Here is a 288358-nt window from a genome sequence, read left to right as displayed (position 1 = left end):
AGACAAAGTACGTATATGTGATATATGTAACTTTAAAGTCGCATGTATCACATATACTCACCTTGTCCGCCACTTGCACTTGTTTTGAACAAATCATTAAAATATTTGCATCTGAACTTTTGAGTGTACGATGAAAATTTTTCTACAATGGGCATACCAAACAGCACATGGAAGGCGATCTTCTCTGTATATAATGCTCAGATCTGGAGCTCAAGTTGTTCAGACATGACTTGACTGTTTCTAAACAGTCACTTGACAACACGCTTTATGTTACAACATCCTCACCGGATTCTGGAGCGGGAATCAGACACCGACCGAACTGAAGCCTCTATTTGTCACGGATATTGGCACAGTCATCTGGGGAGAGGGACTACTCCTGCTAGGGGCAGCCTCTCCCACTGGCCCAAGGTTTTGGACTTTTTTAAACTTCACTGGACAAATACCATCAAGATGTTACGCACAACTGCAGTGATGCCACAATCACATCTCATAAGTTGCGGCTTCTACTCAGCCAGCCAAACATGATCTACCTTCATGAACTCTGCTCAGGGAACTACTTCAACAGGCTGGGGAACAGGTGGTCTTTAAAAGGACAGGGCCAGATGTGAGGGTTTCCTTATACGCGTCACCCATCTGGTCTGCTCCTGGAGGTTGGGAAGGGAAGTTTTTGTAGAAGATTCTGGGTTCGGCTCATTGAAGACATTTTGAAAGGCCACCAGGAAGGCCTGCAGGTCCAAGGTGATAGGAGCCCCTTTTTCCCATAGGGGGTTGAGCCATGTCAGTGCATCTTCTGCTAGGTAGGACATCAGGAATCCCACCTTGGCCCGATCAGAAGAACACTGCTGACCGAAAACTTCTTAAATGTAGATTCTCAGAGCACATATACCATCTTCTTAGGAATTCTTCATTTGGAATTGTCAAGCGATTGGTTATTTATGCAGGAGGTTAAAAATGTTCTGCCAGTCTGATTCTACACCTGTATTTATTGTTGTACCTTTTAGATTCATTATAGCTAACATTGTCAACATCAGTGTTTGGGGAAACATCTATCACTGCATTAAAGATCGTTTATCATCAACCTATTTCTAAGTCTTTTCGCTCCAGTAGGAGGCTATGAAGGCCACTGCTACATTGTATTAAGGTCCTCTTCTTTTTTACACTGTGGGGAGGGCAGAATGATAATACCTACCTATGCCTAGGGTTGATTCACTCCCAATGATGTGTTATACAGTTCATAAATTACTATTTTCCTTACTTCTTGTCTAGGCACATTTTTGAGTATTATTATACTTGTGCTTTTAATGGCTCTAAAATATTTTTGCGTTCAGATATTCCATAAGTTTTTGCCTTTCTTTTTATACATGGGACTTCATTTTTAAGTCGTTTTTATATTCTTTTTTTTTCTGCTGATATCTGAGGAAAATATAAAGAATAAGAAATAAAATTTTTTTACTATCACAAAAGACCACTAAAAACATTTGAAATTGCGATTCCCTGTTTGTATAAATTATTATTCAATGGAGATGGTGCTAGAAATAGCGATTCAGATTGGCAGTGTCACTTTTTTAGTTTTGTTTTATTATGATTTTTTCTATTTTATTTTTCCTTTTATCATTTATTTTTTCATTTATTTTACACACTTTATTCCTCTATAAAGTCTTAAAATACCTCTGGGGAGCATTTTAATACATTAATAAATTCTTTGTATTATTTACACTGTAAGTGGGTCTGATATACTAGCTTTAATTATAGGAGAATTTAAGCCTCCTGCTTGCATAGCAGTACTGACTGCGTCTCCTAGGCCCCAATAGCTCCTTCTCAGACCCTACAAACAGTGATCACATGTTCATTGGGTCCAGAGAAGGAAGCATGGTCAGTGCTTCCTAATCTGTATACAAAAGCACTGGTTCAGCGCTGTGTATACAGAGGAGGTCGAGAAGGTAATCATGGTAATAATTTATTTTTATCTTCTCTCTTGGTAGTCTGACTCTTTCTTACATCCAGCTCCCCCCCCCCAACAGCTTCACAATCTAGTGCAAGCTGGTTAGACTGCATTGATGTTTTAGAACGTCAAGGTGGAGTAATGTGTGGAGTGCCTAGAAATTCATAGTCTATGGGCAGTCATGAAGTCATTAATAATAGGGGTAAAGGTGCGAGGGTCGCAGGGACTTTCTCTTATTAGTGCAGCCTTCCTCTCAAACTGACCAGCACTTATGTTCATAAAATAGCTGCTGATGCCTCTTAAATGAACCTTTTCCCATGTCAGGTGATAAACACTTTAAATGGAAATACTGCTTTTATATTCGAGAAGCCTGCTGGATAGGTCTGGTCACATGTTCTTCCATAAGTGGCTATCACTGGTCAGAAATGCATGTCAGTTTGTGAGGAAAGCTGCATTAGAAAAAGAAAGTGACTAAACATAAGAGTGTTTGAAACCTCATATTAGAAGCAGGGCTGCCATCAGGAAAATTCAGGGCCCCATACTGGTAAAATTTTCAGGCCCCCTTGAGACCCCACCCAGGTTCCACTCCAGCTCCACCTCCTCACCAATCACACATTAATAGTTCCCATCGAACACCATATCACACACATAGCCAGCAGCATTTTTTTAGCCAAAAGATTTTTTCAACTTGCCACAACGATAAGGTAGACTCTTTTGGCTGGGCCCTACTCTAACCTTTTTCCTAAGATTAAGGGTGCTCAGATGCGCATGAAAGGCGTCAGTTTCCCTGAGGTTTTCTTTTACCATGTTCCAATAAAGTATAATTTATTACATATTTCCCGGTCGGCTATGCTGAATTCAACCCTCCTTCTTTCACATATTGTCTGCTATCCACACCCTCCACTCCCAGTTCATCATATGCTCTCCCCACACCCCCACTCCCAATTCATCATCAGCTCTCTCCACCCCCCCCACTCCCAATTCATCATTAGCTCTGGCCACCCCACATCCCCAGTTCATCATTAGATCTCCCCACCCTCCCACTCCCAAATCATGTGGTCTCCCCACCCCACTCCCTATTCATCATTAGCTCTCCCCACACCCTATTCCCAATTCATTATTTGCTCTCCCCACCCTCCACTCCCAGTTGATCATTAGCTTTCCACACCCCCCATTCCCAGTTCATCATTAGCTCTCCCCAGCCCCCTCTCCCAATTCATCATTAGCTCTCCTGAGGATGTCAATACCCCATATGAGTGGGAAAACCACTGTTTGGGCACACAGCAGGTTTCAGAAGGGAAGGCGCGCCTTGACTTGACTTTTTGAATGTAAAATTTGCTTGAATAATGAACAGTCACCATGTTGTGTTTTTGTGGGAAAAATGTGAAAAATTTATTTTTACGGCTCAATGTTATATACTTCTGTGAACCACCTTGGGGTTCAAGGTGCTCACCACATATCTAGATAAGTTCCCTGAGGGGTCTAGTTTCCAAAATGGTGTCACTTGTGGGGGGTTTCCACTGTTTAGGCTCATCAGGGGCTCCCCAAACGCTACATGGTGTCTGCTAATTATTTAAGCAAATTTTACATTCAAAAAGTCAAATAGTGCTCCTTCCCTTCCGAGCCCTGCCGAGCATCCAAACAGTGGTTTTCCCCCACATATGGGATATTGGTGTGCTCAGGAGAAATTGCACAACAAATTCTCCTGTTACCCTTGCAAAAATTGTAAAAAATTGGGTCTAAAATATCATTTTTGTGAAAAAAAAGTTAAATGTTCATTGTTTTCTTGCACTTTCCAAAAATTCCTGTGAAGCACCTGAATGGTTAATAATCTTCTTGAATGTGGTTTTGAGTACCTTGAAGGGTGCAGTTTTTAGAATGGTGTCACTTTTGAGTATTTTCTGTCATAAAGGCCCCTCAAAGACACTTCAAATGTGGTGTGGTCCCTAAAAAAAATGGTTTTGTAAATTTTGTTGTAAAAATGATAAATCGCTGGTCAACTTTTAACCTTATAGCTCGCTAATAAAAAAATAAAATTTGGTTCCAAAATTGTGCTGATGTAAAGTAGACATGTGTGAAATGTTATTTATTAACTATTTTGTGTGACATATATCTCGGATTTAAAGGCATGAAAATTCAAATTTTGAAAATTGCAAAATTTTCTAAATTTTTGCCAAATTTCAGATTTTTTCACAAATAAACGCAAGTCCTATCAAATAAATTTTACCATTATCATGAAGTACAATATGTCACGAAAAAATAATCTCAGAATCAGTGGGATCCGTTGAAGCGTTCCAGAGTTATTACCTTATAAACTGACAGTGGTCAGAATTGTAAGAAATGGCCTGGTCATTAACGTGCAAACTACCCTCGGGGGTAAAGGGATGAAAAAATTTGTATTCCATTTCCAGAGCCACTCTCTGGAGACATTAATAGCAAGGACAGAGGTCCAAGATCAGAATATGTAGTCCCTTACATAGTGGTTATGTACCTACAAATCGTCTATTAATTGTAAGTTAAACATCTTGGTTTTGAGGAGTGCTGTAATGTTAGCGATTGAAAACCTGCTTTTACCATCGCAAGTTGAGATGGCTTTTAGTCAACATTATGGCTTCTGAAAAATCAGACAAGGCATCCATTTTTTGGATATATGCAGAGTTTATAGGGCCCTGAACTGTGTAAGAAAAGGGCCTGGCACTGTGAGGGAGTTGGTGGTAGTCCCCTTGAGGGTTAAATAAAAGTGTGGAAATCTGTGGGGCTGCACTATCGATTTGGGGGCTTGGTATGAAAAGAAGGATAAACAGTTGTGCTCAAAAGTTTGCATACCCTGGCAGAATTTTTCCTTTCTTTTTTTCGGCACTCATGGTTATTGGTTGGGTGAAGCCATTTATTGTCAAACAACTGTATTTTCTCTTTTTAAATCTTAATGACAACCAAAAACATCCAAATGACCCTTAGTGTTGATCGAGCATGCTCGACACTGCTCGGTACTCGCCCGAGCATCTCACTACTCGGGATGTTCGGCGAGCACCGAGCATTTCCGGGTTACTCAGGCGCGAGCTCGGGTCTCCGCCCTGCACGTTTGGAGCTCTTTATAGAGCCAATGAACATGCAGGGATTACCAGCCAGTCACTGTAATGCTGCAGCCATGTTGTTTGTGGGCATTACAGTGAATGGCTGGCCGCACAGCGTCGCCTCGAGTATTTAAAACCGGGCGCCGCCATCTTGAACACAGATGCTCCGGATCAGACAGTGTAGGGAGAGTGCTGCTGAGTTAGGGAGAGATACATAGTGCGAAATAGGTAGTGTAGGGTCTCTAAAGCCTGCCAAATTAAACAAACAATCCTTCTCAGGACTAATTTCCATCCTAGATATCAGGCAGGCAGGCAGGCTGCATGGGAGACGCACTGGTTATACCAGCAAACGCTGCATTACAGTCCTGTGTGCTCCTGTTGGTCAAATTGCTAGACTTATCCCCCGGTCTCAGGGGCCAGGAAAAATCCTTTTTTTTTCCATCTAAATCCTGTATTTTTTTTTTCCCTCAGTCAGACTGTACAAATACGCGTCTTATTAACCTTTTGGTATCCCCCCCCCCCCACAAAAGAAATTGAGTGTGTCTGTGACTGTTCAAACACCAATATATCTGTTTAAAAGAGCCTGGTGTAGGCCAGAGAAATAGAACTGTAGTTTTGCTGTTCCACGGGTCAAATCTCTGTATTATCCTGCTTTAGCCATTTTTTCTGTAAAAAAAACTGTAATAGTGTCTCCCTGACTGTTCAGACACCAATATATCTGTTTAAAAGAGTCTGGTGTAGGCCAGAGAAATAGAACTGTGGTTTTGCAGTTCCATGGGTCAAATCTCTGTATTATCCTGCTTTTGGCATTTTTTGCCGTAAAAAAAAACTGTAATAGTGTCTCCCTGACTGTTCAGACACCAAAATATCTGTTTAAAAGAGTCTGGTGTAGGCCAGAGAAATAGAACTGTGGTTTTGCAGTTCCACGGGTCAAATCTCTGTATTATCCTGCTTTTGGTATTTTTTCCATAAAAAAACTGTAATAGTGTTTCACTGACTGTTCAGACACAAATATATCTGTTTAAAAGAGTCTGGTGGAGGCTGGAGAAATAGAATTGTAGTTTTGCAGTTCCATGGGTCAAATCTCTGTATTATCCTGCTTTTGCCATTTTTTCAGTAAAAAAAAACTGTAATAGTGTCTCCCTGACTGTTCAGACACCAATATATCTGTTTAAAAGAGTCTGGTGTAGGCCAGAGAAATAGAACTGTGGTTTAGCAGTTCCATGGGTCAAATCTCTGTATTATCCGGCTTTTGTCATCTTTTGCCGTAAAAAAAACTGTAATAGTGTCTCCCTGACTGTTCAGACACCAAAATATCTGTTTAAAAGAGTCTGGTGTAGGCCAGAGAAATAGAACTGTGCTTTTGCAGTTCCATGGGTCAAATCTCTGTATTATCCTGCTTTTGGCATTTTTTGCATAAAAAAACTGTAATAGTGTCTCACTGACTGTTCAGACACAAATATATCTGTTTAAAAGAGTCTGGTGTAGGCCAGAGAAATAGAACTGTGGTTTTGCAGTTCCACTGGTCAAATCTCTGTATTATCCTGCTTTTGGCATTTTTGCCATAAAAAAAAACAGTAATAGTGTCTCCCTGACTGTTCAGACACCAATATATCTGTTTAAAAGAGTCGGGTGTAGGCCAGAGAAAGAGAACTGTGGTTTTCCTCTTCCACGGTTCTAATCTCCTTTTTGTTACCCTTTTTCCATTGATAGTGCGAGTGTAAGCTATTTTATTTCATTTACAATGGGCAAGGCGCGTGGCAAGGGACGTGGAACTGGACGTTCTGGTGATGGTGCGTGTAGAGGACAGGGCTGTATTTAAGGTGAAAATGTGCCACAACCAACAGCCACATCTTCTCGCTCCCACTTCTTGACCGAATTACTAGGGAATCACACTACAACACCAGTATTGCGAATTGATCAGTGTGAGCAGGTTATTAATTGGATAGCAGATAATACTTCCAGTTACCCGGGCACCACCACCTCCGGTCTGTCTTCCACATGGTCAAGTTTTAGTAGCCGTGAGTCTCGACTGCATACTCCTCCTCACCCTGATGCTCCTTCCTCCCACCATGCCGAGTGTCGTCAGACAGTAACTGATCCCACACTTGGACACTCTGAAGAGCTGTTCACTGGTCCATTTCCATATTTGGGCCCCTCGCCTGCTCCGCTTGAAGTGGGGGAAGAGGGATCCCATGTAGTGATGCCCAAATATTTGAACTGCCACGGCCAGAGGAAGTCGACGCTGGCAATTTGTCACAAGAGGTGGACGATAACGAGACACAATTGCCACAAAGTGAGGAGGAGGATCGTGGTGCGCAAGTGGAAGAGGATGAGGTGGTGGATGATCTAGTAACTGACCCAACGTGGCAGGAGGACACATAGAGCGAGGCAAGCAGCACACAGGGGGAGGGAGGCAGAGTACCCCAACAGGCAGGAAGAAGCAGTGTGGTGGCTGCACACCGAAGGCGGGCAACAGTTCCCTGTAACACCAACACGAGGGACGTTGCCAGTACAACCGGTAGGTCTTCCAGAGTCTGGAATTTTTTTAAAGACTCTGTTGATAACCCCAAAAAGGCCATTTGTACCACCTGCCATGCTAGCATCAGCAGGGGTGACAAAACTGACCACCACCGGCATGATCAGGCACATGTCAGTAAAGCACCCGACTTTGTGGGGCAAACCCCAGGGTCCAGGACCAGTGTCAGCGGGTGTCACCACTGCTTCTTCCACTGTTTTGCGTGTAATAGAACCCCCTGTTGTGCGTGCAAGGCAATCCCCTGTCCATACTGCATGCAAAGTTGCCCCCTCCTCTCAGTCTTCACTTGTTATGGCAGTTTCTCAAGAAACAGCATCAACGTCCACGTCCACGTCCCACCGCAGCGTTCAATTGTCCATATCCCAGAGCTTTGAACGAAAGCACAAATTCGCAGCCAATGCCCTACAGGCCACAGTACTAAATTTGCACATTTCACAACTGCTTGCGTTGGAAATGCTGCCTTTTAGGCTGGTGGAGACGGAATCCTTCCGCAACCTTAGGGCAGTGGCCGTCCCTCGGTACTCGGTCCCCAGCCCACACTATTTTGCCCGGTGTGCCATCCCAGCAATACACAAGCACGTGTCCCAAAACATCTGCCGTGCCCTCAAGAATGCAGTTTCTGGGAGAGTCCACCTGACAACGGACACATCGACAAGTGCTTGTGGCCAGGGAGGGTACATCTCCCTGACGGCACACTGGGTAAGCATAGTGGAAGCCGGGACCCAGTCAGACCTTGGGATGGAACACATCCTCCCCACACCGAGGATTGCGGGCCCTATGTCAGTCAGAGTTGCCCCCACAGTGTACAGCTCCTGCGCATCCTCCTCCTCATCCTCATGTTCAGCCTCCATCTCAGATATCACCACATCAGTTACAAGCTGGAAGCACTGCAGTACTGCCTCAGCCAAGCGGCAACAGGCTGTGCTGAAACTCATAAGCTTAGGTGATAAACCTCACACTGCTTGTGAGTTGCGGACAGCTGTGAAAGAGCAGGCAGATCTGTGGCTGAGACCGCTGAACCTAGATCTGCCTGCTCTTTCACAGCTGTCCGCAACTCACAAGCAGTGTGAGGTTTATCACCTAAGCTTATGAGTGACAATAGCCGTAACCTGGTGGTGGCTCTGAGGCGGGGCAAGATCACACACATACCATGCCTGGCTCATGTGCTTAACCTCATGGTTCAGCGGTTTCTTAAATCGTACCCCGAGTTGCCAGATCTGCTCGTCAAAGTATGCCGCCTGTCAGCTCATTTTTGCAAGTCGGCTACAGCTTCCGCCGCCCTTGCTGTGTTGCAGCAGCGTTTGCAGCTTCTGACACACCGACTGGTGTGTGATGTCCCCACACAATGGAACTCTACCCTCCACATGTTGCAAAGGATTTGTGAGCAGAAGAGATCAGTTGTGGAGTACCAGCTGCAACAAGGCCGTCGATATTCAGATCAGACTCCACACATAAGACCTCAGGAGTGGACCTGGATGTCTGACATATGTACCATCCTGACAAACTGTGAGGAGTCCACCAAGATGGTGAGTGGCGATGATGCCATCATTAGCGTCAGCATCCCACTTGTCTGTCTTTTGCAACGCTCTCTGCAGAGAACTAAAGAGGAGGCATTGCAGCCAGAATATGATGAAATGGATCAAGAAGCTGTAATGGGCGATTACACACAGCCCAGCCTCATCTTATCCCAACGTGCATTGGGGGACAATGAGGGAGAAGAGGAGGAGCAGGAAGAACAGGAGCTGGTATCATGCGCTGTAGACAGTAGTACCTGTACAACTGTCATACCGTCGGTTCAGCGTGGGTGGCCTGAGGACAGGGGGGAGGAGGAGGAGGAGGAGGAGAGCATGGTCAGTCGTCATCATGGTGGGGACACAGAAGTCTTGCCCGTTACCAGTCTGGCACGCATGGCTGACTTTATGTTACTATGCCCTAACCGTGACCCTCGCGTTATCAAAATGTTGGGTGACAGTCATTACTAGTTGGTGACACTTTGAGACCCCTGCTACAAGGAGAACTTTCACACTCTCATTCCTGAGGTGGAGAGGTCTACAAAAATGTGGCAGTACCAGAAGGCCCTTGCTGCAGAACTGTTAAAAAAATTCCCATCTGAACACGCTAGCGGCAGAGGTCACAGTGCGTTGACCAACCAAGGCGTACAGGCGAGAGAGACGCAACTCCAATCCAGCAGAGGCAGGGGAACACTGTCAACATTCTCGGACAGTTTTCTGAGACCCGCCCAGCTTTCAGGCCCTGAGGCTCGGGGTACTCTCACAAGGAGTGGAAAGTTTCAAAAGATGGTGAGGGTGTACCTTGCCGACCGAACCAGGGTCCTCCGTGATTCCTCTGTGCCTTTTAATTATTGGGTATCCAAGCTGGACACGTGGAATGAACTTGCTCTGTACGCCTTGGAGGTCCTGGCCTGCCCTGCCACTAGTGTGTTATCGGAGCGTGTTTTTAGCGCCTCTGGGGAATTATAACTGATAAACGCACTCGTCTGTCAACTGACAATGCTGACAAGCTGACCCTTATCAAAATGAACAAGGGCAGGATTGTGCCAGACTTCTCATCACCACCAAATGACAGCTGAGTAACATAAAGTCAAATCCACTGTGTTATTTCGGGAGGTGTATTCCCATGCACCGCTTCACACCCACACATGGGTATACGCTTCCTCATTTTGGCTGTTTTTTGCTCATCTCCTTATCCTCAGCCTCCACCACCACTATACCACCAGCGTGACTGTGGTCCGTGTTGCTAGCATTGCAAGTTCCTCCGTCCTAATTTATGGCAGCTTTTGCTTGGAAGGCATAGGCAAAGATTATGGGAGACTCACTCCCCAATAATGAGAATAATGTTTTTAATATGCTGTACTGCATGGCTCTTGTAAGAGGAATTAAAATCGTCTTGTTAAGCTACTGCGACCTCCATGTCTCTTCCAAGGGGCATTAAAGCCATCTTGTTAAGCTACTGCGACGTCCACCACTTTTTCAAGGAGCATTAAAACCGTCTTGTTAAGCTACTGCGACCTCCACGTCTCTTCCAAGGGGCATTAAAACCGTCTTCTTAAGCTACTGCGACCTCCACCACTCTTCCAATGGGAATTGATATTGTCTTTTTATTCCACTACGACCTCCACCACTCTTCCAAGAGGCATTAAAACCGTCTTGTTAAGCTCCTGCGACCTCCACCACTTTTCCATGGGACATTAAAACCGTCTTGTTAAGCTACTGCGACCTCCACCACTTTTACATGGGGCATTAAAACCATCTTGTTAAGCTACTGCAACCTCCAAGTCTCCTCCAAGGGGCATTAAAACTGTCTTGTTAAGCTACTGCGACCTCCACGTATCTTCCAAGGGGCATTAAAACCGTCTTGTAAAGCTACTGCAACCTCCACGTCTCTTCCAAGGGGCATTAAAACCGTCTTGTTAAGCTACTGCGACCTCCACGTCTCTTACAAGGGGCATTAAAACCGTATTGTTAGGCTACTGCGACCTCCACCACTTTTCCAAGGGGCATTGATATTGTCTTTTTATTCCACTGCGACCTCCACCATTCTTCCAAGGAGCATTGAAACCGACTTGTTAAACTACTGCGACCTCCACGTCTCTTCCAAGGGGCATTAAAACCGTCTTGTTAAGCTACTGCGACCTCCACGTCTCTTCCAAGGGGCATTAAAACCGTCTTCTTAAGCTACTGCGACCTCCACCACTCTTCCAATGGGCATTGATATTGTCTTTTTATTCCACTGCGACCTCCACCACTCTTCCAAGAGGCATTAAAACCGTCTTGTTAAGCTCCTGCGACCTCCACCACTTTTCCATGGGGCATTAAAACCGTCTTGTTAAGCTACTGCGACCTCCACCACTTTTACATGGGGCATTAAAACCATCTTGTTAAGCTACTGCAACCTCCACGTCTCCTCCAAGGGGCATTAAAACTGTCTTGTTAAGCTACTGTGACCTCCACGTATCTTCCAAGGGGCATTAAAACCGTCTTGTAAAGCTACTGCAACCTCCACGTCTCTTCCAAGGGGCATTAAAACCATCTTGTTAAGCTACTGCGACCTCCACGTCTCTTACAAGGGGCATTAAAATCGTATTGTTAGGCTACTGCGACCTCCACCACTTTTCCAAGGGGCATTGATATTGTCTTTTTATTCCACTGCGACCTCCACCATTCTTCCAAGGAGCATTGAAACCGACTTGTTAAACTACTGCGACCTCCACGTCTCTTCCAAGGGGCATTAAAACCGTCTTGTTAAGCTACTGCGACCTCCACCACTTTTTCAAGGAGCATTAAAACCATCTTGTTAAGTTACTGCGACCTCCACCACTTTTCCAAGTGGCATTAAAACCGTCTAGTTAAGCTACTGCGACCTCCACGTCTCTTCGAAGGGGCATTAAAATCGTCTTGTTAGGCTACTGCGACCTCCACCACTCTTCCAATGGGCATTGATATTGTCTATTTATTCCACTGCGACCTCCACCACTCTTCCAAGGGGCATTTAAACCATCTTGTTAAGCTACTGCGACCTCCACGTCTCTTCCAAGGGGCATTGAAACCGTCTTCTTAAGCTACTGCGACCTCCACCACTCTTCCAATGGGCATTAATATTGTCTTTTTATTCCACTGCGACCTCCACCACTCTTCCAAGAGGCATTAAAACCGTCATGTTAAGCTCCTGCGACCTCCACCACTTTTCCATGGGGCATTAAAACCGTCTTGTTAAGCTACTGCGACTTCCACCACTTTTCCATGGGGCATTAAAACCGTCTGCTTAAGCTACTGCGACCTCCACCACTTTTCCAAGGGGCATTAAAACCGTCTTGTTAAGCTACTTCGACCTCCACCACTTTTCCAAGGGGCATTAAAACCGACTTGTTAAGCTACTGCGACCTCCACGTCTCTTCCAAGGGGTAGTAAAACCGTCTTGTTAAGCTACTGCGACCTCCACGTCTCTTCCAAGGGGCATTAAAACAATCTTGTTAAGCTACTGCGACCTCCACCACTTTTCCAAGGGGCATTAAAACCATCTTGTTAAGCTACTGCGACCTCCACCACTTTTCCAAGGGGCATTAAAACCGTCTTGTTAAGCTACTGCGACCTCCACGTCTCCTCCAAGGAGCATTAAAAGTGTCTTGTTAAGCTACTGGGACCTCCACGTATCTTCCAAGGGGCATTAAAACTGTCTTGTAAAGCTACTGCAACCTCCACGTCTCTTCCAATTGGCATTAAAACCGTCTTGTTAAGCTACTGCGACCTCCACGTCTCTTACAAGGGGCATTAAAACCGTCTTGTTAGGCTACTGCGACCTCCACCACTTTTCCAAGGGGCATTGATATTGTATTTTTATTCCACTGCGACCTACACCATTCTTCCAAGGGGCATTAAAACCGTCTTGTTAAGCTACTGCGACCCCCACGTCTCTTCCAAGGGGCATTAAAACCATCTTGTTAAGCTACTGCGACCTCCACCACTTTTTTAAGGAGCATTAAAACCGTCTTGTTAATCTACTGCGACCTCCACCACTATTCCAAGTGGCATTAAAACCGTCTAGTTAAGCTATTGCGACCTCCACGTCTCTTCCAAGGGGCATTAAAATCGTCTTGTTAGGCTACTGCGACCTCCACCACTCTTCCAAGGGGCATTGATATTGTCTGTTTATTCCACTGCGACCTCCACCACTCTTCCAAGGGGCATTTAAACCATCTTGTTAAGCTACTGCGACCTACACGTCTCTTCCAAGGGGCATTAAAACCGTCTTCTTAAGCTATTGCGACCTCCACCACTCTTCCAATGGGCATTGATATTGTCTTTTTATTCCACTGCGACCTCCACCACTCTTCCAAGAGGCATTAAAACCATCTTGTTAAGCTCCTGTGACCTCCACCACTTTTCCATGGGGCATTAAAATCATCTTGTTAAGCTACTGCGACCTCCACCACTATTCCAAGGGGCATTAAAACCGTCTGCTTAAGCTACTGCGATCTCCACCACTTTTCCAAGGGGCATTAAAACCGTCTTGTTAAGCTACTTCGACCTCCACCACTTTTCCAAGGGGCATTAAAACCGTCTAGTTAAGCTACTGCGACCTCCACGTCTCTTCCAAGGGGCATTAAAACCATCTTGTTAAGCTACTGCGACCTCCACGTGTCTTCCAAGGGGCATTAAAACCATCTTGTTAAGCTACTGTGAACTCCACCACTTTTTAAAGGGGCATTAAAACCGTCTTGTTAAGCTACTGCGAGCTCCACGTTTCTTCCAAGGGAAATTAAAACCGTCTTGTTAAGCTACTGCGACCTCCACGTCTCTTTCAAGGGGCATTAAAGCCGTCTTGTTAAGCTACTGCGACCTCCACGTCTCTTCCAAGGGGCATTAAAGCCGTCTTGTTAAGCTACTGCGACCTCCACGTCTCTTCCAAGGGGCATTAAAAGCGTCTTGTTAAGCTACTGCGACCTCCACCACTCTTCCAAGGGGCATTGATATTGTCTATTTATTCCACTGCGACCACCACCACTCTTCCAAGGGGCATTTAAACCATCTTGTTAAGCTACTGCGACCTCCACCTCTCTTCCAAGGGGCATTAAAACCATCTTCTTAAGCTACTGCGACCTCCACCACTCTTCCAATGGGCATTAATATTGTCTTTTTATTCCACTGCAACCTCCACCACTCTTCCAAGAGGCATTAAAACCGTCTTGTTAAGCTACTGTGACTCCCACGTCTCTTCCAAGGGGTTATTAAAACCGTCTTGTTAAACCACTCTGAACTGCACGTCGTTTCCAAGGGGCAATTAAACCATCATGTTAATCCACTCTGAACTCCACGTTTCTTCCAAGGGGTGTTAAAACCATCTTGTTAAACCACTGTGAACTCCAAGTCTCTTCCAAGGGGCATTAAAACCGTCTTGCTAAGCTACTGTGACCTCCACGTCTCTTCCAAGGGGCATTAAAAGCGTCTTGTTAAACCACTCTGAATTCCACAGCTCTTCCAAGGGGCATTGAAGTGTTGTTTTTAATTAACTCTAACCTCCACGACTCTTCCAACGGGCATTGCTTTTCCTCCTAATTTTAGTCAGCTGTTGCTTTTCAATGCATAGGCGAACACTAAGGGAGACCCACTCCCCAATAATGGGTAGAAGGTTTTTAGTATGCTGTAATCCACGTCTGTTTCAAGGGGCATTGCAGTTCCTCATAATTTTTGGAAATCCTTCCATTCACTGCTTAGGCCAACAGTGCACAGCAGACCTAGTTGCTATAAATGGAAAAAACGGTTTAGTTAAGGCACTCTGACCTCCATGTCACTTCCAAGGTGCATTGGAGTGCCTCGAAATTTTTGGTATGCATTGCACTCACTGTATGCCCTATAAGTGTGTAGCCGAACAGCTCCTTTTGGTACAGAAGCATATCCTACAAGACATGTGTTGTTGACTGGCCTGATATTGATGTGAATGGTCCCTGTTCCTCCTGCTCTTTCTCCTTTGCCACCACCTCATCCATCATTCATCACCAGAAGCTTTGTTTTAACGGGAGTCATAGAACTGGGATAGTAGCAGGAAAACATCGAGCGATCCTCGGAGGAGGTAGGATATGTGACAAAACGCTGACCACTTCAGGCCTAGCCGCTACTACATACATGCGCTTGCATTCCAAGAAAACAAAGCAGATGCTCACTTCTATCATCATCATCATGCTCCTCACCTTGGCACTCTCAACTCCCTTGATGGAGAAGTCAGGGCCCACCAGAGGAGTCTGGTTCCCTGGTGGGCTCGTCCAATGCTGCCCTAAAGCAGGCCAGGCAACGAAAAGTGTGGGGGAAGTTCACAGGAGAAATAGGGGCGGCTGGGTACCGTTTATGGACACCCGGCGGCCCCCAGGCGGCTGGGGACCGTGTGTGGACACCCGGCTGCGGGGTGACTGGGGACCGAGTATGGACACCCGGCTGCACCCTGGTGGCTGGGGACCGAGCGTGGACACCCGACCGCCAGGCGGCTGGGAACTGAGTATGGATACCAGGCCACCGACGCAGCCATGACATGGTGGCCGGCGTCTGCCTCCACATGCCTAAAAGGCCCAATTTCAAGTGCAAGCAAGCTAGCAGTATGGTATCGCAGCCTGGGGGTGGGTGGGTGGCAGGCTGCATACTTGCGCTTGCATTGCAAGGAATGGGGGAGGTACAATTGAACACTACCCTGGGACAAGGACTTGCACGGGGATAGTTGCAAGTCTGCATCTTCTGATGCGTCAAGGATCACTTCTGATGTGCACACTTTTAGGCAGTGACCTGGGTGTCAGAGATGCTTCCAAGGGTCTTCCCCATGCTGTTCTCATGTCTTTTCAGCACTGTATGCATGTGTCACACAGCACATGGCCAGATAAGGTAGTAAAATGTTAAAATGACATTTCCCGGTGAATGCATTTGTCACGGTTGAAAGCAATACAAAAGTGCAAAAACGCATAAAAAATGCTACTTGTGAACATAGCCAAAGGTGTGGAGGAATATTTTTGTTTTTGGTTATTTATTTTACCTTATACACAAGTCTTTACCCTGGAAAGGAAGTTCCTTAACATATTTCACAGGAAAACCGTTTCAATTTCGTTTTTCAATGTTTTATTGTGAGCCCGTAAACGTGGTTTAGTACCTCTGACCACGTTGTTGACAGCAGTGACCTGGGGGTCAGAAATGCTTCCTGGCGCGATCCCCATTCTGTCCACATGTCATTTGAACACTGTCACTATCGTTTTGGGCACTTTTTAGGCTTTCTGCAGACTGACGGGGGTGCCGCCGCAAAAATGCTCGGGTCTCCCTTAGACTAACATTGGGCTCGTTGCTCGGGTCAAGCACCCTAGTATCACGGTGAGCTCGGCCTGAGCTTCGAGCACCCGAGCATTTTAGTGCTCGCTCAACACTATTAGTGATGGGACCAACTGTGTCCCCTAATATGTAATAGAGGAGAATGTACCGGGAGGTCATATAAAGGCTTGTAGGTAACATATCTGCATGTTTACGTTGTGTAAAGAAGTGCAAATAGGAAGAAATAATCAAATCTCAATGAAAGTAACAAAGACACAGAAATGTTATTATCAAAAGATTTTCACCATACAGCATGTTATTCCCATGATTTTGCAGAACATGGGAAACTTGGATAAAAAGCCCATATTTTTTCAATTAATTGTAATGTTTTAAAAGTGGTAACTGCAGCTTTTTAATCCCCAAACTAATGCGGTTTGTTAAGTTCTTTGAATGTACTCCATAAACTGTGATATTTTTATATAAGCTACAATTTGATGTATAATTGTATCTGAATCTTTGTGAAGTACTGCAGAGCAGTAGTCACGATCGAGCTGCTGTCCGGTAGCACTCAGGCACTTTACGGACAGGGGGTGTCCCAGTCCCAGTGTGCTGTAGGGTGTGGGATGCATCACACTCACCTGTGGACTGTAGGCCTCTGCTTCCTCCGGGCTTCTGTCCTCATGAGCTGCCACACAATGCATGGAACACCAGGTTCTTTGCAACATTCATACTTCTCACTCCTTATCACAACTCCTCTTCTCTTCTGTCACAAGCTCATTCTGGACTAACGCCAAGCCCGCTGACTCCATCAGCCTCAGGGATTTGCTGTCAATTCTGGCAGTGCACCCGAGACCCGAGATGTCAGAAGATGAGGCCCACTCCTTGGTATCTGACCTGAGCCATAAGCTCCAGACATTACAGGAATAAACATCATAGATCTCAGCTTGGCCTCCCACTGCCTCGCTTGACGACGACATGCTGTTCCTACGACACCTGAACTTGGACCTCACACTAGGCACTTCACTACCTCTGACTGAACTCTCTGTAACCAGGGAGTGCCCCCTCCCAATTCCTACCCCTCCCCACTGGGAAATCCCCTAAACATATTAACTAATCCCCTCCCACACTGGAGCTATTCTTTGAACAATTAACTGTGTCATCACTGGCACTACCCACTTCATATTTCTATTGTGGCCACAACTGCACTGTTTAAAGTTTTAGCTTTTGTCTAATATTAATCCTATACCTACTGTATGTGTTAACTTCTTATCCTTACACTGTCCCTATCTAATCATTTAATACAATGCAATACTAGAACATGTCAATATCAATATAATACATTTAAATCACTCACAGCGTTAATAATCTTATAACCTTCTACACATTACAGCAAGAGCATACCTATTTCATTAGGAAGGGATAAAGGGAATGAATTGTCCCAAACACACCCTTACATCTTTATATCACACACTGTTTATTTTGATATTTTCACTTTTATGTGTTACGCTCGCTCCCGGACTGACTGGTGTGAGCGTGATTACTGATCCCACTGTACCATGAACCGAGGAGTGCCTGGAGGGGCATAACTAAGTATCAACCCAATCTGACCAAGGTCGCACGACGGCTTAGTCGACTCTGTGGACCAAGGAGGAACCGAGCAGAGGGACCAGGTGTGACTCCAGGTCAGACCCCGGTCACAGTTGTTGACCCACACCAGGGAATGCAGGAACAGGCAGGTTAGACTGGCATACAGGCAAGTGGGTATTGGCAAGTACGGCTGGTATGCAGACAGGTGGGTACTGGCAAGTACGGCTGGTATGCAGACAGGTGGGCACTGGCAAGCACGGCTGGTATGCAGACAGGTGGGCACTGGCAAGCACGGCTGGTATGCAGACAAATGGGCACTGGCAAGCACGGCTGGTATGCAGACAGGGAGATACTGGCAAGCACGGCTGGAGTGCAGACCGGGAGGTACTAGCAGGTTGGAGCGCAGGCTGGAAAGGGTCCAGTACAGACTGGGAGACAGGTACAGAGCCGCCAGAGTGGTGGGTAAGGCAGAGCAGAGGGAAGCCGCCGGAGTGGTGGGCAAGTCAGAGCAGAGAGAAACTGCAGGAGCGGTGGGTAAGACAGAGCAGAGGGAAACCGCCGGAACGGTCGGCAAGTCAGAGCAGAGAGAAACTGCCGGAGCAGTGGGCAAGGCAGAGAGGACAGGGCTCTGTTCACATGGAACAGACTGGAAAATACAGGAAGATACGGAGGAAGGGAAAAGGGACAAGCAGAATCAGATACACACAAGGTACTTCCTATGAAGTAGCGAGTGGACACAAAAGTCACAAACAGAAGTACAGAGACAACGAGTTGGAGTTAGGTGCAGGTTCAGATACTGCAGGAAAAGGGAAGGTACGGACATAGAGACAAACAGGTAATAAGCTAGGATACAGTTCAGACAGGAACTGCTACTGCAAGGAGATACAAGAACGAGCCTGGGTATACAGCCCCCAGAGATGGCGGAAACGGACAAGAAGTCACAGATAACAGGTCTGGGTATGCAGCCCCCAGAGATGGCGGAAACGGACAGAAGTCACAGATAACAGGTCTGGATATGCAGCCCCCAGAGATGGCGGAAACAGACAAGAAGCAGAACTGGACCTGGCAACTTCAGAGTCAAGGAGCACACTGAATGTTAGTGTTGCTCAGGCACCTCCTACTGGGTGGAGGGGGTTTAAATATCCAGTGACTCACAGCAATAGGCTGGAGACACATTAGGGGTGCGCCCACAGCAGCTATAAGAATTAGGAAGTAACCAGGCCGCCGCCCTAAGCAGTCAGTCAAGAGGCATGCACACAGCATGAACTGGAGCAAGATTTGCAGGCTGAACTGACAGGTAAGATTGCGGTCTTGCATAGTGGGAGGTGGTGCACTATGCAAGCACGCCACCAGGGATGTTACAGTATGCTTGTAAAACAATAACATATTTGGTAATAAAAATATACAAGAATTTAGAGATATAATAGGAAATTCAAAATGCCAGAGACTCAAAGGCCCCCATATACTTAGATCAATTCATTGGCATTAGTAATTAGTAGGAGTGGCATAGAATTACCTGGCATTGTTATTATTGTTCTAAGAGATGTTGGGATTTCTACTGCTGTTGCATGAACTTGGACAGTGAAGTAGAGTTGAGATGGGCAATAGCCTTTTTCAGAGATTTCATCATTCTGTTTTCTACACTGCTTCCAAATGGGGAAGAAACACTATTATGTCCACAGTCTGCATGGCCAACATTTGAGTTGTGAACTAGGACTTCTAAACCAGCTTTAACTGGCGGTGAATGTCTTGGTCTTATCTCAAAGTGGGGGAGACACCGAAGTAAGGATAGCTGATCCCTTTTTGTCTGTGTTCCACTCCATCATGATTGTAGGCAGAGTCTGGGAGTAGAGATGAGGGGATCAATTTGAGTGGAATTCAATTATACTCAAATTTTACAAAAATCCAAATTCAGCAAAATGTGGATTGTCTTGTAATTTGCTAATCCTTATACGCAAATCTCCAGCCTCTCTGTGTTACCTGTCCTGTTTTTGAGCATCTTTAGATTGCCTCTGCTTTTTTTGAAATCTCTGGGTTCCTCATGCTAGGCCAGGACTTTCAGATTTGACAAGGGAACCCTACCAGGCACCATCAAAGCCAGAAGTCCCAGCCCCGCAAGAGAGGCCTGGGAATATCAGCATGAGCGGTGATGATCTGAAGACGTGATGTGGAGCAGAGGGGCCAGAAAGGTGTGCAATAGAGTTTGTATAAAGATTAATTTTTATTTTTTACATATTACATATTTTTAACATATTATGTTTATTATGCTTTTGGGTCACTCTAGACCCAAGAGCATAATAAGGGACATTATATTCACGAATAAGTACCGACATCTCCAGTTACCTGAACAATATTGTACAATATGCTGTATATATTTTTAAAATCACTATTCTTTATAAATGATGTTGACATTTCCTACATTGATGTAGTCATAATCTTAGACATACAAAAAATCCTCTGATTAATCCAAAGTAAAACTGACTTTACACATCCGACATTCACAGTCCGACTATGGACTACAAAGTGTGGACTGCCGCGGGTGTCCTGATCTGAACTCCACAGCCTGATATATGCTTATAAGTCTCTTGAACTTAGGTCTGGAGATCGACGGCCTGCCCATACTGTACATGAATCCACATTCAGACCGTGAATACCAAATGTGTGAACCACTTTAGTGGTTTTCTTCAGTTAGCTATGAAGCATAGACACCAATGATCTGTCCTTTCTGGAATTCAGACCCAGCTTAATTTTCTGATTTTTTTACCTTCCTTGATGCCATACATTCATAGTATTAAAAAACGTATTTAACAATATGTACAATGTTTCGATTTGGAGATTTCCACCGTTTATATATTTTGAAACAGATGATGCAAGATATCTTTCAAAAACCATGGATTTTTCAGTAGGCCTAAAGTAGTAAATTGCTTGTTTTTAATATTTTTCTGTTTCCACTTACAGTCACATTGACCTCTCTTCAACTTGTCTCCAACTACTCAAGTCATTGATACTCGCATTTTTGAAAAATTTGCAGACTTTTTTCTGTGTCTTGCTAGCCTTTGCAGCTCTTTGTGTGACCTACTGTCTTAGTTGCCCTGGACAGCAGGAACATGGAATATATCTAAAAACAAAAGGTCACAAAATGCAAATGTGACATTTTGTGGCTAACATTTTTGTAGCTGCTTCACGGGTAGCAATTAATACATAGACGTAAGTAAAGAAAGACGTTTCTGTGCCTAAATCATTTGGGACTTTAGCCAGTTAATAAAGAGGCAGCTTAGGAGCATTGTCTGGAGAGGACACATATATTCTTGTTCCTCATGACCATGGATTGCTTGAGTGTATTATTGTGAATATTATACTCTTATACTCTTGTCTACATTTCAACAGTTTATTTTTAAGAGATAAAATAGTTTTTGATTTCTAATAATAGAAGAACAAACATGTGTTACCAAACACAACACTTCGAGAAAACTGGCCAACATCTGGAAGCCATTTTCGAGGGACACATCATTGTAAACATAGATGTTATGAATAGACATACTTTGTAGATGTACGGAAGGACAAAACAATTCTCCAATATGACCTGAACAGAGTCATCAGAAACAGCCATTAACTTTTTAAGTATGTAGCACAGCACTATATAAAAACTACAAAAGCTAAAAATAAGGCAATCAGTTGGTCTCTCACGTGTTCTCAGTGGCCAATGTGTTTGCCTTCTCTCTATTTACCTTATCAACCTATACCCTATGTACTGTATATGTCATTAATTTTTTAAAATATTTGATCTGTTCACAGTCTATGCAAATGAGTTGTAAATCTATGTTAATTTACTTGCTCTCACCAAGAACTGTTTGTTCATTGATTTCATGCTGGTATTAAGTATACATTTGTGGGTAAAAATGGCAATGAAAAATTGTGTACTGTAAGTATTCCAACAGTGAATAACTTGTCCAGAATTAAAGTTGTAATACATTGTGCTATTTCTTAAAACTATCCACAAATATTCATCATATTGCAGTGTGAATTTCATTATTTGTACTTAGTACCATCAAGCATACCTTTATACTTGTAAAGAATTTCCGCATTCTTTACTTAATATGCAATTAAATATCATTGTAGTCAGTGGCAGATTTTTAAATGGTTAACTCCTTAGAATATGCCCTAATAGAGCATATTATATGAACAAGGGACTTCTCTTTGGTAAACAGAATTGAGAGCAGTTTTCAATCTGATAGATCTGTCCGCCAATATATTCGAATGTCCGGTTTGCAATACTACATTTAAATTGTATGGCCAGCATCAGACTTACATGCTGATAGCATCGGTGTGTCTAGAGTTTCTGAAGCCGAATCAATGGCAATGGCCAAGAAATGTCACCTTTAAAAAATATCTCGTAGAATGTCTAGTACTGGTTTGATGTTTTTTCACTTCAATATGTTCTGCCATTTACATGACTGCATTATCTTGTCTGGTATTGCCAATGATTGCATAAATCATAGCTATGTTCCTAGTCAGTATTGTTAAAGACACTTTGTATTCACCTTTTCTCTTTAGTCAACAGTGGGTTTGCGTGCTTAAACAGTCAAAATTTAATTTTTGCACCCTACAAAGTATGGGATTGAATAGGCTACTGTTAGTTGAATTCATAACTGGTTCAGTGACCATACTCAAAGAGTGGCAATAAATGGTTGCACATCCAATTGGAAGAGTGTTTCAAATGGGGTATCACAAGACTCTGTCTTGGCCCCAGTGTTGTTCAAGATTTTTATAAATGATCTAGATAAGGGAACTGAAGATAAACTATTCAAATTTGCAGATGATGCAAAGCTAGAACAGATAGATAACACTAGAGAAAGGATTCAGAAGAATCTAGATTAGCTTGAACAATGGGCAGGGAGTAATAGAATAGTATTTAACAGGGAGAAATGCAAGATTCTACATCTGGGCAAGAAAAATGAAAACGACATCTACAGAATGAGAGGAATAGAACTAAGCAACAGCACATGTGAAAAAGACTTGGGTATAATAAGAGATCACAGACTGCACATGAGTTAACAGTGTGTTGCAGCAGCAAAAAAGGCAAACACAGTTCTGGGATGTATTAAGAGAAGCATAGGGTCTAGATTAAGTGTAGCAATTATCCCCCCCTACTCCTCCTTGGTCAAACCTCCTCTGGAATATTATGTCCAGTTCTGGGCACCACATTTTAAAAAAGACATTGAACAAGCTGCAGCAAGTTCAGAGAAGAGCTACCGGGATGGTGAGCGGACTGCAAACTATGTTCTACGAGGAATGGTTAAAGGATCTGGGAATGTTTAACTTGAAAAAAGAACTCTAAGAGAAGACATAATAGCTGTCTACAAATATCTGAAGGGATGTCACAGTGTAGAAGGATCATCGTTATTCTCATTTTCACATGGAAACACGAGAAGCAATGGAATGAAACTGAAAGGGAGAAGATACAGATTAGATATTAGAAAAAACTTTTTGACAGTGAGGGTGAATAATGAGTGGAACAGACTGCCACGAGAGGTGATGAGTTCTCCTTCAATGAAAGTATTCAAATAGATATAGAGGCTGGACAGACATCTGTCTGAGATGGTTTAGTAAATCCTGCATTGAGCAGGGGGTTGGACACAATGACCCTGGAGGTCCCTTCCAACTCTAACATTCTACAATACTATACTGTGTGGGGTACTGAGGCCGTCATCATATTGTATGGGGGCTATGGAGACATCCTACTGTGTGGGTGGGGGCTGTGAGGGACATCATACTGTGTGTGGGGTGGTGGGAGCATAAAACTTTGTCTTTAGCTGTGAGTGTGTTATACTGGATGGAGGGCTGTAGTGGCTTCATGCTGTGGGGGAGTCAAACTGTGTAGGGGCTGTGGGGCATCATACTGTAGGGGCATAATATTGGGGGGCATCATGCTTTGTGGGGGGACTGTGTTGGAAGGCTGTAGGAGCCATCTTACTGTGTTTGGGGGAAATTCACTGTGGATATCATGATCTGTGTATGTGGGCATAGAAGGATTATTGTAGTGGGTAAGAACACTAAGAGGCTTTAATAGGGACAAAATAACTGTGAAAGTGCCACAATTAGTGTTGAGCCACCCCCGTAGTGTTCGAGTTCGGTTCGGTTCGTCGAACACCCGTGTGTTCGCCGAACTGTTCGTCGAACTGTTCGTCGAACACCTTCGAACACCGTTAAAAACAATGGCAGGCAAACAAAAACACATAGAAACACATAGAAAACACCTTCAAAGGTGTCCAAAAGCTGACAAACTGCTCAGAAGACACAACTAACACATGGAAAAGTGACAAGTACATATAGTCATGCGAAAAGAAAAGAGGTGGAGGAGTAAAAGGAGGGGGAGACACAGATATAGGCATGTCATGCCCTTCTAAAATCCAAAAAGTGAGAAGCCGAGACGGCCAGTCCGCTCCTGCCCGTGCCACCTCCGTGTCGCCGGGTTTGTGCCAGAGCCGCGGTGAACCCTGACGGCCAGCCCCCCTCTCCCAATACTGGTGCCTGTCCGCTGGTGGGTCGAGAGAGCCCCCCTGTGGTGGAGGCAGCTCTAAGCTTTTTAATTTAAATTGTCCCTCTAATTTGAATGAATACACTTTAAATCCATTTACAAGGATCTATTGGAGGGCAAGTCTCATGCCAGCAGCCGCGTAATTCCAGCTCCAGTAGCGTCCACTAAAGCTGCTGCAGTTAAAAAGCTTTTATAAGGATCGAGCTCGGCTGTCCACCCCAAGGCATCCTAGTGCCAGTCCCAGCCCCTATGCCTTGGGGTGCCTCCTGATGCTCTTCACTAAGTATCCCGTGGTCCCGAAGCATTTCCTTTGAAAAAATTAAGTGTCCAAACTACAGGTGGTGTAGCTTGCTTAACAGCCGGGATAATCCGCTGACTAGCAGACACTGCTACTAGGCACAAAGTATTTCCTGGGCTAGATGCAGTTAAAAATTTGTAAGTAGATACTCTCGTTGGATGCTGAGAAAGCATTCCATAGAGTCTCCTGGCACGCCATATATGATTCTCTTAAAAAGCTTGGGGTAGGGGTCTAGGGGACCCTTTTATAGCCAAAATCACGGCCCTGTATCACAATACGTCACCTAGGCTGAAGATAAATGGAACTGTAGCACCGAGGGCTCGGTTGCTACAGACGTATTGCACCTCACCCAGAGGTGTGATATCTCACTCTCAGATAAGGATGGAGTGTGGATCAGGACCTAACACCTGCATGCATTACACCACATTGCCGTGGGGCAGGGCGACCAATATGCCCCTGAGATGGGCACGACAGTCCCTGTCCCTGGCTGGAGTGGGGGGAGGGAACACTGAGGAAGGGGAACCCTGCAGTGCAGGAGCAGGGAGGAAGCAGTTCCTGGGTGCATTGAGAAGGGAGTATAAAAGGTGGGCACCATCTTAGTTCAGTGCAGAGAAGTCTGAGCAGAAGTGGCAGGGAGCAGGGGCTCTGCATGAGCTCTGCTCCGGAGGCGGGCCTAGTAACAGAGGCCCAGGCCTGCAAGAGGGAGAAGGAAGGAAGAGGAGCGGAGAAGGCTCCAGGAACGAGGAATGAAGGGATCCCAGGGGTGCGGACGGGCGAGTCGCCACCGCACGCCCGAATCCACCTGCGTGGAGGGGTCAGGCCAAAGGGGGAGACCGGTCCCCGAACTAGTGGAGGCAGGAAACGACCCTCAGCTAGAAACCGGAGGCTCTGACATTTTATGTGGCGCAGCCCCTTGCTCCACCCGCTAGGAAGGCACCACATAGGGTCAGGGAAACTGGCGTCAAGTTTACCAAGAGGAGGCCCGAGGCAGCCGGACAGAAGTGTTGGTAAGAAAGGCCAGACAAAGGACACACAAAGGGGGTCCTGTGAAGCGCTCCAAAGTTATCTGGGAGTTGTCTGAGCCCCTCACCTGGTGAGCACAGTACGACGTGGGCAGCCGTTACCTGCAGACGTGGTCTAGATAATAAGAACTGTGAGTAAAGGCCCTGAACTGCATCACTGACTCCGTGTCGTTACTGCTGCTGCCCTGCACCATCACCCCCATCCTCCGCATACACTGCCCTGAGGCTATACTCCTCCCGTGGGGAGTTATGCTACGCTCTGCTGCACCCACAACACCAGCCTTAGCGGTCTGCCCTGTAGCGGCGGTTCACTCTGACCGCAATCCACGGGTGGCGTAGTCGGACATTTAAACATCAAAACCACATAAATAGTTCCGCCACTGGTTTGACCGCCCTGAGCCACGGAACCGGATCGCCGCCACGAAGACTACAACCACCAGCATCCACCAAAAAGGGTCCAGCTCCGGGTGTCCCAAGGCCCAGGGGGTGCGTCAGAACATTTTCATCACCTTTCACAATCACCAATGGGACAAGGCAGGGATGTCCTCTGTCCCCTCTCTTATACATCCTAGTGACGGAGCACCTGCTCTCATCAATTCGCCATAACCCCAATATTAGGTGGATTGAGGTGGGAGGCACCGAGTACAAGTGCTCTCTATTTGCTGATGATGTCCTAGTATATATCACTCAATCACATATATCCATCCCTGCTGTTATGGCTGAAATAGATCACTTTGTTACATGGTAAAATTTTAAAATCAATGCAGCGAAGTCTGAGGCCCTCGATGTCTCCCTCCCTAAATCCATATAGGATTCCATCCAGTCCAACTTTCCCTTTGCCTGGCCCTCACAGGGTATCAAATACTTAGGAATTCCTATTCATAGAGACCTCTCCCATCTATGTTATCTTAATTTTGGGCCCTTTATTGAACAATTCCATACAGACCACGGTTGGCAAGTTAGAACTGTAAGATTCACTACGTGAACCACTGGTGTTTTGTGGAAAAGCACATGTACACCGCGTTCCAAATTATTATGCAAAAAGTGTTTAGGAGTGATAAGGGAAGAATTTGTTTGTTTGTCAGTTAAACTCATTGATGGTGATGTGTGTCAGGGCTCTTTATATCACTGTAAGCAATTGCAGACACCTGTGCTAATTAGTTTGGCAGGTGTGTCCAATGAAAGGCAAGACTACTTAAGAAGGCTCTCTCACATTATTAAGCAGCCTACATTTTCTGCCAAAATGGGAAAGAAAAAGGATGTGTCGGCTGCTGAGAAGCAACAAATTGTGGAGTGTTTAGGTCAAGGCATGACTACAATCAACATTGTGCGATGATCAGGATGAAGTGTCTTGGCAATCAAGAAGTATGTAGCTGATTCACAGTACACACGTGTGCGTGCTGATAAGGGCAAATTGAGGACTCTTTCCTACAGGCAATTACGTCAGGTTGAAACAGCAGCGGCAAAAAAGCCTTGTCATAGCAGCAGACAAGTTTTTGAAGCTGCTTGTGCCTCCAACGTCCCCCGAACAACAAGATGCAGGGTCCTTCAGAGGTTTGCAGCTGTGCATATGCCATCCTGTCGACCTCCTCTATCCACTTCACACAAGCAGAAACGGCTCCAGTGGGCCAAACATTACATGAAGACTGATTTCAAAACTGTTTTGTTCACGGATGAGTGCCGTGCAGCGCTCGATGGTCCAGATGAATGGAGTGGAGGATGGCTGGTTGATGGACACCCCACGCAAACACGGCTACAGCGCCAACAAGGAGGAGGTGGAGTAATGTTTTGGGCTGGAATCATGGGGAGAGAGATTGTCGGCCCCTTTAGGATCCCTGAAGGCGCTAAAGATGAACTCCATAATGTATGTGGATTTTCTCAAACAGCACTTCCTGCCATGGTTCAAGAAGAAGAACCGTGTATTTCACAGCAAGATCATTTTTCTGCATGATAATGCATCATCTCATGCTGCACATAAAACATCTGCATCTCTGGCTGATATGGGCATAAAAGGGGACAAACTTATGGTGTGACCCCCATGCTCCCCTGACCTCTACCCCATTCAGAACCTTTGGAGCATCATTAAAAGGAGTGTCTATGATGGCGGGAGGCAGTTCACATCTAAGCAACAGCTCTGGGAGGGTATTCTGTCCTCATGCAAAACAATTGAAGCAGAAACCATCCAAAACCTGACAAATTCAATGGACGAGAGAGTTCAGAAGCTCCTTTCGAGCAAGGGGTCCTATGTGAAAATGTAACATCACCTAGAATAAAGTTTTGAGTTGAAAACTGTTTGATTTCAGTTTCTAACAACCTGCTAATGCTTATAATTTCACAAATGACCATTTTTTTGGTCTTTATTAAAATGAAAAGGTTGATCGAAAAGTTTGGGGGATCTAAGAGTGTGGCAACCCAGTAGTCATGATTACTTTGAATTCTGACAATATGAGGGTCATGCTGCAGGTAGTGCAGCAAGAAGGCACTTATGTGTCTTGCGCATCTCGGAGCCCCAAAATTATTTTCCGGGCTAGATGCAGCTAAAAATTATTTTTAATTTGCAAGCTGATGGAGGTCAGTATAGATGGACTAATAGACCAAGTCCCACACACTGCTAGAAGCCCAAATATTTTTTCAGAGCTAGATGCAGAAAAAAATTATTTTTAATTTGCAACCTGATGGAGGTCAGTATAGATGGACTAATAGACCAAGTCCCACACACCGCTAGAAGCCCAAATATTTTTTCAGAGCTAGATGCAGAAAATTTTTTTATTCAATTTGCAACCTGATGGAGGTCAGTATAGATGGACTAATAGACCAAGTCCCACACACTGCTAGAAGCCCAAATATTTTTTCAGAGATAAATGAAGAAAAAAATTATTTTTAATTTGCAACCTGATGGAGGTCAGTATAGATGGACTAATAGACCAAGTCCCACACACCGCTAGAAGCCCAAATATTTTTTCAGAGCTAGATGCAGAAAAAAATTATATTCAATTTGCAACCTGCTGGAGGTCAGTATAGAAGGACTAATAGAACAAGTCCCACACACTGCTAGAAGCCCAAATATTTTTTCAGAGCTAAATGAAGAAAAAAATTATTTTTAATTTGCAACCTGATGGAGGTCAGTATAGATGGACTAATAGACCAAGTCCCACACACTGCTAGAAGCCCAAATATTTTTTCAGAGCTAGATGCAGAAAAAAATTATATTCAGTTTGCAACCTGATGGAGGTCAGTATAGATGGACTAATAGAATGATGCTATGCCCAAAAGATTTTACTTCACTAGGTGCAGTAAAAAAATTGGTATTCTATACACAGGTGGTATATCTTGCAACACAGATAGGCTACTCCACTGACTAACACACTCTGCAATAGGCCAAAAAGGATTAGCTTTGCTAGATTCAGCCAAATGCTGTGAAAAAAACTTGCACAGCACTGGCACAGACCTGCCTGGCAAAAACTGATAGGAACTGATGTAACCTAGTCCTGAAAAGGACTCCAATTACAATTAGTCTTTACTCCCACAATCTATCTATTTAAGAGCACAGACCTGCCTGATAAAAGTCGTAGGAAATGTTGTAACCTAGTCCTTAAAAGGACTGCAATCACAACTATTCCCTACTCCCAAGCTATCTGTATATTTGTGCGAAAATTGGCTTGAAATTAACAAGGTATAGCGCACACAGCAACAGTGGTGCCGTCTAACACGCAGCTGCAGCAGTGAGAAAATGGTGGCGACGGGGAAAATGGCTTGGTCTTATAGGGCAAGGACATGTGACATACACTGCCAATCACACATGCCCTTGCTTGTGTGAAAAAAAGCACTTCGCTCCGTGTGTGCGCTGCTGATAGGCTGACAGATTGCACCTCCCCACTGCAAATGCGGGAAAGAGAAAAAAAAATGGAGATCTTCATTGTTCCTGCAGAGATCCATCCCCTGCCCCTCCCCCCGCCCCGCTGTACACTCAAACTGCGTATTAACATTAATTTTCATCATTACTGAGAAAAAATCCAGTTATGATTTTGGTGCACGAACAGTTATCGAACATAACCTCGAACAGCCGAATTTTTCTCAAATTGTTCGTGTTCGCCGACCGGCTCGAACACCGCCCAAAACAGCTCGAATTTGAGATTGGCGAACAGTTCGAGTAGAACAACGCTCATCTCTAGCCACAATATGTCACTCTGCATGTCCTTAAAACTTGAGCGGTTTGCCCTTATAGGACTACACCTATGTACAGTGTTCCTAAAAACTCCACTAAATATATTTAGGTTTTTTTTGGGAGGGGGGGGTGGCAGGAGGGTCCAATTAGAACTTTTGCAACAAGGCTCCATGATTTCTATGTACATCCCTGCATGTAGTGAATGTCTGCGCAAAAGTGAAATAACTATATTTGTGTATTGGAAATTGGTTCAGTATGAATCGACAGCTTCATTTTTCCAAGTTATTTCTACAAGACTATGGCTAAATTGGTATAATACAGCACAGAGCAAAGTTACTAAATATAGCAGAGAAACCTGCACATTCTTACACACAAGTAGAGATGAGCGTTGTTCTACTCGAACTGTTCGCCAATCTCAAATTCGAGCTGTTTTGGGCGGTGTTCGAGCCGTTCGGCGAACACGAACAATTTGAGAAAAATTCGGCTGTTCGAGGTTATGTTCGATAACTGTTCGTGCACCAAAATCATAACTGGATTTTTTCTCAGTAATGATGAAAATTAATGTTAATACGCAGTTTGAGTGTACAGCGGGGTGGGGGGAGGGGCAGGGGATGGATCTCTGCAGGAACAATGAAGATCTCCATTTTTTTTTTCTCTTTCCCGCATTTACAGTGGGGAGGTGCAATCTGTCAGCCTATCAGCAGCGCACACACGGAGCGAAGTGCTTTTTTTCACACAAGCAAGGGCATGTGTCATTGGCAGTGTATGTCACATGTCCTTTCCCTATAAGACCAAGCCATTTTCCCCATCGCCACCATTTTCTCACTGCTGCAGCTGCGTGTTAGACGGCACCGCTGTTGCTGTGTGCGCTATACCTTGTTAATTTCAAGCCAATTTTCGCACAAATCTACAGATAGCTTGGGAGTAGGGAATAGTTGTGATTGCAGTCCTTTTAAGGACTAGGTTACAGCATTTCCTACGACTTTTATCAGGCAGGTCTGTGCTCTTAAATAGATAGATTGTGGGAGTAAAGACTAATTGTAATTGGAGTCCTTTTCAGGACTAGGTTACATCAGTTCCTATCAGTTTTTGACAGGCAGGTCTGTGCCAGTGCTGTGCAAGTTTTTTTCACAGCATTTGGCTGAATCTAGCAAAGCTAATCCTTTTTGGCCTATTGCAGAGTGTGTTAGTCAGTGGAGTAGCCTATCTGTGTTGCAAGATATACCACCTGTGTATAGAATACCAACTTTTTTACTGCACCTAGTGAAGTAAAATCTTTTGGGCATAGCATCAATCTATTAGTGCATCTATACTGACCTCCATCAGGTTGCAAATTGAATATAATTTTTTTCTGCATCTAGCTCTGAAAAAATATTGGGCTTCTAGCTGTGTGTGGGACTTGTTGTATTAGTCCATCTATACTGACCTCCATCAGGTTGCAAACTGAATATATTTTTTTCTGCATCTACCTCTGAAAAAATATTGGGCTTCTAGCTGTGTGTGGGACTTGTTCTATTAATCCATCTATACAGACCTCCATCAGGTTGCAAACTGAATATATTTTTTTCTGCATCTACCTCTGAAAAAATATTGGGCTTCTAGCTGTGTGTGGGACTTGTTGTATTAGTCCATCTATACTGACCTCTATCAGGTTGCAAACTGAATATATTTTTTTCTGCATCTACTTCTGAAAAAATATTGGGCTTCTAGCTGTGTGTGGGACATGTTCTATTAATCCATCTATACAGACCTCCATCAGGTTGCAAACTGAATATATTTTTTTCTGCATCTATCTCTGAAAAAATATTGGGCTTCTAGCTGTGTGTGGGACTTGTTGTATTAGTCCATCTATACTGACCTCCATCAGGTTGCAAACTGAATATATTTTTTTCTGCATCTACCTCTGAAAAAATATTGGGCTTCTAGCTGTGTGTGGGACTTGTTCTATTAATCCATCTATACAGACCTCCATCAGGTTGCAAACTGAATATATTTTTTTCTGCATCTACCTCTGAAAAAATATGTGGCCTTCTAGCAGTGTGTGGGACTTTCTCTATTAGTCCATCTATACTGACCTCCATCAGGTTGCAAACTGAATATAATTTTTTTCTGCATCTAGCTCTGAAAAAATATTTGGCCTTCTAGCAGTGTGTGGGACTTTCTCTATTAGTCCATCTATACTGACCTCCATCAGGTTGCAAATTAAAAATAATTTTTATCTGCATCTACAGTACCTCTGAAAAAATATTTGGGCTTCTAGCTGTGTGTGGGACTTGTTCTATTAATCCATCTATACAGACCTCCATCAGGTTGCAAACTGAATATAATTTTTTTCTGCATCTAGCTCTGAAAAAATATTTGGCCTTCTAGCAGTGTGTGGGACTTGTTCTATTAGTCCACCTATACTGACCTCCATCAGGTTGCAAATTCAAAATAATTTTTTGTCTGCATCTAGCTCTGAAAAAATATTTGGCCTTCAAGCAGTGTGTGGGACTTTCTCTATTAGTCCATCTATACTGATCTCCATCAGGTTGCAAACTGAATATATTTTTTTTCTGCATCTACCTCTGAAAAAATATTGGGCTTGTAGCTGTGTGTGGGACTTGTTCTATTAATCCATCTATACAGACCTCCATCAGGTTGCAAACTGAATATATTTTTTTTCTGCATCTACCTCTGAAAAAATATTGTGCTTGTAGCTGTGTGTGGGACTTGTTCTATTAATCCATCTATACAGACCTCCATCAGGTTGCAAACTGAATAAAAAAATTTTCTGCATCTACCTCTGAAAAAATATTTGGGCTTCTAGCTGTGTGTGGGACTTGTTCTATTAGTCCATCTATACTGACCTCCATCAGGTTGCAAATTGAATATAATTTTTTTCTACATCTAACCCAGCCAATAGTTTTGGCCTAATACCACAGTTGGCCACTCAGCTCTGCTCGGTTCCCATCCATTGTTTTTTTGTGCAAACAACTCCAGAGTTGTGAATTAGTTAACCACCAAAATGAGTGGAAAAAGGCCTGCTTCTGGTGGAAAGGGGAATAGGCGTGTTGGGAAGGGGAAAAAAAGGTTGTGTCCGTGGGGTAGGTGTTAAAGCAACAGTAACATCTGCAGAAGAAAGACCATCTTCCAGACAAACTAAAATGTCTACTTCTTTTAGTGGACAATGTGATAAGATCCCTTTCTTACGGCCACGCCAATCGCTACAAATTCCAGATGAGGCACAAAAACAGCAGGTGCTTCAATGGATATCAAGTGCTCCTTTAAGTGGGCTCTCCTCCACATCAACTTCAACATCACAAATACTCCAGTCCTCAAAGGTGTCACCCCAATCGCACTTGCTTCCTCACAGCTCCCAAATCTCCAGCTGCCCGTCTGAGTATGAGGTAGAACAGATGGTTGAGTCTGCAGAGCTGTTTACTCATACTATAGCCTGGGAATCAGAGGTCGACTCCAGCGCTTCTGTGAATCCAGACGAGGAAATGATCTGCACTGATGCCCCGAATCTTTATGAGTCGGATCCAGGACCAGACGCAGAAGGTTCTGACCATAATGTAGACCCTCATTCCCAAACTGTAACTCCTGTTGGTGGAGACAATGAGGAAGACGATGACAAGACTCAAATACCTGATTGGAGCGACAACTTTAGTTTTTTGTCAGGGCAGGAACAGGTTGGCTCTGAGGACGATGGGTGTGATAACGCACAGGGTGATGATGATGAGGTTGGAGATCCCACTTACTGTCAACCCACAGTCAGCCAAGAGATGAGGTCAGCAGAGGAGGTGGAGGAAGATGCTAGTGACGACGAGGTCAGGTTGCGCCTTCCTGGACAGAGACGTAGTACTGGAAGCACGTCAACAACTGCATCCTCAAACACAACTCTGCCTCTCACCACAAGTCGTGGTGGCTCTTCAGGTCGCATGGGTGCTAAGCCTTGCATAGCCTGGGCATTTTTTCAGATCGATAAAGATGACCCAACTCGTGTTATCTGTAACATTTGTCAGCAAAAGCTAAGTAGAGGCCAAAAAATACATAGTTTGAGTACTTCATGCATGAACCGGCACATGGACATGAAGCATAAGTTGCAGTGGGAAGCTCAGTGTGCTACAATGCGGCCTAGCCGGCCGGGCCAACCACCGTCTGCCATATCTTGTGCATCTGCGGCCTCTTCATCCTCTGTGACTGGGGGGGACAGCAGTCACACCTGTTTTGGGGCGCAGACCTGCCACCTCTTTACCCGCAACAGCCAGCGTGATTGGCAGGTCATCATTTTCTTTGGAGGTGGTAACACCAGCTGGTGTTGAGCGATGTCCGACATCGATAGCACCACCTTTGGATCAAGGCAACCTAAAATGTCCGCCTGCATCTTCCTCACAGACCGGCAGTTTGCCGGGGACACCCTTATCAACCCCGTCTAAGCACAATAGCCAGCCCTCGGTCCCTCAGATGTGGACAAGTAAAAGACCATTTCCTCCTAGCCATGAGAAAGCTAAGAGGTTGAATTTCACCATCTGCAAGCTCTTGGCTACAGAAATGCTGCCTTTCCACCTGGTGGACACAGAGGATTTTCGAGACCTTATGTCCGTCGCAGTGCCCCAGTACCAGATGCCCAGTCGGCACTACTTCTCAAAGAAAGGTGTGCCTGCGCTCCACCAGCATGTCGCACACAACATCACCGTTTCTTTGAGAAACTCTGTGTGTGACAGGGTGCATTTCACCACAGACACTTGGACGAGTAGGCATGGACAGGGGCGTTACATGTCGCTGACTGGGCACTGGGTAACTATGGTGACAGCAGGACAAGGGGCTGCTGTCCAAGTCTTGCCGTCCCCACGAGTTAAGCGTCAATCCTCTTTATGTCAAAGTTCCTCCACTGCTTCTGCCTCCTCAACCTCCTCTCGGTCTTCCACCTGCACCCAAAGCCTGTCTGGTCATGCCACAAGCTTTCTAACTGCGCAGAAGGGATCCTGCACACCTCCTTACTATGCTGGCAGTAGGGCTCAACGTCATCAGGCGGTTTTTACATTGAAATGTCTGGGAAATGTGAGTCACACAGCTGAGGAGTTGTGGTCAGCTCTGGAGAACCAATTTCATGAATGGTTGTCTCCACTGGACCTGAAACCAGGGAAGGCCGTGTGCGACAATGCTGCAAACCTGAGTGCGGCCCTTCGCCGGGGCAATGTCACACACGTCCCTTGCATGGCTCACGTGTTGAACCTGGTTGTCCAGCAATTTTTAGCCCACTATCCCAGACTAGATGGCCTTCTGCAGAGGGCACGGTCGCTGTGTGCTCACTTCCGCCGTTCGCATCCCACAGCTCAGCGACTTACATCTCTACAGAAGTCGTTGGGCCTGCCACTTCACCGGCTAAAATGCGATGTGCCTTCCCGGTGGAATTCAACTCTGCACATGTTGCAGCGACTGTGGCAGCACCGACAAGCCCTGGTGCAATACGTTCTGACGTATAGCCTGGGCCAACGAGATCCAGAGGTGGGAAAAATCACACTGGAGGAGTGGTCTCAGATCAGGGACCTATGCACCCTTCTGCACAGTTTTGAAATGGCGACGAAGATGTTTAGTGCTGACGATGCCGTTATCAGCATGACTATTCCGGTGATTTACATGCTGGAGCACATGTTAAACAGAATTCGGAGTCAGGTGGTGGCACAAGAGGAGGTGGAGGAAGTAGAGGAGGAGGAGTTGTATGCGGAAGGGCTAACATCTGCAAGGTCCAGACGGTTGGCAGCACCAAGGCGGCAGGCATGTGAGGGTGGGGGAGATGGTTTTACCAGGGCGCATGGTAGCAGCCAAACTAGTGAGGAAGGTGCAGGAGCCCAGGAAGAAGTGGAGGACAAACTGATGGAAGACTCATCAGATGAGGGAGACCTTGATCACATTTCTGTTGTGCGAGGTTGGGGGGAGAGGACAGAGGAAGGAAGCATGATTGTTACCTCGCCACCAACACAACAGGGACTTGGTGTTCCTGGATGCGCAACACACATGAGTGCCTTCTTGCTGCACTACCTGCAACATGACCCTCGAATTGTGAGAATTAGAAATAATCCTGACTACTGGGTTGCCACACTGTTAGATCCCCGGTACAAAAGTAAATTTGCAGAAATTATTCCTGCCATAGAAAGGGATGCACGCATGCAGGAGTATCAGCAGAGACTGTTGCAGAATCTTACATGTGCTTTTCCACAAAATACCTGTGGTGCACGTAGTGAATCTCACAGTTCCAACTTGCCAACCGTGGGACCGTCAAGTGTTCAGCACTCAAACCGTAACAGAACCACAGTATCTGCTGGTAACATCAATTTTGCGGAATCATTTCACCACTTTTTTAGCCCATCCTTTGCAAGGCCACAGGAGACAAGAAGTCTGACACATAGTCAACGCCTAGAGACGATGGTACAGGAGTATCTCCAAGTAAACATTGAAGCCATGACTGTGTCACTGGACCCTTGCTCTTTTTGGGCTTCCAATCTGGATAAATGGCTGGAGCTAGCCACTTACGCCTTGGAGATCTTGTCATGCCCCGCAGCCAGCGTTCTGTCTGAACGTGTGTTCAGCGCTGCTGGTGGTGTGCTGACAGATAAGCGCACGCGGCTCTCCACTGATAATGTAGACAGACTCACGTTCATAAAGATGAACAAATCATGGATCCGAAACGACTTTTTTACCCCTGTGTCATCCTGGGGAGAGTAAAAGCTTGATGATTGGTTAAAATCACCCTACCAACCGTTTTAAGCTTTCAAATTACTAATCATGTTTATCTGTATCTTGGCTAGAAAATAATTTGGGCTTTGTAGCAGTGTGCAGCACTGATTCTATTAGGCCATCTATAATAAGCTCCACCAGATTTAAAATTACTAATCATGTTTATCTGTATCTTGACTGGAAAATAATTTGGGCTTTGTAGCAGTGTGCAGCACTGATTCTATTAGGCCATCTATAATACGCTCCACCAGATTTAAAATTACTAATCATGTTCATCTGTATCTTGACTGGAAAATAATTTGGGCTTTGTAGCAGTGTGCAGCACTGATCCTATTAGCCCATCTATACTAAGCTCCACCAGATTTAAAATTAATAATAATTTGTAGCTGCATCTAGCCCGGAAAATAATTTTGGGGCTCCGAGATGCGCAAGACACATAAGTGCCTTCTTGCTGCACTACCTGCAGCATGACCCTCATATTGTCAGAATTCGAAGTAATCATGACTACTGGGTTGCCACACTCTTAGATCCCCCAAACTTTTCGATCAACCTTTTCATTTTAATAAAGACCAAAAAAATGGTCATTTTTGAAATTATAAGCATTAGCAGGTTATTAGAAACTGAAATCAAACAGTTTTCAACTCAAAACTTTATTCTAGGTGATGTTACATTTTCACATAGGACCCCTTGTTCGAAAGGAGCTTCTGAACTCTCTCGTCCATTGAATTTGTCAGGTTTTGGATGGTTTCTGCTTCAATTGTTTTGCATGAGGACAGAATACCCTCCCAGAGCTGTTGCTTAGATGTGAACTGCCTCCCGCCATCATAGACACTCCTTTTGATGATGCTCCAGAGGTTCTGAATGGGGTAGAGGTCAGGGGAGCATGGGGGTCACACCATAAGTTTGTCCCCTTTTATGCCCATATCAGCCAGAGATGCAGATGTTTTATGTGCAGCATGAGATGGTGCATTATCATGCAAAAAAATGATCTTGCTGTGAAATACACGGTTCTTCTTCTTGAACCATGGCAGGAAGTGCTGTTTGAGAAAATCCACATACATTATGGAGTTCATCTTTAGCGCCTTCAGGGATCCTAAAGGGGCCGACAATCTCTCTCCCCATGATTCCAGCCCAAAACATTACTCCACCTCCTCCTTGTTGGCGCTGTAGCCGTGTTTGCGTGGGGTGTCCATCAACCAGCCATCCTCCACTCCATCCATCTGGACCATCGAGCGCTGCACGGCACTCATCCGTGAACAAAACAGTTTTGAAATCAGTCTTCATGTAATGTTTGGCCCACTGGAGCCGTTTCTGCTTGTGTGAAGTGGATAGAGGAGGTCGACAGGATGGCGTATGCACAGCTGCAAACCTCTGAAGGACCCTGCATCTTGTTGTTCGGGGGACGTTGGTGGCACCAGCAGCTTCAAAAACTTGTCTGCTGCTATGACAAGGCTTTTTTGCCGCTGCTCTTTCAACCTGACGTAATTGCCTGTAGGAAAGAGTCCTCAATTTGCCCTTATCAGCACGCACACGTGTGTACTGTGAATCAGCTACATACTTCTTGATTGCCAAGAGACTTCATCCTGATCATCGCACAATGTTGATTGTAGTCATGCCTTGACCTAAACACTCCACAATTTGTTGCTTCTCAGCAGCCGACACATCCTTTTTCTTTCCCATTTTGGCAGAAAATGTAGGCTGCTTAATAATGTGAGACAGCCTTCTTAAGTAGTCTTGCCTTTCATTGGACACACCTGCCAAACTAATTAGCACAGGTGTCTGCAATTGCTTACAGTGATATAAAGAGCCCTGACACACATCACCATCAATGAGTTTAACTGACAAACAAACAAATTCTTCCCTTATCACTCCTAAACACTTTTTGCATAATAATTTGGAACACAGTGTACATGTGCTTTTCCACAAAACACCAGTGGTTCACGTAGTGAATCTTACAGTTCTAACTTGCCAACCGTGGTCTGTATGGAGTTGTTCAATAAAGGGCCCAAAATTAAGATAACATAGATGGGAGAGGTCTCTATGAATAGGAATTCCTAAGTATTTGATACCCTGTGAGGGCCAGGCAAAGGGAAAGTTGGACTGGATGGAATCCTATATGGATTTGGGGAGGGAGACATCGAGGGCCTCAGACTTCGCTGCATTGATTTCAAAATTTGACCATGTAACAAAGTGATCTATTTCAGCCATAACAGCATGGATGGATATATGTGATTGAGTGATATATACTAGGACATCATCAGCAAATAGAGAGCACTTGTACTCGGTGCCTCCCACCTCAATCCACCTAATATTGGGGTTATGGCGAATTGATGAGAGCAGGTGCTCCATCACTAGGATGTATAAGAGAGGGGACAGAGAACATCCCTGCCTTGTCCCATTGGTGATTGTGAAAGGTGATGAAAATGTTCTGACGCGCCCCCTGGGCCTTGGGACACCCGGAGCCGGACCCTTTTTGGTGGATGCTGGTGGTTGTAGTCTCCGTGGCGGCGACCCGGTTCCGTGGCTCAGGGCGGTCAAACCAGTGGCGGAACTATTTATGTGGTTTTGATGTTTAAATGTCTGACTACGCCACCCGTGGATTGCGGTCAGAGTGAACCGCCGCTCCAGGGCAGACCGCTGAGGCTGGTGTTGTGGGTGCAGCAGAGCGTAGCATAACTCCCCACGGGAGGAGTATAGCCTCAGGGCAGTGTATGCGGAGGATGGGGGTGATGGTGCAGGGCAGCAGCAGTAACGACACCGAGTCAGTGATGCAGTCCAGGGCCTTTACTCACAGTTCTTATTATCCAGACCACGTCTGCAGGTAACGGCTGCCCACGTCGTACTGTGCTCACCAGGTGAGGGGCTCAGACAACTCCCAGATAACTTTGGAGCGCTTCACAGGACCCCCTTTGTGTGTCCTTTGTCTGGCCTTTCTTACCAACCCTTCTGTCCGGCTGCCTCGGGCCTCCTCTTGGTAAACTTGGCGCCAGTTTCCCTGACCCTATGTGGTGCCTTCCTAGCGGGTGTAGCGAGGGGCTGCGCCACATAAAATGTCACAGCCTCCTGTTTCTAGCTGAGGGTCGTTTCCTGCCTCCACTAGTTTCGGGAACCGGTCTCCCCCTTTGGCCTGACCCCTCCACGCAGGTGGATTCGGGCGTGCGGTGGCGACTCGCCCGTCCGCACCCCTGGGATCCCTTCGTTCCTCGTTCCTGGAGCCTTCTCCGCTCCTCTTCCTTCCTTCTCCCTCTTCCAGGCCTGGGCCTCTGTTACTAGGCCCGCCTCCGGAGCAGAGCTCATGCAGAGCCCCTGCTCCCTGCACTTCTGCTCAGACTTCTCTGCACTGAACTAAGATGGTGCCCACCTTTTATACTCCCTTCTCAATGCACCCAGGAACTGCTTCCTCCCTGCTCCTGCACTACAGGGTTCCCCTTCCTCAGTGTTCCCTCCCCCCACTCCAGCCAGGGACAGGGACTGTCGTGCCCATCTCAGGGGCATATTGGTCGCCCTGCCCCACGGCAATGTGGTGTAATGCATGCAGGTGTCGGGTCCTGATCCACACTACATCCTTACCTGAGAGTGAGATATCACACCTCTGGGTGAGGTGCAATACCTCTGTAGCAACCGAGCCCTCAGGGTGCTACCGTTCCATTTATCTTCAGCCTAGGTGACGTATTGCGATACAGGGCCGTGATTTTGGCTATAAAAGGGTCCCCTAGACCCCTACCCCAAGCTTTTTAAGAGAATCATATATGGCGTGCCAGGAGACTCTATGGAATGCTTTCTCAGCATCCAACGAGAGTATCTAATTACAAATTTTTAACTGCATCTAGCCCAGGAAATACTTTGTGCCTAGTAGCAGTGTCTGCTAGTCAGCGGATTATCCCGGCTGTTAAGCAAGCTACACCACCTGTAGTTTGGACACTTAATTTTTTCAAAGGAAATGCTTCGGGACCACGGGATACTCAGTGAAGAGCATCAGGAGGCACCCCAAGGCATAGGGGCTGGGACTGGCAGTAGGATGCCTTGCGGTGGACAGCCGAGCTCGATCCTTATAAAAGCTTTTTAACTGCAGCAGCTTTAGTGGACGCTACTGGAGCTGGAATTACGCGGCTGCTGGCATGAGACTTGCCCTCCAATAGATCCTTGTAAATGGATTTAAAGTGTATTCATTCAAATTAGAGAGACAATTTAAATTAAAAAGCTTAGAGCTGCCTCCACCACAGGGGGGCTCCCTCGACCCACCAGCGGACAAGCACCAGTATTGGGAGAGGGGGGCTGGCCGTCAGGGTTCACCGCGGCTCTGGCACAAACCCGGCGACGCGGAGGTGGCACGAGCAGGAGCGGACTGAACGTGTCGGCTTCTCACTTTTTGGATTTTAGAAGGGCATGACATGCCTATATCTGTGTCTCCCCCTCCTTTTACTCCTCCACCTCTTTTCTTTTCGCATGACTATATGTACTTGTCACTTTTCCATGTGTTAGTTGTGTCTTCTGAGCAGTTTGTCAGCTTTTGGACACCTTTGAAGGTGTTTTCTATGTGTTTCTATGTGCTTTTGTTTGCCTGCCATTGGTTTTAACGGTGTTCGAAGGTGTTCGACGAACAGTTCGACGAACAGTTCGGCGAACACACGGGTGTTCGACGAACCGAACCGAACTCGAACATTACGGGGGTGGCTCAACACTACACACAAGGGCAGCTACATAGAGTAGTGGCTTATTTCATTTTTTAAGGCTTCATTTAGTTAACAAATATGTTTTTATGCCTGAACAGATGGATACCAGACCACCATAAAGTCTCATTTTATGCTATTCATTTTACATTAACCCCATCTATGACTGCTTAATCTGTTTGATCATGTGCACAAAAACGTAATAAACCATTGCTAAAGGCAACACTCTTTATGAGACATCGGAATTAGAGTCCAGCTAAATTTTATACTATGAAGTTTGTGTTCCTTCCTGGAAAACGAGATGGGAAATTATTTTTACAGTTTCTTTACATATCAAAACCATATGTCGAAATATAGTTTAAAGCAATGATAAAGCAGAATGTAAAATTGAATGGAACTGCAGTTGTTAAAGGTCTGTGCCCCTTCTGATAGTATTGTTTTAAAACTATTCATCTACAAATATAGTCATTTAAAAATAATAAAAATATAGCTCAAAAACATATTCAATGCAGCTCTCCTCCTGAATCTGATATTGTTTTCTTGTATGTATGAAAATCCAGCCTTTATAACCAAGTGGGTGAGCTCTTCAAATCCTCTCCGTGGAAATCTTTTTGATGACCTCACCCAGTCAGCTTAAAAGGCTAGATTTACATATTGGGCCATATATCAGGAACTGATAGGCACTGGAACAAAAAAAATAAACAATGCCAGATTCAGAAGAACAGTTGCATTTAAGCAAGGTAAAAAATGAAAGTTAATAACAGGTCCTCTTAAAATGAGCTAAAAACATTTTTTTTCTGCATGCATTGACCATATGGCAGAACAGGCACAGCTCTATTAGTTTACATTAAACGGTCGTCTGACATCTATAATGCCCTTTATAAATGTATCTATCTTTAAGCCCTAACCACTTTTGTAATTTTTTTTATTATAAATTTCCCTACCATTCCCTATCATGCTAATCACCATATCTGTCATTCTTTCTTTACTTACGGTGATGCTTTCGTTTGAAGGGGAGTTTCAAACAGGGAGTCACAGGAGTATGACACTGCAGTCACTTCTCATCATCTTATTTATTATGCTTTGATTACATTGTGCCATCATGTTTCGCAGTGGTTTACATAAATAATTATCATTTCTGTCCCCATTGGGACTCACAATCTAAATTTGGGAAGAAACCTGGAGGAAACTCTCAAAAACACAGAGTGAACATAAAAACTCCTTGCAGCTATTGTTCTAGGTGAGATTTGAACCTAGGACTCCAGCACTGCAAAGCAACAATGCTAACCATTGAGCCACCATGCTGCCCTTCTAACACATCTCCTGAAACATGATGTCATTAGGGGGTGGGGCTCTGGTCACTTATGAAACGCAGACGAGGGACGGTAACAGGACGAGAGGTACAGCAACAATCAGCAGACACGCACAAAGATTAGATAATATAATATGAACATTTACTAACCAGTTTTTAAACAAAAGAAAGGATGTTACTCTAAATTACACAGACTATACTATATACAGGTACACTTAACAGAATTAATAGTTATATGCAAGCAAAAATACATGCGATTTACCCTTTCTATGCATATATCCATAATACGACAGTGTTGTGCCAGTACTTTAGTAATCACATGCTCAGAGCAGTTTTTTTGAAGTATGTCTTACAGAAGAGGCCTTTTCTCTGCTTATTCGGCTGCTTTCGGAAGTAGACTCAGGAACTGGGTTTTCTCTGCAGGCTTTATTGTGTGGCATAAAGTTCTGCAGCTCCAGCAAAAACAAACACGGCCTTACTGGCAAAATGAAAAAAAAACAAAAGATAAATGATAGCACAGTCCATAGGATTGTGGGGTTCACCCACACTAGTTGTATCACTCCTTCCTGAGCTATGGCCTCCCAGTCTGGAGACCTTGCCTCTCCAAACACAGCAACAGAAAAAAAATAGTGACTGAGCATTTAAGCTTGCTCAGCCACACCCTGAGGAGAGGTGTGGTGAATGACTTCCCACCCTCTTTGCCATTCACATAAAACCACACCCTTTAGGGAATTAACCCCCAACATATAACATACTGGAGGAAAGTTTGTAGGTTTCAGTTTTGCAGGGGTTTTGGGTACCTTTAGACAAGATTTAGCGAATTCTAGAGAGGGCATCAGCGTTGCCGTGTAACTTCCCGGGTCTATGCTCCACGTGAAAGTTAAAGTCCTGGAGACCTAGGAACCATCTAGTTACCCAGGCATTTTTACCTCTCTTTTCTCTCAACCATCTCAAAGGGGCATGGTCTGATACCAGTTTAAATTTCCGGCCTAGTAGGTAATATCTCAATGTATCTACGGCCCATTTTATGGCTAAGCACTCTTTTTCTACTATTGCGTATTTTTTCTTGCAGGATGAGAACTTCCGGCTCAGATAGAGGATGTGATGTTCCTCCCCATTTATCTCCTGAGAGAGTATGGCTCCTAGGCCAACTTCTGAAGCATCTGTATGGACCACGAATTCTTTATTAAAGTCAGGTGCGACCAGGACTGGCTGCTTACACAGTGCTAGCTTCAACTCTGTCCACTTCACCATGGTTGATTTGGTACCTTTTAGGAGATCCGTAAGTGGAGCGGCCATCATGGCAAAATTTGGGATAAACTGCCGGTAATATCCCACATTTACCAGGAATGCTCTCACTTGCTTCTTGGAGAGTGGTTGCGGCCAGGTCTGGATTGCCTCCACTTTATTGACTTATGGCTTTATTTCACCTCTCCTGTGACATAGCCCAAGTACTTCGCCTCCTCCTTTCCAACGGCAATTTTTTTTGGATTTATAGTAAATCCCGCCTTCCTCAGCGCATCCAGAATGGCCTGTAGTTTAGGTAGATGACTAGCCCAGTCTGGGCTAAAGATTACAATGTCGTCAAGGTAGGCTGCGGCATACTTTTTATGTGGGACCAGGATCTGATCCATAACCCTCTGGGAAGGTGGCTGGAGCCCCCTGTAGTCCGAACGGCATCCAAGTGTATTGAAAGCACCCATCAGGTGTCGAGAAAGCCATCTTCTCCTTGGCCGTCTGGGACATGGGTATCTGCCAATAGCTCTTCGTCAGGTCGAGGGTGGTAATATACCTCACCGGTCCCAGCCTGTCGATGAGCTCGTCGACGTGGGACATCGTGTATGCGTCACACTTGGACACCTCATTCAGCCGGTGGTAGTCGTTACAAAACCTCCACTCGCCATTGGGTTTTGGCACAAGGACGATGGGGCTTGACCATCCACTCTTTGATTCCTCTATCACACCAAGGTCTAACATCCTCTTCACCTCGGCTGAGATCACCTCCCGGCGTGCTTCAGGAATCCTGTACAGCTTAAGGTTCACCGTTACATGCGACTCTGTTAGTATTTCATGTTCTACCACCTGGGTATGCCCCGGCAACTCTGAGAACAGGTCCTGATTCTGCTGCTGCAGTTCCCGACACTGTTGCTTCTGGGCAGGCGAAAATGTCTCCACTATTGTGACATCTTCCACCTGGCCTCCAGGGGTGGCCCCCAGGCAAGAAGTTCCCATGGGTTCCCGATTTCGCCATGGCTTCAGCAGGTTTACATGGTACACCTGGTGTGGCATTCTTCAGCCAGGCTGGTGGACTCTGTAGTTCACTTCACCGAGTTTCTCCACCACCTCATAGGGCCTTGCCACTTGGCCAAGAACTTACTTTCAACGGTGGGAATGAGAACCAGAACACGATCCCCAGGCTGGAACTGTCTCAGTTTTGCTGACCGGTTATTCACCCTCGCCTGGGCTTCCTGCGCCTGGAGGAGATGTTCCTTCACAATGGCCATCACTTTCACCATTCTCTCCTGTAACTGGGCGACATGTTCGATGATGCTCTCTCTTCTCTCCGGGCACCTCTAATTCAGGGAGGTCGGCCACCTCGGCCACAGTCTCATCCTCGTCGCCGACAAGGACACAAAGTGGGAACTCATCCACTTCCAGTGTCGACCGCAGTATTTCTCTAGGGGCCTTTCTTTTGTCCACATAACTCAGCCTGGATACCTTCCCCCACAAGTCCCAGAACAAGGGAAAATCACGGTCCAATATGACGGGATGTATCAGGTCCTTTACCACCCCGACCTCGTGGAATTGGGCGACGCAGTCTGTTCTGACTGTCACTCTGGCCACCAGGTAGTTCTTGGCGTCCCCATGTATGCAGCGGATGTCCACAGATTTGGTAAGGATCAGCTGGTGGGGAAGGGTGGTACTGATTAAGGTTACTAGACTCCCGGAGTCCAACAGCCCCAGAACCATCACTCCATTAATGTATACAGCACACGCCTGCGGCCCTTCGCCGGCTTGACCGTCCACACTGCAGGCTTGGTAAGCATAATATAAACATCGTCTGCTTAGTCCATTAGCTCAGCAGACGTATGACACTGGGCGGCTACGTGTCCCGGATTTTGACACCGCCAACAAATCACATCCTTAACTACAGCTTCCTGAGCTATGACCTCCCAGTCTGGAGACCTTGCCTCTCCAAATACAACACCAGAAAAAAAATAGTGACTGAGCATTTAAGCTTGCTCAGCCACACACTGAGAGGAGGTGTGATGAATGACTCCCCACACTCTTTGCCATTCATATAAAACCACACCCTTTAGGGAATTAACCCCCAACATATAACATGCTGGAGGAAAGTTTGTAGGTTTCAGTTCACACAGGCTAGCAGTCGGAGTGACACATACCTCCCCCCACATATAACACCAGTGACTCTGTCACAGCACATATATATTCAGTTGTAAATGGTACCGGCACATCCTGAGACTGAAGTGTCCTTGCTGGCCTGAGTTTTGAATAATCAAAAATGCTGACTTGAATTTCTTAGAGAATGCCAATTTCTCAAACACAGGGCCTCTCTAAGTTCTTAGAAATAAGGCCTCACGTGGCCTAGCCCAAGATGCTGTGTCCTTGGTTGTCCTCACTTAGTCGACCCATGTCAATGTAGCACCCTGAGGATTCGGCTGCTACAGGGGTATTGCACCTCAACCCAGAGGTGTGATATTCCACTCCCGGGTAAGGATGGAGTGTGGAACTGAGCTCGGTAGGCTGCATGCACTACATACATCCCATTTCCGAGGAGCAGGCCGACGGTACTCCCACTTAGAAATGTGCAGGTACGACCGAGTCTGTTCCTGGCTGGAGTGGGAGGGGGGTGGTACATCCCAAGTAGTGTAGGGGCAGATAGGGGGAGCAGCCTGGGTAAAGATAGGAGCTCATTGGGTGCTGGTCACCTGAGCTCACACATAGAGGGTGTATATAAGGTGGGCACCATCAAAGAACAGGGTCAGTCAGCCACAGTCAGTCAGGCTGTGAGTCTTTGCAGAGAGAAGTAAGAGGAGCAGAGAAGCCCCAGAGAGAGAGAGAGGAGAAAGAAAGAGAGACCCAGAGGGGGAAGCAGAAGAGAGGACTCTGAGACCCCAAATCCAATCCACGGGTGAAGAGTCGGCATCAGGGTACCGGAACCCAAGCTGGTGGGGGCAAAAACACACCCCAGCCAGAGACCGGAGGCCGTGGGCAGCGTCTGCCACGGCCACCCACCACATCCACCACGAAGGCATACCACGTGGAGGGTCAGGGAACCCAAGGCCAAGGGTCTCCCAACAGAAGGCCCGAGGGAGCTGGACCTGGGTGGATCAATAGTGGGGACGGCCAGAGAAAGGACAGAAGGAGAGCTCAGGGTCACGCTCCGGACTCGCTTGGGGGTTGGCTGGATCCAGGACCTGGTGGATGCAGCACGGCTCGGGAGGTCACTTGAAGCTGGAGTGACCGGAACATCAGCAGTGAGTAAATACCCTTAACTGCATAACCCGACTCTGTCTTCATTACCATCTATGCTGCACCACCACAACCCCCATCCTCTGCACCTGACCCCCTGAGGCTATACCCCACCCGTTGGGGGTTATACCATAACAAGCTGCACCTACACCATCAGCCTCAGCGGACCCTGCTGCAGCGGCGGCCATAGTGACCGCAATACAACGGGTGGCGTAGTCGACATTAAGAACTTAATAACATCTGTAGGACTGCCACATACAACTGAGTTTGACACCCTGGGCACGGACCGGGTCACAGCCACTCGGAAGACTACAACTCCCATCTGATCCGGCTCCGGATATTCCCCCTAAAGAATATGGCCCAGGGGGCGCGTCATCAACCCTTACAACGAGTCCCAGAGTCACCAAAAACAGAACAGAGTCACACAGCTCTATCCAGACCATTTTCCAAAAATGTGTAGCTTCACTCTCTCTTTGAACTCCCCTAGCAACAGTCACAAATTGCCAAACCCCTGTGCTGCAACTCTGACCTCTCCGCTGCCTTCTACTTGCCCGATTACATATTACATCATATATCTCCAACAATACAGTAAACTGTGATTAATCCTTACACTTACCACAGCTTCTGTCACTGCTGTCCCCTGATGATGTCCTGTTTCATGGATGGGTGATGGATAAGTGCTTCAATGGTCGCTTCCACATTTCTTCTGCTTCTGCCACTACAGTCCCTGGTTCTGTCCTGCTGCCTCTTTCCCTAAAATGAGGTGTCATCAGAGGATGGTAATTGAAAGAGGGGGAGTGACATCAGTATCATCCTACAACTTCTCTCACTGGCCTCAAATGAATCATCAGGGGTAGCGCTTGTGCCACTCACCCTGCCTCTATTACCACCTCCTGCTGCTGATTGGTCAGCTCAGGGTGCATAAAACAAGCCTTAACAGAGCTCAGAAGATGGTGACGTGAACAAAATTATTATTTTTTTAATTTTAGAATTTTTTAATTATCTGGAAAAGTTCACAAAGCCATGCAAAAAATCATCCAGTTTTCTCCCAGATGTGTTGTCATCTTTATGATATTTGTTTTTATATACTGGATAAAAATATAAATGCAACACATTTGTTTTTGCTCACATTTTTCATGAGCTGAACTCAAAGACCTAAGACTATCTATGTACACAAAGGGCTCTTTTCTCTCAAATAGTTTCCAAATTTTTCTAAATCGGTGTAAGTGAGCACTTCTCCTTTGCTGAGATAAACCATCTGCCTCACAGGTGTAACATATCAAGATGCATATCAGTATACATCAGCAGTGAATAGAATTTACAGGACCAAACACGGTTTCGTAAGTTAAGAATTGGAATGTATCTATAAAAATCAGATGATATTTGGATGATCTGTATGGTATGTTTTTTTTGCATACCCATAGATCTGACTAGGCGAGTCTCATCAAAAATACAGAAGAGACAAGTGCATGGTATGATTTTTTTCATATGGACATTTGCATTTTTTTGCAATTTCACTGCATTTGGAATTTTTTTCCTGTCTTCCAATACATCGTAAGGTAAAATGAATGGTTTCATGCAAAACTACAACCTGTCCCCCAAAAAAGCAAAAACTCATAATGCTGTTGCCAGAAAAATAAAAGTTATGGCTCTTGGACCAAGGGGAGCAAAAAACAAAAGCACAAAAACAAAAAAAATTCCATGTTCTTAAGAAATTAAATGGTACTGAGCTGCAATACCACACATGACCAGTGGATAGGTGAAGGCCTTTTTGGCTAAAAAGCAGTGGTGTTTTCTATTCCTGGACAACCCTTGCAAGTCAAAGGGCTTCCATTGCTTCCTCAAACCGCAGAGCTAAAGATTTTGGGGAGTTTTGAAGTGTCTTGGCTTCATCAATATTTAAGCAAGTATGAATTTTCAATACGGTGTTCAGTCCCTTTTCAGATTCCTTAAATCAATTACTTTCACCAGAGTGTTGCCAACTATCATGACTTACCAGTGTATCACACAGATCATGTGGCCTTTCATATATTACTAGTGTTGAGCGAGCACTAAAATGCTCGGGTGCTCGAAGCTCAGGCCGAGCTCACCGTGATACTCGGGTGCTCGACCCGAGCAACGAGCCCAATGTTAGTGTATGGGAGACCCGAGCATTTTTGCCGCGGCACCCCCGGCAGTCTGTAGAAAGCCTAAAAAGTGCCCAAAACGATAGTGACAGTGCTCAAAAGACATGGGGACAGCATGGGAATCGCCCCAGGGAGCATTTCTGACCCCCAGGTCACTGCTGTCAACAACATGGTCAGAGGTATTAAGCCATTTTTACGGGCTCACAATAAAACATTCAAAAACAAAACTGAAACAGTTTTCCTGTGAAATATGTTAAGGAACTTTCTTTCCAGGGTAAAGACTTGTGTATAAGGTAAAATAAATAACCAAAAACAAAAATACTCCTCCACACCTTGGGCTATGTTCACAAGTAGCATTTTTTATGTGTTTTTGCACTTTTGTATTGCTTTCAACCGTGACAAATGCATTCACCGGGAAATGTCATTTTAACATTTTACAATCTTATCTGGCCATGTGCTGTGTGACACATGCATACAGTGCTGAAAAGACATGGGTACAGCATGAGGAAGACCCCTGGAAGCATCTCTGACTCCCAGGTCACTGCCTAAAAGTGTGCCCATCAGAAGTGATCCTTGCCGCATCAGAAGATGCAGACTTGCAACTATCCCCGTGCAAGTCCTTGTCCCAGGGCAGTGTTCAATTGTACCTCCCCCATTCCTTGCAATGCAAGCGCAAGTATGCAGCCTGCCACCCACCCACCCCCAGGTTGCAATACCATACTGCTAGCTTGCACTTGAAATGGGGCCTTTTAGTTTGGAGGAGGCCGAAGCTGGCCACTACCTCATGGCTGCTTGGCAGCGAGGTATCCATACTCAGTCCCCAGCCGCCCGGCGGCCGGGTGTCCACGCTCGGTCCCCAGCCGCCAGGGGGCGGCCGGGTGTCCATACTCGGTCCCCAGCCGCCCCGCGGCCGGATGTCCACACACGGTCCCCAGCCGCCTGGGGGCGGCCGGGCATCCATAAACGGTCCCCAGCCGCCCCTATTTCTCCTTGGAAGTTCCCCTACACTTTTCTTAGCCTGGCCTGCTTTAGGGCAGCATTGGACTAGCCCACCAGAGAACCAGACTCCTCCGGTGGGCCCTGGCTTCTCCATCAGGGGAGTTGAGAGTGCCAAGGTGAGGAGCATGATGATGATGATAGAAGTTAGCATCTGCTTTGTTTTCTTGGAATGCAAGCGTAAGTGTGCAAGCTGCCACCCACCCACCCCCAGGCTGCAATACCATACTGCTAGCTTGCACTTGAAATGGGGTCTTTTAGTTTGGAGGAGGCCAAAGCTGGAACACTACCATATGGCTGCTTTGCCAGCGAGGTGTCCATACTCAGTCCCCAGCCGCCTGGCGGCCAGGTGTCCATGCTCGGTCCCCAGCAGCCTGGGGGCGGCCAGGTGTCCATAAACGGTCCCCAGCCACCCCTATTTCTCCTTGGAACATCCCCCCACACACTTTTCTTAGCCCAGCCTGCTTTAGGGCAGCATTGGACGAGCCCACCAGAGAACTAGACTCCTCCGGTGGGCCCTGGCTTCTCCATCAGGAGAGTTGAGAGTGCCAAGGTGAGGAGCATGATGATGATGATAGAAGTTAGCGTCTTCTTTGTTTTCTTGTAATGCAAGCACATGTATGTAGTAGCGGCTAGGCCTGAGGTGGTCAGCGTTTTGGCGCATATCCTACCTCCTCCGAGGATTGCTGCATGTTTTCCTGCTACTATCCCAGTTCTTTGACTCCCGTTAAAACAAAGCTTTAGGTGATGAATGACGGATGAGGTGGTGGCAAAGGAGAAAGGGCAGGAGGAACAGGGACCATTCACATCAATATCAGGCCAGTCAACCACACATGTCTTGTAGGATATGTTTCTGTACCAAAAGGAGCAATTCGGCTACACACTTATAGGGTATACAGTGAGTGCAATGCCTACCAAAAATTTCAAGGCACTCCAATGCCCCTTGGAAGTGACATGGAGGTCAGAGGGCCTTAACTAAACCATTTTTTCCATTTATAGCAACTGAGTCTCCTGTGCACTGTTGACCTAAGCAGTGAATGGAAGGATTTCCAAAAATTATGAGGAACTGCAATGCCCCTTGAAACAGATATGGATTAAAGGATACTAAAAACCTTCTACCCATTATTGGGGAGTGGGTCTCCCTTAGTGTTCGCCTGTGCATTGGAAAGCAAAAGCTGACTAAAATTAGGAGGAAATGCAATGCCTGTTGGAAGAATGGTGGAGGTCGCAGTGGAATAAAAAGACAATATCAATGCCCCTTGGAAAAGTGGTGGAGGTCGCAGTAGCTTAACAAGACGGTTTAAAGAATTAAGTAATGTGATAGACAGACCGCTGTATCTTATATTCAAGCACTCTTTATGGACAGGGACTGTCCCACTAGACTGGCGCCAAGCAAATGTGGTACCAATATTCAAAAAGGGGTCTAAAAGTGACCCTGGGAACTATAGAACAGTAAGCTTAACGTCTGTTGTGGGTAAATTGTTTGAAGGATTTCTTAGAGATGCTATTGTAGAATTTCTTAATGATAATAACTGTCTAACTCCATATCAACATGGATTCATGAGGGATCGCTCCTGCCAAACAAACCTGATCGCCTTCTACGAGGAGGAGAGCTCACAGCTGGACCGGGGAGAGTCAGTGGATGTTGTATACCTTGACTTCTCCAAAGCGTTTGATACCGTGCCACACAAAAGGTTGGTATATAAAATGAGAATGCTTGGTCCGGGGGATAATGTGTGCAAGTGGGTAAATAGCTGGCTGAGTGATAGAAAGCAGAGGGTGGTTATCAATGGAGTAAGCTCAGGGTGTGTCAGGGTTACTAGCGGGGTGCCTCAAGGGTCTGTCTTGGGCCCTATATTATTTAATATATTTATTAATGATCTAGTGGAAGGGTTGCATAGTAAAATAGCAATATTTGCAGATGATACTAAACTTTGTAAAGTAGTTAATACAGATGAGGATAGGGCACAGCTACAGGAGGATTTAGATAAATTGGGGAGTTGGGCCAAAAAATGGCAAATGGGGTTCAATGCCGATAAATGTAAGGTCATGCACATGGGAAAGAAAAACAGCAGTCACCCATACATATTAAATGGGAAACCGTTGGGGAAATCTGACATGGAGAAGGACCTGGGCGTCTTGGTTAATACCAAATTAAATTGGAGTGCCCAGTGTCAGGCAGCAGCTGCGAAGGCAAATAGAGTCATGGCATGCATCAGAAGAGGAATAGGGGCATATGATGAGAACATTGTTCTTCCTCTGTATAAAGCGCTGGTAAGGCCGCACTTAGAATATTGTGCACAGTTCTGGGCTCCGGTGCTCAGGAAAGACATATTGGAGCTAGAGAGGGTACAAAGGAGGGCGACTAAGGTAATAAAGGGAATGGAGGGACTAGAATACCCAGAGAGGTTGTCAAAATTAGGCCTATTTACATTGGAAAAGAGAAGGCTTAGGGGAGACCTCATAAACATGTATAAATACATCAGGGGGCTGTACAGAGATCTCTCCCATGACCTGTTTATACCAAGGATGGTGACAAAGACGAGGGGGCACACTATGCGTCTGGAGGAAAGGAGGTTCCTGCACCAGCATAGAAGGGGATTCTTTACGGTCAGAGCCGTGAGACTCTGGAACTCTCTGGGAGAGGAAGTGGTGATGTCCAACTCACTTAATGAGTTCAAGAGAGGCCCGGACGCCTTTCTTGAGAACAATAAAATTACATCTTATGCTTAGTGATAGTTAATTAATCCAGGGATTTAATCTAACTGCCAGATTGGTGTCGGGAAGTGAATTTTTCATCAATGATGTAAATTGGCCTATACCGCATGGTATAGGAATAGCGGAATAGCTGCAGTGCACAAGAAATAGGCTGAACTGGATGGACGCTTGTCTTTTTTCGGCCTTATAAACTATGTAACTATGTAACTATGTAAAAATGCCCCTTGTAAAAGTGGTGGAGGTCTCAGTAGCTTAAAAAGACGGTTTTAATGCCCCTTGGGAGAATGGTGGAGGTCGCAGTAGCTTAACAAGACGGTTTTAATGCTCCTGGGCAAAGTGATGGAGGTCACAGTAGCTTAATAAGACGGTTTTAATGCCCTTTGGAAGAATGGTGGAGGTCGCAGTGGAATAAAAAGACAATATTAATGCCCCTTGGAAAAGTGGTGGAGGTCGCAGTAGCTTAACAAGACGGTTTAAATGCCCCTTGGAAAAGTGGTGGAGGTCTCAGTAGCTTAAAAAGACGGTTTTAATGCCCCTTGGGAGAATGGTGGAGGTCACAGTAGCTTAATAAGACGGTTTTAATGCCCTTTGGAAGAATGGTGGAGGTCGCAGTGGAATAAAAAGACAATATCAATGCCCCTTGAAAAATTGGTGGAGGTCGCAGTAGCTTAATAAGACGGTTTTAATGCCCCTTGGAAGAATGGTGGAGGTCACAGTGGAATAAAAAGACAATATCAATGCCCCTTGAAAAAGTGGTGGAGGTTGCAGTAGCTTAACAAGACGTTTCTAATGGCCCTTGGAAAAGTGTTGGAGGTAGCAGTAGCTTAACAAGATGGTTTTAATGCCCCTTGGAAGTATGGTGGCGGTCGCAGAAGCTGAAAAAGACAGTTTTAATGCCCCTTGGAAGAATGGTGGAGGTCGCAGTCGAATAAAAATAGACAATATCAATGCCCCTTGAAAAAGTGGTGGAGGTCGCAGTAGCTTAACAAGACGGTTTTAATGCCCCTTGGAAGAGACGTGGAGGTCACAGTGTAATAAAAAGACAATATTAATGCCCCTTGGAAAAGTGGTGGAGGTCGCAGTAGCTTAAGAACATGGATTTAATACCCCTTGGAAGAGACGTGGAGGTCGCAGTAGCTTAACAAGACGGTTTTAATGCCCCTTGGAAGAATGGTGGAGGTCGCAGTGGAATAAAAAGACAATATTAATGCCCCTTGAAAAAGTGATGGAGGTCGCAGCAGCTTAGCAAGACGGTTTTAATGCCCCTTGGAAGAATGGTGGAGGTCGCAGTGGAATAAAAAGACAATATCAATGCCCCTTGAAAAAGTGGTGGAGGTCGCAGTAGCTTAACAAGACGGTTTTAATGCCCCTTGGAAGAGACGTGGAGGTCACAGTGGAATAAAAAGACAATATCAATGCCCCTTGGAAAAGTGGTGGAGGTCGCAGTAGCTTAACAAGATGGTTTTAATGGCCCTGGAAAGAGACGTGGAGGTCGCAGTAGCTTAACAAGACAGTTTTAAAGCCACTTGGAAGAGACGTGGAGGTCACAGTAGCTTAACAAAACGGTTTTAATGCCCCTTGGAAGAGACGTGGAGGTCGCAGTGAAATAAAAAGACAATATCAATGCCCCTGGGAAAAGTGGTGGAGGTCGCAGTATCTTAACAAGACGGTTTTAATGCCCATGGGAAAAGTGGTGGAGGTTGCAGTAGCTTAAAAAGACGGTTTTAATGCCCCTTTGAAGAATGTTGGAGGTCGCAGTGGAATAAAAAGACAATATCAATGCCCCTTGGAAAAGTGGTGGAGGTCGCAGTAGCTTAACAAGACGGTTTTAATGCCACTTGGAAGAGACGTGGAGGTCACAGTAGCTTAACAAAATGGTTTTAATGCCCCTTGGAAGAGACGTGGAGGTCGCAGTGAAATAAAAAGATAATATCAATGCCCCTGGGAATAGTGGTGGAGGTCGCAGTAGCTTAACAAGACGGTTTTAATGCCCATGGGAAAAATGGTGGATGTCGCAGTAGCTTAACAAGACAGTTTTAATGCCCCTTTGAAGAATGTTGGAGGTCGCAGTGGAATAAAAAGACAATATCAATGCCCCTGGGAAAAGTGGTGGAGGTCGCAGTAGCTTAACCAGATGGTTTTAATGCCCCTTGAAAGAATGGTGGAGGTCGCAGTAGCTTAACAAGACGGTTTTAATGCCCCTGGGAAAGTGGTGGAGGTCGCAGTAGCTTAACAAGATGGTTTTAATGCCCCTTGGAAGAGACGTGGAGGTCGCAGTGGAATAAAAAGACAATATCAATGCCCCTGGGAAAAGTGGTGGAGGTCGCAGTAGCTTAACAAGACGGTTTTCATGCCCCTTACAAGAGCCATGCAGTACAGCATATTAAAAACATTATTTCCATTATTGGGGAGTGGGTCTCCCATAGTCTTTGCCTTTGACTTCCAAGCAAAAGCTGCCAAAAATTAGGACGTAGCAACTTGCAATGCTGGCAACACGGACCACCGTCACCCTGGTGGTATAGTGGTGGTGGAGGCTGAGGATAAGGAGAAGAGCAAAATACAGCCGAAATCAGGAAGCGTATACACATGTGTGGGTGTGAAGCAGTGCATGGGAATACATCTCCCGAAATAACACAGTGGATTTGACTTTATGTTACTCAGATGTCATTTGGTGGTGATGAGAAGTCTGGCCTAATCCAGCCCTTGTTCATTTTGATAAGGGTCAGCTTGTCAGCATTGTCAGTTGACAGGCGAGTGCGCTTATCAGTTATAATTCCCCAAGCGGCACTAAAAACACGCTCCGATAACACGCTAGCGGAAGGGCAGGCCAGGACCTCCAAGGCGTACAGAGCGAGTTCATTCCAAGTGTCCAGCTTGGATACCCAATAATTAAAAGGAACAGAGGAATCACGGAGGACGCTGGTACGGTCGGTAAGGTACTCTCTCACCATCTTTTGAAACTTTCCACTCCTTGTGAGAGTACCCCGCGCCTCAGGACCTGTAAGCTGGGCGGGTCTCAGAAAACTGTCCCAGAATGTTGACAGTGTTCCCCTGCCTCTGCTGGATTGGAGTTGCGTCTCTCTCGCCTGTACGCCTTGGTTGGTCAATGAACTGTGACCTCTGCCGCTAGCGTGTTCAGATGGGAATTTTTTTAACAGTTCTGCAGCAAGGGCCTTCTGGTACTGCCCCATTTTTGTAGATCTCTCCACCTCTGGAATAAGAGAGTGAAAGTTCTCCTTGTAGCGGGGGTCTAAAAGTGTCACCAACCAGTAATGACTGTCACCCAACATTTTTACAACTTGAGGGTCACGGTTAAGGCAGCCTAACATAAAGTCAGCCATGCGTGCCAGACTGGTAACGGGCAAGACTTCCATGTCCTCACCAAGATGATGACTGACCATGCTCTCTTCCGCCTCCTCCTCCTTCCTCCTGTCCTCAGGCCACCCACGCCGAACCGACTGTATGACAGTTGTACAGGTACTACCGTCTACAGCGCATGATACCAGCTCATGTTCTTCCTCCTCCTCCTCCTCCTCTCCCTTATTGTCCCCCAATGCACGTTGGGATGAGATGAGGCTGGGCTGTGTGTAGTCACCCATTACGGGTTCTTGATCCATCTCATCATACTCTGGCTGCAATGCCTCTTCTTTAATTCTCTGCAGAGAGCGCTTCAAAAGACAGACAAGTGGGATGCTGACGCTAATGATGGCGTCATCTCCACTCACCATCTTGGTGGACTCCTCAAAGTTTGTCAGGATGGTACATATGTCAGACATCCAGGTCCACTCCTGAGGTCTTATGTGTGGAGTCTGACCTGAATATCGACGGCCTTGTTGCAGCTGGTACTCCACAACTGCTCTCTTCTGCTCACAAATCCTTTGCAACATGTGGAGGGTAGAGTTCCAATGTGTGCGGACATCACACACCAGTTGGTGTGCCGGAAGCTGCAAACGCTGCTGCAACTTAGCAAGGGCAGCGGAAGCTGTAGCCGACTTGCGAAAATGAGCTGACAGGGGGCGTATTTTGACGAGCAGATCTGGCAACTCGGGGTACGATTTAAGAAACCGCTGAACCACGAGGTTAAGCACATGAGCCAGGTACGTGTGTGATCTCGCCTCGCCTCAGAGCAGCCATCAGGTTACGGCAATTGTCACACACGACCATGCCTGGATGTAGGTTCAGCGGTCTCAGCCACAGATCTGCCTGCGCTTTCACAGTTGTCCACAACTCACAAGCAATGTGAGGTTTATCACCTAAGCTTATGAGTTTCAGCACAGCCTGTTGCCGCTTTGCTGAGGCAGTACTGCAGTGCTTCCAGCTTGTAACTGATGTGGTGATATCTGAGATGGAGGCTGAACATGAGGAGGAGGAGGATGATGATGCGCAAGAGCTGTACACTGTGGAGGCAACTCTGACAGAGATAGGGCCCACAATCCTCGGTGTGGGGAGGATGTGTTCCGTCCCAAGGTCCGACTGGGTCGCGGCTTCCACTATGTTTACCCAGTGAGCCATCAAGGAGATGTACTGTCCCTGGCCACAAGCACTTGTCCACGTGTCCGTTGTCAGGTGGACTCTCCCACCACCATAAGGTTGCGGAAGGAATCCGTCTCTACCAGCCTAAAAGGCAGCATTTCCAACGCAAGCAGTCGTGAAATGTGCGAATTTAGGACTGTGGCCTGTGGGGCGTTGGCTGCGAATTTGCGCTTTAGTTCAAAGCTCTGGGATATGGACAATTGAACGCTGCGGTGGGACGTGGACGTTGATGCTGTTTCTTGAGAAACTGCCATAACAAGTGAAGACTGAGAGGAGGGGGCATCTTTGCATGCAGTATGGACAGGGGATTGCCTTGCACGCACAACAGGGCGTTCTATTACACGCACAACAGCGGAAGAAGCAGTGGTGACACCCGTTGACACTGGTCGTGGACCCTGGGGTTCACCCCACAAAGTCGGGTGCTTTGCTGCCATGTGCCTGATTATGCTAGTGGTGGTCAGGCTAGTAGTTTTGTCACCCCTGCTGATGCTAGCATGGCAGGTGGTACAAATGGCCTTTTTGGGGTTATCAGCAGAGTCTTTAAAAAAATTCCAGACTCTGGAAGACCTACCGCTTGTACTGGCAACGTCCCTCATGTTGGTGTTACGGGGAACTGTTGCCCGCCTTCTGTGTGCGGCCACCACACTGCTTCTTCCTGCCTGTTGGGGTACTTTGCCTCTCTCCCCCTGTGTGCCTCTGGCCTCGCTCTGCTCAGTTACTAGATTATCCACCACCTCCTCCTCTTCCACTTGCGCACCACGATGCTCCTCCTCACTTCGTGGCAATTGTGTCTCGTCATCGTCCATCTCTTGTGGCAAATTGACAGCGTCGACTTCCTGTGGCCATGGCTGTTCAAATATTTGGGCATCGCTACATGGGATCTCCTCTTCCACCACTTCAAGCGGAGCAGGCGAGGGGCCCAAATATGGAAATGGACCAGTGAACAGCTCTTCAGAGTGTCCAAGTGTTGGATCAGTTGCTGTCTGACGACACTCGGCATGGTGGGAGGAAGGAGCATCAGGGTGAGGAGGTGTATGTGGTTGAGACTCACGGCTACTAAAACTTGACCGTGTGGAAGACAGACCGGAGATGGTGGTGCCCAGGTAACTGTAAGTATTATCTGCTATCCAATAAATAACCTGTTCACTCTGATCAGTTTGCAATACTGGTGTTGTAGTGTGCTTCCCTAGTAATTCGGTCAAGAAGTGGGAGCGAGAAGATGTGGCTGTTGGTTGTGGCACATTTTCACCTTGGCCACGGCCCCGTCCTCTACACGCACCATCACCAGAACGTCCAGTTCCACGTCCCTTGCCACGCGCCTTGCCCATTGTAAATGAAGTAAAATAGCTTACACTCGCACTATCAATGGAAAAAGGGTAATAAAAAGGAGATTAGAACTGTGGAAGAGGAAAACCACCATTCTATTTGTCTGGCCTACACCAGAATCTTTTAAACAGATATATTTGTGACTGAACAGACAGGGAGACACTATTACTGTTTTATTTACGTAAAACAGGCCAAAAGCAGGATAATACGGAGATTTGACCCGTGGAACTGCAAAACCACAGTTCTATTTCTCTGGCATACACCAGACTCTTTTAAGCAGATATATTGGTGTCTGACCAGTCAGGGAGACACTATTTTTTTTTTTTACGGCAAAAAATGCCAAAAGCAGGATAATACAGAGATTTGACCCGTGGAACTGTAAAACCACAGTTATAGTTATGTGGCGTACACCAGAATCTTTTAAACAGATATTTGTGTCTGAACAGTCAGGGAGACACTATTACAGTTTTTTTATGGCAAAAAATGCCAAAAGCAGGATAATACAGAGATTTGACCCGTGGAACTGCAAAACCACAGTTATAGTTATGTGGCGTACACCAGAATCTTTCAAACAGATATATTTGTGTTTGAACAGTCAGGGAGACACTATTGCAGTTTTTTTTACGGCAAAAAATGCCAAAAGCAGGATAATACAGAGATTTCACCTGTGAACTGCAAAACCACAGTTATAGTTATGTGACGTACACCAGAATCTTTTAAACAGATATATTGGTGTCTGACCAGTCAGGGAGACACTATTACAGGTATTTTTTATGGCAAAAAAATGCCAAAAGCAGGATAATACAGAGGTTTGACCCGTGGAACTGCAAAACCACAGTTATAGTTATGTGGCGTACACCAGAATCTTTTAAACAGATATATTGGTGTCTGACCAGTCAGGGAGACCCTATTACAGTTTTTTTATGCGGTAATAAAATGCAAAAGCAGGATAATACAGAGATTTGACCCGTGGAACTGCAAAACAACAGTTCTATTTCTCTGGACTACACCAAACTCTTTTAAACAGATATATTGGTGTCTGAACAGTCAGGGAGACACTATTACAGTTTTTTTTACGGCAAAAAATGTAAAAAGCAGGATAATACAGAGATTTGACCCGTGGAACTGCAAAACCACAGTTATAGTTATGTGGCGTACACCAGAATCTTTTAAACAGATATATTGGTGTCTGACCAGTCAGGGGGATACTATTACAGTTTTTTTTTACGGCAAAAGATGCCAAAAGCAGGATAATATAGAGATTTGACCCGTGGAACTGCAAAACCACAGTTATAGTTATGTGGCGCACACCAGAATCTTTTAAACAGATATATTGGTGTCTGACCAGTCAGGGAGACACTATTTTTTTTTTTACAGCAAAAAATGCCAAAAGCAGGATAATACAGAGATTTGACCCATGGAACTGCAAAACCACAGTTCTATTTCTCTGGCCTACACCAGACTCTTTAAAACAGATATATTGGTGTCTGACCAGTTAGGGAGACACTATTACAGGTTTTTTTTACGGCAAAAAATGCCAAAAGCAGGATAATACAGAGATTTGACCCGTGGAACAGCAAAACTACAGTTATAGTTATGTGGCATACACCAGAATTTTTTAAACAGATATATTGGTGTCTGACCAGTCAGGGAGACACTTTTACTGTTTTTTTTTACGGCCAAAAATGCCAAAAGCAGGATAATACAGAGATTTGACCCGTGGAACTGCAAAACCACAGTTATAGTTATGTGGCGTACACTTGAATCTTTTAAACAGATATAATGGTGTCTGACCAGTCAGGGAGACACTATTACAGTTTTTTTTTTACGGCAAAAAATGCCAAAAGCAGAATAATATAGAGATTTGACCCGTGGAACTGCAAAACCACAGTTCTATTTTTCTGGCCTTCACCAGACTCTTTTAAACAGATATATTGGTGTCTGAACTTTCACAGACACACTCAATTTTTTTTTCAGGGGGGGAAATACCAAAAGGTTAATAAGACGCGTATTTGTACAGTCTGACTGAGAAAAAAAAAAGGATTTAGATGAAAATAAAAAGGATTTTTCCTGGCCCCTGAGACCAGGGGATAAGTCTAGCCATTTGACCAACAGGAGCACACAGGACTGTAATGCAGCGTTTGCTGGTATAACCACTGCGTCTCCTATACAGCCTGCCTGCCTGATATCTGGGATGGATATTAGTCCTGAGAAGGACTGTTTGTTTGATTTGGCAGGCTTTAGAGACCGTACACTAACTATTTCGGAGTATAAATCTCTCCCTAGCTCAGCAGCACTGACCCTACACTGGCTGATCCGGAGCGACTGTGTCCAAGATGGCGGCGCCCGGTTTTAAATACTCGAGGTGACGCTGTGCGGCCAGCCAATCACTGTAATGCCCACAAACAACATGGCTGTGGCATAACAGTGACTGGCTGGCAATCCCTGCATGTTCATTGGCTCTGTAAAGAGCGCCAAACGTGCAGGGCGGAGAACCAAGCTCCTGCCCAAGTAACCCGGAAATGCTCGGTGCTCGCTGAACATCTCGAGTAGTGAGATGCTCGGGCGAGTACCGAGCAGTGTCGAGCATGCTCGCTCAACACTATATATAACATGTGGGTCTTCTAAATGTGTAAACAGGTTACTTAGTTGCTTGGTCTAAACAGGTTGCTTCTATGCCAAAGTGCAGACAATGAGGGGACAGTGGTAATCAACCAACTCTATTTATTTGTCTAACACAGAAAAAAAATCTATCTACAAGTGTAAATATACAGTATATATATATATATATATATATATATATATATATATATGCAAGTAAGGCCAGTATTCTCTTTAAGCGCCTGATCATTACACTGGCCCTAATGGGGGTCACCATTATTTCCTACTAAGCCACAAGTCCTAAATATGTGAGTCACTTGGTGCACAGTGTGCTCCTCGCACTGGCTGTCTCCGTTCCCTGAAGCAAGGCCCCGGCCCACACCCTGCACTGTATGTCTACGCTGTAGCTAATGGCCAGGTTCACTCAAAGTCTTCTTTTAGGGACGGCAAGCATTTCTCTTTGGCAGGCGATCAACATCTGACTTTCGGGGCTTCACCTACGAAGTCGGTCTTTCGTGCTTGACCTACTGTATGTAGTCAAGACCACCCCAGGATCAGACCGTTCCCTGGTAGTTCTAGTGACGCGCCCCCTGGGCCATATTCTTTAGGGGGAATATCCGGAGCCGGATCAGATGGGAGTTGTAGTCTTCCGAGTGGCTGTGACCCGGTCCGTGCCCAGGGTGTCAAACTCAGTTGTATGTGGCAGTCCTTACTGATGTTATTAAGTTCTTTATTGTCGACTACGCCACCCGTTGTATTGCGGTCACTATGGCCGCCGCTGCAGCAGGGTCCGCTGAGGCTGATGGTGTAGGTGCAGCTTTTGATGGTATAACCCCCAACGGGTGGGGTATAGCCTCAGGGGGTCAGGTGCAGAGGATGGGGGTTGTGGTGGTGCAGCATAGGTGTTAAATGAAGACAGAGTCGGGTTATGCAGTTTAGGGTATTTACTCACTGCTGATGTTCCGGTCACTCCAGCTTCAAGTGACCTCCCGAGCCGTGCTGCATCCACCAGGTCCTGGATCCAGCCAACCCCCAAGCAAGTCCGGAGCGTGACCCTGAGCTCTCCTTCTGTCCTTTCTCTGGCCGTCCCCACTAGTGATCCACCCAGGTCCAGCTCCCTCGGGCCTTCTGTTGGGAGACCCTTGGCCTTGGGTTCCCTGACCCTCCACGTGGTATGCCTTCGTGGTGGATGTGGTGGGTGGCCGTGGCAGACGCTGCCCACGGCCTCCGGTCTCTGGCTGGGGTGTGTTTTTGCCCCCACCAGCTTGGGTTCCGGTACCCTGATGCCGACTCTTCACCCGTGGATTGGATTTGGGGTCTCAGAGTCCTCTCTTCTGCTTCCCCCTCTGGGTCTCTCCTGCTTTCTCCTCTCTCTCTCTCTGGGGCTTCTCTGCTCCTCTGACTTCTCTCTGCAAAGACTCACAGCCTGACTGACTGTGGCTGACTGACCCTGTTCTCTGATGGTGCCCACCTTATATACACCCTCTATGTGTGAGCTCAGGTGACCAGCACCCAATGAGCTCCTATCTTTACCCAGGCTGCTCCCCCTATCTGCCCCTACACTACTTGGGATGTACCACCCCCCTCCCACTCCAGCCAGGAACAGACTCGGTCGTACCTGCACATTTCTAAGTGGGAGTACCGTCGGCCTGTTCCTCGGAAATGGGATGTATGTAGTGCATGCAGCCTACCGAGCTCAGTTCCACACTCCATCCTTACCCGGGAGTGGAATATCACACCTCTGGGTTGAGGTGCAATACCCCTGTAGCAGCCGAATCCTCAGGGTGCTACATTCCCCCCTGGTAAATCACAGCACGTCCTCGGGCTGTAAGACATAAATAACACCAAAACATACAAATTTTTGCATGAATATATAAAACATATAAAACATTATATATATATATATCAATATAAAACATTCTCGTCGCCTCTGGCTCCTCCTCCGGTCACTGTGCAACGTGTGACCGGGTAAAGTGCGACAGTCTCTCTGGAAAACTGGTTTTCCTATAAAACCGGTAGGGGGCGCTTTAGGACGCGCAACTATATACAGGGAATATGGCCGCTCTCAGTCCTCGGCCAGGTATTAGGGAGGAATGACCGCTCTCAGTCCTCGGTCAGTGGGATTAAGGGAAATACGGGTAAACAGTTCACACATGCTGGTCCCAACGGGGACTATATTAGCAACAACAGTTTCAGTTTTCAGTTTCAGTTCACGGTTTCAGTCCACGGTTTCAGTTTACTGTGCCCCGACGGGCAACTATATACAGCTTCTGCTTCGCTGTCCTTAGCGACGGCGTCCTCCTGCTCTTGCTTTTTGGTTACCTTTGGCTCTAGTTTCAGACCCGTCCGGGTCCTCTTGTTCTTCCTCCTCACACCGCAGCTCTTCCTCCGTCAGGCGATGCACATGGAGGGCGTAGGGACCTTTGGCACACTTGTGCCGGGTGAAGGTGACCTCGTCCCCGATGTAAAGGTCACGACCTCTGTGTCCCTCCGGCAGGTGGGACTCAACGTCTCTTCTGGTCACAAAGACGTCGCCTAGGGTGTGGTGGTCTCGGATGAAGCCCCACCCATGCTGCAGGTTAAACTTTATCACAGTCCCGGTGGTGCGGGGACTATGCGCTGCACGGGGGTCTCTCCTGGCCCGGCTCTTCTGCTCCGCGCTCTTTACTTGAGCTAGCTGTTCCCGGACCCGCCTCTCTCTCCGCTCCCTCTCGAAGTCCTCGAGCTGTTGGCGGCAGCACTCAGCACGCTCCGCTGCAGCTGCCCGAGTCTCTTGAGTGAACCCCATAAGATCTTCTCTGGTGGGGTCCCACTCAAACTGTGCTTCCGCTAGCGGGGGCGAGATCCTCTTTACGGGCTTTGGAGCCGGGATCAGGGGTTCATCCAGGGGTCTCTCTCTCCGGAGTCGGGGATGGTGGAACTCCGGTGGCCATATAAATGGCTGCCCATCCGGGCACGTATGCTGGGCGTACAGGTCCTCTCCCAGATGCGGCACTCTTGGTCTTATGGGCGCGGTGGTGTTAGCGCCCGGGTTGCCCGGGCCTTGCGGCCAGGCCTGGGGTATCTGGAAGGTGAAGGGCACCGTAAGGACGGCGGCGCCCTGGGCTACTTGGCCCTGCGACCAGGCCGGGGGCTCCGCGGAGGTAGGGGGCGCTGTTGGTATTGCGGCGCCCGGGGGTACTAGGCCTTGCGACCAGGCTGGTGGTACTTCCTGCTTGGTCACGCTCGGGGTCGAGGCGTGTGACGTCACAGGGGTCGCGGCTCCCGTTTGAGGCCTAGTCTGCGGCGGTGACGTTGCAGCGACGGGCACGGCAGGATAGACTTCGGGCTCTGCGACGGGGAGCTGGGGCAGGCACGCGGTTTCCCGGTTTGGGGTATAGACGTCCCCTTTACCTGCCTCCACTCGTTCGGCTCCCTTCTCGGCGCCGTCTCCGGCCTTCAATCCTCCCGCGCCATCCTCAGAGGCGGTCTGTCTCCTCGTCTCGGGTGGCGTGCTCCGCTGACAGGTCTCGGTCTGCTGGGCCATCTCACGGCTCCACTCCGCCAACGTCTCTCGCTGCACCCGGGCCATCCTCCTTGCGAGGCCCTCCAGAGCGGTCTGTGCACACTCCCGGTCTCGGGGGAGCTGTGCTAGGACCTCCACTAGTCCTAGTGGGGTCGTTGTTTCCAGCAGGCTCCTGACCAACGGGTCGGTGCTGCTCTGCTCTCCTACAGTCGTCTCCAGCAGGCTCCTGGCCAGCGGGCCGGTGCTGCTCTGCTCTCCCTCCTCGGTTTCTAGCAGGCTCCTGGCCAACGGGCCGGTGCTGCTCTGCTTTCTCGCCATCTCCGGGTAAGCTCCTCCGATACTCTTCTCCAGGCTTCTTGCCTCCGGGTGCGCTCGCTCTAGACTGCTCCAGGCGGCACCCATCTTTTTTCTCTCCTTTCGTCTCCTCCCCCTTCGAGGGCGGTCCCGGGGCCACTTGGTGATTGTCAGCTCCAGGGGCAGTTCTTTTACGCTGACAGACACCTCTAGCATCACAGTCTCTGTTGGTGGGGGCGGTTTCCACTTTTGGCGCCATTTTCGGTCCTGGCCCACGATGGGAGGTGGCCTCTCGCCACCCTCTGGCACGCCCATAATGGCGTCCGCTCTTCCAAGGCGGGAAACCTTTGGAAATGGCGAGAATCGCTTCCCAGTGGCGGGAAACTCTGCAGATGGCGGGAAAACGCTGTTAATGGCGGACAACCGGCTGGAATCGACTGGTGATGGGGTCCGATGGCGGGGACCCTCCGGAACCGGCAGGAGACTTCTTTTTGAGGTAAACTTGCACTTTTCTTCAGGCACGCAGTACCCGGGTGTTGCGGGCACGAAATCCTGCCGACTACGCCAAAGTTGACGCGCCCCCTGGGCCATATTCTTTAGGGGGAATATCCGGAGCCGGATCAGATGGGAGTTGTAGTCTTCCGAGTGGCTGTGACCCGGTCCGTGCCCAGGGTGTCAAACTCAGTTGTATGTGGCAGTCCTTACTGATGTTATTAAGTTCTTTATTGTCGACTACGCCACCCATTGTATTGCGGTCACTATGGCCGCCGCTGCAGCAGGGTCCGCTGAGGCTGATGGTGTAGGTGCAGCTTTTGATGGTATAACCCCCAACGGGTGGGGTATAGCCTCAGGGGGTCAGGTGCAGAGGATGGGGGTTGTGGTGGTGCAGCATAGGTGTTAAATGAAGACAGAGTCGGGTTATGCAGTTTAGGGTATTTACTCACTGCTGATGTTCCGGTCACTCCAGCTTCAAGTGACCTCCCGAGCCGTGCTGCATCCACCAGGTCCTGGATCCAGCCAACCCCCAAGCAAGTCCGGAGCGTGACCCTGAGCTCTCCTTCTGTCCTTTCTCTGGCCGTCCCCACTAGTGATCCACCCAGGTCCAGCTCCCTCGGGCCTTCTGTTGGGAGACCCTTGGCCTTGGGTTCCCTGACCCTCCACGTGGTATGCCTTCGTGGTGGATGTGGTGGGTGGCCGTGGCAGACGCTGCCCACGGCCTCCGGTCTCTGGCTGGGGTGTGTTTTTGCCCCCACCAGCTTGGGTTCCGGTACCCTGATGCCGACTCTTCACCCGTGGATTGGATTTGGGGTCTCAGAGTCCTCTCTTCTGCTTCCCCCTCTGGGTCTCTCCTGCTTTCTCCTCTCTCTCTCTCTGGGGCTTCTCTGCTCCTCTGACTTCTCTCTGCAAAGACTCACAGCCTGACTGACTGTGGCTGACTGACCCTGTTCTCTGATGGTGCCCACCTTATATACACCCTCTATGTGTGAGCTCAGGTGACCAGCACCCAATGAGCTCCTATCTTTACCCAGGCTGCTCCCCCTATCTGCCCCTACACTACTTGGGATGTACCACCCCCCTCCCACTCCAGCCAGGAACAGACTCGGTCGTACCTGCACATTTCTAAGTGGGAGTACCGTCGGCCTGTTCCTCGGAAATGGGATGTATGTAGTGCATGCAGCCTACCGAGCTCAGTTCCACACTCCATCCTTACCCGGGAGTGGAATATCACACCTCTGGGTTGAGGTGCAATACCCCTGTAGCAGCCGAATCCTCAGGGTGCTACATTAGCACAATGTAGGCCACAAGCCCATTATGTTGCCCACATATGCTCTTCTTTTCACATCCTGGCGCCAACTGACTTGTGCTTCACCGTCTCGGCCCTATATATTTAGCTACTGCACCACAGCTGTCACCTGACCTGGCATCTCCCTCAAATTCTTCTTTCATGGGAAAACACTCTCCGTCCTTCAATTCCTGACTATCCAGTCCAATTAGTATATGGTGGCATTTACTTGCAGGTGCTGTGCAAAGTTTACTGAATGCCTCTTCCATTCACCACCCCCATGCAAAGAGATGATAGAAAATACCTGGGTGATATGTGGAGAGGAAGGAAAGGGAGATACCTCTGGAGTGGGAAAATTATACCTGTGCAGGAGGTAAGGCAATGATTTTGGTAAAGAAGAACAATCAATTTGCAAAAAGAAAATAATCCATAAATTATACAAATGATCCTTAGAATAAAGTGTGGATAGCAACTAACTAGAACTATTTGCAAAGTTGGCCCAAACCTTTGGAAAAAACATTTGCTTCTTGCAGTGTACTCTTAACACTCACTTTCTATGGAATTAGTAATTTTGTTAATATGAAATATCTTCTCTATCCTAACACGTTATGCATTTGCATTGAGTGTTTTCAGATTGGGTGCTCACTATCTTATAGATGGTGCTCAGGAGTAATAGGGTATTAAAAAAGTCAATAATAACTCCGGCACTCAATAATTTTTGATTTGCAAAATTTTTTCAATTTAGAATTTTTTATTCATATTAAACAATCGACCCATGAATGCAGATACATAGAATCAACGTTTCGGCCTACAATGGCCTTTTTCAAGGTATCTGTATATATAAAAAAGGAAACAAAAAACAAAAATCGAAAATCAGTATACCACAAGAAGACATAATGACCTGCATAAAGTCCATTTTTTTAAAGGGAAATTATTTTCAGCCATTCTTTACATATTTTTTACATATGGTATAACATCAGTTTACAATATGTCAATGTAATAAAGAATATACAAGCAATATAGCATTATACTATTAATTCAGAAATATAATATTACCTTTAATATTTAATACATATCATTATGTTATATTACTGGACCATATAGTACCAACAATAGTAGGGATAGAGGTCAAAAAATAACAATCAAATTTCCATCAACAGAAAATTTATCCAGAAAAATTCATCAGAAAGATCCAAAATTCATCAATAAAATATTCTTCAATAAAATATTCTTCTAAAGATTTCTCAAATATCCCTAGGAAAGTCAAGGATAGTGTTGAGCATTCCGATACTGAAATATCGGGTATCGGCCGATATTCGCAGTATCGGAATTCCGATACTTAATTCCGATACTTTTGCAATATCGTATACCGGAATCGGAAGTTCCCATAATGCAATGAGCCATTTTCATTTTATTCAGCCAATGAAGATCCTAAGAAGTGTGGGCACATTCTGTTAGGCATGTAGGCATCTTAACTAATGGCATGGCTGTGATTGACTGCTGAAATGATGTCATGATGCACTATAAAAGCCGCCGCCGCCATTTTGAGCTCACTCTGCTGTGAATTCAGTTAGGGATAGGACGCTGTTGTTCTGAGGGACAGTTTTAGCTACCTATTTGGTCTATTCTGCTTTACCCAAGCTACTTTATAAATCGCTGTGCCTTGCAGCGCTAGTGCACAGTTCTCTGTGCTGTTCACCGCTTTCTGCAAGGTCTGTGTGTGTGAGTGCAGCTCACCCTGTAGTGTGTGCTTCAACCACGTCTGGTTGTAGTGCACTCAGTGTGTGTCACAGCCTCATACATTGTCCTTTTTTGCCAATTCATAATTTTTCCTGATATCTCCTATTAGTGTGGTGGTTCCATCCGTATTCAGTTAAATTGGTTCCAAACACACTATATAGGAGAAAATAGAGAAATTTTTTTGGTCTTGCAGCGCTAGTGCACAGTGCTCTGCATCTGTACTGTTCACCGCTGTCTGCAAGGTCTGGTGTGTGAGTGCAGCTCACGCTGTAGTATGTACTTCAGCCACGTCTGGTTGTAGTGCACTCAGTGTGTGTCACTGCCTCATACATTGTCCTTTTTTGCCAATTAATAATTTTTCCTGATATCTCCTATTAGTGTGGTGGTTCCATCCGCATTCAGCTAAATTGGTTCCAAACACACTATATAGGAGTAGATAGAGAAATTTTTTTGGTCTTGCAGCGCTAGTGCACAGTGCTCTGCATCTGCACTGTTCACGCCTGTCTGCAAGGTCTGTGTGTGTGAGTGCAGCTCACCTTGTAGTGTGTGCTTCAGCCACGTCTGGTTGTAGTGCACTCAGTGTGTGTCACTGCCTCATACATTGTCCTTTTTTGCCAATTCATAATTTTTCCTGATTTCTCCTATTAGTGTGGTGGTTCCATCCGTATTCAGCTAAATTGGTTCCAAACACACTATATAGGAGTAGTTAGAGGAGCCTTTCTGCAGCATTGGGCCCTGCAGCCCCAGCCAGATTAGTATTAGCCTATTTTTTGTAGCCTCATCTATTGCATTGTAGGTTACCTTCCTACATTGTAATAGCTACAAAAAGTTTGTGATACTATCGGTATTACATCTTTAGGCACATCCAGTGTCTTTTTGTGACAAAAAAAACCTAAATAAAGTTCACCAAACACTCCACTTTACAGTTGTGTAGGCCACATTAGCTCATATTAAAGTCTAGTCCACACTTTATAAAATTTGTGTTTCTTATACCTGTTAGCAGCTGTTCAGGAATAAGCACACTAAGCCCTTAGTACTTTTCTGCCTATCTTTATCAGTCTACCAAGATGAAGAAGGCAGGGAGTAAGGCATGTGGTCGTGGTCGTGGTCGTGGGCGTGGAGTTTCTGCAGGGAGAGGACGTGAGGATTCTGTGCCTGCAGGGAGAGGACGTGGGGATTCTGTGCCTGCTGCGGGCACCAGTGACTCAGCATCCCCCAGTTTTACCAGGGAACAGTCCTTTATGCGCATCTTTGTAGGAGCTAGCCGTACCCCACTGCTGCGGGAGGACCAAATTGAAGCCGTTGTCGGATGGATGGCAGCTAACGCATCGACTTCAATTAGTTCCAGATCCTCTCAGGTCCTGAGCACTGAAGAGCACCCATCTATTTCTTCACCACCTGCCAAATTGCCCAGGCAGTCAGAGAGCCCTGGACAGGAGCCATCTCTACTTCTGTTCTCTGAATCTCTTGGCTTGGAAAGAGGAGGCCAGCCAAGCAGTATTTGAGAATTTGAAGAAGAGGTAGTATGCAGTGATGCGCAACCATTTTGTCTCTCTGAATCTGAAGAGACGGGTGGGCCAGTGCCTATGGTCAGCAGCACACCTCAGTACACATCTGATGATGAGACTCAGGTGCCACTTTCTGGTGCGTACTGTGCTGTCGAGACTACCCAGGAGAAGCAGTTGTTTGAAGAGGGTGGTGTAGATGATGAGGTCCTTGACCCATCATGGCGTGAGGGACAGGAAGGTGGTGGGAGCAGCTCTAAGGAAGAGATTCCCCGAACAGCCCAAAAAGGAGGGAGAGGGAGGGGGCAGACTTGTTGCCTGTAGCCTCCACTTCGGCACCCATTAGGAGCATGGCTCTTCCAAAATCCAAAGCGGGCGCTCCCAAGACTTGCAGTGCCTGGTCCTTTTTTGACACAGTTGCAGATGACATTTGCTTTGTCAAATGCAAGCTGTGTAATCAGAAGGTGAAAAGAGGGAAAAGTGTCAGCAACCTCAATACCACAAATATGTGGAAACATGTGCGGACCAAGCACGTGGTGGAGTTACAAAAACACACTGAAGACCTAGGCCAACCTACAGCGCCACCTACCACCTCTTCAGATCATGTTGTAGCCTCTTCCTCCAGCTCACACTCAGCTGGTTCGGCTTCCTCACAGGATCGCCATGGAAGAATCTCTGGCACTATTATACAGAGACACAGTGTAATTCCACCCACAGCACCACTTTCCCAGTCACCCTCACACTCCCAGGCCAGTCTACAGCTATCGTTAGCACAGTCATGGGAGAAAAGGCGCCCATACTCGGCAAACCACCCCCGAGCACAAGCTCTGAATGCTGGCATTGCTAAACTACTGACCCTTGAAATGCTATCATTCAGGCTGGTGGAGACTGACACCTTCCGTAACTTTATGGCATTGGCAGTCCCACAATACAACGTGCCCAGCCGCTTTTATTTCAGCAGGCAAGCCGTCCCTGCCCTGCAACATCATGTGCAGGGAAAAATTAAACATGCGCTACAAAACGCCGTCAGTAGCAAGGTCCACTTGACCACCGATGCGTGGACCAGTAAGCATGGACAGGGACGATGCCTTTCCCTCACTGCCCATTGGGTAAATGTTGTGGAGCCGGGTACAGATCTTGAGAGTGGCACTGTACGTGTTCTGCCAACTCCAAGGATTGCAGGAATCCAGTCTGTACACATTGACTCCTCCTCATACTCCATTTCCTCTGAATCAGCGCTGCAGGAGCCGTCACGGTCTACCTCCACATCGACCCGTGAACGGTTACCTGTTATGAAGACCGATATGAGCACAGCCGTGGCCAAACGTCAACAGGCCGTATTAAAATTAATTTATTTGGAGAATCTAAGCCACACAGCGCAGGAGCTCTGGAATGCCATCAAGCAGCAGAGCAGCGTGTGGTTTGTGCCAGCGAATCTCCAGCCAGGCATGGTAGTGTGTGACAATGGCCGAAATCTGGTGGCAGCTCTGGGCCTAGGCAACCTCACTCACATCCCATGTCTGGCACATGGGACTGCTTCACAAGGTCCGCATAGAGTGCGCTCACTTGCGGCGTTCCAGCAACGCAAGATCACGCATTGCAGCTCTGCAGCGCCGATTACGTCTTCCGGAACATTGCATCATATGTGACCTACCCACCAGGTGGAATTCAACGTTACATATGTTGGAGAGGTTGTGTGAGCAGCAGGCAGCAGTAATGGAGTACCAGCTGCAGCAGGCGCAAACAAGTCGCAGTGCGCGCCGTTCACACTTCACCACCACTGAGTGGGCCTCTATGAAGGACATTTGCCACGTTTTGCGTGCCTTCGATTATTCCACGCGGATGGCGAGTGCAGATGATGCACTAGTCAGCATGACTATCCCCCTTATCTGCCTGCTTGAAAAAACACTGCAAGCACTAAGGGACGAGGTTTTGGAAGAGGTGGAGGATGAGGAGTCACAAATGCCATCTGCTTCTCTACAGTCTGCGCAACATGGTTCCTCACAAAGGCCTAGGCAGGGGACACTTTGTGAGGAGGATGAGGAGGAGTCAGTGGATGAGGAAGACATCTGTCCAGAGGAGGGAGGTACACAATGCTCTAGTAGTCAGTATCTAGAGCGAGGGTGGGATGATGCAGAGCAGGCAGAGATCACGCCTCAAGCAAGGGACAGCGTTTCTTGGCCAGTTGGCAGTCTGCAGCACATGGTAGATTTCATGCTGCAGTGCCTGAGAAACGACCGCCGCATCGCCCACATTCTCAACACGGCTGATTATTGGGTGTCCACCCTCCTAGATCCTCGCTACCGGGACAACTTACAAAGCCTCATAACACCGTTGAACCGGGAGCGTAAAATGTGGGAGTACCAAGACGCACTGGTGCATTCCATCATGTTCTCCATTCCAACCGAGAGCAGTGCTGCTAGTGCTTTACAAAGCAGCTCAGTGCGTCGAGGCAGTGGAGGAAGCTCTGCACAAAGAGGGAGCAGAAGCAGCGCCTCAGCACAAGGCAAGACCAGTATGGCCGAAATGAAGCAAAGTTTTGTGTCCCCGCCGCCACAAATGTCTACACCATCACAGACGGCTCCAGTAAGCAGGAGGCAACGTTTCCGTCAGATGGTGACAGACTACATGTCTTGCCCTCTTAGTGTACTCCCAGACAGCTCTTCTCCCTTCAAGTTTTGGGTCTGTAAGCTGGATACATGGCCAGAGCTTAGTCAGTATGCATTGGAGGTGCTAGCTTGCCCTGCTGCTAGTGTATTATCGGAACGCGTCTTTAGTGCCGCAGGTGGTGTACTAACAGACCGTCGCATGCGACTATACTCCGATAACGTTGACCGGCTTACTTTTCTCAAAATGATCAAGGCCTGGTTCTCTCATGAATTTGCCAGTCCTCTTCCAGAATAAATAATTGGTTGGCAACAGTATCCAGGTCTCCTGTTGTGTTCATGTTTCTACCACCTGAACTGTAATCCCTGAGCACCAACACCGCCAGTTGGCGCTCGGAAGTGCCGTCTGCACAGTCAACACTTGCTGCCGTGTTATTGGGGTTCAGTAACGTCAGCTGTTCCCCTGCTGTGCGGACGGCAATTTCTCCTGCTAAGTCCACATTCTCACTACTACAGATTTTAAAGTTGCTCCAATTACACCTCTGGCTCCTCTGTTTTCAGTATTATCCCTGAGCTCCAACACCGCCAGTTGGCGCTCGGAAGTGCCGTCTGCACAGTCAACACTTGCTGCTGTGTTATTGGGGTTCAGTAACGTTAGCTGTTCCCCTGCTGTGCGGACGGCAATTTCTCCTGCTCTGTCCACATTCTCACTACTACAGATTTTAAAGTTGCTCCAATTACACCTCTGGCTCCACTGTTTTCAGTATTATCCCTGAGCTCCAACACCGCCAGTTGGCGCTCGGAAGTGCCGTCTGCACAGTCAACACTTGCTGCCGTGTTATTGGGGTTCAGTAACGTCAGCTGTTCCCCTGCTGTGCGGACGGCAATTTCTCCTGCTCTGTCCACCTTCTCACTACTACAGATTTTAAAGTTGCTCCAATTACACCTCTGGCTCCTCTGTTTTCAGTATTATCCCTGAGCTCCAACACCGCCAATTGGCGCTCGGAAGTGCCGTCTGCACAGTCAACACTTGCTGCCGTGTTATTGGGGTTCAGTAACGTCAGCTGATCCCCAGCTCTGTGTTCGGCAAATTCTCCTGCTTTGTCCACATCCACTGTACTACTGATTTAAAACCACCTCCAAATACACCTCTGGCTCCTCTGTTTTTAGTATTTACCCTGGGCTCCAATACCGCTAGTTGCTGCTCAGAAGTGCCGTCTGCACAGTCAACGCTTGCTCCAGTGTTATTGGGGTTCAGTAACGTCAGCTGATCCCCAGCTGTGTGTCCGGCAAATTCTCCTGCTTTGTCCACATCCACTGTACTACTGATTTAAAACCTCCTCCAAATACACCTCTGGCTCCTCTGTTTTTAGTATTTACCCTGGGCTCCAATACCGCTAGTTGCTGCTCGGAAGTGCCGTCTGCACAGTCAACGCTTGCGCCAGTGTTATTGGGGTTCAGTAACGTCAGCTGATCCCCAGCTGTGTGTCCGGCAAATTCTCCTGCTTTGTCCACATCCACTGTACTACTGATTTAAAACCTCCTCCAAATGCACCTCTGGCTCCTCTGTTTTTAGTATTTACCCTGGGCTCCAATACCACTAGTTGCTGCTCAGAAGTGCCGTCTGCACAGTCAACGCTTGCTCCAGTGTTATTGGGGTTCAGTAACGTCAGCTGATCCCCAGCTGTGTGTCCGGCAAATTCTCCTGCTTTGTCCACATCCACTGTGCTACTGATTTAAAACCTCCTCCAAATACACCTCTGGCTCCTCTGTTTTTAGTATTTACCCTGGGCTCCAATACCACTAGTTGCTGCTCAGAAGTGCCGTCTGCACAGTCAACGCTTGCTCCAGTGTTATTGGGGTTCAGTAACGTCAGCTGATCCCCAGCTGTGTGTCCGGCAAATTCTCCTGCTTTGTCCACATCCACTGTACTACTGATTTAAAACCTCCTCCAAATACACCTCCGGCTCCTCTGTTTTTAGTATTTACCCTGGGTTCCAGCACCGCCAGCTGTTTCCCAGCAGTGTGTTTGGCACGGGTACGACCTCCTGCCCAGCCTGGTTCCAGCACGCCAGCTGTTTCCGGGTAGTGTCAACGTCACTTTGCCTCCAATGCGTTGTCCTGTCGTGTTGCGGTCGGGTTCGCCGACTCTATGGTGCCTGCAGTTTAGGTGACTCCTCTGTGGGCTGCGGGATCTGGCAATGAAGGCTGGTTCCATAGTGCCAATAGGACAAGCACCCCCTGTAGGACTGTGGGTTTTGGTAACTGCGGCCGGCTCGCGGCCTTGAAACTTTTTTTTACATGGGTACCTTCTGCTACCCATCCGGGTTCCAGTACCGTCAGCTGGTTCTCGGCAGTGCCTTTGGATTAGGTGCCTCCTTCTCGGTATCCAAGTTCCACCAATGTCTGCTGGTCCTTGGTAGAGCTTTCTGGCACAGGTACCTCCTGCTTAGTAACCGAGTTCCAGTGCCAACAGCTGGTCCTCGGTAGTTCCATTGGCTCTTGTACCTTCTGCTACTCATCCGGGTTCCAGTACCGTCAGCTGGTTCTCGGCAGTGCCTTTGGATTAGGTGCCTCCTTCTCGGTATCCAAGTTCCACCAACGTCTGCTGGTCCTTGGTAGTGCTTTCTGGCACAGGTACCTCCTGCTTAGTAACCGAGTTCCAGTACCATCAGCTGGTCCTCGGTAGTTCCATTGGCTCTTGCACCTTCTGCAACCCATCCAGGTTCCAGTACCGTCAGCTGGTCTTCGGTAGTTCCACTTGCTCTTGTACCTTCTACTACCCATCCGGGTTCCAGTATCGTCAGCTGGTTCTCGGCAGTGTTTTTGGCACGGGTACTCCCTCCTGCCCAGCCTGGTTCCAGCACGCCAGCTGTTTCCGGGTAGTGTCAACGTCACTTTGCCTCCAATGCGTTGTCCTGTCGTGTTGCGGTCGGGTTAGCCGACTCTATGGTGCCTGCAGTTTAGGTGACTCCTATGTGGGCTGCGGGATCTGGCAATGAAGGCTGGTTCCATAGTGCCAATAGGACAAGCACCCCTTGTAGGACTGTGGGTTTTGGTAACTGCGGCCGGCTCACGGCCTTGAAACTTTTTTTTACATGGGTACCTTCTGCTACCCATCCGGGTTCCAGTACCGTCAGCTGGTTCTCGGCAGTGCCTTTGGATTAGGTGCCTCCTTCTCGGTATCCAAGTTCCACCAAAGTCTGCTGGTCCTTGGTAGTGCTTTCTGGCACAGGTACCTCCTGCTTAGTAACCGAGTTCCAGTACCGTCAGCTGGTCCTCGGTAGTTCCATTGGCTCTTGTACCTTCTGCTACCCATCCAGGTTCCAGTACCGTCAGCTGGTTCTCGGCAGTGCCTTTGGATTAGGTGCCTCCTTCTCGGTAACCAAGTTCCACCAACGTCTGCTGGTCCTTGGTAGTGCTTTCTGGCACAGGTACCTCCTGTTAGTATCCGAGTTCCAGTACTGTCAGCTGGTCCTCCGTAGTTCCATTGGCTCTTGTACCTTCTGCTACCCATCCGGGTTCCAGTACCGTCAGCTGGTCTTCAGTAGTTCCATTTGCTCTTGTACCTTCTACTACCCATCCGGGTTCCAGTACCGTCAGCTGGTTCTCGGCAGTGTCTTTGGCACGGGTATTCCTTCCTGCCCAGCCTGGTTCCAGCACGCCAGCTGTTTCCGGGTAGTGTTAACGTCACTTTGCCTCCAATGCGTTGTCCTGTCGTGTTGCGGTCGGGTTCGCCGACTCTATGGTGCCTGCAGTTTAGGTGACTCCTATGTGGGCTGTGGGATCTGGCAATGAAGGCTGGTTCCATAGTGCCAATAGGACAAGCACCCCCTGTAGGACTGTGGGTTTTGGTAACTGCGGCCGGCTCACGGCCTTGAAACTTTTTTTTACATGGGTACCTTCTGCTACCCATCCGGGTTCCAGTACCGTCAGCTGGTTCTCGGCACTGACTTTGGATTAGGTGCCTCCTTCTCAGTATCCAAGTTCCACCAACGTCTGCTGGTCATTGGTAGTTCTTTCTGGCACAGGTACCTACTGCTTAGTAACCGAGTTCCAGTACCATCGGCTGGTTCTCGGTAGTTCCATTGGCTCTTGTACCTTCTGCTACCCATCCGGGTTCCAGTACCGTCAGCTGGTCCTCGGTAGTTCCATTTGCTCTTGTACCTTCTACTACAAATCCGGGTTCCAGTACCGTCAGCTGGTTCTCGGCAGTGTCTTTGGCACGGGTACTCCCTCCTGCCCAGCCTGGTTCCAGCACGCCAGCTGTTTCCGGGTAGTGTCAACGTCACTTTCCCTCCAATGCATTGTCCTGTCTTGCTGCGGTCGGGTTAGCCGACTCTATGGTGCCTGCAGTTTAGGTGACTCCTATGTGGGCTGCGGGATCTGGCAATGAAGGCTGGTTCCATAGTGCCAATAGGACAAGCACCCCCTGTAGGACTGTGGGTTTTGGTAACTGCGGCCGGCTCGCGGCCTTGAAACTTTTTTTTACATGGGTACCTTCTGCTACCCATCCGGGTTCCAGTACCGTCAGCTGGTTCTCGGCAGTGCCTTTGGATTAGGTGCCTCCTTCTCGGTATCCAAGTTCCACCAATGTCTGCTGGTCCTTGGTAGAGCTTTCTGGCACAGGTACATCCTGCTTAGTAACCGAGTTCCAGTGCCAACAGCTGGTCCTCGGTAGTTCCATTGGCTCTTGTACCTTCTGCTACTCATCCGGGTTCCAGTACCGTCAGCTGGTTCTCGGCAGTGCCTTTGGATTAGGTGCCTCCTTCTCGGTATCCAAGTTCCACCAACGTCTGCTGGTCCTTGGTAGTGCTTTCTGGCACAGGTACCTCCTGCTTAGTAACCGAGTTCCAGTACCATCAGCTGGTCCTCGGTAGTTCCATTGGCTCTTGCACCTTCTGCAACCCATCCAGGTTCCAGTACCGTCAGCTGGTCTTCGGTAGTTCCACTTGCTCTTGTACCTTCTACTACCCATCCGGGTTCCAGTATCGTCAGCTGGTTCTCGGCAGTGTTTTTGGCACGGGTACTCCCTCCTGCCCAGCCTGGTTCCAGCACGCCAGCTGTTTCCGGGTAGTGTCAACGTCACTTTGCCTCCAATGCGTTGTCCTGTCGTGTTGCGGTCGGGTTAGCCGACTCTATGGTGCCTGCAGTTTAGGTGACTCCTATGTGGGCTGCGGGATCTGGCAATGAAGGCTGGTTCCATAGTGCCAATAGGACAAGCACCCCCTGTAGGACTGTGGGTTTTGGTAACTGCGGCCGGCTCGCGGCCTTGAAACTTTTTTTTACATGGGTACCTTCTGCTACCCATCCGGGTTCCAGTACCGTCAGCTGGTTCTCGGCAGTGCCTTTGGATTAGGTGCCTCCTTCTCGGTGTCCAAGTTCCACCAAAGTCTGCTGGTCCTTGGTAGTTCTTTCTGGCACAGGTACCTCCTGCTTAGTAACCGAGTTCCAGTACCGTCAGCTGGTCCTCGGTAGTTCCATTGGCTCTTGTACCTTCTGCTACCCATCCGGGTTCCAGTACCATCAGCTGGTTCTCGGCAGTGCCTTTGGATTAGGTGCCTCCTTCTCGGTAACCAAGTTCCACCAACGTCTGCTGGTCCTTGGTAGTGCTTTCTGGCACAGGTACCTCCTGTTAGTATCCGAGTTCCAGTACCGTCAGCTGGTCCTCGGTAGTTCCATTGGCTCTTGTACCTTCTGCTACCCATCCGGGTTCCAGTACCGTCAGCTGGTCTTCAGTAGTTCCATTTGCTCTTGTACCTTCTACTACCCATCCGGGTTCCAGTACCGTCAGCTGGTTCTCGGCAGTGTCTTTGGCACGGGTACTCCTTCCTGCCCAGCCTGGTTCCAGCACGCCAGCTGTTTCCGGGTAGTGTTAACGTCACTTTGCCTCCAATGCGTTGTCCTGTCGTGTTGCGGTCGGGTTCGCCGACTCTATGGTGCCTGCAGTTTAGGTGACTCCTATGTGGGCTGTGGGATCTGGCAATGAAGGCTGGTTCCATAGTGCCAATAGGACAAGCACCCCCTGTAGGACTGTGGGTTTTGGTAACTGCGGCCGGCTCGCGGCCTTGAAACTTTTTTTTACATGGGTACCTTCTGCTACCCATCCGGGTTCCAGTACCATCAGCTGGTTCTCGGCAGTGACTTTGGATTAGGTGCCTCCTTCTCAGTATCCAAGTTCCACCAACGTCTGCTGGTCATTGGTAGTTCTTTCTGGCACAGGTACCTACTGCTTAGTAACCGAGTTCCAGTACCATCGGCTGGTTCTCGGTAGTTCCATTGGCTCTTGTACCTTCTGCTACCCATCCGGGTTCCAGTACCGTCAGCTGGTCCTCGGTAGTTCCATTTGCTCTTGTACCTTCTACTACAAATCCGGGTTCCAGTACCGTCAGCTGGTTCTCGGCAGTGTCTTTGGCACGGGTACTCCCTCCTGCCCAGCCTGGTTCCAGCACGCCAGCTGTTTCCGGGTAGTGTCAACGTCACTTTCCCTCCAATGCATTGTCCTGTCTTGCTGCGGTCGGGTTAGCCGACTCTATGGTGCCTGCAGTTTAGGTGACTCCTATGTGGGCTGCGGGATCTGGCAATGAAGGCTGGTTCCATAGTGCCAATAGGACAAGCACCCCCTGTAGGACTGTGGGTTTTGGTAACTGCGGCCGGCTCGCGGCCTTGAAACTTTTCTTTACATGGGTACCTTCTGCTACCAATCCGGGTTCCAGTACCGTCAGCTGGTTCTCGGCAGTGCCTTTGGATTAGGTGCCTCCTTCTCAGTATCCAAGTTCCACCAGCGTCTGCTGGTCCTTGGTAGTGCTTTCTGGCACAGGTACCTCCTGCTTAGTAACCGAGTTCCAGTACCATCAGCTGGTCATCGGTAGTTCCATTGGCTCTTGTACCTTCTGCTACCCATCTGGGTTCCAGTACCGTCAGCTGGTTCTCGGCAGTGCCTTTGGATTAGGTGCCTCCTTCTCGGTATCCAAGTTCCACCAACGTCTGCTGGTCCTTGGTAGTTCTTTCTGGCACAGGTACCTACTGCTTAGTAACCGAGTTCCAGTACCATCGGCTGGTACTCGGTAGTTCCATTGGCTCTTGTACCTTCTGCTACCCATCCGGGTTCCAGTACCGTCAGCTGGTCTTCGGTAGTTCCATTTGCTCTTGTACCTTCTACTACCCATCCGGGTTCCAGTACCGTCAGCTGGTTCTCGGCAGTGTCTTTGGCACGGGTACTCCCTCCTGCCCAGCCTGGTTCCAGCACGCCAGCTGTTTCCGGGTAGTGTCAACGTCACTTTCCCTCCAATGCGTTGTCCTGTCTTGCTGCGGTCGGGTTAGCCGACTCTATGGTGCCTGCAGTTTAGGTGACTCCTATGTGGGCTGCGGGATCTGGCAATGAAGGCTGGTTCCATAGTGCCAATAGGACAAGCACCCCCTGTAGGACTGTGGGTTTTGGTAACTGCGGCCGGCTCGCGGCCTTGAAACTTTTTTTTACATGGGTACCTTCTGCTACCCATCCGGGTTCCAGTACCGTCAGCTGGTTCTCGGCAGTGCCTTTGGATTAGGTGCCTCCTTCTCGGTATCCAAGTTCCACCAACGTCTGCTGGTCCTTGGTAGTGCTTTCTGGCACAGGTACCTCCTGCTTAGTAACCGAGTTCCAGTACCGTCAGCTGGTCCTCGGTAGTTCCATTGGCTCTTGTACCTTCTGCTACCCATCCGGGTTCCAGTACCGTCAGCTGGTCTTCGGTAGTTCCATTTGCTCTTGTACCTTCTACTACCCATCCGGGTTCCAGTACCGTCAGCTGGTTCTCAGCAGTGTCTTTGGCACGGGTACTCCCTCCTGCCCTGCCTGGTTCCAGCACGCCAGCTGTTTCCGGGTAGTGTCAACGTCACTTTGCCTCCAATGCGTTGTCCTGTCGTGTTGCGGTCGGGTTAGCCGACTCTATGGTGCCTGCAGTTTAGGTGACTCCTATGTGGGCTGCGGGATCTGGCAATGAAGGCTGGTTCCATAGTGCCAATAGGACAAGCACCCCCTGTAGGACTGTGGGTTTTGGTAACTGCGGCCGGCTCGCGGCCTTGAACCTTTTTTTTACATGGGTATCTTCTGCTACCCATCCGGGTTCCAGTACCGTCAGCTGGTTCTCGGCAGTGCCTTTGGATTAGGTGCCTCCTTCTCGGAATCCAAGTTCCACCAACGTCTGCTGGTCCTTGGTAGTGCTTTCTGGCACAGGTACCTCCTGCTTAGTAACCGAGTTCCAGTACCGTCAGCTGGTCCTCGGTAGTTCCATTGGCTCTTGTACCTTCTGCTACCCATCCGGGTTCCAGTACCGTCAGCTGGTTCTCGGCAGTTCCTTTGGATTAGGTGCCTCCTTCTCGGTATCCAAGTTCCACCAACGTCTGCTGGTCCTTGGTAGTGCTTTCTGGCACAGGTACCTCCTGCTTAGTAACCGAGTTCCAGTACCATCAGCTGGTCCTCGGTAGTTCCATTGGCTCTTGGACCTTCTGCTACCCATCCGGGTTTCAGTACCGTCAGCTGGTCCTCGGTAGTTCCTCAGCCTTCTTCTACCTTCTGCTACATTTCCAAGTTCAAGCTTTTTGAAATGGTTCTTGGTAATCACTCTGGATCTCCCTGACGAGGACCCTGAAGACGAGGACCCTGAAGACCAACCCGAAGAAGACGAGGACCCCGAAGACGACGACCCTGAAGACGAGGACCCTGAAGACCACCCCGAAGAAGACGAGGACCCCGAAGATGAGGACCTCCGAAGACGGCGACCCTGAAGACTAACCTGAAGAAGACGAGGACCCCGAAGAAGACGAGGACCCCAAAGACGAGGACCCCCGAAGACGACGACCCTGAAGACCACCCCGAAGAAGACCAAGAAGATGACCTTGAAGAAGTTGACCAAGAGGACAAAGAAGAGAAGACAACCACCAAGATACAGAAGAACAAGAGACAGAAAACCAAGAAGCAGAAGTACAAGAAGCTGCAGAACAAAAAGCGGAAGAACATTAAGCATAAGACTAAAAATCAGAGCAAAAGATAATATCTAAATTATAAGCAGAAGTTGACTAAGCAGTGTATGGGGGTGAGTCCGTTCCTCCTCGTGGTGCCGCTGGAAAAGACCTGCTGCTGCAGGCCAAACTGAACGCGGACAAATCCTGTTGTAAATCTTTTGTGACGGGCAGAACGAAAGGTGTAATGTCCAAACTTTTAAAGATAACAACTACAGCAATGCCTGTCACAAATAAGAATATGATGAAGAAGAAGAATATGAAGAAGATGAAGAAGTAGAATATGAAGAATGTAAAAAAAAAGAATAATACGAAGAAGGTGAAGAAGAAGAAGATGAAGAAGGTGAAGAAGAAGTGGATGAAAAAGATGCTGATGCTGAGGATGATGAAGGAGAAAGTGTGGGAGAAGTAAAAAAGAAGGTGAAGAGCATGGAAGTAGTGAAACATAAATATCTGACAAAATATAAAAATACTTAACATAGTCAATATTTCCGTAACTCAGAACGTCTTAAAAAAAATATTAATTCCTGCTATTCCATTTGATTGGGCTAAATCTCTATGCCTTTATTTTCTCCCCCACCTCCCCCAATACATTCTACATTATTCTTAGTTGTTTTTCTTCATGTAGAATTAACCTACAAGGAAAGAAAGGGTTTATTTTCATTCCGATATTTCTGTCCCATTGACTTGCATTGGTTTCCGGTATCGGAATCGGCGATATCCGATACTTTTTCTGTATCGGTCCGATCCAATCCGATCCGATATTTCCCGATATCGGAAGGTATCGCTCAACACTAGTCAAGGAATAAAAATTCATAAGGATAATTCCAATATCTCCATATCAAAAAGCCTTCTGTATGAATAAAAGACTATCTCCAATATTTTATGTAGACTAGTGATATTCATTATTCCCAGGTTAAGAAAAGAAGTAATATCCAGAACTAGGAGTGAAGACAAGAAATAGGTAAATATATAGGATAAATATAAGGTATATCTTAGACAGGTATTACCTGGTGGTAGTAGGGTCCCGTAGCACAAGTGTGAGATCCAAAGGAAGCCGCTGTATGAGCCCATATCCTCACCGCTATAAGTGCGCGCTTTGAGGTGGGCGTGTGTGGTCATTTCCGGTGCGTGGATGAATAGAAAAGAAGTTAGTGCGCATGCACGGGCCGACTTGTGACGGAGGAAGACGGAAAAAGCCGAAGAAAGCCGATATCAAGTAGCGCACTCGCAGTAACATATATAGGAAATAGCGCTATCGCCATGGGCAGAAACAAGAGTAATTCCAGGACAGAAATACAGAGAGATGGAGAGGTATATCAAAGGGAAATAAAGGGAAGAAATGAAGACTAAGAATAAGAAGAAGAATAGAATAGAAGAATACAAGGGAAAGAATAAAGACAAGGACAGAAAGAAAAAATAGAAAAGGAAAAAGAAAAAAGGGAAAAAGGAAAAAAGCAACATGCCAGGGATATATTATACCTGTTGAAATTGAGAATACATTGTACCAGTTGAAGTTTTACTGGATAGTCTGAAAAAGATACATACATAAAATAATACATAATAATATTTTATACGGAGAATTCAAATGCCAATATATGTCAATAATAATAATAATAGTGGACAAATTTTTATCCAACGGACATCAGTTAATGATGAATATCGTACTCACGATTAAGGCCCATAGGGGATAAAGTTTGAAGAGTGTGAATCCAATAGGATTCATGTTCTTTAAGTTTTTTAATCCGATTCCCCGCTCTACGTAACAATGGAACCATATCAATGATTTGGTATTTTAATTGGCAATTGTATGTCCCCTAGAAATAAAATGGGCCGGAATAGGTAACAAAGTACGGCCACATCTAATTGTGGACTTATGCTGAGAAATACGGTCTCGGATATGTTGGGTAGTTTCTCCAACATATCCGAGACCGCATGGACATTTTATCAAGTATACCACAAAGGAAGACTCACAAGTGAAATGACCCTTAATGAAATAACGTTTCCCCGATCGAGGATGAGTAAATGAATCTCCTTTATTTATATTTGAACATTGAAGGCAACTTAAGCATGGAAATGTGCCATTCCGGGTAGGGGCCAGGGTACGTTGCATAATATTGGGTTTACTGGATCCCACATCTGCCCTAACCAAGTGATTTCTAATTCATGTTACTAAGTGCTTCCTTTTTTATGTGAAATGTTCTTACACTTTCTGGGCACCTTGTATATCTAATGTAAAGATATGAACTCATGTTACACTTTTCTTTTCACCTGCAGTACACTGACGAAGGTCCGCCATAGGACCGAAAACGTTTTGATGTGGACTGCTTTAACCACTTCGCGCCAGAGCCTGTTTTTGCCTTCGTGACCGGGCCAATTTTTTCAATTCTGACCACTGTCACTTTATGAGGTAATTACTCTGGAACGCTTCAACGGATCCCCCTGATTCTGAGAGTGTTTTTTTGTGACATATTGTACTTCATGATAGTGATAAAATTTCTTCGATATCACTTGCGTTTATTTGTGAAAAAATCGGAAATTTGGCGAAAATTTGGAAAATTTTGCAATTTTCAAACTTTGAATTTTCATGCCCTTTAATCAGAGAGATATGTCACACAAAATAGTTAATAAATAACATTTCCCACATGTCTACTTTACATCAGCACAATTTTGGAAAGAAAATTGTTTGTTTGTTAGGAAGCTATAAGGGTTAAAAGTTGACCAGCGATTTCTCATTTTTACAACAAAATTTACAAAAACATTTTTTTTAGGGACCACATCTTATTTGAAGTGACTTTGAGGAGCCTTTATGACAGAAAATACCCAAAAGTGATACCATTCTAAAAACTGCACCCCTCAAGGTGCTCAAAACCACATTTAAGAAGTTTATTAACCCTTCAGGTGCTTCACAGGAATTTTTGGAATGTGGAAGAAAACAATGAACATTTAACTTTTTTTCACAAAACTGCTACTTTAACCTCAAATTTTTAATTTTCACGAGGGCAGCCAGAAAAAATGGACCCCAAAATGTGTTGTGCAATTTCTCCTGAGCATGCTGATACCCTATATGTGGTGCAAAGCCACTGTTTGGGCGCACGGCATGGCTTGGAAGGTAAGGAGCGCCATTTGACTTTTGGAATGGAAATTTGACTGGAATCGATAGCGGATGCCATGTTGCATTTGGAGAGCCCCTGAGGTGCCTAAACAGAGGAAACCCCCAACAAGTGACCCCATTTTGGAAACTAGACCCCTTAAGGAACTTATCTAGATGTGTGGTGAGCACCTTGAGCCCCCAGGGGCTTCACATAATTTTATAATGTTGAAGTGTGAAAATAAAAAAACACATTTTTAACACAAAACTGCTAATTTAGCCTCAAATTTTTAATTTTCACAAGGGCAGCCAGAAAAAATGGACCCCAAAATGTGTTGTGCAATTTCTCCTGAGCACGCTGATACCCCATATGTGGTGCAAAACCACTGTTTGGGCGCACGGCATGGCTCGGAATGTAAGGAGTGCCATTTGACTTTTGGAATGGAAATTTGACTGGAATCGATAGCGGATGCCATGTAGCATTTGGAGAGCCCCTGAGGTGCCTAAACAGAGGAAACCCCCAACAAGTGACCCCATTTTGGAAACTAGACCCCTTAAGGAACTTATCTAGATGTGTGGTGAGCACCTTGAGCCCCCAGGGGCTTCACATAATTTTATAATGTTGAAGTGTGAAAATAAAAAAACAAATTTTTAACACAAAACTGCTACTTTAACCTCAAATTTTTAATTTTCACAAGGGTAGCCAGAAAAAATGGACCCCAAAATGTGTTGTGCAATTTCTTCTGAGCATGCTGATACCCCATATGTGGTGCAAAACCACTGTTTGGGCGCACGGCATGGCTCGGAAGGTAAGGAGCGCCATTTGACTTTTGGAATGGAAATTTGACTGGAATCGATAGCGGACGCCATGTTGCATTTGGAGAGCCCCTGAGGTGCCTAAACAGAGGAAACACCCAACAAGTCACCCTATTTTGGAAACTAGACCCCTCAAGGAACTTATCTAGATGTGTGGTGAGCACCTTGAACCCCCAGGGGCTTCACAGAATTTTATAATTTTGAAGTATGAAAATAAAAAAACACATTTTTAACACAAAACTGCTACTTTAGCCTCAAATTTTTAATTTTCACAAGGGCAGCCAGGAAAAATGGACCCCAAAATTTGTTGTGCAATTTCTCCTGAGCACGCTGATACCCCATATGTGGTGCAAAGGCACTGTTTGGGCGCACGGCATGGCTCGGAAGTTAAGGAGCGCCATTTGACTTTTGGAATGGAAATTTGACTGGAATCGATAGCGGACGCCATGTTGCATTTGGAGAGCCCCTGAGGTGCCTAAACAGAGGAAACCCCCAACAAGTCACCCCATTTTGGAAACTAGACACCTCAAGGAACTTATCTAGATGTGTGGTGAGCACCTTGAACCCCCAAGGGCTTCACAGAATTTTATAATGTTGAAGTGTGAAAATAAAAAAACACATTTTTAACACAAAACTGCTAATTTAGCCTCAAATTTTTAATTTTCACAAGGGCAGCCAGAAAAAATGGACCCCAAAATGTGTTGTGCAATTTCTCTTGAGCACGCTGATACCCCATATATGGTGAAAAGCCACTGTTTGGGCACACGGCATGGCTCGGAAGGTAAGGAGCGCCATTTGACTTTTGGAATGGAAATTTGACTGGAATCGATAGCGGACGCCATGTTGCATTTGGAGAGCCCCTGAGGTGCCTAAACAGAGGAAACCCCCAACAAGTCACCCCATTTTGGAAACTATACCCCTCAAGGAACTTATCTAGATGTGTGGTGAGCACCTTGAACCCCCAGGGGCTTCACAGATTTTTATAATGTTGAAGTGTGAAAATAAAAAAACACATTTTTAACACAAAACTGCTACTTTAGCCTCAAATTTTTAATTTTCACAAGGGCAGCCAGAAAAAATGGACCCCAAAATGTGTTGTGCAATTTCTCCTGAGCACGCTGATACCCCATATGTGGTGCAAAGCCACTGTTTGGGCACACGGCAAGGCTCGGAAGGTAAGGAGCGCCATTTGACTTTTGGAATGGAAATTTGACTGGAATGGATAGCGGACGCCATGTTGCATTTGGAGGACCCATGAGGTGCCTAAACAGAGGAAACCCACAACAAGTGACCGAATTTTACAATCTACTCCTCTGTATAAATTAATCTAGTGGTGGGAAAATAAGTAGATAGGTAAATGGTCACTAAACCCATAGATGAATTCCCACAGAGGTGTCATTTCCATAATGGGGTCACTTCAGGGGGGATTATGCTGTTCTGGCACTTTTCAGAGTACCAGAGCTAAAGAATCCCCCCTGAAGTGACCCCATTTTGGAAATGACACCCCTCTGGGAATTCATCTATGGGTTTAGTGACCATTTTAACTCAATGGATGATTTCCAGAAGCAAGCACGCAATGGAAGGTTTAGATTCTGGAGAACCCCCCCTGGAAATTAAGTGAGCTCTACTCGAATGTGTCATTCACTAAATGAACCAAATGTTTGAATGACAAATTGGGATACATTTTTACAGTTTAAAAACGTGGTTCTGTGTGGAAGATTTTAAAGCAGTCAGTGACGCATAAGGCTGGCAATGATGGGCATTGTGGGCAATAGTAGCGGGTATCACGCCTCATTCCTCTCTTAGTACATACACGACATCTTTTCTGGGGGTTCCTTCTTGTTTCCGTTGCTGGAATAAGTGCAATAAAATGTCGCTCAGTGAGTCTTTTCACATCCTCAGATTCTAATGGATGAGCGGGGCTAACACTTTGAAAGACAAGATTTTCAATTACCTTTTCTTGATAATCAAGAAAAGGATCTGAATTTCCTGCTTTTTTGTACAACACAAAAGAATTGTATGTGGCCACCTGAAACAAATAAATAACCAACTTTTTATACCAGGTATAGGACTTTCTTGATACCTGGTATGGCTGTAGAACCTGGTCTGCAAGGTCCACACCCCCCATGTGTTTGTTGTAGCCAATGACTGACACAGGTTTTTGCTTCGAAGTGGTGGATCCTAGTTCTACAGTGGCCCTTGTGGCATCTGTGTGGATCGAGCTGAGGACAAAAATATCCCTCTTATCCCTATATTTCAGGGCAAGCAGCTCTCCGTTGCGTACAGCCCCTGACTGCCCCTTTTGAAACTTTTGGTTGACCAATGGTTGTGGAAACCCCTGACGGTTTTTACGGATGGTCGCACAAGCCCCGATGTTGTGTTCAACCAGACTTTTAAATAGGGGTATGCTGGTGTAATAATTGTCTACATATAGATTGTAGCCTTTTTGAAAAAATTGACTTATCAGCTCCCAAACAATTTTTCCAGATGTCCCCAGATAAGTAGGGCATCCTGGTGGGTTTAGTTGGCTATCTTTCCCCTCATATATGCGAAAAGCGGATGTGTATCCAGTTGAACTTTCGCACATTTTATAGAGCTTTATTCCAAACCTTGCCCTTTTAGATGGGATAAATTGCTTGAGGTGCAGTCTTCCTTTGAATTTTACAAGGGACTCATCTATAGAAATATTTTGTGTTGGGGTGTAGAGGCTTAAGAATTTTTCTGACAAATTTTCAATGATGGGTCTAATTTTATATAACCTGTCATGTTCTGGGGCATTTCTGGGCAGGCATTGACTATTGTCGTTAAAATGCCAAAACCGCATGAGCATTTAATAACGGGTCCTAGGCAGAACGACTGAAAACATAGGGGTGGCTTGAACAGGGTGGTTGGACCAGTAGGATCGAATGCTCGGTTTTTTAACAAGCCCCATGGCAAATGAAAGTCCTAAAAAAAATTTTATTTCCGGGACATTAGTTGGTGTCCATAAATTTGCCCTAGCATAGTAACATCGGGGATTCTGGCTTATGAATTGGGATGCATATAAATTTGTTTGCACGACAATATGCTCTAGCAAGCTGTCTGTAAAAAACAAATTAAAAAAATGAATTGGTCCAAAATCTTCCACCTCCACATTTATACCAGGAGTGGCGTTGAAATCAGGGCTGAATGGAGCAGCCGAATCCAAAGCCTCCCATCTGGGAAATGCTAGATCATGTGGCAAAGCCCCTTGTACACTGGCGTGCGCCAATTCACTAGTAGCAGGGACAGCGCTTGTACTGGGAAGTGTTCCCTGATTTGGAGACGTTTCTCCAGTAGCGCTATTTGCCCCTATTGCTGTACTGGTCCTTGGGCTTGAGGATGGAACAGAATCACTGCTCATTTCTGAGCTCTCAGTGTCGCCGCTACTAAAGCCCTCAAAATCCATATCTCCATCTGAGATTGCACTGTCATCAGTGTCAGAACATAGCAGGGCATACACCTCTTCTGCGGTATAAGTCAGACGGGCCATTTTATTTTTATATTTTTTGACTGGACTGACCGGACTGGACTGACCGGACTGGACTGACCGGACTGGACTGACCGGACTGATCTGACAGGACTGACTGACTGATCTGACAGGACTGACTGATCTGACTGATCTGACAGGACTGACTGACTGATCTGACAGGACTGACTGGACTGATCTGACAGGACTGACTGACTGACAGGACTGACTGATCTGACAGGACTGACTGACTGACAGATCTGACAGGACTGACTGACTGACAGATCTGACAGGACTGACTGACTGGACTGATCTGACTGGACTGACTGACTGACAGGACTGACTGACCTGACAGGTCTGACTGACTGACAGATCTGACAGGACTGACTGACTGACAGATCTGACAGGACTGACTGACTGACAGATCTGACAGGACTGACTGATCTGACAGGACTGACTGACTGATTTGACAGGACTGACTGACTGATCTGACAGGACTGACTAACCCTAACTCTTACTTTCTTTTTTATTTTATTTTTTTCACTTTTACTGTGGCAAGGCTGACAGCTCTTGTCACAGTGTTTCTCCTCTGCTCTCTCACTGAGATCGGAGGAGAAACAGTGTATTTATCAGACAGATCGCCCGGGAAAGTTTGTTGCTAAAACAAACTTCCCTGGTGATCTCTCTGATTGGCTGGTGTGACGCTGACATCATCGAGACCTGAGCCAATCAGGTCTCGATGATGTCAGAGGTCACAGCACTGGGATCCCCGCCGCTGGCAGGTATGTGGGGGGTCCCGATCGCCGACCACCGGCTGTCACTATCTTTTAAATGCCGCGATCGCTATGGATCGCGGCATCTAGAAGATAGGAACAGGTTAACATCATGGGGACCAGATCCAATCAGGACCCCATGATGCCACATGTCAGAGCTATCGCTCTGAACCAGTACCGCAGCGCTAGAAGGACCCTGGGGGTCCTGAGCACTGTGGGACCACCCACCGTTTTTAAACGTCGGCGCTGCACAGAGCCCAGGCAGCGCCGACGTTTATGTACAGTGGGCGGTCCTGAACCGGTTAATAAACATTCCTTTAATTACAACCTATGGTGTGCCGAGATTTCACTACTGAACATATGGTCTAGGATCCTTCTCGTGCACCCGCATCCAGTTGTGCTGCGAGTTTTTTCCTCAAATTACAGATATAGGCATGTCATGCCCTTCTAAAATCCAAAAAGTGAGAAGCCGACACGGCCAGTTCGTTCCTGCCCGTGCCACCTCCGTGTCGTCGGGTTTGTGCCAGAGCCGCGGTGGACCCTGACGGCCAGCCCCCCCCTCCCAATACTGGTGCCTGTCCGCTGGTGGGTCGAGCGAGCCCCCCTTCGGTGGAGGCAGCTCTAAGCTTTTTAATTTAAATTGTCTCTCTAATTTGAATGAATACACTTTAAATCCTTTTACAAGGATCTATTGGAGGGCAAGTCTCATGCCAGCAGCTGCGTAACTCCAGCTCCAGTAGCGTCCACTAAAGCTGCTGCAGTTAAAAAGCTTTTATAAGGATCGAGCTCAGCTGTCCACCGCAAGGCGTCCTACCGCCAGTCCCAGCCCCTATGCCTTGGGGTGCCTCCTGATGCTCTTCACTGAGTATCCCGTGGTCCCGAAGCATTTCCTTTGAAAAAATTAAGTGTCCAAACTACAGGTGGTATAGCTTGCTTAACAGCCGGGATAATCCGCTGACTAGCAGACACTGCTACTAGGCACAAAGTATTTCCTGGGATAGCTGCAGTTAAAAATTTGTAATTAGATACTCTCGTTGGATGCTGAGAAAGCATTCCATAGAGTCTCCTGGCACGCCATAAATTATTCTCTTAAAAAGCTTGGGGTAGGGGTCTAGGGGACCCTTTTATAGCCAAAATCATGGCCCTGTATCGCAATACGTCACCTAGGCTGAAGATAAATGGAACTGTAGCACCCTGAGGGCTCGGTTGCTACAGACGTATTGCACCTCACCCAGAGGTGTGATATCTCACTCTCAGGTAAGGATGGAGTGTGGATCAGGACCCGACACCTGCATGCATTACACCACATTGCCGTGGGGCAGGGCGACCAATATGCCCCTGAGATGGGCACGACAGTCCTTTTCCCTGGCTGGAGTGGGGGGAGGGAACACCGAGGAAGGGGAACCCTGTAGTGCAGGAGCAGGGAGGAAGCAGTTCCTGGGTGCATTGAGAAGGGAGTATAAAAGGTGGGCACCATCTTAGTTCAGTGCAGAGAAGTCTGAGCAGAAGTGACAGGGAGCAGGGGCTCTGCATGAGCTCTGCTCTGGAGGCGGGCCTAGTAACAGAGGCCCAGGCCTGGAAGAGGGAGAAGGAAGGAAGAGGAGCGGAGAAGGCTCCAGGAACGAGGAACGAAGGGATCCCAGGGGTGCGGACGGGCGAGTCACCACCGCACGCCCGAATCCACCTGCGTGGAGGGGTCAGGCCAAAGGGGGAGACCGGTCCCCGAAACTAGTGGAGGCGGGAAACGACCCTCAGCTAGAAACCGGAGGCTGTGACATTTTATGTGGCGCAGCCCCTCGCTACACCCACTAGGAAGGCACCACATAGGATCAGGGAAACTGGCGCCAAGTTTACCAAGAGGAGGCCCCAGGCAGCCGGACAGAAGGGTTGGTAAGAAAGGCCAGACAAAGGACACACAAAGGGGGTCCTGTGAAGCGCTCCAAAGTTATCTGGGAGTTGTCTGAGCCCCTCACCTGGTGAGCACAGTACGACGTGGGCAGCCGTTACCTGCAGAAGTGGTCTGGATAATAAGATCTGTGAGTAAAGGCCCTGGACTGCATCACTGACGTGTCGTTACTGCTGCTGCCCTGCACCATCACCCCTATCCTCCGCATACACTGCCCTGAGGCTATACTCCTCCCGTGGGGAGTTATGCTATGCTCTGCTGCACCCACAACACCAGCCTCAGCGGTCTGCCCTGCAGCGGCGATTCACTCTGACCGCAATCCACGGGTGGTGTAGTCTGACATTTAAACATCAAAACCACATAAATAGTTCCTCCACTGCTTTGACCTCCCTGAGCCACGGAACCGGGTCACCGCCACGGAGACTACAACCACCAGCATCCACCAAAAAGGGTCCGGCTCCGGGTGTCTCAAGGCCCAGGGGGCGCGTCAGAACATTTTCATCACCTTTCATAATCACCAATGGGACAAGGCAGGGATGTCCTTTGTCCCCTCTCTTATACATCCAAGTGACGGAGCACCTGCTCTCATCAATTCGCCATAACCCCAATATTAGGTGGATTGAGGTGGGAGGCACCGAGTACAAGTGCTCTCTATTTGCTGATGATGTCCTAGTATATATCACTCAATCACATATATCCATCCCTGCTGTTATGGCTGAAATAGATCACTTTGTTACATGGTCAAATTTTAAAATCAATGCAGCGAAGTCTGAGGCCCTCGATGTCTCCCTCCCCAAATCCATACAGGATTCCATCCAGTCCAACTTTCCCTTTGCCTGGCCCTCACAGGGTATCAAATACTTAGGAATTCCTATTCATAGAGACCTCTCCCGTCTATGTTATCTTAATTTTGGGCCCTTTATTGAACAACTCCATACAGACCACGGTTGGCAAATTAGAACTGTAAGATTCACTACATGAACCACTGGTGTTTTGTGGAAAAGCACATGTACACTGTGTTCCAAATTATTATGCAAAAAGTGTTTAGGAGTGATAAGGGAAGAATTTGTTTGTTTGTCAGTTAAACTCATTGATGGTGATGTGTGTCAGGGCTCTTTATATCACTGTAAGCAATTGCAGACACCTGTGCTAATTAGTTTGGCAGGTGTGTCCAATGAAAGGCAAAACTACTTAAGAAGGCTGTCCCACATTATTAAGCAGCCTACATTTTCTGCCAAAATGGGAAAGAAAAAGGATGTGTCGGCTGCTGAGAAGCAACAAATTGTGGAGTGTTTAGGTCAAGGCATGACTACAATCAACATTGTGGGATGATCAGGATGAAGTGTCTTGGCAATCAAGAAGTATGTAGCTGATTCACAGTACACACGTGTGCGTGCTGATAAGGGCAAATTGAGGACTCTTTCCTACAGGCAATTACGTCAGGTTAAAAGAGCAGCGGCAAAAAAGCCTTGTCATAGCAGCAGACAAGTTTTTGAAGCTGCTGGTGCCTCCAACGTCCCCCGAACAACAAGATGCAGGGTCCTTCAGAGGTTTGCAGCTGTGCGTACACCATCCTGTTGACCTCCTCTATCCACTGCACACAAGCAGAAAAGGCTCCAGTGGGCCAAACAATACATGAAGACTGACTTCAAAACTGTTTTGTTCACGGATGAGTGCCGTGCAACGCTCGATGGTCCAGATGGATGGAGTGGAGGATGGCTGGTTGATGGACACCCTCACGCAAACACGGCTACAGCGCCAACAAGGAGGAGGTGGAGTAATGTTTTGGGCTGGAATCATGGGGAGAGAGATTGTCGGCCCCTTTAGGATCCCTGAAGGGGTAAAGATGAACTCCATAATGTATGTGGAGTTTCTCAAACAGCACTTCCTGCCATGGTTCAAGAAGAAGAACCGTGTATTCCACAGCAACATCATTTTCATGCATGATAATGCACCGTCTCATGCTGCACATAACACATCTGCATCTCTGGCTGATATGGGCATAAAAGGGGACAAACTTATGGTGTGACCCCCATGCTCCCCTGACCTCTACCCCATTCAGAACCTCTGGAGCATCATCAAAAGGAGTATCTATGAGGTAGTTCACATCTAAGCAACAGCTCTGGGAGGGTATTCTGTCCTCATGCAAAACAATTGAAGCAGAAACCATCCAAAACTTGACAAATTCAATGGACGAGAGAGTTCAGAAGCTCCTTTTGAACAAGGGGTCCTATGTGCAAATGTAACATAACCTAGAATAAAGTTTTGAGTTGAAAACTGTTTGATTTCAGTTTCTAATAACCTGCTAATGCTTATAATTTCAAAAATGACCATTTTTTTGGTCTTTATTAAAATGAAAAGGTTTATCGAAGAGTGTGGGGGATCTAAGAGTGTGGCAACCCAGTAGTCAGGATTACTTCGAATTCTGACAATCTGAGGGTCATGTTGCAGGTAGTGCAGCAAGAAGGCACTTATGTGTCTTGCGCATCTCGGAGCCCCAAAATTATTTTCCGGGCTAGATGCAGCTAAAAATTATTATTAATTTTAAATCTGGTGGAGCTTAGTATAGATGGCCTAATAGAATCAGTACTGCACACTGCTACAAAGCCCAAATTATTTTCCAGCCAAGATACAGATAAACATGATTAGTAATTTTAAATCTAGTGGAGTTTAGTATAGATGGCCTAATAGAATCAGTACTACACACTGCTACAAAGCCCAAATTATTTTCCAGCCAAGATACAGATAAACATGATTAGTAATTTGAAAGCTTAAAACTGTTGGTGAGGTGATTTTAACCAATCATCAAGCTTTTACTCTCCCCAGGATGACACAGGGGTAGAAAAGTCGTTTCGGATCCATGATTTGTTCATCTTTATGAACGTGAGTCTGTCTACATTATCAGTGGAGAGCCGCAAGCGCTTATTTGTCAGCACACCACCAGCAGCGCTGAACACACGTTCAGACAGAACGCAGGCTGCGGGGCATGACAAGATCTCCAAGGCGTAAGTGGCGAGCTCCGGCCATTTATCCAGATTGGAAGCCCAAAAAGAGCAAGGGTCCAGTGACACAGTCATGTCTTCAATGTTTACTTGGAGATACTCCTGTATCATCGTCTCTATGCGTTGACTATGTGTCAGACTTCTTGTCTCCTGTGGCCTTGCAAAGGATGGGCTAAAAAAGTGGTGAAATGATTCCGCAAAATTGATGTTACCAGCAGATACTGTGTTTCTGTTACGGTTTGAGTGCTGAACACTCGACGGTCCCACGGTTGGCAAGTTGGAACTGTGAGATTCACTACGTGCACCACTGGTGTTTTGTGGAAAAGCACATGTAAGATTCTGCAGCAGTCTCTGCTGATACTCCTGCATGCGTGCATCCCTTTCTATGGCAGGAATAATTTCGGCAAATTTACTTTTGTACTGGGGATCTAACAGTGTGGCAACCCAGTAGTCAGGATTATTTCTAATTCTCACAATTCGAGGGTCATGTTGCAGGTAGTGCAAGAAGGAACTCATGTGTCTTGCGCATCCAGGTGTTAGAACTCTCCTGTTAGTTTTTTTTTAGTTTGCTGGTCACATGACCATTTTTGCCTATTTTATCTGGCTCCGCCCTCCTGGTCTTGCTGGACTTCATTGTATTTACTACTCTTGAGCTAGCTTGGTGCTCTGTTGCCGTTCTCTGTTAGTTTTGCTAGGTCTTCTGACATCTATGCTTTTTGTTGTGTGTTTGTCTTTGACTGCTACTATTTCTGCTAGGAGGTGTCCAACTTATCCCAGTCCCTAGTTCTTGTAGGGATCCCTCCCTCACATCTATAGGTCTTCGTACAGACTAGCCGAGGACTTTAGCGGGTCTGATCGCAGGATCAGGTTCCCCGTTACATCGTAGGGATCTAGTTTAGTTCTATTGTAGGGACAGTTCTCCTGTCTTTCCTTAGTCCCTGTAGCAGATCATAACAGTAAGTCCAGCCCTAAAAGAAAAAAAAATTTTCTCTAAGGAAAGACCTCCAGTTTTCCATCATGGTCTCGGTTCAAGATTTGTCTCAACGCTTGCAGGGACTCTCTCTGGAGGTGGCCGAGCTCCAACAACACGTGAGTAGCTGTTCTGGAGCGCATTTTGTGGAACCAAAGGTACGTCTGCCTGATCTATTTTTTGGCGAACAACAAGATTTTTTTTCTTTTAAAAATGCTTGTTTATTGTATTTTCGTTTGAGACCCGGATCCTCTGGTGATGAATCACAGCGCATAGGGTTCATAATGTCACTTTTGCGCAAAGATCCTCAGGGATGGGCCTTCTCTCTCCAACCTAGTGATCCGTGCTTTAGATCAGTGGATAGTTTTTTTTCTGCTTTGGGTTTGTTGTATGATGATCCTGATCGTGTCTCATCTGCTGAGTCTGAATTGAGACGTTTGAGGCAGGGATCAGGTAATGCGAAAAAAAATTGTTCTCACTTCCGTCGGTGGTCTGCCCAGGTGGGGTGGAACAATTCAGCTTTGAAAAGCTTGTTTCTTGCAGGGCTAGGTGAAAGGGTTAAGGATTTACTGATTGCTTATCCCACACCTGGAAACTTGCAGGAGGCAATGCAATTAGCTATACTGGTGGACAGGAGACTGCGTGCAAGGGTTAATGAGAGCAAATCCTCTGCTATGTCAGCTCCGAGTCCTGAGAGGGTCTGTGCTGACAATGGAGAGCCGATGGAGATTGGGGCGATGACACCCCGCTCTCAGGAAAAAGACCGCAGGCTTTCTGAAGGCTTGTGCTTCTATTGCGGAAATTCTGGTCATTTTATTAAGAACTGTGTGCTTCGTATGAAGAAAGAAAAAAAAATGGTCAGTTATGCCCGTATTGCCTGTTTAAATTCTAAGGGAGTATTCCTATCTGCCACTACTGCTGCTCAGGATGAATTAATTGAATTTCGGGTATTTGTGGATTGTGGTTCTACTCTGAATGTGATTGATGGGGGATTCTTGGAAAAACTTAGATTAGAACCTAAAACTTTGTCATCCCCTATTGCTGTGGTTTCTGTTGATGGCTCTCCCTTGAAGAGTGTTACTCATAAGGTCTGTGAATTTCCCCTCACTATTAATGGTATTCACCGAGAAAATTTGGATTTGGTGGTATTGGATAATTTGCCTTCTCCAGTAATATTGGGGTTACCCTGGTTAAAATTGCACAATCCTGTACTGGATTGGTCTACCAATGAAATTGAGTCCTGGAGCCCTAAGTGTTATGACAAGTGTTGTAACGGACGTATTACTGCTGTGGCTAAAGGGGAATTGCCTGTACCTATTCAGGATTTTTGGAGAGTTTTTTCTGAGGAGGAGTCACAAATTTTGCCTCCCCATAGAGACTATGATTGTACCATTGAATTTGTCCCTGGAGCGACTCTTCCTAAAAGTCGTTTATTTAATCTTACTATTCCTGAGAGAAAGGCTTTGGAGGAATACATACAGACAAGCTTGGCCGCCGGTCACATTAGGCCTTCCAAGTCTCCTGTGGCTGTTGGATTTTTTTTTGTAAAAAAAAAAGATGGCGGTTTACATCCTTGTCTGGACTTTCGTGAGATTAATAAAATTACTGTACGCAATCCTTACCCACTGCCATTGATTCCTGATTTATTTAACCAGTTAGTGGGGGCCAAGTGGTTCTCTAAAATTGATCTCCGGGGGGCATACAATTTGTTGCGCATGAAGGAGGGTGATGAATGGAAGACTGCTTTTAACACTCCTGTGGGTCATTTTGAGAATCTGGTTATGCCTTTTGGTCTTACCAATGCTCCAGCATTTTTTCAGAATCTTATTAATGACATCCTTAGACCTTTAATCGGCAAAAATGTGGTTGTGTATTTGGATGACATTCTGATTTATTCGCCTGATCTGGAGTCTCATTGGCGGAGCGTACGTGAGGTATTACAGTTATTAATGGACAATTCGCTTTTTGCTAAGCTGGAGAAATGTGAGTTCGCTGTAGAGAGAATTAGTTTTTTGGGCTACATTATCTCCAGTGAAGGTTTTGAGATGGACCCGGTTAAAGTTCAAGCTGTGCAGGAATGGCCTAGGCCTATTGGTTTGAAATCGATACAGAGGTTTTTGGGTTTCGCCAATTATTACAGAAAATTCATAAAAAAATTTTATATTATTGTCAAACCGCTGACCGATCTCACCAGGAAAGGTGCTAATGCGGTTCAGTGGACTTCTGAGGCCATTGAAGCTTTTGTGCTTCTAAAGGAGAGGTTCACCTCTGCTCCCATCCTTATGCAGCCTGATGTGACTAAGCCGTTTTTGGTTGAGGTTGATGCTTCTTCGGTGGGGGTCGGTGCGGTGTTGTCTCAGGAAAACAAGGATGGAGTACATCCCTGTGCCTTTTTTTCAAATAAATTTTCTAAGACTGAACTTAATTACGATATTGGTAATCGGGAATTGCTGGCTATTAAACTCGCATTTGAACACTGGCGTCACCTCTTGGAAGGTGCTGAATTTCCCATTCAGGTTTTCACTGATCATAAAAATCTGATCTATCTTGATGCTGCCAAGCGCTTGAATGCCCGTCAGGCTAGGTGGGCACTTTTTTTCTCGCGGTTTAATTTTTCCGTTACTTACATCCCGGGTACCAAGAATGTTAAAGCGGATGCTTTGTCTCGCAGCTTTTCCCCCATGGTCGGTGTTGAGGAGGAAGAGGAGAGCATTTTACAAGAAGGTGTTGTGATTGCTGCTTTGGACTCCGTTTTGGAGGATGAGATTCTTAAAGCTCAGGAGAATGCCCCATCTAACACTCCCCATGGGAGGTTGTTTGTGCCTAGGACCTTTAGGAGAGATTTGTTTGTTGAGTGTCATGAGTCTCGGTTGGCAGGTCATCCAGGAATTTCTGAGACCAAGAGACTTGTGGGTCGCAGTTTTTGGTGCCCTGGATGGCAGAAGGAAGTCATTAAGTGGGTGCGCCAATGTACTGTGTGTGCTAGATCCAAGTCTTCGCATGCTCCTGCTGCGGGGTTGCTTTGCCCTCTGGAGGTTCCTAGTGCACCTTGGACACATCTGGCTATGGACTTTATTACTGACCTTCCCCCCTCTGAAGGTTTCACGGTCATCTGGGTGGTCATGGACCGTTTTAGCAAGATGTGTCACTTGGTTCCCTTCATCAAACTGCCTTGCGCTAAGACACTCGCTAAGGCCTTTGTCAAGGAAATTGTCAGACTACATGGTGTTCCTACTGACATTGTTTCTGATAGGGGACCTCAGTTCGTGGCTCGTTTTTGGCGTGCCTTTTGTGACAGGTTGGGAGTTCATTTGTCGTTTTCATCTGGATATCATCCTGAGTCTAATGGCCAGACAGAAAGGAAGAACCAGGATGTTGAGCAGTTCTTGCGTTGTTTTGTGGCAGACAATCAAGAGGGGTGGTCTGAGTTTCTGCCACTTGCTGAATTTGCTCTTAACAACCATACATCCTCTTCTGCTGGGTGTTCGCCTTTTTTTTGTTGTTCTGGGAGACATCCGTCTTTTGGGTCATTCTCCAAATTGGTTTCGGCTGTGCCTGAGGAGGAGAGTTTTTCCGGTGATTTGGAGAGTTTGGACGGATGTGCGTGGTAATCTTCAGGAGGCTAACAAAAAATCTAAGAGGTACTTTGATAGGAAACGGCAAGAGGTTTTGTTTGCTGTTGGTGACCTGGTTTGGTTGTCCTCTAAGAATCTGCGATTGAGGATTCCTTCTAAAAAATTGGGTCCCAAGTTCGTAGGGCCCTTTAAGGTGCTTCAGATAGTTAACCAATCTGCTTTTAGGTTGGAGGTTCCTACGTCCTGGAAGATTAACCCGGTGTTTCATGTTTCTCTGTTGAAAAAAGCTGATGTGTCTGCCACTGTTCCTCCGGTGGTGGAGGACGGGGAATATGAAATTTCCCGCATCCTAAATTCTAGACGGTATAGAGGGAGTTTGCAGTATCTCGTCGCTTGGAAGGGTTTCGGACCTGAGGATAACTCATGGGTGAGGACGGATGATGTTTCTGCTTCCAGACTGGTCAGAGCGTTTCACAGGAGGTTTCCTGGTAAGCCTGGGCCTAGGGGATCCGGAGGATCCTCTTAGAAGAGGGGGTACTGTTAGAACTCTCCTGTTAGGTTTTTTTTTAGTTTGCTGGTCACATGACAATTTTTGCCTATTTTATCCGGCTCCGCCCTCCTGGTCTTGCTGTACTTCATTGTATTTACTACTCTTGAGCTAGCTTGGTGCTCTGTTGCCGTTCTCTGTTAGTTTTGCTAGGTCTTCTGACCTCTATGCTTTTTGTTGTGTGTTTGTCTTTGACTGCTACTATTTCTGCTAGGAGGTGTCCAACTTATCCCAGTCCCTAGTTCTTGTAGGGATCCCTCCCTCACATCTATAGGTCTTCGTACAGACTAGCCGAGGACTTTAGCGGGTCTGATCGCAGGATCAGGTTCCCCGTTACATCGTAGGGATCTAGTTTAGTTCTATTGTAGGGACAGTTCTCCTGTCTTTCCTTAGTCCCTGTAGCAGATCATAACACCTGGAGTACCAAGTCCCTGTTGTGTTGGTGGCGAGGTAACAATCATGCTTCCTTCCTCTGTCCTCTCCCCCCAACCTCGCACAACAGAAATGTGATCAAGGTCTCCCTCATCTGATGAGTCTTCCATCAGTTCGTCCTCCACTTCTTCCTGGGCTCCTGCACCTTCCTCAGTAGTTTGGCTGCTACCATGAGCCCTGGTAAAACCATCCCCCCCCCCCTCACATGCCTGCCGCCTTGGTGCTGCTGACCGTTTGGACCTTGCAGATGTTAGCCCTTCCGCATACAACTCCTCCTCTACTTCCTCCACCTCCTCTTGTGCCACCACCTGACTCCGAATTCTGTTTAACATGTGCTCCAGCATGTAAATCACCAGAATAGTCATGCTGATAATGGCATCGTCAGCACTAAACATCTTCGTCGCCATTTCAAAACTGTGCAGAAGGGTGCATAGGTCCCTGATCTGAGACCACTCCTCCAGCGTGATTTGCCCCACCTCTGGATCTCGTTGGCCCAGGCTATACGTCAGAACGTATTGCACCAGGGCTTGTCGGTGCTGCCACAGTCGCTGCAACATGTGCAGAGTTGAATTCCACCGGGTAGGCACATCGCATTTTAGCCGGTGAAGTGGCAGGCCCAACGACTTCTGTAGAGATGTAAGTCGCTGAGCTGCGGGATGCGAACGGCGGAAGTGAGCACACAGCGACCGTGCCCTCTGCAGAAGGCCATCTAGTCCAGGATAGTGGGCTAAAAATTGCTGGACAACCAGGTTCAACGCTTGAGCCATACAAGGCACGTGTGTGACATTGCCCCGGCGAAGGGCCGCATCCAGGTTTGCAGCATTGTCGCACACGGCCTTCCCTGGTTTCAGGTCCAGTGGAGACAACCATTCATGAAATTGGTTCTCAAGAGCTGACCACAACTCCTCAGCTGTGTGACTCACATTTCCCAGACATTTCAAAGTAAAAACCGCCTGATGACGTTGAGCCCTACTGCCAGCATAGTAAGGAGGTGTGCAGGATCCCTTCTGCGCAGTTAGAAAGCTTGTGGCATGACCAGACAGGCTTTGGGTGCAGGTGGAGGACCGAGAGGTGGTTGAGGAGGCAGAAGCAGTGGAGGAACTTTGAGATAAAGAGGATTGACGCACAACTCGTGGAGACGGCAAGACTTGGACAGCAGCCCCTTGTCCTGCTGTCACCATAGATACCCAGTGCCCAGTCAGCGACATGTAACGCCCCTGTCCCTGCCTACTCTTCCAAGTGTCTGTGGTGAAATGTACCCTGTCACACACAGAGTTTCTCAAAGAAGCGGTGATGTTGTGTGCGACATGCTGGTGGAGAGCAGGCACACCTTTCTTTGAGAAGTAGTGCCGACTGGGCATCTGGTACTGGAGCACTGCGACGCACATAAGGTCTCGAAAATCCTCTGTGTCCACCAGGCGGAAAGGCAGCATTTCTGTAGCCAAGAGCTTGCAGACGGTGAAATTCAACCTCTTAGCTTTCTCATGGCTAGGAGGAAATGGTCTTTTACTTGTCCACATCTGAGGGACCGAGGGCTGGCTGTTGTGCTTAGACGGGTTTGATAAGGGTGTCCCCGGCAAACTGCCGGTCTGTGAGGAAGATGAAGGCACACATGTTAGGTTGCCTTGATCCAAAGGTGGTGCTATCGATGTCGGACAGCGCTCAACACCAGCTGGTGTTACCACCTCCAAAGAAAATGATGACCTGCCAATCACGCTGGCTGTTGCGGGTAAAGAGGTGGCAGGTCTGCGTCCCAAAACAGGTGTGACTGCTGTCCCCCCAGTCACAGAGGATGAAGAGGCCGCAGATGCACAAGATGGGGCAGACGGTGGTTGGCCCGGCCGGCTAGGCCGCATTGTAGCACAGTGAGCTTCCCACTGCAACTTATGCTTCATGTCCATGTGCCGGTTCATGCATGAAGTACTGAAACTATGTATTTTTTGGCCTCTACTCAGCTTTTGTTGACAAATGTTACAGATAACACGAGTTGGGTCATATTTATCGATCTGAAAAAATGCCCAGGCTATGCAAGGCTTAGCACCCATGCGACCTGAAGAGCCACCACGACTTGTGGTCAGAGGCAGTGTTGTGTTTGAGGATGCAGTTGTTGACGTGCTTCCAGTACTACATCTCTGTCCAGGAAGGCGCAACCTGACCTCTTCGTGACTAGCATCCTCTTCAACTCCTCTGCTGACCTCATCTCTTGGCTGACTGTGGGTTGACAGTAAGTGGGATCTCCAACCTCATCATCATCACCCTGTGTGTTATCACACCCGTCGTCCTCAGAGCCAACCTGTTCCTGCCCTGACAAAAAACTAAAGTTGTCGCTCCAATCGGGTATTTGAGTCTCATCATCGTCTTCCTCATTGTCTCCACCAACAGGAGTTACAGTTTGGGAATGAGGGTCTACATTATGGTCAGAACCTTCTGCGTCTGGTCCTGTATCCGACTCATAAGGATTCTGGGCATCAGTGCAGATCATTTCCTCGTCTGGATTCACAGAAGCGCTGGAGCCGACTTCTGATTCCCAGGCTCTAGTATGAGTAAACAGCTCTGCAGACTCAACCATCTGTTCTACCTCATACTCAGACGGGCAGCTGGAGATTTGGGAGCTGTGAGGAAGCAAGTGCGATTGGGGTGACACCTCTGAGGACTGGAGTATTTGTGATGTTGAAGTTGATGTGGAGGAGAGCCCACTTAAAGGAGCACTTGATATCCGTTGAAGCACCTGCTGTTTTTGTGCCTCATCTGGAATTTGTAGCGATTGGTGTGGCCGTAAGAAAGGGATCTCATCACATTGTCCGCTTAAAGAAATAGACATTTTAGTTTGGCTGGAAGATGGTCTTTCTTCTGCAGATGTTACTGTTGCTTTAACACCTACCCCACGGACACAACCTTTTTTCCCCTTCCCAACACGCCTATTCCCCTTTCCACCAGCAGCAGGCCTTTTTCCACTCATTTTGGTGGTTAACTAATTCACAACTCTGGAGTTGTTTGCACAAAAAAACAATGGATGGGAACTGAGCAGAGCTGAGTGGCCAAACTGTGGTATTAGGCCAAAACTATTGTCTGGGTTAGATGCAGAAAAAAATTATATCCAATTTGCAACCTGATGGAGGTCAGTACAGATGGACTAATAGAACGAGTCCCACACACTGCTAAAAGGCCAAATATTTTTTCAGAGATAGATGCAGATAAAAATTATTTTTAATTTGCAACCTGATGGAGGTCAGTATAGATGGACTAATAGAACAAGTCCCACACACTGCTAGAAGGCCAAATATTTTTTCAGAGCTAGATGCAGAAAAAAATTATATTCAATTTGCAACCTGATGGAGGTCAGTATAGATGGACTAATAGAACAAGTCCCACACACTGCTAGAAGGCCAAATATTTTTTCAGAGCTAGATGCAGATAAAAATTATTTTTAATTTGCAACCTGATGGAGGTCAGTATAGATGGACTAATAGAACAAGTTCCACACACTGCTAGAAGGCCAAATATTTTTTCAGAGCTAGATGCAGATAAAAATTATTTTTAATTTGCAACCTAATGGAGGTCAGTATAGATGGACTAATAGAACTAGTCCCACACACTGCTAGAAGGCCAAATATTTTTCAGAGCTAGATGCAGATAAAAATTATTTTTAATTTGCAACCTGATGGAGGTCAGTATAGATGGACTAATAGAACAAGTCCCACACACTGCTAGAAGGCCAAATATTTTTTCAGAGCTAGATGCAGATAAAAATTATTTTTAATTTGCAACCTGATGGAGGTCAGTATAGATGGACTAATAGAACAAGTGCCACACACTGCTAGAATGCCAGATATTTTTTCAGAGCTAGATGCAGATAAAAATTATTTTTAATTTGCAACCTGATGGAGGTCAGTATAGATGGACTAATAGAACAAGTCCCACACACTGCTAGAAGGCCAAATATTTTTTCAGAGCTAGATGCAGATAAAAATTATTTTTAATTTGCAACCTGATGGAGGTCAGTATAGATGGACTAATAGAACAAGTCCCACACACTGCTAGAATGCCAGATATTTTTTCAGAGTTAGATGCAGAAAAAAATTATATTCAATTTGCAACCTGATGGAGGTCAGTATAGATGGACTAATAGAACAAGTCCCACACACTGCTAGAAGGCCAAATATTTTTTCAGAGCTAGATGCAGATAAAAATTATATTCAATTTGCAACCTGATGAAGGTCAGTATAGATGGACTAATAGAACAAGTCCCACACACTGCTAGATGCCCAAAATATTTTTTCAGAGCTAGCTACAGATAAAAATTATTTTTAATTTGCAACCTGATGGAGGTCAGTTTAGATGGACTAATAGAATGATGCTATGCCCAAAAGGTTTTACTTCACTAGGTGCAGTAAAAAAATTGGTATTCTATACACAGGTGGTGTAGCTTGCAACACAGATAGGCTACTCCACTGACTAACACACTCTGCAATAGGCCAAAAAGGATTAGCTTTGCTAGATTTAGCCAAATGCTGTGAAAAAAACTAGCACAGCACTGGCACAGACCTGCCTGGCAAAAACTGATAGGAACTGATCTAACTTAGTCCTGAAAAGGACTCCAATTACAATTAGTCTTTACTCCCAACCTATCTATTTAAGAGCACAGACCTGCCTGATAAAAGTCGTTGGAAATGCTGTAACCTAGTCCTTAAAAGGACTGCAATCACAACTATTCCCTACTCCCAAGCTATCTGTAGATTTGTGCGAAAATTGCCTTGAAATTAACAAGGTATAGCGCACACAGCAACAGCGGTGCTGTCTAACACGCAGCTGCAGCAGTGAGAAAATGGTGGCGATGGGGAAAATGGCTGGGTCTTATAGGGCAAGGACATGTGACATACACTGCCAATGACACATGCCCTTGCTTGTGTGAAAAAAAGCACTTCGCTCCGTGTGTGCGCTGTTGATAGGCTGACAGATTGCACCTCCCCACTGTAAATGCGGGAAAGAGAAAAAAAAATGGAGATCTTCATTATTTCTGCAGAGATCCATCCCCTGCCCCTCCCCCCACCCCGCTGTACACTCAAACTGCGTATTAACATTAATTTTCAGTATTACTGAGAAAAAATCCAGTTATAATTTTGGTGCACGAACAGTTATCGAACATAACCTCGAACAGCCGAATTTTTTTCAAATTGTTCGTGTTCGCCGAACGGCTCGAACACCGCCCAAAACAGCTCGAATTTGAGATTGGCGAACAGTTCGAGTCGAACAACGCTCATCTCTAGTCTTCACTCCTAGTTCTGGATATTACTTATTTTCTTAACCTGGGAATAATGAATATCACTATTCTGCATAAAATATTGGAGATAGTCTTTTATTCATACAGAAGGCTTTTTGATATGGAGATATTGGAATTATCCTTATGAATTTTTATTCCTTGACTTTCCTAGGGATATTTGAGAAATCTTTAGAAGAATATTTTATTGAAGAATATTTTATTGATGAATTTTGGATCTTTCTGATGAATTTTTCTCGATAAATTTTCTGCTGATGGAAATTTGATTATTTTTTTACCTCTATCCCTACTATTGTTGGTACTATATGATCGAGTAATATAACATAATGATATGAATTAAATATTAAAGGTAATATTATATTTCTGAATTAATAGTATAATACTAAGGAAATCCTGAAAACCTGACCTGTTAGTGAGCCTTGAGGACTAGAGTTGGGGAACACTGATCTATGGCATCTTCACGCTCGACTAGGCTTTCAACATCACTACTCGACATGCTGTCATGACACACATCACAATGTCATGACTTTGCCACTCACGTCTGAGGAACGTCCCAGCGCTGTGACGCCTGACACCCATTGGAGCTGGAAGAAATGGCCTGGAGTGAAGAGGCTGAAGAAGATGCATGTGATGGTGAAAGGGGAAAATAATAGGCTCAGAAGACCAGAGTGTGGGCTGCGTGAGAAGCAAAACAAGTGAGTGGTGACATGAGTATTCATTTTTATTTTCTACATCCAATGTTTATTATGCTCTGGAATTACCACAGAGCATAATAAGGAACATTAAGTACATATCAAATAACTTTGTTGGGAATTTTCCTGTGAAATACAAATTTCAATCTTGGCAGAATTGATCATCTCTAATTGGGACAATTCAAAAACAATTGCTTGCTACGTGAAGATAACCTGTAATATTTTTCCTTCAATAGCAGTTATTTAGGGGTTGAAGGTCTCTAAACGCATCTGTACAAGGCACCATTTAACCAAAGGCCAGCAGTGTAGGACATCCATGTAATGCATAGATCCAATCCACTGCATCTGACAAATGGGATTGTCCTCTATGACAGCCATGTGCCCAAATACAGCATATGGACATTTTTTTATGGTGAGACAACCACTTTAAGTCACCTATGTAAATGCAATTTAAATATCTCTTGTAATAATAACATTTCCAGCATTTTGATATGAAATGATCTTTTGGTTGATTTCATGCACACAAGCTTTTGTCGTAGACGAAACAAATGCCATTTCTGTAGGAATAAAGCTCCTTTAAGCAGCGGGAATAGGCATTTCACAGAAGGAAACAAGTAACCCATTATTCATCTGCCACTTGGCTCATTTGACTTCTCTGAAAACACTAGAATGAGTTTAGCAGGATTCTTTCTTGTTGAAATAATACAGGTTTGGAATAGGAAAGTAAAGAGCAATCTAAGTTCAACTGAGCTTTTGCCTAACAAAAAGAGGACATGCAAATCTAGTTTTTGAAATCATTTGAAGTATCTTCAAAAGAGAACCTTTAGAGCTGTGGAGCATAGCAGAGCACACTTTGTGGATATATAAATATATACAGTACAGACCAAAAGTTTGGACACACTTTCTCATTTAAAGATTTTTCTGTATTTTCATGACTTTGAAAATTGTACATTCACACTAAAGGCATCAAAACTATGAATTAACACATGTGGAATCATATACTTAACAAAAAAGTGTGAAACAGCTGAAAATATGTCTTATATTCTAGGTTCTTCAAAGTAGCCACCTTTTGCTTTGATGACTGCTTTGCACACTCTTGGCATTCTCTTGATGAGCTTCAAGAGGTAGTCACCGGAAATGGTTTTCACTTCACAGGTGTGCCCTGTCAGGTTTAATAAGTGGGATTTCTTGCCTTATAAATGGGGTTGGGACCATAAGTAATGTTGTGCAGAAGTCTGGTGGATCCACAGCTGATAGTCCTACTGAATAGACTATTAGAATTTATATTATGGCAAGAAAAAAGCAGCTAAGTAAAGAAAAACGAGTGGCCATCATTACTTTAAGAAATGAAGGTCAGTCAGTGCGAAAAATTGGGAAAACTTTGAAAGTGTCGGCAAGTGCAGTTGCAAAAACCATCAAGCGCTACAAAGAAACTGGCTCACATGAGGACCGCCCCAGGAAAGGAAGACCAAGAGTCACCTCTGCTTCTGAGGATAAGTTTATCCGAGTCACCAGCCTCAGAAATCGCAGGTTAACAGCAGCTCAGATTAGAGACCAGGTCAATGCCACACATAGTTCTAGCAGCAGACACATCTCTTCAACAACTGTTAAGAGGAGACTTTGTGCAGCAGGCCTTCATGGTAAAATAGCTGCTTGGAAACCACTACTAAGGACAGGCAACAAGCAGAAGAGACTTGTTTGGGCTAAAGAACACAAGGAATGGACATTAGACCAGTGGAAATCTGTGCTTTGGTCTGATGAGTCCAAATTTGAGATCTTTGGTTCCAACCACCGTGTCTTTGTGCGACGCAGAAAATGTGAACGGATGGACTCTACATGCCTGGTTCCCACCGTGAAGCATGGAGGAGGAGGTGTGTTGGTGTGGGGGTGCTTTGCTGGTGACACTGTTGGGGATTTATTCAAAATTGAAGGCATACTGAACCAGCATGGCTACCACAGCATCTTGCAGCGGCATGCTATTCCATCCCCCCAAACACACCTCCAGGCTGTGTAAGGGCTATTTGATCAAGAGGGAGAGTGATGTGGTGCTATGCCAGATGACCAGGCCTCCACAGTCACCAGACCTGAACCCAATCGAGATGGTTTGGGGTGAGCTGGACCGCAGAGTGAAGGCAAAAGGGCCAACAAGTGCTAAGCATCTCTGGGAACTCCTTCAAGATTGTTGGAAGACCATTTCCGGTGACTACCTCTTGAAGCTCATCAAGAGAATGCTAATAGTTTGCAAAGCAGTCATCAAAGCAAAAGGTGGCTACTTTGAAGAACCTAGAATATAAGACATATTTTCAGTTGTTTCACACTTTTTTGTTAAGTATATAATTCCACATGTGTTAATTCATAGTTTTGATGCCTTCAGTGTGAATGTACAATTTTCATAATCATGAAAATACAGAAAAATCTTTCAATAAGAAGGTGTGTCCAAACTTTTGATCTGTACTGTATATATATTTATATATATATATATATATATATATATATATATATATATATATAGTGGTAAGACGACTCACTCGGCTGCTTTCAGAAGTAGACTCAGGAAACGGCTTCCTCTGCAGGTTTATTGTAACGGCATAAACACTGCAGGTTCAGCAAAATAACCACGGCCTTCCTGGCGTAACGGCAAAATAAAACATAAACGATAGCACAGTCTATAGGTGGGTGTGGGGTTCGCCTGCACAGGTTATAGCACAACCTTCAGCTCCTCCTGAGCTGTAGCTTTCCAGTCCGGAGACTTGCCTTCTACAGACACATAACCACAGAAAAAAAAATAGTGACTGAGCATTTAACCTTGCTCAGCCACACACTGAGTGGAGGTAGGGTGAATGACTTCCCACCCATCTCTATGTCATTCACACCAAACCACTCCCTTTGGGTGATTTAACCCCCAACATATAACATGCTGGAGTTTGTTGGTTCAGTTCGCTAAGGCTAACAGCTGTAGCGAAACATACCTTCCCTCACATATAACACCAGTGACTCTGTCACAATATAAATATATATATACAGTATATTTATATATAATTTTTGTACATGAGTATATACAGTTAAAACCAGAAGTTTACATACACTATATAAAAAGACACATATGCATGTTTTTCTCAATATCTGACATGAAATCAGAATAAACCTTTCCCGTTTTAGATTAATTAGGATTACCATCATTTTTAATATTTGCATCTCAAGACGTTAGCCAGAAAGTTAAAGCTTGGGTGGAAATGGGTCTTCCAAATGGACAATGACCTGAAGCATACTGCCAAAATGGTAACAAAGTGGCTTAAGGATAACAAAGTCAATGTTTTGGATTGGCCATCACAAAGCCCTGATCTCAATCCTACTGAAAATATATGGGCAAAGCTGAAAAGGCAGGTGCGAGCAAGGCGACCTACAAACCTGGATCAGTTACACCAGTTTTGTCAGGAGAAATGAGCTCAAATTCTGACCAAATATTGTGAGAAGCTTGTGGAAGGATATCCCCTATGTTTGACCCAAGTCATTCAGTTTAAGGACAATGGTACCAAATACTAGTGAAATGTATGTAAACTTTTGACTTTGCAGTAAGTAATAAAAATGCCTTAAAACTTTCTCTCTCTCATTATTTTGGCAAATATTAAAAATTATGGTAATCCTAATTGACCTAAAACGGGAAAGGTTTATTCTGATTTCATGTCAGATATTTAGAAAAACATGTATATATGTGTTTTCTATAGAGTGTATGTAAACATCTGGTTTCAACTGTGCATGTTCAAATTTCTCACTTCTAGCTAAGTGGCTTTCCTGCTGTGCCTGCTGTCTATGCTTTCTTGTTTTTCTTCCATTGTTTCCTCCATCCACTCCATTGCTTCCAACTCTACCAGATCAGTTTCCTCTTTAAAGGGGTTATCCTGTTTAAAATGAAAAGTCTGCAGTCACTCTGTGTGACTGCAGACTTATTATTCCCCCCAGCACACACACTGTGCACTGCAAGGATTTGTCTGTTTCTCAACCGAGAATGGCAGTGATGTATGTGTTATTGCATACTCCCGGGCAGAACCCTTCTAGTGTGTGCAGCTTCACTCCATACACTTGTATGTACACAAGTGTATGGAGCGAGGCTGCACCCACTAGACCACTAGACGAGTCCTGCCCGGGAGTATGCGTATCACATATGTGTCACCCTGGCCTGGATGCCACAAATATAATAAAGCTGTGTCTGAGAGCAAGGGGGAGGTCCTCTGGTCAAGGACCATTAGCATTCAGCACCTCCTGTACCAAGCCAGTAGGGGGAGCAGGCTGCCCTTATAAAAGCTGGAGCTGGAGGCAGGGTTAGGGAGAACTGGACAACCTGTGTCTGGATAGAGAAGTGTCCCAGAACAGGGACAGACAGTTGTGTTGCAGCCTAAGAGGACGTGTGGCAGTAGGAGAGCCACGAGCCAGGGACAAAGGCGAAGTGAGCCTGTCCTGGCAGATAAAGCAACTAATCTACCAGACTTTGGTGTCTGAGGCTGGGAGGATTCCAGGTCCTACAGCAGATAACCAGTCCGCAGGGGACTGTATGTTCCTTGGCCTAAGAAGCCCGGAGGCTCCGCCACAGCAGAAGGGACCAGCAAAGCCGTACCAGGCCGGGAGTAGAAAGGGACCCAAGTTGAAAGCCATACGGGCGAGAGGGCACGGTGAGCTCAGGAACGTGGGCTGTTACATTACCAGAAGGGAAATAGCCAGAAGGAGCACAGAGAGCACGGTAGGCCTACACCCTCACCCTGACCAGGGCCAGCTTCCCACTTGTTCTCAGACATCCAGGCCCCCTCCTAGCTGGGCCTGTTTCTGGGTCATATTACCTGTTCTAATAAAGACCCTGAACTGTTTAAGAGGCCTCCGTTTCCTGGCTAACGCGGTCGGAATCATCCCCTCCATCATCCATTATATACACTGCCCTGGGGTCATACTCCTCCCGTGGAGAGTTGAACTATTCAGTGCTGCACATTTATATCAGCCCCAGCAGTCTGCACTGCAGTGGCGGTTAGCCCTGACCGCAATCCACGGGTGGAGTAGTCGGACATTACCTACAGCGCATCATAGACTACCACTGGTCTGACCACCCTGAGCCACGGGACCGGGTCGCCACTACTACTCCCAGCATTGCCCTGAAGACTGGTCCCGAGTGCCCCACAGCCCAGGGGGTGAGTCAGCTTTGGCGTAGTCGGCAGGATTGTAACCAACCCACCACAAACGGGTATTGCGTGCCTCAAAAAGACTGTACACGTACCTGAAGAAGAGGTTTCCCGCCATCCGGAGCCATCTCCCGCCATTTTCCGTCGGTTCCCGCCATCTTCAGCCGTTTTCCCGCCACGGACGCCATCTTCAGGATGCCGCGCGGGAAGAAGAGGGGCGTAGACGTCCAAACCGCGCGAGACCCGAAGCTCCGCCCCACGCACCAACGCTTCGCAAGGTCCTGGAAGGGAGAGAGAGCGACGCTGACGTCACCAGGACGCGACGCAAGGTCCTCGTCCGGAGCAGCACCAGCGGAGCCGCGGCCTACAGAAGAGGATCGTCGGAAGGTAGGCCACGCTTAACTAGGGGGGAGGAAGATGTCAGACACGGAGGCGCCCACTACCATCAGCGCAGCTGAAGCAGCGGTGATGCCATTTTCCCTGCCCTACATCCCTGGAGCGGCCTGGCTGCCCAAGTATTCAGGGGAGCCCCATGCCCTAACTGACTTTAAGGAAAGGCTGTACAGTTTGTTCCAAGTTTACCCCCTGACAGAGGAACAGAAGATTAGCATACTGACAGGGCAGCTAACTGGCGCAGCCCAGCGGGAGGTAAAGTCATGGCCCGCTGCGGAGAAATGGACCGTAAAGGACATTCTGGCCCGGCTGTGGGGTACCTTTGATACACGTACCTCCGCTGAAATTAAAATGTGGTTCTACGGATGTAAGCAGCGGGCACAGGACAGCATTAGAGACTATGCCCTAAATTTGCAGGAAGCCTTGAGGGCCATCAAACAAGCTGACCCTGGCAGCGTGCAGGATACGGCTACTAACAGAACAGTTCATAGAAGGTCTGCTGTCTAGCACCCACAGGACCCAGCTGCGCCTCATGTTCTTCCAGAACCCTGACCTGACCTTTGCCCAATTCTAGGACAGGGCCATAAGGGTGCTCCGTGAACCCGCAACAAGTGTCGCTATAAACCCCCGGCGCCCTGCTCTCACCTACCACCAGGAGGCGGCGCCCTCCTCTATGGACTCTGTGGGGGCCGATGCACAGGCCCTGAAACAAGCCCCGTCGAAAGATCTTCACCACCAAGTCCAGGAGCTGACCAGGAGCGTCGCGGCGTTGACCAGGACCGTCCAGGCGTTGCAAGTGGACCAGTCAAGACCCATCGAGTTGGCCTCAAGTCCGGAGGATGTCCCGTGGCGTCGACAGAGGAGGATCCCGTCGTTCCGAGGGAGGCCCACAGATCGCTATGCAGAGGATGGACAGCCCATTTGTCGTCGATGCAACCAGCCCGGACACATTTCCAGGTACTGAAATTTAAACGGGTCCAACCAGGGGCAGAGGGCCAACCCCCAGGCATAAGATCACCAGGCCCTTACAATTGGCGTAATAAGTACGTTGGGGGGCGCCCGGTTTTACCCGTGGTGCTGGACGGTATCCCCATGAGCACCTTGCTGGATACCGGGTCGCAGTATTGGACTGATGCTGATATAACACGGTATCCAGACAGTGACTTGAGCATCATCGCCAGTAATGGCTTGCCCGTGCCGCAGATGGGGTTCAAGGAGATGACCATTAAAATTGGTAAAGTTGAACAACCGGCACAGGGAGTGATTATTGTGGACATTGACTGTCGTGAAAGTCACCCTAAAATAACTGTGGGTACTAACGTGATTGAATATTGTCTTTCAGAGGTAATTGTAATTCTACAACAGGTGGCGGTGAATGCTAGTTCCAGTCAACAGAGAGTCCTCAACAAGGAGATAAAAGCCCTGATGAGACGGCAGCAGGTAGAACTGTCTGGTGGTGAGATCGGTAGCGTAAGAATGAGTGACCCATTCCCCATTTCCATGCCTCCCAAAAGTGAAATGATGATCTGGTGTCGGACTGCAATCGGGTTGAGAGGTAGAGACTACCAAGCCATGGTAGAACCCGTGTACTCAGACAGCAGGCCCACCATTTTGACAGCCCGGGGGGTGGTTGATGTCCGTCATGGGAGGGTGCCCGTTCGCATTCTCAACATTGGGGAGAGAGAGGTACACTTACCCAGGTACGCTACACTTGCCAAACTGTTTGTTGTCGAACACAAAGCTATCAGGGCCGTGGAGCCTTTGCCTCCATCTCCACAGGCGGAGGGTAATGGCTCCCAGAAACAAAAGGAGGACTGGTGCCAGAAACTCCATGTGGGTGCTGACTCCACTCCCCTGCACCAAAAACAAGGAGTCTACCGGGTGGTCCAGGAGTACGAGAGAATTTTTAGTAAGCACCCGCTAGACTTCGGCAGAGTAAAAGGGATAGAACACCATATCCCCACGGGGAGCCACCCACCAATAAAAGAGAGACACAGGCCTGTACCCCCTGCACATTATCAGAACGCCAAGGGTATGCTGCGGGAAATGAAAGAAGCTGGGGTCATTAGAGATAGCTGTAGCCCCTGGGCAGCCCCCCTGGTTCTGGTAAAAAAGAAAGACGGCACCATAAGAATATGCGTGGACTATAGACAAATCAACCGTATCACCCACAAAGACGCATATCCGCTGCCTAGAATAGAGGAGTCTTTAGCCGCACTAAAATCAGCTAACTTCTTTTCTACTTTGGACCTTACTAGCGGGTACTGGCAGGTTCCTGTGGCATCGACTGACAAGGAGAAGACCGCCTTCACCACCCCGATGGGACTGAGCGAGTTCAACTGTATGCCCTTCGGGCTCTGCAACGCACCAGGGACCTTCCAGAGGCTGATGGAATGCTGTCTAGGGCACCGAAACTTCGAGACGGTCCTCCTTTACCTGGACGACGTGATCGTCTATTCGAAGACTTACGAGGACCATCTAAAGCACCTGGCCGAGGTGTTCGAAGCCCTGGCAGGCTATGGCCTGAAGGTGAAACCATCAAAGTGTCACCTGTTGAAACCAAAGGTCCAGTATCTAGGGCAGGTGGTAAGTGCGGAAGGAGTAGCCCCCGACCCTGACAAGGTCACAGCAATCAAGAGCTGGCCAAGCCCCTCGAACATCAAGGAAGTGAGGCAATTCCTCGGGTTGGTAGGCTACTACCGAAGGTTCATCCCCGGGTTCACTAAGATGGCAGCTCCTATGCAGGACCTCCTGATAGGACAGTCTAAGTCCAGAAGCCAAAAACCACCCTTCAAGTGGGATAAACCGGAAGAGGAGTCCTTCCGTCAGTTGAAGATGGCCCTCACAGGGGATGAGATCCTGGCCTACCCTGATTATGGCCAGCCTTTTATTCTCCACACAGGCGCCAGTAATGTGGGACTGGGAGCCGTACTGTCACAAAACCAACAGGGCAGAGAAAGGGTGATCGCGTACGCCAGCCGGAAGCTGAGGCCCACCGAGAGGAACCCGGAGAATTACAGCTCCTTCAAGCTAGAATTCTTGGCGGTGGTGTGGGCCGTAACGGAACGCTTCAAGCATTACCTGGCCTCCGCAAAGTTCACCGTGTACACGGACAACAACCCGTTAACACACCTAGACAGTGCAAGACTTGGTGCCCTAAAACAGCGGTGGATGGCCGTCTCTCCAATTATGACTTCGTGATCAAGTACCGGGCAGGCAAAACCAATGCCAACGCTGACGCCCTGTTGAGAATGCCTCAATTACCTGAATGTGACGAAGACCCAGAGGAGCTGGAGGAGGTAGAAATCCCCGCGTTTCACCGGTATGGGGCCGCTCAATACTCCCACCGCGTGAAAGAGGAAGATTTAACAACCGTTATGATCAATCCCCTACCTCACCACAGCTGGGCCGAGACCCAAGATAGTGATCCTGCGATCCGCCTGGTGAAAAATCTGCTGACCCAGGAAGATGCCCGCTTACATCCGGATGCTCCAGAGGAAGCCAAGCAGCTATGGAAAGAGAAGAGCAAGCTGTTCCTCTATGAAGGCAAGCTGTACAGAAGACTTGTCAACCACCGGACACACGAGCTGACCTGGCAAGTCACGGGATGCAGCTATGGTCCTGGGGGCTTACCATGACAGAGCGGGGCACTTCGGTTGGAAGAAACTGGAGTTCCTGCTAAGAGGACGGTTCTTTTGGGTCGGCATGAGAGGTGCTGTAGAGAAGTGGTGCAGGGGCTGTGGCCCTTGTAACTTAAGGAGAAAAGACCGCACCAGCCAGAAGACACCCTTGAAGCCCATCATCACCCAGCAGCCTCTTGAGCTGGTAGCTCTGGACCACGTCAAACTGGCTCCAAGCCGGTCAGGATACATCTACGCCCTGACAATCGTTTACCACTATTCCCGTTTTCTAGTGGTGGTCCCGGTAAAGGACTTGACAGCCCAAACGGCGGCCAGAGCCTTCCAGCAATACTTCTGCCGTCCACACGGGTATCCGGAACAGGTCCTGACGGACCAGGGTCCAGCGTTCGAAGCTGAAATCTTCCAAGAATTCTGCAACCTCTATGGCTGTAAGAAGATTCGGACAACGCCTTACCACCCACAAACCAACGGGATGTGTGAGAAAATGAACAATATAGTCATCGATCTCATGAAGACTTTGCCCCTGGAGGAACGCAACCTGTGGCCAGAAAAACTGCCGGACCTAATAGACTTGTACAACCATATCCCGGTGAATGCTACAAACTGCACCCCGGCTTACCTGATGCGAGCCAGACCAGGTAAGCTGCCCATGGACTTGGAGATGGGAGTCCTAACACCTGAGGACACCTCCCCGGATGTGGACTGGGATATGGAAAGGTGACTGCAGTACAAGAAGGTACAGGAGAGTGTGGAGAAGAGCCTGGCCCAGGTGAGAGAAAGGCAAGAAAGACTCTTCAACCAACACGCCCCTGCTGGTCCCCTAGAACCTGGTGAGCAGGTCCTGAAGCGCAAGAGAAGGCTACATAAGTTGGACGACCAGTGGGAAAGGGAACCCTACACCGTACTGCAGTCTGACCACGACAGCTCGAAGGTGGGCATGATCACCAAGGATGGAGGAGAAACCACTAGTACCGTCTCCAGAGACCACCTAAAAAGGTGCCCCGAGCAACTCCGTAGAGCAGAAGAGGATCAAAGTGACCTTGAACCTGCAGAGGACAATGAAGAAATGATCTGCACCGTTCTCGGAGAGTTTACTCAGTCCTGGACTCGAATAAACGATGCCATAGTGGTACCCGTCCTGCATTTCCTGCAACCGGCTCAGCAACAACCTACACCAGAGCCGGAAGGTGAAGAAGAGCAAGTGACGCGCCCCTGGGCCTTCTGTGTCGTGCGGCATCGCGCGCACGGGGGCTTACCCGGAGCCGGATCAGATGGGGGTAGTAGTCTCGTGGCGGTGACCCGGTCCGTGCCCAGGGAGTCAAACTAAGTGGCGAGTCTATTAGCAGTAGATGTTGGATGACTACGCCACCCGTTGAATGCAGCTTTGGAGCTGCCGCTGCAGAGCAGACCGCTGAGGCCGGTGGAAGGATGGTGCAGCGGGGATGGTATAACCCCCAACGGGAGGGGTATGGTCTCAGGGCAGCAGGTGGAGATGATGGGGGTTGTGATGGTGCGGTAAGGAGGCACAGAGACGTGGGATGCAGTTTCAAGGTTTTTACTCACTGGTGTTGCTTCAGTCACTTCGGCCGGGAGTGACCACCCGAGCCGTGCTGCGTCCACCAGGTACGGGACTCGGCCAACCCCCAGGCAATTCCGGAACGTGGTCCTGAGCTCCCCTCTCTCTCTCTCTCTCCGGCCATCCCCACCAGGGATTCACCTTTGTCCGGTTCCCTTGGGCCTCTATATGGTAAAACCTTTTAAGGCTTTCCTGACCCTACTCGTGGTGTACCTTCCTGGTGAATGTGGTGAGGGTCGTGGCAAAACTTGACCACGACCTCCGGTTCCTGATTAAGGATGTTTTGCCTCCGTCAGTTTGGGATCCGGTGCCCTCTTCTGCCAACCCTTCACCCTTTTTAGCCCACTCGTGGGATCTCAGGGTTCCCTCTTGGTCTTATGCCTCTGGGCCTTTCTTCCTCTTCCTCTCTGCTTCAGGCCTGGCCCTGGAGCTGGGCCCAGCCGGAGCCACAGCTCCCTGTCAGCCCTCCTGACTGAACTCCTCCTCAGAACTCTCCTGACAGACTGACCCTATCTCTAGATGGTGCCCACCATATATACTCCCTCTATGTGTGAGCCCAGGTGACTAGCACCCAATGGGCTCCTACCTCTATGCCCAGAGCCCCTCCCCTATCTGCCCCTACACTACTGGGATGTTCCTCCCCCCCTCCCACTCCAGCCAGGGACAGACGCTGTCGTACCTGCACATCTAACTGGTGGGAGTACCGTAGTTCTGTCCCCCGGAAATGGGATGAGTGTAGAGCATGCAGCTATCTGAGCTCAGTCCCACATTCCATCCTTACCCGGGAGTGGAATACCACACCTCTGGTTTGAGGTGCAATACCCCTGTAGCAGCCGAGTCCTCAGGGTGCTACATTCCCCCCTGGTAAACCACAGCACGTCCTCGGGCTGTAAAAGAGTAAAACAATATAAAACATACAAAAATTTTAAAGTGCACTTACATATAAAACACATTAACTTTCAATATAAGACTCTTGCATATAAAACATTCTCTTATAGAACACACTCTTGATCTTCTGGCCACGGAGCAATTTATGACCAGGTAAAAGTGCAACAGTCACAAATACAGTTCCTTATAAAACCGGTAGGGGGCGCCTTAGGAAGCGCAACTATTTACAGGGTGGCCGCTCTCAGTCCTCGGCCAGTGGGGATAAAGGGATGGCTGCTCACAGTCCTCAGCCTGGTTAGGGATAGGGACACACGGGAACAATTCACTAGTCCCAACGAGGACCATATTTTAATTAGCAGCAGTTCTTGTACCCTTACGGGTAACTATTTACAGTTCCGCTTTACCGTACTTCAGTAACGGCGTCCTCCTGCTCCTTTCTGAGGGTAATCTTCAAACCCGTCCGGGTCCTCTTGATCCTCCTCATACCGCAGCTCTTCCTCGGTCAGTCGGTGCACATGAAGAGCATATGGTCCCTTAGCACACTGATGCCGGGTGAAGATGACCTCATCACCCGGGTAAAGGTCACGTCCTCTGTGTCCCTCCGGCAGATGACTCTCGACATCTCTGCGGGTGACAAAGACGTCGCCGGGGGTTCTGTGATCCCGGATAAAGCCCCAACCGTGCTCCAGTTGGAACTTGATTATGGTCCCGGTGGCGCGGGGACCGTGGGCTGCACGGGGGTTTCGCCGGGTCCGACGTTTCTGCTCCGCACTCTGAACTTGCAGCCGCTCCTCTCGGACCCGCCTCTCTCGCCGCTCCCTGTCGAAGACCTCCAGTTGTTGCCGGCAGCACTCCGCACGCTGGGCTGCGGCCGCCCGGGTCTCTTGGGTGAAGCCGATGAGGTTTTCGCCGGTGGGGTCCCATTCGAACTGCGCCTCCTCCAACGGGAGTGGGGTGATCTTGGCGGGCGCCGGAGCCGGGATCAGGGGCTCACACAGAGGCCATTCCTTCTGGAGTCGGGGAGTGGTGTACTCCTGAGGCCACGCAAAGGGTTGCCCATCCGGGCAAGTATGCTGGGCGAACAAGTCTTCACCCAAGGGTAGCACTCTGGAGGTCGAGGGCGCGGTGGTGGCTACAGCGCCCGGATTCACCAGGCCTTGCGACCAGGCCGGCGGCACCCTGAAGGTGAAGGGCGCTGTGGAGACTGCGGCGCCCGGGGGTACTCGGCCCTGCGACCAGGCAGGTGGCGTTTCCTGCTTGGCCACGCTCTGGATTGAGGCGCGTGACGTCACAGAGGGCGCGGCCGCGGCTCCTGCCGCTTGAGGCCTAGTTTGGAGCGGTGACGGTGCAGCAACGGGCTCGGTAAGGGGAATTTCGGGCTCTGCGACGGGGAGCTGGGGCAGGCTTACGGCTACTAGGCTTGGGGTGGTGACGTCCCCTTTACCTGCTTCCATCTCTTCAGCTCCTTCCACGGCGTCGTCTCCGGCCTTCGTCCCTCCTGCACCATCTTCAGGGGCAGGCGTGCTCCTCGTTGCGGGTGGCGGCCTTTGCTGGCGGGTTCCAGCTTGCAGGGCCATTTCTTTGCTCCACTCGGCCAGCACTTCTTGCTGCACTCGGGCCATCTTCCGAGCCAAGCCCTCCAGTGCAGTCTGTGCATGCTCCCGATCTCGGGGGAGCTGTGCCAGAATCTCCACCAGGCCTTCGGGGGTGGCGGCCTGCAACAGGCTCCTGACCACAGGGTCGGTGCTGCCTGACTCTCCCTCCATCTCCGGGTGCGATCTCTCCAGACTCCTCCAGGCTGCACCCATCCTCTCTCTTTTGTTCTTGATCCGCCCATACTGAGGGCGGTCCTGGGGCAACTTGGTGATTGTCAGTTCCAGGGGCAGACCCCCCACTCTGATGGACATCTCTATCATTGCAGTCTCTGCTGGTGGGGGCGGTCTTTGCTTTTGGCGCTCTTCTGGGACCAGGCCCACGATGGGAGGTGGCCTCTTGCCACCCTCTGGCACGCCCATAATGGCGTCCGCTCTGCCAGGGCGGGAAATCATCTCAGATGGCGGGAATCGTCTCCTAATGGCGGGAAACTCCGTGGATGGCGGGAAAAGGCCGCAGATGGCGGGCAAACGGCGGGAAACGATCCGAGACAGCGTCCGATGGCGGGGACCCTCTGGAACTGGCGGGAGACCTCCCCTTACGGTAACTGTGAACTTTTCTTCAGGCACGCAGTACCCGGTGGTGGCGGGCACGTGATCCTGCCGACTACGCCAAAGTTGACGCGCCCCTGGGCCTTCTGTGTCGTGCGGCATCGCGCACACGGGGGCTTACCCGGAGCCGGATCAGATGGGGGTAGTAGTCTCGTGGCGGTGACCCGGTCCGTGCCCAGGGAGTCAAACTAAGTGGCGAGTCTATTAGCAGTAGATGTTGGATGACTACGCCACCCGTTGAATGCAGCTTTGGAGCTGCCGCTGCAGAGCAGACCGCTGAGGCCGGTGGAAGGATGCTGCAGCGGGGATGGTATAACCCCCAACGGGAGGGGTATGGCCTCAGGGCAGCAGGTGGAGATGATGGGGGTTGTGATGGTGCGGTAAGGAGGCACAGAGACGTGGGATGCAGTTTCAGGGTTTTTACTCACTGGTGTTGCTTCAGTCACTTCGGCCGGGAGTGACCACCCGAGCCGTGCTGCGTCCACCAGGTGCGGGACTCTGCCAACCCCCAGGCAATTCCGGAACGTGGTCCTGAGCTCCCCTCTCTCTCTCTCCGGCCATCCCCACCAGGGATCCACCTTTGTCCGGTTCCCTTGGGCCTCTTTATGGTAAAACCTTTTAAGGCTTTCCTGACCCTACTCGTGGTGTACCTTCCTGGTGAATGTGGTGAGGGTCGTGGCAAAACTTGACCACGACCTCCGGTTCCTGATTAAGGATGTTTTGCCTCCGTCAGTTTGGGATCCGGTGCCCTCTTCTGCCAACCCTTCACCCTTTTTAGCTCACTCGTGGGATCTCAGGGTTCCCTCTTGGTCTTATGCCTCTGGGCCTTTCTTCCTCTTCCTCTCTGCTTCAGGCCTGGCCCTGGAGCTGGGCCCAGCCGGAGCCACAGCTCCCTGTCAGCCCTCCTGGCTGAACTCCTCCTCAGAACTCTCCTGACAGACTGACCCTATCTCTAGATGGTGCCCACCATATATACTCCCTCTATGTGTGAGCCCAGGTGACTAGCACCCAATGGGCTCCTACTTCTATGCCCAGAGCCCCTCCCCTATCTGCCCCTACACTACTGGGATGTTCCTCCCCCCCTCCCACTCCAGCCAGGGACAGACGCTGTCGTACCTGCACATCTAACTTGTGGGAGTACCGTAGTTCTGTCCCCCGGAAATGGGATGAGTGTAGTGCATGCAGCTATCTGAGCTCAGTCCCACATTCCATCCTTACCCGGGAGTGGAATACCACACCTCTGGTTTGAGGTGCAATACCCCTGTAGCAGCCGAGTCCTCAGGGTGCTACACAAGCAGTTCCAGAGGCAGAAGAGCCTGTACCAGCAGCCCAGGAGAATCAACCCTCTGCTGACAGTGAGCCTGCCATGCCTGCGGTAAGCCAAAGGACCTGCAGACAGCTGCCTGCCCTACCTGTACACCAAGCTGGTAGTTGTACCCCTAACGGTAGTGGGAAAAGCCAGGTCGGTCCACCACCAGACAGTGGATTAAGGAGGTCAACCAGGAGCACAAAGGGGCAGATACCCACTCGCTGGAGAATATAGGGTGCACTAAAACTGTAAATAACCCTGTTGCCAAGTGTTGAAATGTTTGCAAAGTTACATGCATGGTTAGTAATTGTGTATTTCAGTTTCTTGCAGTTACCGTACGGACTCAAAGGTTATGGACTTTTAATAACCGGGACTTTGTATGGACTGCGTTCGGAGCTTAACCAAGGAATGAACTAAGACTGTAACCACCTGGTTAAGGCTCCCCATTGTGTTGGTGAAATGGACACCCGGTCACAGACCACACTGTGACCTTAAGAACTCAACCTGTGCGTCGTTTGTCTACTGATGTTTTATGGTCATGCATATTATCTCTGTTTATTGTTTAGTCCCGGAGTACTAAATTTTACTAGGGGGGAATGTGTCACCCTGGCCTGGATGCCACAAATGTAGAGAAGTGTCCCAGAGCAGGGACAGACAGTTGTGCTGCAGCCTAAAGGACGTGTGGCAGTAGGAGAGCCACGAGCCAGGGACAAAGGCGAAGTGAGCCTGTCCTGGCAGATAAAGCAACTAATCTACCAAACTTTGGTGTCTGAGGCTGGGAGGATTCCAGGTCCTACAGCAGATAACCAGTCCGCAGGGGACTGTATGTTCCTTGGCCTAAGAAGCCCGGAGGCTCCGCCACAGCAGAAGGGACCAGCAAAGCCGTACCAGGCCGGGAGTAGAAAGGGACCCAAGTTGCAAGCCATACGGGCGAGAGGGCACGGTGAGCTCAGGAACGTGGGCTGTTACATTACCAGAAGGGAAATAGCCAGAAGGAGCACAGAGAGCACGGTAGGCCTACACCCTCACCCTGACCAGGGCCAGCTTCCCACTTGTTCTCAGACATCCAGGCCCCCTCCTAGCCGGGCCTGTTTCTGGGTCATATTACCTGTTCTAATAAAGACCCTGAACTGTTTAAGAGGCCTCCGTTTCCTGGCTAACTCGGTCGGAATCATCCCCTCCATCATCCATTATATACACTGCCCTGGGGCCATACTCCTCCCAGTGCTGCACATTTATATCAGCCCCAGCTGTCTGCACTGCAGCGGCGGTTAGCCCTGAGCGCAATCCACGGGTGGCGTAGTCGGACATTATCTACAGCACATCATAGACTACCACTGGTCTGACCACCCTGAGCCACCGGACCGGGTCGCCACTACTACTCCCAGCATTGCCCTGACGACCGGTCCCGAGTGCCCCACGGCCCAGGGGGTGAGTCACATACATCACCACCATTCCTGGCTCAGAAACCAACAAATCCTCGCAGGGATTAATAAGTCTGCAGTAACACAGAGTGACTTCAGACTTATCAATTTAGACCGGACAACCCGTTTAATCCTTTGGACAATGATGATCATATGTTTTCCTTTTTAAAGGGAATCAGTCACCCGCAAAGTGCAAATTAAACTGCTTAAACATTTATATAGGGGTCATTTTATTCAATTTAACATTATATTGGAAGAAATATCTACTTATATTCAATGTGCAAATGAGGGCGATTTGGTGCACCCTTTGCATAACCTATGGCTTAGTGCACCATTATGCCCACTGATTTGTAAATTATGGTCAGTCCCTTGTCTTGAGTTGCAGCGCTTGCTTGGTATGAGTGAAAGCTGTAATAAAGTCAATCCCTATTTCTTTACTTAAACACTGACACTGGAAGAGCCCAGTGTCCTGCTCACAGTGTCAGTGCAATCACACACAGTGCGGCTGTGGGCGTGCCCGATCACTTGGCTCCTGACGGTCACCAGCTGCATGCCATGTGTTTTCAATGCTCTTTCCTTTTCTGTGAAGCTGCTCGCTCGATACACCTCTGGGTTAACCTAGGGGTGACTATAGTCAGCAAGGAGCCAGGCATCAGAGCATTCCAGTGACGCGCCCCCTGGGCCGTGGGGTACCCGGTGCCGGGCCGGTAGATGCTGGGGGATGTCACAGTGGCGGTGACCCGGTCAGTGACCCAGGGCGGTCAATAAAAAGGGCTTATTTATAGGGGATTTATAGTGTTTGTACACAGTTTGTGACGCCACCTGTGGTATGCGGCTTAGGGAGCCGCCGCTGCGGAGCCGGTCCTCTGGAGCTGATGTCAGTGCAGCAAAGCTGGTGTGGCTCTCCACAGGTAGAGCTTAGCTCCAGGGCAGTGTAGATGGGATAGGTTTTGCTTGGCGTTGTAGTGTAAGGATTGATGGCGCAGCAATAATCAGTTGACAACTTAATGGCGGTTTCCTCTTAGCTTTACTGGTGGTGATTAGACAAGCCGGGACTAGGGTACTAGCTAGAAGTGGAAGTTTGGACAGCCTGGAAGCAAGTAAAGAATCCTCCTTACCAAGTGAAGTTGGAGGCCTTCCCTTTCCACTAAACTCTTTGGCCCTGCTGCTTGTAGCTGTGCGGTGGCCCTCGTCCCTGAGTGCAACGTTTCTGTGCTCAACCGCATGGCAGGCAGCTCGGGCCTTGCTGGTGCGTCGCTCCCGCGTGGCGGTGCTGGACCCTGCGGTCCTGCTGAGCCTCCGGGCGTCTGGTGGGGCCAGGAGACCTGCAGTCTCCTGCCCTCCGATTTCTGCTGCTGGGCCTTCAGTGCCCCCCACAGCCTCGGACTCTGGTGTCCGGTTCTTCTGTGTTGACTCCTTCTGGGGTGAACGGCCGTGCAGCTCCACTCCCCAGCTCCTCTCTCTTCGACTTCCTGACTTCAACTCCTCACACTAAGACTAACTAACCCGCTCCCAGATCCCAGTTGCCAAGGGGAGGGACTCCCCTTGCTGGTCTGGAGCCAGGAAAGTGTTGCATGCTTAGCAAAACCTGGCTAGGGGACCCCTGTTTGCTTCCAGGCATGGCATTACCTCTTGTGAGGGAGGCAATGCCACTGTGGCAACCGGACCCCTGGGGTGCCACACCAGCAGTCACGTGCTATTGCACTGACACGGTGAGCGCACCCCTGGGCTCCTCTGGTGCGCAGAAAAGGGATTGATCTTAGACAGCATCTGCTCCTGCCAAGTGATCGCTGTCAATCAACAAGTGACTGGCATTAATATGTAAATCAGAGGGCGTAACAGTGTACCAAGTCATATGCCATCACAAAGATGCACCAAAATGCCCTCATTTGCATATTAAATAGCAGTAGATTTTTCTGTTAATATAATGTTAAAATATTTATGCTTTATATGATTTTTATAGGCGCAAAGTCCCCTATATAAGGTGGATATAAAAAGCCTTGCAAGGTTTATGGCAGGTTTTCATCGTGTAAAAAACATACAAAGAAGAATCATTTCAGACCTTTTTCCCCTGTTAATGTCTCCCATAATCTGTACAATTAAATTGAAAAATAAACTGAAATCTTTTGGGGTTGAAAAAGAAAATTAAAGGCCCAAAATAATATGGTTGCATAAATATGCACAGCCTTAGGTCAGGGGCACATGGCTGTCTACTCTCTCATGCGAGAGATTCGGATCCATTATGCAAATGACACTCGGCTTTAGTTTGAGTTTGAGCCGAGTGTCAGTGCACTGTTCTCCGATGATTTGCTCACATGAGAGAATCGACGGTCAAGTAACCCCAACCCAAAGTAATTTATCCATCTTCTCCATTGCCGGAGTCTGTGCTTTTCGGACTGCATTCGGATGACATCCAAGATGCAGTCCGATGTTTCACACACACCCATAGACTTACATGGGTGTGTTCGTGGTTCGATTATAGGATGCACTCACAGCATGCGGCAATTGTTTTCTCATTTTTATTCTATATTTTTTAGGCTCACGATCAGGAATTGCTTGCAGAAATTTCTGCAGCGTTTCTGCAAGTTTCTGCACCTCTTGCCAGCACCACCTCTTACAGTTTTTTATGCGTTTTCATGCATTTTTTTGTGCGTTTTTGCCTGCGGATTTGCCATGCGTTTTTCCAATGCGTTGTATTGGAAAAATGCAGGCCAAAATGCACAAAGAATGGACATGCTGCTTCTTTTTCTGCACATGAAATTCAGTCAGGAAAAATCCTGATCATGTGCACAGAACTTGCAGAATGTCATAGGAAATCATGGGATAAGGTTTGCAATGCGTTTTTCGCCCATTTCTGCGCAGAAAAAAAGCACATAACCTTGTGAACATAACCTTGATGTTTATTTTGCCACAGAAACTACCTGGCAACATTGTTAATTTCAGCTATCACATGATACAGCACCACTAATCAAGAGAGACTACCATAGCCTGCCATAAAAGCAGAAGCAGGAAATACCTTTCTAAAAGTTTCGTAATAAGAAATGCTAGAATAAGAAAGGCCACCTGCAACAGGGAGCTGCATTGGTGTGGCATGTGTGGCACCCCAGGGGTCTGGTTGCCACAGTAATAGAAATATTATGTCTGAGAGCAAGTGGGAGGTTTCTCTGGTCAGGAGCCCTAAGCATGCAACACTGCCCGCCCAGACCAGGGAGGGGAGGAATCTGCCCTTATAAACTGGGTCTGGGGCGGGATTAGGTCAGTCAGAGCCTAGAGTGAAGTCCCAGACAGAGACGCAGTCAGGTCTGGAGGACAGCAGACACAGGGAAAGCAAGAACTAGGAGCTCTGCAGGAGCAGGAGCGAGTGCCAGAGGCTGGAAGCTAGATAGCTCGCCTTGGCTGAAGACACTAAACCCGGACACGGAGTCCGAGGCTGTGGGGACATTCAGGTCCAGCAGCAGAATCCACCCGGCAGGGGATTCCATGTCCTCTGGCCATAGAAGCCCGAAGGCACGGTCACAAGCAAGGGACCAGCACCGCCATCGTGAAGCGGAGGCTAACAGAAGGCCCCAAGTCACCGGCCATATGGGTGAGCACCACACCGTATACTCAGGGACGTGGACTACTTCTACCCGCACACAGCAAGGTAGCCAGGAAAGAGTACAGATAGACAGGGAGGCCTACAACTCCACCTGGCCAGGGGAGATCCTGCTAGCTCTCAGACTGACCAGGCCTCTACTGCTAGCCAGTACTCCCGGGAGGGTCTGCTTATTACCATCAGTAAAGACCCTGAACTGCACCACACGTCTCTGTGTTTCATCGCCGCACCAGCACCATTAGTACTGGGACGCTCACACCATCACTCCCATCATCCACGCTAGCTGCCCTGAGGCAATACTTCTCCTGTGGGGAGTTATCCCATACTTGGCTGCGCATACAACATCAGCCTCAGCGGTCTGCAGAGCAGCGGCGGTCCCCACTGACCGCAATCCACGGGTGGCGTAGTCGGACATTTGCTATTACATTAAGACTGCCACTGGTTTGACCACCCTGAGCCACGGACCGGGTCGCCGCCACACGGAGACTACAACCCCCAGCATCCCACAAGAGACCCGGCTCCGGGTATCCCCTGCACAGCACAGGCCCAGGGGGCGCGTCAACTTTGGCGTAGTCGGCAGAATTTCGTGCCCGCAACCACCGGGTACTGCGTGCCTGAAAAAGACTTTTGTACTTACCTGTGGCGAAGTTTCCCGCCGTCCGAAGTTGTTTCCCGCCATCGAACGCCATCTTGGGTCGTTTCCCGCCATCTTCTGCCGTCTTCCCGCCATCCGCAGCTGCTTCCCGCCATCTTCAGGACGCCGCGCGGGAAGAAGAGGGGCGTGGACGCCGAAAGCGCGTGAGATCCGAAGCTCCGCCCCACGCTCCGACGCTGCGTAAGGTCCTGGAAGGGAGGAAGAGCGAAGCTGACGTCACAGGAGCACGACGCAAGGTCCTCGACCCCGACGATCGACTGCGGAGCCGCGGCCTACGGAGGAAGAGCATCGCAAGGTAGGCCACGGTCCACTAGGGGGGGAAGGAGGATGTCGGACACCGAGAGGAGCTCCACCGCCACACCGGCCGCCAGCGCAACCGCTGCTGCGGTCATGCCATTCACCATGCCCTATATCCCGGGGGCAACCTGGCTACCCCAGTACTCAGGGGAGTCACATACCCTAAGGGACTTTAGGGAAAGACTGGATAGCCTCATCCAGGTATACCCCCTCACGGAAGAGCAAAAACTGAGCATCCTGGTGGCCCAGTTAATCGGGGCAGCCCAAAGGGAGGTAACGTCCTGGGAAGAAGAGGACTGTCAGAGAAATACTAGCCCGGCTGAAAGACACATTTGATACCCGAACCTCAGCCGAAATAAAGCTCAGATTTTACGGGTGCAAACAGCGGGCACATGAAAGTATAAGAGACTATGCTCTAAACCTACAAGAGGCCCTGAGAGCCATTAAGCAGGCAGACCCTGACAGCGTGGGGAATGAAGACAAGCTGTTGACCGAACAATTTATTGAGGGTCTACTGTGCAACGCCCACCGAACCCAGTTGCGGGCAATGGCCTTACAGGACCCTGACCTGGACTTTGCACAGTTCAAGGACAGAGCCATGCGGGTGCTCCGAGAACCGACACCAGGTGGCGCTGTGACCCACAGGCGCCCTGCTATCACTTATTACCAGGACGCGGCGCCCTTGTCTGCAGGGCCTGTGGGAGCTGATGCGCAGGCTTTGAACAATAACCCGGCTACAGACCTGCACCATCAGGTCCAAGAGCTGACTAAGAACGTTGCCGCGCTAACCAGAACTTTGCAGTCTTTACAGGTCTCTTCTCCAGGAAAGATCCAGCTGGCATCCGGACCGGAGGACGTCCCATGGCGCTGACTGAAGAGGACCCCACCGGCCAGAGGAAGACCCAGCGACAGATACAACGAGGACGGACGACCCATCTGCCGCCGCTGCAATCAACCCGGACATATGGCAAGGTACTGTCATTTAAACGGGCACAACCTGGGGTAGAGGGTCAACCCCCAGGCATTAGATCATCAGGCCCATCGAACTGGCATGACAAATACGTAGGGGGACGTCCGGTCTTGCCTGTGGTACTGGACGGCATTCCTATGAGTGCCCTACTGGACACCGGGTCACAGGTCACCACCATCCCGTACGTGCTCTTTAAGCGGTACTGGAATGACTCGGACATAACCCGCTACCCAGATGACGACCTGAGCATTATCGCCAGCAATGGTCAGCCCGTGCCACAGATAGGATTTAAGGAAGTGACCATCAAGGTTGGTAAAGTTGAACTGCCGGCACAAGGACTGATCATTGTGGACATGGACCGTCGCGAGAGTCACCCAAAGATAACCCTAGGTGCTAACGTAATTGAAAACTGTCTTGCAGAGGTGATTCTTATGTTGCAACAGGTTGCCAAGAACGCCAGTTCCAGCCAGCAGCGTGTCCTCCAAAAAGAGATCCGGGCACTGATGAAACGGCAACAGGTGGAACTATCTGGTGGTGAGATAGGTAGCGTGAGAATGTGTGACCCGTTCCCTATTGCCATGCCCCCGAAAAGTGAGATGATGATTTGGTGCCGGGCAACTATTGGTCTAAGAGGTAGAGACTACCAAGCAATAGTAGAACCCGTCTACTCAGACAGTAGGCTCACCATTTTGACAGCACGGGGGGTGGTCGATGTACGCCATGGGAGGGTGCCCGTCCGCATCATAAATATAGGGGAGAGAGAAGTATACCTGCTCCGGTATGCCACGCTAGCCAAATTGTTCACCATCAACCAGAACTCTGTACAGGCCGTGGAACCCTTGCCTCCATCTCAACCAGAGGAAGGTAACGGCTCTAAGAAACCAATGGAGGACTGGTGTCAGCAACTGCATTTGGGTACTGACTCCACTCCCTCACACCAAAAACAGGGAGTCTATCGGGTGGTTCAAGAGTACGAGAGAGTGTTTAGTAAACACCCGCTGGACTTCGGGCGAGTAAAGGGGGTAGAACATCACATCCCCACGGGAGACCATCCTCCCATAAAGGAGAGATACCGACCCATACCCCCTGCACACTATCAACACGCCAAGGGGATGCTAAAAAACATGAAGGAGGCTGGGGTAATTAGGGACAGCTGTAGCTCCTGGGCAGCTCCACTAGTCTTAGTGAAAAAGAAAGACAACACCATGAGAATGTGTGTAGACTACAGGAAGGTCAACCGTATCACACACAAAGATGCGTACCAAGGATAGAAGAATCTTTAGCTGCATTAAAATCTGCTAACTTCTTCTCTACTTTGGACCTCACTAGCGGGTACTGGCAGGTTCCTGTAGCAGAGGCGGACCGGGAGAAGACCGCATTCACCACCCCGATGGGACTCAGCGAATTTAACTGTATGCCTTTCGGGCTCTGCAACGCACCAGGAACCTTCCAACGGTTGATGGAATGCTGTCTGGTACACCGGAACTTCGAGACGGTCCTATTATACCTGGACGATGTCATCGTCTATTCCAAGACCTATGAGGACCATCTGGAACACCTGGCAGAAGTGTTTGAAGCCCTGGCAAACTATGGCCTAAAGGTAAAACCCTCAAAGTGTCATCTACTGAAGCCAAAGGTACAGTACCTGGGACACGTGGTGAGTGCTGACGGAGTGGCCCCCGACCCTGACAAGATCACCGTGATTAAGGACTGGCCAAGCCCATCCAGCATAAAGGAAGTGCGGCAGTTCCTCGGGTTGGTAGGCTACTACTGAAGATTCATTCCCGGTTTTACCAAGAAGGTAGCTCCTATGCAGGACCTCCTGATAGGCCAGTCCAGGAAGGCCAAAAACCAGAAGCCACCCTTCAAATGGGAAGAGCTGGAAGAGGAGTCCTTCCGCCAGCTGAAGATGGCCCTCACGGGGGATGAAATCCTGGCGTACCCTGATTACAGCCAGCCCTTTATCCTCCACACGGACGCAAGCAACATCGGGCTAGGAGCCGTACTGTCCCAGATCCAGCAGGGGAGAGAACGGGTAATTGCTTACGCCAGCCGAAAACTGCGACCCACGGAAAGAAACCCTGAGAATTACAGCTCGTTCAAGCTAGAGTTCCTGGCAGTGGTGTGGGCAGTAACCGAATGTTTTAAGCATTACCTTGCCTCTTCCAGGTTCACCGTGTACACGGACAACAACCCGTTGACACACCTGGACACTGCAAGACTGGGTGCCCTGGAGCAGAGATGGATGGCCCGCCTGTCCAATTATGAGTTCACGATCAAATACCGGGCAGGACGCTCCAATACCAACGCGGACGCCCTGTCCAGGATGCCAAACCTACCGGACGGAGGGGAAGATCCAGAAGAACTGGAAGAGGTCGAACTCCCTGCGTTCCACCGTCATGGGATTATCCAGTATTCCCACCGTGTGAGGGGCCAGCGATCCGCTACGTTCAACCTCTTACCCCACTACAACTGGGCGGAGACGCAAGACAGTGACCCGGCTGTCCGTCTGGTGAAGGAGATGCTGACCCAGGCTGAAGCCCGCCTGGACCCAGACGCTCCGGAAGAGACCAAGCAACTGTGGACGGAAAAGAGCAGACTGTTTCTCTACAAGGAGAAGTTGTGCCGCAGAATGGTCAATTCCCGGACACATGAGCTGATCTGGCAGGTGGTGGTACCGAGACGGGACGCAGCTATGGTGCTGGAGGCCTACCACAATGGGGCAGGGCACTTCGGATGGAAGAAGCTGAGGTTCCTGCTGCGTGAACGGTTCTACTGGATAGGCATGAGAGGAGCCATTGAGAGGTGGTGTAGAGACTGTGGCCCGTGCAATCTAAGAAGAAGGGACCGTGCCAGCCAGAGGACTCCCCTGCAGCCCATCATCACTAGGCAGCCGCTGGAACTGGTCGCTCTGGACCATGTTAAACTGGCTCCAAGCAGAAGCGGGTATGTCTACGCCCTAACCATCGTGGATCACTACTCCCGGTTCCTGGTGGTGGTCCCTGTCAAAGACTTGACGGCTCAGACAGCAGCCAGAGCCTTCCAGCTGCACTTCTGCCGCCCACACGGGTACCCGGACCAAGTGCTGACGGACCAAGGACCAGCCTTCGAAGCGGAGGTCTTACAGGAGTTCTGCAACCTGTATGGCTGCAAGAAGATAAGAACAACGCCCTATCACCCCCAAACCAATGGACTCTGCGAGAAGATGAACCAGGTGGTGATAGATCTGCAAAAAACATTGCCCCTGGAAGAACGCAGTCTGTGGCCTGAGAAACTGCCCGATCTGGTGGACCTGTATAACCACATCCCGGTAGGTTTCACCAACTGTACCCCGGCTTACCTAATGAGAGCAAGACCTGGTAAGCTGCCTGTTGACCTGGATATGGGAGTCCTGACACCCGAGGACACCTCGCCAGAGGCAGACTGGGATACAGAATGGCAGCAGCAGTACCGGAAAGTACAGGAGAGCGTCGAGCGAAGTCTCGGTCAATCAAGAGAAAGACCGGAGAGGACTTATAACCAACATGCTCCCGCCGTTCCCCTGGTACCTGGAGAGCAGGTCTTGAAAACAAAAAGGCGGCTCCATAAGTTGGATGACCAGTGGGAAAAGGACCCGTACACTGTACTGCCCTCAAGCCACAATAATCCAAAGGTGTACGCCATCAGCAAGGATGGAGGAGAGACCACAGCCACTGTATCCAGAGACCACCTGAAAAATTGCCCCGAGAAGTTACAAAGCACGGATGAAGATCAGGAAGACCCTCAACCCGTAGAGGAAAAGGAGGAAATGATCAGCACCGTACTCGGAGACTTTCCCCGGTCCTGGACACAAGTAAACAACGCTATCGTGGTACCCATCCTCACCTTTCTCCAGCCAGCCCCTCAAGTGCCTACAGAAGATCAGGTAGAGCTGGAAGAGCAGCCGGCCCAGGAGGCAGAAGAATCCATACCAGCAGACCAGGAGAATCAACCCTCTGCTAGTAGTGAGCCTGCCGTGCCCCTAGTGAGCCAAAGAGTACGCAGACAGCTGCCCAGCTTACCCATAACTAGAGATGAGCGGTGTTCGACTAGAACTGTTCACCAATCTCAAATTCGAGCTGTTTTGGGCGGTGTTCGAGTTGTTCGACGAACCCGAACGATTTGCAAAAAATTCGGCTGTTCGAGGTTATGTTCGATAACTGTTCGTGCACCAAAAGCGTGTCCTGCATGTCTGGCGCTATTTAGAGCACCAATCATGCAGGGATTGTCTGCCACTCACTGTAATGCCACAGCCATGGTGGTTGTGACATTACAGTGATTGCCCAAATCGATGGGAACAGTACCAACAGTGAAACATGAAAAGCCGGCATTTCAGCAGCGGCATACACCGGTACCCGACAATTTAGAACAGAAAGAATAGAGCATCACACATAGATTAGATAGATAGAAACATGTCAGTCACATATATATGAAGTACAGTGACAGTGTTGCTTACTGTACTTGTCATTTAGTGTAAAGGATTTATTAAAAAAAATATTAGTGTTTTCATGCACCGTCTCTTTAAAAAAGCCGGCCGGCAATTCAGCATCTGTACCCGACAATTTAGAATAGAAGGAATAGAGAATCACACATAGATTAGATAGATAGAAACATGTCAGTCACATATATAAGAAGTACAGTGACAGTGTTGATTACTGTACTTGCCATTTAGTGTAAAGGATTTATTAAAAAAATAATAGTGTTTTCATGCACTGTCTCTTTAAAAAAGCCGGCTGGCAATTCAGCATCTGTACCCGACAATTTAGAATGGAAGGAATAGAGCATAACACATAGATTAGATAGATAGAAACATGTCAGTCACATATATATGAAGTACAGTGACAGTGTTGATTACTGTACTTGTCATTTAGTGTTAAAATAAAGGATTTATTAAAAAAAAAATTGGCGTGGGGTTCCCCATAATTTTAGGCTCTAGCGGAGGTTAAGCAGACAGCTGGGGCAGATGTTTGAAGCCTGGGAAGGGGTAATACCCACGGAGCTTCCCAGGCTGCTAATATCAGCCCCCAGCTGAATACCTAGCCTTTACTAGCTAATAAAATGGGGGACCCCAAAAAAAAATTGACGTGGGGTCCCCCCTATTTTAATAGCTAGCAAAGGCTAGGCAGACAGCTGGGGGCTGATATTAACAGCCCAGGAAGGGTGCCATGAATATTGGCCCCCTCCCAGGCTAGAAACACCAGCCGTCAGCCGCCCCAGAAATGGCGCATCCATAGGATGCGCCAACTCTGGCACTTAGCCTCGCTCTTCCCACTGCCCTGTAGCGGTGGCAGTGGGGTAATAGGGTTGGGGTTGATGTCAGCTTATAATGCCAGCTGACATCAAGCCCAGGTTAGTAATGGAGAGGCGTCTATAAGACACCCCCATTACTAACCCCATAGTCAAAGTTAAAAAAAAACACAAACACCCAGAATAAAGTCCTTTAATTGAAATAAAGACACAATTCTTTATTGTTCTAAATTAAACCATACTTACAATCACGCCCATTCCAGCTGAAGCCAACGATCCCCTGCAATAAAAGAAAAATAATAAAGCAGCATCATCCTTACCTTTCCATGGTTCCCATGACAGCTTCAGCTCTGCTACATCGAGATGACAGGCTGGACCGCAGCAGAACGCTGCCATCCAGCCTGTCATCCCGCAGACACTGAGAAGCGCAGGCATGCTTGCGCTCCTCAGTGTCTCTCTGTGACGGCATCCAGATGAGCCGAGGTCATGTCCAATGAACTCAGCTCACCTCATGCACCTCACTGACAGTGTGGGAAAATTCTCCTGCACTCAGCGCTTCAGCGTGAGAATTTTCCCACGCTGTCAGTGACGTGCATGAGGTGAGCTGAGATCATTGGACATGAACTCACCTCATGCACGTCACTGACAGCGCTTCAGCGTGAGATTTTTCCCACGCTGTCAGTGACGTGCATGAGGTGAGTTCATGTCCAATGATCTCAGCTCACCTCATGCACGTCACTGACAGCGTGGGAAAATTCTCCTGCACTCAGCGCTTCAGCGTGAGAATTCTCCCACGCTGAAGCGCTGAGTGCAGGAGAATTTTCCCACGCTGTCAATGACGTGCATGAGGTGCGCCGAGTTCATTGGACATGAACTCGGCTCATCTGGATGCCGTCACAGAGAGACACTGAGGAGCGCAAGCATGCCTGCGCTTCTCAGTGTCTGCGGGATGACAGGCTGGATGGCAGCGTTCTGCTGCGGTCCAGCCTGTCATCTCGATGTAGCAGAGCTGGAGCTGTCCTGGGAACCATGGAAAGGTAAGGATGAGGTTGCTTTATTATTTTTCTTTTATTACAGGAGATCGTTGGCTTCAGCTGGAATGGGCGTGATGGTAAGTATGGTTTAATTTAGAACAATAAAGAATTGTGTGTTTATTTCAATTAAAGGACTTTATTCTGGGTGCTGGTGTGTTTTTAACTTTGACTATGGGGTTAGTAATGGGGGTGTCTTATAGACGCCTCTCCATTACTAACCTGGGCTTGATGTCAGCTGGCATTATAAGCTGACATCAACCCCAGCCCTATTACCCCACTGCCACCGCTACAGGGCAGTGGGAAGAGCGAGGCTAAGTGCCAGAATTGGCGCATCCTATGGATGTGCCATTTCTGGGGCGGCTGACGGCTGGTGTTTCTAGCCTGGGAGGGGGCCAATATTCATGGCACCCTTCCTGAGCTATTAATATCAGCCCCCAGCTGTCTGCCTAGCCTTTGCTAGCTATTAAAATAGGGGGGACCCCACGTCATTTTTTTGGGGTGGTCCCCCATTTTAATAGCTAGTAAAGGCTAAGTATTCAGCTGGGGGCTGATATTAGTAGCCTGGGAAGCTCCATGGGTATTACCCCCTTCCCAAGCTTCAAACATCTGCCTCAGCCGTCTGCTTAACCTCCGCTAGAGACTAAAATTACGGGCAACCCCACGCCAATTTTTATTTTAATAAATCCTTTATTTTAACTCTAAATGACAAGTACAGTAACCAACACTGTCGCTGTACTTATTATATATGTGACTGACATGTTTCTATCTATCTAATCTATGTATGATTCTCTATTCCTTCTATTCTAAATTGTCGGGTACAGATGCTGAATTGCCGGCCGGCTTTTTTAAAGAGACGGTGCATGAAAACACTATTATTTTTTTAATAAATCCTTTACACTAAATGACAAGTGCAGTAACCAACACTGTCACTGTGCTTCTTATATGTGTGACTGACATGTTTCTATCTATCTAATCTATGTGTGATGCTCTATTCCTTCTTGTCTAAATTGTCGGGTACCGGTGTATGCCGCTGCTGAATTTGCCGGCAGGCTTTTTTAAAGAGAGTGTCTTCTGAGCAGTTTGTCAGCTTTTGGACACCTTTGCAGGTGTTTTCTATGTGTTTCTATGTGTTTTTGTTTGCCTGCCATTGGTTTTAACGGTGTTCGACGGTGTTCTAAGGTGTTCGACGAACAGTTCGACGAACAGTTCCTCGAACATCCCGGTGTTCGACGAACCGAACCGAACCCGAACACTACGGGGGTGGCTCAACACTACCCATAACACCTCCTACACCCTGTAGTGCAGGACCAGTTAGTGAGCTCCGTAGGTCCACTAGAGTCACTAGAGGTCAGATGCCCGCTCGCTGGAAAATCTAAACTAGTGCACTGTGAATTTATCTGTTTAACTGTTTATGGTTTTTGTTGTTGCCTGTTATTAATTATGTTTCTCAGTTACCCGACAGATTTCTATGGACTAACAGGTTATGGACACTGGATAACCGGAACAATTCTTGTAGATAGTTGCACCTTGGTGCCTCTTGCGAAGACGGCCGCAGAAGAGAAAACCTGTCTGGCGTGGCCTCCTTGCGGCCCAAAGTACCTAGCTCCAGCCTTGCAGCCATGCCCAAGGCCAACGCAAGGGGTTTGCTTTGGACAGGTCCCCTACTTCGCTTAAAGCTTCACCTTGGGTGACATGGACACCCTCTTGTTTCACAAACTTCACCTTAGGTGATATGGACACCCGGTTACGGAAACGCCGTGACCACAAAATGTACTTTTTCATGTTGATTTGTTATTGTTATACCCTGCATTTATGTTTCTTTAAAAATATGTTTAGTCCCGGAGTACTAAAATTTACTAGGGGTGAATGTGGCACCCCAGGGGTCTGGTTGCCACAGTAATAGAAATATTATGTCTGAGAGCAAGTGGGAGGTTTCTCTTGTCAGGAGCCCTAAGCATGCAACACTGCCCACCCAGACCTGGGAGGGGAGGAATCTGCCCTTATAAACTGGGTCTGGGGCGGGATTAGGTCAGTCAGAGCCTAGAGTGAAGTCCCAGACAGAGACGCAGTCGGGTCTGGAGGACAGCAGACACAGGGAAAGCAAGAACTAGGAGCTCTGTAGGAGCAGGAGCGAGTGCCAGAGGCTGGAAGCTAGATAGCTCGCCTTGGCTGAAGGCACTAAACCCGGACACGGAGTCCGAGGCTGTGGGGACATCCAGGTCCAGCAGCAGAATCCAACCGGCAGGGGATTCCATGTCCTCTGGCCATAGAAGCCCGTAGGCACGGTCACAAGCAAGGGACCAGCACCGCCATCGTGAAGCGGAGGCTAACAGAAGGCCCCAAGTCACCGGCCATACGGGTGAGCACCACACCGTATACTCAGGGACGTGGGCTACTTCTACCCGCACACAGCAAGATAGCCAGGAAAGAGTACAGATAGACGGGGAGGCTTACAACTCCACCTGGCCAGGGGAGATCCTGCTAGCTCTCAGACTGACCAGGCCTCTACTGCTAGCCAGTACTCCCGGGAGGGTCTGCTTATTACCATCAGTAAAGACCCTGAACTGCACCACACGTCTCTGTGTTTCATCGCCGCACCAGCACCATTAGTACTGGGACGCTCACACCATCACTCCCATCATCCACGCTAGCTGCCCTGAGGCAATACTTCTCCCGTGGGGAGTTATCCCATACTTGGCTGCGCATACAACATCAGCCTCAGCGGTCTGCAGCGCAGCGGCGGTCCCCACTGACCGCAATCCACGGGTGGCGTAGTCGGACATTTGCTATTACATTAAGACTGCCACTGGTTTGACCACCCTGAGCCACGGACCGGGTCGCCGCCACACGGAGACTACAACCCCCAGCATCCCACAAGAGACCCGGATCCGGGTATCCCCTGCACAGCACAGGCCCAGGGGGCGCATCACATGTATAGATGTGAAAGTTAACTAGTAAAACAGATGTGAAAAAACAATTGTTTGCAACATACACACATTATGAGGTAGACCGTTAAATGTCTACATTTTGAGGAATATTATTTTGTATTTTTAAAATCAATTCTTCACAAATAGGATTGCGCAAGAAATGCAAGTTCTTGTGACAAATAAGCACACTGTCTCTGACTGACACTGATTTCAGATTTTTTTTGAGTTAAAAAAACTAGACTGGAGGACATGCAAACTGATCACAGATGTTATCCTTAGTGGAGTTTGAAGACAGAAAATCACCACTACAAATCAACAGTGCTAATCACTGTAACACCATGATACACTCATCCTCGGAGCGGCAGCTATAGTAAACATTACTGCCTGGAGTATTTGTTCAATGTTTTAGGGTCTTCACTTTCCGTCATTATTGCTGAGCTGTGAGCTCTTAGATCAGACATCTTCTCACTATCCCAAACACTCCTAAACTAGCTGGTGTATTCTCTGCCTTGGCTTTTATACAGGCTCTGATAGTCCCTCCTGATTAGCTGAGCTATGTGATATGATGTGATAGCTGCAATGTGTTATTGGCAAGCCCACTCGGTCACAGCTGAGGCGATTTGCATGACTTGAATCACAAATTTTTCAAATTGGCCGGGACATACGAATTTCATAAGTTTGACTTATATCAATTAGCATCAAATGGATATGCTCATCTCTACTTGCTTATATAGCACATTGCTTTACAGACATTATCATCACTGTCCCCATTGGGGTTCATAACTATTTTAATCAAAAGAATGTAAAAACCATCCCACTGCGACAAGGTGTACCCAGTCAGGATTGTCCCTAACTTGTAGTTCATCTTGCGACGTGCCAGCAGACCTCAAAATTGACCAGGGCAGAGTGGGACCCAGACCTGACTGTTTCAACACTTGCTTGAGAAAAGCCATGTAGATGGAATGCACAGACCAAAAAGGGGGAGCCACACCCCTATATGTGCAAAGTACAGTAACTAAAGCAAAACCAAGGAAATGGGTGGCATACATGTTGGTATAAGTGCAATGTGTAGGTTCACATTCACATTGTGGATGTTTAACACACAGAAGATGTTAATTTGATCAAAATAGTGTCAACTAAGTCCCCTATGTTATTTACATGTACTGTTACTATTTATTTACTTACTGCAGGGTATTTCCTCAATTGTTTTATCCTAGGTTCTGTCTGTTAAATGGCCAGAGTGTGAACATGCACCAACACATTACACTTACTCCAACATGTATGGCTCCCCCTTTTTGGGCTGAGCACTCAGTTTATATAGCTTTCCATGGGCTGGCGTTGAAACAGTCAGGTATGGGTCCTGATTTGCCCCCATCTATTTTGAAACCTGCTGGTACCTAGCAAGATGAGTTACAAGAGTTAGATACTGTCCCGATTGGGTACACCTTGTCGCGGTGGGATGGCTTTTATGTTCTTTTGATCAAAATAGTGTTTACTAAGTCCCCTATGTTATTTACATGTACTATTTCTAATTAAGTACTTACTACAAGGTATTTGTTCAATTGTTTTATCCTAGGTTCTGTCTGTTAAAAGGCCACAGTGTGAATGTACACCTACACATTGCACTTATACCAACATGTTTGCCGGTCCATCTCTTCAGTATGTGTAATCCGTAGCTTTGTCATCATAAAAGGAGAAGGCCCCAAACACACTTACAATAGGTAAATTAAATGAATATTGCCATGAGAGCAGATTGTAATGCAACATTGATTAAAATAAATAACAGATTAGCAGATTCTTCATTACTCAAGGCATCATCCTGAGATCTCCATGAGTTATCAACCCTACAACAGGAGCATGTGCCTTGTACTTTCCAAGTGAGCAGTAGTCATTCCTCGAGATACGGAGCAAGCACCGTGGAAAAGTCAACTATATTCTAAGAGTCAGAAACACGTTTATGTGCAGGAAAGTTAATTCCAGTACTTAATCATTAGGTACTGGGTGGTTTAACAAGACTTTTGCTTTCTGGAGAGGCAGCACAATGGAACCTTTGCTAGGAACTGGGCAGACACCTTGAAAATAGTAATTAAATATCGAGAGAGCAGATTCAGAGTTCAAATCATGTGTAATTTCATCCTTTCACAAGCCTTGGAACTGAACAGGAAGCAATTGACAGGTCACTTGGGGCCTACATCTGGAAAGAACATGCTTGAAAGATGCTGTAACTGCTCATAGAAAGAAAGTTCAGAAAGGAGTTCTCACTACATTCTTATACATATTCATATATGTGTGCCAGTGCCTCTCTGAGAGTGTGCGTGGGTACAAGAAGTGTAAAAGGAAAGAAATAAAACTAACTATGACAACTGCTTATAGAAATGCAGAATATTGGAAATGAATTAACACACTGGACTCAGCGGCATATATTCAGTTGTAAAAATCCCCCTGCTCAGGTTTCCATTTTACTTTCTGTGCAATTTCCTGAATACGTGGACTGGAAAAGCTGGAAAACGTTAGGAATTGTAAATCAGTTATTACTTATTTTTGCATATGGAATATATAGACAGATGGATAGATACTGCAGACAGATAATATACTGTATATACATAAACAATAAATATAAACAACCAATAAAAATATAAAACCATCTGATTATACAAAGATTGAAACACTTTGTAAAACATACAGTTGGCTAAGTAAATGGTCTGCAAATTAAAAAATTTTGAAGTTGACGGGACGAGATGATGTTTTCAGTGATACAATTTTTTTTTCTGCTTGAATTTTTGATAACTTTTATTCCATTCTTTGTGTCAGTATAATAAAAAGGCTACATTTTTGGCATGTGTTTCATTTATTAGTTTTTACAGATATTTTCTTATAGGTTATAGTACAGTTTTATAGCTTAGGTCATTCTGGACATGATGATTGCAAACGTGTACTTTTTTTTAAGATTTTCTTTTGTTTTTGTGTTGAAATATTTTTCCCTTATTTTTTCATACTTTGTTTTGAATTTTTTTGTTCTACTTTTTACAATTTTTTTTCTTTTTTTCTTAGTCTTTATATGAAACTTTACCTTTTACCCCTGATCTTGAGTATAGAGACATTGAGAGCTATACAGCGATAAGTGGCAGTTAAACATGTTGGGAAATGTACTTTAGTGATAATTTCATTAAGGGATGAAGTAACTGCCAGGCATTTTGGCTCATCCTTTCACAGGAGTCAGTTTATCATATGTGCATCGTAGAAAACTGTTAAATAAATCACTAAAAAAATCTGGTTCCTCTCCCACCTGTTGTAAATTTCACTTATAGAAGTTTAAAAGTCTGTAAGGGTGTGACAGGGACGGTCATACGCCTCTCCCCCTGAAGATTATGTTTGTGAATTCTATTGTATGAGCAATGTGGTTTTATTGTGCATAGAACCTTATAGGCACTAAGATGCACAATTAATGTATTGTAATTAGTGATGAGCGAGTATGCCTCATTAACCCTTTCGGCGAGCACGCTTGGGTGCTCACCTAGTATTTTGACGTGCTTGGCCTTTCATTCATTGTCACCTCGCCTGCAAGTGTCACGGCTGCTCGCCGAAAGGGTTAATGAAGCGTACCTGCTCATCACTAATTGTAATGTGATGACTGTATAATGTTCCTTATGTATAACATAATAGGAAAGTCTAGGGTTAAGTAAAGGACATAGGTATAGCTAGAGCATCAGGTATAGGTTAGGAATGAGAAAAGTGCAGTTGAGGGCACATCAGAAGTTGGAAGTAAGGTGTAAAGGATAGAAACAGTTAAATGTTCGGGACCAGCCCCAACATGGGAAGGGGATGGGTTAGTTAACAAAAGGAGCACTTCCTGATTAGTGGCAGTTAGAGTGAGATATTAGATTGAGAGAAGGGATAGCAATAGTTTGAGGGCTGGAGGGCACAAAGAGCACAGGCCATTTAGCAGCATGGAAACATCAGCCACAAACTTCAGCAGACATTCCTTGGTCTGGGGCCCATGGCCCAACCAAGGCACTGAGAAGCATTCCTCATTATCTTCCTATGAGAGGAAGCTGAACGGAAATTGTATAAGGGTGTTGTGACGGGACTCATGAAAGCTGCAGAGCCAGATGGAGTATCCCAAAGGTTTGGAGATGCCAGTGAAGAAAGGGATAGTTCAGGGCGAGCGAACAGCAGCTTTAAAAACGTGCTGTGTTATGGACTTTGAGAACTGAAAAGTTTGTGCCCAATACGGTGTGTTTCAATATGATGAAGATGGACAGTTAAGTAAACTTCTCTTTTGTTAAACGAATTGAGTGTCCCCTGATGTGTGTTCCTGAAGTTGAAGAACCTGAGACAGCAGAAGCCTGCAACCAAAAATGAGTGTTATGTTCCACATGCATAGCTCAGGAGAATCGGGTTTATTTGTAGGGTGCCAGGGTGTGCGAACACAGCAGTCCCTTGCCCATGACTACTATCCTGAGCACCTTACAAGTCTATGAAAATGACCTACAAAAGGGGGCAAACATTACGATGCAATTTGTAAGCAGCACACTTGCCCTGATGAAAGCCATATTAAAGGGGTTGTCTGGTACTTTTTTATATTGATGGGATAGGTCATCAATACCAGATTGGTGGGGGTGCAACTGCCTATTAGCTGTTCCTGGTGTATTGTCACTCTAGGTGTGAATGCAATACAGGGGGGAAAGGTAAAGAGAGCCCAGACACTAGGTAAAGGGGAAGTAGTGACCTCCTTGACTGGACTAGCGTCACCCTGTTTTTCCCTACCATCCCTATACAGCCTCCGCAGATGTCGCCGATCACGTGCCTCACCCTACTATCCCTGGAGTAAGGCAACAACTGGGGATGGAAGGAGATGAGCACTAGGCAACCTCCGCTAGCACTCTAAAGTCAAAAGGGGAAGACAACACAGGGGAATTACAACTTAGCTTTAGAAGAAACTCCAACAGCCTCAAGACTCCAAAGAGGACGTGATGCTTCTTCAACCAAGCTCCAAGTAGGAATGAGTATAACCGGCGACGCCCACCTAGGGATATCACGTATATATACACCCAGGCCAGAGGGAGGTAGTCGCTGGGTCCTAAAGACAACCTCCTATCTAGGAAGCTTTCTGAAATGCCAAATGTGGAGAACTTCTATAGGTCACTGCAGGGCGACTGTCTGTCACCTCTGACACACCCGTGACATGTAGTCAGTGGCTGGATTAGATCAGTTCCAGGACGTCACAGCATAGCTCCGTTGACTACATAGTGGCAGCAGCCAGGTACTGCACAATCGTCCTAATTCAAATGAATAGGGGTGGATCTGCAGTACCCTGACGTGGCCACTATGGAGTTGACAGAGCTATGCTGCTTAGTTCATCAACTAAGGACATCCGGCCACCGCTGACATCAGAAACAGCTAATCAGTAGAAGTGCAGAGTGTCGCACCCCCACCGATTTGGTATTGATGGCCATCAATATTAAAGTACAGGACAACCCTTTTAAGAATATGTTCTTCACAATTAATAGAAAGTTGATAGTGGAAGTGGAACTATGCTTCAGAAGATTTCATAAAGATGCTAGCGTTGGCCATGACACATATGCATGCTCACAACATAAACTATTCCCACAATGCAGGCCTCATAAAAGTGTGGGATATATAACCAGCCCTTTCATAGAGTACTGGGTCTTATAATATTGGCACTTAGCTTGGGAGCATCTATTCAGGTTTCACAATCAACGGACTGATGACTAACACTCAGAAATTGGTTGGCAAAAAGGTAAAATGTTTGTGTGGCACAAATAGGAAGGTAGCAGTGGCATAATGTGGCACCTTCTTCATGGCAGGTACGATAATTCCTGAAAGCCTTTAGTGGAACTTGACAGAAAAGGTCCTTTGGAAATGAATTGATACAATCTGCTGCTCTATCTTTGCCATGAATTTACTCTCCTGTCTGACAATTTGAAAGTCAAATACATGTGCTATGATTTTTTGCCTGAGAAAACTAAACAGAGACAGAAGCTGTTTTCTTAAGTTGTATGAACTTGTTGATATTTGACCCTATGCGGTTGCTAGAAAAACTGTTTATCTGTCGGGAAGCTGCATAATTTACCGAAAATTGGCAATTAAGCCAAAAATAGAGGATCTATCATAGCTACAGTGTGACTATATTTTCAATACATGTATAAAACTGCATATACATAAAAATTCTTTATCACTGAATTATTTGTCTGGAATGTAAATTCCAGAATGCAATTTAATCATGATAAGACATCCATTTTCCAGAAAACTGTACCTTTAAATTTATGTATACTATATAATAGTTTAGATTTTTCACCATCGAGCTATGTCAGTGCCAGATTAACAAACATGGGCACCTAAAGAAAGTGATATTAAAGATTAACTTCTAGCTATACTAAAAAATCAGGGACATAAATGAGGAAATTAAAAATACAAAGATATACTTCCATTTACTTTTTAGGTCCCAATCGGAATGGATAAAGCTGGAAGTGCATAAAGGCAAGATTGACCTGGAGGACTAAGTTCTTTATAGGCTTGCCTTGAGTATAAAGTATCAAAAAATTATAAGGCTTGGTTTTATTTATTACTGTTTCGTCATGGCTGTCTATATGACCCTTGTTAATATACACTAGAGATGAGTGGATCAATTTTAAGTTAATATCCTTAGATTTGCAGCTGCATGCAAGTTCATACAATTTACCAATATCAAAAAAAAATTGCCAGGCGCTATTTCACACACAACGGAAAACTAAGAGAGTTAACGTAATGACATCAAGTGCGGCCGCACAGTCTTCCCCATATTGCCTTCCAGCTAGATGGTCTTTCACAGCCAATCAGAGGAGACTATTACATTGACTATAAAAGATTAGGACTGGTCAAGTAGCGCTATTTTAGGATTTACAGCGTAAGGACAGGAGGTCAGAAGGCACATCTTATTCCATATAGTGACAGAAAAAGTCCTAAACCTGATTGTGTTGTACTACTGCAGTGCTGAAGCACTTAAAAATGGGAGTCATAGTCTCAGTGTGTGAATAATAAACCGAAGGTTTAAGGGATAGGGAGTTGTTGTGCCTGCAGGGTCAGTGCTGAATACCACAGACAAAACAAAATCCTTAGGGAACTTTGAAGCCACTTACATCCAACACTATTCTCCGGCAACCAGGAATATTGAGAGAAATTCCAATGGATTCTCAACGAATGCTCACGTGACATCATCATCCTCACAATGGAATTCCTATAAGCTATTACAGAATCAGAACAAAAAAAAGCCTCCAACGAGATCCAGCTCGCAGAGACCCAAACCCTATCCTCTGCAGCTTGGAACAACCTTAAAAGCAAAGCAGATTTGATTCAGCAACAACACAGAAAGTCTCTTTAAGAAAGAAAGCAACAAAAATTCCAGAGAGACACAGAGGATTAATCAATAACAAGGTTATTAACAAGTGACACTTCCACTGAACATTGCAGCAGACCCAGCTTTTTATCCAAACAACGCAAGGGAGGAATCCAGCATGCAGATCTACCCGCTGATCAAGGAGAATGCATGATGACATGCTCCCAGGCAAGAAATCCAACCTGGTGGTCATCATCTCCAACTGCACCCTCTCCTCTGCAGAAATGCAAAAGGGACTCTCATTCTGTCCAACTCCAAACTGGGACTCGTTTCAGTTGGAACAGGACATTTAGTGGTCATACCGTAACATTGGACTAAGGACTCATTTTGGTTTACTTATCGAGGCCCTCTGTCATCAGAGTGCTTCCATCTGTGGGCCCCACTGTTCAGAAACTCTGTATTTCCTCCCGGGCCTACACAGCCCCAGCATAATCAATCCTCCCCCCCATACCAACCATGCAACGGAAACTTTGATTGATCTTATAGACAGAGACATTAAACAACACCCGCACCAACAGAGACTTAAATTCTACCCATCACACCAGAAGATACAGAGATAGTGAGCTGACATCACCACGTACAGAAAGGTCTTGAGGGACCCGACAACCACCATAAGGGATAGAATCCAACACTATCCACCTACTGACATAATAACACCATTGACAAAAAAACAGCCAGCTTTCTCACTAACCCTCACCTTGTTACTCCGGTCTTCTATATTTTGTTAAATATACAAAAATCACTCATCGACCCCAGGGTCGCCCCATAGTGGCTCCTACTGTGTAACATCCCTGGCGGCGTGCTGGCATGGCTTACCATCTCCCACCATGCAAGACCGCCAACTTACCTATAAGTCCAGGCTGCACACTTTGCTCCAGTACTTGCTATGTGCATGTCTCTGGTCTGATTGCTTAGGGCGGCGGCGCTGTTACTGCCTGATTCTTAAAGTTACAGAGTGCGCACTCCTAATGCATCCCCAGCCTATTGCTTTGAGTCACTGGATACTGAACCCCCCCCCCACCCAGTAGGAGGTGGCTGAGCAACACTTTCTTTCAGTGTGCTCTGTGAAATTGAGTTGCCAGGTCCTGTCCTGTATCTTGTCTGTTTCCGCCACCATGGGGGCTGTATACCCAGGCCTGTTACCTGTATCTGTGACTTCTAGTCTGTTTCCGCCACCCTGGGGGCTGTATACCCAGGCCCGTTACCTGTATCTGTGACTTCTAGTCTGTTTCCGCCACCCTGGGGGCTGAGTTCCCAGGCTCGTTCCTGTATCTTGTTCCGGGTTCAGTCCCTGTCTGAACTGTGTCCTAGCCCGTTACCTGTTTGTCTCTATGTCCGTACCTTCCCTTTTCCTGCAGTGTCTGAACCTGCACCTAACTCCAACTCGTTGTCTCTGTACATCTGTTTGTGAGTTTTGGGTCCACTCGCTACTTCATTGTAAGTACCTTGTGTGTTTCTGGTTCTGCTTGTCCAGTTTCCCTGCCTCTGTATCTATCTCCTGTGTTCTAACTAACTTCCTGTGTTTCCTAATCTGTTCCATGTGAACAGAGCCCTGTCCTGTCTGCCTGCACCTTCTGCTCTGCGGTTTCGCTCTGCTCTGTTCTGCCCTGCTTGTCCTCCGCACTTGCGGTTTTGCTCTGCTCTGTTCTGCCTCGCTTGTCCTCCGCACCCGCTGTTTCGCTCTGCTCTGTTCTGCCCTGCTCGTTCTCCGCACCTGCTGTTTTGCTCTGCTCTGTTCTGCCCCGCTCATCATCCGCGCCTGCGGCTTTGCTCTGCCCTGCTTGTCCTCCGCACCTGCGGTTTAGCTCTGCTCTGCTTGTCCTCCACACCTGCGGTTTCGCTCTGCTCTGCTTGTCCTCTGCACCTGCGGTTTCGCTCTGCTCTGCTTGTCCTCCGCACCTGCGGTTTGTTCCTGTATCCCAGTCTGTACTGGTCCTTATCCAGTCTGCTTTCCTACCTGCCAGTACCCACCTGTCTGCATACCAGCCGTGCCTGCCCGTTCCTGCATTCCCCGGTGTGGGTAAACAGCTGTGACCGGGTTCTGACCTGGAGTAGCACCTGGGTCACCTCCCACGTCCCTCCTCAGACCACGGAGTTGATTAAGCCGCCGTGTGTTCATGGCGAGGCCCCTAGTCACGCCCCTCCAGGCACTCCTCAGTTCGTGGCCCAGTGGGACCACTAACCACGCTCTCGCCAGTCAGTCCTGCGTGAGCGTACCATATTGATTCTACTGATCTCCCATTTTTTGTCGCATTGTCTACTATTATTGTGTCACTGAATTTCGAGGAATTGTCTAGTTTTATTGAGACACTGATTTTTGTGACATTGTCTAGTATTATTTTTTGGTGTTGTCTGGTATTATTTTGACACAGATTTCTTAAGGCGTTTTAAGCTGTTGCCTGATATAATTGTGACATTGATTTTTGCAGCATTGTCTTGTCATGACATTGAATTTTACAGCCTTGTCTGGCATTATTGTGGCACTGATTTTTATGGAGTCTGGAATTTTTATGACACTGGTCTTTGTGGCATTGCCTGGCAAGAATGTGACTCTAATTTTATGGATTATTTGGTATTATTGTGACACTGATTTTTGTGGCATTGCCTGATAAGAATGTGACACTGATTTTTGTGCCATTGTCTGGTATTATTGTGACACTGATTTATGTGGCATTGCTGATATCATTGAGACACTGTTTTTGGGGAGTTGACTGGAATTATTGTGACACTCATTTTTATGGCATTGCATGGTATTATTGTTACACTGATTTTGTGGCATTGTCTAGTATTGTTGTGAAACTGATTTTGTGGCATTGACTAGTATTATTGACTCGCCCCCTCGGCCGTGGGGTACTCGGATCCGGGCAATAGGGAGACGATGGGGGTAGTAGTGGCGACCCGGTTCCGTGGCTCAGGGTGGTCAGGCCAATGGTAGTCTGCTACGTTCTGCTGATAATGTCCGACTACGCCACCCGTGGATTGCGGTAATTAGGAACCGCCGCTGCATGCAGACCGCTGGGGCTGATGAGGTGTGCAGCTAGGGTAGTGTGACTCCCCACGGGAAGAGTGCGGCCCCAGGGCAGTATAATGGATGGTGGGAGTGATGGTGGTGAGAGTCCCAGTACCGGTAGTGCTGGAGGCGCGAAGGAGCACACAGACAATAGGTTGCAGTCCAGGGTCTTTACTGAAACAGGTTAACTGACCCATAAACAGTCCCAGCTAGGAGGGGACCCGGATGTTTGAGAGCAACGGGGAAATTGGCCCTGGTCAGGGTGAGGGTGTAGGCCTACCGTGCTTTCTGCGCTCCTTCTGGCTATCTCCTCGTTATAGGGTAACAGCCCACGTTTCCGAGCTTTCCGTGTATTCTCGCCTGTATGGCCTGCGTCGTGGGTTCCTTTCTGCTCCCAGCCTTGTACGGCTTTACTGGTCCCTTCTGTTGTGGCAGGGCCTCCAGGCTTCTTAGGCCAAGGAATATACAGTCCCCTGCGAACTGGTTATCTGCTGGAGAATGTAGAATCCTCCCAGCCTCAGACACCAAAGTCTGGTAAAGTAAGTCTTTTATCTGCCAAGACAGGCTCTCTTCGCCTCTTGTCTCTGGCTTGTGGCTCTCCTCCTGCCACACTTCCTCTTAGGTGCAGTGCAACTGTCTGTCCCTGCTCTGCTCTGGGACAAGTCTCAGTGCTGAGACAGGCCATCAAGTTCTCCCTAACCCTGCCCCCAGTACCAGCTTTTATAGGGGCAGCCAGCTCCCCCTACTGGCCTGAGACAGGAGGCATTGCATGCTAATGTTCCCCTGACTAGAGAACCTCCCCGTTGCTCTCAGACACAGCTTTAATTACACTTGTGGCATCCAGGCCAGGGTGACACATTCCCCCCTAGTGAAATTTAGTACTCCGGGACTAAACAATAAACAAGGATAATATACATGACTATAAAACATTAATAGACAAACGACGCACAAATTGAGTTCCTAAGGTCACAGTGTGGTCTGTGACCGGGTGTCCATATCACCAACACAACGGGGAGCCTTAACCAGGTGGGGGTCTGTCCTACCCCAAGTCCTTCACAGTCTTAGTTCATTCCTGGGTTAGGCTCCGAACGTAGTCCATACAAGGTCCCGGTTATAAAAAGTCCATAACCTTTGAGTCCTTACGGTAGCTGCAAGAAACTGAAACACACTATTAATAATCATGCAGGTAACTTGGCAAACATTTCAACATTTGGCAACAGGGCTATTTACAATTTTAGTACGCTCTATATTTTCCAGCGAGCGGGTATCTGCCCCTTTGTGCTCCTGGTTGACCTCCTTAACCCACTGTCTGGTGGTGGACCAACCTGGCTTTCCCCACTAGCGTTAGGGGTACAGCTACCAGCTGGGTGTACAGGTAGGGCAGGCAGCTGTCTGCGGGTCCTTTGGCTTACCGCAGGCATGGCAGGCTCACTGTCAGCAGAGGGTTGACTCTCCTGGGCTGCTGGTACAGGCTCTTCTGCCTCTGGAACCGCTTGCTCCTCTTCACCTTCCGGCTCTGGTGTTGGTTGTTGCTGTGCCGGTTGCAGGAAATGCAGGACAGGTACCACTATGGCATCATTTATGCGAGTCCAGGACTGAGGGAACTCTCCGAGAACGGTGCTGATCATTTCTTCCTTGTCCTCTGCGGGTTCAAGGTCATTCTGATCCTCTTCTGCACTACGGAGTTGCTCGGGGCACCTTTTGAGGTGGTCTCTGGAGACGGTACTAGTGGTTTCTCCTCCGTCCTTGGTGATCACGCACACCTTTGGGTTGTCGTGGTCAGACTGCAGTACGGTGTAGGGTTCCCTTTCCCACTGGTCGTCCAACTTATGTAGCCTTCTTTTTCGCTTTAGGACTTGCTCACCAGGTTCTAGGGGACCAGCAGGGGCGTGTTGATTGAAGAGTTTTTCTTGCCTCTCTCTCACCTGGGCCAGGCTCTTCTCCACACTCTCCTGTACCATCTTGTACTGCAGTTGCCTTTCCGTATCCCAGTCCGCATCCGGGGAGGTGTCCTCGGGTATTACGACTCCCATCTCCAGGTCTACGGGCAGCTTACCTGGTCTGGCTCGCATCAGGTAAGCCGGGGTGCAGTTTGTAGCATTCACCGGGATATTGTTGTATAGGTCTATCAGGTCTGGCAGTTTTTCTGGCCACAGGCTGCGTTCCTCCAGGGGCAACGTCTTCAGGAGATCAATGACTATATTGTTCATCTTCTCACACATCCCGTTGGTTTGGGGGTGGTAAGGCGTTGTACGAATCTTCTTACAGCCATAGAGGTTGCAGAACTCCTGGAAGATTTCAGCCTCGAACGCTGGACCCTGGTCTGTCAGGACCTGTTCCGGATACCCGTGTGGACGGCAGAAGTATTGCTGGAAGGCTCTGGCCGCTGTTTGGGCTGTCAAGTCCTTTACCGGGACCACCACTAGAAAACGGGAATAGTGGTCCACGATTGTCAGGGCATAGATGTATCCTGACCGGCTGGGAGCCAATTTGACATGGTCCAGAGCTACCAGCTCAAGAGGCTGCGTGGTGACGATGGGCCTCAAGGGTGTCTTCTGGCTGGCACGGTCCTTCCTCCTCAGGTGACAAGGGGCACAGTCTCTGCACCATTTTTCTACAGCTCCTCTCATGCCGACCCAAAAGAACCTTCCTCTTAGCAGGAACTCCAGTTTCTTCCAACCGAAGTGTCCCGCTCTGCCATGGTAAGCCCCCAGGACCATAGCTGCATCCCGCCTTGGGACCACGACTTGCCAGGTCAGCTCGTGCGTCTGGTGGTTGACAATCCTTCTGCACAACTTGCCTTCGTAGAGGAACAGCTTGCTCTTCTCCTTCCATAGCTGTCTAGCTTCCTCTGGAGCATCTGGATCCATGCGGGCGTCTTCCTGGGTCAGCAGGTCTTTCACCAGGCGGATGGCAGGGTCACTATCTTGGGTCTCGGCCCAGCTGTGGTGAGGTAGAGGATTGATCATCACGGTTGTTAGATCCTCCTCCTTCACGCGGTGGGAGTATTGAGCGGCTCCATACCGATGAAACGCGGGGAGTTCTACCTCCTCCAGCTCTTCTGGGTCTTCATCACCTTCAGGTAAGTGAGGCATCCTCGATAGGGCGTCAGCGTTGGCATTGGTTTTGACGGCCCGGTACTTGATCACGAAGTCATAGTTAGAGAGACGGGCCATCCACCGCTGTTCTAGGGCACCCAGTCTTGCATTGTCTAGGTGTGTTAACGGGTTGTTGTCCGTGTACACCGTGAACTTTGCGGAGGCCAGGTAATGCTTGAAGCGTTCCGTCACGGCCCACACCACCGCCAAGAATTCTAGCTTGAAGGAGCTGTAATTCTCCGGGTTCCTCTCGGTGGGCCTCAGCTTCCGGCTGGCGTATGCAATCACCCGTTCTCTGCCCTGTTGGTTTTGGGACAGTACGGCTCCCAGTCCCACATTACTGGCGTCTGTGTGGAGAATGAATGGCTGGCCGTAATCAGGGTAGGCCAGGATCTCATCCCCCGTGAGGGCCATCTTTAGCTGGCGGAAGGACTCCTCTTCCGGTTTATCCCACTTAAAGGGTGGCTTTTGACTTCGGGACTTAGACTGTCCGATCAGGAGGTCCTGCATAGGAGCTGCCATCTTAGTGAACCCGGGGATGAACCTTCGGTAGTAGCCTACCAACCCGAGAAACTGTCTCACCTCTTTGATGTTCGAGGGGCTTGGCCAGCTCTTGATTGCCGTGACCTTGTCAGGGTCGGGGGCCACTCCTTCAGTGCTTACCTCGTGCCCTAGGTACTGGACCTTTGGTTTCAGCAGGTGACACTTCGATGGTTTTACCTTCAGGCCATAGCCTGCCAGGGCTTCGAACACCTCGGCCAGGTGCTTTAGGTGGTCCTCGTAGGTCTTTGAATAGACGATCACGTCGTCCAGGTAAAGGAGGACCGTCTCGAAGCTTCGGTGCCCTAGACAGCATTCCATCAGCCGCTGGAAGGTCCCTGGTGCGTTGCAGAGCCCGAAAGGCATACAGTTGAACTCACTCAGTCCCATCGGGGTGGTGAAGGCGGTCTTCTCCTTGTCAGCCTCTGCCACAGGAACCTGCCAGTACCCGCTAGTAAGGTCCAAAGTAGAAAAGAAGTTAGCTGATTTTAGTGCGGCTAAAGACTCCTCTATTCTAGGCAGCGGATATGCGTCTTTGTGGGTGATACGGTTGATTTGTCTATAGTCCACGCACATTCTCATGGTGCCGTCTTTCTTTTTGACCAGAACCAAGGGGGCTGCCCAGGGGCTACAGCTGTCTCTAATGACCCCAGCTTCTTTCATCTCTCTTAGCATGCCCTTTGCGTTCTGGTAGTGTGCAAGGGGTACAGGCCTGTGTCTCTCTTTTATTGGTGGGTGGCTCCCTGTGGGGATGTGGTGTTCTATCCCCTTTACTCTGCAGAAGTCTAGCGGGTGCTTACTAAAGACTCTCTCGTACTCCTGTACCACCCGGTAGACTCCTTGTTTTTGGTGCAGGGGAGTGGAGTCAGCACCCACATGGAGTTTCTGGCACCAGTCCTCCTTTTGTTTCTGGGAGCCATTACCCTCCGCCTGTGGAGATGGAGGCAAGGGTTCCACAGCCCTGATAGCTTGGTGTTCGACAACAAACAGTTTGGCGAGTGTAGCGTACCTGGGTAAGTGTACTTCCCTCTCCCCAATGTTGAGGATGTGGACGGGCACCCTCCCATGACGGACATCAACCAACCCCCGGGCTGTCAAAATGGTGGGCCTGCTGTCTGAGTACACGGGTTCTACCATGGCTTGGTAGTCTCTACCTCTCAACCCGATTGCAGTCCAACACCAGATCATCATTTCACTTTTGGGAGGCATGGAAATGGGGAATGGGTCACTCATTCTTACGCTACCGATCTCACCACCAGACAGTTCTACCTGCTGCCGTCTCATCAGGGCTTTTATCTCCTTGTTGAGGACTCTCTGTTGGCTGGAACTAGCATTCACCGCCACCTGTTGTAGAATTACAATTACCTCTGAAAGACAATTTTCAATTACATTAGTACCCACAGTTATTTTAGGGTGACTTTCACGAGGGTCAATGTCCACAATAATTACTCCCTGTGCCGGCAGTTCAACTTTACCAATTTTAATGGTCATCTCCTTGAACCCCATCTGCGGCACGGGTAAGCCATTACTGGCGATGATGCTCAAGTTACTGTCTGGATACCGTGTGATATCAGCATCAGTCCAATACTGCTTAAAAAGTACATAAGGGATAGTGGTTACTTGTGACCCAGTATCCAGCAAGGCGCTCATGGGGATACCGTCCAGCACCACGGGTAAAACCGGGCGCCCCCCAGCGCACTTATCACGCCAATTATAAGGGCCTGGTGATCTTATGCCTGGGGGTTGGCCCTCTGCCCCAGGTTGGACCCGTTTAACTTACAGTACCTGGAAATGTGTCCGGGCTGGTTGCATCGACGACAAATGGGCTGTCCATCCTCTGCGTAGCGGTCTGTGGGCCTCCCTCGGAACGACGGGATCCTCCTCTGTCGACGCCACGGGACATCCTCCGGACTTGAAGCCAGCTCGATGGGTCTTGACGGGTCCACTTGCAACGCCTGGACGGTCCTGGTCAACGCCGCGACGCTCCTGGTCAGCTCCTGGACTTGGTGGTGCAGGTCTTTCGACGGGGCTTGGTTCAGGGCCTGTGCATCAGCCCCCACGGGATCTATAGAGGAGGGCGCTGCCTCCTGGTGGTAGGTGAGAGCAGGGCGCCGGGGGTTTATAGCACCACTGGTTGCAGATTCACGGAGCACCCTTATGGCCCTGTCCTTAAATTGGGCAAAGGTCAGGTCCGGGTTCTGAAAGAACATGAGGCTCAGTTGGGCCCTGTGGGCGCTAGACAGCAGACCTTCTATGAATTGTTCTGTTAGCAGCTTATCCGTTTCCTGCACACTGCCAGGGTCAGTTTGTTGAATAGCCCTCAAGGCTTCCTGCAGATTTAGGGCATAGTCTCTGATGCTGTCCTGTGCCCGCTGCTTACATCCATAGAACCTCATTTTAATCTCAGCGGAGGTACGTGTGTCAAAGGTACCCCGCAGCCGGGCCAGAATACCCTTTACAGTCCTTTTCTCCTCAGCGGGCCATGATTTTACCTCCCTCTGGGCTGCGCCAGTTAACTGCCCTGTCAATATGCTGACCTTCTGTTCCTCTGTCAGGGGGTAAACGTGAAACAAACTGTATAGCCTTTCCTTGAAGTCAGTTAGGGCATGGGGCTCCCCTGAGTATTTGGGCAGCCAGGCCGCTCCAGGGATGTAGGGCAGGGAAAAGGGCATCACCGCTGCTGCAGCTGCGTTGGTGGTAGTGGGCGCCTCTGTGTCCGACATCTTCCTCCCCCCTAGTTAAGCGTGGCCTACCTTCCGACGATCCTCTTCTGTAGGCCGCGGCTCCGCTGCTGCTGCTATGGACGAGGACCTGGCGTCGCGTCCTGATGACATCAGCGTCGCTCTCTCTCCCTTCCAGGACCTTGCGCAGCGTCGGTGCGTGGGGCGGAGCTTCGGATCTCGCGCGGTTTTGACGTCCACGCCCCTCTTCTTCCCGCGCGGCGTCCTGAAGATGGCGTCCGATGGCGGCAAGCAGCTGCGGATGGCGGGAAGACGGCGGGAAACGGTCCAAGATGGCGTCTGATGGCGGGAATCGGCTCCGGATGGCGGGAAACGACTCCGGACGGCAGGAAACTTCGCCACAGGTAAGTTACAAAAGTCTTTTTCAGGCACGCAATACCCGTTTGTGGCGGGTTGGTTGCAATCCTGCCGACTACGCCAAAGCTGACTCGCCCCCTGGGCCGTGGGGCACTCGGATCCGGGCAATAGGGAGACGATGGGGGTAGTAGTGGCGACCCGGTTCCGTGGCTCAGGTTGGTCAGGCCAATGGTAGTCTGCTACGTTCTGCTGATAATGTCCGACTACGCCACCCGTGGATTGCGGTTATTAGGAACCGCCGCTGCATGCAGACCGCTGGGGCTGATGAGGTGTGCAGCTAGGGTAGTGTGACTCCCCACGGGAAGAGTGCGGCCCCAGGGCAGTATAATGGATGGTGGGAGTGATGGTGGTGAGAGTCCCAGTACCGGTAGTGCTGGAGGCGCGAAGGAGCACACAGACAATAGGTTGCAGTCCAGGGTCTTTACTGAAACAGGTAAACTGACCCATAAACAGTCCCAGCTAGGAGGGGACCCGGATGTCTGAGAGCAACGGGGAAATTGGCCCTGGTCAGGGTGAGGGTGTAGGCCTACCGTGCTTTCTGCGCTCCTTCTGGCTATCTCCTCGTTATAGGGTAACAGCCCACGTTTCTGAGCTTTCCGTGTATTCTCGCCTGTATGGCCTGCGACGTGGGTTCCTTTCTGCTCCCAGCCTTGTACGGCTTTACTGGTCCCTTCTGTTGTGGCAGGGGCTCCAGGCTTCTTAGGCCAAGGAATATACAGTCCCCTGCGAACTGGTTATCTGCTGGAGAATGTAGAATCCTCCCAGCCTCAGCCACCAAAGTCTGGTAAAGTAAGTCTTTTATCTGCCAAGACAGGCTCTCTTCGCCTCTTGTCTCTGGCTTGTGGCTCTCCTCCTGCCACACTTCCTCTTAGGTGCAGTGCAACTGTCTGTCCCTGCTCTGCTCCGGGACACGTCTCAGTGCTGAGACAGGCCATCAAGTTCTCCCTAACGCTGCCCCCAGTACCAGCTTTTATAGGGGCAGCCAGCTCCCCCTACTGGCCTGAGACAGGAGGCATTGCATGCTAATGTTCCCCTTACTAGAGAACCTCCCCCTTGCTCTCAGACACAGCTTTAATTACACTTGTGGCATCCAGGCCAGGGTGACACATTATTGTGACACATATTTTGTGGCATTGTCTAGTATTATCGTAACACTGATTTTGTGGCATTGCCTGCCATTATTGTGACACTGATTTTGTGACATTGCCTGGCATTATTGTGGCACTGATTTTGTGGCATTGTCTAGTATTATTGTGATACTAATTTTTGAGACATTGCCTGGTATTATTATGGCACTCATTTTTGTGTCATTGCCTGGTATGAATATTTCACTGATTTTTGTGGCTTTGTCTGGTATTAAAATAATGCAAATTTGTGTTATATTGTCTGATATTTTTGTGACACTGATTTTTGTTGAATTGTATGGCATTATTGTGACATTGATTTTTATGGAATCATTTGTACAGTACTTTATTAATATTTTAATTGGGACTGCGTTGTATTATTGATTTTCTATGTCTATGACAAATGTTAACATACGGAGTTGTGAGACTTAGATGAAAGTCCTTTCTTGACTTGTCATGGCCATATATTTAGGAAGTTGTGTGCTTCTCTGTACTTTTTTAAAGTGTTATTAAATTGCTTTTGTGTCTTTAAAATAAAAAGGAATTCATTTGGAATCATCACATTTTGTTCACACTACTCTTTTTTTGTTTGACTATGTTGACTCTACCAGTTTTTGGTAGTATGGTGGTGGTACTCTAATGTTTGCAACAAAGTAATCCTAAAACCTTAATTCAGAAGTAGATAATATGCCCACAAATAAGGGCTTGTGCAGACGACCCTATTATCGGTCATAGTGGCACCTACTATGTTTTCAAAAGGTAATACTCCAGAAAATTGTTATTGTAGTGTTGAAAAATGCATTAATGCATTATTTCCAGCCTTCAGTTTACATTTTCCTCTGCATTTTTTATTTAAGCTCTGGATAATATCCACTTATCTAGTAATGCCTAAAATAATAATCCTCCTAAATGAGTGATAAAGCCCTCCTGAACAAGACAAATGTATGTAGGAGAACGCTAGTTATGCAACTCTTGGCTTTTACTTCCTATGTATTGCTTTCTTTGTACCTCACTTAGAAAGGAGAATGGTTCATTTGGCCTGCTTCTCGTGTGGGAGACCTTGTACTGTTACATTTTATTTATAACTAATGAAACTGACTTAACCACACTGACTTGTATTTTAAGTGTCATTCATTATCTAGGAAACATTCTTGGGACAAATGAACATATGGTTTTCTTAAGATATGTATTGCACAATTTATAGCAAATTCTTAGAATAGATAAAGTGTAATAATTTACGTGTTCAACAAACAGCAAACAGTTCTGTAATCTATGATTTTTTTTGATGATCTTAGGTCTGCCTATATGGATTTCACATTAGTCCTTTGCATCTCTCAGATGGAAGTAGCATTTGCTTGGTGTAGGTGTAAGTAGAACAAGTGAGAAGATTCACACAGTTGCTGCCAGGGGACAGAGGCGTGGTGGCCCCAGGCCCCACGGTTTCAGGGGCCCACCCAGAGCTATGCTAGTACAACTGTTTGGGCGTGCACAGCATGCCGATACAGTTCCACTCTGGGGCAGAGCAGTGAGGCTCGATGTCCCTGCACTGCCATGTGAACGCTATGGCGCCCTTGAGCAGGGGGGCCCCCCAGTGCCAGCATCGGGCACCCCACTCATCACGGCAAGTTCAATGATGAGAGAGGGAGCGCGACGCTCCCTCTCCCATCAGTCCCCCTCTGCGTCTGACGTCACTGACTCAGACACTGATGGCGAATGACGCATTCGCCGTCATCTTTCAGATGCTTTTAACCCCACAGCCTTAAATATTTCTGCTGTGTCTAAACATTTCCAATAGCTCCATTAAGGGGATATCAGCCCACTGAAATTTTCTGTCATTGAGAAGGTTAATAGGCCTCTTAGAGGCGGAGATTTAAGATGGAAGGTCTTGAACCGAGAGACCTATTGGATATTTAAATTACATACCCGCACTCCTAAGGGCTTGAATACATGCCAGGATTTGATTCTTCAGTACAGTTAATTTTTATCATTATTCATATTAATTAAACTGTTTTGCATTGTTTTTCTCCTTTTTTTCTGTATTTTTTAGCATATGTCTTGACTGTTTTTTTCATTTGTTTTATAGCACGTTTGGTATTTCATTGTTTTCCTTCCCGTATAGGGTTAACACTCAGGTGTATTTTTAATGAACATGCTCTGCTCTCTGGTTTTCCAGTCTGCAGCTATTTATGTGCTCTTTCTGTGTTAGAAGTCATACCCTGATTAAGGCGATAAGCTGAAACGCGTTGGTCTTCTATGTATTTTTTTCTCTTGGACCTTATTTGGTGTCATGCTACTCAGTCTTTTAATGTAACTAATAAAATTTGATAATTTTTTTATTTGTGCCTACCGCTAGAGACATTCTTCTATTTTATTATTGTCTTTCTACGTCCGAGACTGGGATGGCTCTGTGCGCTGCACCTTAGATGAGAACTGCTGGACTACACCTGGTGAGCTGACTACTTTTTTCCCCCTCTGTTCTATTGACATTATACTATGTAGACTCTGCCTGTGGGGGAGTATTATACTATAGAGGCCTATGGGCTGCATTATACTATAGAAGCCTATGGGGGTGCATTATACTATATAGACTCTGCCTATGGGGTGCATTATACTATAGAGGCCTATGGGAGTGCATTATACTATATAGACTCTGCCTATGGGGTGCATTATACTATAGCTTAAAACATACAACTCCGCCCTTCACCTCTCCAAACAAACCTATTTCAATACCCTCATCACCTCACTTTCCAAAAATCCTAAATGCCTCATTGACACTTTTCATTCCCTCCTCCAACCAAGAGTGAAAGCCCCGACTACCCACCTCAGCGCTGACGATCTGGCTAATTATTTCAAAGAAAAAATTGACCATATCAGACAGCAAATTTTCTCCCAATCCCCTAATACCATGCACGATCCTCCCTCTACCATTACATCTAGCTCACTCTCTGTCTTTGAACCAGTCACGGAAGAAGAAGTGCTCAGGCTCCTTGCATCTTCTCGCCCTACCACCTGCACCAGTGACCCTATTCCCTCACATCTCCTTTAGTCCCTTTTCCGATCACCTAAAATATTTAATCTCTCTCTCTCATCCGGTATTTTTCTATTCTCATTTAAACACTCTAGCATACATCCATTAATTAAAAAGCCATCCCTCGACCAAAACTGTGCTGCTAACTACAGACCTGTGTCTAATCTTCCCTTCATCTCTAAACTCCTGGAACGCTTTGTCTACGCCCATCTAATCTGCTATTTCTCAGATAACTCTCTTCTTGACCCTCTACAATCCGGTTTCTGCTCTTTACACTCCACTGAAACAGCCCTCACTAAAGTCTCTAATGATCTAGTAACAGCTAAATCTAATGATCACTACTCCCTGCTGATTCTCCTGGATCTTTCTCCAGCATTTGACACTGTGGATCAGCAGCTCCTTCTCACTATGCTCCACTCTATCAGGCTCAAGGACATTGTTCTATCCTGGTTCTCCTCCTACCTATCTGACCGCTCCTTCACTGTATCTTTTGCTGGCTCCTCTTCCTACCCTTTTCCCCTTACTGTTGGGGTTCCTCAAGGATTGGTCCTAGGCCCCCTCCTCTTTACCTTATATACCACCCCTATTGGACAAACAATCAGTAGATTTGGTTTTCAGTACCATCTCTATGGTGATGACACCCAATTATACACATTGTCTCTTGACCTCACCCCTGAATTATTACAAAACATCAGTGATTGTCTTTCCACCGTCTCTAACATCATGTCCTCCTTCTATCTTAAACTGAACCCGTAAAAAACTGAACTTCTTGTGTTTCCTCCCTCCATTAATCTACCTATGCCCAATATTGCCATCTCCGTGTGTGGCTCCATCATTACTCCCCAGCAACAAGCCCGCTGTCTTGGGGTTATACTTGATTCAGATCTTATCCTTCTCTCCCCATATCCAATTGCTCGCCCGCTCATGTCATCCACCCCTCAAAAACATTTCTAGAATCCGACCTTTTCTTACCTTTGGCTCTGCAAAAACACTTAGGCAATGTGCCCACGATGCATTTTTTAAGCGTTTCCGCAGCAGCAAAAACGCTGCAGAAACGCTTAAAAAACGCATGGCAGAAGGCCTGCCATGTTCCCCAATAATAATCCACATGTGCCGTGCACATGCTGCGGAAATTTCCACTTCGGATTATCATTGCGGAAAAAAACGCAGCACTACCAATTATTTTGCGGAAGTGCTGCATTTTCGCCGCCATTAACTTGCATTGGAACGCATGAATTCCACATCACTGTATCTGTAGATGTGCATTCCATGCGTTTCAATGTGCGGATGGTACCCAGGTCAGGAGGAGAGGAGACTCTCCTCTGGACCCCGGTACCATAGAACCTGTAAAAAAAAGAATAAAATAAATATTATATTTACCTTCTGATGGCCCCCCGTCTCCTTGTCTTCGCTTGCCGGCAGATCGCGGTGGACTGAAGGACCTGCGCTGATGTCATTTAGTCATGTGATGGGTCACGTGACTGCTGAGTTCGGCAGGTCCTTCAGTGTACCGCGAGCTGATGACAAGCCAGGATGGAGCGAATGAAGACTGCGGGGGCCATCAGAAAGTAAGTATATATTTATTTTTTTATTTTTTAACATTCTTTCGGCCACACTATATAAATCCATGCCGTTTGCATGGATTTATATAGTGTGACCAAGTTGTCAAGCACTTTCCAAGTGATGCTAAAATCGCTTGAAAAGTGCTTGACAACCCGCATGCAGAAATGCATGTGAAGAACGCTTCACATCCGCATGTCCCTGGCAGGAAAAATGCATGTACAATCTGCATGCGTTTTTTCTGCCACGGAGATGCAGAAACGCTCAGGAAAAAATCCGGAGCATTTCTGCATCGTGGGCACATAGCCTTACTGTCGCACTGATTCATTCTCGACTGGACTACTGCAACTCTCTACTAATCGGTCTCCTTCTTACTAAACTTTCCCCTCTCCAATCAGTCCTAAATGCAGCAGCCAGGATCATATTCCTCATCAACCGCTACACTGATGCCTCCACCCTGTGCCATTCGTTGCACTGGTTACCTATCTGCTACAGAGTTCAATATAAACTCATCACTCTCACCCACAAAGTGCTCCATGCTTCAGCACCGCCCTACATCTCCTCTCTCAAGTCAGTCTACCATCCTACCCGTGCCCTCCGTTATGCAATGAACTAAGATTAACATCCTCAATAATCTGGACCTCCCACTCCCGTCTCCAAAACTTCTCACATGCTGCACCAATTCTTTGGAATGCACTACCCTGGACTCTTCAATTAATCCCCAATACCCACAGTTTTACGCGTGCCCTAAAAATGCATTTCATTAGACTGGCCTATCACCTCACCTCACCTATCTAACTACCCCTTTTTTCCCCCCATACAAAACTTCCTTCCAAATCAGGTCCCTTTTATCTTCTGTTCACATACCCCATCACTTAGACTACTGTACTGTCTGTACTTGTCCAAATACTGGTTGGTGACTGGTTCATTTCGCACTATGTGATTACCCTTTTTATTGTTTTTTTTACATTGATGGCTGACCATACAATACAAGCAATTGCTACCATCCACCTTTTGTGTCTCCCCTATTTCCTCATAGATTGTCAGCTTGCGAGCAGGGTCCTCACTCCTCCTGGTGTCTGTTGATTTATGTAATTATTGTTATTCTGTAATGTCTTTTATTGTCTGTACAAGTCCCCTCTAAAATGTAAAGTGCTGCGGAATATGTTGGCGCTATAGAAATAAAAATTATTATTATTATAGAGGTCTATGAGAGTGCATTATACTATATAGAGTCTGCCTATGGGGGTGCTTTATACTATATAGAGTTTGCCTATGGGGGTGCATTATACTATATAGAGTCTGCCTATGGGGGTACATTGAACTATATAGAGTCTGCCTATGGGGGGCGGTGCATTATACTGTATGGAGGCCTTTGGGGGTGCATTAGACTATATAGAGTCTGCCTATGGGGGTACACTAAACCATGTAGTGTCTGCCTATGGGGGTGAATTATACTGTAGAGTCTGCCTATGGTAGTGCATTATACTATATAGAGTCTGCCTATGGGGTGCATTATACTATATAGACTCTGCCTATGGGGTACATTTTACTATAGAGGCTTATCGGAGTGCATTATACTATATAGACTCTGCCTATGGGGTGCATTCTACTATAAAGGCCTATGGGGTGCATTGTACTATATAGACTGTGCCTCTGGGGTGCATTATACTATAAAGGCCTATGGGGGTGCATTATACTATATAGACTCAGCCTATGGGGTGCATTATACTATAGAGGCCTATGGTGGTGCATTATACTGTACAGAGTCTGTCTATATTTGGTGCAAAATACTACAGTGCTGTGCAAATTAATTGGGACAAAGCATTTTTTAAGTAAAATCGTAAGTTGGTTAACAGTCAGTGATTCAAACCAGTTTTAACTGCTTTGAACAGGTGTGAGTGTACAACCGTGAGTAACAAAATGTGGTTTGACTGGTTTTAGTCAGAAAATAACAGCTAGCTTCAGTTTAGAGCTTGTTTCTGTGAGGAGTGGTTTAGTGTACTTTTTCTCCATGCCACAATTCCAAGTGTTTGAAGAAATTCCTGGAAGAAAATAGAGTAAAAGTGCTGGACTGTCCTGGCAATTCACCAGACTTAAATCCTATAGAAAATTTGTGGAGCATTGAGAAGAGACGTCTTGGCAAAATGGACTGTACAACCAAAGAACGCATGATAAACAGTGCCATACAAGTGTGGTTCCATGATGAAGAATTGAAGAATTTATGCAAAAACTTGGCAGAATCAATGCCAAAACGCATTGAGAATCTCATATCTGCTAAAGGAGGACATATTTCTTACTAAAATCAGTATGTAACAGTGCATTATAACATTTTATTATTAAATATTCAAAAATATTTTTTTTTTGGCTTTGTCCCAATTAATTTGCACAGCACTGTATATCCAGTCTGCCTATTGTGGTGCATTTTACTGTATAGAGTCTGCCTATGGGGGTGCATTATACTATACAGAATCTGCCTATGGGGAGTGCATTATACTGTATGGAGTACTATGGGGTGCATTATACTATATAGAGTCTGCCTATGGGGAATGCATTATGCTATATAGAGCTTGTCTATGGGGAGTGCATTATACTGTATGGAGGCTTATGGGGGTGGATTATACTATATAGAGTCTTCCTATGGGATTGTATTTTACTATGGATTCTGCCTATGGGGCTGCATTATACAATATAGAGTTTGCCTATGAGGAGTGTATTATACTATGTAGAGGCCTATGGGGAGTGCATTATACTATAGAGGCCTATGGGGAGTGCATTATACTATATAGAGGCCTATGGGGAGTGCATAATCATATATTACGGACTATCTGGAACATTATACTATATGTAGGCTATTTACGATGGCCCATATTGCTTAGAAAAAGACAGAGATGATGGTGACAGGCCCGACAGTATTGTGACACACTTCAGATGAAGATGTTAGGTCCAAGACACCACTAAAGATAATAGTTGTTTACTTGTAATAATAGAATAGTAGTGTGTTAATAGAATTGTCTTAATACCCAGTATAGCTGAATTGTAGTATTCACACTCTATAATAAGCTACTGTAATTACACTCTTTGCTCTACCCTTTGATATTGTGCCATGGGCTTCACATATATCTGTGTTAATCAAATAATTATCATCCTTCTCTGCACTGATGCATCCATTTACCTGTTCACATAGGTAAAAGTTCTCATGGCTCAGGCCAGTGTGAATGAAATCACTACTAAATGTATTCTTATTTTCTATGAATCATTTATAAGATGATAGTCTATGCACAACCACTGTAAATGATAACTAGCAACCTGTTGATTTCAGCTATGGGCTATGATGATATTCATCTTTCGTTTACCTCTGTGAAAAAGGAAAAATCAATGAAAAAAAATCACATTTACATTAAAAGGTAACCATTGTTTTAATTTTTATTTCATAAATTAATATTGCACATACAAGTAAGCAACTTTGGAATATATCTTATCAGAGAAATCTGCTTTTTTCTAGGCCGGATCTGATCAATCATTTTCAAAATTCTCAGTTCTTGGGTAAAATCTGTATTCTGTGAAGTCAGATTGTTACATTATTGAGACAGCAGATGACAGTTGCTCTATGTATAGGGAGATAGAAAGAGGGAAAATCTCTGCCTCTAGCTCGTCCCTCCTCCCATCTATATAGAATCCTATCAGAAGCATCTGCCATCTATCTCAGTAATGTAACAATCTGTCTTCACTGAATAAAGATTTTACTTGTGAACTGAGAATTTTGAAAATGAAAAATCTTCTCTTCCCTGAAGATACATTATACAGTTTTTTATTTTCATGTGTACTATTGATTTATGAAATAAAAATTTAAATGATGGTAACTAGTGTTGATCGAGCACTAAAATGCTCGGGTGCTCGAAGCTCGGGCCGAGTTCGCCGTGATACTCGGGTGCTCGACCCGAGCAATGAGCCCTATCTTAGTCTATGGGAGACCCGAGCATTTTTGCGGCGGCACTCCCGGCAGTCTTTTAAAAGCCTAACAAGTGCCCAAAACGATAGTGACAGTGCTCAAATGACATGGGGACAGCATGGGGATCGCCCCAGGAAGCATTTCTGACCCCCAGGTCACTGCTGTCAACAACGTGGTCAGAGGTATTAAGCCACTTTTAAGGGCTCACAATAAAACGTTCAAAAACGAAACTGAAACTGCTTTCCTGTGAAATATGTTAAGGAAGTTCCTTTCCAGGGTAAAGACTTGTGTATAAGGTAAAATAAATAACCCCCAAAAAAATACTCCTCCACACCTTGGGCTATGTTCACAAGTAGCTTTTTTTATGCGTTTTTGCACTTTTGTATTGCTTTCAACCGTGACAAATGCATTCACCGGGAAATGTCATTTTAACATTTTACAACCTTATCTGGCCATGTGCTGTGTGACACATGCATACAGTGCTGAAAAGACATGGGTACAGCATGGGGAAGACCCCTTGAAGCATCTCTGATACCCAGGTCACTGCCTAAAAGTGTGCCCATCAGAAGTCATCCTTGCCGCATCAGAAGATGCAGACTTGCAACTATCCCCGTGGAAGTTCTTGTCCCAGGGCAGTGTTCAATTGTACCTCCCCCATTCCTTGCAATGCAAGCACAAGTATGCAGCCTGCCACCCACCCACCCCCAGGCTGCAATACCATACTGCTTGCTTGCTTGCATTTGAAAGTGGGCCTTTTAGACATGTGGAGGCGGAATCTGGCCACCACGTCATGGCTGCGTTGGCGGCCTGGTATCCATACTCAGTCCCCAGACACCCGGCGGCCAGGTGTCCACACTCGGTCCCTAGCCGCCAGGGGGCGGCCGGGTGTGCAAACTCGGTCCCCAGCTGCCCCGCGGCCGGGTGTCCACACACGGTCCCCAGCCGCCTGGGGGCAGCCGGGTGTCCAAAAACGGTCCCCAGCCGCCCCTTTTTCTCCTTGGAACATCCCCCAACACACTTTTCTTAGCCCGGCCTGCTTTAGGGCAGCATTGGACGAGCCCACCAGAGAACCAGACTCCTCAGGGGAGTTGAGAGTGCCAAGGTGAGGACCATGATGATGATGATAGAAGTTAGCATCTGCTTTGTTTTCTTGGAATGCAAGCGTAAGTGTGCAGCCTGCCACCCACCCACCCCTAGGCTGCAATGCCATACTGCTAGCTTGCACTTGAAATGGGGCCTTTTAGTTTGGAGGAGGCCGAAGCTGGCCACTACCTCATGGCTGCTTCGGCAGTGAGGTATCCATACTCAGTCCCCAGCCGCCCCTATTTGTCCCGGTGTGCTTTATACATAAAATTAAGCGCGCATACCAAAACATTATCTGTGCCCTCCCCAGTGCATTTAGTGGGAAGGACAGCCTATTCCGCTGTAGTGTGTGCATGCCAAACCCCTGTTCATGGTACATGCGAAGATGCCTCCCACCCTGCACCTGTCGTTGCAGACTTGCAACTATCCCCGTTCAAGTCCTCGTCCCAGGGCAGTGTTCAATTGTACCTCTCCCATTCCTTGCAATGCAAGCACAAGTATGCAGCCTGCCACCTACCCATTCACCCCCAGGCTGCAATACCATACTGCTTGCTTGCACTTGAAATTGGGCCTTTTAGGCATGTGGAGGCGGAATCTGGCCACCAGGTCATGGCTGCGTTGGCGGCCTGGTATCCATACTCAGTCCCCAGCCGCCCGACGGCCGGGTGTCCACACTCGGTCCCTAGCCGCCAGGGTGCGGCCGGGTGTCCATACTCGGTCCCAAGCCGCCCAGCGGCCGGGTGTCCACACACGGTCCCCAGCCGCCTGGGCGCAGCCGGGTGTCCATAAACGATCCCCAGCCGCCCCTATTTCTCCTTGGAACATCCCCCCACACACTTTTCTTAGCCCGGCCTGCTTTAGGGCAGCATTGGACGAGCCCACCAGAGAACCAGACTCCTCCGGTGGGCCCTGGCTTCTCCATCAGGGGAGTTGAGAGTGCCAAGGTGAGGACCATGATGATGATGATGATAGAAGTTAGCATCTGCTTCGTTTTCTTGGAATGCAAGCTCATGTATGTAGTAGCGGCTAGGCCTGAGGTGGTCATCCTACCTCCTCCGAGGATTGCTGGATGTTTTCCTGCTACTATCCCAGTTCTATGACTCCCGTTAAAACAAAGCTTCAGGTGATAAATGATGGATGAGGTAGTGGCAAAGGAGAAAGAGCAGGAGGAACAGGGACCATTCACATCAATATCAGGCCAGTCAACCACATATGTCTTTTAGGATATGTTTCTGTAACAAAATGAGCAGTTTGGCTACACAGTCATAGGGCATACAGTGAGTGCAATGCCTACCAAAAATATTGAGGCACTCTAATGACCCTTGGAAATGACATGGAGGTCAGAGGGCCTTAACTAAACCGTTTTTTCCATTTATAGCAACTGGGTCTCCTGTACACTGTTGGCCTAAACAGTGAATGGAAGGCTTTCCAAAAATTATGAGGAACTGCAATGCCCCTTGAAACAGACGTGGATTACAGCATACTAAAAACCTTCTACCCATTATTGGGGAGTGGGTCTCCCTTAGTTTTCGCCTTTTCAATGAAAAGCAAAAGCTGACTAAAATTAGGAGGAAATGCAATGCCCGTTGGAAGAGTAGTGGAGGTTAGAGGTAATTATAAACAACATTTCAATGCCCCTTGGAAGAGCTGTGGAGTTCAGAGTGGCATAAGAAGACACTTTTAATGCCCCTTTGAAGAGACGTGGAGGTCCCAGTAGCTTAACAAGACGGTTTTAATGCCCCTTGGAAAAGTGGTGGAGGTCCCAGTAGCTTAACAAGACGCTTTTAATGCCCCTCGGAAGAGACGTGGAGTTCCCAGTAGCTTAACAAGACGCTTTAATACCCCTCGGAAAAGTGGTGGAGGTCCCAGTAGCTTAACAAGACGCTTTTAATGCCCCTCAGAAGAGACGTGGAGGTCCCAGTAGCTTAACAAGATGCTTTTAATGCCCCTCAGAAGAGAGGTGGTGGTCCCAGTAGCTTAACAAGACGCTTTTAATGCCGCTCAGAAGAGACGTGGAGGTCCCAGTAGCTTAACAAGACTATTTTAATGCCCCTCGGAAAAGTGGTGGAGGTCCCAGTAGCTTAACAAGACGCTTTTAATGCCCCTCAGAAGAGACGTGGAAGTCCCAGTAGCTTAACAAGATGCTTTTAATGCCCCTCGGAAAAGTGGTAGAGGTCCCAGTAGCTTAACAAGACGCTTTTAATGCCCCTCAGAAGAGACGTGGAAGTCCCAGTAGCTTAACAAGATGCTTTTAATGCCCCTCAGAAGAGAGGTGGTGGTCCCAGTAGCTTAACAAGACGCTTTTAATGCCCCTCAGAAGAGACATGGAGGTCCCAGTAGCTTAACAAGATGCTTTTAATGCCCCTCAGAAGAAACGTGGAGGTCCCAGTAGCTTAACAAGACGCTTTCAATGCCCCTCGGAAAAGTGGTGGAGGTCGCAGTAGCTTAACAAGACGCTTTTAATGACCCTTACAAGAGCCATACACTACAGCATCTTAAAAACATTATTCCCATTATTGGGGAGTGTGTCTCCCATAGTATTTGCTTATGCCTTCCAAGCAAAAGCTACCAAAAATTAGGATGGAGGAAATTGCAATGCCCCTTACAAGAGCCATGCAGTACAGCATATTAAAAACATTATTCCCATGATTGGGGAGTGGGTCTCCCATAGTATTTGCTTATGCCTTCCAAGCAAAAGCTGCCAAAAATTAGGATGGAGGAACTTGCAATGCCCCTTACAAGAGCCATGCAGTACAGCATATTACAAACATTATTCCCATGATTGGGGAGTGGGTCTCCCATAGTATTTGCTTATGCCTTTCAAGCAAAACCTGCCAAAAATTAGGATGGAGGAACTTGCAATGCCCCTTACAAGAGCCATACAGTACAGCATCTTAAAAATATTATTCCCATTATTGGGGAGTGGGTCTCCCACAGTCTTTGCTTATGCCTTCCAAGCAAAAGCTGACAAAAATAAGGTCGGAGGAACTTTCAATAATGGCAACACGGACCACGGTCATCCTGGTGGTATAGTGGTGGTGGAGGCTGAGGATAAGGAGAAGAACATAAAACAGCCGAAATGAGGAAGAGTATACCCATGTGTGGGTGTGAAGCGGTGCATGTGAATACACCTCCCGAAAAAACACAGTGGATTTGACTTTATGTTACTCTGCTGTCATTTGGTGGTGACGAGAAGTGTGGCCCAATCCAGCCCTTGTTCATTTTAATAAGGGTCAGCTTGTCAGCATTGTCAGTTGACAGGCGAGTGCACTTATCAGTTATAATTCCCCAGCGGCACTAAAAACACGCTCCGATAACACGCTAGCGGCAGAGCAGGCCAGGACCTCCAAGACATACAGAACGAGTTCATTCCAAGTGTCCAGCTTGGATACCCAATAATTAAAAGGCACAGAGGAATCACGGAGGACGCTGGTACGGTCGGCAAGGTACTCCCTCACTATCTTTTGAAACTTTCCACTCCTTGTGAGAGTACCCCTCGCCTCAGGGCCTGTAAGCTGGGCGGGTCTCAGAAAACTGTCCCAGAACGTTGACAGTGTTCCCCTGCCTCTACTGGATTGGAGTTGCCTCTCTCTTGCTTGTACGCCTTGGTTGGTCAACGAACTGTGACCTCTGGCGCTAGCGTGTTCAGATGGGAACTTTTTTAACAGTTCTGCAGCAAGGGCCTTCTGGTACTGCCCCATTTTTGCAGACCTCTCCACCCCAGGAATAATAGAGTTAAAGTTCTCCTTGTAGCGGGGGTCTAAAAGTGTCACCAACCAGTAATGACTGTCACCCAACATTTTGACAACTCGAGGGTCACGGTTAAGGCAGCGTAACATAAAGTCAGCCATGCGTGACAGACTGGTAACGGGCAAGACTTCCGTGTCCTCGCCAAGATGACGGCTGACCATGCTCCCCTCCTCCTCATCCTCCTCCTCCTCCCCCCTGTCCCCAGGCCTCCCACGCTGAACCGACGGTATGACAGTTGTACACGTACTACCGTCTACAGCGCATGATACAAACTCCTGTTCTTCCTCCTCCTCCTCCTCCTCCTCCTCTCCCTCATTGTCCCCCAATGCACGTTGGGATGAGATGAGGCTGGGCTGTGTGTAATCGACCGCTACGGCTTCTTGATCCATCTCATCATACTCTGGCTGCAATGCCTCCTCTTTAATCTCTTTAATTCTCTGCAGAGAGCGTTGCAAAAGACAGACAAGTGGAATGCTGATGCTAATGATGGTGTCATCGCCACTCACCATCTGGGTGGACTCCTCAAAGTTTGTCAAGATGGTACAGATGTCAGACATCCAGGTCCACTCCTGAGGTCTTATGTGTGGAGTCTGACCTGAATATCGACGGCCTTGTTGCAGCTGGTACTCCACAACTGCTCTCTTCTGCTCACAAATCCTTTGCAACATGTGGAGGGTAGAGTTCCAACGTGTGGGGACATCACACATCAGTCGGTGTGACTGAAGCTGCAAACGCTGCTGCAACACAGCAAGGGCGGTGGAAGCTGTAGCTGACTTGCGAAAATGAGCTGACAGGCGGCGTACTTTGACGAGCAGATCTGGCAACTCGGGGTACGATTTAAGAAACCGCGGAACCACGAGGTTATGCACATGAGCCAGGCATGGTACGTGTGTGATCTCGCCTCGCCTCCGAGCCGCCACCAGGTTACTGCCATTGTCACACATGACCATGCCTGGATGTAGGTTCAGCGGTCTCAGCCACAGATCTGCCTGCTCTTTCACAGCTGTCCACAACTCACAAGCAGTGTGAGGTTTATCACCTAAGCTTAGGAGTTTCAGCACAGCCTGTTGCCACTTGGCAGAGGCAGTACTGCAGTGCTTCCAGCTTGTAACTGATGTGTTGATATCCGAGATGGAGGCTGAACATGAGGAGGAGGAGGATGATGCGCCGGAGCTGTACACTGTGGGGGCAACTTTGACTGACATAGGGCCCGCAATGCTTGGTGTAGGGAGGATGTGTTCCGTCCCATGGTCCGACTGGGTCCCGGCTTCCACTATGTTTACCCAGTGTACCGTCAGGGAGATGTACAGTTCCTGGCTACAAACACTTGTCCACGTGTCCGTTGTCAGGTGGACTCTCCCAGTAACTGCGTTGTTGAGGGCACGGCAGATGTTTTGGGACACGTGCTTGTGTAGTGCGGGGATGGCACACCGGGCAAAATAGTGTCGGCTGGGGACCGAGTACCGAGGGCCGGCCACTGCCATAAGGTTGCGGAAGGATTCCGTCTCCACCAGCCTAAAAGGCAGCATTTCCAATGCAAGCAGTCGTGAAATGTGCGAATTTAGGACTGTGGCCTGTGGGGCGTTAGCTGCGAATTTCCGCATTCGTTCAAAGGTCTGGGATATGGACAACTGAACGCTGCGGTGGGACGTGGACGTTGATGCTGTTTCTTGAGAAACTGCCATAACAAGTGAAGACTGAGAGGAGGGGGCATCTTTTCATGCAGTATGGACAGGGGATTGCCTTGCACACACAACAGGGGGTTCTATTGCACGCACAACAGCGGAAGAAGCAGTGGTGACACCCACTGACACTGGTCGTGGACCCTGTGGTTCGCCCCACAAAGTCGGGTGCTTTGCTGCCATGTGCTTGATCATGCTGGTGGTGGTCAGGCTGGTAGTTTTGTCACCCCTGCTGATGCTGGCATGGCAGGTGGTACAAATGGCCTTTTTGGGGTTATCAGCAGAGTCTTTAAAAAAATTCCAGACTCTGGAAGACCTACCGGTTGTACTGGCAACGTCCCTCGTGTTGGTGTTACGGGGAACGGTTTCCTGCCTTCTGTGTGCGGCCACCACACTGCTTCTTCTTGCCTGTTGGGGTACTCTGCCTCCCTCCCCCTGTGTGCTGCTGGCCTCGCTCTGCGTGTCCTCCTGCCATGTTGGGTCAGTTACTAGATCATCCACCACCTCCTCCTCTTCCACTTCCGCACCACGATCCTCCTCCTCACTTCGTCTCAATTGTGTCCCGTCATCGTCCACCTCTTGTGACAAATTGCCAGCGTCGCCTTCCTGTGGCCGTGGCTGTTCAAATATTTGGGCATCGCTATATGGGATCTCCTCTTCCACCACTTCAAGCGGAGCAGGCGAGGGGCACAAATATGGAAATGGACCAGTGAACAGCTCTTCAGAGTGTCCAACTGTGGGATCAGTTGCTGTCTGACGACACTCGGCATGGTGGGAGGAAGGAGCATCAGGGTGAGGAGGAGTATGTGGTCGAGACTCACGGCTACTAAAACTTGACCGTGTGGAAGACAGACCGGAGGTGGTGGTGCCCAGGTAACTGGAAGTATTAAGAAAAATAAATTTGGTGAGTCCCAAGAATAATTAAAATCCTCAATTTATTAGAAAATAACTAAAAGATCATACAGGTTGGGGATACATCTCAACGCGTTTCTGGCAAAAGCCCTTTCTCAGTGAATAAGGGCTTTTTGCCAGAAACGTGTTGAGATATATCCCCAACCTGTATGATCTTTTAATTATTTTCTAATTAATTGAGGATTTTAATTATTCTTGGGACTCATCAAATTTATTTTTCTTATGTGAAGCCTTAAGTCACGGCTATTGGTTGGAGACCCACAGCATTGCAAAAATGACTGAGCTATACAAAGAGGACACGGTGAGGCTGCCCTTTTTTTGTTTATTTACCTAACTGGAAGTATTATCTGCTATCCAATTAATAACCTGTTCACACTGATCAGTTCGCAATACTGGTGTTGTTCTGTGCTTCCCTAGTAATTCGGTCAAGAAGTGGAAGCGAGAAGATGTGGCTGTTGGTTGTGGCACATTTTCACCTTGGCCACGGCCCCGTCCTCTGCACGCACCATCACCAGAAGGTCCACTTCCACATCCCTTGCCACGCGACTTGCCCATTGTAAAGGAAGTAAAATAGCTAACACTCGCACTATCAATGGAAAAAGTGTAATAAAAAGTAGATTAGAACCGTGGAAGAGGAAAACCACAGTTCTATTTCTCTGGCCTACACCCGACTCTTTTAAACAATCTGAACAATCAGGGAGAAACTATTACTGTTTTTCTTTACGTAAAAAATACCAAAAGATGAAGAAAAGAGATTTCTTACCGTGGAACAGCAAAACCACAGTTATAATTTACTGGTGTATACCAGACTTTTTTAAATATATATATTTGCGGCTGAACAGTGAGCGACACACTCAAACTGTTTTTTTTAGATACAAATGGCCCAAAAGTGGATAATACAGAGATTTGACCCATGGAACTGCAAAACCACACTTGTATTTCTCGGGCCTACACCAGACTATTTTCAACAGATATATTTGTGTCTGAACAATGAGGGGACACTATTATTTATTTTTTCCGGCAAAAAATGCCAAAAGCAGGATAATAGAGAATTTTTACCGTGGAACAGCAAAACCACAGTTATAATTGACTGGTGTATACCAGACTTTTTTAAATATATATATTTGCGGCTGAACAGTGAGCGACACACTCAAACTGCTTTTATTAGATACAAATGGCCCAAAAGTGGATAATACAGAGATTTGACCCGTGGAACTGCATAACCACACTTGTATTTCTCAGGCCTACACCAGACTATTTTCAACAGATATATTTGTGTCTGAACAATCAGGGGACACTATTATTTTTTTTTATGGCAAAAAATGTCAAAAGCAGGATAATACAGAGATTTGACCCATGGAACTGCAAAACCACACTTGTATTTCTCAGGCCTACACCAGACTATTTTCAACAGATATATTTGTGTCTGAACAATCAGGAGACACTATTATTTATTTTTTTACGGCAAAAAATGCCAAAAGCTGGATAATAGAGATTTTTTTACCGTGGAACAGCAAAACCACAGTTATAATTGACTGGTGTATACCAGACTTTTTTAAATATTGATACGTGGGTCAGTCAATAGGTAATGCCTCCTATTTTTTTTCTCCTTAAATAAGGTAGTTATGTTAAATATTAGAATTTGGCACAATTCCTCAAACCGTCTTCTCCAATTCACAGCAATTGCAACTTCCTGCACCAACAGGTGGCAGGACTGTATCCGTTTGCAAAATGTCTGACATCGATGTTCGTATTAGACAACATTCTGTGATTGAATTCTTGCATGCAGAAGGTGAAACGCCCATTCGAATTCATGAGAGACTGAAAAATGTGTACGGTGATGCAACAGTGGATGTCAGTACTGTTAGACGATGGGTTCGTCGCTGTAACACAGCTGAAGGGCCATCACCGTTGGCTGATAAAATGCGGAGTGGCAGGCCAGTAACCGCAGTAACTCCAAGCAACATTCAGCGAGTCAATGACATCATTCGTGGTGACCGCCGGGTGACTGCAGATGAATTGTGTGGCATTATCTGCCTCAGTAAAGGCAGTATGATGAAAATTATTGGACAACTGGGATACAGAAAAGTGTGTGCACGGTGGGTCCCAAGAATGCTTTTTACCATGCTGGAATACATGCCCTTGTTAAACGGTGGACCAAGACTGTGGAATGGATGGAGATTATATTGAAAAGTGACAAATTAATCGTTAATGTTGTGGTTTTCAACCTATGTAATTGCATTTGAATTTCTTGCCAATTAAAAGGAGAAAAAAAATAGGAGGCATTACTTATTGACTGACCCTCGTATTTGCGGCTGAACAGTGAGCGACACACTCAAACTGTTTTTTTTAGATACAAATGGCCCAAAAGTGGATAATACAGAGGTTTCAACCGTGGAACTGCAAAACCACACTTGTATTTCTCGAGCCAACACCAGACTATTTTCAACAGATATATTTGTGTCTGAACAATCAGGAGACACTATTATTTATTTTTTACGGCAAAAAATGCCAAAAGCAGGATAATAGAGATTTTTTAACTTTGAACAGCAAAACCACAGTTATAATTTACTGGTGTATACCAGACTTTTTTAAATATATATATTTGCGGCTGAACAGTGAGCGACACACTCAAACTGTTTTTTTTAGATACAAATGGCCCAAAAGTGGATAATACAGAGGTTTGAACCGTGGAACTGCAAAACCACACTTGTATTTCTCGGGCCTACACCAGACTATTTTCAACAGATATATTTGTGTCTGAACAATCAGGAGACACTATTATTTATTTTTTACGGCAAAAAATGCCAAAAGCAGGATAATACAGAGATTTGACCCGTGGAACTGCAAAACCACACTTGTATTTCTTGGGCCTACACCAGACTATTTTCAACAGATATATTTGTGTCTGAAAAATCAGGGAGACACTATTATTTTTTTTTTATGTCAAAAAATGCCATAAACAGGATAATAGAGATTTTTTACCGTGGAACAGCAAAACCACAGTTATAATTGACTGGTGTATACCAGACTTTTTTAAATATATATATTTGCGGCTGAACAGTGAGCGACACACTCAAACTGTTTTTATAGATACAAATGGCCCAAAAGTGGATAATACAGAGGTTTGAACCGTGGAACTGCAAAACCACACTTGTATCTCTCGGGCCTACACCAGACTATTTTCAACAGATACAGTATATTTGTGTATGAAAAATCAGGGAGACACTATTATTTTTTTTTTTTACGGCAAAAAATGCCAAAAGCAGGATAATAGAGATTTTTTTACCGTGGAACAGCAAAAGCATACTTCTGTCTCTCTGGCCTACACCAGACTATTTTCAACAGATATATTTGTGTCTGAAAAATCAGGGAGACACTATTATTTTTTTTTTTACGGCAAAAAATGCCAAAAACAGGATAATAGAGATTTTTTACCGTGGAACAGCAAAACCACAGTTATAATTTACTGGTGTATACCAGACTTTTTTAAATATATATATTTACTGCTGAACAGTGAGCGACACAGTCAAACTGTTTTTTTTAGATACAAATGGCCCATGGAATTGCAAAACCACACTTCTATTTCTTTGACCTACACCACACTATTTTCAACAGATATATTTGTGTCTGAAAAATCAGAGACACACTTTTTTTTTTTTGTGGGGGACGACGACGACACCAAAAGGTTAATAAGACGGGTATTTGTACAGTGTGAAGGAGGAAAAAAAAAGAGGATTTAGATGAAAAAAAAAGGATTTTTTCCTGGCCCCCGAGACCTGGAGCTAAGTCCAGCAATTTCAGCAACAGGAGATCACAGGACTGTAATGCAGCGTTTGCTGGTATAACCACTGCGTCTCCTAACAGCCTGCCTGCCTGCCTGATATCTGGGATGGATATTAGTCCTGAGAAGGACTGTTTGTTTGATCTGGCAGCCTTTATAGACCCTACACTAACTATTTCGCAGGATATATCTCTCCCTAAATCAGCAGTGCTGTCCCTACACTGTCTGATCCGGAGCGACTGAGTCCAAGATGGTGGCGCCCGGTTTTAAATACTCGAGGTGACGCTGTGCGGCCAGCCAATCACTGTAATGCCCACAAACAACATAGCTGCGGCATTACAGTGACTGGCTGGCAATCCCTGCATGTTCATTGGCTCTGTAAAGAGCGCCAAACATGCAGGGCGGAGACCCAAGCTCCTGCCCGAGTTACCCCGAAATGCTCGGTGCTCGCCGAACATCCCAGTAGCGTGATGCTCGGGCGAGTACCGAGCAGTGTCAAGCATGCTCGCTCAACACTAATGGTAACTCTTTAAATTTCAATCAGCGGTTTGTCCAAGTGAAGACATTTGTCTTTGTTTTTAAAAGGAAAGAAAAGTTGTCTATACAGAGATTTCAGTAGGCCGCTTTCCTAAAGACTTGTTATTTGTGAAAGTTCTCATCTTGGATAACAATACCATTGGTTAAAACTACAATTTGCAAAAAACAACCAATTTATCTATAGCTTAAGGCCCCCTAAACATTACAATAATGTTGTCTGAACCAATTGATATCGATCGGATCAGCCAGTGGCATAGCTAGAGTTTGATGGGCCCAGGTGCAAAATTTGGACCTATGAGCCTACCTGCACATTTGTCATATGTGTGGGCCCTTGTATTGTTCTAGAACCATTTAAAGACAAATGTGTTAGCCCCCCATATAATAATATCCTCAATCCTGGCCCTTTCTTGTAATAATGTCCCCATCTTGGGCCCCTTCCGGTAATAATGTCCTCCATAATGTCCCCCATCCTCGGTCCCTTATTGTAATAATATTCCTCATTCTGGGGTCCTTCAGTAATATTGTCCACAATCCTGTAATAATGTCCCCCATCCTCAGCATTCACTGCCATAAGTGGAGCAGAGGCCAGCAGACAACATTGGCGAGCTCGCCACAGGCGGCACATGATGACACTGCTAGCTACTGGCCTCTAATTAGTTGGCGATGTGTATTGTACTGTAGGTTTCTGCGTTACAATACATATCCGCTGGATGTGCGTCCTTATAACCCTATCCTGACTTGTTTGGAGATCTCCCATTTTTAAAACCTTTTTTATTAGAGGACTTTAAACTGCTATTATCTGATCACTTATACTACATACTGCAAAACAGCCTCATTGAAGTATATTGTGTAAATCTATGAAGCTTCATAGGAAGCTTGTTACAATTGTTAATTAATGGTAGCTATTGGGGGTGAGAACACCATTTAAATACTACTGTCAGAGATTGACAATGGCATCTAACTAGTTAGTAGATAGTTTCTACCATGTGTTTAGAGAGCTCAGTGCCTGTACCACTTCCACATTTGATGATCCTTTCTCAGGGCATTTATTCACATCCTAAAGGCTAATTCACATGTCAGTTTTTCACAAACGAGTGCTATCAATGCTTTTCACAGATAATACTCATACCTTTGGCAGTCTATGGGGCTGTTCACATGTCTGATTTCTTCCTTGGACCGAGTGGTTAGCAAAAAATCATGGAGACATTTCCGATATTTATCTGAGTGTCTGATCAAAATCGGCAATGCAAGTCTTTGGGTCAGTGAAAAAATTGGACAGCACTTGGATGACAGCCATCTGCTGTCTATTTTTCACAGACTGATAGTAACACATTTATGTAATACATTAATTGGAAAAAAGATGGAGTCAGTCAATAAAAATAGAGCTGGATATGAGTAATTAAATATGAATTAAAGCACCACTCTAGCGTTTTTTTCTAAGCGCCGAAGTGGCACTTTAAATGTAAGTCCCTGCCCCCCGGTCTTATACTCACCCTCTAGCATCTTCCTCAGTTTTCAGCACCTCTCCATTTCCGCTGCGCTATCTTATGAACGCAGCTGCTTCACAAGCTCTCAATACTAGTCTATGAGAGCCAGAACAAGGCCAGAATGAGGCTCTCATAGGCTTTTATTGAAGAGTGACCTCCGGCATGCTCCATGAAACACTGGAGCGTGCCGGAAGGTCACAAACTGCAGGAGACTGACTGGAGCGGAGGGGAAACTGATGAAGGTGGAGGAAGGTGAGTATATGACAGGGAGCAGGCGACTTACATTTAAAGCACCACTGCAGCAGTGCAATGAAAAAAATCGCTGGAGTGGTGATTTAATATAAGCAGAAGGTATAGAATGTCCCGGCAGACACTACCATATGATAAATGGTGAGAACCAATCTTAACTGTGCTACAATGAAATATTTGACATTTTCCCAACTTTTTATAATTTCCACTAAAACATATGATTTCAATTGAAAGACACAATATTAATAATGAATCCTCATTATATAATTACAATAGAGAGAATTCAAGAACTAAAAGAGATCAAAAGTAGTCTGATGTGGTACATTGCATCTTCCTATGGGTAACTTTTCAACTTTTGATTTTGTGTGGGAAATATGCATACATTGGAGATGAATGCTTTCTAGAAGCTGGGAAACATATGGTGGACTATATTTTTAATGGTCTCTCTTAGCTATAGAGCACCCCTTATTATTTGTATTATAGCTAGAAATTAAGATGACGTGAATATCTTGCCTGCAATTCTAGTCATGAGAAAAACAGGAAACCACTTTTCAGCAGTTCTTTCTTTCCATACTAGTGAATGGCAATGGTACATACTACTGACCACCAGAGACTGGGCATTTTTTATATCTCAAAAGTCCACAGTACCCCCTAGAACTCTGTCAAAGCCTCTCATGTCTGCAGATGGGTGTATTTTCCTTTTGGAGAACACGCTGGTTTGGCTAAATATCCTAAGTTATAAGGTACTCATCTCCCAAAGATGACATTAGAGAGTCAGCTTAATTACTTCTGGAGAGAACTACTTTAAATACCATTTTGCATTGCATGTTCTAAATGTCTCCTTCCACCAGGTGGCAGCCTTCTGAAGGAGAAGCAAAACCTCCAAGGTCTCAGGGTTCTCAGCCAGCCAACCAGTACTCTGTAGGGATGAGAAGTCTGATCCAATCCAGACCTTGTTCATTTTGAGTGAGGGCCACCTAATCACCCTATAAAGATTTTGGGTGAGCGCCGTCTGATGGACCAATAAAGATTTTGAGTGAGGGATGCCTCTTGACTCTGTTGATATGATGGAGGAGGAGGACAATAAAATGAAGAAATTATGAACTGTATACTCTTTTTTGGGTGGGAAAGGGTGCATGGGAATACATCAGAAAGAAAAGGAAAATTTGAATTGGCTTTATATTAGCTGCTGTCATCCGGTGAAATTGTGAAGTCTGTGCCAATACAGGCCTTATTCATTTTGATAAGAGTCAGCCTGTCAGCATTATCAGTTGACAAGTGGATGCGCCTATCAATTATTGTGCCTTCGGCGGCACTAATAACCCGCTCTGCCAAAATTTTAGTGTCAGGGCAGGCCAGCATCTCCAAATTGGAGGGACAGTTCATGCCACGTGTCCAGCTTGTAAACCCAAAAGTTGTATGGCACGGAAAAATCACGGAGGACGCTGGTACCTTCGGCTAGGTCATGGGAAAGGCAGGGTTACATAAAGTCAGCCATGTGTGCCAGACTCCCAACAGGTATGACTTCTCTGTCCCCACCATCTCCATCTCCTCCTACTACTCCTCCCTTTCCTCCTCTTTAGCTCATTCATGCAAAACAGACTAGATGAAGCTGCTGTGGGTAGTACTCCCTCTTGTTCCTCCTCCTCAGCATCCCCCTCCTCATTATCACCCAATCCGTGCTGAGAAGATGAGATGAGTCTTGGCTGGGTAGTATAACCCTGTGTGTGTACTTCCTCAATCTCCACCTGGTCCACATACAAAGCTTCCTCTTTAATTGTGAGCAGCGAGCATTTGAGTAGACACAGAAGCGGGATGGTTATTCTAATTATGGAGTCATCGTCGCTTACCATCTTGGATGATTCCTCAAAGATTTGGAGAACCTCACAGATGTCAGACATCCATGCCTACTCATCGGTTGTTATGTGCGGAGGCTGACCAGAATACCAATATAGCTGGTATCCAACTACTGCCCTCTGCTGCTCACAAAGCCTTGCCAACCTATGTAATGTAGAGTTCCAGTGAGTGGTCACATCACACATCAGTCGGTGAGCTGGCACTTGCAAGCGCTGCTGCAGCACTGACAGACCGGCAGCAGCTGTACCTGACTTGCGGAAATGGGCTCACACGTGGCAATACTTCACAAGTAGCTCAGGCAAATCTGGGTAGATTTTCAGAAACCGCTGAAACACTAAGTTGAGTGCGTGGGAAAGATACGTGTGCGAGCTGGCCAAGCTTCAGAGCCGCCACCAGGTTATGACCACTATCACACATGACCATGCCTGGTAGTAGGTTCAGTGGCGAGAGCCACAGATTTGTCTGGTCTGTTATACCTTTCCACAACTTTGTGGAGGTGTGGTGTTTGTCACCTAAACAAATTATTTTTAGCAGAGCCTGTTGCAGAGATGCAGTGCTTCCAGCTTGCGACTGATATGGATGAAGTGCTCTGAGATGACGATAAGGATGAGAAGGAGGAGGGGGTGCAGGAACTGCTATAAGAGGTGGTGGAAACCCTGATGGAACTAGGGCACACAATCATTGGCATCGGTAGCATGTGTGCCATCCCATGGTCCAACCCGGTCTTGGCTTCCACTAGATTCACCCATTGTGCTGTCAGGGAAATGAAGCATTCCTGGCCACAAGCACTTGTCCACGTGTCAGTCGTTAAGTGGACCTTCTCATTAACTGCGTTAGTCAGGGCACGGGTGATTTAATGGGACACATGCTGGTGTGAGGCAGGAATGGCACACCTGGAAAAATAGTGGACCGAATACCAAGGGGCGGCCGCCGCCATGAGGTTTCAGAAAGGTTCTGTGTCCACAAGCCTAAACGGCAACATTTCCAAGGCAAGCAGTCTGGAAAAGTGACTGTTTAGTGTTTGGGCCTGTGGGTGGATGGCTGGGTATTTTCTCTTGCGTTCCAAGGTCTGGGGTAGGGGCAGCTGAACACTGCACTGGGACAAGGAATTGGACGTGGTTGCTGATGGTGCTTGCGAATGTGCAATGGAAGGTCCAGGGCGGGATGCATCTGCTCCTGCGTAATGGACAGGGGACTGGCAAGCATGTAGAACAGGGGAAGAGGCAGTGAAGTCACCTGCAGACACGGATTGTGTACCCAGGCATTCGGCCTACTTAGACGGGTGCTTTGATGACATGTGCCTGAGCATGGTCATTTTGGTCAGGCTGGTAGTGGTCAGGCCCCTGACTACATGCCACTAATTCTAAACCTTCCCACCACTGAATGCAGGTTTTACTACAAAAAGGAAAATATTTAGCCCTGAAAAGGACTGTTGTTTTAAAGGTTCAGCAGTTGTATACAAGTACTGCAATTGCAATATTAAACCCTGCCTAGATGCCTCTAATCCTAACCTTTCCCTTCACTGAATGAAGATAACAATGGTTTTACTATAGAAAGTAAAATATTTAGCCTTGAAAAGGACTGTTGTTTTCATGCTGCAGCAGCATTATACAAGTACTGCAATAGCAATATTAAACCCTGACTATATTTCTGCTCCAAAATACGCACTCCCTCCTATAACAAGTCTCCCTGAACTGCTTCCTGAGGACAGTGTGCTGAGCATTGCTTCACCTGGTCTTATAATAAGACCCTATGACGCGATGCAGCTGGCCAATCACAGTAATGCCAGAATTCTACATGGCTATGGCATTACCGTGTATGTCAGGCAATCCCCACAAGTTAATTGGCTCTATAACAGCCACAAAACATGTGGGACAGGGACTCGAGCATGGAGCTCGAGCACCCGCGATACTCGATCGAGTAACGAGCATACCCGAGCACCCCAATGCTGATCCTAGTATCGAGCACTGGCGAGCACACTCGCTCATGACTAGTACTGTGCTCTGCAATGACAATGGCCAAAAAACCCTTAACTACTGTATGCCTATGGGTGTCTTTTACTTTTGAAGAAGACTCTTGTTTAGCCTTATTCATGGTTCAAAGCTTTTAAATCGTCCATACATTGACTTACAGGGTAGCTAACTCCATAAAGAGAGTCACATTTCATACTTCTAATGTAGAAATTATTTGCATGTCACTAGACTCTCTACTACACTTGTAGTTTTTGCTGATAATGCAACATGAGTCATTTGATGAAGTAATTAGAGTCTTCTTTTTAGGTACCTAATGGCCTTCCTGAATAAGAAGTCGCTGTCTTCTACTCTCAATATCCCTGATCTTCTTGTAGTTCTATTAGTGCTCTCATTTTATATTTTGACCTTTCTACTTTTGCTCCATTTTCAGGTACCCCTCCTACTTTTTCTGCAGGCTACATTTACCTTCAATGCATGGAACATAACACTTTAATTTATGGTGAATATGATTAGTTATAGTCTGAGGGCACAGTGACAAGAACTGTTACATGGGTACATTGGTGTATAGCTGACATTTCATAAGGGCACTATATCTATTATTATATCACAAATTTATAGGCATTGTGTGGGATATTTTGTACAGTTATTATGGCTGGTGCCTTTCTGTGGGAAATGTCACTAATATTAGCTGCTACTCTTACTCATATTTTTAAATGGACATTAAAGGATCTCATGCTCAATAGAAACCAGTAGGTTGATGGTTGAACAACCATTAAAGAAAAAAAAACTTTTCGAAAGATTGCTCTGCCAACACAGCCATACACATTTTAGTTCATATTGGTCATTTTAGACATACATGGTCAATGACATCGGGCACAGGATGAAAGATCTATTCGGAAATGTTCTGGGAACATTCTGTGGGTGTTCTTTTAAAGAAAGATCCTATTTAGACTAGCCACCATAAGATAAAAAATGTAAACACAGCCAACCCCTTTTCTATGACAATTGTTTTTTGTTAAATTTTATCCAGAAAGATCATTTTGGTTGAAATCTTCAGTTTTTTCATCAACTATACACTAATGCTTATGGTCAACTGAATAAAACTTACACTACTATACATATTGCTGGAGCTGACACTGCTGGCAGTGATTTTTGGCACTCTGTGATATTCTCAGTATGCATGACACTATATGACATTATTTGGGCACTGTTTTGTTACTGTGCCACAACAGTCATTTCTGCTTGTTAGCATTTATGTATCCAAAAAGTAAAAACAACAAGATTATTTTACTCTTAGCAAAAATGAGCAAATCTGAACTAAAACAACAAAATATTTCCTGGGAACTAAAAGGTTTTTAAATATATAATATACAAAATAGCATAATGCTTGGGCTAAAAGCTATGAAAAACAGATTCAGAAAATTAAATCACTCTTAACACAGTAGTGTATAACATAATTTACTGCAAAAAGCCAACAATACAGGCTCTTTGATTCCCACAAGTGTAGTAATCCAGGTCTCTCAGTAATAGCATACCTCTGGACCTCTGGTCAGCAACATGCTTGTTTGCTTTGGCCAAGCTTCAGAGGTCTGCGAGCCCTCCCTGAGAGTTCTAAGAGACGAGCTTTGTTACTAATCCCGAGGCAGAACATCCTCTATGGCTGTCACTTGTAATTGAGCCCCTCAAAATACAACAATGTGTTATTATGTTGGGAGAGATAGATAGATAGGTATGGGATAGATAGGTATGAGATAGATAGATAGATAGATAGATAGATAGATAGATATGGGCTAGATAGATGTATGGATAGATAGATAGATAGATAGATAGATACAAGGATATATAGATAATAGATAGACAGATACAGTTGAAACAAGAAGTTTACATACACTATATAAAAAGACACATGCATGTTTTTCTCAATATCTGACATGAAATCAGAATAAACCTTTCCCATTTTAGGTTAATTAGGATTACCATAATTTTTAATATTTACCAAACGCCAGAATAATGAGAGAGAGAATGTTTTAAGGCATTTTTATTACTTACTGCAAAGTCAAAAGTTTACATACACTTTTATTGCCTTTAAACAATTCTGGACTGCCCATATGATGATGTCATGTGTTTGGAAGCTTCTGATAGCTTTTGGCAACATCTGAGTTAATTAGTCTCACCTGTGGATGTATTTTAAAGCACACCTGAAACACACTGCTTCTTTGTGTAGCATCATGGGAAAGTCTAAAGAAATCAGCCAAGATATCAGGAAGAGAATTGTGGACTTGCACAAGTCTGGCTCATCCTTGGGTATAATTTCAAGATACCTGAACGTGCCTCATTCATCTGTACAAACAATTATATGCAAGTACAAACAAGATGGGAATGTCAAGCCATCGTACCGCTCAGGAAGAAGACAGGTTTTATGTCCCAGAGATGAACGTGCTTTGGTCCAACATGTGCATATCAACTCAAGGACAAAAGCAAAAAACCTTGTGAAGATGATGGCGGAAGCTAGTAAGATTTTGTCAATATCCACAGTGAAACGAGTACTGTATCAACATGGGCTGAAAGGCCACTCTGCCAGGAAGAACATATTACTCCAAAAGAAACATAAAAAAGCCAGATTAATGTTTACAAATGCACACAGGAACAAAGACCTTAATTTTTGGAGACATTTCCTGTTGTCTGATGAAACTAAAATTGAAGGCAGAAGCTTGGAAGCCTAAAAACACCATCCCAACTGTGAAACATGGGGGTGGCAGCATCATGTTGTGGGGTTGTTTTGCTGCAGATGGGACTGGTGCACTTCACAAAATAGATGGCATCATGAGAAAAGAAGATTATGTGGCAATACTGAAGCAACATCTCAAGACATCAGCCAGGAAGTTAAAGCTTAGGCAGAAATCGGTCTTCCAAATGAACAATAACCCGAAGCATACTGCCAAAATGGTAAAGTGGCTTAAGGATAACAAAGTCAATGTTTTGGAGTGGCCATCACAAAGCCCTGATATCAATCCTATTGAAAATTTATGGGCAAAGCTGAAAAGGCAGGTGCGAGCAAGGTGACCTACAAACCTGGATTAGTTACACCAGTTTTGTTAGGAGGAATGGGCGCAAATTCCAACCAACTATTGTGAGAAGCTTGTGGAAGGATATCCCAAACGTTTGACCCAAGTCATTCAGTTTAAGGGCAATGACATCAAATACTAATGAAATTTACGTAAACTTTTGACTTTGCAGTAAATAATAAAAATGCCTTAAAACATTCTCTCTCTCTCATTATTCTGGTATTTGGTAAATATTAAAAATGATGGTAATTCTTATTGACCTAAAACGAGAAAGGTTTATTCTGATTTCATGTCAGATATTGAGAAAAACATGCATATGTGTCTGTTTATATAGTGTATGTAAACTGCTGGTTTCAACTGTAGATAATAGATGTAGAATGATATATAGATAGATATGGTGTAAATAGATGATAGATAGATAGATAGATAGATAGATAGATAGATAGATAGATAGATAGATCGATAGATAGATTGTGCAAATGTTCTTCCTTATAGACATACTCCAGACCATCGAAATAAATGATACAAACTGCAGATCTGATGACCCTTATTCAGTCCCAGATGAACCGTTCATGCAGATCATTTTATCTAAACTCAAGCCCAGTCCTATATACAGTAATATGAAAAAGTTTGGGCACCCCTATTAATCTTAAGCTTAATGTTTTATAAAAATTGGTGTTTTTGCAACAGCTATTTCAGTTTGATATATGTAATAACTGTTGGACACAGTAATGTTTCTGCCTTGAAATGAGGTTTATTGTACTAACAGAAAATGTGCAATGTGCATTCAAACAAAATTTGTCAGGTGCATAAGTATGGGCACCCTTATCATTTTCTTGTTTTAAATACTCCTACCTACTTTTTACTGACTTACTAAAGCACTTTTTTTGGTTTTGTAACCTCATTGAGCTTTGAACTTCATAGCCAGGTGTATGCAATCATGAGAAAAGCTACTTAAAGTGGCCATTTGCAAGTTGTTCTCCTGTTTGAATCTCCTCTGAAGAGTGGCATCATGGGCTCCTCAAAACAACTGTCAAATGATCTGAAAACAAAGATTATTCAACATAGTTGTTCAGGGGAAGGATACAAAAAGCTGTCTCAGAGATTTAACCTGTCAGTTTCCACTGTGAGGAACATAGTAAGGAAATGGAAGAACACAGGGACAGTTCTTGTTAAGGCCAGAAGTGACAGGCCAAGAAAAACATCAGAAAGGCAGAGAAGAAGAATGGTGAGATCAGTCAAGGACAATCCTCGGACCACCTCCAGAGAGCTGCAGCATCAACTTGCTGCAGATGGTGTCACTGTGCATCGGTCAACTATACAACGCACTTTGCACAAGGAGAAGCTGTATGGGAGAGTGATGCGAAAGAAGCCGTTTCTGCAAGCACGCCACAAACAGAGTCGGCTGTGGTATGCAAAAGCACATTTGGAGAAGCCAATTTCTTTTTGGAAGAAGGTCCTGTGGACTGATGAAACCAAGATTGAGTTGTTTGGTCATACAAAAAGGCGTTATGCATGGCGTCAAAAAAACACAGCATTCCAAGAAAAACACTTGCTACCCACAGTAAAATTTGGTGAAGGTTCCATCATGCTTTGGGGCTGTGTGGCCAATGCTGGCACCGGGAATCTTGTTAAAGTTGAGGGATCCATGGATTCCACTCAGTATCAGCATATTCTTGACAATATTGTTCAAGAATCAGTGATAAAGTTGAAGTTACGCAGGGGATGGATCTTTCAGCAAGACAATGATCCAAAACACCGCTCTAAATCTACTCAGGCATTCATGCAGAGGAACAATTACAATGTTCTGGAATGGCCATCCCAGTCCCCAGACCTGAATATCATTGAACATCTGTGAGATCATTTGAAGAGGGCTGTCCATGCTCGGCGACCATCAAACTTAACTGAACTGAAATTGTTTTGTAAAGAGGAATGATCAAAAATACCTTCATCCAGGATCCAGGAACTCATTAAAAGCTACAGGAAGCGACTAGAGGCTGTTATTTTTGCAAAAGGAGGATCTACTAAATATTAATGTCACTTTTCTGGTGAGGTGCCCATACTTATGCACCTGTCAAATTTTGTTTGAATGCAGATTGCACATTTTCTGTTAGTACAATAAACCTCATTTCAAGGCAGAAACATTACTGTGTCCAACAGTTATTACATATATCAAACTGAAATAGCTGTTGCAAAAACACCAATTTTTATAAAACATTAAGCTTAAGATTAATAGGGGTGCCCAAACTTTTTCATATAACTGTATACACCAGACCAGACTTCCTGTGTGCACACCCTATGCCCGACAAACTGTATACATACCCCAGTTTAGCCAACACTGTATAAAGACCCCAGATCGGCCCAAGGCTTTATACAGACCAAATACCATACCTTTTAAAATCACAGGCCCATAAAAAATAGACAGTGATACCGCACACCCCTTTAAAAAACAGATGTCAGAGCCATTAAAAATACAGACCAAAAACCAGACCCTCGTCGTTTACAAATCACATAGAATCCAGAGCAGACCTTAGTACAGCAACCCATTTACAAACCTCAGAACATACTCCAAACTACCATCTTACAGACCTCAGTCCAGATATTCAAATACACACTTCTCCACATTTCTGGACTTCTCTCCACTAGTTGGCACCATTACAGGCATCAGTAATATTAATTTTAATAGAAATATAAATGTGTGTATTATTTACCCTTTAACCCCTTCATAACCTTGGGATTTTCTGTTTTTGCGTTTTCTTCCCAGTCATAGCTTGTTTTTTGCAGGACGAGTTGTAATTTTGAACGAGACCATTGATTTTACCATATAGTGTATCCGAAAACAGGAAAAAAAATCCAAGTGCGGTGAAATTGCACATGTGAAATGTGTAATTCCACAATTGTTTTCTTTTTTTTTTACCATGTTCACTAAATGCTAAAACTGACCTGCCATTATTATTCTCCAGGTCACTACGAGTTCGCAGACATGAAACATGTATGGATTTTTTCTTATTTAAGTGGTGAAAAAATTCCAAAGTTTGTAAAAAAAATGGCGCAATTTTCCGAGACCCGTAGCGTCTCCATTTTTTGAGATCTATGGCTGGATGATGAGGGCTTATTTTTTGCGCGCCGAGCTCACGTTTTTATTCATTTTGGGGTACAAACTATTTTTTTATAGCCTGTTATTGCATTTAATTGCAGTGTTGCGGCGACCAAAAAAACGTAATTCTGTGTTTTTTATTTTTTTTCTCATTATGCCGTTTACCGATCAGATTAATTATTTTTATATTTTGATAGATCAGGCGATTCTGAACACGGTGATACCAAATGTGTGTATTCTTTATTTATTTTTTATTGTTTGATTTTGAATGGGGCAAAAGGGGGGTGGTTCAAACTTTTTTATTTGTTAAACATTATTTTTCAGCCCTGCCATGTGTAGCAGAAATCATCATCTGCTATGAACGTCGGCTACGGGGCGGCGCTCATAGCAGATCGGCAATGAAAAGCACGGGGATCTCCTACAGACCCCCAGTTGCCATGCCAACCCATCGGTGCCCCTCTGTCACATGACATAGGCACCGATGGGAGGAGTTAGTGACGCGTTTCTGGCGTGTGCATGTGGAATGCCACTGTCAGAGATTGACAGCGGCATTTAACATGTTAACAGCCGCGGAAGTATCGCGATTCCACCCGCTGCTGTTAGGGACACATGAAAGCTGATCAAATCAGAGTCCGCATCAAAGGGGGATACATGACCAGTGACGTATCTATACGTTATAGGTTGCGAAAGAGTTAAAGGGTAATTCCCAGCACGGAAAGTTATCACCATTCCTATGGATAGATGACAACTTGTTAGTCACTTGGGGGCCCACAAATGGGATTTCCACTCATCCCAAAAAAGGTTGGTTTGAAAAGCCCTGTTGAAGATGAGCGCAGACAAGCACATAGGACTGATTGAAATTGCGGAATCCTTTTACATCTTGTACCCTTTTAGATCCTTGTGATTTCCATTTTATCATTGAATATTCTATTATTATTTCCATACTGCTCCTCTCCTAGTAGCTCCTGTTTGCTCCATCAAAGGGTACCTGACATTAAGATTTACCACTAGACTGTATTAGGAGCACTTTATCAGTCTCCTAATATCCTCGCTAAAGATGTCTGTATTATCCCCAAATGCTAAATGTATGTGTTTAAAAATGAAGTTTAGCCATCATTGCTTTCCATGCGTGTAGTAACCGGACTAGTCCAGGACCGCTGTCAATCAATGCTACTGCACGGTAGGAGCAAAACCATAGCAGTGTGAATGACATCCAGTGGCGTAACTAGAGTCTGAATTTCCCTGGTTCAAAATTAGGACCTGAGCCCCTACCTGCATGTTGGTCAGAGGTGTAGGCCCTTGTAGCACTCTAAATCCTTTAAAGACATATGTGTTGCCTACGCCCTCATAGTGTAATAATGTCCCCCATCCTGTACTGTCACACATCCTGGGACCCCTCCTGGCATAATGTCCCGTCATCTTGGGCTCCCAGACCAGTCATCTAACTGCAGACAGAAAGACTAGGGGCGATTAAACTTCCTGTTTAAACATATATATTTAGTGTTTAGGGATAATACAGGCATCATTAAAGAGGGTATTATGAGTCTGATGAAGTGATTCTAATACTTTCTAGGGGTATATTATAATGTCAGGTTTCTTTTAAACTTTTTGCTCTAAATGTAATATTTATCTGGAATACCAAACAGAGCTGCACATCATTTCTACAGAAAAGCAAACAGTTGAAATAATATCTAATTCTAAATAAACTTTGAGCCCAAAGAGATTAATAAAGGGTGTGTAAGTAATTACATAAGCACATAACAGCCGTAAAGGAAAGCATACTCCCTAAAAGTCAGAAGCAGATGCTGATTTTACGATGAATAATAGAAAGAAAAAGTTATGATAATTTTATTAATGACTCATCGAAAAGACTTACAGTGGTGGCCAAAAGTATTGGCACCCCTGCAATTCTGTCAGATAATACTCAGTTTCTTCCTGAAAATGATTGCAATCACAAATTCTTTGGTATTATTATCTTCATTTAATTTGCTTGCAAGGAAAAAACACAAAAGAGAATGAAGCAACAATCAAATCATTGATCATTTCACACAAAACTCCAAAAACGGGCCAGACAAAAGTATTGGCACCCTCAGCCTAATACTTGGTTGCACAACCTTTAGCCAAAATAACTGCGAACAACCGCTTCTGGTAACCATCAATGAGTTTCTTACAATGCTCTGCTGGAATTGTAGACCATTCTTCTTTGGCAAACTGCTCCAGGTCCCTGATATTTGAAGGGTGCCTTCTCCAAACTGCCATTTTGAGATCTCTCCACAGGTGTTCTATAGGATTCAGGTCTGGACTCATTGCTGGCCACCTTAGAAGTCTCCAGTGCTTACTCTCAAACCATTTTATAGTGCTTTTGGAAGTGTGTTTTGGGTCATTGTCCTGCTGGAAGACCCATAACCTCTGGGCCCTACATTATGCTGAAAAATTTGTTGGTAGTCTTCAGACTTCATAATGCCATGCACACGGTCAAGCAGTCCAGTGCCCGAGGCAGCAAAGCAACCCCAAAACATCAGGGAACCTCCGCCATGTTTGACTGTAGGGACCGTGTTCTTTTCTTTGAATGCCTCTTTTTTTTTCCTGTCCACTCTATGTTGATGCTTTTTGCCAAAAAGCTCTACTTTTGTCTCATCTGACCAGAGAACATTCTTCCAAAACATTTTAGGCTTTCTCAGGTAAGTTTTGGCAAACTCCAGCCTGGCTTTTTTATGTCTCGGGGTAAAAAGTGGGGTCTTCCTGGGTATCCTACCATACAGTCTCTTTTCATTCAGACGCCGACGGATAGTACGGGTTGACACTGTTGTACCCTCGGACTGCAGGGCAGCTTGAACTTGTTTGGATGTTAGTCGAGGTTCTTTATCCACCATCCGCACAATCTTGCGTTGAAATCTCTCGTCAATTTTTCTTTTCCGTCCACATCTAGGGAGGTTACAGTGCCATGGGCTTTAAACTTCTTGTGCGCACGGAAGACACAGGAACATTCAGGTCTTTGGAGATGGACTTGTAGCCTTGAGATTGCTCATGCTTCCTCACAATTTGGTTTCTCAAGTCCTCAGACAGTTCTTTGGTCTTCTTTCTTTTCTCCATGCTCAATGTGGTACACACAAGGACACAGGACAGAGGTTGAGTCAACTTTAATCCATGTTAACTGGCTGCAAGTGTGATTTAGTTATTGCCAACACCTGTTAGGTGCCACAGGTAAGTTACAGGTGCTGTTAATTACACGAATTAGAGAAGCATCACATGATTTTTCAAACAGTGCCAATACTTTTGTCCACCCCCTTTTTTAGGTTTGGTGTGGAATTGTATCCAATTTGGCTTTAGGACAATTCTTTTTGTGTTTTTTCATTGAAGACAAATTAAATAAAATAATAATACCAAAGAATTTGTGATTGCAATCATTTTCAGGAAGAAACTGAGTATTATCTGACAGAATTGCAGGAGTGCCAATACTTTTGGCCACCACTGTATTCCATACTCAGTACTGCACTTTTCAGGTTTGTCATTTACTTTATTTCCATTTTTTTGGGTACTTTATAATCTCTATTTTTTAATAATGAGCTCCTAAAGTGTACAGAGTTACTGTTCATGGTCCTTATAATATTCTACTGTGGTCTACAGGCAGACCTATTAAATGCTTGTGAACAATTAGATTTTGGTTCACAGTGCCCTGGGTCTTCTCCTCCCTGTCTGTGATTCCCCAGCCCCTCCGCCTGCCTCCTGCCTTCTTAGTGACCTCCCTGCTACGTTTGATATCTCCTCTTCAAACAGAGGAGTTAAGCGAAGAGGCAAGAAATCAAAGACATGGAGGAGAAGAGTCAGTGTACAGACCAGCCCCTGTGCACCAAAATCTAAAGATTTTGTATGTTCTTTCTGTGTTTTCTTAGGTTTTCTGTGTGTACTCCAGATTCTTCCCACTCTCTAAATCATACTGATACTACCCTAAGTGTTTGCATATCTGAGAATTAGATTGTTAGACTCGTAAGGTCTAGCAAAGATTATATAAGGAACAGTAAATACATACAGTAAATATTGCAGAAAATGAGTGAACAATTACAGATCCTCTTCTCACTTGACACTTACAGCACTTCCCCTGCTTGCTTCCCTCTTCTCTTCTATATAAACTTTACAAGTATATGCAGCAAGTATATTCAACCTGCTTGACATTGACTTTGGCCTAACAGGCCAAAGTGCAACCAAGGTAGGTCACAACAGCATCAAATCCTAAACAAGAACAGGACCCCCAAACTAAAAAGTTCAAACACAATATTTTATTGAATAAGCACATAACAATTAAAAACAAAAAACATGATAGACATATACACGGGGATAGGCAGGAAGCATGGAGACATTCCATGATAATTTAGTCAAAGCCATAATATCTTGGATAGTAAATGATTCCTAATACATGAAGTCATCCTTCAAGAATTCAAAATTGCACAATACCCATATGCCTAAATTTAACAAAATTAATATGAAGATAATTGAGTATATTCATAAAGGAATCAATAATAATAATAATAATCTTTTTATATATATAGCACCAACATATTCCACAGCGCTTTACAATTCATACAATTTACAACATTATTGGCACTGTCCCCACTGGGGCTCACAATATACGTTCCCTATCAGTAAGTTTTTGGAGTGTGGGAGGAAACCGGAGAACCCGGCGGAAACCCACGCAAAAATGGGGACAACATACAAACTCCTCGCAGATTATGTTCTTGGCGGGATACAATACATAATAATCCATGATACCATCTAAGGTGGTGGGAAATGCATACAGTCTGACAATAGAAATTATAATAAAGGAAGCACAGCTGTCGAGGCACTGAAAAATATGGAAATGTATAAAATAGGAAGCAATGCTAGAATACTGCAAGCAATATATCAAATTCCAGAGTTCTTCTCTGTCTTTACCTACATAATATATTGCACCATAGATAATTGGCTAGTGCCAAAAGAGTGCTAGATGCCTTCCTCTATAAAGTGCTATGTGCTACACTAGTCTAGCAAATAAGAGTATATAAAAAAGGAGTACTACAAGCAACATTTCAAATTTCAGAGTCCTCCTCTGTTATAACCCACACAGTGTTTTATACAATTGATGAACCCCTTCGGATGAAGCTTGATGTGAAACGCGCATCAAGGAGTGCTGGATGAGACATTCCGTTGGTGGGTAATGTTTCATCATACTTATTGAATCCATGTTGGACTAATGTAGCACATAGCACTTTATATAGGAAGGCACTTTTCTTTTTGGCACTAGTCAGCAGCATGCAAGATCTTTAGTAACCAGACTATCTATGGTTAGATAGTTCTGTCCTGATTGTCCTGTTTGATCATTCAATTCTATCCCCATGTATATGTCTATTAAGTTTTTTGTCAATAATTGTTTTGTGCTTATTCAATAATATATTGTTGTTTGAATTCTTTAGTTTGGGGGTCCTGTTCTTGTTAAGATTCATGACGTAGCCTGAGCTAGAGCCTTTAGAAGGAAGGTACCTGAGGAAAGCGGTTGTTTCCGCCGAAACGCATTGTATTAGTTTTTTTACATCCGTATGCTTGAGCAATAAATTTTATTTGTGGACAAGAAGTTTTTAAAATCATTACCACAGGGAGCATGGCCACTATAGAATTGGATTATTTTCTATTGTACCTTTAGGATGTGTTAGAGGCAAGCTCATTAAAGGTGGGTTAATTGATTTTTAATTGTAAAGAAAACATTAAATATATTAGTCTGCAGATGCAGAGGGTTACAAAGCTATTTCTAAGCCCTGCAGGCCGTAGTAATAGCTATTATCACCCAATGAGAAAAACATTTTAGCAGCTTTGAGCCATTCATGCAGTTACCGACCTAATAACATTTCTCTATGAATATACTGGCAACTTATCCAGGAAATCAGAAAAGAATCCACATAAGCATCTAAAATTCAACAGGCCACATTCTCTTAAGTTAAGGCCAGTGTTCATGACTTCGTCAATCAAATGAGACTGGGATAAAGTAGTATCCATTGGACATTTCTAAGCAAGAGATATATAAACCATTTGCAAAAAAAATTCTTGATAAATAAAGTAAATGAAGTTGATATTTTATAGACTTATAGATGAAAACCTAACACTGTGATGGTAGAATGACTGTTTAGAGATGTTTCTGTTACAGGGATACTGCGATAGAGAGGGGCTAAAAGATTACGGTGTCTGGTTACCCGAACTCCGGCACTGTTAGAACTGCTTCACCATCATACTAAACAGTGCAGGTTTTCTTTGCTCTGGCATTACTAGGGTTAGTCAGTTCAGTCGATCTCATGGTGCTCTCCATCATGGATTTCCTCAGCTGTTTTGTTTTGGACACTCCCCTCTGGTATATATGCTTGCCACTGGCATTTGGTAATTGCCAGTGATAGTTCATTCTGCCTGGTTTGGAGCTAGAGGAGTTGTTCGGTGTTTGGAGTTGGCGGTTGGAGAGTTATTCCAGAGATTTCTGCATGAAGATTGTTTCTCTGTTCATCCTCATCCTCTCCTATTTGGTTTCACCAACCTTATCCTCACCTGTGTTCCACTCTGTTGTTTGGTGAGTGTATTTTGTATGATTGCTGTTTTCATTTATCCCCCTTAATCCTTCACTTCTTACAACTACCTCTAATCCCTACACCTAGTAAGGAACTCTTCATCTCTCCCTCCATTCTCCCCACCCATCTCACCTCCTCCTCAGAGCTATTCCTCAACATACAATCCTTTGCCTCCAAACACAGACAGCCACCTCATGCCCTCTCCTGCTCCCACCTACTAACGCTTTCTCTGCTCCTCCTCACTGCCAGCGACATCTCTCCAAATCCTGGCCCTCCTCACCACATCCCCACTGTCACTTCCACCTCCTACCCACGATCTATCCCAAACTCTCGTAACCCTTCTAACCTTATACCCATCCGCCCAGCCCCCGCTTTCCCAATCCCCCTAACAGGAGGTCTATGGAACGCTCGCTCCGTCTGCAACAAACTTTCCTACATTCATGGCCTCTTCATCACCAACAAGCTTTCCTTCCTCGGCATCACTGAAACCTGGCTCACCCCCTCTGACACGGCCTCTCCTGCTGCACTTTCCTAAGGCGGATTACACCTCTCCCATACCCCCCGCCCTACCGGCAAGCACGGTGGAGGAATAGGTTTCCTCCTCTCAGGAAACTGCTCCTTCACCAATATCCCACTGCCGCCCTCAATTACTCTCCCCTCTTTTGAAGTGCACTGCGTGCGCATCTACTCCCCCTCCAACCTCCAACTGGCTGTCATCTACCGCCCCCCAGGATCAGCCACCACTTTCTTTGACCACTTCACCACTAGGCTACTTCATTTCCTCTCCATTGACATCCCCACTATCCTCATGGGTGACTTCAACCTCCCCATTGACACTTCCCTCTCAGCTGCCTCTAAGCTTCTATCCCTCACTTCCTCCTTTGGTCTTACCCAGTGGTCTTCCACACCCACCCACAAAGACGGCCACATGCTGGACCTCATCTTCACCTGCCTCTGTTCCCTATCTAACCTCTCTAACTCACCTCTCCCTCTCTCTGACCACAACCTACTTACATTCTCTACCCTCTCCTCTCCAGGGCAACAATCCCCACTCCACAAACTTGCATACCCTCGCAGAAATCTCAAACACCTTGACCTACACTCACTCTCTGAATCCCTTCTCCCTCTTACAGACATTAGTTCCTTACATGATGCAGATGTTGCTGCCACTTTATACAACACCACAACAGCTGCAGCTCTCGATTCAGTTGCCCCCCTCACACATACCAAAGCTCCAATCAACAGACAACCCTGGCACACCAGCCTAACTAAAGAACTGCGACGGGCCTCCAGGGTTGCTGAGCATAGATGGAAAAGGTCCCACTCCAATGAGCACTTCATCGCATTCCAACAGTCCCTCACTAACTTCAAGTCCACACTCACTGCAGCAAAACAAACATACTTCTCATCTCTCATTTCCTCCCTGTCTCACAACCCCAAACAACTATTCAACACCTTCAATTCTCTCCTCCATCCCCCAGTGCCTCCTTCCTCTCTCCTCTTATTTCAGCCGAAGACTTTGCCTCATTCTTCAAACAGAAGATTGACACCATCAGGCAAAGCTTTTACCTAAAGCCCTCACAGCCCCTCCCCACACCTACTCAACCCTCCTCCTCCAAAACCACATTCTCCACCATTACGGAAGATCAACTTTCCTCTTTACTCACCACCTGTAAACTTGACCCAATCCCGTCCCACCTCATCCCAAACCTTACCACTATCTTCATCCCAGCCCTAGCCCACCTCTTCAACTTGTCTCTGACAACTGGTGTCTTCCCCTCATGCTTCAAACATGCCTCAATCACACCCATCCTCAAAAAGCCCTCCCTTGACCCATCCTCTCTGTCTAGCTATCGCCCCATATCACTTCTCCCCTATGCGTCAAAACTACTGGAACAACACGTCCATTCTGAGCTGTCCTCCCACCTCTCCTCCTGCTCCCTCTTCGACCGCCTACAATCTGGTTTCCGATCGCACCATTCTACTGAAACTGCACTGACCAAAGTTACCAACGACCTACTAACCGCCAAATGTAAGCAACACTATTCTGTCCTCCTCCTCCTAGACCTGTCATCTGCCTTTGACACAGTGGACCATTCCATCTTACTAAAAACTCTCTCATCTCTTGGCATCACAGACTTGGCCCTATCCTGGATCTCCTCATGCCTAATAGACAGGACATTCAGTGTCTCCCACTCACACAACACCTCCTCATCTCACCCCCTATCTGTCGGTGTCCCCCAAGGTTCAGTTCTAGGACCCCTGCTCTTCTCCATCTACACCTTAGGCCTGGGACAGCTCATAGAGTCTCATGGCTTTCATTATCACCTCTATGCTGACGACACACAGATCTACCTCTCTGGACCTGATATCACCTCCTTACTAACCAAAATCCCACAATGTCTGTCTGCTATTTCATCCTTCTTCTCTGATAGATTTCTAAAACTCAACATGGACAAAACAGAATTCATCATCTTTCCGCAATCTCATTCAAACCCCCCAACTGACCTATCCATCATAGTCAATGGCTGCCCACTGTCCCCAGTCCCTCAGGCTCGCTGCCTTGGGGTAACCCTGGACTCTGAACTCTCCTTCAAACCACATATCCAAGCCCTTTCCACTTCCTGCCGACTCCAACTCAAAAATATCTCCTGGATCCGCACATTCCTCAACCATGAATCTGCAAAAACACTAGTGCTCGAAGCAGGCCGGTCGAGAGGCCCAAATTTATTGATGGAAAAGTGAACATCTCTTAGGGTAACCCTCGACTCTAATCTTACCTTCAAAGCACATATCCAAGCTCTTTCCACTTCCGAGCGGACCGAGCGAGAGGCCAGAATCTATAAATGGAAAGATGGCCAAAACAGCCCTTTGAAGTGTCCAAGTGTGGGATCAGTTGTCTCAGGGCACTCGGAATGGTGGGAAATCTCCCGGATCCACACATTCCTCAACCACAAATCTACAAAAACACTAGTGCACGCCCTCATCATCTCCCGCCTTGACTACTGCAACCTCCTGCTCTGTGGCCTCCCTTCCAACACTCTTGCACCCCTCCAATCCATCCTAAACTCTGCTGCCTGACTAATCCACCTGTCCCCCCGCTATTCCCCGGCCTCTCCTCTCTGTCAATCTCTTCACTGGCTCCCCATTGCCCAGAGACTCCAGTTCAAAACCCTAACCATGACATACAAAGCCATTCACAACCTGTCTCCTCCATATATCTCTGACCTAGTCTCCCGCTACATACCCGCACGCAACCTCCGATCCTCACAAGATCTCCTTCTCTACTCCCCTCTAATCTCCGCCTCCCACAATCGCATACAAGATTTCTCCCGTGCTTCCCCTCTACTCTGGAACTCTCTACCCCAACACATCAGACTCTCGTCGACCGTGGAAACCTTCAAAAAGAGCCTGAAGACCCACCTCTTCCGACAAGCCTACAACCTGCAGTAACCACCACTCCACAAATAATGCTGCACGACCAGCTCTACCCTCACCTACTGTATCCTCACCCTTCCCTTGTAGACTGTGAGCCCTCGCGGGCAGGGTCCTCGCTCCTCCTGTAACAGTTGCCGTCACATTGTGTTCAAGATTATTGTAATTGTTCTTGTATGTATACCCCTTCTTCACATGTAAAGTGCCATGGAATGAATGGCGCTATAATAATAAATAATAATAATCCCTGTCTGTCTTCTCTTGTCTGTCTGGTTAGTGTAAGCCTATACACTTCAGCCTCACACCTTTCTGGGTGGGGGCAGGAAAAAATAAGGGTAAGTCAGGAGCATAGCAAGGCACTTGACCCTGGCGCCTTCACCTTCCGGGGTAATATATGGGATAGAGATAGACTAGGGAACCCGCTAGCATGAGGAATAGGGAAGGAGCCCCTTGCCCCAAGCAATCCTTCAACAGTACCATGACAGTTTCAATACTTAGGGACTAGGTATAATTTGGAACCATAAATGGAACTATGAGTTTTGCCAGTATAAAATATTGAAGTAGAATGTCCTGTGATAATATCAACCTCTAGTACAGTAAGGTTATTCAACAAGAAAATGATGACAGCTCTTTCATTGTACTGAATGGTGGGAATTACAGGCAGACCAAGAAATATGTCCTGAAAGGAGCCCAATACTCTGTCTCACAAAAACACATAATTACATATAAAAAAAGACATTTAGAAAATAATGCTTTTTAAAAAAATATGTTATTGTTTCAGGAGATCCCACCCACAAACAAATACCTTCATATGCAAAGATGTACACTGGACTTCAAGAAAGTTGTCACATAGCATATAGAAGCAGAAGAAGCCAGATAAAGCTGGGCAGACTAATTTTATTCACAGCTCTTTCTATACTTAGGAGTCATCTATCTGGTCCTAATTAATATTTTACAGTCATTTAGTAGAATGGACTACTCGGTAAACTTAATCTGTTTCTACAAAACAATATATCAATCTTTTTAACTCTTCTGTATTCATACCATGATGCCCTAAGATATTCTGTAGACCTCTCTAATTTATATGACAATGGGCTAATTTATGTTATTACTATGGTCAAATGCTTAAAATCAGGGGCTGACATACCATTGGTGAAGGAGGCCCATTTCCACTTCCAAAGCTAGTGAAATTGTGCATTATGATGAGCTATTGGATTGTACAGGGCCCATATATTGTTCTTAGACACTGGCCTCTTCTGTCTGTGTCCTCTCCTAATTAAAATAATTGTTTGTGTATGAAAAAAAGTTAAAAAAAAGTTCTTGTGGCCATTTACATCCAGGTCCTGCATCATGCATTTCTTTTGTTAGGGATCAAATAAGAGTGTGTTATTGGGGGAGATCAGGAGAATCGGTTCTCATGGTGGTCATTCTAAACTTGAAGAATTCAGACCTAGTCTAACATAATTCAGGTCTAGACAAAATTAAATTAGACTTATAGTTCACAAAGACCTCATGGGGTATTCTTAAGGTATTACTCATGACCTTTGATTACAGGCTTTTTATACTGTGTTTCTCCTTTGTGAAATATTTTGATTCTCCTAATAAGCTAAAAGGCATGTTAATGCAATTAGTTGGCTTGCATTGTAATTTTTCCAAGGTCTAGTCTTCAAAAAGTAGCATGTCAAATGTGATGAGGAAGGCAGTTTAACAGATGATCTTAATTTCTAACCATTCTTTATAGAATAAACTTTTACATAAAAGGGATTGGATTACACAGTGGGTGGCTCGCAAACATCATTGCCAATTATTCAATCTAGAATAGGAGGCCTCTGATGTGAAATGAGTCACAATTAATTAATCCTTACAGGAATTGATGGATTTAACATCTGATCAGTAGAACATAATGCAGGTGACTAAATATATGTTTAGCCCAATGTGACTACAGGAATTATGATAGGAGAGCAAAAGATGACCCAGAAAGTGTCAATGACTTCAAGCATTTAGCAGGACAGAATGGAGATTATATACTTAGAAAGAAGTTTACTGCCGGCCATCTGTACAGCTTCACCCTAATGTTTTCATAAGATTCACTAATGTAAGCAAAGAAGACACCCAGAAGGCAACTGAAGGGAATCATAAATTCAATCAGTTTCGTTTGGTAGGTGACTTTGCCATACCAAGACATGGCTTTAGTTAATGCCGGCATGGAAGGTAGAAGATTTTATTGTGTAGGAACTAGAGTCTGTTAGTCATTTTATGCATGTAAAGTTTTTATTTGACATCTTTGTATGCAGTAAATGTAACCTACATCACTTTTGGGTGACATGAAGATAAACATATGTACCAGAGCACATACAGTTATATGAAAAAGTTTGGGCACCCCTATTAATCTTAAGCTTAATGTTTTATAAAAATTGGTGTTTTTGCAACAGCTATTTCAGTTTGATATATGTAATAACTGTTGGACACAGTAATGTTTCTGCCTTGAAATGAGGTTTATTGTACTAACAGAAAATGTGCAATCTGCATTCAAACAAAATTTGACAGGTGCATAAGTATGGGCACCTCACCAGAAAAGTGACATTAATATTTAATAGATCCTCCTTTTGCAAAAATAACAGCCTCTAGTCGCTTCCTGTAGCTTTTAATGAGTTCCTGGATCCTGGATGAAGGTATTTTTGACCATTCCTCTTTACAAAACAATTCCAGTTCAGTTAAGTTTGATGGTCGCCGAGCATGGACAGCACTCTTCAAATGATTCCACAGATGTTCAATGAAATTCAGGTCTGGGGACTGGGATGGCCATTCCAGAACATTGTAATTGTTCCTTTGCATGAATGCCTGAGTAGATTTGGAGCAGTGTTTTGGATCATTGTCTTGCTGAAAGATCCATCCCCTGCGTAACTTCAACTTTATCACTGATTTTTGAACATTATTGTCAAGAATCTGCTGATACTGAGTGGAATCCATGGATCCCTCAACTTTAACAAGATTCCCGGTGCCGGCATTGGCCACACAGCCCCAAAGCATGATGGAAACTCCACCTAATTTTACTGTGAGTAGCAAGTGTTTTTCTTGGAATGCTGTGTTTTTTTGCCACCATGCATAACGCCTTTTTGTATGACCAAACAACTCAATCTTGGTTTCATCAGTCCACAGGACCTTCTTCCAAAAAGAAATTGGCTTCTCCAAATGTGCTTTTGCATGCCTCAGCCGACTCTGTTTGTGGCGTGCTTGCAGAAACGGCTTCTTTCACATCACTCTCCCATACAGCTTCTCCTTGTGCAAAGTGCGTTGTATAGTTGACCGATGCACAGTGACACCATCTGCAGCAAGTTGATGCTGCAGCTCTCTGGAGGTGGTCTGAGGATTGTCCTTGACTGATCTCACCATTCTTCTTCTCTGCCTTTCTGATGTTTTTCTTGGCCTGCCACTTTTGGCCTTAACAAGAACTGTCCCTGTGTTATTCCATTTCCTTACTATGTTCCTCACAGTGGAAACTGACAGGTTAAATCTCTGAGACCGCTTTTTGTATCCTTCCTCTGAACAACTATGTTGAATAATCTTTGTTTTCAGATCATTTGACAGTTGTTTTGAGGAGCCCATGATGCCACTCTTCAGAGGAGATTCAAACAGGAGAACAACTTGCAAGTGGCCACTTTAAGTAGCTATTCTCATGATTGCATACACCTGGCTATGAAGTTCAAAGCTCAATGAGGTTACAAAACCAAAAAAAGTGCTTTAGTAAGTCAGTAAAAAGTAGGTAGGAGTATTTAAAACAAGAAAATGATAAGGGTGCCCATACTTATGCACCTGTCAAATTTTGTTTGAATGCAGATTTCACATTTTCTGTTAGTACAATAAACCTCATTTCAAGGCAGAAACATTACTGTGTCCAACAATTATTACATATATCAAACTGAAATAGCTGTTGCAAAAACACCAATTTTAAGAAAACATTAAGCTTAAGATTAATAGGGGTGCCCAAACTTTTTCATATAACTGTACCTATGTTCCTTTTGAGTCTGAACTTTAAAAATGGATATTTTATATCTTTCTTATTTTGTTGATTGGATCCAGAGTTGTTTTCCTCTGGCACTCATACCCTAAGTATATTCCATCTCACTAAGGAAGATGAGTGTATGAAAAATTGTCCGAGTTTCATCCATGTGCCATCCATGTGTTCATTTTCATTAGTCATCCGTGTGATGTCAGTGTGACATCCATGTGCAATCCATTTTCATACATCTACACTGAAAAATGTGCATGATCAAATACAGTTTCCTAGGATTATAATATAAATGTATCCATAAAAATCAAATGCCACTCAGATGTTCTGTGTAGGATCCAATTACTTTTTTACGCACTCCTAGACTTGAATGGCTTAGTCTCATCCAAGACTCGGAAGAAAGTAGTGCATACTGTGATTTTTTTCTCATGGACAGTTGAACCAAGAGTAAAATCGTTTACCTGAACAGCAGTATTGAATATCATTGGTCGGTATGCTGTCCTATCAAAAATCAGCCAGCATACGCCCAATTTATGTGCTCATCTGCATGAGCCCTAATGGTCACTCATGCTGTGCTTTGTGCAGTGTATGATCATAGATTCGTAAATAGATCTAATTTGAGTAGGCACACTTGACTTAATAATACTTTACATGATAAACCTTCTTTCAGTAATACAGTGCCTACAAGTAGTATTCAACCCCCTGCAGATTTAGCTGGTTGACACATGCGGAATTAACTTGGCATTGTGACATTTGTACTGTAGATCAGCCTGGAAGTGGGAAACGCACTGCAGCAATTTTTTTTTTTTTTTTTTTAAAAAAACGTTAAAAGTTAATTCAGAGTGTCATTTATTATTCAACCCCTCAAACCACAAGAATTCTGTTTGGTCCCCCTAAAGTATTAAGAAGTAGTTCAGGCACCAAGAATAATGAGCTTCACATGTGTGGATTAAAGATCTCTTTTGCCAGCCTTTTCTGACTATTTAAGACCCTCCCCAAACTTGTGAACAGCACTCAGACATGGTCAACATGGGAAAGACAAAGGAGCATTCCAAGGCCATCAGAGACAAGATCGTGGAGGGTCACAAGGCTGGAAAGGGGTACAAAACCCTTTCCAAGGAGTTGGGCCTACCTGTCTCCACTGTTGGGAGCATCATCTGTAAGTGGAAGGCTTATGGAACAACTGTTAGCCTTCCACGGCCTGGACAGCCTTTGAAAGTGTCCTCCTGTGCCGAGGCCTGGCTTGTCCGAAGAGTCAAGGCTAACCCAAGGACAACAAGGAAGGAGCTCCGGGAAGATCTCATGGCAGTGGGGATATTGGTTTCAGTCAATACCATAAGTAACGTACTCCACTGCAATGGTCTCCGTTCCAGACGAGCCTGTATGGTACCTTTACTTTCAAAGCGTCATGTCAAGGCTCGTCTACAGTTTGCTCATGATCACTTGGAGGACTCTGAGACAGACTGGTTCAAGGTTCTATGGTCTGATGAGACCAAGATCGAGATCTTTGGTGCCAACCACACACGTGACGTTTGGAGACTGGATGGCATTGCATACGACCCCAAGAATACCATCCCTACAGTCAAGCATGGTGGTGGCAGCATCTTGCTGTGGGGCTGTTTCTCAGCCAAGGGGCCTGGCCATCTGGTCCGCATCCATGGGAAGATGGATAGCACGGCCTACCTGGAGATTTTGGCCAAGAACCTCCGCTCCTCCATCAAGGATCTTAAGATGGGTCGTAATTTCATCTTCCAACAAGACAACGACCCAAAGCACACAGCCAAGAAAACCAAAGCCTGGTTCAAGAGGGAAACAGTCAAGGTGTTGGAGTGGCCTAGTCAGTCTCCTGACCTTAACCCAATTGAAAACTTGTGGAAGGAGCTCAAGAATAAAGTCCACATGAGACACCCAAAGAACCTAGATAACTTGGAGAAGATCTGCATGGAGGAGTGGGCCAAGATAACTCCACAGACCTGTGCCGGCCTGATCAGGTCTTATAAAAGACGATTATTAGCTGTAATTGCAAACAAGGGTTATTCCACAAAATATTAAACATAGGGGTTGTATAATAATTGACCCACACTTTTATGTTTAAAATTTAATAAAATTCAACTGAGCAACATAACTTTTTGGTTTGTAAGATTTATGCTTCTGTTCATAAAACCTACTCTCGTTTGCAGTTTGAAGGCTCTAACTTATTTGCATCTTATAAAACCAGCTAAATCTGCAGGGGGTTGAATACTACTTGTAGGCACTGTACATGATATATTAGTCCAGCAGAACAATTTTACCAAATATTATCTTGTTTAGAGATAATAGTAAAAGATACAGCAAGAAGGATAAATAAAAGTCAGTGTATAAGATTATATCGGCCAAGCTGTATATATAAAGCATATTTTACAAGATTCCTCAGAAGGAATGAATCTGTTCATGGATTTATACAATACTGTATAACCCCTTTATAACAGAGTGAATTTTCATTTTTGCTTTTTTTTTGTGAAGCGAGATGAAATTACATCATTTTAATGTACTTAAAAAAAAGGAAAAGAACTTCTAAGTGGTGTGAAATGGTTAAAAATCCCCCAATTTTGCCATTTTTGGGGGTTTAATTTTTTAAAGTGATGATTGTGCAGTAAAAATGAAGCACAATTATTCTGGTCATTTTGATTACAGCATTATAAAACATAGGTTTTTTAGATTTTCATGGTTATTTTTTTTTACATTGAAGGAGCTGTGTGAGCTGTGCTTTTTTTAGCTTGGCGAGCTATATATTTATTTAATTTTTGGGGGATATAGCATGATTGAAAACTGGCAATTCAAGTGTTTTTTCTTTATTTTTTTGTGTTTATTGTATGGGTTAATTCATTTTATATTTTCATGTTTATCTATTTATTTTAAAATAGGGAAAAGGGAGCTGTTTCAAACCTTTATATAATTTTAATAAATTAAAGCTTCTAGTAACTATCCTTGTTTTTTTGAGCTCACCTAGTGGACTTGAAGCTATGATTGTTTGATCACTTGTACTATACACTGCAATACTTCTGTAATGCACTGTATTCTGCAACACCAGTGCATCCACAGGCTAAGGGTTAATATAGTCTGATTTGTATACCTTTGGGTAATTAATTATAGCATTTTATGGGCTATGGTCAGCAATGTTTTGGCATTTTATTTTATTCTTATAATACTATATTTGTTTGTTTTTTTAATTTATTGATGTGACCAACATACACAAGTGAAACATGAATGCCACATTAACAGGGGGAGCTGTATTCATCATGTAAACCAACAAGGCAGTTGTCTATGGTAGTATAATTTTGGGGCACCTTAGAAATAAGAAAAACTAAGTGAAGAATGATGTCTTGTTTGTGATGACACGTGATGCTACAAACTTTAGTTATGGTAAATATAACAAGTTATGAGGAGATGAAAGAAGTTGATTTTTTTATTATTTCGCTTTGTGTTACAAAAACATAAAGTTGAAATCAGAAGTTTATGAACACTATATAAAAAGACACAAGTGCATGTTTTTCTCAATATTAGACATGAAATCAGAATAAACCTTTCCCGTTTTAGGTCAAGTAGGATTACCATCATTTTTAATATTTGCCAAATGCCAGAATAATGAGAGAGAGAGAATGTTTTAAGGCATTTTTATTACTTACTGCAAAGTCAAAAGTTTACATATATTTCATTAGTATTTGGTACCATTGCCCTTAAACTGAATGACTTGGGTCAAATGTTTGGGATATCCTTCCACAAGCTTCTCACAATAATTGGTCGGAATTTGGGCCCATTCCTCCTGACAAAACTGGTGTAACTGATCCAGGTTTGTAGGTCGCCTTGCTCGCACCTGCTTTTTCAGCTTTGCCCATACATTTTCAATAGGATTGAGATCAGGGCTTTGTGATGGCCACCCCAAAACATTGACTTTGTTATCCTAAAGCCACTTTGTTGCCATTTTGGCAGTATGCTTCGGGTCATTGTACATTTGGAAGACCCATTTCCTCCCAACCTTTAACTTCCTGGCTGATGTCTTGAGATGTTGCTTCAGTATTGCCACATAATCTTCTTTTCTCATGATGTCATCTATTTTGTGAAGTGCATCAGTCCCTCCTGCAGCAAAACAACCCCACAACATGATGCTGCCACCCCCGTGTTTCACAGTTGGGATGGTGTTCTTAAGTTTCCAAGCTTCTCCCTTTGTAGTCCAAGCGTAACCATGGTCATTATGGCGAAAAAGTTAAGGGTATGTGCCCACGATGCAGAAATGAAGCAGAAAATTTCTGCAGTGTTTCTGCATGTACTTGGCAGTAAAAACGTTTGCGGATTTTACATGCATTTTTGACACGTTTTTGCAGCGTTTTTACATGCGGATTTGACTTGCGTTTTTCAAATGCATTGGGACCTCAAATCCACATGCAGAAGCGCACAAATAATGGACATGCTGCGGATTTTTCTGCAAGGAAAATCCGCTGCAGAAAATTCCTCAGCATGGGCACAGAACATGCAGATTTTCATTGGGGATCATGGGGCACGGATTACCAAGCGTTTTGCAAGCATGTACGCTGCGGAAATTCCACAGCAAAAACGCTTCAAAAACGCATAGTGGGCACACTGCCTAAATTTTAGTTTCATCAGACCACAGGACATGTCTCCAAAACTTAAGGTCTTTATTCCTGCGTGCATTTGCAAACATTAATCTTGCTTTTTTAATAGCAGAGTGGCCTTTCATCCCATGTTGATACAGTACTTGTTTCGCTGTGGTTATTGACACAATCTAACCAGCTTTCGCCATTATCTTCACAAGGTCTTTTGCTTTTGTCCTTGGGTTGATATGCACATGTTGGACGAAAGCAGGTTCACCTCTGGGACACAAAACCCGTCTCCTTCCAGAGCGGTATAATGGCTTGACATTCCCATCTTGTTTGTACTTGTGTATAATTGTTTGTACAGAAGAACGTTGCACCTTCAGGTATCTTGAAATTGTATCCAAGGATGAGCCAGACTTGTGCAAGTCCACAATTCTCTTCCTGATATCTTGGCTGATTTCTTTAGACTTTCCCATGATGCTACACAAAGAAGCAGGGTGTTTCAGGTGTGCATTAAAATACCTCCACAGGTGTGTCTCTAATTAACTCAGATGTTGCCAAAAAAATAATCAGAAGCTTCCAAACACATGACATCATATGGGCAGTCCAGAATTATTTAAAGGCATAGTAATCTTAGTGTACGTAAACTATTGACTTTGCAGTAAGTAATAAAAATGCCTTAAAACATTCTCTCTCTCTCATTATTCTGGCATTTGGCAAATATCAAAAAATTATGGTAATCCTAATTGACCTAAAACGGGAAAGGTTTATTCTGATTTCATGTCAGATATTGAGAAAAACATGCATATGTGTCTTTTCATATAGTGTATGTAAACTTCTGGTTTCAACTGTAGCTACCCCAAATTAAAGTGTTCCCAATTCTTTTCTCCACAGAGACAACCCACTCAATAAAGTTAAACATTACACTAAGCAAATGACTAATGAACTTTTTATTCAACTTCATCAACTATCCACGGCTGTTCTCTGCTCTTGTGAATGTTAGAGTATAGCCATCCTCTTAACATTTTTTAAATGTTTCAAACCATTCATCAGCAATGTGAAGAATTCCAGGACACACCAATAACAACTGGGACTTGTAGAATATGTGAACAATTAGGAAACTCCATGATTTCAGAAATGACATCAGCTTATTTAGCTGCAAATGTAAATATACAGGGCTTTGATAAAGTCTTCATTGGTCTTCTCAAATGGTCTTATTAGGTCATTCTTGAATAACTATGGATTTTTGTCATAGATTTTTCACTCCAAACTTTAAAAATAATATTCATTAGTAAATAAGACATTTCATTATTTTTTCATGCAAAGATATTGCCACCCAGTGCCTTAGGACTATGGACACTAACCAAGTCCCTAGAACGATGGGGTGGAGACGTCGGGTTCACGTGCCTTGCTATGCTCCTTCCAGGGAGGTGGGAAGCCAAAGTGAATAGGAATACACTAACCAGACAAACAAGGGAAGACAGACAGGGATAAATGAAAATACCAACCATGCAAAATACACACACCAAACAACAGAGTGAGACACAAGGGAGTTAAAGGAAGGAGAAACCAAATAGAAGAGGATGGGGATGTGTACACAAGCAAAACTCCATGCAGCAATCTCCTGAACAAATCTCCAAACGCCTTCTCCAACCACGATCTACACCTCCAACTCGACACCAGACAGTATTAACTAACACTTGCAATTCCTAAGTGCCAGAGGCAAGCATATATAGCATAGGGGAGTGGTCAACACTGTACAGCTGAGACAATCCAGATAGAAAATCTCCATGAGCTTCAACTGAACAGATTAACACTTGCACTACTAGCAATGAAAAAAAAACTGCACTGTTAATAACATGGAGAAGTACTTCTAACCAGTGCAGGATTTTGTGAAACCAAACACCGCGGTCTTCTGGCCCCTCTCATCTGCGTGACAGCGTGGAAAATCAGGGATGTTCATGGGTGGAGCAGATTTTTTGGTGCGAACAAGCCGGAACCCCGAACATGAACCCGAATTTGAAATGCCGAACAAATTCGCTCAACATTACCGTACCATACAGGGAAAACAAAAACACATAGAAACACAAAGAAAACACCTTCAAAGGTGTCCAAAAGCTGACAAACTGCTCAGAAGACGCTTTCTTTAAAAAAGCCGGCCGGCAATTCAGCAGCGGCATACACCGGTACCCGACAATTTAGACAAGAAGGAATAGAGCCTCACACATAGATTAGATAGATAGAAACATGTCAGTCACATATATATGAAGTACAGTGACAGTGTTGCTTACTGTACTTGTCATTTAGTGTAAAGGATTTATTAAAAAATATAATAGTGTTTTCATGCACCGTCTCTTTAAAAAAGCCGGCCGGCAATTCAGCATCTGTACCCGACAATTTATAACAGACAGAATAGAGCTTCACACATAGATTAGATAGATAGAAACATGTCAGTCACATATATATGAAGTACAGTGATAGTGTTGGTTACTGTACTTGTCATTTAGTATTAAAATAAAGGATTTATTATTAAAAAAAATTGGCGTGGGGTTCCCCTTAATTTTAGTCTCTAGCAGAGGTTAAGCAGACAGCTGGGGCAGATGTTTGAAGCCTGGGAAGGGGGTAATACCCACGGAGCTTCCCAGGCTACTAATATGAGCCCCCAGCTGAATACATAGCCTTTACTAGCTATTAAAATGGGGGACCCCCCCAAAAAAAATGACGTGGGGTCCCCCCTAATTTAATAGCTAGCAAAGGCTAGGCAGACAGCTGGGGGCTGATATTAATAGCCCAGGAAGGGAGCCATGAATATTGGCCCCCTCCCAGGCTAGAAACACCAGCCGTCAGCCGCCCCAGAAATGGCGCATTCATAGGATGCGCCAATTCTGGCACTTAGCCTCGCTCTTCCCACTGCCCTGTAGTGGTGGCAGTGGGGTAATAGGGCTGGGGTTGATGTCAGCTTATAATGCCAGCTGACATCAAGCCCAGGTTAGTAATGGAGAGGCGTCTATAAGACACCCCCATTACTAACCCCATAGTCAAAGTTAAAAAAAACACAAACACCCAGAATAAAGTCCTTTAATTGAAATAAAGACACAATCCTTTATTGTTCTAAATTAAACCATACTTACCATCACGCCCATTCCAGCTGAAGCCAACGATCTCCTGCAATAAAAGAAAAATAATAAAGCAACATCATCCTTACCTTTCCATGGTTCCCACGACAGCTTCAGCTCTGCTACATCGAGATGACAGGCTGGACCGCAGCAGAACGCTGCCATCCAGCCTGTCATCCCACAGACACTGAGAAGCGCAGGCATGCTTGCGCTCTGCAGTGTCTGGCTGTGACGGCATAAAGATGAGCCGACAATGAACTCGGCTCACCTCATGTACGTCACTGACAGCGTGGGAGAATTCTCGCGCTGAGTGCAGGAGAATTTTCCCATGCTGTCAGTGACGTGCATGAGGCTGATATTTAAATTTGGCGCACAAATCGGTGATTGGTCGCGGGCAGCGTCCGCGACCAATCAGCACAGTAGTGTTTAACTTTGGCGGCAAGATCAGTGATTGGTCGCGGTCAAGACGGCGACCAATCACCGATTTGTGCGGCACATTTAAATAGCGGCCGCGACCAATTGGATGTCAGCGCCGCTCCCCGGTCCTCCCTTCACACCCTAGCCGCATGGATGTCAGCGGCGCTGCCTGGTTGGATACTTCCGCTCCGAGAACCCGGGACATGAGCGGGTACTCGCAGCAGAAGTGTCCCGACCCGCAGCGCCGCTCCCCGGTCCTCCCTTCACACCCTAGCTGCTGATCTCCCCACAGTATCCGCATGGTGTTACAAAGGTCCGGACATTTGTGTTAAAAATCGCTGATTGGTCGCTGGCGCTGCCCGCGACCAATCACCGATTTGGGCGCCAAATTTAAATATCGGCCGCGACCAATCACCCATCTTGGCTCCACATTTAAACACCGCTGTACTGATTGGTCGCGGACGCTATTTAAATGTGGCGCCAAAATCGGTGATTGGTCGCGCCCAGCGTCGGCGACCAATCAGCTCAGCGGTGTTTAAATGTGGAGCCAAGATCGGTGATTGGTTGCGGCCGATATTTAAATTTGGCGCCCAAATCGGTGATTGGTCGCTGGCAGCGCCAGCGACCAATCAGCGATTTTTAACACAAATGTCCGTATCTTTGTAACACCATGCGGATACTGTGGGGACATCAGCGGCTAGGGTGTCAAGGGAGGACCGGGGAGCTGCGCTGCGGGTCGGGATACTTCTGCTGCGACCAGTCGCTCATGTCCCGGGTTCTCGCAGCGGAAGTATCCAACCAGGCAGCGGCGCTCCCCGGTCCTCACCAATAAGATTAGCTGATTGGTCGCTCGTGACCAATCAGTGATCTTGGCGCTAAAGTTAAACACCGCTCTGCTGATTGGTCGCGGACGCTGCCCGCGACCAATCACCGATTTGGGCGCCACATTTAAATAGCGGCCGCGACCAATCAGCGAGCTTGGCGCCAAATTTAAACAACGCTCTGCTGATTGGTCGCGGACCCCAGACGCGTCCAATCAGTGAGATTGGCGCCAAATTTAAACAACGCTCTGCTGATTGGTCGCGGACTCCAGCCGCGACCAATCAGCGAGATTGGCACCAAATTTAAACCCCGCTCTGCTAATTGGTCGCGGATGCCGGCCGCGACTAATCAGCATTATTGGCGCCAAATTTAAACACCGCTCTGCTGATTGATCGCGGTCGCCGTCCGCGACCAATCAGCAGTATTGGCGCCAAATTTAAACCCTGCTCGGCTGATTGGTCACGGTTGCCGGCCACGACAAATCTGCAGTATTGGCGCCAAATTTAAACCCCGCTCTGCTGATTGGTCACAGTTGCCGGCCGCGACCAATTAGCGATTTTGGCGCCAAATTTAAACCCCGCTCTGCTGATTGGTCGCAACCGCCGGCCGCGACTAATCAACATTGTTGCCGCCAAATTTAAACACCGCTCTGCTGAATGGTCGCGGTCGTGACCAATCACCATTATTGGCGCGAAATTTAAACACCGCTTTGCTGATTGGTTGCGACGGCAACCAATCAGCATTATTGACGCAAAATGTAAACACCGCTTTGCTGATTGGTCGCGACCGCGACCAATCAGCATTATTGGCGCAAAATTTAAACCCCGCTGTGCTGATTAGTCGTGACCGCCGGCCGTGACCAATCAGCGATATAGTCGCCAAATTTCAACACCGCTTTGCTGATTGGTCGCGGTTGCTGGCCGCGACCAGTCAGCGATTTTGGCGCCAAATTTAAACACCGCTCTGCTGATTGCGTCGGGTCTGCCGCATACATATTCTAGAATACCCGATGCGTTAGAATCGGGCCACCATCTAGTTTCATGAAATAATTTAAAAAAAAATTGACGTGGGGCTTCGCCCTATATTTGTGTCCAGCCAGGTACAGCAGGCAGGAACGGGCTGCCCCCAACCACCAGCTGCCTATTTGTACCTGGCCGGACACAACAATATAGGGAAGGCCTTTTTTTCTTAATTATTTCATGAATTTCATGAAATGATTAAAAAAAATATACGTGGGGCTTCGCCCTATTTTTGTGTCCAGCCAGGTACAACTAGGCAGCTGGGGGCTGGAATCTGCAGCGCAGGGAGGCCCAAGCTTTCTGGGTCCCCCCCGCTGCAAAATGCAGTCCGCAGCCACCCCGGAAAATGGCGCATTCATAGAAGCGCCATCTTCTGGCGCTGTACCCAACTCATCCAGGGCCCTGGTGCGGTGGCTCACTGGGTAATAAAGGGGTTAGGGCCAGCTTGGCATTATCAGCTGGCCCTAAGCCCGAAATTCATGGGGTCACGCCAATATTAGACATGACCGCCATGAATTTCTAGTAAAGTATTTAAAAAAAACACAAACACCCAGAAAAAAGTCCTTTAATTGAAATAAACACACAATTCTTTATTGTTCTAAATTAAACCATACTTACCGTCACGCCCATTCCAGCTGAAGCCAATGTCTTCTGCAATAAAAGTAAAATAATTAAGCAACCTCATCCTTACCTTTCCATGGTTCCCACGACAGCTTCAGCTCTGCTACATCGAGATGACAGGCTGGACCGCAGCAGAACGCTGCCATCCAGCCTGTCATCCCGCAGACACTGAGAAGCGCAGGCATGCTTGCGCTCTGCAGTGTCTGGCTGTGATGGCATAAAGATGAGACGAGTTCATGTCCAATGAACTCGGCGCACCTCATGCACGTCACTGACAGCGTGGGAGAATTCTCCTGCACTCAGCACTTCAGCGTGAGAATTCTCCCACGCTGTCAGTGAAGTGCATGAGGTGAGCTCATTCATGTCCAATGAACTCAGCTGACCTCATGTACGTCACTGACAGCGTGGGAGAATTCTCACGCTGAAGTGCTGAGTGCAGGAGAATTCTCCCACGCTGTCAGTGACGTGCATGAGGTGCGCCGAGTTCATTGGACATGAACTCGGCTCATCTGGATGCCGTCACAGCCAGACACTGCAGAGCGCAAGCATGCCTGCGCTTCTCAGTGTCTGCGGGATGACAGGCTGGATGGCAGCGTTCTGCTGCGGTCCAGCCTGTCATCTCGATGTAGCAGAGCTGAAGCTGTCGTGGGAACCATGGAAAGGTAAGGATGAGGTTGCTTTATTATTTTTCTTTTATTGCAGGAGATCGTTGGCTTCAGCTGGAATGGGCGTGACGGTAAGTATGGTTTAATTTAGAACAATAAAGGATTGTGTCTTTATTTCAATTAAAGGACTTTATTCTGGGTGTTTGTGTTTTTTTTAACTTTGACTATGGGGTTAGTAATGGGGGTGTCTTATAGACGCCTCTCCATTACTAACCTGGGCTTGATGTCAGCTGGCATTATAAGCTGACATCAACCCCAACCCTATTACCCCCTGCCACCGCACCAGGGCAGCGTGGAAGAGCAAGGCTAAGTGCCAGAATTGGCGCATCCTATGAATGCGCCATTTCTGGGGCGGCTGATGGCTGGTGTTTCTAGCCTGGGAGGGGGCCAATATTCATGGCTCCCTTCCTGGGCTATTAATATCAGCCCCCAGCTGTCTGCCTAGCCTTTGCTAGCTATTAAATTAGGGGGGACCCCACGTCATTTTTTTGGGGGGGTCCCCCATTTTAATAGCTAGTAAAGGCTATGTATTCAGCTGGGGGCTGATATTAGTAGCCTGGGAAGCTCCGTGGGTATTACCCCCTTCCCAGGCTTCAAACATCTGCCCCAGCCATCTGCTTAACCTCCACTAGATCCTAAAATTAAGGGGAACCCCATGCCAATTTTTTTAATAATAAATCCTTTATTTTAATACTAAATGACAAGTACAGTAACCAACACTATCACTGTACTTCATATATATGTGACTGACATGTTTCTATCTATCTAATCTATGTGTGAAGCTCTATTCTGTCTGTTATAAATTGTCGGGTACAGATGCTGAATTGCCGGCCGGCTTTCTTAAAGAGACGGTGCATGAAAACACTATTATTTTTTTTAATAAATCCTTTACACTAAATGACAAGTACAGTAATCAACACTGTCACTGTACTTCATATATATGTGACTGACATGTTTCTATCTATCTAATCTATGTTTGATTCTCTATTCCTTCTATTCTAAATTGTCGGGTACCGCTGCTGAATTGCCGGCCGGCTTTTTTAAAGAGACGGTGCATGAAAACACTATTATTTTTTTTGATAAATCCTTTACGCTAAATGACAAGTACAGTAAGCAGCACTTTCACTGAACTTCGTATATATGTGGCTGACATGTTTATATCTATCGAATCTATGTGTGAAGCTCTATTCTTTCGGTTCTAAATTGTCGGGTACCGGTGTATGCCGCTGCTGAATTGCCGGCTTTTCATGTTTCACTGTTGGCACTGTTCCCATCGATTTGGGCAATCACTGTAATGCCACAACCACCATGGCTGTGGCATTACAGTGAGTGGCAGACAATCCCTGCATGATTGGTGCTCTAAATAGCGCCAGACATGCAGGACACGCTTTTGGTGCACGAACAGTTATCGAACATAACCTCGAACAGCCGAATTTTTTGCAAATCGTTCGGGTTCGTCGAACAACTCGAACACCGCCCAAAACAGCTCGAATTTGAGATTGGCGAACAGTTCTAGTCGAACACCGCTCATCTCTAGCTATAACGACCAATCATCACAGTAGGATGTTGGGGGGCAGAGTGTAAACCAGTGAGGCCCCCATTTGTGCAGACAAGCATTGCAAGCTACATGCTCAATTGCTTGAGGTCTGGCTGACATATCATTAGCATCAAAGAAAGGGATGACTATTTGATGTTGGTGAATCTTTTCTGGATTTGATAACTGGGAATCAAAATTGGTGCAATACCAGGATAAGCTGTGTTCCCTCCTTGGCGAAGCTTTCATCTGCTAATCTCCAAGAGACCCCTCTGAACGGGCATTTCCTACCTGTCCATAATGTTATAATAATATATTACTACAACTCATGGACTTGCCAATGCTAGTCTACATCACCTGCCTGTACATAATGTTGTACACTGTGCTGTTACTGTAGCTACCACTTTACAGACAGTCAGTCGCACATCTCCTGTTTATTGTGGAATATATCTATGCTGTACTGATGCTGCCTTCAGCATTGCCAATGGTAATCCTACACAACTGGACATCTCCTTGCCTGTCCCATTCTACAGGTGCATCTCACTAAATTAGAATATCATCGAAAATTAAATTTATTTCAGTTCTTCAATATAGAATGCAAGGATGCGCTGCAAAGCTACTCATATATAAAAATGTTAGAGTGGTCCTACCTGTCACCCGAAATAGCTGTACATAGGAAAAAATGATGAGCCTTGCAAACTCTGCAGTAAATGCTCCAGACAGCGGGTAGTGCAACACAATGCTTGACACGGCCTGTCAGTGCATTATCCACCTGGATAGCTGCTTAGGACTGTGAGCATGCAGACGATACTGCTGTGGATAGGAATAGCATTCAGGGTGCTGGCAGGAGATCTGGATCTGTGGCTGCTGGATGATGTGTGGATGTCCAGGGCCGATGAAGCAGGATCTGCTGTGTGCCGGTCAGGCAGATGTGGCGGTACAGTTCATATTCTTGCTGCTTGCCGGTCAGGCTGGTGTAACGGTAGAGACCTGGCAGTCAGCAGGGAGCCCAGAATGGAGAGGCTACAATATTCCTGTAATAGCTGAATAGTAGGTGTGTAGTTCAAGGCAGATGAAGACAGGGGTTGCCACCCAGTGTCTGATCAGGAATCTGCACAAAGAGATGAAGGTATCCACCTTCTTCAGAAGCGAGTGCCAAGTCTTTCTTACACTATGCATAAGCAATGGCACAACAAGCACCTGCCCATCAAAAGAGCAAAATCTTTTAAACAATTTTTCCAATTTAAGTCAGTCAGTGCACTGTATTGTAAACAATCTGTTGGTTACCACCGAATACCATCTGTTTAACCATAACTACTTATGCTAAGATTACTTAAAAATTACCAATAGGATTAAATGAACCCGAACTTTAAAATTTCAGTGTGTTTTCTTCTCTTTTTACTTACTAGGTTGGTAATGGGGGTGTCTGATAGATGCCACCCCATTACTAACCTGTGGGCTTGATGTCAGCAGACATTACACAGCTAACATCAACTCCACAATCCCATTACCCTGATTGACACTGCACCAGGGCAATCGGGAAGAGTCGAGGTTAAGCACCAGAACTGGTGCATCTAATGGATGCGCAATTTCTGGGGCAGCTGAGGGCTGGTCTTATTAAGCTGGGAAGGGGCCAATATCCATGGCTCTTCCTAGCCTATTAATATCAGTCCACAGCTGTCTGCTTTGCCTTAGCTAGTTATTAAAAATAAGTAGGACTCCACATCATTTTTTTTAGGGTCCCCCCATTTTTATTAACCTGCAAAGGCAAAGCAGACAGCTGGGAGCTGATATATTAATAAATTGGGAAAGTACATGGATATTGGCCCCTTCCCAGCATAATAAGATCAGCTCACAGCTGTCTGCTTTCCCTTGGCTGGTTATAAAAATAGGGAGGCCCCACTTTTTTTTCATTTATTTATTAACAAGTACAGCAAAATACACATGCAAGATAACCTTAGTTCACAGTCTCCAGGTGTTCCAGCAGCAGTGTTTTAGTAACCTTAAAATCTCCCTTAAAGGCTCCCTTAAGATTTCCAGGCCTCACAGATGCCAGGAGACCCAGTGGCTGTGAACTCTGGTAACCTTTAAGGTTACCTGAGTTAACAGCCACCGGGTCTCGTGGCAGCTTGAGTGCTGGAGTGCCAAGTGCTTGACCCACGGTCACTCATCAGAACAACACTGGTGCTGCCCTCATGAGAACCTGGCGCTGTGAACTGAGCTGACGTGAGTAAGGTTACCTCATTTCAAAGCAGCGCTGTCCTCGTGAGAACCGGCCGCTGTGAACTGAGACAACCTTACTAACATCACCTCAGTTCTCTGAACGGAGCTCCATAAACTGGATGAAGAAGACTGGGATCGTTGTGGAACCTCCATATTATGGATTACGGTGGACCCTGTGGATTATTATTTTTTTTATTATTATTTTTTTAACAAATGGGGAAAAGAGGGAAATTGTTTTTTGGGGTTAGTAATTGAGAGGTGTCAGTCATACACCCCCATTACTAACCAAGTAGTAAAAATAAATAAAATAAATAAATACGCACACAGAAAAAAAACTTTATTTGATTAATAACTCCCCCACACTTGCCCTCGTTCACCCATTTATTAATAAAATGATCTTACTAAGCAATCCACGTTCATCTTCTTTGTCTAAAGCTACCACTATATACAGGCGCTGGCTGATGAATACTCTCATCAACGTCGCCTGCTCTCACTGCTATCAGTGGGAGCAGAAGATGCTGATGATAGTAGTAGTTATCAGCTGGCGGTAACCTAGTCACTGCCGGTCATAACTGCTGGCTCATAAGCTGCCCTCTGTGTGACAGCGTGGGAACAGCGACACCCTACGGCTGTGACCGGTGGTGGCTTCAGTAAGGTTACCGCCGGTCACGGGTGGTGTTTCCCACACTTCCACATAGAGGACAGCGTGGGAACCACCCGATGTTCGGGCCCCCCATTGACTTCAATGGGGGTCGGGATCAAGTTCTGAACTTTTCTTTAAAGTTCGACTGAACCAGACAAACCTGAACATCCACGGGTCCACTCATCCCTAATTACTACTAAGGCTAAGTTTGCATTAAAGAGCTTCAAATGCGTTGGATGCAGTCTTAGGAAATTAGTGTCTTTGTCGTACTTTGGATTTTGGAGCGAATTAATTAGCCGCAAATCATATATATTTTTGTCAATTCTGCTAAACTGTCAAATTTCAATATCAAAAGATTCACTTATATCTAAAAGACAGTAAATAATTAATTTCTGCCAGGATAATGTCACCAGTCCTGATCACACAGACTAATCACAGTTTACTATGACCTGTCAAAAGGCCACAAGTCATGACACAAAATCTGTTTTTGAGTTCCCTACAAGTCTCAGAGTGCAAACTAACTCCACTATTCATAACTAATCTCATCTTCTTTACTAATAATCTGGATATCCGGATACTTTCCTTAACGTTTGTTAAAATGAATGAATTAAAGCAACTGTTTATATGAAACTGAATAGCTTGCACAATGTATAGACGAACAGTTGCAGAACTTAAGAGCAACTAGTTAGAACAGCAGCAGAAGCTATGTAAATCCTCAGATCAAAGGCTGAAATTATAGCCTTATCCCAGATGATCTAGATAAACAGACTCAAACACCAGATTTCTGCTGCCTTTGAAATGCACAAGAAGTCTTGGTGGAAGGCACCATGTGCTGCATTTTTATTGCCGTCCATCTGTTCTCAACTCTTCCTGCTATTTGGTGAGGCATGGCAATGCATGGAATCTTCCTTGGAATGCCTCCATGGCTGACCCTGCTGTGGATGTTTTGTGACCAGTGTATGTATCTGTGACACATGCCTGGATATTGCCGAAGCAGCTGCTGGAACACACTCATGTCTTAGTCAGATCTTACGATCTGCCACACTACTTGTCTAAAATAAATAGCTCTTAATATTACTTTAAAATACCAGTAGATCTGAGTAGGTGTTAGTAAAGTATTTTAGATTTTTAACCCATTTACCTTTTTCCATTATGCAACAGTATTGTCATTATTATTTTAGTAGCACACCACCTACAAACTTATAAGACATTTGGTGAAATTTTAATACGTTCAAAGTAAAAAGCCAACAATGTGAATGTAAATACCTCCTGGATTAATCTTTCATAGGAGCAAAAAATGTTGTACTATACCCCTTAGACCTCAGTCCAGAGCCTCTCATCCAGCCAAATCAGTTCTCAAACTTTGCACTGATGAGGGCCAACAGCCCGAAACACCGTGTCTGCAAATTGAGATTCTGATTTGACTATTATCCTAAGTCTTATTGCACGACTCGTTAAAGGGTCGATTGTGACTTGTAGGATTGCTGCTTCCAATAGGTGGTGCGATAGAGTTCAAGTCCTCTTTTTCTCTGAAGAGGCAATTTGCGTGTTATATACCCACAACTTAATACAGATACTGTAGGTACAACATACAGTTAGGTCCAGAAATATTTGGACATTGACCGTATCTTCATGATTTGGGCTCTGCATGCCACTACTTTTGATTTAAAATTAAACAACTGATATGCAATTCAATTGTAGACTTTCTAGTTTAATTAAAGAGGTTGCACAAAAATATTCTGTGAAACATTTAGGAATTGCAATCATTTTTCTACAAAACCTCCTTATCTTAGGAGCTCAAAAGTAATTGGACAAATTATCTTTACCATAAATAAAATGTCCATTTTTAATACTTTGTAGAGAATCCTTTGCAGGCAATGACTGCCTGAAGTCTGGAAGCCATGGACGTCACCAAATGTATGGTTTTGACCTTTTGTGATGCTTTGCCAGGCCTTTACTCCAGCTGACTTCTGTTGTTTGTTTATGGGTCTTTCTGCCTAAAGATTTGTCATAAGCATGTGACATGCATGTTCGATGTGGTTGAGATCTGGCGAATGACTCGACCATTGCAGAATATTCCACTTCTTTGCCTTAAAAATGCCCTAGGCTGCTTTTGCTGTATGTTTTGGGTCATTGTCCATCTGTACTGTGAAGCACCGTCCTTGCTGCGTTTGGTTGAATCTGAGCAGAGAGTATAGTCCTGTACACTTCAGAATACATTTGGCTGCTTTTGTCTTCGGTCACATCATCAATAAACACTAGTAACCCAGCGCCATTGGAAGCCATGCATGCCCATTCTATCACACTGTCTCCACCATGTTTTACAGAGGATGTGGTGTGCTTTGGATCTTGAGCCGTTCCAAGTCTTCTCCACACTTTCTTCTTCCCATCATTCTGGTACAGATTGATCTTAGTTTCATCTGTCCAAAAAATGCTTTACCAAACTGAGCTGGCTTCTTTAGATGTTTTTTTTATAACGTCTAATATGGCCTTTCTATTTATAAGGCCTATTAATGGTTTGCACCTTGTGATGAACCCTTTATATTTGCTCTCATGAAGACATCTCTTTATGGTAGACTTAGATACTGAAACACCTACTACCAGGACAGTATTCTTCACTTGGGTGGATATAGTGAAAGGGTTTTCTTCACCATGGAAAGGATTTTGCGATCATCCACCACTGTTGTCTTCTGTGGATGTCCAGGCCTTTTGGAGTTCCCAAGCTCACCAGTGCCCTCTTTTTTGCAGAGTGTACCAAACCATTGATTTGGTTACTCCTTAGATTCCTGCTATCTCCCTGATTGATTTCTTCATTTTTTCAGCCTTATGATGTTCTATCTTTCTTTTATTGAGAGTTCTTTTGACCGCATGTTGTGGATTCACAGTATCATCTGCCAAATGCAGATATAACACCTAGAATCAGTTCTAGACATTTTACCTGCTTAATTAATGATGGATTAATGAGGGAATAACTCATGCAGCCCATTAATGAGCTTTTGGGATTATTGTCCAATTACTTTTGGTCCTTTTAAAAAGAGGCAACTACATATTTAAAAGCTGTAATTCCTAAACCCTTTTCCCTCACTCCAATAAGGATGTGAATACCCTCAAATTAAAGCCTGTACTTTAAGCCCATTCTGATTATATAACTGTAACTTGAATACTTTTTGGTAAACAACTAAAATGCCAAAACTTGTGTCACTGTCCAAATATTTTTGGACCTAACTGTAACTTTTCCATAACAATTTTACCTAAAAGCGTACAACTTTACATCTCCCCTTGATAGCGAATGCTAACTCAATACTTCATTTTTTATGACATTATGATGCAGCAAACACTTTTAACCCTTTCACCCCCAAGCCTGTTTTCAGCTTCCTGACCAGATCAATTCTTTCAGTTCTGGCCAGTGTCACTTTCTGAGGTAATAACTCAGGAACAAGTCAGCATGTCCCAGAGATTCTGAGATTTTTTTTTTCATGACATGTTGTACTTCATGTTAGTGGTAAATTTTGGTCGCTATGATTTGCATTTACTTTTGAAAATATAAAAAATTTGACAAAATATTTGAACATTTTGCAGCATTCAAACTTTGAATTTTTACAGAGAGTTATATCACACAAAATAATTAATAAATAACATTTCCTACATCTCTACTTTACACCAGAATAATTTTTTAAACATATTTTTTTTTGTTAGAAACTTAGAAGGGTTAAAAGATTATCGGTAATTTCTCATTTTTCCACCAATTTTTTGGGACCATGTCACATTTAAAGTGATGCTGAGGAGCCAATAATAATATTTTTTTATTTTTATAGCGCCAACATATTCCGCAGCACTTTACAATGTGCTTATGTGAAAGAAAATATCCAAAAGTCTCTTCATTTTAAAAACTGCACCCCTCAAGGTGCTCAAAACCACATTCAAGACGTTTATTTACTCTTTAGGGGCTTCACAAGAATTAAATCAATGTGGAAGGAAAAAATGAAAATTTTACTTTTTCCCACTAAACTGTTGCTTTAGCCCCAAATTTTGCATATTCAAAAGGATAACAGGAGAAATGGACCATACAATTTGTTGTGCAGTTTTTCCTGAGTACACCGATACCCCATATATGGTGGAAACTACTGTTTGGGAGCATGGCAGGGCTCCGAAGGGAAGAAGCACCATTCGACTTTTGGAGCACAAAATTGCCTAGAGGTCCCTCCCTCTCGCAGCCTTTTAAATGCTGCGATTGCTATTGATTGCGGCATTTAGGATTGCGGCATTTAGGGAGTTAAACAGCTGTTGGAGGGTGCAGGGAGTAACCCTAACTGTGACAGTCGGAGCTCAGTTATCACTTAAGCTGAGCTCCTGGACAGCAATTGTGCGGGCACAGTCCTGTGCGAGCGCCATAATATAATAATAATAATAATTTTTATTTATATAGCGCTGACATATTCCGCAGCACTTTACAATTAAGTGGGGACATATACAGACAATGAATTCAATACAAGGTAAGACATTTTAAAAAGTTACATTAGGAGTGAAGGTCCTGCACGCAAGCTTCCAATCTACAAGGAAATAGGGGGTACAATAGGTGAAAAGTGCTTGTTATTTCAGGTCTAGCAATTATAATAAATAGGGATTTTCACATAAAGCTGCATGATCCGTTCATCAGCTAGTATGTTTAAGTGCAATAATCAAGTATCGAGTGCAGTAATCGTGTGCATGGAGGGTATGGAGACAGATGAATAGTAGGGAGCAGATTCTGAATTCTATTTAGAAGGAGGGATCAGGGGCAAGTTAGTTTACAGAGTTGAGGTGGTAGGCTTGCTTAAAGAAATGGGTTTGTAAAGCGCACTTGAAAACGTGGGGGCTAGGTATCAGTCGGATCGTCTGGGGTAGTGCATTCCAGAGAACTGGTGCAGCACGAGAGAAGTCTTGGAGATGGAGGTGCGAAGTTCGGATTATGGGGGATTTTAGTCTTAGGTCATTTGTAGAACGAAGGGCACGTGTAGGGCCATAGACAGAGATGAGAGAGGAGATATTAGGCAGTGGAGAATTATGGAGAGCTTTGTGGGTGAGAGCGATGAGTTTATATTGGACCCTGTAGCGAGTGGGTAACCAGTGTAATGACTGGCACAAGATGAAGTCATCGGTAAAGCAGCTGGACAGAAATGTGACCCTGGCTGCCGCATTTAGGAGGGATTGGAGAGGAGAAAGTTTGGTAAGAGGGAGACCGATCAGAAGAGAGTTGCAGTAGTCCAGATGAGAGTGAATAAGAGCGACAGTAAGAGATTTAGCAGTTTCAAATGTGAGAAAAGGTCGGATTCTGAAGATGCTTTTAAGATGTAGGTGACAAGAGTGGGTGAGTGATCAGATATAGGGAACAAAGGAAAGTTCTGTGTCGAATATGACCCCAAGGCAGTGAGGGTACTGCTGGGGAGTTATAGTTGAACCCTCTAAGGTAATTTCAATGTCAGGTAAAGATAGGTTAGTAGAGGGGAGAAACAAGAAGTTCAGTTTTGGAGAGATTCAGTTTAAGATAGAGGGAGGACATGATGTTAGACACAGCAGACAAACAATCCTTGGTATCTTGTATTAGGGTAGGGGTGATGTCAGGGGAAAAAGTGTACAATGGGGTGTCATCAGCATAGAGATGCTACTGAAACCCAAATCTGCTGATTGTTTGTTTAATAGGGGCGGTGTAGAGAGAGAAGAGGAGGGGACCTAGGAATGAGCCCTGCGGAACTCCGATAGTAAGAGGATGAGGAGAGGAAGAGGAGCCCGCAAAAGATACAGTGAAGGAGCGGTCAGAGAGGTAGGAGGAGAACCAGGAAAGCACAGTGTCCTTGAGGCCGATAAAGAGGAGCATAGTGAGCAGGAGCTGGTGATCCACAGTGTCAAATTCATAGAAAAAAAAGGGGAAAAAACAACTTTTAAACAAAAGTCCAATTGATAATGTAGAAATGTTTTATTAATCAATCAATACAGGTAAGACACGGGTTAGAAACAAGGGAATATAAAATCAATTGTGAAAGGGGGCACCACTGCAGGGACGTAGGAGGGTAAAAGCTATGATTCCATTTTAAATGCAATGTTGTCATATATTGTCTTTATATTATTCTTACAGATATGTTAGTTATTATTTGCTTATCTTTGTTCCATTTTTTCATATGAATTATCCACTATACCTGAAATCAGGAACTATTATGTCATTGGGATCGCTTTGTGGTTCTAGGTTTACATGAACTTACTGGATGGTCAGTATGCATGACAGCTGCGGTCCCCGGGTCATCCTCGCCGGCCGTATCTCTATGTGCCCCGATCACATGGCTGATCACATGATCGGTCATGTGCTCGTGGTGTCACTGGTCACATGACGCGGCTGCCGTGGTTACCTGGGAGCACCGCTGTGTGTCATGCGTCGTGCCATGCCCCTCCAGTACTATTGGTGTTTACGGGACACACCATCAGTTTCTATTGGCCTAGATGGCCTTTTAAACCCTGACTCAGCATAATGACGCCACCCCCTGACGAAAGCTGGATGCCGAAACAATCCTATTTTACATGTCCATATTCAGCTGATATTGATCAATGCATGATCTACCGACATATTAAGCACCAGGCACTTTATTGAAATATTTTATGACGGAATCATGCACTCAATATAGGCAGTTGTATGATAGGTGATCATGATATTGTAATTAGGATCATAGCTTTTACCCTCCTACGTCCCTGCTGTGGTGCCCCTTTTTGCAATTCATTTTATATTGCCTTGTTTGTAACCCGTGTCTTACCTGTATTGATTGATTAATAAAACATTTCTTCGCTATCAAGTGAACTTTTGTTTCAAAGTTGTTTTTTCTCCCTTTTTTTCTATATATTATGTCTTTGATTGTCCGCTTATCTACTATTTGGTCCATAATTGGGTTATTTCCCTTTAATCAACTGAATATAAATATTTTTTTTTTTTCAGATTCACCCATGTGTTTCCTCTTGTAACATATATTTAGTGTGGAATGCAGCAGAGAGATCGAGAATAATCAGACCTTTGGATTTAGCTGTTAATAGATCATTAGAGACTTTAGTAAGGGCAGTTTCAGTGAAATGTAAAGAGCGGAAATCAGATTGTAAAGGGTCAAGAAGATAGTTATCTGAGATATAGAGGATTAGATGGGAGTGGACCAGGCGTTCCAGGATTTTAAAGAAGAATGGAAGATTAGAGACAGGTTAGCAGTAGTGTTGAGCCACCCCCGTAGTGTTCGGGTTCGGTTCGGTTCGTCGAACACCGGGATGTTCGAGGAACTGTTCGTCGAACTGTTCGTCGAACACCTTAGAACACCGTCGAACACCGTTAAAACCAATGGCAGGCAAACAAAAACACATAGAAACACATAGAAAACACCTTCAAAGGTGTCCAAAAGCTGACAAACTGCTCAGAAGACGCTTTCTTTAAAAAAGCCGGCCGGCAATTCATCAGCGGCATACACCGGTACCCGACAATTTAGACAAGAAGGAATAGAGCCTCACACATAGATTAGATAGATAGAAACATGTCAGTCACATATATATGAAGTACAGTGACAATGTTGCTTACTGTACTTGTCATTTAGTGTAAAGGATTTATTAAAAAATATAATAGTGTTTTCATGCACCGTCTCTTTAAAAAAGCCGGCCGGCAATTCAGCATCTGTACCCGACAATTTATAACAGACAGAATAGAGCTTCACACATAGATTAGATAGATAGAAACATGTCAGTCACATATATATGAAGTACAGTGATAGTGTTGGTTACTGTACTTGTCATTTAGTATTAAAATAAAGGATTTATTATTAAAAAAAATTGGCGTGGGGTTCCCCTTAATTTTAGTCTCTAGCGGAGGTTAAGCAGACAGCTGGGGCAGATGTTTGAAGCCTGGGAAGGGGGTAATACCCACGGAGCTTCCCAGGCTACTAATATGAGCCCCCAGCTGAATACATAGCCTTTACTAGCTATTAAAATGGGGGACCCCCCCAAAAAAATGACGTGGGGTCCCCCCTAATTTAATAGCTAGCAAAGGCTAGGCAGACAGCTGGGGGCTGATATTAATAGCCCAGGAAGGGAGCCATGAATATTGGCCCCCTCCCAGGCTAGAAACACCAGCCATCAGCCGCCCCAGAAATGGCGCATTCATAGGATGCGCCAATTCTGGCACTTAGCCTCGCTCTTCCACGCTGCCCTGTAGCGGTGGCAGGGGGTAATAGGGCTGGGGTTGATGTCAGCTTATAATGCCAGCTGACATCAAGCCCAGGTTAGTAATGGAGAGGCGTCTATAAGACACCCCCATTACTAACCCCATAGTCAAAGTTAAAAGAAAACACAAACACCCAGAATAAAGTCCTTTAATTGAAATAAAGACACAATCCTTTATTGTTCTAAATTAAACCATACTTACCATCACGCCCATTCCAGCTGAAGCCAACGATCTCCTGCAATAAAAGAAAAATAATAAAGCAACATCATCCTTACCTTTCCATGCTTCCCACGACAGCTTCAGCTCTGCTACATCGAGATGACAGGCTGGACCGCAGCAGAACGCTGCCATCCAGCCTGTCATCCCGCAGACACTGAGAAGCGCAGGCTTGCTTGCGCTCTGCAGTGTCTGGCTGTGACGGCATAAAGATGAGACGAGTTCATGTCCAATGAACTCGGCGCACCTCATGCACGTCACTGACAGCGTGGGAAAATTCTCAGTGCTGAGTGCAGGAGAATTCTCCCACGCTGTCAGTGACGTGCATAAGGTGAGCTCATGTCCAATGAACTCAGCTCACCTCCTGCACGTCACTGACAGCGTGGGAGAATTCTCCTGCACTCAGCGCTTCAGCGTGAGAATTCTCCCACGCTGAAGCGCTGAGTGCAGGAAAATTTTCCCACGCTGTCAGTGACGTGCATAAGGTGAGCTCATGTCCAATGAACTCATCTCACCTCCTGCACGTCACTGACAGCGTGGGAGAATTATCCTGCACTCAGCGCTTCAGTGTGAGAATTCTCTCACGCTGAAGCGCTGAGTGCAGGAGAATTTTCCCACGCTGTCAGTGACGTGCATGAGGTGAGCCGAGTTCATTGGACATGAACTCGGCTCATCTGGATGCCCTCACAGAGAGACACTGTGGAGCGCAAGCAAGCCTGCGCTTCTCAGTGTCTGCGGGATGACAAGCTGGATGGCAGCGTTCTGCTGCGGTCCAGCCTGTCATCTCGATGTAGCAGAGCTGAAGCTGTCATGGGAAGCATGGAAAGGTAAGGATGATGTTGCTTTATTATTTTTCTTTTATTTCAGGAGATCGTTGGCTTCAGCTGGAATGGGCGTGACGGTAAGTATGGTTTAATTTAGAACAATAAAGAATTGTGTGTTTATTTCAATTAAAGGACTTTTTTCTGGGTGTTGTGTTTTTTTTAAATACTTTACTAGAAATTCATGGTGGTCATGTCTAATATTGGCGTGACCCCATGAATTTTGGGCTTAGGGCCAGCTGATAATGCCAAGCTGGCCCTAACCCCTTTATTACCCAGTGAGCCACCGCATCAGGGCCCTGGATGAGTTGGGTACAGCGCCAGAAGATGGCGCTTCTATGAACGCGCCATTTTCCGGGGTGGCTGCGGACTGCAATTTGCAGCGGGGGTGGCCCAGAAAGCTTGGGCCTCCCTGCGCTGCGGATTCCAGCCCCCAGCTGCATAGTTGTACCTGGCTGGACACAAAAACAGGGCGAAGCCCCACGTCAATTTTCTTTAAATTATTTCATGAAATAAGTAAGAAAAAAAGGGCTTCCCTATATTGTTGTGTCCGGCCAGGTACAAATAGGCAGCTGGTGGTTGGGGGCAGCCCGTTCCTGCCTGCTGCACCTGACTGGACACAAATATAGTGCGAAGCCCCACGTCAATTTTTTTTTAATTATTTCATGAATTTCCTGAAATAATTTAAAAAAATTGAAGTGGGGCTTCGCACTATATTTGTGTCCAGCCAGGTACAGCAGGCAGGAACGGGCTGCCCCCAACCACCAGCTGACTATTTGTACCTGGCTGGACACAACAATATAGGGAAGGCCTTTTTTTCTTAATTATTTCATGAATTTCATGAAATAATTAAAAAAAAAATACGTGGGGCTTCGCCCTATTTTTGTGTCCAGCCAGGTACAACTAGGCAGCTGGGGGCTGGAATCTGCAGCGCAGGGAGGCCCAAGCTTTCTGGGCCCCCCCCGCTGCAAATTGCAGTCCGCAGCCACCCCGGAAAATGGCGCGTTCATAGAAGCGCCATCTTCTGGCGCTGTACCCAACTCATCCAGGGCCCTGGTGCGGTGGCTCACTGGGTAATAAAGGGGTTAGGGCCAGCTTGGTATTATCAGCTGGCCCCAAGCCCAAAATTCATGGGGTCACGCCAGTATTAGACATGACCGCCATGAATTTCTAGTAAAGTATTTAAAAAAAACACAACACCCAGAATAAAGTCCTTTAATTGAAATAAACACACAATTCTTTATTGTTCTAAATTAAACCATACTTACCATCACGCCCATTCCAGCTGAAGCCAACGATCTCCTGCAATAAAAGAAAAATAATAAACCAACCTCATCCTTACCTTTCCATGGTTCCCACGACAGCTTCAGCTCTGCTACATCGAGATGACAGGCTGGACCGCAGCAGAACGCTGCCATCCAGCCTGTCATCCCACAGACACTGAGAAGGGCAGGCTTGCTTGTGCTCCTCAGTGTCTCGCTGTGACGGCATCCAGATGAGCCGAGGTCATGTCCAATGAACTCAGCTCACCTCATGCACCTCACTGACAGCGTGGGAAAATTCTCCTGCACTCAGCGCTTCAGCGTGAGAATTTTCCCACGCTGTCAGTGACGTGCATGAGGTGAGCCGAGTTCATTGGACATGACCTCGGCTCATCTTTATGCCGTCACAGAGAGACACTGAGGAGCGCAAGCATGCCTGCGCTTCTCAGTGTCTGCGGGATGACAGGCTGGATGGCAGCGTTCTGCTGCGGTCCAGCCTGTCATCTCGATGTAGCAGAGCTGAAGCTGTCGTGGTAACCATGGAAAGGTAAGGATGAGGTTGCTTTATTATTTTATTTTTATTACCGGAGATCGTTGGCTTCAGCTGGAATGGGCGTGATGTAAGTATGGTTTAATTTAGAACAATAAAGAATTGTGTCTTTATTTCAATTAAAGGACTTTATTCTGGGTGTTTGTGTTTTTTTTAACTTTGACTATGGGGTTAGTAATGGGGGTGTCTTATAGACGCCTCTCCATTACTAACCTGGGCTTGATGTCAGCTGGCATTATAAGCTGACATCAACCCCAGCCCTATTACCCCCTGCCACCGCACCAGGGCAGCGTGGAAGAGCGAGGCTAAGTGCCAGAATTGGCGCATCCTATGAATGCGCCATTTCTGGGGCGGCTGACGGCTGGTGTTTCTAGCCTGGGAGGGGGCCAATATTCATGGCTCCCTTCCTGGGCTATTAATATCAGCCCCCAGCTGTCTGCCTAGCCTTTGCTAGCTATTAAGTTAGGGGGGACCCCACGTCATTTTTTTGGGGGGTCCCCCATTTTAATAGCTAGTAAAGGCTATGTATTCAGCTGGGGGCTCATATTAGTAGCCTGGGAAGCTCCGTGGGTATTACCCCCTTCCCAGGCTTTAAACATCTGCCCCAGCTGTCTGCTTAACCTCCGCTAGAGCCTAAAATTAAGGGGAACCCCACGCCAATTTTTTTTAATAATAAATCCTTTATTTTAATACTAAATGACAAGTACAGTAACCAACACTATCACTGTACTTCATATATATGTGACTGACATGTTTCTATCTATCTAATCTATGTGTGAAGCTCTATTCTGTCTGTTATAAATTGTCGGGTACAGATGCTGAATTGCCGGCCGGCTTTTTTAAAGAGACGGTGCATGAAAACACTATTATTTTGTTTGATAAATCCTTTACGCTAAATGACAAGTACAGTAAGCAGCACTTTCACTGTACTTCGTATATATGTGGCTGACATGTTTATATCTATCTAATCTATGTGTGAAGCTCTATTCTTTTGGTTCTAAATTGTCGGGTACCGGTGTATGCCGCTGCTGAATTGCCGGCTTTTCATGTTTCACTGTTGGCACTGTTCCCATCGATTTGGGCAATCACTGTAATGCCACAACCACCATGGCTGTGGCATTACAGTGAGTGGCAGACAATCCCTGCATGATTGGTGCTCTAAATAGCGCCAGACATGCAGGACAAGCTTTTGGTGCACGAACAGTTATCGAACATAACCTCGAACAGCCGAATTTTTTGCAAATCGTTCGGGTTCGTCGAACAACTCGAACACCGCCCAAAACAGCTCGAATTTGAGATTGGCGAACAGTTCTAGTCGAACACCGCTCATCTCTAGTTAGCAGTGCAGTTCTGGTCCAGGGATGTTTTTTTAGTTAACCCCTTAACAACATTAGATGTACTAATACGCGTCTGTGCCCTGGGACTTAAGAGCCAGACCCGTATTAGTACGTCATGGCGATCGCGCGCGCACACAGGCTGTGCGGGCGCGATGGCCGCTGGGTGTCAGCTGATTGTCACAGCTGACACCCGGTACTATGTGCAGGGAGCGGTCAGGCACCGCTCCCAGCACATTAACCCCCGCAATGCTGCGATCGAAGTCGATCGCAGCATTGCAATGGCAAGGGGAGGTGATCGCAGATACTCGCCTCCTCTTCCGGCTTCCAGCGCTGTCTGCCGTGGCTTCCAGGATGTTGCCATGATGACCCGATGTCGTCATGACAACATCCGGGTCACCAGACAGCAGGAAGATTTTTTGGACATGCGCAGTGCATCTCCAAACAATCTTCTCCCTGTCCAGCGCTGACAGCCTGCATGGCGCAAGGATGGTGCTGCATTCCTGTGCCATACAGGCGATCAGAGAAAAAAAAGTGAAAGTCCCATAGTGGGACAAAGTAATAAAGTATAAAAACTATCAGAAAGTGAAAAAAAAAAAAAAAAAATTGTAAAAATATAAAAAAAAAATAAAAAAAAGAATCCACCAAAAATAAAAATATAATGTACCCATCAATAAATATTATTATAAAAAAGAAGCAAAAAAAACAATAAAAGTACACATATTTGGTATCGCCGCGTCCGGAACAACCTGACCTATAAAACTGTCCCACTAGTTAACCCCTTCAGTGAACACGGTAAAAAAATAAAATAAAAACCGAAGCAAAAAACAATGCTTTATCACCATACCGCCAAACAAAAAATGGAATAACACGCGATCAAAAAGAAAAATATAAATAAAAATGGTACCGCTGAAAACTTAATCTTGTCCCGCAAAAAACAAGCCACCATACAGCTCCATTAGCCGAAAAATAAAAAAGTTATAACTCTCAGAATAAAGCTATGCTAAAAAATAATTTTTTCTATAAAATTGCTTTTATTATGTAAAAGTGCAAAACATAGAAATACGATATGAATGTGGTACCGCTGTAAACGTACTGACCCGAAGAATAAAGCTGCCTTATTAATTTTACCACAGAATAAAAAAAAACAAAAAAAACAATTCCTGAATTGTTGGTTTTTTGTTTATTCTGCCTCCCAAAAATCGGAATAGAAAGCGATCAAAAAATGTCACGTGCCTGAAAATGGCACCAATAACAACGTCAACTCATCCCGCAAAAAACAAGTCGTCAAATGACTGTCTGCCAAAATCTGGAAAAATTATAGCTCTCAAAATATGGCGATGCAAAAACTAGATTTTACAAAAAATGCGTCTTTTAGTGTGTGACAGCTGTCAGTCATAAAAACCCGATATGATTCTGGTATCGCTGTAGTCTCACCGACCCGAAGAATAAGGTCGTCTAATCACTTATAACGCATGAGGAACGGCGTAAAAAATATACTCTCAGGTTAGGGTTGTGCTAGGGTTAGGGTTGTGCTACGGTTAGGGTTGTGTTAGGGTTAGGGCTGGGGTTGGGGTTAGGGTTGGGGTTAGGGTTGTGATGGGGTTGGGATTTTTTTCAAAAGTAAGACAAAAAGATGACGATATGGCAACTAGTGTTGAGCGCAAGTGCTCGCTACTTGAGTTTGCATCAGGTGTTCTGGTATGCATTGAGTATCGTGGGTATTTGAGTGACATGCTCAAGTCTCCGCCCCATATGCTTCACGGCCCAAAAAACTTTGCAGGGATTGCCTGCGATGCACGAGCGATCCCCGCATGTTTTTTTTTGGGTGTCTAATAACCGTGAAACATCCGAGCGGGGACTCGAGCATGTCACTCGAGCACACGCAGTACATGGTGCATACCTGAGTACCCGATGCAAACTCAAGTAGCGAGCACTTGCGCTCAAGACTAATGACAACTTATTCAATATGATGACCTAATGTTATCAAATTCTGTGTCGTACCTCTGGGTTCAAAATGTTCACTATACACCTTAATAAAATCCTTGAGGGGTATAGTTTCCAAAATGGGGTCACTTGTGGGGGAGCTCCACTGTTTAGGCACATCAGGGGCTCTCCAAACGCGACATGGTGTCCGCTAACAAATTGAATGGAAAATCGGCTCAAATTGTTAGCGGACGCCATGTTGCGCTTGGAGAGCCCCTGCGTGCCTAAACTTTGGAGCTCCCCCACAAGTGACCGCATTTTGGAAACTAGACCACCCAAGGCACCTATCTAGATGCATAATGAGCACTTGGAACCCCCAGGTGCTTCACAAATTGATTCGTAAAAATGAAAAAGTGGAAAAAAAAATACTTTTTCATTTTTACGAATCAATTTGTGAAGCATCTGGGGGTTCCAAGTGCTCACTCTGCATCTAGATAGGTGCCTTGGGTGGTCTAGTTTCCAAAATGGGGTCACTTGTGGGGGAGCTCTAATGTTTAGGCACACAGGAGCTCTCCAAACGCGACATGGTGTCCGCTAACAAATTGGAACCATGTCGCGTTTGGAGAGGCCCTGTGTGACTAAACATTGGAGCTCCCCCGCAATGACCCCATTTTGGAAACTAGACCACCAAAGGCACCTATCTAGATGCATAATGAGCAATTGGAACCCCCAGGTGCTTCACAAATTGATTCGGAAAAATGAAAAAGTGAAAAAAAAACACTTTTTCATTTTTACGAATCAATTTGTGAAGCACCTGGGGGTTCCAAGTGCTCACTATGCATCTAGATAGGTGCCTTGGGTGGTCTAGTTTCCAAAATGGGGTCACTTGTGGGGGAGCTCCAATGTTTAGGCACACAGGAGTTCTCCAAACGCGACATGGTGTCCGCTAACAAATTGGAACCATGTCGCGTTTGGAGTGGCCCTGTGTGACTAAACATTGGAGCTCCCCCACAAGTGACCCCATTTTGGAAACTAGACCACCCAAGGCACCTATCTAGATGCATAATGAGCACTTGGAACCCCCAGGTACTTCACAAATTGATTCGTAAAAATGAAAAAGTGAAAAAAAAACACGTCCGCTAATTATTCAAGCAAATTTTACAATCAAAAAGTCAAATGGCGCTCCTTCCCTTCCGAGCCCTGCCGTGTGCCCAAACAGTGTTTTTTCCTCACATATGGGGTATCTGCGTGCCCAGGGGAAATTGCACAACAAATTTTGGGGTCCATTTTTTCTTGTTACCCCTGTGAAAATAAAAAAAATTGGGTCTAAAGTAACATTTTTGTGAAAAAAGTTAAATGTTCATTTTTTTCTTCCACATTCCAAAAATTCCTGTGAAGCACCTGAAGGGTTAATAAAGTTCTTGAATGTGGTTTTGAGCTCCTTGAGGGGTGCAGTTTTTAGAATGGTGTCACTTTTGGGTATTTTCTGTCATAAAGACCTCTCAAAGTGACTTCAAATGTGATGTGGTCCCTAAAAAAATGGTTTTGTAAATTTTGCTGGAAAAATGAGAAATCGCTGGTCAACTTTTAACCCTTATAGCTCCATAACAAAAAAAAAATTTGGTTCCAAAATTGTGCTGGTGTAAAGTAGACATGTGGGAAATGTTATTTATTAAGTATTTTGTGTGACATATCTCTCTGATTTAAGGGCATAAAAATTCAAATTTTAAAAATTGCTACATTTTCTAAATTTTCGCCAAATTTCCGCTTTTTTCACAAATAAACGCAAGTGATATCGAAGAAATTTTACCAAAATCATGAAGTACAATATGTCGCGAAAAAACAATCTCAGAATCAGGGAGATCCGTTGAAGCGTTCCAGAGTAATTACCTCATAAAGTGACAGTGGTCAGAATTGTAAAAATTGGCCTGGTCATTAACGTGCAAACCACCCTCAGGGGTTAAGGGGTTACAGGGGTTATGATGGCATGTTTAAATGAGGATGTAAAGATACCCGAGGAAAGAGAGAGGTTAAATATTTTTGTTAGTTGAGTGGTGACTAGTGATGAGGGAATATGTTCGAAATCCGATCTCAAATGTTAAATTTGACACGAATTTGGCACATTTGGATCCGTGATCGGAAACGCAAGCATTTTTTCTTAAAATCAGCAAATATCGGTAACATTCAGCGAACAAGTGCGGAAAAATTATTGTGGTGCAACTAAAGTGTTTTTAACTCTTTGCCTAGCCTACTGTTTGTGTATGATGAGCCGGGAACATGTTTGATGAGGGGAGGGGCTGGGGGAGAGCAGACACAAGCTGAGAGCAGTGCCATGCTTCTAATTTTTTTTGTTTTCTCTAACTGTATGTGTGCAAATCGTGGCTAGCCAATTAGAGCGCAGGAAGAATCCACACTGTCCAGTCAAAAGGGCTTGTGCCATTGGCTGCTGAAATCACATGTCATTTCTATATAAAGAGCATCCATGTTCTCTGAATGCCATTTTATGCATGTAACTGGTCACAGACGCTGCTGTTGGGCCCTGCTCCTGTATACTGAGAGATTTTAGCTAGATAGATAGGCGGTTGCTTGGAAGTCACATAGTTTAGATAACTAGTGTCCTGTGTGTCTGTGAAATCGTCCTTCCAGCAGATTTTTTTTTCTTGTGCAATTACTGAGGTCCAGACAAAAACAGCACTCTGTTGTGCACTGCTTCTATTGTGCTCCATGCATGAGTATCCCTTCAATCTATTTTTTCACTTGCTAATATGATACAGCAAGCAAGCCAGCCCTACTAGCCCACCTTTTCATTTTGTGGGGTTGAAATTCAGCTGTATGCAGAGCTCCTGAGTGCAGAGTACTAAAGTATTTTTTTTTAATTTGCTAATATGATAGTGCAAGCTATAGTAGCCCACCTTATCATTTTTCGGGGGTGAAATTCAGCAGCTTTCAGAGTAAAAAAATATATTTTTTCTGTTGCTAGCGAGACTACAAAAAATATATTTTTCTGTCACAAATGTGATACAGTCTGCTAAAAGCCACATAGTCCTTTAGTAGCGTTGAAATTCAGCTGTTTTCAGAGCAAAAAATATATTTTTTCTGTTGCTAGCCAGTCTACAAAAAATATTTTGTTTTGTCACAAATGTGATACAGTCTGCAATAAGCAACCTAGTCCTTTAGTGATGTTGAAATTCAGCTGTTTTCAGAGTAAAAAAATATATTTTCTCTGTTGCTAGCCAGACTACAAAAAATATTTTTTTCTGTCACAATCGTGATACAGTCTGCTGTAAGCCACCTAGTCCTTTTGTGGCAGTGAAATTCAGCTGTCTGTAGACTGAGTAAACAAACTAATTTTTATCTGTTGCTAACAAGAGTAAAAAAATATTTATTTTTTGTGACAAACGTGATACAGTATGTCATATGTCACCTTGCAATTTTGTGGCGGTGAAATTAAGCTGTATACAGAGATTAGGCAGAGTAAAAAAATCTCTTTTTTTCTGTGACTAACGTGATACAGTAGGCTAGATCTGAGTTTGAAATATCTTGCAGCATATATTCTATGTTATACAGGCCTCATCCACAGTGAAAAATACTTTCTTCTATTACTAACGTGATACAGCAGGGGACATCTCAGTTTGAAATAGTTTGGAGCATATCTCATATGCTATACATGCATCGTCCACAGTAAAAAAAATACTTTCTTCTGTTACTAACATGATACAGCAGGGTACATTTCAGATTGAAATAGTTTGGAACATATCTCCTATGTTATACAGGCCTCATCCACAGTAAAAAAAAAATTTCTTCTGTTACTAACGTCATACAGTAGGGGACATCTCAGGGTGCCAAGGGAACGTGGATCACTGCGATTGCGGGCGGTTGGTGATACCAGACAAAGTGTTAGTGAAGGTGTAAGAGGCAAGGAACAAATCGAGGAGGAAGAGGTAATGGGCAAGCAACAGTTACAAAATGAAGAGGATAATCATCCTCTCTCTGTTCGTGTTTGTGGGATAGGACCGAGGAAACAAGCATCAGAGTTACTCAGCCACCAACACAGCATGGGCTTGAACCTCATGGAAGATCCCAACATATGAGTGCCTTCTTGCTGCACTATCTGCAACATGATCCCCGTATAGTTATGATTTGAAATAGTGCTGAATACTGGGTTGCCACTCTGTTAGATCCACGTTATAAGTGTAAATTTTACCAGATGCTTCCTGCGCTGGAAAGGGACCCGCGAATACTGGAGTATCAAAACATGCTTTTACAGAACTTTAAGATAGGTTTTACCCAAGACAGCAGTGAGGAACACAGTGTGCATTGCAGCTCTTCACTTCCAACCTCCGGCACGTCAATTCGTCAATGCCAAAATATTAGCAGCAGCAGTAGTGTAAGTGACAGAAGCAATTTCTGTGAGTCCTTTCACACATTTTTTAGACCAGCTCATGCACCAGCACAACAGAGTACAAGTGGGCAATGACAGGAGATTATGGTGCACTCCTTATTGAGTCTCCATCTGCTGGGTTGGCTGTAGTAGAAGAGGTGTTGGTCCCCATTATACTACTTCTAATCTACTGAAATTGATGCCACTTCAGCTGTGTCAGACCCTAATTTTTTATGTGAAGACTCCTGGTTGGGTCTCCCATCTGCTGGGTTGCCTGTAGTGGAAGAGGTTTTGGTCTCCATTATAATAATTATAGTCTAGTGAAATTATTTTTTTGGTACAGATATTGTTCTCCACACAGGGGTACACAAACATTATAAACTCAAAATTGGTTTTCAATAAACAACCATCAGCCGCCCCATCAAACGCATCTGCTGCTTCTTTCTCCTCCTCTTTTACCGTGCCAAGTATTGTCATGCAAGTCTCCGACTGCAGAACCTACGATTGTATACCCGCTCCAGTCAGACTGAGTGAGAGCCCGTCAGCTGTAACGGAAGCGGACATACCTGCTGTGTTTGTTTCACTGAGCACACCACATCTTTCTCAAACCACCGTAACATCTCCGCCAGCACCTCACTCACTGTCCAGCAGTTTGTCTGGTTCACTCCGCCCTCTCTCAGCACTGCAGCCAGCCCTCGGCCCCGAAGTTGTGGTCACGTAAAAGATTGTTTCCTCTGACACATGATAAAGCTAAGAAGTTGAACTCCACCATCTCCAATCTGTTGGCCATGGAAATGGTGGTCTTAGACCATATTTTTTTTAAATGTGAACACTCCTGATTGTGTTTGCATCTGCTGGGTTGGCTGTAGTGGAAGAGTTGTCAGTTCCCATTATACTACTTCTACACTAGTGAAATTGATGCAACTTTGGTGGTGTTAGGCCCTAATTTAGGGAAATGTGAACACTCCTGGTTGAGTCTCCATCTGCTGGGTTTGCTGTAGTGGGAGAGATTTTGCTCTCCATTATACTACTTCTACTCTGGTGAAATTAATGCCACTTCGGTGGTGTCAGGCCCTAATTTGTTTCAATTTGAAGACACCTGATTGTTTCGCCATCTGCTGGTTTGGCTGTAGTGGAAGAGGTGTTGGTCCCCATTATACTACTTTTACTCTAGTGAAATTGATGCCACTTCGTTGGTGTTAGGCTCTAATTTAGGGAAATGTGAGCACTCTTGGCTGGGTCTCCATCTGCTGGGTTGGCTGTAGTGCAAGAGTTGTCGGTCCCCATTATACTAGTTCTACTCTAGTGAAATCGATTCTTTGGTGCAGATATTGTTCTCACAGGGGTACACATGATAAAATATAAATTGGTTTTCTTTCTACCATGGTATATAAAGCAGGCTATATTTCATCTTTTAATTCTTTGGTGCTGATATTGTTCTCCATACAGGGGTACACATTAGTGATGAGCGATCACTAAATGTGCTTAACTTAGTGGTTCAGCAATTTCTAAAAACCTACCCAGATCTTCCAGAGCTGCTTGTCAAAGTCCAACCATTGTGTGCCCATTTTTAGAAAGTCAGCTACAGCTTCCACCACCCTGGCAGTGTTTCAGCAGTGTTTGCAGCTTCCAGCTCACCGACTGCTATACGATGTGACCACATGTTGGAAATGAACATTGCAGATGTTGGGAAGGATTTGTGAGCAGCAGAGGGCAGTTGAGTACCAGCTTCAACACACCCATAGGAATTCAGTTCAGCCTCCGCATATAACAGCTGATGAGTGGGCATGGATGCCTGACATCTGTGTTGTCCTCCAAAACTTTTCGTCACCATCCCGCTTCTCTGTCTACTGAAATGCTCGCTGCTCACAATTAAAGAGGAGGCACTGCAGGCGGAGCAAGGAACTTTTCAAGGTGATGCTACACAGCCCAGCCTCATCTCATCTCAACGCGGATTGGGTGATAATGAGGAGGAGGATGAGGAGGAGAACATGGACAGTCGTCCTCTTGGTGAGGACAGGGAAGTCTTGCCTGTTTTGGAAGTCTTGATACCCCTCTTTCAGTCTGTGTGAAAGCTGTATGCACCACACACACACACACACACTGTATAAGCCGTACACACCACACACACACACACACTCTGTATACGCAGTACGCACCACACACACTGTATACGCCATACGCACCACCACACATAAACACACACTCTGTATACACCGCACGCACGCACCACACACATACACACACTGTATACGCCGTATGCACCACACACACTGTATACGCCGTACGCACCACACATACACACTGTATACGCCGCATGCACCACACAAACACACTGTATACGCCCTAGGCACCACACACACACTGTATATGCCGTACACAAACACACACTGCATATGCAGTACGCACCACACACACACTGCATATGCTGTACGCACCACACACACACTGTATATGCTGTACGCACCACACACACACTGTATACGCCGTATGCACCACACACATACACACTGTATGCGCCGTACGAACCACACACACTGTATACGCCGTACGCACCACAGACACACTGTATACGTCGTACGCACCACCACACACACACACACACACACACACACACACACACACTCTCTATACGCCGTAAGCACCACACACACAAACACACACACACTGTATACGCCATTGCACCACCCACAGCCGGCCACACTACTAAACTCACACATTTCTCGAATGCTTGCACTTGAAATGTTGCCTTTTAGGCTCATGGAGACAGAAGCTTTCCACAACTCGATGGCTATTTCAACCAGTGTGCCGTCCCAGCATTACACAAGCACGTGTCCCAGAACATTACCGGTGCCCTCAGCAACGAAGTTACTGGGAAGGTCCACCTAACCACGGACACGTGGACAAGTGCTTGTGGCCAGGGACAGTACATCTCGCTGATGAAACATTGGGTTAATATAGTGGAAGCCAGGACCCAGCCGGACCTTGGGACTGAACACGTCCTCCCGACACCGAGGATTGCGGCCCCTGGGTCAATCAGGGTTGCCTCCACATTCTACAGCTCCTGCACCTCCTTAGCCTCCATCTCTGAAATGACCACATCAGTCAGAAGCTGGAAGCACTGCAGCACTGCCTCGGCCAAGCGGCAACAGGCATTGCTGAAGCTAATATGTTTAGGTGACAAACCCCACACCGCTGCAGAGTTGTTCACAGCTGTAAAAGAGCAGCTAGATCTGTGGGTTTCACCGCTGAACCTACAGCCAGGCATGGTCATGTGTGATAATGGCCGGAACCTGGTGGTGACTCTGAAGCTAGGCGAGCTCACACACGTACTATGCCTGGCCAATGTGCTCAACCCAGTAGTTCAGCGGTTTCTTAAAACCTACCTGGATCTGGTGAGCTGCTTGTCAAAGTACGCCGCGGGTGTGGCCATTTTCAAAAGTCACCTACAGCTTCAGCTGCCCTTTCCCGTGACTCTCGCGTTGTATGCATTTTGCACGACAGTAATTACTGGTTGGTCACACTTCTAGACCCACGCTATGAGGAGAACTTTCTATCTATCCTTCCCGCGGCAGAGACGTCTAGTAAAATGTTGCAGTACCAGAAAGCCCTTGTTGAGAAATTATTTAAAAAGTTCCCATCTGAAAACGCTGGCGACAGAGGTCACAGTTACTTGGACAACCAAGGAGTACATGTGAGGGAGACACAAATACGATGCAGCAGAGGCAGGGGAACACTGTCAAAGATGTGGGACTGTTTTCTCAGACCCTCCCAGCGCCCAGGCCCTGATGCGCGAGATACTCTGACAAGGAGGGAAAAGTTTCGGAAGATGCTGAAGGAGTACCTTGCCGACTGTACCAACGTCCTCCATAATTGCTCTGTGCCCTATAACTATTATAACAATTATCCAAACTGGACACAGGGCATGAACTGGCCGTCTACGCCTTGGAGATCCTGGCATGCCCTGCCACTAGTGTTTTGTCAGAGCGGGTTTTTAGTGATGCTGGGGGCATTATAATTGATAGGCACATCCGCCTGTCAACTGAAAATGCTGACAGGCTGACTCTTATAAAAATGAACAAGGGCTGGATTGTGTTAGACTTCCCAACACCACCGGATGATAGCAGCAGAACATAAAGTCAAATCCAGTGGCTTTTTTTGGGAAGGTATATTCCCATGCACCTCTTCACACTCAGACATGAGTATACACTTCCTGATTTTGTCTGTTTTCTGTTGTCCTCCTTCTTCTCTTCATCCTCTACCACTTAGTGCATGGGCATTACCCATATAGGAGAACCACTCCTTAACAATGGTAACAATTTTTTTAATGAGGACCTCCTCTCCGTCTCTTTAAAGGGGTATTGGAGTGCATTCAATTTTTGTGCAGCCCTTCCAGACACTGCATGGGCATTACCACTATAGGAGACCCACTCCTTTATAATGGGTACATTTTTTTTTACTAAGGTCCTCCTCTATGTCTCTTCAAAGGGGTATTGGGGTGCGTCCAAATTTTGAGTAGCCCTTGCAGTCACTGCATACGCTAGAACAGTATAGGAGAACCGCTCCTTAATAATGGGAACAGCAAAGCATAGCCGGCTGATGGCCCTCTAACAATAGTGAGGGCCAACTGCTGGCCCTTTAACAATAGTAAGGGCCACCTGATGGCCCTGTAAAAATAGGCTTTGTGATTTTCAGAGTCCCTTCTTCATAAATGAAACAGGATGTGTCTGATCATGTCTCACACTCAACATGGGCAGATAAGGTAGTAAAATGTTAAAATGACATTTACTGGTGAATGTATTTTTCACAGTTGAAAGCAATGCAAAAGTGTAAAAACACATCAAAAACACATCTGCGGGTGTCATGTCACGTTTGTAGTGATGAGTGAGTATGTTCGGTTAACCGTTTGTGAGGAATGCGAAAGAAACAAGCATTCCATACATGTATTAAAGCTGTCAAACAGTTGCAAATAATGCACACGGGAGTGATTCAAACATATCACCGAGTACAGAAAGAGTTAATATTTCAGCTCACCTGTTTTACTGCACGGTCCATAAGCCAACATATATCACAGAGTACACTGAAGATACTCGGTACTCGCCAGAGTATACTCGCCGAAAGGGTTAACAGAACATATTCGCTCATCACTAGCTACATGTGAACATAGCCCAAGGTGTGGAGGAGCATTTTTTGGTGTTTTGTTTTCCTTATATACAAGTGATTACCCTGGAAAGCATGTCCCTTAACATTTTTTCCAGGAAAATCCATTTTGCCATGTTTTTGTATGTTTTATTGTGAGTCCATAAAAGTGGCGTAATTCTATGACAACATTGTTGACAGCTGTGACCTGAGAGTCAGAGATGCTTCCAGGGGTCTTCTCCATGCTGTTTCTATGTCATTTCAGCACTGTTTTCATTGATTTGGGCAATTTTTAGGCCCACTGCAGACCTCCAGGGGGGCCACTGGAAAAATGCTCGAGTTTTCCAAAGACTTATATTGGGCTCGTTGTTCGGGTCGAGCACCTGAGCATTGCGATTATGCTCGACCCGAGCAACGAGCACCCGAGCATTTTAGTGCTCACTCATCACTAATACCTATACGTCATTGGTCGGGAACCCCAAAGGTCAAAGGTCGTGAAGGGGTTAATATCTGTCAACAGAAATGAAGACTATAAACTGAAACTGACTGCTCAAAACAAGCACTTGGGGCACCCTTGGAATGGACAAGCAGTTCTTTGTACTTTCGCACCTATTTGTTTCCATATATCATTGCTCTTCTCTTGGTCCTTTAACCCCTTAAGGACAGAGCCAATTATGTCATTAATGACCAGACCAAATTTTACAATTCTGACCAGTGTATCTTTATGAGATAATAACTCTGGAACGCATCAACGGATCCCACTGATTCTGAGACTCTTTATTCGTGACATATTGTACTTCATGATAGTGGTAAAATTTCTTCGATATGACTTGCATTTACTTGTGAAAAAAATGGAAATTTGGCAAAAATTTAGAAAATGTTGCAGTTTTCAAACTTTCAATTCTTATGCACTTAAATCAGAGAGATATGTCACACAAAATAGTTATTAAATAACATTTCCCACATGTCTACTTTACATCAGCACCATTTTTGAAACTAATTTTTTTTTCTTAGGAAGTTATAAGGGTTAAAAGTTGACAAGCGATTTCTCATTTTTTCAACAAAATTTACAAAACCATTTTATTAGGGACCACATCACATTTGAAGTAACTTTGAGGGGTCTATAAGACAGAAAATACCCAAAAGTGACACCATTCTAAAAACTGCAACCCTCAAGGTGCTTAAAACCACATTCAAGAAGTTTATTAACCCTTCACATGCTTCACAGAAACTGAAGCAACGTGGAAGGAAAAAATTAACATTTAACTTTTTTTTCACAAAATGTTTACTTGAGGCCCAATTTTTTTATTTTCACAATGGTAATGAGAGAAAATTTGCTGTAAAATTTATCCTGAGCACGCCGATACCTTATATGTGGGGAAAAACCACTGTTTGGGTACACGGCAGGGTTTGGAAGGGAAGTAGCACCGTTTGACTTTTTGAAATCAAAATTGTCTGGAATCGAGAGCAGACGCCATGCCGCATTTGGAGAGCCACTGATGTGCCTAAACAGTGGAAACCCCCTACAACTGACACCATTTTGGAAACTAGACCCCTCAGGGAACTTATCTAGATGTGTGGTGAGCACCTTGAACCCCCAGGTGCTTCACAGAAGTTTATAACATTAAGCTGTAAAAATTCAATTATCACATTTTCCCCAATTTTGCATTTTCATAAGGGTAAAGAGAAATTGCATCATACCATTTGTTGTGCAATTTCTCCTGACTAAGTCGATAACCCATATGTGGGGGACAACCACTTTATGGGCACATGGCAGGGTTCGGAAGGGAAGGAGCGCCATTTGACTTTTGTATATCAAATTTGATTGAAAAATTAGCGGACCCCATGTTGCGTTTGGGGAGAACCTGATGTGCCTAAACAGTGGAAATCCCTCACAAATTACCCCATTTTGGAAACTAGACTCATCGGGGAACTTATCTAGATGTGTGGTGATCACCTTGAACCGCCAGGTGCTTGACAGAAGTTTATAATGTAGAGCCGTACAAATAAGAAAACAAAAATGTACTTTTAGCCCCAATTTTTTTATTTTCACAAGAGTAAGATGTGAAAATGGATCCCAAAATTTGTTGCGCAATTGCTCCTGAGTATGTAGGGGAAAACTATTGTTTGGGTGCACAGTAGGGCCTGCAAAGGAAGGAGTGACGTTTGGAACGCTGACTTTGATGGAATGGTCTGCAGGTGTCATGTCACGTTTGGAGAGCCCCTGATGTGCCTAAACAGTGGAAAACCCCAACAAGTTACCCCATTTTGGAAAACTACACCCATCAAGGATTTTATCCAGGGGTACAGTGAGCATTTTTAATCCACAGGTACTATTTGATAACATTAGGTCGTAATACTGAAAATTTTCATTTTTTTAACAAAAATGTAGTTTTAGCCCCAAATTTGTAATTTTTGCATTGAATAACAAGAGAAAACGGACCCCATAATTTGTTATGCTATTTCTCCCGAAGGCGATGATACCCCATATGTCATCAGAAATTACTGTTAGACCAAACGTCAGGGCTGAGAAGGAAGGAGCACTATTTGGCTTTTGGAGCATAGATTTTGGTAGAATAGTTTGTGGGCGATATTTGCGGAGCCCCTAAGGTGCCAGAACAGCAGAAAAACCCCAAAACTGACCCCATTGTAGAAATTACACATCTCAATGAATTCATCTACTACTGAAGTGACTATTATGTAACATCCACGCCAGGCTTTATTCTGGATAATTCCAAATATTCCAGTTTGGTGCCCATACATTATGCCCCCATATATTATAGCGCCCCCACACTTTTCTCCTGGTGACACACAAACCGCAAATTAAGTGCTCTCCCTGCTACAATAATTCCAAACATGTGGCCGCTTACTGCCGTTTAGGCACAGTGGAGCTCAGAAGGAGGGAGCATTTGGATTTGGGAGTGCAGAATTCACTGGATTTTATCTGAGGGGGCGGGAGCCATGTCGCTTTTCCAGAATCTTTGTTCTACCAGTAACGTTGAACCCCCTATAGTCCCAGTGACAGATGATGGACCTGAGAGGGGGCTGGTTTTGTATGGGATAAATTAGAGGTTTTATTGGTAACATTTTGCGGTACTGTACTTAATTTTCGATTGTTTCCAGAATAAGACTGGATCCCAAGTCTACACTGACCACTCACGACGGGGTTTCCGTGTAAATCCTAAAAAAATGTGATTCAGAGGAAACCCCCAATGGAACCACCCACCACAAAGAGGCAGATGGAGACACTTAGGAGTCCGTTTGACGTCTGCTCCAGCGGTCTCCATCTTTTTAGGCACACACAGATCTGTGGTGTGCCTAAAATGATGCTACGCTGCAGGAACAGAGACCAATCCAAAGGGACTCCATCAGCCTCATAAGTGAGTGGTTCCATCTAAGTTTTTTGTCTGAATTGCGGTTTTGGTGAATTTACACGGAAACCCAAACGAAATGGTCTCCTTAGCGATGCGTCCTGGCTCCCCGGCAGCTCGCGATGGTCTAAAATGACCTTCCATGACGTCATTTAGTCATGTCACAGGTCACGTGACCGCTGACGTTGGCAGTCATGTGACCTGTCACATGACTAAATGACGTAATGGAAGGTCCTTTTAGACCATTGCTAGCTGCCAGGGAGCCAGGACGCATCGCTAAGGAGACCGGGGGCCATCAGAAGGTGAGTATAATGTTTATTTTTTATTTTTTACCATTCTTTGTAACTATTAACTTGGTCACACTATATAAATCCATGCAACCGGCATGGATTTATATAGTGTGACCAAGTTGTCAAGCACTTTCCAAGTGATGCTAAAGTCGCTTGGAAAAGCGCTTGACAACCCGCATGCGAAATCGCATGTGAAAAACGCAGGACATACGCTTGTCCCTGGCAGAAAGATGCATGTAAAATCCGCATGCGTTTTTTCTGCCAGGGAGATGCAGAAACGCTCAGGAAAAATCCGGAGCATTTCTGCATCGTGGGCACATAGCCTAAATGTGAGCCGAGCCTTATTCCGAGTTTTTTGGAGGCAGAATGAAGAAATAGACAGCAGTACCAAAATAGTTCTTATTTTTATTTTTTGCGTGGTGCGCCATGCGGTATAAGTGATAAGGCGGATTTATTCTTCTGGTCGGTGCGATTACAGTAATACCAGATTTATATGGGTTTTTAAGCTATTGCTGCTTTCACTGAGTAAAATTGTTTTTTTTATAAAAAGTAGTTATTTTCGTCGCCATATTCTAATAGCTGTAACTTTTTTATTTTTTGGTGAACTTAGCTGTATGATGGCTTACTTTTTGCGGGACGAGTTGCAGATTTGTTGGTACCATTTTGGGGCACATAGTAATTTTGATCGGTTTATATTCAGATTTTTCAGACACAGAATTAACAAAAACCAGCAGTTCAGTTATTGTTTTTATTTTTTATTTTTTGCACCATTCATCGTGCGGTAAAAGTGATAAGACCAATTTGTTTGTCGGGTTGGTACCATTACAATGATATCAGATTTGTATATTTTTTTAAGCTTTGCTATTTTTAGACTAAAAACAGTATTTTACAAATAAGAATTTGATTTTGCATCGTCGCATTCTGAGAGTTGTAACTTTTTTATTTTTTTGCCGAATGAACCATATTATGGCTTGCTTTTTGCGGAACGGTTTGGTGTTTTTATTTATATATATTTTTCTTACATACGACTTTTTGGTCACATTTTATTCACTTTTTTGTGAGTCAGTATGATTAAAAAGCGCCATTTTTGGCGTGTTTTTTTTATTTATTTTTTCATAGCGATCCTCAAACGGACTAAATAACGTTTTATAGAGCGGGTCATTCTGGACACGGCAATACTAATTATGTGTACTTTTTTTGTTTATTTTTGTTTTATCACAAATGCTGAATTTTGAGCGGCGAAACGGATTTTAGTGATTTGTGTGCACTTTTTGTGTGTTTTTTTTACTATTTTTTACATATTTTATTTAACTTTTTTTTTACTTTTTCACTAAGTCCCACTGTGGGACATATGTGATTGTCACTTTGATCGCTTGTCTCATGGTCACTGAACTCACTGACTCTGCAATAAGCTGGATCTCACAGGACACTGTACCCTGGGATCATCATATGATCTCAGGGTACTATGGTAACCATCAGGAACCGTGATTCTCATCGCGGGGGTCCGATGGTTACTAAGGGGGTCTTGCGACCCCTGGTAAGCACTTAAATACCGCTGTCACGATTGACAGTGGTATTTAAGGAGTTAATTGGCCCTGATTGGCTTCAAGACCGGCCAGGGCCGATACTGCAGGGTGTTAGCTGTCACAGACAGCTGACACCCGCAAGAATTGCTGCCGCCGGGCAGCGCAATACTCTTATTCCATAGCGCCGCTTTTTCACGGCGTTATGGAATAAGTACTTTTAATGACTGTGGTAAAAATGCGTTACAGCAGTCGTTGAGGGGTTAAAAGCCAGAGCTGTCAACAAGAATGAGGAAATAGAAAACAAGTAGGTGGGATGGTTCTCTGAACCGTTCGACCTTGCCAAGGATGCTCCGACCACCTGTTTTTGGTTTGAACAGTTATTTTGTGCAGACGGGGTCGCTTTAAATTGCAAGTTAGAGTTTGCTACAGTGTTATGGTATGAAACGAGTTAATTCAAATTAATGTTTTCTACATTTGCATCTATATAAAAATTAATTTACCACTTGTTCGATATTTGAAATATATTACTATTTGCTGCTATGTTCTGTAAATATGGCAATAGTGATGAGCGAGCATGTTCTGTTAACCCTTTCAGCGAGCATGCTCGGGTGCTCACAGAGTTTTTTCAGCCTGCTAAGAAACAGGCATTCCTCACATGTATTAAAGCTGTCAAACAGTCGCAAATTATGTGCATGGAGTGACTCAAACATAACACTCGAGCATGCCGAAGATACTCGGAAAACACCCAAGCATGCTTGTAAATTTCGAGTAACGAGCATGCTCGCGCATCACTATAAGGCAATTTTACTATTTCATTTTAAAAATTCATTACTAAACATACTGAAAAGAACAGGGCCCAATTCAAACACTCGTAGTACCCCACCAGTGACTGCAATCCATCCTGTGCATGTTCTATTACTAGCAATCCTGAATTTTCTATTTTTTATCCAAATATTTTTCCTATTTGCAGAAATTTTCCCTAATCCCATAATTCTCATTTTATGTCCCAACCTTTTATAATGAACATTATGAAATGCTTTAGAAAAGTTTAGTTACATATTGAACTACTTACTCAAGTTTAGTTTAGATTTGGTATCTTTGAAGCTAATCAGATCGGTTACATAAGTAAACTCATGCTGCTCATACTATTAATTCAACCAAATAGTCCTCGACTTTGTTTTTCTGAGAAATTGTAATGGTAATAGTGTTAATGGCAAAACTGATCGGGCTATTATTTAATACTGATGTTGATCATACTGCTATAAAAATCCTTATTATCAGTTGTATGATCTTTAAATTCTGTTCATAGTGACTTTTACATTTTCAATAGGTATTGCTGCCTAGGAGCTTTGTAGGAGACCAGGCATCATATACTGTAGTTGTTAAGTCAACGGGACAACTCTCCTGACTGCATTTCAGTTTAAATCTTCCAGTCTTGTTCCTGCTTTTGTGTCACAGAGATAGTGTAGTTAACCCCTTAGCGACATCCGATGTACATGTTTGGCGCAAGTCGGTACCGGGTGTATGGCATAGGCTCATGGGGTGCCCTCGTGATGCGATCGTGTGGTGACAATGGGCTGCTATTACTGTTAAAGACCTCCGTGCCTTTCACCATGGAGCTCCTTTGAAATCCAGCTGTGATTTTTAGTATATGCAGCAATATTGTAAAATACAAGTGAACAGACCGTCGCAGGTTCAAGTCCCCTAAGGAGATAAATACAGTAAAAAGTCAAATAGAAGTTTTACAAAATATGAAAAAATTAAAAAACCTAAGTTTGAATCACCCTTTTTTCCCCCATTAAAAATAAAAATAAAAAAAATACACATATGTGGTATCGCCGAGTCCAGAAAATTCTGATCAATCAAAACATAAAAATAATTAACCCAATTGGTAAACATCGTAAATAGGAAAAATTAAAAACATCAAAATAGCATGTTGTTTTTTTTTGCTGCAGCACCATAAAAAATGCTGTAAGAAGCAATAAAAAATGTCATAGTTATCTCTAAATGATATAAATAAAATCATTGCCTTGCCTGTCAAAAAAAAATAAGCTCTTGCACAGCTCCATCAACTAAAAAGAGAAACATTATGGATCTCAGAAGATTAAAAAACCTACAAAAGTGACTGAAAATAAATTTAAAATAATAACTTTATTGAATCAAAATACATAATAAAAATAGATTAAAAAATCATTATAATGGGTGATATCATCATGAAAAGATACAAAAGAAAGCATGAGATATTATTACTGGCATATACAGTAAGTACAATACAGAAAAGAGTTAAATGACAATCCAAAACAAAACATACACAGTTAGGTCCAGAAATATTTGGACACTGACAAACGTTTTGGCATTTTAGTTGTTTACCAAAACATATTCAAGATATAGTTATATAATCAATATAGGCTTAAAGTACAGACTTGTGACTTTAATTTGAGGCTACTTACACCCTAATTGGAGTAAGGGTTTAAGAATTACAGCTCTATTTAGCTGTCTCTTTTTTAAGGGACCAAAAGTAATTGTTCAGATATTTCAAAAAATCTTTAATGGGCTGCATGGGCTATTCTCTCGTTAGTTCATCATCAATTAAGCAGTTAAAAGATCAGAAGCTGATTCCAGGTATGACATTTGCATTTGGAAGCTGTTGCTATGAACCCACAACATGCAGAGAATGGCCATGTTGTGGATATGGAATAAATGGCGCTATAGTAATAAATAATAATAATTATTATTATCTTGCCAGGTTATTGTTACCACACAATGAACGCTGAAAAATAAATCCTGAAAAAATAATGTCAGAATTTAGTTTTTTTCACTAATTCACCACACTTTGAATTTTTTTACTGGTTTCCAGTATAATACAGTGGCTTGCGAACGTATTCTTTCAGTGTCTTTTTACCTATTTTGTTGCATTACAACTAGAGATGAGCGTTGTTCTACTCGAACTGTTCGCCAATCTCAAATTCGAGCTGTTTTGGGCGGTATTCGAGCCGTTCGGCGAACACGAACAATTTGATAAAAATTCGGCTGTTCGAGGTTATGTTCGATAACTGTTCGTGCACCAAAATCATAACTGGATTTTTTCTCAGTAATGATGAAAATTAATGTTAATACGCAGTTTGAGTGTACAGCGGGGTGGGGGGAGGGGCAGGGGATGGATCTCTGCAGGAACAATGAAGATCTCCATTTTTTTTTCTCTTTCCCGCATTTGCAGTGGGGAGGTGCAATCTGTCAGCCTATCAGCAGCGCACACACGGAGCGAAGTGCTTTTTTTCACACAAGCAAGGGCATGTGTCATTGGCAGTGTATGTCACATGTCCTTGCCCTATAAGACCAAGCCATTTTCCCCGTCGCCACCATTTTCTCACTGCTGCAGCTGCGTGTTAGACGGCACCGCTGTTGCTGTGTGCGCTATACCTTGTTAATTTCAAGCCAATTTTCGCACAAATATACAGATAGCTTGGGAGTAGGGAATAGTTGTGATTGCAGTCCTTTTAAGGACTAGGTTACAGCATTTCCTACGACTTTTATCAGGGAGGTCTGTGCTCTTAAATAGATAGGTTGTGGGAGTAAAGACTAATTGTAATTGGAGTCCTTTTCAGGACTAGGTTACATCAGTTCCTATCAGTTTTTGCCAGGCAGGTCTGTGCCAGTGCTGTGCAAGTTTTTTTCACAGCATTTGGCTGAATCTAGCAAAGCTAATCCTTTTTGGCCTATTGCAGAGTTTGTTATTCAGTGGAGTAGCCTATCTGTGTTGCAAGATATACCACCTGTGTATAGAATACCAATTTTTTAACTGCACCTAGTGAAGTAAAATCTTTTGGGCATAGCATCATTCTATTAGTCCATCTATACTGACCTCCATCAGGTTGCAAATTAAAACTAATTTTTATCTGCATCTACAGTACCTCTGAAAAAATATTTGGGCTTCTAGCTGTGTGTGGGACTTGTTGTATTAGTCCATCTATACTGACCTCCATCAGGTTGCAAATTAAAACTAATTTTTATCTGCATCTACAGTACCTCTGAAAAAATATTTGGGCTTCTAGCTGTGTGTGGGACTTGTTGTATTAGTCCATCTATACTGACCTCCATCAGGTTGCAAACTGAATATATTTTTTTCTGCATCTACCTCTGAAAAAATATTTGGGCTTCTAGCTGTGTGTGGGACTTGTTGTATTAGTCCATCTATACTGACCTCCATCAGGTTGCAAACTGAATATATTTTTTTCTGCATCTACCTCTATAAAAATATTGGGCTTCTAGCTGTGTGTGGGACTTGTTGTATTAGTCCATCTATACTGACCTCCATCAGGTTGCAAACTGAATATATTTTTTTCTGCATCTACCTCTGAAAAAATATTGGGCTTCTAGCTGTGTGTGGGTCTTGTTCTATTAATCCATCTATACTGACCTCCATCAGGTTGCAAACTGAATATAATTTTTTTCTGCATCTAGCTCTGAAAAAATATTTGGCCTTCTAGCAGTGTGTCGGACTTTCTCTATTAGTCCATCTATACTGACCTCCATCAGGTTGCAAATTAAAACTAATTTTTATCTGCATCTACAGTACCTCTGAAAAAATATTTGGGCTTCTAGCTGTGTGTGGGACTTGTTGTATTAGTCCATCTATGCTGACCTCCATCAGGTTGCAAATTAAAACTAATTTTTATCTGCATCTACAGTACCTCTGAAAAAATATTTGGGCTTCTAGCTGTGTGTGGGACTTGTTGTATTAGTCCATCTATACTGACCTCCATCAGGTTGCAAACTGAATATATTTTTTTCTGCATCTACCTCTGAAAAAATATTTGGGCTTCTAGCTGTGTGTGGGACTTGTTGTATTAGTCCATCTATACTGACCTCCATCAGGTTGCAAACTGAATATATTTTTTTCTGCATCTACCTCTATAAAAATATTGGGCTTCTAGCTGTGTGTGGGACTTGTTGTATTAGTCCATCTATACTGACCTCCATCAGGTTGCAAACTGAATATATTTTTTTCTGCATCTACCTCTGAAAAAATATTGGGCTTCTAGCTGTGTGTGGGTCTTGTTCTATTAATCCATCTATACTGACCTCCATCAGGTTGCAAACTGAATATAATTTTTTTCTGCATCTAGCTCTGAAAAAATATTTGGCCTTCTAGCAGTGTGTCGGACTTTCTCTATTAGTCCATCTATACTGACCTCCATCAGGTTGCAAATTAAAACTAATATTTATCTGCATCTACAGTACCTCTGAAAAAATATTTGGGCTTCTAGCTGTGTGTGGGACTTGTTGTATTAGTCCATCTATACTGACCTCCATCAGGTTGCAAATTAAAAATAATTTTTATCTGCATCTACAGTACCTCTGAAAAAATATTTGGGCTTCTAGCAGTGTGTGGGACTTGTTGTATTAGTCCATCTATACTGACCTCCATCAGGTTGCAAACTGAATATATTTTTTTCTGCATCTACCTCTGAAAAAATATTTGGGCTTCTAGCTGTGTGTGGGACTTGTTGTATTAGTCCATCTATACTGACCTCCATCAGGTTGCAAACTGAATATATTTTTTTCTGCATCTACCTCTGAAAAAATGTTTGGGCTTCTAGCTGTGTGTGGGAATTGTTGTATTAGTCCATCTATACTGACCTCCATCAGGTTGCAAACTGAATATATTTTTTTCTGCATCTACCTCTGAAAAAATATTTGGGCTTCTAGCTGTGTGTGGGACTTGTTGTATTAGTCCATCTATACTGACCTCCATCAGGTTGCAAACTGAATATATTTTTTTCTGCATCTACCTCTGAAAAAATATTGGGCTTCTAGCTGTGTGTGGGACTTGTTGTATTAGTCCATCTATACTGACCTCCATCAGGTTGCAAACTGAATATATTTTTTTCTGCATCTACCTCTGAAAAAATATTGGGCTTCTAGCTGTGTGTGGGACTTGTTGTATTAGTCCATCTATACTGACCTCCATCAGGTTGCAAAACTGAATATATTTTTTTCTGCATCTACCACTGAAAAAATATTGGGCTTCTAGCTGTGTGTGGGTCTTGTTCTATTAATCCATCTATACTGACCTCCATCAGGTTGCAAACTGAATATAATTTTTTTCTGCATCTAGCTCTGAAAAAATATTTGGCCTTCTAGCAGTGTGTCGGACTTTCTCTATTAGTCCATCTATACTGACTTCCATCAGGTTGCAAATTAAAACTAATTTTTATCTGCATCTACAGTACCTCTGAAAAAATATTTGGGCTTCTAGCTGTGTGTGGGACTTGTTGTATTAGTCCATCTATACTGACCTCCATCAGGTTGCAAATTAAAAATAATTTTTATCTGCATCTACAGTACCTCTGAAAAAATATTTGGGCTTCTAGCAGTGTGTGGGACTTGTTGTATTAGTCCATCTATACTGACCTCCATCAGGTTGCAAACTGAATATATTTTTTTCTGCATCTACCTCTGAAAAAATATTTGGGCTTCTAGCTGTGTGTGGGACTTGTTGTATTAGTCCATCTATACTGACTTCCATCAGGTTGCAAACTGAATATATTTTTTTCTGCATCTACCTCTGAAAAAATATTTGGGCTTCTAGCTGTGTGTGGGACTTGTTGTATTAGTCCATCTATACTGACCTCCATCAGGTTGCAAACTGAATATATTTTTTTCTGCATCTACCTCTGAAAAAATATTTGGGCTTCTAGCTGTGTGTGGAACTTGTTGTATTAGTCCATCTATACTGACCTCCATCAGGTTGCAAACTGAATATATTTTTTTCTGCATCTACCTCTGAAAAAATATTGGGCTTCTAGCTGTGTGTGGGACTTGGTGTATTAGTCCATCTATACTGACCTCCATCAGGTTGCAAACTGAATATATTTTTTTCTGCATCTACCTCTGAAAAAATATTGGGCTTCTAGCTGTGTGTGGGACTTGTTGTATTAGTCCATCTATACTGACCTCCATCAGGTTGCAAAACTGAATATATTTTTTTCTGCATCTACCACTGAAAAAATATTGGGCTTCTAGCTGTGTGTGGGTCTTGTTCTATTAATCCATCTATACTGACCTCCATCAGGTTGCAAACTGAATATAATTTTTTTCTGCATCTAGCTCTGAAAAAATATTTGGCCTTCTAGCAGTGTGTCGGACTTTCTCTATTAGTCCATCTATACTGACTTCCATCAGGTTGCAAATTAAAACTAATTTTTATCTGCATCTACAGTACCTCTGAAAAAATATTTGGGCTTCTAGCAGTGTGTGGGACTTGTTGTATTAGTCCATCTATACTGACCTCCATCAGGTTGCAAATTAAAAATAATTTTTATCTGCATCTACAGTACCTCTGAAAAAATATTTGGGCTTCTAGCTGTGTGTGGGACTTGTTGTATTAGTCCATCTATACTGACCTCCATCAGGTTGCAAACTGAATATATTTTTTTCTGCATCTACCTCTGAAAAAATATTGGGCTTCTAGCTGTTTGAGGGACTTGTTGTATTAGTCCATCTATACTGACCTCCATCAGGTTGCAAACTGAATATATTTTTTTCTGCATCTACCTCTGAAAAAATATTGGGCTTCTAGCTGTGTGTGGGACTTGTTGTATTAGTCCATCTATACTGACCTCCATCAGGTTGCAAATTAAAAATAATTTTTATCTGCATCTACAGTACCTCTGAAAAAATATTTAGGCTTCTAGCTGTGTGTGGGACTTGTTGTATTAGTCCATCTATACTGACCTCCATCAGGTTGCAAACTGAATATATTTTTTTCTGCATCTACCTCTGAAAAAATATTGGGCTTCTAGCTGTTTGAGGGACTTGTTGTATTAGTCCATCTATACTGACCTCCATCAGGTTGCAAACTGAATATATTTTTTTCTGCATCTACCTCTGAAAAAATATTGGGCTTCTAGCTGTGTGTGGGACTTGTTGTATTAGTCCATCTATACTGACCTCCATCAGGTTGCAAACTGAATATATTTTTTTCTGCATCTACCTCTGAAAAAATATTGGGCTTCTAGCTGTGTGTGGGTCTTGTTTTATTAATCCATCTATACTGACCTCCATCAGGTTGCAAACTGAATATAATTTTTTTCTGCATCTAGCTCTGAAAAAATATTTGGCCTTCTAGCAGTGTGTCGGACTTTCTCTATTAGTCCATCTATACTGACCTCCATCAGGTTGCAAATTAAAAATAATTTTTATCTGCATCTACAGTACCTCTGAAAAAATATTTGGGCTTCTAGCTGTGTGTGGGACTTGTTGTATTAGTCCATCTATACTGACCTCCATCAGGTTGCAAACTGAATATATTTTTTTCTGCATCTACCTCTGAAAAAATATTGGGCTTCTAGCTGTGTGTGGGACTTGTTGTATTAGTCCATCTATACTGACCTCCATCAGGTTGCAAACTGAATATATTTTTTTCTGCATCTACCTCTGAAAAAATATTGGGCTTCTAGCTGTGTGTGGGTCTTGTTCTATTAATCCATCTATACTGACCTCCATCAGGTTGCAAACTGAATATAATTTTTTTCTGCATCTAGCTCTGAAAAAATATTTGGCCTTCTAGCAGTGTGTCGGACTTTCTCTATTAGTCCATCTATACTGACCTCCATCAGGTTGCAAATTAAAACTAATTTTTATCTGCATCTATAGTACCTCTGAAAAAATATTTGGGCTTCTAGCTGTGTGTGGGACTTGTTGTATTAGTCCATCTATACTGACCTCCATCAGGTTGCAAATTAAAAATAATTTTTATCTGCATCTACAATACCTCTGAAAAAATATTTGGGCTTCTAGCTGTGTGTGGGACTTGTTGTATTAGTCCATCTATACTGACCTCCATCAGGTTGCAAACTGAATATATTTTTTTCTGCATCTAACCCAGCCAATAGTTTTGGCCTAATACCACAGTTTGGCCACTCAGCTCTGCTCGGTTACCATCCATTGTTTTTTTGTGCAAACAACTCCAGAGTTGTGAATTAGTTAACCACCAAAATGAGTGGAAAAAGGCCTGCTGCTGGTGGAAAGGGGAATAGGCGTGTTGGGAAGGGGAAAAAAGGTTGTGTCCGTGGGGTAGGTGTTAAAGCAACAGTAACATCTGCAGAAGAAAGACCATCTTCCAGCCAAACTAAAATGTCTACTTCTTTTAGCGGACAATGTGATAAGATCCCTTTCTTACGGCCACGCCAATCGCTACAAATTCCAGATGAGGCACAAAAACAGGAGGTGCTTCAACGGATATCAAGTGCTCCTTTAAGTGGGCTCTCCTCCACATCAACTTCAACATCACAAATACTCCAGTCCTCAAAGGTGTCACCCAAATCGCACTTGCTTCCTCACAGCTCCCAAATCTCCAGCTGCCCGTCTGAGTATGAGGTAGAACAGATGGTTGAGTCTGCAGAGCTGTTTACTCATACTATAGCCTGGGAATCAGAGGTCGACTCCAGCGCTTCTGTGAATCCAGACGAGGAAATGATCTGCACTGATGCCCAGAATCTTTATGAGTCAGATCCAGGACCAGACGCAGAAGGTTCTGACCATAATGTAGACCCTCATTCCCAAACTGTAACTCCTGTTGGTGGAGACAATGAGGAAGACGATGATAAGACTCAAATACCTGATTGGAGCGACAACTTTAGTTTTTTGTCAGGGCAGGAACAGGTTGGCTCTGAGGACGACGGGTGTGATAACACACAGGGTGATGATGATGAGGTTGGAGATCCCACTTACTGTCAACCCACAGTCAGCCAAGAGATGAGGTCAGCAGAGGAGGTGGAGGAAGATGCTAGTGACGACGAGGTCAGGTTGCGCCTTCCTGGACAGAGACGTAGTACTGGAAGCACGTCAACAACTGCATCCTCAAACACAACTCTGCCTCTCACCACAAGTCGTGGTGGCTCTTCAGGTCGCATGGGTGCTAAGCCTTGCATAGCCTGGGCATTTTTTCAGATCGATAAAGATGACCCAACTCGTGTTATCTGTAACATTTGTCAGCAAAAGCTAAGTAGAGGCCAAAAAATACATAGTTTGAGTACTTCATGCATGAACCGGCACATGGACATGAAGCATAAGTTGCAGTGGGAAGCTCAGTGTGCTACAATGCGGCCTAGCCGGCCGGGCCAACCACCGTCTGCCATATCTTGTGCATCCGCGGCCTCTTCATCCTCTGTGACTGGGGGGACAGCAGTCACACCTGTTTTGGGGCGCAGACCTGCCACCTCTTTACCCGCAACAGCCAGCGTGATTGGCAGGTCATCATTTTCTTTGGAGGTGGTAACAGCAGCTGGTGTTGAGCGCTGTCCGACATCGATAGCACCACCTTTGGATCAAGGCAACCTAACATGTCCGCCTGCATCTTCCTCACAGACCGGCAGTTTGCCGGGGACACCCTTATCAACCCCGTCTAAGCACAATAGCCAGCCCTCGGTCCCTCAGATGTGGACAAGTAAAAGACCATTTCCTCCTAGCCATGAGAAAGCTAAGAGGTTGAATTTCACCATCTGCAAGCTCTTGGCTACAGAAATGCTGCCTTTCCGCCTGGTGGACACAGAGGATTTTCGAGACCTTATGTCCGTCGCAGTGCCCCAGTACCAGATGCCCAGTCGGCACTACTTCTCAAAGAAAGGTGTGCCTGCGCTCCACCAGCATGTCGCACACAACATCACCGCTTCTTTGAGAAACTCTGTGTGTGACAGGGTGCATTTCACCACAGACACTTGGACGAGTAGGCATGGACAGGGGCGTTACATGTCGCTGACTGGGCACTGGGTAACTATGGTGACAGCAGGACAAGGGGCTGCTGTCCAAGTCTTGCCGTCCCCACGAGTTGTGCGTCAATCCTCTTTATGTCAAAGTTCCTCCACTGCTTCTGCCTCCTCAACCTCCTCTCGGTCTTCCACCTGCACCCAAAGCCTGTCTGGTCATGCCACAAGCTTTCTAACTGCGCAGAAGGGATCCTGCACACCTCCTTACTATGCTGGCAGTAGGGCTCAACGTCATCAGGCGGTTTTTACATTGAAATGTCTGGGAAATATGAGTCACACAGCTGAGGAGTTGTGGTCAGCTCTGGAGAACCAATTTCATGAATGGTTGTCTCCACTGGACCTGAAACCAGGGAAGGCCGTGTGCGACAATGCTGCAAACCTGGGTGCGGCCCTTCGCCGGGGCAATGTCACACACGTGCCTTGTATGGCTCACGTGTTGAACCTGGTTGTCCAGCAATTTTTAGCCCACTATCCCAGACTAGATGGCCTTCTGCAGAGGGCACGGTCGCTGTGTGCTCACTTCCGCCGTTCGCATCCCGCAGCTCAGCGACTTACATCTCTACAGAAGTCGTTGGGCCTGCCACTTCACCGGCTAAAATGCGATGTGCCTACCCGGTGGAATTCAACTCTGCACATGTTGCAGCGACTGTGGCAGCACCGACAAGCCCTGGTGCAATACGTTCTGACGTATAGCCTGGGCCAACGAGATTCAGAGGTGGGGCAAATCACGCTGGAGGAGTGGTCTCAGATCAGGGACCTATGCACCCTTCTGCACAGTTTTGAAATGGTGACGAAGATGTTTAGTGCTGACGATGCCATTATCAGCATGACTATTCCGGTGATTTACATGCTGGAGCACATGTTAAACAGAATTCGGAGTCAGGTGGTGGCACAAGAGGAGGTGGAGGAAGTAGAGGAGGAGGAGTTGTATGCGGAAGGGCTAACATCTGCAAGGTCCAGACGGTCGGCAGCACCAAGGCGGCAGGCATGTGAGGGTGGGGGAGATGGTTTTACCAGGGCGCATGGTAGCAGCCAAACTAGTGAGGAAGGTGCAGGAGCCCAGGAAGAAGTGGAGGACGAACTGATGGAAGACTCATCAGATGAGGGAGACCTTGATCACATTTCTGTTGTGCGAGGTTGGGGGGAGAGGACAGAGGAAGGAAGCATGATTGTTACCTCGCCACCAACACAACAGGGACTTGGTGCTCCTGGATGCGCAACACACATGAGTGCCTTCTTGCTGCACTACCTGCAACATGACCCTCGAATTGTGAGAATTAGAAATAATCCTGACTACTGGGTTGCCACACTGTTAGATCCCCGGTACAAAAGTAAATTTGCAGAAATTATTCCTGCCATAGAAAGGAATGCACGCATGCAGGAGTATCAGCAGAGACTGTTGCAGAATCTTACATGTGCTTTTCCACAAAATACCAGTGGTGCACGTAGTGAATCTCACAGTTCCAACTTGCCAACCGTGGGACCGTCAAGTGTTCAGCACTCAAACCGTAACAGGACCACAGTATCTGGTGGTAACATCAATTTTGCGGAATCATTTCACCACTTTTTTAGCCCATCCTTTGCAAGGCCACAGGAGACAAGAAGTCTGACACATAGTCAACGCCTAGAGACGATGGTACAGGAGTATCTCCAAGTAAACATTGAAGCCACGACTGTGTCACTGGACCCTTGCTCTTTTTGGGCTTCCAATCTGGATAAATGGCCGGAGCTAGCCACTTACGCCTTGGAGATCTTGTCATGCCCCGCAGCCAGCGTTCTGTCTGAACGTGTGTTCAGCGCTGCTGGTGGTGTGCTGACAGATAAGCGCACGCGGCTCTCCACTGATAATGTAGACAGACTCACGTTCATAAAGATGAACAAATCATGGATCCGAAATGACTTTTCTACCCCTGTGTCATCCTGGGGAGAGTAAAAGCTTGATGATTGTTTAAAATCACCCTACCAACCGTTTTAAGCTTTCAAATTACTAATCATGTTTATCTGTATCTTGACTGGAAAATAATTTGGGCTTTGTAGCAGTGTGCAGCACTGATCCTATTAGGCCATCTATAATAAGCTCCACCAGATTTAAAATGAAAAATAATTTTTAGCTGCATCTAGCCCGGAAAATAATTTTGGGGCTCCGAGATGCGCAAGACACATAAGTGCCTTCTTGCTGCACTACCTGCAGCATGACCCTCATATTGTCAGAATTCGAAGTAATCATGACTACTGGGTTGCCACACTCTTAGATCCCCCAAACTTTTCGATCAACCTTTTCATTTTAATAAAGACCAAAAAAATGGTCATTTTTGAAATTATAAGCATTAGCAGGTTGTTAGAAACTGAAATCAAACAGTTTTCAACTCAAAACTTTATTCTAGGTGATGTTACATTTTCACATAGGACCCCTTGTTCGAAAGGAGCTTCTGAACTCTCTCGTCCATTGAATTTGTCAGGTTTTGGATGGTTTCTGCTTCAATTGTTTTGCATGAGGACAGAATACCCTCCCAGAGCTGTTGCTTAGATGTGAACTGCCTCCCGCCATCATAGACACTCCTTTTAATGATGCTCCAAAGGTTCTGAATGGGGTAGAGGTCAGGGGAGCATGGGGGTCACACCATAAGTTTGTCCCCTTTTATGCCCATATCAGCCAGAGATGCAGATGTTTTATGTGCAGCATGAGATGGTGCATTATCATGCAGAAAAATGATCTTGCTGTGAAATACACGATTCTTCTTCTTGAACCATGGCAGGAAGTGCTGTTTGAGAAAATCCACATACATTATGGAGTTCATCTTTAGCGCCTTCAGGGATCCTAAAGGGGCCGACAATCTCTCTCCCCATGATTCCAGCCCAAAACATTACTCCACCTCCTCCTTGTTGGCGCTGTAGCCGTGTTTGCGTGGGGTGTCCATCAACCAGCCATCCTCCACTCCATCCATCTGGACCATCGAGCGCTGCACGGCACTCATCCGTGAACAAAACAGTTTTGAAATCAGTCTTCATGTAATGTTTGGCCCACTGGAGCCGTTTCTGCTTGTGTGAAGTGGATAGAGGAGGTCGACAGGATGGCGTATGCACAGCTGCAAACCTCTGAAGGACCCTGCATCTTGTTGTTCGGGGGACGTTGGAGGCACAAGCAGCTTCAAAAACTTGTCTGCTGCTATGACAAGGCTTTTTTGCCGCTGCTCTTTCAACCTGACGTAATTGCCTGTAGGAAAGAGTCCTCAATTTGCCCTTATCAGCACGCACACGTGTGTACTGTGAATCAGCTACATACTTCTTGATTGCCAAGACACTTCATCCTGATCATCGCACAATGTTGATTGTAGTCATGCCTTGACCTAAACACTCCACAATTTGTTGCTTCTCAGCAGCCGACACATCCTTTTTCTTTCCCATTTTGGCAGAAAATGTAGGCTGCTGAATAATGTGAGAGAGCCTTCTTAAGTAGTCTTGCCTTTCATTGGACACACCTGCCAAACTAATTAGCACTGGTGTCTGCAATTGCTTACAGTGATATAAAGAGCCCTGACACACATCACCATCAATGAGTTTAACTGACAAACAAACAAATTCTTCCCTTATCACTCCTAAACACTTTTTGCATAATAATTTGGAACACAGTGTACATGTGCTTTTCCACAAAACACCAGTGGTTCACGTAGTGAATCTTACAGTTCTAACTTGCCAACCGTGGTCTGTATGGAGTTGTTCAATAAAGGGCCCAAAATTAAGATAACATAGATGGGAGAGGTCTCTATGAATAGGAATTCCTAAGTATTTGATACCCTGTGAGGGCCAGGCAAAGGGAAAGTTGGACTGGATGGAATCCTATATGGATTTGGGGAGGGAGACATCGAGGGCCTCAGACTTCGCTGCATTGATTTTAAAATTTGACCATGTAACAAAGTGATCTATTTCAGCCATAACAGCATGGATGGATATATGTGATTGAGTGATATATACTAGGACATCATCAGCAAATAGAGAGCACTTGTACTCGGTGCCTCCCACCTCAATCCACCTAATATTGGGGTTATGGCGAATTGATGAGAGCAGGTGCTCCGTCACTAGGATGTATAAGAGAGGGGACAGAGAACATCCCTGCCTTGTCCCATTGGTGATTGTGAAAGGTGATGAAAATGTTCTGACGCGCCCCCTGGGCCTTGGGACACCCGGAGCCGGACCCTTTTTGGTGGATGCTGGTGGTTGTAGTCTCCGTGGCGGCAACCCGGTTCCGTGGCTCAGGGCGGTCAAACCAGTGGCGGAACTATTTATGTGGTTTTGATGTTTAAATGTCCGACTACGCCACCCGTGGATTGCGGTCAGAGTGAACCGCCGCTCCAGGGCAGACCGCTGAAGCTGGTGTTGTGGGTGCAGCAGAGCGTAGCATAACTCCCCACGGGAGGAGTATAGCCTCAGGGCAGTGTATGCGGAGGATGGGGGTGATGGTGCAGGGCAGCAGCAGTAATGACACGGAGTCAGTGATGCAGTCCAGGGCCTTTACTCACAGTTCTTATTATCCAGACCACGTCTGCAGGTAATGGCTGCCCACGTCGTACTGTGCTCACCAGGTGAGGGGCTCAGACAACTCCCAGATAACTTTGGAGTGCTTCACAGGACCCCCTTTGTGTGTCCTTTGTCTGGCCTTTCTTACCAACCCTTCTGTCCGGCTGCCTCGGGCCTCCTCTTGGTAAACTTGGCGCCAGTTTCCCTGAGCCTATGTGGTGCCTTCCTAGCGGGTGTAGCGAGGGGCTGCGCCACATAAAATGTCACAGCCTCCTGTTTCTAGCTGAGGGTCGTTTCCTGCCTCCACTAGTTTCGGGGACCGGTCTCCCCCTTTGGCCTGACCCCTCCACGCAGGTGGATTCTGGCGTGCGGTGGCGACTCGCCCGTCCGCACCCCTGAGATCCCTTCGTTCCTCGTTCCTGGAGCCTTCTCCGCTCCTCTTCCTTCCTTCTCCCTCTTCCAGGCCTGGGCCTCTGTTACTAGGCCCGCCTCCGGAGCAGAGCTCATGCAGAGCCCCTGCTCCCTGCCACTTCTGCTCAGACTTCTCTGCACTGAATTAAGATGGTGCCCACCTTTTATACTCCCTTCTCAATGCACCCAGGAACTGCTTCCTCCCTGCTCCTGCACTACAGGGTTCCCCTTCCTCAGTGTTCCCTCCCCCCACTCCAGCCAGGGACAGGGACTGTCGTGCCCATCTCAGGGGCATATTGGTCGCCCTGCCCCACGGCAATGTGGTGTAATGCATGCAGGTGTCAGGTCCTGATCCACACTACATCCTTACCTGAGAGTGAGATATCACACCTCTGGGTGAGGTGCAATACCTCTGTAGCAACCGAGCCCTCAGGGTGCTACAGTTCCATTTATCTTCAGCCTAGGTGACGTATTGCGATACAGGGCCGTGATTTTGGCTATAAATGGGTCCCCTAGACCCCTACCCCAAGCTTTTTAAGAGAATCATATATGGCGTGCCAGGAGACTCTATGGAATGCTTTCTCAGCATCCAACGAGAGTATCTAATTACAAATTTTTAACTGCATCTAGCCCAGGAAATACTTTGTGCCTAGTAGCAGGGTCTGCTAGTCAGCGGATTATCCCGGCTGTTAAGCAAGCTACACCACCTGTAGTTTGGACACTTCATTTTTTCAAAGGAAATGCTTCGGGACCACGGGATACTCAGTGAAGAGCATCAGGAGGCACCCCAAGGCATAGGGGCTGGGACTGGCAGTAGGATGCCTTGCGGTGGACAGCCGAGCTCGATCCTTATAAAAGCTTTTTAACTGCAGCAGCTTTAGTGGACGCTACTGGAGCTGGAATTACGCGGCTGCTGGCATGAGACTTGCCCTCCAATAGATCCTTGTAAATGGATTTAAAGTGTATTCATTCAAATTAGAGAGACAATTTAAATTAAAAAGCTTAGAGCTGCCTCCACCACAGGGGGGCTCGCTCGACCCACCAGCGGACAGGCACCAGTATTGGGAGAGGGGGGCTGGCCATCAGGGTTCACCGCGGCTCTGGCACAAACCCGGCGACACGGAGGTGGCACGGGCAGGAGCGGACTGGCCGTGTCGGCTTCTCACTTTTTGGATTTTAGAAGGGCATGACATGCCTATATCTGTGTCTCCCCCTCCTTTTACTCCTCCACCTCTTTTATTTTCGCATGACTATATGTACTTGTCACTTTTCCATGTGTTAGTTATGTCTTCTGAGCAGTTTGTCAGCTTTTGGACACCTTTGAAGGTGTTTTCTATGTGTTTCTATGTGTTTTTGTTTGCCTGCCATTGGTTTTAATGGTGTTCGAAGGTGTTCGACGAACAGTTCGACGAACAGTTCGGCGAACACACGGGTGTTCGACGAACCGAACCGAACTCGAACACTACGGGGGTGGCTCAACACTAATTACAACCTGTGTTTAAATATTTTTGTAATCTGAATCATGTGTGATCCATCAGCACTAAATAGTCTAAGTAGGTGAAGTGAGAAAAATAAACGGATAAAATAAATAAAAATTGCCATATACATATGTATTTACCTCTTTTGCTATGGAGCTCCTAAAATTTTCTGGCCAAATTACCTTCATAAGTCACACGCTTAGTGAAAAGAAGTCCACCGTTGTGCAATCTAAGTGTCACATGGTCTGTTAGTATATATACACTTTTTCTGAAAGGCCACAGAGACTGCAACACCATTGAGGAAGAGGCATCACTAACCAAACAACATCATGAGGGCCAAGGAGATCTCCAAACAAGTCAGGGAGAATGTTGTTGAGAAGTACATGTTGATGATCCCCCCGAAGCACCATCAAATCCATTATCATCAAATGGAAAGATCATGTTACTGCAACAAACCTGCCAAAAGAGGGCCATCGACCAAAAAATCTCAGCCCCGGCAAGGAGGGCATAAATCAGAGAAGCAGCACCCTGAAGAAGCTGCAGAGTTCCCAAGCAGAGACTGGAGTATCTGTTCATATGACCACAATAAGCCATACACTCCATAGAGGTGGCCTTTATGGAAAGTGGGAAGAAAAAAGCCTTTACTTACACACAAAAATTGAAAGGCTCATTTTGAGCTTGCCAAAAGACATGTGGGAGACTCCCCAAATGTATGGGGGAAGATGCTGTTTTCAGATGAGACCAAAATTTTACTTTTTGGCCACCAAGGTAAACGCTATGTCTGCTGTCAAACCAGCACAGCTCATTACCCAAATAACACTATCCACACAGTGAAACATGGTGGTGGCGGCATCATGCTGTGGTGATGTTTTTTGGCAGCAGGGACAGGGAAAATAGTTCTACATTTTAATGGTTGAAAAATACAGAACTATGTAAAGAAAATATTTTTTGAGACGTGTAGCGGTTTTATTTTTCTGCTGATGGACCTCTATGAGGGCTTGTTTTTTATCAGGGCAAACTGGTATTTTTATTGATACAATTACGATTGGATACAATATTTTGATCTCTTTTTATTTAATTTTTTTGGGAAATGTGGCAACACAATACAGTTATACAAAGTTTTATTACACAGGTTGAAAAGGACATTATTACTCAGGTTCGTGCCATCAGAAGGGGCGGCACTTGTGCAGTGAGCTCCTATTGACGCTACAGGTAAATTGATCTAGCAGGTTCATCAGGAGCTCACTACTCAGGTGCTGCCCCTTCTGATAACAAATTGGGCAATGATGGTGTCTATGCAGTGGAGATAGGTTACTGAGGGAAAAGTGATCTATCAAAAATCGAAAGCTGAGTGTAGAATGACATGTCAATCAATTACCAGAGGCGGGTGGTGGGTGGCAAAGTAGAGCAAAGCTTGTACACTTGTACTATTCACTGCAATGCCACAGTATTGCTTTAAACAGTAAATTTATAGTAAAATTATTGTCTTCCTCTGACTGCCATGGCAACCCTTCTGCAATCGTGTTACAAGGGGGCTCAATGGGAATCAGAATGATTATGTCAGGCAAATGAGCTGTTTAAATGCTGCTGTTAATGATTTACAACTAAATTTAAATGTTAGAGCATCAGTAATTAGAGCTAGCTATGGTCACCGTTGGCTGCAGGTGCTGACTGTATAACACAGTCGGGACCTGCCCAATCTAAGACCACTTAATACACCTACACCCCACATATAATGTACAATGTCATACAGTTGTGCTCAAAAGTTTACATACCCCGGCAGGATTTTTCCTTTCTTGGCCTTGTTTCAGAGAACATGAATGATAACAAAAAAACTTTTTCTCCACTCATGGTTATTGGTTGGGTGAAGCCATTTATTGGCAACTACTGTGTTTTCTCTTTTTATATCTTAATGACAATCAAAAACATCCAAATGATCCTGATCAAAAGTTCATATACCCTGGTGATTTTGGCCTGATAGCATGCACAGAATTTGAAACAAATGGGTTTGAATGGCTATTACAGGTAACATCTTCACCTGTGACCTGTTTGCTTGTAATCCGTGTGTGCGCATAAAAGCTGAGTGAGTTTCTGGGATCCAGACAAACGCTTGCATCTTTCATCCAGCCACTGACGTTTCTGGATTGTGAGTCATGGGGAAAGCAAAAGAATTGTCAATGGATCTACGGGAAAAGATAGTTGATGTAATGCACACGCCCGGGCTGAGCGGCGTGTGCGTGTATATGTAGTGATTCTACTGGACCGTGCCGGAGAGTGAATGCCTGGAGGGGCGTAACTAAGTATTCACCCGATCCGACCAGGGTCGCACGACGGCATACGACGCCAGTGCACCAAGGAGGAACAGAGCAGAGGGACCTGGTGCTACTCCAGGACAGACCCCGGACACGGCTGTTGACCCACACAGGGGAATACAGGAACAGACTGGTTAGGCTGGCACACAGACTGGTGGGTATAGGCAGGCACGACTGGTATGCAGGCAGGCGGGTATGCAGGCAGGAGGGTACAGGCAAGCACAGCTAGAGTGCAGACAGGGAGGCACTAGCAGGTTGGAACACAGGCGGGATAGGACCCAGTACACACTGGGACTCAGGAACAGAACCACAGATGTGGCGGACAAACACAGCAGAGTGAGGCCACCCAGAGTGGTGAGCGAGAGCAGGGCAAGACGAGACCGCCTAGAGCGGTGAGCGAGAGAAGTGCAGGACGAGGCCGCCTGGAGCGGTGAGCAAGAGTAGAGCAGGACGAGGCCGCCTGGAGCGGTGAGCAAGAGTGGATAAGAACGAGGCCGCCTGGAGCGGTGAGCAAGAGTAGAGAAGGACGAGGCCACCTGGAGCGGTGAGCAAGAGTAGAGCAGGACGAGGCCGCCTGGAGCGGTGAGCAAGAGTAGAGCAGGACGAGGCTGCCTGGAGCGGTGAGCAAAGGGTCAGAGCAGAGCGAGACTGCCGGAGCAGCGAGCAAAGGGTCAGAGCAGAGCGAGACTTCCAGAGCAGCGAGCAAAGGGTCAGAGCAGAGCGAGACTGCCGGAGCAGCGAGCAAAGGGTCAGAGCAGAGCGAGACTGCCGGAGCAGCGAGCAAAGGGTCAGAGCAGAGCGAGACTACTGGAGCAGCGAGCAAAGGGTCAGAGCAGAGCGAGAACCGCAGGAGCAGAGAGCGAGGCAGGGCAGAGGGGACAGGGCTCTGTTCACACGGAACAGACAGGAAGGGAAAGGCAGAACCGGATACCCACAGGGTACTTGCAGTGAAGTAGCGAGTGGACCACAAACTCACAAACGGGAGTACAGTGACAACGAACAGGAGTTAGGTACGAGTTCAGACTCTGCAGAAAAAGGAAAGGTACGGACATAGAGAAAAACAGGAAGCAGGCTACTAGAGTATTCAGACAAGAACAGACACAGTAGCAAGATACAGGAGCGGGTCTAGGTATGCAGCCCCTAGAAGGCGGAGGGAACAGGCTAGGAGCGTGTTCAGACAGGACAGACAAGATACAGGAGCGGGTCTAGGTATGCGGCCCCTAGAAGGCGGAACGAACAGGCAAGGAGCGAGTTCAGACAGGCCTGGAAATACAGCCTCCAGGAAAGGCAGGCAAGCAAACACAGAAAGGGACCTGGCACATTCAGAGTGAAAGAGCGCACTGAATGAAACACAATGCTCAGGCATGGATTCCAGGGAGGGGCTAGGTTAAATACCAGGTGACGGACAGCAATAGGCTGAGGACCCACAAGGGGTGTGCCTGCAGCAGCTACAAGAAGCAAGAAGTGATCGGGCGCCGCCCTTAAGCAGCAGAAACAGAGGCAAGCAGACAGCATGGAGGGAAGCCAGGCTAGCAGACTGGACTGGAGATCAAGTGCGCGCTCTTGCACAGTGGGAGATGGACCACTATGCAAGGACGCCGCCAGGTATGTTACAGTTGAACTGTATAACACAGGAAAGGGATACAAAAAAATATCTAAGAAATTGATAATGCCAGTCAGCAGCGTTCAAGCTGTGATAAACAAATGGAAAATCAGGGGCTCTGTAAAAACCAAACCACGGTCGGGTAGACCAACAAAAATTTTGGCCACAACTGGCAGGAAAATTGTTCGAGATGCAAAGAAAAACCCACAAATAACATCAGCTGAAATTCTGGACTCTCTGAATACTAGCGGTGTGGCTGTTTCAAGATGCACAATAAGAAGGCACTTGAAGAAAAATGGGCTGCATGGTCCAGTCACCAGAAGAAAGCCATTACTGCGCAAATGCCACAAAATATCTCACCTACAAAATGCCAAACAGCACAGAGACAAGCCTCAAAACTTCTGGAACAAGGTAATTTGGAGTGATGAGACCCAAATTATACTTTTTGGCCACAACCATAAACTTTACATTTGGAGAGAGGTCAACAAGGCCTATAATGAAAGGAACACCATTCCTACAGTAAAGCACGGAGGTGGAACGCTGATGTTTTGGGTATGTGTGAGCTACAAAGGCACAGAAAACTTGTTGAAAGTTGAAGGAAAGATGAATGCAGCACGTTATTAGCAAATACTTGAGGCAAATTTGCACTCATCAGCCCGGAAGCTGCACATGGGAAGTACTTGGACCTTCCAACATGACAACAATCCAAAACACAAGGCTAAGTTGACCTGTCATTGGCTACAGCAGAACAAAGTGAAGATTCTGGAGTGGCCATTTCAGTCTCCTGACCTCAATATCATTGAGCCACTCTGGGGAGACCTCAAGTGCGCAGTTCATGCTAGACAGCCCAGGAATTTACAGGAACTGGAGGCTTTTTGCCAAGAAGAATGGGCAGCTTTACCATCTGAAAAATTAAAGAACCTCATCCACAACTACCACAAAAGACTTCAAGCTGTCATTGATGTTAGAGGGGGCAATATACGGCATTAAGAACTGGGGTATGCGAACTTTTGATCAGGGTCATTTGGATGTTTTTGGCTGTCATTTTTATCCTCTTAATATATTGCATTTATCATAATATAGAGCACTGTGTATTTACTGTACAATTGCTCACTTTTCCTTTCTACCCAGTTATTTTTTATTCTTTTCCATTAGGCCTATGACAACACATGATTAAAAACTGAGTAGTTGAATCCTTCTAAGATCTGTGTAGAAATTGGAAGTCTCTTTTCCCTGCATGAGTCATCATTAGAACTATAATTCTACATCACTGTAAAGTTCCTGGCAGTCCTTACCAGCAGCTGCACTCCTCTCCCATGCCAGGGACATTGCTGTGAGATAGACTTTGAGTTCTAATGATGACTCACTCTTCAGGGTCCCTGATGAAGGAGACAGGTGTCTCTGAAATGCGTAGGATTGGTAGCATGTCCTAGCTGCATATTATAGTTTGCTAAGTGACGTTACTATCGGCAATCAGGAGCGGCATCTAGGAGTTTCACTCCTAGAGACAAACTTTCAAGTAATAGCCGCCAGCTAGGGCACTACTGGATTACTCAGCACATCATTTCGTATTTTACTGGATTAGAGCAAGCTGTGCATTATGTTTTACAAATAATAATCAGTCAAGTGGATTTACACATTGGTCAAAATTGTTGGTACCCCTCGTTTAATGAAAGAAAAACCCACAATGGTCACAGAAATAACTTGAATCTGACAAAAGTAATAATAGATTAAAAATCTATGAAAATGAACAAATGAAAGTCAGTCATTGCTTTTCAACCCTGCTTCCACAGAATTATTTAAAAAAATTAAACTCATGAAATAGGCCTGGACAGAAATGATGGTACTCTTAACTTAATATTTTGTTGAACAACCTTTTGAGGCAATCACTGCAATCAAACGATTCCTGTAACTGTCAATGAGATTTCTGCACCTCTCGACAGGTATTTTGGCCCACTCCTCATGAGCAAACTGCTTCAGTTGTTTCGTGTTTGAAGGTTACCTTTTCCAGACGGCATGTTTCAGCTCTTTCCAAAGATGCTTAATAGGATTTAGGTCAGGGCTCATAGAAGGCTACTTCAGTATAGTCCAATGTTTTCCTCTTAGCCATTCTTGGGTATTTTTAGCTGTGTGTTTTGGGTCATTATCCTGTTGCAAGACCTACGACTGAGACCAATCTTTCTGACACTGGGCAGCACATTTCTCTCTAGAATCCCTTGATAGTCTTGAGATTTCATTGTACCCTGCACAGATTCAAGACACCCTGTGCCAGATGCAGCAAAGCAGCCCCAGAACATAACAGAACCTCCTCCATGTTTCACAGTAGTGACAGTGTTATTTTCTTGATATGCTTAATTTTTCCGTCTGTGAACATAGAGCTGATGTGCCTTGCCAAAAACTTCCATTTTTGTCTCATCTGTCCTTAGGACATTCTCCCAGAAGCTTTGTGGCTTGTCAAAATGTAGTTTGGCAAATTCCAGTCTGGCTTTTTTAGGATTTTTTTTCAACAATGGTGTTCTCCTTTGTCGTCTCCCATGAAGTCCAGTTTGGATCAAACAACGACGGATGGTGCGATCTGACACTGATGTTCCTTGAGCTTGAAGTTCGCCTTTAATCTCATTAGAAGTTGTCCTGGGCTCTTTTGTTACCATTCGTATTATTTTCTCTTTGATTTGTCATCAATTTTCCTCCTGTAGTCACGTCCAGGGAGGTTGGCTACAGTCCCATGGATCTTACATTTCTGAATAATATGTGCAACTGTAGTCACAGGAGCATCAAGCTGCTTGGAGATGGTCTTGTAACCTTTACCTTTAACATGCTTGTCTATAGTTTTCTTTCTAATCTCCTGAGACCACTCTTTCCATTGCTTCCTCTGGTCCATGTTGAGTGTGGTACACACCATGTCACCAAACAGCACAGTGAGTATCTGCAGCCCTATATACAGGCCCACTGACTGATTACAAGATTATAAATACCTGTGATGCTAATTAGTAGACACAACATGATTAAATATGTCCCTTTTGTCACATTATTTTCAGGGGTACCATTATTTCTGTCCAGGCCTATTTCATGAGTTTAATTTTTTTTTAAATTCTGTGGAAGCAGGGTTGAAAAGCAATGTCAGACTTTCATTTGTTCATTTTAATAGATTTTTAATTTATTATTACTTTTGTCAGATTCAAGTTATTTCTGTGACCATTGTGGGTTTTTCTTTCATTAAACGAGGGGTACCAACAATTTTGACCACGTATGTATATGATGCAACAGGTTGGCGTATTCATCACATGAAGATAAGCCTCCATAGTAGAGTGTATACGCATATTATATGTGATTAAGTTCACATGTTTTTACAGTGTTTTATACATAATTTATGTGAGTATTTTAATACAGTGTGTTCCACAAATTTCACTATGTGCAAGTAGTGTTTTTTTTACTATTGCTTAGTTGCTTTGTTAATCCTGGGGTGGTCGGGGTTGTTACACTGCAGCAGGTGAATTATTTGGTGGAGAAAATTAGTTCTGGTGGTAATTAATATACACTGTGTGCAGAATTATTAGGCAAGTTGTATTTTAGAGGATTATTTTTATTATTGATCAACAACTATGTTCTCAATCAACCCAAAAGACTCATAAATATCCAAGCTAAATATTTTTGGAAGTTGGAGTGGGGTTTTTTTAGATTTTGCTAGCTTAGGAGGATATCTGTTTGTGCAGGTAACTATTACTGTGCAGAATTATTAGGCAACCTAATAAAAACCAAATATAATCCCATCTCACTTGTTTATTTTCACCAGGTAAACCAATATCAGTGCACAAAATTTAGAAATAAACATTTCTGACATGCAAACACAAAAGCCAAAAAAATTTGTGATCAATATAGCCACCTTTCTTTATGATGACACTCAACAGCCTTCCATCCATAGATTCTGTCAGTTGCTTGATCTGTTTTCTCCCAGACACTGTTCCGAGAGGTGTACTCTTTTCCCTCCCTGTAGATCTCACATTTTATGATGGACCACAGGTTCTCTATGGGGTTCAGATCAGGTGAACAAGGGGGCCATGTCATTATTTTTTCTTCTTTTAGACCTTTACTGGCCAGCCACGCTGTGGAGTAGTTGGATGCATGTGATGGAGCATTGTCCTGCATGAAAATCATGTTTTTCTTGAACGATACCGATTTCTTCCTGTACCACTGCTTGAAGAAGTTGTCTTCCAGAAACTGGCAGTAGGTCTGGGAGTTGAGCTTCACTCCATCCTCAACCCGAAAAGGTCCCACAAGTTCATCTTTGATGATACCAGCCCATATCAGTACCCCACCTCCACCTTGCTGGCGTCTGAGTCGGAGTGGAGCTCTCTGCCCTTTATTGATCCAGCCTCTGGCCCATCCATCTGGCCCATCAAGAGTCACTCTCATTTCATCAGTCCATAAAACCTTTGAAAAATCAGTCTTAAGATATTTCTTGGCCCATTCTTGACGTTTTATCTTATGTTTCTTGTTTAAAGGTGGTCGTTTTTCAGCCTTCCTTTCCTTGGCCATGTCCCTGAGAATCGCACACCTTGTGCTATTTGATACTCCAGTAACGTTGCAGCTCTGAAATATGGTAAAACTGGTGGTGAATGGCATCTTGGCAGCTTCACGCTTCATTTTCCTTAATTCATGGGCAGTTATTTTGCGCCTTTTTTGGCCAACACGCTTCTTGCGACCCTGTTGACTATTTGCCATGAAACGCTTGATTGTTCGGTGATCACGCTTCAAAAGTTTGGAAATTTCAAGACTGCTGCATCCCTCTGCAAGACATCTCACTATTTTGGACTTTTCAGAGCCTGTCAAATCTCTCTTCTGACCCATTTTGCCAAAGGAAAGGAAGTTGCCTAATAATTAAGCACACCTTATATAGCGTGTTGATGTCATTAGTCAACACCCCTCCTCATTACAGAGCTGCACATCACCAGATTTACTTAATTGGTAGTTGGCTCTCACGTCTATGCAGCTTGGAGTAGGACAACATGTATAAAAAGTATCAAAGTGATCAAAATACGCATTTGCCTAATAATTCTGCACGCGGTGTATATATATATACATATATAGGTAGGCATTAGGACTTAGGTAGCGTTCACAAAGGCAATACAGCTTTGGTCCAAACACATTGCAGTTTTATTGCTTTCCACAGGTTGCACAACACCAAAAACAAAGTCTTAAGTATAAATCCCTAGCCTTTTCCAGGCGCTAGCTAAACAGAACAAACCATGGCTATTCATACATGGCTAAGCTAGTCCCAGCACAGTCAAACAAAACAGCTATTGTCCATAGCAACCACTAATACTTGTGGTTCTCTGCTCATGGCCTGTGCAGAATCTTCTTAGAGAGGAATCTTGTCCTGTCTCTCTCTTCAGCTTCAAGACACATCCAGTCTGGTTAGCTTCCCTGAGCTGAATAACTAAGGAGAACAGCTAGCCTGGCTATATGCTTATCTAATCAGCACCTGGAGAGCTAGGATTTAACCCGAGCCTACCTGACTTTGCCACAATATATATATATATATATATGTTACGGGTCCGGGAGGTGGAATCTCTGTGCTGCGGTGCAAGGAGGGACCCAGAGGGGCGTAACTAAGTATCAACTCGGACCGACCCAGGTCGTACGGCGGCTAACGACTCCGTGACCAGGGAGGGACCGAGCCGAGGGACCAGGTGCTACTCTGGGGACGACCTTGTAAGAGAGCAGGTGACTCCCACGGGTCAGATGGCTGGGACTGACCGGTATAGCAGATGGACATAGCAGGCAGGCTGACGAGTGGTCCTGATAGATGAACTGGCAGACACGGCAGGCGACAGGCGGGAGCCTCTAGGTAGGCTGTCAGGTGGTCACGGCAGGTGACAGACAGGAGCCTCTAGGTAGGCTGTCAGGTGGTCACGGCAAGTGACGGGCAGGAGCCTCCAGGTAGGCTGGCGGGTGGTCATGGCAAGTGACGGCAGGAGCCTCTAGGTAGGCTGTCAGGTGGTCACGGCAAGTGACGGCAGGAGCCTCCAGGTAGGCTCGGCAGGTAACAGACAGGTAACAGGCAGGTGCTTCCAGGTATATGGGCTGGCAGGCACGGCAGGAAACAGGCAGGTAGCAGGCAGGTGCTCCTAAGTAAGCGGGCTGGCAGACACGGCAGGAACCGGGCAGGTAACAGGCAGGCAACAGGCAGGTAACAGGCTGGCAGGACTAGTAGTCAGGCTAGCAGCAGGACCTGAGGGCTGAAGCAGAGGTAAGTAACACTGTGCAACAACTATTGCTCGGGAACCTCCATTTTGGAGGAGGTGCCTTATATATGGGAGGACCCTCGGCTCTTGGCCGGGGACTCCTTAGGACGGCGCACGCGGCCCCTTTAAGAGGGAGGGAGCGCGCGCGCGCCCTAAGCACAGTGCCCGGGGAGCTGCGCGCGCCGGCAGCAGGAAGAGGAGCGCTGGAGAACGCAGAGCGGGGAGCGCGGGGAGCGAGGAGGTGAGTGGGACGGCGTCTCTGCCTGGCAGGGGACAGAGACGCCGATGCTACACTATATATACAGTACAGACCAAAAGTTTGGACACACCTTCTCATTTAAAGATTTTTCTGTATTTTCATGACTATGAAAATTGTACATTCACACTGAAGGCATGAAAACTATGAATTCACACATGTGGAATTATATAGTTAACAAAAAAGTGTGAAACAACTGAAAATATGTCTTATATTCTAGGTTCTTCAAAGTAGCCACCTTTTGCTTTGATGACTGCTTTGCACACTCTTGGCATTCTCTTGATGAGCTTCAAGAGGTAGTCACCGGAAATGGTTTTCACTTCACAGGTGTGCCCTGCCAGGTTTAATAAGTGGGATTTCTTGCCTTATGATTGGGGTTGGGACCATCAGTTGTGTTGTGCAGTAGTCTGGTGGATACACAGCTGATAGTCCTACTGAATAGACTGTTAGAATTTGTATTTATGGCAAGAAAAAAGCAGCTAAGTAAAGAAAAATGAGTGGCCATCATTACTTTAAGAAATGAAGGTCAGTCAGTCCAAAAAAATTGGGCAAACTTTGAAAGTGTCCCCAAGTGCAGTTGCAAAAACCATCAAGCGCTACAAAGAAACTGGCTCACATGAGGAACCCCCAGGAAAGGAAGACCAAGAGTCACCTCTGCTTCTGAGGATAAGTTTATCCGAGTCACCAGCCTCAGAAATCGCAGGTTAACAGGAGCTCAGATTAGAGACCAGGTCAATGCCACACAGAGTTCTAGCAGCAGATACATCTCTACAACAACTGTTAAGAGGAGACTTTGTGCAGCAGGCATTCATGGTAAAATAGCTGCTAGGAAACCATTGCTAAGGAAAGGCAACAAGCAGAAGAGACAAGTTTGGGCTAAAGAAGACAAGGAATGGACATTAGACCAGTGGAAATCTGTGCTTTGGTCTGATGAGTCCAAATTTGAGTTCTTTGGTTCCAACCACTGTGTCTTTGTGCGACGCAGAAAAGGTGAACGGATGGACTCTACATGCCTGGTTCCCACCGTGAAGCATGGAAGAGGAGGTGTGATGGTGTGGGGGTGCTTTGCTGGTGACACTGTTGGGGATTTATTAAAAAAATTGAAGGCATACTGAACCAGCATGGCTACCACAGCATCTTGCAGCGACATGCTATTCCATCCGGTTTGCGTTTAGTTGGACCATCATTTATTTTTCAACAGGACAATGACCCCAAACACACCTCCAGGCTGTGTAAGGGCTATTTGACCAAGAAGGAGAGTGATGGGGTGCTACACCAGATGACCTGGCCTCCACAATCACCAGACCTGAACCCAATCGAGATGGTTTGGGGTGAGCTGGACTGCAGAGTGAAGGCAAAAGGGCCAACAAGTGCTAAGCATCTCTGGGAACTCCTTCAAGATTGTTGGAAGACCATTTCCGGTGACTACCTCTTGAAGCTCATCAAGAGAATGCCAAGAGTGTGCAAAGCAGTCATCAAAGCAAAAGGTGGCTACTTTGAAGAACCTAGAATATAAGACATATTTTCAGTTATTTCACACTTTTTTGTCAAGTATATAATTCCACATGTGTTAATTCATGGTTTTGATGCTTTCACTGTGAATGTACAATTTTCATAGTCATGAAAATACAGAAAAAACTTTAAATGAGAAGGTGTGTCCAAACTTTTGGTCTGTACTGTGTGTATACATATATATATTTATTATAAGGTGGCGGTGTTCACACCGTGCAGTAACTGAGGCAGTGACCTAAGCAAGTCCAACATAAACAGCTTTTATTTCAGCAACTCACAGGTTAACCGAAAGTCTATACACAATGGATGCCGTGGGCAACGGCCACGCTGGGCCGCTCAGAGCCTGACGGGTGCAGAGCCTTCCCAGGCATGGGTTCAGATATGCACAGTCCTGATGAAAAGAAAAGAAAGTCCTCCGGGTCGCAGCAGGTTAACAGAAAGTCCATACACAATGGTTGCTGTGGGCAACGGCCGCACCGAGCTGCTCAGAGCCTGACGGGTGCAGGGCCTTCCCAGGCATGGGTTCAGATATGTACAGTCCTGCCGAGTTTTACTGCTATCCTCTTAGCAGGTCCCAACACTGAACAACACTAACCGTTAAAGCAGGGTTTTTAAAGGACCTGTGGCAAGAGCCACTGGAAAACCCGGGTTGGAGGGAGGAGGCCGCCCACACTGCCTTCCTGTAGCCTCCCCCAAGAAATGAAGGCCCTGCCGGGTTTTACTTAATCTGCCTTAGCCAGATAGCCTGACCAGGTCAATGCTCACCTTCATTCCTGCATTGCAGCCGCAGGTGTGTCTGTGACTGCAATGCACTCCAATGGATTTAATAGGTCACTGTACACATTCTGGGGATATATAGCATCCCTCGTCTACGATCCCAGTCACTGCCTCACATATCCCCCCCCTCTGTTCAAACTTGTGGGGTTGAACATTTGTCACCATACTGGGTGCCTGGGACAGGGCATCCACGTTTGCCTGAGACTTCTACAGAGAGACTGAAATTTTGCAATGACAGAAACCACCTGGTGACTCGCGCATTCCTCGATGACTCTTAACTGAAGCATTTGTTTTACCTCGGCCGTGCTGGTTTGCCTCCGGGCTTCGGGTACCCGGTACGGTCTCATTTGTACCCTTACCCCAGGTTCAGTGACAATATCATGTTGGAGAACAGCAGTTCTACCCAGTAGCTCTGAGAACACATCGGTATTCCGCTGCACCAGCGAGCGAGCCTCCCGTCGCTGCTGTTTAGTGAGAGCATCACTTATCCTGACCTCTCCCACGGACGCGCCATAGGCTGAGGGTACATGTACTACCACCCGATCGCCCTTGTTAAAAGACCTGACAGTGGCTCTTTTATTATATGTACGCCTCTGTGCTGCCTGGGCATCACGGACCAAAAACGGAGCCACCACTTCCGCCCACTGGCCGGCTGGTAGGTTTTCCCGCTCTGCTGTGCGTTCGTAGACGGTCAGGAAGGCTTCCACGGCGTCCTCCGGTCCCATCTTCCTCAACGCTGAGCAAACCTTGTCCCGGGCCTCTCGACGTTCCGGAATCCGTGTTGTGGCCGTTTCCCGCAGGGCAGCAATCTGTTTCAGCAACAGTTCATTTGTATTTTGCTGCTGCTGGTACAGTAACTGCTGCTGCTGATTGTGCTGCTGCTCCAGCTCCTGCTGTTGCCGCTGAGACTGCAGCTGCTGCTGCTGGGTAAGTACCAGCTGCCTTAACAGCTCCTCCATTTTGTTCACGGTGTGGGGCTGAAAGGTGGCAGGCTGGATTATAGTCATACAGCTGCCGGTGGGGTATGCCTCAGTCACATTGCCCGCATTCTCCACCAAGCTGTAAGGCGGCGGTGTTCACACCGTGCAGTAACTGAGGCAGTGACCCAAGCAAGTCCAACATAAACAGCTTTTATTTCAGCAACTCACGGGTTAGCAGAAAGTCCTCCGGTTCGCAGAAAGTCCATACACAATGGTTGCTGTGGGCAACGGCCGCACCGAGCCGCTCAGAGCCTGACGGGTGCAGGGCCTTCCCAGGCATGGGTTCAGATATGTACAGTCCTGCCGAGTTTTACTGCTATCCTCCTAGCAGGTCCCAACACTGAACAACACTAACCCTTAATGCAGGGGTTTTAAAGGACCTGTGGCAAGAGCCACTGGAAAACCCGGGTTGGAGGGAGGAGGCCGCCCCACAGCCTTCCTTTAGCCTCCCCCAAGAAATGAAGGCCCTGCCGGGTTTTACTTAATCTGCCTTAGCCAGATAGCCTGACCAGGTCAATGCTCACCTTCATTCCTGCATTGCAGCCGCAGCTGTGTGTGTGACTGCAATGCACTCCAATGGATTTAATAGGTCTCTGTACACATTCTGGGGATATATAGCGTCTACGATCCTGGTCACTGCCTCACTATATATATATATATATATATATATATATATATATATATATATTGTAAGGTTGCAGCTGGACAGCTTGTGGACGAGGTGTTTGTGTCCCCGAGCTGCTAAGCCTCGGTAATGTAGGACCCGGAGAAGTAGGCTCCAGCACACATAGTGCTGAGAGGTAGTTAATGGGCCCAGATTATAGGGCCGGGTTTTATGAGCAGCTGAAAGAGCTGGGTGGGATCAGCCGCTCACTTAGCTCCAGTCCAGGTCTTGAAATGTGATGATTTAAGGCAGCTGGGTCTGTCCCAGTCTGTCTGTGTTTTTTGCAAGGTGAGCAGGCCTTGCATGTGCGGCTCAGACTCTGCTGGAGGCAGAGAAAGGCACTTTATTTAAAAGGCAGGGGCCATGCTGTATGGACTTGTTATTTTGAGTTTTGTTCTGTTATATCTTTTTGTGCCGAGAAAAAGGCTGTTTTTGTGTTTGCTTCATGAGCGATAAATGCTGTCAAAATAAACCAGCCTGGATACTCTAATGAAAACGCTTTCCGTGCCTACCTCAACCGCAGCCGAGTGAGTACCAAACCCTACAATATACACTGTGTTCTGAATTATTAGGCAAATGAGTATTTTGATCACATGATACTTTTTATACATGTTGTCCTACTCCAAGCTGCATAGGCTTGAGAGTCAACTACCAATTAGGTAAATCTGGTGATGTGCATCTCTGTAATGAGGAGGGGTGTTGACTAGTGTTGAGCATTCCGATACTGTAATATCGGGTATCGGCCGATATTCGCGGTATCGGAATTCCGATACTTAATTCCGATACTTTTACAATATCGGATACCGGAATCGGAAGTTCCCATAATGCCTGCGCTCTGTAGTGTCTGTGAAGGATGACAAGTTGGATGGCAGCGCGATCCAGCCTGTCATCAGAATGCCATCCCAGCGGTGGAGAATTCTCCTGATTGTTTAAAAGCCGGCGGGCGGTATAAAGCCGCCGGCTTTTAAACAATCACACAGCCCCATACTGCTTCCCCACAGCCTCCCACCCCGATCCTCCGCTCCCCTTGCCACCTCCCATCCCGATCGTAAGTTAGGACCGGGCGGGGATCGCAGCTCCAAGGAGCGGGGAGTGAAGGACCCGGGCGGGGAAGCCGGCAGTGAAAAGACTTCACCGCCGGCTTTCCCGTTCTGTGCTGCGCTTTCCCGCCGGTTATTTCAAATGAACAGCTGAGGTATCAGGTGATGCCGATCAGCTGTTCATTTGAAGTCGCCGCGTTGCCCTCAGAGGGTTCATGTGAGTTCATGCTTGACTGCATGAACTCACATGAACTTTCCCACGGCCGCACAGGTCAGCCTCACCTCCCAGACCCGTCATGATTAGTGTGTGTGCGGGGTGTGTGTGCGGGGTGTGTGCGCGATGTTTGTGCGGGTGTGCGCGGTGTCTGTGCGATGTGTGCGGGGTGTGTGTGCGGGGTGTGTGTGCGGGGTGTCTGTGCGATGTGTGCGGGTGTGTGCGGTGTGTGTGCGTGCAGGCAGACATAGGCCGATGTGACACTACTACTCCCATCGGCCTATGTCTGTCCCCCGTCCACTCCTGCCAGCAGGATCAGCTCGATGGGAGCAGTAGTTCCCATCAGCCTGATCCTGCTATTTAAATTGCCCTACTGTGTCCCCAATAAATGTTAAATACATGTCATTGGTGGCCAGTGGTTACCTACAATAAATAAGTTTATACATTACCTGTCCCCGCCGATCGCCACCTAAAATAAAGTAAAAAATAAAAAACTACACCTATACTCACCAAGACACCTAATTCCCCGAAGCCATCGATCTCCTGTAATAAAATATAAAATAATAAACCACAACCTTATCCTTACCCCTCCGTAGCAGTCCACGAGTGTCCCACGAAGATCTCCAGTTCAGAGCAGCCACATAGAATGTGACCGCTCTGAACCGCTGCCGCCGCTAGAATGACAGCATAAGCGGGTTCACCGGAGTTCAGGCAGCGCTGCTCCGGTTAGCTGCTTTACGGCCCTGCTGTATAGTGAGAAATTCCCACGGTACAGCAGTGCCGTAAAGGAGGTCTCCGGAGCTGCGCTGACTGAATGCACTCCGGTGACCTCAGTCAGTGGCTCCCGCTGCCGGGAGCGGACGTGTTCCCGGCAGCGTGAGCTTACAGCAGCCATGCACAGCTGTCACCATCTCCAGATGTGACAGCTGTGCATGGGAGATCAGCGCAGGAACGTGGACAGGTAACTATTATTTTTAGTAAACTAAGAATTAAATAAAATTGTGTGTTTTATTTCAAATAAATTATTTTTTTCTGGGTGTAGTGTGTGTTTCTTCTTTTTAACACTTTGTAGGTTAGTAATGGGGGTGTCTTATAGACGCCCATCATTACTAACCTGGGCTTCATGGCAGCTGGCGCTGACATGAACCCCAGCACTATTACCCCCTGCCACCGCACCAGGGCAGCGTGGAAGAGCGAGGCTAAGTGCCAGAGTTGGCGCATCCTATGGATGCGCCATTTCTGGGGCGGCTGACGACTGGTGTTTCTAGCCTGGGAGGGGGCCAATATTCATGGCACCCTTCCTGGGCTATTAATATCAGCCCCCAGCTGTCTGCCTAGCCTTTGCTAGCTATTAAAATAGGGGGGACCCCACGTCATTTTTTTGGGGGGGGGTCCCCCATTTTAATAGCTAGTAAAGGCTAGGTATTCAGCTGGGGGCTGATATTAGTAGCCTGGGAAGCTCCGTGGGTTTTACCCCCTTCCCAGGCTTCAAACATCTGCCCCAGCCGTCTGCTTAACCTCCGCTAGAGACTAAAATTATGGGGGATCCCACGCCATTTTTTTTTAAAATAAATCCATTATTTTAACACTAAATGACATTTGAGGAGTTAATAAAGATGCAGTCCCTAAATTATTATTTATTTTTTAATTAATTTTTCCCAAAACTTTTGACGTGGGCTTCGCCATATTTTTGTATGCCAGCCAGGTACAGCATCCAGCTTCTATGAATGCGCCATTTTCCGGGGCGGCTGCGGACTGCAATTTTCAGCGGGGGGCAGAAAGCTTAGGCCTCCCTGTGCTGCAGATTCCATCCCCCAGCTGCCTAGTTGTACCTGGCTGGACACAAAAATAGGGAGAAGCTCCACGTTTTTTTTTTTTTAATTATTTCATGAAATTCATGGAATAATTAAGAAAAAAAGGGCTTCCCTATATTGTTGTGTCCAACCAGGTACAAATAGGCAGCTGGTGGTTGGGGGCAGCCCGTTCCTGCCTGCTGTACCTGGCTGGACCCAAATATAGTGCAAAGCCCCACGTCAATTTTTTTTTAATTATTTCAGGAAATTCATGAAATAATTAAAAAAAAATTATGTGGGGCTTCGCCCTATATTTGTGTCCAGTCAGGTACAGCAGGCAGGAACGGGCTGCCCCCAACCACCAGCTGCCTATTTGTACCTAGCCGGACACAACAATATAGGGAAGCCCTTTTTTTCTTAATTATTCCATGAATTTCATGAAATAATTTAAAAAAAAAATACGTGGGGCTTCGCCCTATTTTTGTGTCCAGCCAGGTACAACAAGGCAGCTGGGGGCTGGAATCCGCAGCGCAGGGAGGCCCAAGCTTTCTGGGCCCCACCCGCTGCAAATTGCAGTCCGCAGCCGCCCCGGAAAATGGCGCGTTCATAGAAGCGCCATCTTCTGGCGCTGTACCCAACTCATCCAGGGCCCTGGTGCGGTGGCTCACTGGGTAATAAAGGGGTTAAGGCCAGCTTGGCATTATCAGCTGGCCCTAAGCCCGAAATTCATGGGGTCACGCCAATATTAGACATGACCACCATGAATTTCTAGTAAAGTATTTAAAAAAAACACAAACACCCAGAAAAAAGTCCTTTAATTGAAATAAAGACACAATTCTTTATTGTTCTAAATTAAACCATACTTACAGTCACGCCCATTCCAGCTGAAGCCAACGATCTCCTGCAATAAAAGTAAAATAATAAAGCAACCTCATCCTTACCTTTCCATGGTTCCCAGGACAGCTTCAGCTCTGCTACATCGAGATGACAGGCTGGACCGCAGCAGAACGCTGCCATCCAGCCTGTCATCCCGCAGACACTGAGAAGCGCAGGCATGCTTGCGCTCCTCAGTGTCTCGCTGTGACGGCATCCAGATGAGCGGAGGTCATGTCCAATGAACTCAGCTCACCTCATGCACGTCACTGACAGCGTGGGAAAATTCTCCTGCACTCAGCGCTTCAGCGTGAGAATTTTCCCACGCTGTCAGTGACGTGCATGAGGTGCGCCGAGTTCATTGGACATGACCTCACCTCATGCACGTCACTGACAGCGTGGGAAAATTCTCACGCTGAAGCGCTGAGTGCAGGAGAATTCTCCCACGCTGTCAGTGACGTACATGAGGTGAGCCGAGTTCATTGTCGGCTCATCTGGATGCCGTCACAGCCAGACACTGAGGAGTGGAAGTATGCCTGCGCTTCTCAGTGTCTGCGGGATGACAGGCTGGATGGCAGCGTTCTGCTGCGGTCCAGCCTGTCATCTCGATGTAGCAGAGCTGGAGCCGTCGTGGGAGCCATGGAAAGGTAAGGATGAGGTTGGTTTATTATTTTTCTTTTATTGCAGGAGATCGTTGGCTTCAGCTGGAATGGGCGTGATGGTAAGTATGGTTTAATTTAGAACAATAAAGAATTGTGTGTTTATTTCAATTAAAGGACTTTTTTCTGGGTGTTTGTGTTTTTTTTAAATACTTTACTAGAAATTCATGGTGGTCATGTCTAATATTGGCGTGACCCCATGAATTTCGGGCTTAGGGCCAGCTGATAATGCCAAGCTGGCCTTAACCCCTTTATTACCCAGTGAGCCACCGCACCAGGGCCCTGGATGAGTTGGGTACAGCGCCAGAAGATGGCGCTTCTATGAACGCGCCATTTTCCGGGGCGGCTGCGGACTGCAATTTGCAGCGGGTGGGGCCCAGAAAGCTTGGGCCTCCCTGCGCTGCAGATTCCAGCCCCCAGCTGCCTAGTTGTACCTGGCTGGACACAAAAATAGGGCGAAGCTCCACGTTTTTTTTTTTAAATTCATGAAATTCATGGAATAATTAAGAAAAAAAGGGCTTCCCTATATTGTTGTGTCCGGCTAGGTACAAATAGGCAGCTGGTGGTTGGGGGCAGCCCGTTCCTGCCTGCTGTACCTGACTGGACACAAATATAGGGCGAAGCCCCACATCAATTTTTTTTAATTATTTCATGAATTTCCTGAAATGATTTAAAAAAAAATAACGTGGGGCTTTGCACTATATTTGTGTCCAGCCAGGTACAGCAGGCAGGAACGGGCTGCCCCCAACCACCAGCTGCCTATTTGTACCTGGTTGGACACAACAATATAGGGAAGCCCTTTTTTTCTTAATTATTTCATGAATTTCATGAAATAATTAAAAAAAAAAAATACTTGAAGCTTCTCCCTATTTTTGTGTCCAGCCAGGTACAACTAGGCAGCTGGGGGATGGAATCTGCAGCGCAGGGAGGCCCAAGCTTTCTGCCCCCCCCCCCCCGCTGAAAATTGCAGTCCGCAGCCACCCCGGAAAATGGCGCGTTCATAGAAGCTGGATGCTGTACCTGGCTGGCATACAAAAATATGGCGAAGCCCACGTCAAAAGTTTTGGGAAAAATTAATTAAAAAATAAATAATAATTTAGGGACTGCATCTTTATTAACTCCTCAAATGTCATTTAGTGTTAAAATAAAGGATTTATTTTAAAAAAAATTGACGTGGGGCTTCGCCCTATATTTGTGTCCAGCCAGGTACAGCAGGCAGGAACAGGCTGCCCCCAGCCACCAGCTGCCTATTTGTACCTGGCCGGACACAACAATATAGGGAAGCCCTTTTTTAAAAAAATTATTTCATGAAATAATTAAAAAAAAATTGACGTGGGGCTTCGCACTATATTTGTGTCCAGCCAGGTACAGCAGGCAGGAATGGGCTGCCCCCAACCACCAGCTGCCTATTTGTACCTGGTTGGACACAACAATATAGGGAAGCCCTTTTTTTCTTAATTATTCCATGAATTTCATTAAATAATTTAAAAAAAAAATGCGTGGGGCTTCGCCCTATTTTTGTGCCCAGCCAGATACAACTAGGCAGCTGGGGGCTGGAATCCGCAGCGCAGGGAGGCCCAAGCTTTCTGGGCCACCCCCGCTGCAAATTGCAGCCCGCAGCCGCCCCAGAAAATGGCGCGTTCATAGAAGCGCCATCTTCTGGCGCTGTACCCAACTCATCCAGGGCCCTGGTGCGGTGGCTCACTGGGTAATAAAGGGGTTAAGGCCAGCTTGGCATTATCAGCTGGCCCTAAGCCCGAAATTCATGGGGTCACGCCAATATTAGACATGACCACCATGAATTTCTAGTAAAGTATTTAAAAAAACACAACACCCAGAAAAAAGTCCTTTAATTGAAATAAACACACAATTCTTTATTGTTCTAAATTAAACCATACTTACCATCACGCCCATTCCAGCTGAAGCCAACGATCTCCTGCAATAAAAGTAAAATAATAAAGCAACATCATCCTTACCTTTCCATGGCTCCCACGACAGCTTCAGCTCTGCTACATCGAGATGACAGGCTGGACCGCAGCAGAACGCTGCCATCCATCCTGTCATCCCGCAGACACTGAGAAGCGCAGACATACTTCCACTCCTCAGTGTCTGGCTGTGACGGCATCCAGATGAGCCGAGGTCATGTCCAATGAACTCAGCTCACCTCATGTACGTCACTGACAGCGTGGGAAAATTCTCCTGCACTCAGCACTTCAGCGTGAGAATTTTCCCACGCTGTCAGTGACGTGCATGAGGTGAGCTGAGTTCATTGGACATGAACTCGGCTCATCTGGATGACGTCACAGAGAGACACTGAGGAGCGCAAGCATGCCTGCGCTTCTCAGTGTCTGCGGGATGACAGGCTGGATGGCAGCGTTCTGCTGCGGTCCAGCCTGTCATCTCGATGTAGCAGAGCTGAAGCTGTCGTGGGAACCATGGAAAGGTAAGGATGAGGTTGCTTTATTATTTTACTTTTATTGCAGGAGATCGTTGGCTTCAGCTGGAATGGGCGTGATGGTAAGTATGGTTTAATTTAGAACAATAAAGGATTGTGTCTTTATTTCAATTAAAGGACTTTATTCTGGGTGTTTGTGTTTTTCTTTAACTTTGACTATGGGGTTAGTAATGGGGGTGTCTTATAGACGCCTCTCCATTACTAACCTGGGCTTGATGTCAGCTGGCATTATAAGCTGACATCAACCCCAACCCTATTACCCCCTGCCACCGCACCAGGGCAGCGTGGAAGAGCGAGGCTAAGTGCCAGAATTGGCGCATCCTATGGATGCGCCATTTCTGGGGCGGCTGACGGCTGGTGTTTCTAGCCTGGGAGGGGGCCAATATTCATGGCACCCTTCCTGGGCTATTAATATCAGCCCCCAGCTGTCTGCCTAGCCTGTGCTAGCTATTAAATTAGGGGGGACCCCACGTTATTTTTTTGGGGGGGTTCCCCCATTTTAATAGCTAGTAAAGGCTAGGTATTCAGCTGGGGGCTGATATTAGTAGCCTGGGAAGCTCCGTGGGTATTACCCCCTTCCCAGGCTTCAAACATTTGCCCCAGCCGTCTGCTTAACCTCCGCTAGAGCCTAAAATTAAGGGGAACCCCACGCCAATTTTTTTTTAAATAAATCCTTTATTTTAACACTAAATGACAAGTACAGTAATCAACACTATCACTGTACTTCATATATATGTGACTGACATGTTTCTATCTATCTAATCTATGTGTGATTCTCTATTCTTTCTATTCTAAATTGTCGGGTACAGATGCTGAATTGCCGGCCGGCTTTCTTAAAGAGACGGTGCATGAAAACACTATTATTTTTTTAAATAAATCCTTTACACTAAATGACAAGTACAGTAAGCAACACTGTCACAGTACTTCATATATATGTGACTGACATGTTTATATCTATCTAATCTATGTGTGAAGCTCTATTCTGTCTGTTATAAATTGTCGGGTACAGATGCTGAATTGCCGGCCGGCTTTTTTAAAGAGACGGTGCACGAAAACACTAATATTTTTTTTAATAAATCCTTTACACTAAATGACAAGTACAGTAAGCAACACTGTCACTGTACTTCATATATATGTGACTGACATGTTTCTATCTATCTAATCTATGTGTGATGCTCTATTCTTTCTGTTGTAAATTGTCGGGTACCGGTGAATGCCGCTGCTGAATTGCCGGCTTTTCATGTCATTCTACATTATTCTTAGTTGTTTTACTTCATGTAGAATTAACCTACAAGGAAAGAAAGGGTTTATTTTCATTCCGATATTTGTGTCCCATTGACTTGCATTGGTTTCCGGTATCGGAATCGGCGATATCCGATACTTTTTGGGTATCGGCCCGATCCAATCCGATACGATATTTCCTGATATCGGAAGGTATCGCTCAACACTAGTGTTGACTAATGACATCAACTCCCTATATAAGGTGTGCTTAATTATTAGGCAACTTCCTTTCCTTTGGCAAAATGGGTCAGAAGAGAGTTTTGACGGGCACTGAAAAGTCCAAAATAGTGAGATGTCTTGCAGAGGGATGCAGCAGTCTTGAAATTTCCAAACTTTTGAAGCATGATCACCGAACAATCAAGCGTTTCATGGCAAATAGCCAACAGGGTCGCAAGAAGCGTGTTGGCCAAAAAAGGCACAAAATAACTGCCCATGAATTGAGGAAAATCAAGCGTGAAGCTGCCAAGATGCCATTCGCCACCAGTTTTGCCATATTTCAGAGCTGCAACGTTACTGGAGTATCAAAAAGCACAAGGTGTGCAATACTCAGGGACATGGCCAAGGTAAGGAAGGCTGAAAAACGACCACCTTTGAACAAGAAACATAAGATAAAACTTCAAGAATGGTTCAAGAAATATCTTAAGACTGATTTTTCAAAGGTTTTACGGACTGATGAAATGAGAGTGACTCGTGATGGGCCAGAGGCTGGATCAGTAAAGGGCAGAGAGCTCCACTCCGACTCAGAAGCCAGCAAGGTGGAGGTGGGGTACTGGTATGAGCTGGTATCATCAAAGATGATCTTGTGGGACCTTTTCGGGTTGAGGATGGAGTGAAGCTCAACTCCCAGACCTACTGCCAGTTTCTGGAAGACAACTTCTTCAAGCAGTGATACAGGAAGAAGTTAGTATCGTTCAAGAAAAGCATGATTTTCATGCAGGACAATGCGCCATCACATGCATCCCATTACTCCACAGCGTGGCTGGCCAGTAAAGGTCTAAAAGAAGAAAAAATAATGACATGGGCCCCTTGTTCAACTGATCTGAACCCCATAGAGAACCTATGGTCCATCATAAAATGTGAAATCTACAGGGAGGGAAAACAGTACACCTCTCGGAACAGTGTCTGGGAGGCTGTGGTGGCTGCTGCATGCAATGTTGATCGAAAACAGATCAAGCAACTGACAGAATCTATGGATGGAAGGCTGTTGAGTGTCATCATAAAGAAAGGTGGCTATATTGATCACTAATTATTTTGGTTTTTTTTTTTTTGCATGTCAGAAATGTTTATTTCTAAATTTTGTGCACTGATATTGGTTTACCTGGTGAAAATAAACAAGTGAGATGGGATTATATTTGTTTTTTATTAAGTTGCCTAATAATTCGGGACAGTAATAGTTACCTGCACAAAAAGATATCCTCCTAAGATAGTCAAATCTAAAAAAAACCCACTCCAACTTCCAAAAATATTAAGCTTGGATATTTATGAGTCTTTTGGGTTGATTGAGAACATAGTTGTTGATCAATAATAAAAATAATCCTCTAAAATACAACTTGCCTAATAATTCGGCACACAGTGTATATATAACCTGTCATCACGATTTTATGAGCCTCCATTTTTAAATTTTGCACCAGCGCCCGTCCTTTGGTGCAATGTCTCGGCATTCTCCAGTAAAATGGCATTGGGGTGAAGGATGTTGAGAATAACCTCTGGTGGTCTCCAGC

This window comes from Phyllobates terribilis, unplaced genomic scaffold (assembly GCF_046119375.1).
Source record: "Phyllobates terribilis strain yellow unplaced genomic scaffold, ASM4611937v1 Scaffold_1__5_contigs__length_1240528914, whole genome shotgun sequence".
Classification (NCBI taxonomy): domain Eukaryota; kingdom Metazoa; phylum Chordata; class Amphibia; order Anura; family Dendrobatidae; genus Phyllobates; species Phyllobates terribilis.
Note: the sequence above shows the minus strand (reverse complement) of the source record.